The 238,721-nt window shown below is 37.7% G+C and overlaps 2 protein-coding genes and 1 pseudogene across 2 annotated transcripts in view; 2 read left to right on the top strand and 1 right to left on the bottom strand.

Moving 5' to 3' along the window:
• Positions 1-19,547: 19,547 nt before the first annotated feature.
• On the top strand, positions 19,548-133,179 carry ADAM2 (ADAM metallopeptidase domain 2). Its single transcript, XM_040242990.1, has 20 exons — positions 19,548-19,602; positions 20,159-20,235; positions 22,518-22,573; positions 27,320-27,398; positions 39,654-39,730; positions 45,890-46,058; positions 50,475-50,531; positions 62,984-63,055; positions 63,512-63,678; positions 64,906-64,987; positions 79,227-79,363; positions 85,772-85,952; positions 89,730-89,828; positions 89,939-90,134; positions 101,386-101,491; positions 121,953-122,136; positions 126,350-126,427; positions 126,654-126,831; positions 131,782-131,941; positions 133,146-133,179. The coding sequence occupies exons 1-20, from the start codon at positions 19,548-19,550 to the stop codon at positions 133,177-133,179; spliced, it is 2,244 nt and encodes a 747-aa protein (XP_040098924.1).
• Positions 133,180-136,946: 3,767 nt separating this feature from the next.
• On the top strand, positions 136,947-138,430 carry LOC120865676 (annotated as a pseudogene).
• Positions 138,431-186,313: 47,883 nt separating this feature from the next.
• The window catches only part of LOC120865695 (disintegrin and metalloproteinase domain-containing protein 5-like), an 81,262-nt gene continuing 28,854 nt past the window's right edge, over positions 186,314-238,721 (bottom strand). Inside the window, exons 9-16 of the mRNA XM_040243013.1 lie at positions 234,681-234,752; positions 234,038-234,201; positions 233,107-233,188; positions 218,449-218,585; positions 214,056-214,239; positions 191,598-191,793; positions 187,207-187,297; positions 186,314-186,590 (exon numbers count right to left, since the gene is read on the bottom strand). Coding sequence (XP_040098947.1) covers positions 186,314-186,590; positions 187,207-187,297; positions 191,598-191,793; positions 214,056-214,239; positions 218,449-218,585; positions 233,107-233,188; positions 234,038-234,201; positions 234,681-234,752 — 1,203 coding nt within the window. The remainder of the gene's footprint in view (positions 186,591-187,206; positions 187,298-191,597; positions 191,794-214,055; positions 214,240-218,448; positions 218,586-233,106; positions 233,189-234,037; positions 234,202-234,680; positions 234,753-238,721) is intronic.

The raw sequence follows: 238,721 nt of genomic DNA, 5'->3' as shown, positions 1-238,721 counted from the left end.
AATTTGGATTCATATACAAAAGTTATTGAAAACCAGATGTTTTTTAATTCATTTTTTAATTGGAGTATAATTGCTTTCCAATGTTGTGTTAGTTTCTGCTGTACAACAATATGAGTCAGTATACATATATCTCTTCCCTCTTGAGTGTCCCTCTCATCTCCACCCCTCTAGGTCATCACAGAGGCCCGAGCTGAGCTCTCTGTGATATACAGCAGCTTGGTAAATTACTTTGAATCAACATATAATTGGACTGTACCTGTGTTTCAGTGGCACAGATTCTCTTGTTGTTTTGAGAGGGCATTAAATTTGTTTACCCTTAATATCATGAGGTGGTGCAGTGGTAAAGAATCCACCTGCCAATGCAGGAGATGCAAGAGATGTGGGTTCGATCCACGAGAGGGGAAGATCCACTGAGAAGGGAATGGCAACCCACTCCAGTATTCTTGCCTGAAAAATTCAATGGACAAAAGAACCTGGCAGGCTACAGTCCATGGGTTCGCAAAGATTTAGACAATTGAGTATGTCCATGAAAATGCACAATATCATCATAATTGGTTTGGTGGAATTCTGATTGCTTGACTTATATTTTTTTAATTTTAATTTTCTGGTTTATTCCTTTTGCTTATTTGGACCAATTGGCCATAGATTTACTTTTCTAGTTTTATGCAATATCTTTATAATACCAAGGTGAATATCAACTTTTTTAAATTAATGCAATCAAAATTAAAACAATATCACTTATACATTTGTTATGTAAATTTAACCTTATCTACTATTACTGTTTCTTTTTAATTAGCCTCAGTTATATCTGTAATTTTCACTAAATAATTTTTAAAACAGATCTTTTTTTTTTTTTTTTTTGGTCTTAAATACTAGTCTTTATTTTTACACAAAGCAGTGCAAAATGAGGCAGTTCCCCAAAGGGTGACTTGAAACTAGAAAATCTGCGCTGAAAGCGAGAGTGTTAGTGTTAGTTGCTAAGTCATACCTGACTTTTTGCAATGCCATGGAGCCTGCCAGGCTCCTGTGTCCATGGGATTTCCCAGGCAAGAATACTGGAGTGGGTAGCCATTCCTTTCTCCAGGGGAGCTTTTTTTCTTTTGTTTTTTTTTTTTAAAAAAGAAGAATCTGTTAGATGGTAATATCAACCTAATATATTCTAAGTAGCAGTGCAGTATGACAGGAATATGATAGTATGATAGAATGAAATAAGTTAGAATGTAACACATAAATATTAAATATACATATAAAGATTAAATTATATATATTTAAAAGAAATATATAGTGCACTTTGGGGTATAGTCACAGAAGTTTGGGAAGCACTTTTAAGATTAAATGTATTTATTCTATGATTATATTATTTGAATTTCAAATTTTTATAATTCAAATTACTATAATGATATGTATCACTTTTTAAAAGTTAAAAGATATTGTTATGTCTTCAGTTAAAACTGCAGAATTGATAAAACGACGTCGTGCCTCTCAAAAAAATAACCTGATGATAAGTTTCTACATTTTCTTACCTTTCTTCATTTTAATGGCTGTGGTTGCTCTTAAATGGAATAAATTGAAGATATTTTGGAACAAAGAGGGAACTGTAAGTGGGGAGTAAGTAAACACATTGTTTTTTATATTCAGTATTTAAAAGGCTTTATGAGAAAATTCAAATGTTATTCAGAATATTTTATTTTTTATTTTTTTTCAGAATATTTTATATAGGGACTCGTATAGATTGGTGTAATGCTTGTGTTTTTGTGTGTGTGCATGTGTGTGTGTTCTTAGTCTCCCAGTCGTGTCCGACTCTTTGGAACCCATGGACTGCAGCCCGCCAGGCTCCTCTTTCCATGGGGATTCCCCTGGCAGGAATACTGGAGTGATTTGCCATGCCCTCCTCCAGGGTATCTTCCCAACCCAGGGAATTGAACAGGCATCTCCAGCACCAAGGGCTTCCCTTGTGGCTCAGCTAGTAAAGAATCTGCCTGCAATGCTGGAGACCTGGGTTGGGAAGACCCCCTGGAGAAGGGAAAGGCTACCCACACCAGTACTCCGGCCTGGAAAATTCTATGAACTCTCTCAAAGAGTCAGACATGACTGAGCGACTTTCACTTTCACTCCTGCACTGCAGGCAGATTCTTTACCATTTGAGCCACCAAATGAAGGCTTATAAGTCACTGATAATGCTTATAATTCTACCAAATGTTTACAAATATACCAGATTTTTTTTTTCCAACTTTAGGCACATGGGTATCCTTCATGCCCATATACGCCCAGGAACAACTGAATTTACTCAGTAAATCCTCAGTATCTATCTAGTAGAACGTCATGTTGGCTATAATTGCTTTGGACATTTCTGTCTACTTCCTAAGCAACCCCATTTGCCTTGTCTTGACATTTGGTGGTGCCAAGAAGCTAGAATATGCTGGAAGGTAAAAGAGTTCCAGAAAAATATCTATTTCTGCTTTATTGACTATGCCAAAGCCTTTGACTGTATGGATCACAATAAACTGTGGAAAATTCTGAAAGAGATGGGAATATCAGACCACCTGACCTGCCTCTTGAGAAACCTGTATGCAGGTCAGGAAGCAACAGTTAGAACTGGACATGGAACAACAGACTGGTTCCAAATAGGAAAAGGAGTATGTCAAGGCTGTATATTGTTACCCTCCTTATTTAACTTATATGCAGAGTAGATCATGAGAAACGCTGGGCTGGAGGAAGCACAAGCTGGAATCAAGATTGCCGGGAGAAATATCAATAACCTCAGATATGCAGATTTCACCACCCTTATGGCAGAGAGTGAAGAGGAACTAAAGAGCTTCTTTATGAAAGTGAAAGAGGAGAGTGAAAAAGTTGGCTTAAGCTCAACATTCAGAAAACTAAGATCATGGCATCCTGTCCCATCACTTCATGGCAAATAGATGGGGAAACAGTGGCTGACATTATTTTGGGGGGGGCACTCCAAAATCACTGCAGATGGTGATTGCAGCCATGAAATTAAAAGATGCTTACTTCTTGGAAGGAACGCTATGACCAACTTAGAGAGCATATTAAAAAGCAGAGACATTACTTTGTCAACAAAGGTCCATCTAGTTAAGGCTGTGATTTTTCCAGTAGTCATGTATGGATGTGAGAGTTGGACTGTGAAGAAAGCTGAGCAGAATAGAATTGATGCTTTTGAACTGTGGTGTTGGAGAAGACTCTTGAGAGACCCTTGGACTGCAAGGAGATCCAACCAGTCCATCCTAAAGGAGATCAGTCCTGGGTGTTCATTGGAGGGACTGATGTTGAAGCTGAAACTCCAATACTTTGGCCACCTAATGCAAAGAGCTGGCTCATTTGAAAAGACCCTGATGCTGGGAAAAATTGGGGGTGGGAGGAGAAGGGGACGACAGAGGATGAGATGGCTGGATGGCATCACCAACTCAATGGACATGAGTTTGGGTAAACCCTGGGAATTGATGATGGACAGAGAGGCTTGGCGTGCTGTAGTTCATGGGGTTGCAAAGATTCAGACACGACTGAGCAGCTGAACTGAACTGAATGATGAATAGAGATGGGGCAGCACAGAATATGGGGCCAGAGACAAGAAACAGAGATGCGTCAGCATAGAATACATGGGGCCAGTGACAATGAATTGGAATTGGTGATGGACAGGGAAGCCTGGAGTGCTGCAGTCCATGAGGTCGCAAAGATTCGGACATGACTGAGCGGCTGAACTAAACTGAATGATGCCAAATAGAGACGGGGCAGTATAGAATATGGGGAAGGTGAGAAAATATAAGGTCACAAAGAGTGAGGGAAAGCACATATAAAGGACTTGGCCTATGTTACACGAAATTAATATTGCTCATGTGTTTCAGAAATTAGAGTTAAGGTACTTGCTCAGTTTTTCCTTTTTTTAGAACAAAATTTAATTACTTCTTTTTAAAAAATGAGGTATAATTATCTTATATGATATTAGTTTCATGTGTATAATACTTTGTATATGATGTAAAATGATCATAGTAAGTCTAGTTAACATTTGTTATACATAGTTGCAATTTTTTTTGTTTTCCTCCTGATGAGGACTTTTAAAATCTACTCTTTTAGAAAGTTTCATATATGCAGTTAGTTATTACTGACTGTAGTCAGCATGCTGTCCATTACATCCCCATGACATTTATTTTTTTATATAGAAGTTGTACCCTTTGAACTTACTTACCGGTTTTGCTCATCCTCACTCCAACCCATTACATATGGCAACACCAATTTGTTCTCTGTATCTATGAGGTTTTTGTTTGTTTGTTTTGTTTTTTTTTTGATCTACGTATAAATGGGATCATACATTGTCTTTCTCTGTCTGACCTTATTTCACATTCATACAGCTTTTTCTTTCCTGTAGCACAAATATTGTTCACAATTTGCTTAGTAAATATTTAGGAAGACGAGAATGCAGAAGTAAGTGTAAAGATTGGGTCTCGTTCCTTCATTGTAAAGTAAATCATTTTTGTTTCTCATATGTTTATCGGAGATAAAATGATATAAAATTTCTATCAGCACCTCTGCTTACAAAGTGAGTTAATCTTAGTTATGAACAAGGTAGCAGCAACCAGTAAATTCAGGGCAGTATTCTGCATGATTCATATGGACATTTATATAATCATTCAATTGTTATAAATGATTCAATTGAATGATATTTGGCATAAGTCTTCCTGGGCTCTTATTTAAGACATGTTCGAAAAATCTGAATACTTGCAAAGCTGAACCTGACTTCTGGAAGAAATGGTATACTTAGATATCACTGACCATAAATAACAAAATCTGCCTAAGTTTTAAAAGCATCAGTCAATTGTTTCAGGGCTACAAGGGCAAGAAATGATGTAGGGCTGAAACACAAAAGGGTGGTAAGGAACTGGATGGCAGTGAACTTGGTCATTCTCTCCATCACCCAAAGGCTTTTATGATTGACATCATCTCTTTTTGTCTATGTTCATTCATTCACTCCAAAAGAACTGCTCTGCTTACACACAGCCCAGAGTACCTCTCTCAACCATTCTAGTTTCATTTTCAAGTAAAAATCCTAATAATCTCTCAAAACCAGTATCTGTTAGTTAAGAGACATCAACAGACAGAAATAGCTGTGCAAGTGTATCTAGTTTAAACAAGTGTCCTGTCAGGATTTATAATCCCAAATTGGATGTTCAAACCTGATTTTTACCATCTGTAGCCAAAGAACTATAGCCATTACAAGGAAACTACACCATAATATTACTCTTCAACAAGAACTGAGTGTGTATAGGAGCCAAAGGGGAACTGGAGGCTGGGTGAATACCACAAAGTGTAAACAGACATAACTGAAAGAGAGGCCTCATTAAGGAGCTCATTAACAGAAGTGAGATGACTATTCACATGGTTATTTGATAGAAATAATAGAATTGAAGTCATGATAATTTAAGAATTAATGTGTAAATTGTCTTTAACTTTGGAGAAGCTTTAGCATAGATTTTTTTAATATTTCATCCTGTCTTCCATGTAGATAACATAGAGAAAAGTAATAGATGGATTTAACTTTGAAATTTTTTAAATACTTAACATATTAGTTTTTAATTTTTTATTTTATGTTGGAGTATAGCACATTAACAATGTTGTAAATAGTTTCAGCTAGACAGCAAAGGGACTCGGCCATACATATGTATGTGTCTATTCTCCCTCAAACTCCCCTCCCATCCAGGCTGCCACATAACCTTGAGCAGAGCTCAATGTGCTATACAGTAGGACCTAGTTGGTTATCCATATTAAATATGTGTGTACACATCCATATCCAGTGTGTACATATTCATCCCAAACTCCCTATCTAGGCTTCCCCCTCATCCTTCCCCCCTGGAAGCCATAAGTTCACTCTCTAAGTCTGTAAGTCTGTTTCTGTTTCTAAATAAGTTCATTTAGATACTGAACTTAAAAGATGTCATACAATATTTTTCCTTCTCTGTCTGACTTACTTCACATAAGATGACAATCTCTAGGTCCATCCAAAATGCAGCAAAGTGCTTTATTTCTTTCTCTTTGATGGCTGAGTAAAATATTCCATTGTATATATGTTCCACATTTTCTTTATCCATTTTTCTGTTGATGGATATTTAGGTTGTATCCATATCTTTGCTGTTGTAAATAATGCTATAAGGAAAGTCTCCTGCATTGTAGGCAGATGCTTTAACCTCTGAGCCACCAGGGAAGCCCTCTATAAGGAAAAATATCTGCAAATCAATCAGTGTGATGTACCACATTAACAAAGCAAAGAATAAAAGCCATATGCTCATCTCAATATATGCCACAAAAGCTTTTGACAAACTCAACACCATTTATGATAAACATTCTCCAGAAAGTGGGGATAGAGGGAACATATCTCAAAATAATAAAGGCCATATATGACAAACCTACAGCTAACATCATACTCAGTGGTTAAAAGCTGAAAGCCTTTCCTCTAAGATCAGGAAGAAGACAAGGATGTCCACTGTCACCACTTTTATTTAACAGTTTTGGAAGTTCTAGCTACAGCAATCAGAGAAGAAAAAGAAATAAAGGGAATCCTAACTGGAGAAGGCTATGACACTCCACTCCAGTACTCTTGCCTGGAAAATCTCATGGGCGGAGGAGTCTGGTAGGCTGCAGTCCATGGGGTTGCTAAGAGTCGGACACGACTGAGCAACTTCACTTTTACTTTTCACTTTCATGCATTGGAGAAGGAAATGGCAACCTACTCCAGTGTTCTTGCCTGGAGAATCCCGGGGACAGGGGAGCCTGGTGGGCTGCCGTCTATGGGGTCGCGCAGAGTCCACACGACTGAAGTGATTTAGCAATTGGAAAGCAAGAAGTTAAATCGTCACTGTTTGCAGATGACCTGATACTCTACATAGATCTTAAAGATGCCACCAGAAAACTACTGGAGCTCATCAGTGAATTTGTTAAAGCTGCAAGTTACAAAATTAATACCCAGAAATCTCTTGCATTTATATTCACTAACAACAAAAGATCAGAAAGAAAAATTCAAGAAGCAATTTCATTTACTATCACATCACAAAAATAAAATACCTAAGAATAAACCTATTTTAGGAGACAAATGACCTATACTTAAAGTATAAGATGCTGATGAAAGAAATTGAAGAAAACAGAAACAGACGTAAAGACATACCATGTTTATGAATTGGGAAAGTCAATATTGTCAAAATTAATATACTACCTAAGGCAGTCTATAGATTCTGTGCAATCTCTATCAAATTTTCTGTGGCATTTTTCACAGAGCTAGAACAAGAAAACCTTAAAATTTGTATGGAGACACAAAAGACCCCAAATAGCCAAAGCAATCTTGAGAAAGAAAAATGGAGCTGGATAAATCAGACTTCCTGACTTCAGATTATACTACAAAGCTATAGTCAGCAAAACAATATGGTACTGGCACAAAAATAGAAATACAGATCAGTGGAACAGGATACAAAGCCTTGAAATAAACCCATGCATCTATGGTCAAGTAATCTACAACAAAAGAAGCAAGAATATACAATGGAGAAAAGACAGTCTATTCAACAAATGGTGCTAGGAAAACTGGGAAGCTGCATGTAAAAAAAAAATAAGAAGGATTTAGATAATTCTTTAAATCATTCACAAAAATGATATATTTAAAAGTTAGGCTACCATTGGTAAATATACCCCAGTAGGATATATGATTCCTGAATGGGATATAGGAAGAAAAGTGGATATTGGTACATATTAACTAGTAATTAGTAAAAGACTAGCTGTTTTTGTCTTCTTGAGTTCATTTAAGATTACAGTGTTTCCTAACCTTAAAACAATCTATTTCTTTCATACAGATCTCCATCTGAAATCAGCAATAGTAACGGCAGTCAGTCACACAGGTAAAGGTGAAGTAAAATAATCAAATTATTGACAAAATGATATAATTCATTAAATATTTTTAAAATATTTTAACAGTACTTCATTATAGGAAATATATTATTTCCATTTACTGTTTCCAATTATTTCATCATTTTGATATCTAGTCATTACTATCATATACTAAAAGAAAGACTAAAACAAAGCATTTGGTGTTGATATTACTTTATACTTCTATAGAAACGTTTCATGTTAACTCGAATTATCCAGATTCATTAGCCACAATTTTTGTAAAAAGAAATTGTTTTAAAGGGATTTTAAATGCATTCTTAAAATATTTATGAGCAATCATGTATTTGTTTGGTGTATTTAAGACACCAATCTGCATTAACAGATTGTCTAAATGAGAGTTTTATACACATTGCCTCCCAACACTTGTATTTCTTCCTCATTGACTCCCTCGTAATTGGTCTCCTTATTTTAGATTTAAGAAAACAGATATTAAAAAATGTAAGTAATTCCCCACGTGTATAGAATGGTAGTAAGTTTTTGAGTTTGAGATTAAGATGATCAGACTCCAGGATTGAAACGCTTAAAAGTGAAAGTGTTAGTCTCTCAGTCATGTCCGACTCTTTGGAACCCATGGACTGCAGCCCGCCAGGCTCCTCTTTCCATGGGGATTCCCCTGGCAGGAATACTGGAGTGATTTGCCATGCCCTCCTCCAGGGTATCTTCCCAACCCAGGGAATTGAACAGGCATCTCCAGCACCAAGGGCTTCCCTTGTGGCTCAGCTAGTAAAGAATCTGCCTGCAATGCTGGAGACCTGGATTTGATCCCTGGGTTGGGAAGTACACCAGTACTCTGGCCTGGAAAATTCTATGAACTCTCTCAAAGAGTCAGACATGACTGAGCGACTTTCACTTTCACTCCTGCACTGCAGGCAGATTCTTTACCATTTGAGCCACCAAATGAAGGCTTATAAGTCACTGATAACGCTTATAATTCTACCAAATGTTTACAAATATACCAGATTTTTTTTTCCAACGTTAGGCACATGGGTATCCTTCATGCCCATATACGCCCAGAAACAACTGAATTTACTCAGTAAATCCTCAGTATCTTTCTAGTAGAACGTCATGTTGGCTGTAATTGCTTTGGACATTTCTGTCTACTTCCTAAGCAACCCCATTTGCATTGTCTTGACATTTGGTGGTGCCAAGAAGCTAGAATATGCTGGAAGGTAAAAGAGTTCCAGAAAAATATCTATTTCTGCTTTATTGACTATGCCAAAGCCTTTGACTGTATGGATCACAATAAACTGTGGAAAATTCTGAAAGAGATGGGAATACAAGAACACCTGACCTGCCTCTTGAGAAACCTGTATGCAGGTCAGGAAGCAACAGTTAGAACTGAACGTGGAACAACAGACTGGTTCCAAATAGGAAAAGGAGTATGTCAAGGCTGTATATTGTTACCCTCCTTATTTAACTTATATGCAGAGTTCATCATGAGAAACGCTGGGCTAGAGGAAGCACAAGCTGGAATCAAGATTGCTGAGGGAAATATCAATAACCTCAGATATGCAGATTTCACCACCCTTATGGCAGAGAGTGAAGAACTAAAGAGCTTCTTGATGAGAGTGAAAGAGGAGAATGAAAAAGTTGGCTTAAAGCTCAACATTCAGAAAACTAAGATCATGGCATCCTGCCCCATCACTTCATGGCAAATAGATGGGGAAACAGTGGCTGACATTATTTTGGGAGGAGGGGGGCACTCCAAAATTGCTGCAAATGGTGATTGCAGCCATGAAATTAAAAGATGCTTATTTCTTGGAAGGAACGCTATGACCAACTTAGAGAGCATATTAAAAAGCAGAGACATTACTTGTCAACAAAGGTCCATCTAGTTAAGGCTGCGATTTTTCCAGGAGTCATGTATGGATGTGAGAGTTGGACTGTGAAGAAAGCTGAGCAGAATAGAATTGATGCTTTTGAACTGTGGTGTTGGAGAAGACTCTTGAGAGACCCTTGGACTGCAAGGAGATCCAACCAGTCCATCCTAAAGGAGATCAGTCCTGGGTGTTCATTGGAGGGACTGATGTTGAAGCTGAAACTCCAATAGTTTGGCCACCTAATGCAAAGAGCTGACTCATTTGAAAAGACTCTAATGCTGGGAAATTTAGGGGAGGGAGGAAAAGGGGATAACAGAGGATGAGATGGCTGGATGGCATCACCAACTCAATGGACATGAGTTTAAGTAAACCCCAGGAGTTCATGATGGACAGGGAGACCTGGCGTGCTGGAGTTCATGGGGTTGCAAAGAGTCAGACATGACTGAGTGACTGAACTGAACTGAACTGAACGATGAATAGAGATGGGACAGCACAGAATATGGGGCCGGAGACATTATCCAGATTCATTAGCCACAATTTTTGTAAAAAGAAATGACTTTAAAGGGATTTTAAATGAGCAATCATGTGTTTGTTTGATGTATTTAAGACACTCATCTTCATTTACAGATTGTCTAAATGAGAGTTTTATACACATTGTCTCTCAATGCTTGTATTTCTTCCTCATTGATTCCCTGGTTATTGGTCTCCTTGTTTTAGAAATAAGAAAACAGATATAAAGCATGTAATTCCCCACGTATATAGAATGGTAGGAAGTTTTTGAGTCTGAGATTAAGATAATTATACTCCAGGGTTGAAACTCTTAAAAGTGAAAGTGTTAGTCACTCAGTTGTGTCCGACTCTTTGCGACCCCATGGACTGTAGCCTGCCAGGCTCTTCTGTCCTTGGAAATCTCCAGGCAAGAATACTGGAGGGCTAGCCGTTCCCCTCTCCAGGGTGTTCCCTACCCAGGGATCAAGCCCAGGTCTCCTGCATTACAGGTGGATTCTTTACCATCTGAGCCACCAGAAAAGTCCTGAAACTCTTAAGAACTCCACAGTTTTGCCACATATTTTCTGATATAAGACTGGGGATGGGAATGGTATGTACATTTATGAGGACCTAGTAGATGCCAGGCAAATGCTAAAAGGCACTCACCCTCCAAGGCAGAAGAATAATTCTTTACAATAAGATGAGATAAAGAAGGCTTCTGTATATACTGTTCATATTCCTAAACCAAATGTGTATAGAAATCATGATATATGATATTTCACATACTAGACATCACTGGGAGTAAAGGAAAAGAATCAGAAACTCATCTAAGAATGAGATCACAAGTTCATCTCTTTACTTACCTGCCATATGTGACCATGATGGAGAATCAAGTCATTGGATCTCTATTTCCTTTTCTGCCACCAAAGAAAATATTCATAACTCGTAGCCTCAATGTAAAGTAGTCTTATTTCTGCCTAGAGTAGCCTCTACCTCTTCTCTCAGCAAGTTATTAAAAGCCCACATCTTAGGTGAAGACTCGGGCCCGTGGCTGTCTTCTTCTCATCTCCTACAATCGTAGTTTTGTCATCACGCTGAGTGCCTTCACCCACTCCTCACCTCCACACAACTTTACTCATTTTCTCCTAGAGCAATACATTGAGCTCTCCAGCTCTCGGATTTTTTTTTCTCCGACTAAGTCATAGCTTCAATCTCATGCTTTCTTTTGCATTTTTTTTTTCCTGTTTCTCATAGCCTTCTCCTGCCAGCAGTACTTTATGGTCATATTAAGGACTTGCCTCCAGAATGTGACACATTCATTCCATAAACATATTTTATAAGTTGATTGTAAAGTGTGATGAAAGGTAATTCATTATATGGAAAAGATGAGAGAAGGAGGAACTGGGGAGCAATTTTAAATATGTCCGACTGAGTAGGCCCTGTTGAGCAAGTGATGGGTCAGCGATGAATTGAAGGGAGGTACAAATAATTACACAGTTTAGATGTTTGAAAGGAGTCTCCTGAGTCAACTCACAGAAGGCTTTTATTTGGATCCAGCACAACAAGAGAGGAATACAGGCATACACTCAGCTCCGACACAAAGTTCCTTATTTTAAATTGTAAACAGTCCATCATAAATCCAACTGCCCTTATCTCAGCAAAAAGAGAAGCCAGGTATTCACGCTTTCCCACAGGTAAAGAGAGAGCTTCCCACAGGTAGATTCACAGCTCCAATGCAGCCGCAAACCACCTCTCTCTCACCCAGGCATCGAGCTGGCAGGGCTATCAATGCATGAACCCGGGTAGGAGCTTTTCAAGCACATGAATGATCTAACAACAACAACAAAAAAAAAAACCACCTTAGGACTGATCCAGGAGAGAAAGGATGTTACCTCATACCAGGGATAGTAAAGATGGTCTTAGGAATACACTTTGAATGTGAACCAATAGAGTGAGTTGACAGTTTGGATGTAGAGTGTAAGAAACAATACTTCAGTGATGTTCCTTGCTGAAAGACAGCCAGGCTACATAGTTAACCCAGAGCTCTCTGTTCCTAAATGTGTGCTCTTAAAAGATTAAAAAGATTTACTTTACAGCTTACAGATGATGAAAGAGAAGGTCTGCATAGGTAATCATGAGCTAAGTCTGATATGCCATGATTCAGAGGTTACATTTTCTCTTTTATCTGAGTAGGAATGTAGTTGAAGTATTTTTGAAGTGGTAAAGGAGGATTTAGCATGATATGGTCTGCTTTTTACAAGTTTCACTGGGATAAATTAGAAAATGCAGTCAGATTTAGTCAGAATGGAGACTAGTGAAACAAAATGAACAGTAAAATCGTGAAGAGGGCAGGACTGGCTGAGACGGAAAGAATGACAACGAGAGACCTAACAGGAATAGGCTGGTTGAAGTGCTGACTGGCTCGATGATTCGGTTTAGAGTAAAAGAGATCGGCAGAGACTTAAACAGTCGACACAACAGATAGTGATACCTTTTACTATTGACATACTGTATAGCTGGTGAGAACCAGGTTGGTGTTGGAGTGATGAAGTAGAAGGGAGTAAAAAAGGAGTTTGTTTTGAAGATATGTATGTGGGACACCTGTCGGAGAGGCACAGAGGACTATTGGAAGTTCTCTTCCTCTGTATATAAAACTTGAGAAAATAATCATTATTAATAATAATGGTTATTATTCCCTCTTCCCATGTCGTATTCCTCATGATTTTCTTCAACCCATATAAAACTTGCATGAATGAGACATATATTAACACTAGTTTATGCCTTTTGTTTAATTTATTTTTTATTTTACTTTACAATTCTGTATTGGTTTTGCCATACATTGACATGAATCCACCACGGGTGTACATGCGTTCCATGTGGCTATCACAGATGATTAGGGGAAAAAGTTAAAAGAAACAAAAAAACTTGGGTTTGCAAAATGTATGGAGCACAGACGTAAATTGTGACAGTATAAATTGTCTTTGTATACTATTTAATGGGTATGCATGTAGCTGTGAAGTGAAATGAGAAAGCTTTTATTAACAGCTTATAAAATGTAGCATTTCTATTTTCCCATATTTCTTTTACAGCAGTGACTAAACAAAAAACAAAAAACAACAACAAAAAACACAGCTTGGAGAAAAGATATTAGCAAGAAACTGGCAAGATTCAAAAACGAAAAAAAAAATCTTCTCTTCTCCCTTTTGTGATGACCCAAAGCTTTCAGTTTCACAAAGCAAAGTAAATCCTGTGAGTGAAAATATGCAGGCTTGTGTCTATTGATTCTGTTCCCGAACCCAACTTCATGTGTCCAACTCAGAGTAGAAACTTAAGAGCTTGGAGCAGAGAAAGGTTTATTGTAAGGGGCAAGGAGAACCTTCAGCTGATGTTCAAAACCCGAAGCTCACTGATATTTTTAGGGGAAGAGTTTTGTTTTTTTTTCCTTGTCTTTTTTATTTTTTATTTTTTTAATTTTTATTTTTACTTTATTTTACTTTACAATACTGTATTGGTTTTGCCATACATTGACATGAATCCGCCACGGGTGTACATGAGTTCCCAATCCTGAACCCCCCTCCCACCCTATATCATCTCTCTGGATCATCCCCGTGCACCAGCCCCAAGCATCCTGTATCCTGCATCAAACATAGACTGGCGATTCGTTTCTTACATGACAGTATACAAGTTTTAATAGGTAAAATTTGGGGCAAGGGCTGCAGCATGTGGAACTTCCCTCTGACTTGCTAGTGGTGAGATAACAGGGCCGTGTTCCAGCCATCTCAGTCATCAGCCTTTCCAATCAGTGTGGGTCCACTTGCTTGTGCTCAGCCTGCAGTGACCTCCTCCGTCTGGGTCGAGGGGGCCCTAGTTCCTGCTGAAGAACTCAAAGACACGCACAGACTGCTAGCCCATCACCCGAGGAGGGACCAGCACCAGGCCCCTTGCTGCAGCAATGTTTCCTCCTGCCTCCCCTCACTTCCCCGGTTAGCAACTGTTTGAATATGCCCTTTGGAACTCGTGGAAGGTCGAGGAAGCTGAAAGCCTTTTTCCTTCAAATAAGAAATGGGACCCACGGAAAGACTTTTGTGTCCAGGAGGGCCCCACAGGGTCCTGCTCAGCTTCAGTCCTTCTACCGCCATAATCCTCTAGTAGGAAACAAGAAAGTTGGTCTCTTTCAAACCTGGAAGGTTGTTCCATCCCAAACAAACATTCCATCATGCACTCCTGCCACTGACTGCTCTCAGATTCCCAAAGCTCTGGGACTCACTCCCACCTCAAGACAGGACCCCTGCGTCCACTTTTTCCAATAGCTCACGATTCTCACACGCTCCCCTTCCAAGTTCTGGGATGTTCCGGGGAAGGCTGTACAACTTCTACACAACTTAAAAGGATGATATGGGAGAAGGGTCTTTGAACAACTCTGGCCAATAAAACCAACATCTTAGAAGAAGTGGACCATTTCCATTAGAAACAGAATTTTTCCTAATAAATATAAAGAGAATATCCAAATATGTGTTAAGAAAGAAGATGTATAAGTAAAAATCAAAACATAGCAAGAAAGCAACAACAATAAAAATCTGTCTCACGAAGAAAATCCTAAATCCAAATCACTCTACTTCTAGAAAGCAGCCTATATGTGAAAGAAGGTTGTTTTAAGTTGCTCGTCTCTTTCCTGCCTAGAGAAGTTTCTTCACTGTTTGTTGCAAAGCTATATCTGGTGGTGCTGAATTCTCTTATTTAGATTTTGCTTGTCTGTACAGCTTTGATTCCTCCATCAAATCTGCATGAGAGCTTTGCTGGGAAGAATATTCTTGGTCATAGGTTCTCCAGTAACCCACTGCAAAATTCTTGCCTAGAGAATCCCTCAGACAGAGGAGGCTGGTGGGCTACAGTCCATGAGGTCATAAAGAATTGGACATGATGGAAGCAACTTGGCATGGCACAGCACAGGTTCTTCCCCTTCATCACTTTAAATACATCATGCCACTCCATCAGGCCTGCAGAGTTTCTGCTCAGAAATCATCTGATGACCTTATGGGAATTCCCTTGTATATTATCATTTTTTACCTTGTTGCTTTTAATGTTTTTTCTTTGTCATTCCATTTCATCCGTTTGATTACTATGTATCTTGGCGTGTTCCTCCTTGTGTTTGTCCTGCCTGAAACTCTACACATCCAGTACTTGGGTGCCTATTTCCTTTCTCATGTGAGGGAAGTTTTCAGCTGTTATATCTTCAAATATCAGGGATGTGTGTAATACGAATACTGATGCCTTTAATGCTGTTCCAGAGATCTCTTTAAAAAAATCTTCATTTATTTTCATTCTTTTTTCTTTATTTTGTTCTGTAGCAGTAATTTCCACCATTCTGTCTTCCAGGTTACTTATCCATTCTTCTTCCTCATTTGTTCTGCTATTTATTCCTCTGCTTTTTTATTTATTTCAGTTATTGTATTGTTCATATCTGTTTGCTTGTTCTTTAGTTCCTCTAAGTCTTTGTTAAAACTTTTTGCATCTTCTCAGTCCTTGCCTTCATTCTTTTTCTGAGATCTTGATCATTTTCACTATCATCACTCTGAATTCTTTTCCTGCGAGTTGGCTAGCTCCACTTCACTTTGCTGTTCTTCTGCAGTTTCATCTTGTTCCTTCATCTAGGACACATTCCTCTGCCAATTTTCACTTAACTTTCCGTGATCGCAGTTTCCATTCTGCAGGCTCAGGGTTGTAGTTGTTGCTTTGGCTGTCTGCCCTCTCATGGATGAGGCTAAGATGCTAGAACAGGGTTCTTGATGAGAGGAACTGATTCCTGCTCAGTGATGGGTATAGCTCGGTCTTGTCCCTCTCGTAGGTAGGGCTGTGCTCAGGGAGAGTCTAAGCCACTTGTCTGCTGATAGGTGGCGCTGTGTTCCCACCCTGTTGGTTGGTTGACCCAAAGCAACCCAGCACTGGAGACCACAGGCTGCTTGATGGGCTCATGGCAGCCTCTTGGAGGGCTTACATCAATAGATTCTTTCCCAAATTGCTACTGCCAGTGTTTTTGTCCCGGCAGTGAGCCACAGCGGCCCCTACCTCTGCAGGAGACCCTCCAATACCAGCAGCTAGGTCTGGCTCGGTGTTTTATGGGGTCACTGCTTTTTCCCCTGGGTCCTAGTACGAATGAGACTTGTGTGCACCCTCCAATAGTGGAGTTTCTGTTTCCCTCAGTCCTGTGGAAGTCCCTGGATCAAACCCCACTGGCCTTCAAAGCCATATTCTCTGGGGACTTTTCCTCCCATTGCCAGACCCCCCAAGCTGGGAAGCCTGATATGGGACTCAGGAACTTTGCTGGTGTGGAATATTCCGTGGTGCTATTGTTTTCCGGTTTGTGGGGCGCCCACCTCGCTGGTATAGGATTTAATTTCACTGTGATTGCGCCACTCCTGCCATCTTGCTGCGGTTTCTTTTTTTCTTTGGATGCAAGGGACCCTTTTTTGGTGGGTTCCAGAGTTTGGGGAGGAGTTTCCAGGTGGCTGAATGTGCCTGCCGATGCAGGAGCTACAGGAGATGGGGATTTGATCCCTAGGTTGGGAAGATCCCCTGGGGGAGGAAATGTCAACCCACTCCAATATTCTTGCTGGGAAAATCCCATACATAGAGGAGCCTGCCAGGCTACATTCTGTAAGGTCACAAAGAGTCTGACATGACTGAGTGACTGAACACACAGAATATTTTGACAGTGATTGTTCAATAGTTTGCTGTGATCTGGGTGTTTTTTTAAGAAAGGTGTAGATCACATCCTTCTTTCTACCATCTTGAGCTAATTATCCAAATCACTCCATTCCTAAGTTTCAAGAAATATTAAAAGAATAAAGGGATAATATAGCCCAACTTATTTTATAACTCCAGCACATCTCTGATACCAAACACAGTAGCTTCATTAAAGTGAAAATGACAGGCAAATATTTATGAATTTGAATGCAAAAATTCTAAACAAAATGATGGCAAATTAATCTAGAAAAATATAAAAAGGGTAATGCATCATGACAAAATAGGATTATTCCAGGAATACAAACAAGTCTGTTCAACACTGGAAAATCAGTAAGCTTAATTCACAACATCAATAGAAAATGGAAAAACTATATGATAAATTTATACAAAATGAAGCTTTAGATAAAATCCAACTTCCCTGATAAGATATTTATCATGCAAATACCAGAAAATTGGGGAAAAGTAAATTTCTGATCTCGAATGGGTATCTACAAAAGTCCAATAACACAAACTCCAGTGAAGAAGATATTTGTGACTATTACATCCAATGACAGCATCATATCTAGAATCTATTAATAAGATCTACATATAATAAAAGAAACACATGGCCACTTAATTGGAAAATAGACCAAGTTTTCAAACAGGCATTTACCAAGACTATATAAATAGCAAATTAAACTTGTGCTAAAACTCACTAACAACCACGAAAATAAAAATTAAAACAAAAATGTACAACATCTACAGGTCCACCAAAATGACTAAAATGAAATAAGCATTAAAACAAAAACAAATATAAGCATTGATATGACATGTAATTCTTGTACATTTCTGGTGGGAATACAAATTAGTACAGTAATCTTAGAAAACTTTTTGAATGTACCTACTAACATATACACTGTGATCCAGCAACTTTACTCTAGAAATACACCCAGTGTAAATCACCAAATGGCATATACCTAAGTAAAAAGTGGTATTTGTAATGATAAAGGTCAATTTATCAAGAAGACAAAATATCCCTAAATGGGCATATTAAAAAATGATACATCTTCAAAATGCAAGAATCAAAAATTGACAGACCTCAATGAAATAGAAGGGCCAAACATAGTTTGTTTTGGTTTTGGTTTTGATTTTGGTTTTTGGTTATTTTCACTGATCCAAAATATTTTTTTAATTGAAATATAGTTGATTTACAATATTATATTAGTTTGAGGTGTACAACATAGTGATTCAAGAATTTTTATAGATTATACTCAATTTAAAGTTATTATAAAATATTGGCTATATTCTCTGTGCTGTGCATTATATCCCTGTAGCTCATTTATTTTATACAAAGGGGTCTGTACCTCTTAATCCTCGTACCCCATTCACTCTCTTCCCCCCTTTCTTCTCCCCACTTTATAGTTTGCTTGCTATATCTGTGAATTTGCTTCTTTATACTCATTTGTTTGTTTTATTTCTTAGACTTCAAATGTAAGTGATAACATACAGTATTTGTCTTTTTCTGTCTAACTTATTTCAGCAAGCATAATATCATTTGCAACAACAGATATGGACCTGGAAGGTATTATGCCAAATATGTTCTAATAGCTGCAACTATAATGAATAAAATTATAATCAATAGTAAAATAGAAAAAAAAACAGATAAACATATTCATTCAATGTGTGATATACAGCAACAAGAGAAAAAAATAGCTGTTGCTATTCACAATATGTATGGATCTCCTAATAATGTTGAAAGAACTTAAAGATAAAAAGAATACATGATGATTAGCTCCATTTATATAAGTTCAAAAACAGACAAAACTATTGTGTTAGAAGTAGTGATTGTCAGGGGCTGCTGACAGTTGTCACAGTTTGGCAGCTTTAGTATTTCCATATTTTATTTTTTGATCTGGATCTAGGTATTAATTATACTGGTCTGTTCACTCGAATATTGAGCTGTATGTAAATATATTATTTATTATGTATATAATATGTTTATTTATAAATATATATATTTGTACACAATATATTGGACTTCCCTGGTGGCTCAGATGGTAAAAGGTCTGTCTACAATGCGGGAGACCCAGGTTCAATCCCTGGGTTGGGAAGACCCCCTGGAGAGGGAAATGGCAATCCACTCCAGTACTATTGCCTGGAAAATCCCATGAATAGAGGAGCCTGGTAGGCTACAGTCCATGGGGTCGCAAAGAGTCGGACATGACTGAGCGACTTCACTCACTCACTCACTCACACAATATATTATATATAAAAGTTCAGTTAAGGTACAGATGAAACCTTTCTGTTCATTAGCTCTTCAACCTTCTGTTTCAAAACTGATGCTACACTTTCTTAACCAGAAGGCAGAGTCACGCTGGGTTGCAGCCTCCTGCATAGGCTTAGGGGCCCAGGCCGCCCTTATTGAAGAGCACACAGCATCCGGAGTCTGGACCCAAGGCTCTCCCAGCCGCCCGCCTCCTGCAGTGTGCGTGGCCCTGAGGCGCCTCCTCGCGCTCCCCAACCGTCCTGTAGTCAAGCCAACGGCTGTCATTCGGCCGGCATCCAGGACATTAAGCCATGTTGTGCCTTCTGTCTCTGCTCCTGGGGCTCACCGGGCTTCAGACAGACGACAGTAAGTACAAAATCCCTCTTCTGACCTGTTGGGAATGTCAGGGCTCCCTTCCGTTTTCCTCTAAGAGGCCGGCTATCTCTGTGAAAATGCTTTCTTGACGGGAGCTCCAACTATGTAAGTCTGAAAACACTCTCGCATTGCCTCCTTCCCCAGTCAAAATCCACTTTGGTTGCGAGGGTCTTGACCACTCTTCTTGAGACGGTAGTAAATATGTGCGATGCCGATGCCGGGGCTGGAGCACATGCCTTAAGATGATCTCTGGGTTCTGTTTTTGGAAAGTCCGAAGGATCTGACTTTCTTTGTTCTAATAATGCTTGGACCTATTGCCTCAGGGTTACCGGAACCTGCCCACAGGGCAATATTCCCAAAGCAGCATACTTATTTCTCTTGAAAAGATTTGTAATTCTAGAAAAAAGTGGATATTGAGGGTATTTGAAAAGAGAGCAGAAATGAGGGGTAGCATGTAGAATATTATGTGTTTAGATGAGGAAATAAATAATGGGGGAAGCTGTGAGGTGATGGAGGTTGCCCCAGTAAAACATTTTGAACCTTGCAGATTCTGAAAGACTACGTGTGCAGTTTACAGTTCCGGAGAAAATACGGTCAACATCAAGTGGAGGAGTAGAAACACATGTAATTAAAGCACTAACATTTTCCACGAACTAAAAAAAAAAAAAAAGCATGTGAATATTTTGTTCCTAATAAGTAAACCTGGTGTTTTTCATCCTTGCACAATTCCTGAATTTTATATTTATCCCTAATTTTTCTTAAGCGAAAAAGCCCTTTTGAAAATGAACCAAGATTAATGGTGTTTCATAGAAATATGGTGAAGTGATGCTTATATTAAAGTCCCAAGGCCCATCTTCTAAATGTTTCCCTTTTGAGTGTCTGAATAATCTCTGACTTGATCCATTTAGAGTCTCTTGACCCTCACTCACCATGCAAGACTTGGAGGATTTTTAGTTTGTTTAGTAAACCTATGGCATCCTTATATGGAATGATAAGCATTTGATTTAATGAAATGTTACATGAATAATTTTTACATCTTGATTGCAAACATGTTAATCATTAAGAATTTTTTTCATGCCATCTTAGTTTGTCTTGGTTCAGGTATTTGTTTTCTCTTTTTTATTCTTTGAATCAATTAGAAAGATTCTTATTTTATTAATTTCCAGAATAATTTCTAAAGAAATGAAGTATGATTTTTGAAACACTACACCTGAATCTTCTTTTTGATTGAGTAGTAAATGTTTAGATAATTTGAATGCAAATACTTACTTAGTAACTACTTACTGCTCACCCCAACAAATATTACAAGCTTAAAACTGTCAATATATAATTTATAAGGGAATATGTATTTAATGAAAACTTTATTTAAGTAGAAAACAAGACATTTAACAGCATTTAAAGAGTGTTTTATCTTTTATTAAAAAAATCTGTGGGATTACTTGGTCATATTAGAAAATATACACAGAATCTACTTAAGAGGGAACTGTCTTTAACCAAGTTTCACCAGATTCTGTGACAGTAATTCCCATAAGAGAAGCAGAAAAAAAATCTTTCCTCAACTGTCACATTCATGAGGGAAAATTTTTGACTATTTTGTTAATATATCTAATTCCAATGCCTAGAACAGTAATGAATACATAACAAGGGATTAATAGTATTTTTGAACTGATGAGGTTATCATACCTACTGATTTCACAAATGCTACAAACACAATATGCAATGTGTTATATTTATAATTATTATAATTAAGACATTATCATAAGAGAATATTTAGTCTTCAAAAGACTAAAAGATTTTAAAAATAACTGAGTGGAATTTCTATGTGAAAGATATGTGTGTAAAATCAAGAATTAACAGTAGACCAGAGACAGCTGAAGAAATAAACAGATACAACATATAAATGGCTAAACAAAAAAGGGAGAATTAGAGGCTTATAGATACAGAATAATTAGAATTCCTGGAAAAGAGAGAGAAAAGGTCTGGAGAAGAGGATACATTAAACATAGATGAACTGAGATCAGGTATCACAACACAGAATAAATGCAGTTTATTAGAAATTAGATTACATTAACACTTTCAGATTACAAGAGAAGAAAATATTTTAAATAATGTACTTCAGCAGGTAGACATTGAAACTGAGACAAGAACAACATAAAAGCAGGAACTGGTGAAAAGTATGAATATGTATAACTCAAAATAAATTGAATATACAATTGTAATTGTAACAAATAAAAGAATACAAAGCATACATATGTCTTGATACAATGGAGAATTAAATTTTAAATTAAACTTTAAAATTTGATTAAGTTTATCAGAAATCACATACATTTCAAATTGGATTTTAAAATATATACCTACAAGAGGAACACCTATATCACAAGGGAGCAGAAAGGTCTAGCACAAAAATAAGAAAAATTGTACAAAGCAAATAATAAAGTTAGCATTTACTATACAACCATTATTTATCAGACAAAATTTATCAGTATTAACAAAATCAATGAATATTGCATCCAAACTTGGAACAGATTTTATAAAATCTATAAATATTAAATATGTGCAGTTAATTCTTTGCTATACTACATAAATTTTCAATTGAGTAGTTATATGCTTTTAAGTACAAATTTTGCAATGACTTCATTATTAAACAAACACACTATGGATTAAAATGATCAATGTTTTAGGTTCTATCTTATTGGCAAAACATTAAAAATAAAAAAACTATACAAATGAAGCAAATATTTTAATATTTGATTCCATTGGAATATGTCAATATTAAATTATAAATTTTCCTCTTTTTATGTTATTAGTGTGCTTTAGGATGTGATTATTGGTAGCATAAAAGGTAGTTTTCCTTTATAACATTTTTCTCACTTTTCTTTTGCCTTTTTAATCCACTCTCCTGCCAGGTATCTTACAACATTTTAATTGAAGGGAAAACATACACTGTGAACCTAATGCAAAAGTAGGTGACCTACATTATTTTATCACCTTTTCTTTGTTCTATTTATAATTACTATTTATATAAGAAAGTAATTATTTTGCATTCTTTAATATTTTCAGTTGCTGGGTATTTGTCTCTTATTTTATGCTTCAGGAAAATCTTTTAAGCATATATATATTAATTATCTTGAACTTTTCATTAATACATAAATATGACTTGTTTTCAAGTTATCATATTCAACTATATTTGAAAGAACATAGTGGATTTTTGAGTGGGAAGAACAGTGATTTTTAAATTAGTTTATAGATCAGAATGTATTAAGGACTTGGAATATAACTGTAATTACCCAAACTCAATCCCATAAAAACTGAAGAAATTAGTTTTTAAAAAAAGCACACCATATTTGGGAATAAGGAAAAATCAAAACTGTAGTGTTCTTTTTTTCTATGGGTCCTTAAAAGTTTTAGTCATTCTGTCTCTTTATATTATCTTCATCAAGAATATTCTGGCTTTTCTTACCACTTTCATTTTCATATATTTTACAAAAAACTCTTCCACAAAGAAATGTCCATAGATATTGATTGTTACCTCATTGAATCTACATAGTACTTTCAGAGGAATTTTTCCTGTCATTCCCTTTCAATTTTTTATTCAGTCAGGAATTTTTTTTAATTGAGTCTGAAACTCTTTTAATGCAATCCAAATTATTATTTTCTTTGTAGGTATTATTATTTTCATATTTTGAAAGAAATCTTTGTCTCCTTAAAGTCATGAATTCAAGCTGCCACTTTTGTCTAATAGTTTTTATTGTTTTCACTTTCATACTCAACTCTAGGATTCATCCAGAATTGATGTTTGTATGTTTCATGAGCATGGGAATCCAGATTTGAATTTTTTTTGTATTAGCCTCCAATGAATCCAGCACATGCTACTGAAAAAATAATTTTCCCATTTCAGTGTAATGAAATGTTTGTCATAATTCAAAAGAGTGTTTATGACGGGGATCTCTTTCTGGACTATTTTCTCTAATTTTAGGTTTACTCCCAACCTCTATTTATCTGTACAGATATCACACAGTATTAAGTACTGTACTAAGTCTAGCTGTGTTCAACAATTTTAAGATGCTCTTGTTTTTCTTGATCCTTTGATTTTCCATATTACGTCTGAAGTCATTTTGTCTTTTGTACATTTTATTTTATATTCCTTTTTCATTTGTTGTCTCCACTTTAATGAATCTATTGTTTTATATGATACCATTTTCTCTCAATTAAATTCTTGTTATATATCTTTTTACTATTCTTTAGTAGTTTCTCTAGACTATCATATTAGTTCCTGAATTATTGAATCTAATATAAATTATTACTTTTACAAGTTACTCTACATTGCTGGAGGCTTCCTTGGTGTCTCAGATGGTAAAGAATCTGCCTGCAATGCAGGAGACCCTGGTTCAATCTCTGGGTTGCAAAGACCCCCTGGAAAAAAATGGCTACCCACTCCAGTGTTTTTGCCTGGAGAATTCCATGGACAGAGGAGCCTAAGTGGGCTGCAGTCTGTGGAGTCAAAGAGTCAGACACAACTGAGGAACTAACACACATACATTGTTAGATCATTAAGCCATTTTCATTTCACTTGTCTTCTACTTTTTCATTATTTTTCTTGTATGCTTTTAAGCCCCAATGTACTATTAGGATTATTTTTGTACAGGAAATGTCCCTTTATAATTAAGCATGAATTTACCCATTCTGGTGCTCTTCGTTTTTCCTACATTTGTTTCTATCTGCAGTTAGTTTCTTTATGTCTCAGGAATTCTCTTCACTTCTATTGTAGGTCTGCTTGTTTTTGATTAGCTTGCATTCAGTGTTAAACATTAGCCTTATTCTTTTTCTTACTTTAAATATTTCAATTTATTGTATATCAAATTTACTTAAGTTGAAAATATACAAAAATGACTATATATTTTTTTTTAAGTAAAAGATTTAGAAAGAAGTTCACAAAAAAAGTTCACAGTAAATTTCCTGAGTGGTGAGATTGCAAAGTGATTTTTTTTCTATGTACATTTACGCATTTTTCTAAATTTTCTAGAATACATACATACAGTTTCCTGTGTCACTTGTAACAAATCACCACAAATGAAGTGGATTACAACAACAGAAATTTATTGCCTCACATTTTTGAAGGCCAGAATTCTGAAATTAGTATCACTGAGACAAAATGAAGATGTCAGCAGGACTAGGCTCCCTAGGGGTTATGAGGCATAGCGTGTCTTCCACCCCTCCCTGCTTCTGATGGTTGCCAGCTTTTCTTGGCCTGTGACCTTATCATTTGAATCTTCAGGACCAGCATCTTTCAAATCTCTCTTGGCTCCATCTTCACCTCACCTTTCCCTTTGTGGGCAAAAGGGAAAAAAAAAAATTAGATGAATTGAGAGAGTAGCAGTGAAACATGCACTACCATGTGTGAAACAGATAGCTAGTGGGAAGCTGCTGTGTAGCACAGAGAGCTCAGCCTGGTGCTCTGTGATGACCTGGATGATGGGGTGGAAGGGGCTCAAGGGGGGCTTTCAGGAGGGAGAGGGACATATGTGTCCTTATGGCTGATTCACATTGTACATCAGAAGCCAACACAACATTGTAAAGTAATTATCCTCCAATTAAAAATAAACCTTAAAAAATCAAAAAAAATGAAAGAAGATAATTTTTATGTGAGTATAGTTGGTTTACAATGTTGTGTTAGTTTCTACTGTATAACAAAGTGAATCAGCCATACATATACATATATCCCCTCTTTTTCAGATTTCCTTCCCATGTAGGCCACCACAGAGCACTGAGTAGTTAGTTCCCTGTGTTATACAGTAGGTTCTCATTAGTTATCTATTTTATACATGGCGTCAACAGTGTATATACATCAATCCCAGTCTCCTAAATCATTCCACCCCTCTCTTTTCCCTCTTGGTGTTCATATGTACATTTTTCTTTTTTTTTTTCAACTGTGTCTAACCTTATTCTTAAAAACGTTTTGCTGGAATAACTTCTGGGATGACCTTTTTAAAATGACTTTTGTCCTTTAAAAGTATTTCATTGTCTTCTAGCTTTCTTTCTTCATTTGTATTGACAACTTAAGCTGTCAGTCTTACTGCCCTTTAGTTTGGTTTAAAACCTTTAAAACCTGAGCCTCCATGCTCCAGATGGGAATTTAGCCTGAAAAGGAGAGGGAGAAAGAGAGAGAGAGATTTGACACAGGGGAAACCAGTCTTTCCAGTGGTTCTACAGCCTTTAAAACTAGTAATGTAGGTGTACTTTTCTTTGCTTTTATCATGCTTGAATAAAATAGGATTTATTGAGTCTATATCATCAATTTTGAAAAAAAAAATTGGTCTTATTTTCAGAGATTTAAATTTAGCTCCTTGGCTACTCTGTGCAACTTCAAAATTTGGCAACTGATTTTACAGGGAAGGAAGCTATGTCTTTGATACAACTTAAGTATTCATATGTTTATTCCAGAACTGCACAGCCACCAAAAGTTCTGCTGGTTTCTAGACTCCTCAGTAATAGCTTCCTCCCTCGGCCAAGCATAGATATATGACTTCTTTCTTTGCCAAAAGAAAAAACAGTACCTGTATATCACTAGCTAAGTCTCTTCATAGGGCTTTCAACCCAGAATCTGTGCATTCCTTAGAACTCCACTCCATTATGTGTTACTTTCTTTTTTGCTACAGGAAAGAGAAAAATTTTGTCCTGCTTGTCAGTGCTTTGGCTCTTTGAACTTTTGCTTTAACAAATCCAGACTGCCGTGACAGTCACCAATCTTTATACTATACATATTGAGAAAATGAAAATGAAATACCTATACCTATCTTTTCTTTTTATAGAGACTTTTAAACATCCTCTTCCCATGTCTACAAATAATGTATTTTAAGGTGACTTCATGTCATGTTAGTTCAATATTTGTTGACTGTTATTTTCCAGATATTTTTAAAGAGCTTGAATTACATGAGTAAACAAAATGCATATGAATTTTATATTATCAGATGAGACTAATAATAATGTGATTTAAAAGGGGGAATTAGAAAGAATATTAGAAAGTGACACATGCTTAAGCAAAATTATAGAGCAAAGTAAGAAATGTCATTTGAAAACCATATGCTTCGATAATTGGGAAAGTTGCCAAGTTTTATAAACTTGTCAAGAGAAGCCTCAGGGAGATGAGGGTATATAAGCAAAGACTCGAAGTAGGTGAGACAACCAGCTATGTTGAAAAACATCCCAGGAACAGGCAACAGCTAGTGCAAATACCCTGAGATGAAAGTTTTCCCATTGTGTTTAAAAAACAGCAGGGAGGACAGTGTGACAGTGAGGTGAATGAGGAGAGGTCTGGAGACTAGAAATTTTAAGCCAAATTAGAACTCTGTGTGTGTGTTTGTGTGTGTGTGTGTGTGTATGTGTGTGTTGTGTGTGTGTGTTGTGTGTGTGTGTGTTAGTCACTCAGTTGTGTCTGACTCTCTGTGACCCCATGGACTGCAGCCCACCAGGCTCCTCTGTCCATGGAATTCTCCAGGCAAGAACACTGGAGTGGCTTGCCACTTCCTTCTCCAAAGTTAGAACTAAATTCTTGTATTCAGAGAATCTGTCTCCTTTCTCTCCCTTTCTCTCTCCCTTTCTCTCTCCCTATCTGTAATAAATATAATAAATATCTTTTCAAAATAAAATCTAGGAAACACATTTTCCCTTAGATACTTATTTAATTTTCCGTGGAAATCTTCTTTTACAGAGCTTTCTTACCTCATAATTTTAGAGTTTATGGTTACAGTGGCACAGGAAGTATGAAACCTCTTGAACAACAGTTCCAGGTATGTTTCATTGTCTGTTTTGCCTTTATTACATGAGCTTCTGTGACCATCTTACTTAGGGTCCACATGGTGCTAGCATGTAAAGGGCTGGAGTTTTGTTTTGGCATAAATACAACCGTTTCCTTTTGATGATGTATTTTCCGTTAGCTTTGTGACACGGGCGGTTAAACAAACCGCTTATGACTGTGACGCGTTTAAGCTACTGTTTCATGATGCCGCACATGGATGTGATAAAAGGGTCGAATATGGAGTGAGATACTTACAATGAGAGAACGTGACTTGAGTCAGAAAAGCTAAATCTGGAAGAAAAGGAGAATGCAAAGACTTATCTGAAGTATGTTCAGGGACCAAAGAAGTACACACATTACATTTCATGCACATTAAGGAATATACTAAGTGTTCATCTATTTGGAATATTCAGAGCTTCATTTAATAAAGCTTGTGATTTGTTGTAAAAATAATATAGAAGGATGTATAGAATTTCAGGGATTACCCATTCCTGAAATGCTGTTTTTGTGTTTTCCATTTACCATGCCCCACCAATACCTGAAACATATGGTGATATCTAGTCTCAGAGAAATCCACACAGAAATGGTTTTGAGCCAAGCCTTCAGTAGAAGAAGGTGGCCCAGGAAATGGGTTTTAAGATAGCAGGAGGCATATCTCCATTCCCCATGGGGAATGGGTCTAGGGCCAGTGACTCTGAGATAGCTAAGTATGTCCACAGTGTGAAACACCTGGGCAGGAACACAGCAAGCAGGAGAAGGATATGAGTGGGCCAGGCCATGAAAGATATGCTGCGCCATGGAAATCCATGCGGACTCCATCCCTACTGACACAGGGAGCTGCTGGGGAGATATCAGCCGGAACTAGCCTAGCCATGTTCACACTCGCCAGTGGCTGTTTCTGTTAGCAGGATAGAAGGTGAACCAGGGAAAGAGGTGGAAGGACTTGCTAGCCTGGGAAAGCAGAAAAGAGATGACCACAAGTGCTGTGCACGTGTGGCAACTGGGGAATGAAGAGGCTCGTCCAGTGCAGCCTCTAACACCCGCACCAGAAGGTCTGGTTAACTAAGGTGGTGACTGGTAGGACTGGATGAGCACCATCATCCTTTATCACTGCTTTCTCTTTCCCTGGTTTCAGTTACTTGCTGTCAGCCAGGTGGCACTAGTGGTAAAGAACCCGCCTATCAATGTAGGAGATGCTGAAGATGTGGGTTCAATCCCTTGGTCGGGAAGACCTCCTGGAGGTGTTCATGGCAACCCACTCCAGTATTCTTGCCTGAGAATCCCATGGACAGAGGAGCCTGGCAGGCTACATAGAGCATGGGGTCACAAAGAGTCGAACACAACTGAGCGACTTAGCACGCACCAATACCTGTTTGATTTTTTTGTATGCAATCCTGATTTCTGTGTAGCAAATTATACCACTATGTTGAAGTGAAAGCATTTTTATAGACTAAGGGAAAATAATAAATATGGTGTGTTCTTTAACTTTTGCCAAACAGAGTAGACAAATATGTGTGAATCATCTATGGAGTTGGCTATACAAATGTATAAATAATGCATACTGTCTAGAAGTCTTATGATATATACACTTATGCATTATACATATATAATAGACATACTGTGTGGCATTTTGTGTGTGTGTGCATGTGTGTGTGTCAGTGTGGTAAAGAAGAGTGTGTGCATGCTCAATTATGTCCAACTCTTTGTGACCCTATCGACTGTAGCCCGCCAGGCTCCTCTGTCCATGGGATTCTCCAGGCAAGAATACTGGAGTGGGTTGTCATTTCATTCTCCAGGGATCGAACCCACATCTTCTCTGTCTCCTGCACTGGCAGGCATATTCTTTACCACTGAGCTACCTGGGAAACCTCGAGAGGGAGAGAGACACATCTAAAAAGAAAAAAATAGAAACAATAATATGCAAGTGGCCACAATGTCCCACACCTACTTTTTATGTGATTCTATATACCTGACTACCCTAGTGGCTCAGACGGTAAAGCGTCTATCTACAATGTGGGAGACCTGGGTTCGACCCCTGGGTCGGGAAAATTCCCTGGAGAAGGAAACGGCAACCCACTCCAGTACTCTTGCCTAGAAAATCCCATGGATGGAGGTGCTTGGTGCAGGCTACTGTCCATGGGGTCGCGAAGAGTCGGGCATGACTGAGCGACTTCACTTCACTTCATATACCTAAGACCTAACTCTATTTCCTCCCTCCCCAGGAGACAGTCATGAAAGACAAATGTGTAATTAAAAAGACAAATCAAAAACTGTTTTAGTAATAACCTGAATGTACTAAGTTATTGAATGCTGGCCTCAAATGCCATGTTGGCAAAGTATGTTTGCCAAAGCTTCAAGCCTCTCTTCAGTGTAGGAAAAATCAGGAGAGTTTATTAAATTAGGTTAGAAGCATATAAATCTGTTTTTCCTGAATTCCATAAATGATTTTCATCCCTTAAATCTTGCTAATTAAAGGCTTATCTACAAGAAACCAAATCAACCTATCAGACACAGAATTTGTTCCCTGATCATTTCAGTTCAGTTACTCAGTCATGCCCAACACTTTGTGACCTCATGGACTGCAGCATTCCAGGCTTCCCTGTCCATCACCAACTCCCAGAGCCTACTCAAACTGGTGTCCATTGAGTCGGTGATGCCATCCAACCATCTCATCCTCTGTCGTCCCCTTCTCCTCCCACTTTCAATCTTTCCCAGCATCAGGGTCTTTTCCAATGAGTCAGTTCTTTGCATCAGGTAGCCAAAGTATTGGTGTTTCAGCTTCAGCATCAGTCCTTCCAATGAATATTTAGGACTGATCTCCTTTAGGATGGACTGGTTTGATCTCTTTGCACTCTAAGGGACTCTCATGAGTCTTCTCCAACACCATAATTCAAAAGCATCAATTCTTCAGTGCTCAGCTTTATTTATAATCCAACTCTCACAACCATACATGACTACTAGAAAAACCATAGCTTTGGCTAGACAGACCTTTGTCAGCAAAATAATGTCACTGCTTTTTAATATGCTGTCTAGGTTGGTCATCACAGGGTTGTTCCCCATGTCTGCAGCTTACTTTATGATCTCTTCAGGACAGAGAGATACTCATAGTGGTTAAAAATAAAATTACAAGATGGAGTAACAATCTGAAATATGTGTGCATATAAAAATAGATGTCAAACTATAGGAGGCAGAAATTGACAGAAATGAAAAAAATAAATAATTAAATTATTATTATTGAAGATTTAGACTTTTCTCTCTATGGTGCTAGTGATAAAGAATCCACTTGCCAGTGCAGGAGACCCAAGAGATGAGGGTTTGATCCCTGAGTCGGAAAGATCCCTGAAGTAGGAAATGGCAATCTGCTCCAGTTGTCTTACCTGGAGAATCCCCTGGACAGAGGAGCCTGGCAGACTACAGTCCATAGAGTCACAAAGAGTCAGACACAACTGAATACGTGTGACCCACACACACACTCTGTCTCTCTCTCTCTCGATAATCAATAGGTGAAGTAGGAAGAAACTCAGCAAATATATTGATGACTTGAGCAGAACTATCAATCAACTTGATCAAATCAAAATTTGTAGGAGACACACACAACAGCAACATTCTTACTGTTGCTAAGTTTATGCACATTCATTTTGAGTGCTAGAAGAAGACCAAACAAGCTATGGTAAAGGAAAACAGTGCAGAAAAATGACAATGAAAAAAATATGAAAAAACTGGGAAAGGAAATTGTATAAAAATAATAAACTTTTGATTACTCTATCAAAATTTCATTCTCTGCTGACCTAAAATGATTTATTTATTGATTTCCAACTTTTCCAATCAACTTATGTATAAGATTGATATAATTTACTGATAATTTTGGAGAATTAGATATCAGTCTGGACCATATAAACCACTTTTGCAGGAAAATAGTCGAAACCTGGAGGAAAGGAAGAGATATTTTCTCTTGATTGTATAAAGTATGATTTATGCAGATGAAGCTGTATATGAATCCACAGTCAAGAAATACAAATACGATGATAAATCAATGAAGTATCTAAAGAATGTAAGAAACTGTGTTAGTCTATGTCTAAAGAAATCACTCAAAAATTTGCACATAGAAAGTTTAATATAGAGAATTATTAACTGTAACAGGGATTAGAGTAAAAAACAAGAAGTAAAGAGAACTTTAAAGGATTTAGGAATATCAGATACAAGAAGCAGTTGGCAACCTGAGGATGGGTTCAAGAAGCCTGTTTCTTTACCCCAGAGTTGGGATTGCTGAAAGTGGCGTGACCGTGGATCTTCAAATAGCAGAAGTCATGGTGGTGCTGTTCCAGATGATGCTGCTGTGAAATTTCTCTCCAGAACCATCCAAGGGAAATCTGCCCTTTGGGTAGCCAGGAGAGCTGCTCATGAGATGTCTCAGCAAAGTCACTTTACTGCGGAAGGAGAGGGGCCTGGACGGATGGAAACTACTGGCTGAAGGGTGTTAGTGACCACCAGTCACTGAAGCCTCCTGGCTCTGCCACAGCTGTACTCTGTAGGAGCCTACCAAGCTGGCACCCCAGATCCAGACAGCAACGCTGTCTTCCCATGCTCACCAGCACCCCTTACTAGCAAAGCTTGCTCTGTAGCAAAGTAAAAAATAATTAAGGGGCCCATGTTCATTTGCACAAGGCAGGCAAAAGGTTAATTTGAAACTGAGTTGCAGTGCATTAATAATCAACAGAGCCTTACAACTTAGACTATTCAGTTTCCATATGCACTCATTTAAAAAAAAAATTTTTTTTTTTTTTTTGGCTGTGCCAGGTCTTCATTGCTGTGCAGGCTTTTCCCTAGTTGTGGCGAGAGAGAGCTACTCTTTGTGGTGGTGTGCAGGCTTCTCACTACTATAGCTTCTCTTGTTGAGGAGCACAGGCCCTAGGGCACAGGCTCAATAGTTGTGGCACACAAGCTTAGTTGCTCCGTGGCATGTGGGGTCTTCCCCTACCAGAGACTGAACCTGCGTCTCCTGTATTGGCAGACAGATAACTTACCACTGAGCCACCAGGGAAGCCCCCCATATGTATACATTTGAACTCTGAAAAAACACCAGAGTCACCTATTTCTAGTTAACAACATTCAACCAAACTTTTCACAATCAAAGCGATTTTCATTCTTGCACAAATTGATGAGACACACAATCACGTGTCATTGTGTCCATTGGCAGCAATATTAAGCTCTCCACAAATTGTCACAGTCCTGCTGAATACTGTGTTACCATGAGGTTAAATTAACTTGTAAAGTTAACCTCCAACCACTTGTATGTAAGCCGATAATAGGAAGAGGGGGGAAAAGAAGAAAATGGTTGGTACATACAAATAAAGATACATATGCATGTGATCAGCCAAAAGAACATATGCAAAGCTGCTAGAGTCTTCGCTTCTGTGATCAGTTATGATTGCTGTGTGTGACTTCTTTTTCCCACCACCTGCTCCCCATTTCCATTGCTCTCAACAGGACCTACCTAAGCTTCTTATGGATGTTTACCTAGCAGAATAGCACAAATCTTCATTCCCAAAGGGTCTGGATCCTTAATCATATCTTATTTTGGTTACTGTTATATTCAAGTGGATTGAAGACATAGCACTTCTTTAAGCAACAGTTTTCCCTACTCTGTTCAGAGTCAGTCACTCCAGCCACTGGGTTAGCCTGCTCATTTGTACAGTGTCAGAAGTGGCTCAAAATATCCAGGTGGAAGTTTCATCTTCCAAAGTAGTAGAATCATTATTGTGTCCCCGAGTGAACAAATTCCCCACTGGTGGCTGGGGGCTAAAAGTTAATATGGTAGAAAGCAAAAAAAGCTACAAAATAGTTATTAGGTGTAATGTTGGGAAGGTGAGACTCCCATTTCAACACCTTATATCTGGACAAATGTATTGAGCTCTCAGTGAAACTTGCCGTATACTGGTCTCTGATGCAAACAGAACCCCAGCCTTTCAGAGTAATGTCTCCCAACTACCATGGTAAAAGAGTGTTCAGTAAGCTAGTCTGCCTTTAAATTAGATCAGCCTCTTCCAGATGATAGAATATATGGTTAGATATGTACATAAACCAATGGTGGTGATGGTAGTTTAGTTACTAAGTCGTGTCCAACTCTTGTGAACCCAGGGACTGTACTGGCCAGACTTTTCTGTCCATGAGATTCCCCAAGTAAAAATACTGGAGTGGGTGGCCATTTCCTTCTCCAAGGGATCTTCCTGACCCAGGGATCAAACCCGGGTCTCCAGCATTGCAGGCAGATTCCTTACTGACTGGGCTATGAGGAAAGCCAACATAAACCAATGGCTACACTTAATTCACTGAAAAATAAGTTTCTGTATGAGACACAACACTGTGTAGAAGCCACAGCAGTGGATAAGGCTCTCTGTGAGTTCACGAGTGCTGATGCTAGAAGAGGCACCATGGACAGAGAAGGTAGTTTGTGCTTTTCTATAGATATATCAATTTACCAACATCATGTAATGTTGGTGTATGATGATTCTTAGCACTCCCTAAATAATCCTGCAATAAAGGTGGTAGTAATACCCCACTTTTATTTCTGATTTTAGTAATTTGGTTCTTTTAGTAGTCGATGTAGCTTAAGAATTGTCAATTTTAACTTTTCAAAGAACCACCTTTTGCTTTCATTGATCTATTTATTCCTATTTAATTTCACTCTAATTTTCATTATTTTCTTTCTTCTGCTTAATTTAGATTTATATTCTTCCTTTTCCTGAGTTATAGGTGGTTTGATTCTTTTTTCATTATTAATATATGTGTCAATCTATATACATTTATCAAAAGCACTAACTTTTGCCACATCCTATACTTTTTAAGTTTCTTCATTTTTATTTTCCTCAAATATCTTCTGGTTTCATATTTGAATTCTCCTTTAATCCATAGATTATTTAGAGATACGATGCTTGATTTCCACATGTCTGTGAGTTCATCCAAACGTTTTCTGTCAGTTACTTCTAAAAAATGTCATTCTTATCAGAAAGCATACTTTTACTAGTTCTGTACTTTTAAATTGAGGCTTTTTTAATACATGAGCCTATGATCTATCCTGGAAAATATGTACAGGTTAAGAAGAATGCGTGCCTTGTTTTTCTTTGGCAGAGCATTTTACAGATGTCTGCTAGGTTTACTTTTTTTTCAGATTTTATTTTATTTTATTTTTTACTTTACAATATTGTATTGGTTTTGCCATATATCAACATGAATTTGCCACAGGTGTACAGCTTTACTTTTGTTATTCAGTTACTCAGTAGTGTCTGACTCTTTGCGACCCCATGGACTGCAGCACACCAGGCTTCCCTGTCCTTCACCATCTCCCTGCGTTTTCTCACATTCATGTCCATTGCGTGGATGATGCCATCCAGCCATCTCACCCTCTGACGCCCCCTTCTCCTCCTGCCTTCAATCTTTCCTAGCATCAGGTCTTTTCCAATGAGTCAGCTCTTCACATCTGGTGGCCAAAGTACTGGAGCTTTAGCTTCAGCATCAATCCTTCCAATGATTATTCAGAATTGATTTCCTTTAGGATTGACAGTTTGCTCTCCTTGCTGTCCTAGGGACTCTCAAGGGTCTTATCCAACATCACAGTTGAAAAGCATCAATTCTTTGACACTCAGCTTTATGGTCCAACACTCACATCCATTCATGACTACTGGAAAAACCATAGCTTTGACTATACAGACCTTTGCTGACAAAGTGATGTTTCTGCTTTTTAATACACTGTCTAGGTTTGTCCTAGGTTTTCTTCCAAGGAGCAAGTGTCTTTGAATTTCATGGCTGCAGTCACCATCTGCAGTGATTTTGGAGCCCAAGAAAATAAAGTCTTTGACCATTTCCTTTGTTTAGCCATCTATTTGTCATGAAGTGGTAGGACCCAATGGCCAGATCTTCCTTTTGTGAATGTTGAGTTTTAAGCCAGCTTTTTCACTCTCCCCTTTCATCTTTATCAAGAGGCTCTTTAGTTATTCTTCACTTTATTCTTCACTTTATAAAGGTGATGTCTTCTGCATATCTGAGGTTATTGATATTTCTCCCAGCAAGATTGATTCCAGCTTGAGCTTCATCCATTTCGCATGAGGTACTCTGCATAAAAGTACTCCACATAAAAGCAGAGAGGCTCCATATAAAGCCTGACATACTCCTTTCCCAATTTGGAACCAATTCATTGTTCCATGTCCAGTTCAAACTGTTGCTTCTTGACCTGCATATAGGTTTCTCAGGAGGCGGGTAAGGTGGTCTGGTATTCCCATTTCTTTAAGAATTTTCCATAGTTTGTTGGATCCACATAGTCAAAGCCTTTATTGTAATTAAAGAAGAAGAAGTAGCTGTTTTTCTGGAATTTTCTTGCTTTTTCTATGATCCAACGGATATTGGTATAAATTAAGTGGGTTCTCTTAATTTATTTTTTAAAATCTTGTATTTTCTTGCTAATCTTCTACCTAGTTGTTCCATGGATCACTGAAAGTGGAATAGGAAGAAAAAGAAAGTCTTCAACTATAAGTGTTATACTATTTCTCCCTTCATATTTACCAATTTTTAATGTACTATGGTGCTGTTACCTGTGTTTACAAGTGTTATATCTTCCTGATGTGTTGAACTTTTTATCATTATAAAATATTTCTCATTGTCTACTAACATGTTTTTTGTTTTTAAAGTCTGTTTTGTCTGATATACACTATAGTGTTAGGTCACTAGTTGCGTCCAACTCTTTGTGATCCCATGGACCAGTTTCCTCTGTCCATGGATTTCCCAGGCAAGAATACTGGATGGGTTGCCATTTCCTCCTCCAGGGAATCTTTGACCCCAGGAGACCCAGGAATTGAACCCATGTCTCCTGTATTGGCAGGCAGATTCTTTACCATCTGAGTCACCACCAGAATAACTTGGTATAAATGTAGTCAATCCCATTTGCTCAAGATTGCTATTTACATGATACTCTTTTATATTGCTTTAATCAGCCTATGTCTTTGAACTTAAAGCCAGTTATCTAGTAACAGTTTACAGTTGTGTCTCTCTTTTTAACCTAATCAGACAATCTTTACATTTATTTATTGGTGTTTATCATCTGAGCCACCAGGGAAGTCTCATGAACTCCTTATTGTCAAATTCAGACTTAAATTTAAGTAGGGAAAACCACGAGACCATTCAGGTATGACCTAAATCAAATCCCTTATGATTATACAGTGGAAGTGACAAATAGATTTAAGGGACTAGATCTGATAGACAGAGTGTGTCTGATGAACTATGGATGGAGGTTCATGACATTGTAAAGGAGACAGGGATCAAGATCATCCCCATGGAAAAGAAATGCAAAAAAGCAAAATGGCTGTCTGGGGAGGCCTTACAAATAGCTGTGAAAAGAAGAGAAGTGAAAAGCAAAGGAGAAAAGGAAAGATACAAGCATCTGAATGCAGAGTTCCAAAGAATAGCAAGGAGAGATAAGAAAGGCTTCCTCAGCGATCAATGCAAAGAAATAGAGGAAAACAACAGAATGGGAAAGGCTAGAGATCTCTTCAAGATACCGAGGGAACATTTCATACAAAGATGGGCTCGATAAAGGACAGAAATGGTATGGACCTAACAGAAGCAGAAGATATTAAGAAGAGATAGCAAGAATACACAGAAGAACTGTACAAAAAAGATCTTCATGACCCAGACAATCACGATGGTGTGATCACTCACCTAGAGCCAGACATCCTGGAATGAGAAGTCATGTGGGCCTTAGAAAGCATCACTATGAACAAAGCTAGTGGAGGTGATGCAATTCCAGTTGAGCTATTTCAAATCCTGAAAAATGATGCTGTGAAAGTGCTGCACTCAATATGGCAGCAAATTTGGAAAACTCAGCAGTGGCCACAGGACTGGAAAAGGTCAGTTTTCATTCCACTCCCAGGAAAGGCAATGCCAAAGAACGCTCAAACTACTGCACAGTTGCACTCATCTCACATGCTAGTTAAGTAATGCTCAAAATTCTCCAAGCCAGGCTTCAGCAATACGTGAACCATGAATTTCCAGATGTTTAAGCTGGTTTTAGAAAAGGCAGAGGAACCAGAGATCAAATTGCCAACATCCGCTGGATCATTCGAAAAGCAAGAGAGTTCCAGAAAAAACATCTATTTCTGGTTTATTGACTATTTCATGGGAAATAGATGGGGAAACAGTGGAAACAGTGGCTGCCTTTATCTTTGGGGGCTCCAAAATCACTGCAGATGATGATTGAAGCCATGAAATTAAAAGACACTCCTTGGAAGGAAAGTTATGACCAACCTAGATAGCATATTGAAAAGCAGAGACATTACTTTGCCAACAAAGGTCCGTCTAATCAAGGCTATGGTTTTTCCAGTGGTCATGTATGGATGTGAGAGTTGGACTGTAAGGAAAGCTGAGCGCTGAAGAATTGATGCTTCTGAACTGTGGTGTTGGAGAAGACTCTTGAGTCCCTTGGACTGCAAGGAGATCCAACCAGTCCATCCAAAAGGAGATCAGTCCTGGTTGTTTGTTGGAAGGACTGATGTTGAAGCTGAAACTCCAATACTTTGGCCACCTGATGCAAAAATTTGACTCATTGGAAAACACCCTGACACTGGGAAGGATTGAGGGCAGGAAGAGAAGGGGACGACAGAGGATGAGATGGTTGGATGGCATCACTGACTCAATGGCCGTGGGTTTGGTTGGACTCCGGAATTTGGTGATGGACAGGGAGATCTGGCATGCTGAAGTTCATGGAGTCTCAAAGAGTCGGATACAACTGAGTTGACTGAACTGAACTGATGCAATTTTAGATTTATATGACCTTAATTCCAGTGAGACACAGAGACATTTTTTCCTATAAAACTCTTTATTTCCCTTTCTTCTATGGTATTAGTTTTGTACATATTACATCTATTAATGTACAATCCCAACAGTTCACTGTTACAGTTACTTTACTATCTGCAGTCCTTTCCTTAACCTAGTACTTCTTTGTTTCCACTCACCTTCTATATGCTGTTATCAGCAAATATATTCTATTTCATGGACCAAATAATATGCTATATACATTTTGTGGTTTAGTCACTAAGTGGTGTCCAACTCTTGTGACCTCATGGACTATAGCTGCCAGGCTCCTCTGTCCATGGATTTCCCAGGCAAGAATACTGGGGTGGATTGCCCTTTCCTTCTCCAGGGGATCTTCCTGACTCAGGGATCAAACCTGGGTCTCCTGTATTGTAGGCAATATCCTGCATTCAGGCAAATTCTTTACCAACTGAACCATCAGGGAGGCATACATACATATTACTTTACTCAATTGATTTTTAAATCAGTTAAGAGAATGAAAGGGAAAATATGCCCTTATACTATGCTTTTTAAATTACATAGTAACCTTCTTGAGCTCTCTTTGAAATTTTATGTGGATTTGAATTACTATCTGAAATCACTTACTTTCAACCTGAAGAATTTCCTTAAGTGCTCCATGTAAGGCCGGGCAAGTGATAACAAATTCTCAAAGTTTCTGTTCATAAGGAAATAAATTTATTTTATTTTATTTTTAAACATTGCCTTGCTTGATATAGAACCCTTGAGTAATTTTTTTTTCTTTAAGTACATTATTTTAGCCCTCTGCTTCCTAAACTTTGTAGTTTCTACAGAGAAGTCTGATGCAAATATCACTGGAGTTCTCTTTTAAGGTAATTAGTTTTCTCATGCTGCTCTCAAGATGTGATTCTTTGATTTTTAATGTTTTTGCTTATATGTCTATTTATGGATCCCTTTGTGTTTGTACTCTGAATTCATTGAGCTTTCAAAATGTGTGAATTAGTTTTTCAGTAAATTTGGGAGTTTATAATCCAATATAATCTACTCTGCCATTATAATAAAGTAATTTTTAATTCAATAAATTTGGAAGTTTTGGATTTATTTATATTTTTATATCTACCTTGAAAAAATAAGAAGAATTTGAAAAAATAAGTTTTTGATGATTTTTGCCTTGATCCTAATGATAGGGGCTGTCATGTTTAATTTATAATAGAAAAGATCATGGAAGTACACTTATTCTTAGAAACTTTGAGGCACAGTTTTGGAAAACTGAGGTTAAATGTCCATCTAATAATCTTATACATCTGTCTTGGAAACAGTAAGTGTTTGATGCATACACTATATGTATATATGTTTTAAATATTTGAGAATAATATATTTAACATGAAGTATTCTAATAAAAATATATATGTTTTTCTTTATTTTTCAGAATTTTTGCTACTACCAAGGGTATATTGAAGGTTATCCAAATTCAATGGCGATCATTAGCACGTGTAGTGGACTCAGGTTGTGATATATAATTTTACAGTTGCAAAACGGAATTTTTAAGAAATAATTTTCAAATTTAGAAATTATATTCAGAAGTTTTACTTTTATTTTTAATTAATTTTTATTGAAATACAGTTGATTTACAAAGTTATGTTAGATCCTACTGTACAACAAAGTGAGTCAGGTACATGTGTGTGTGTGTGGCTCAGAGGTTAAAGCATCTGCCTGAAATGCGGGAGACCCGGGTTCAATCCCTGGGTCGGGAAGATTCCCCTGGAGAAGGAAATGGCAACCCACTCCAATATTCTTTCCTGGAGAATCCCATGGATGGAGGAGCCTGGTAATTCCATGGAGGGAGAAGCCTGGTAGGCTACAGTCTACGGGGTCGCAAAGAGTCTGACACGACTGAGCTACTTCACTTCACTTCAATCTTCTTTAGATTATTCTCTCATATAGATATTACAGAGTATTGAGTGAAGTTTCTTGTGCTTTTCAGGAGGTTCTTATTGGTTATTTATTTTATATATAGTAGTGTATATATGTCAATTCACATTTACCAATTTAATCCTTCCCTCCACCCATCCCCGTTGGTAACCCTAAGTTTGCTTTCTACATCTGTGACTCTACTTCTGTTTGGTAAATATCCTCACTTGTAACATTTTTTAAAATTCCACATATAAGTGGTATCAGATAATATTTGTCTTTCTCTGACCAACTTCGATCAGTATGACAATCTCTAGATCCATCCATGTTGCTAACAAATGGCATTATTTCATCCTTTTAAGGCTTTTATGGCCTTTATATCCTTTTTATTTACATCTTTCAGTGTAGATATGTAGCACATATTCTTTATTCATTCCTCTGTTAGTAGACATTCTGGTAGCTTCCATGGCTGTTATAAATAGTGCTGCAATGAATATTGGAGCACAAGTATCTTTTCAAATTATGCTTTTCTCTAGATATATACCAAAGGATCAGATTGCTATACCCCACTCCAGTACTCTTGCCTGGAAAATCCCATGGACAGAGGAGCCTGGTAGGCTACAGTCCATGGGGTCGCTACTAGTCAGACACGACTGAGCGACTTCCCTTTCACTTTTCACTTTCATGCATTGGAGAAGGAAATGGCAACCTACTCCAGTGTTTTTGCCTGGAAAATCCCAGGGACAGGGGAGCCTGGTGGGCTGCCGTCTATGGGGTTGCACAGAGGCGGACACGACTGAAGCGTCTTAGCAGCAGCAGCAGCAGCAGATTGCTATGTCACATGGTTGCTCTATTTTTAGTTTTTTTAAGGAGCTACCATACTGTTCTCCATAGTGGCTGTACCCAATTTATAATTTGACCAACAATGTAGGAGGGTTCCCTTTCTTCACACCCTCACCAGCATTATTTATTTGTACGCTTTTTAATTATGGCCATTCTGAATAGTGTGAGGTGGTTCCTCATTGTAGTTTTGATTTGTATTTCTCTAATAATTAGTGATATTAAACATTTTTTAGTTTGAGTGAACTCCGGAAGTTGGTGATGGACAGGGAGGCCTGGCATGCTGCAATTCATGGGATTGCAAAGAGCTGGACACGACTGATCAACTGAACTGAACTGAACTGAATAATTAGTGATATTAAACATTTTTTCATGTGCTATATGTGTATCATCTTTGGAAAAATGTCTGTTTAGATCTTCCATCCCTGTTTTCGATTAGTTTGTTGTGCTTTTTTATATTAAGCTGCATGCACTGTTTATATATTTAAAAGATTAATCCCTTACAGATATTTTCTCCTATTTTGTGAGCTTATATTTTTGTTTTGTTGATGGTTTCTTTTGCTGTGCAAAATTTTTAAGTTATATTATGTTCCATATATTTTTGGTTTTATTTTCATTACTCTGAGAGGTGGATCAAAAAAGATCTTGCTTCAATATATGCCAGAAAGTGTTTTTCCTGTGTTTTCCTTTAAGAGTATTATAGAATCCAGTTTTATATTCAGGTCTGTAATTCATTTTGAGTTTATTTTTGTGTATGGTATTAAAAAATGGTCTAGTTTTATTCTTTTACATATAGCTGTCCAGTTTTCTTTTTCCCAGCACCAGTTATTGAAGACATTGTCTTTTCTCCATTGTATATCTTGCCTCCTTTTCATAGATTAGGTGACCATAGGTCATAGGTTTCGCTCTGAAATTTCTATCCAGTTTCAATATTTCTATTATTGTGCCAATGCCATACTGTTTTGATGAATGTAGCTTTGCAGTATACTCTGAAGTCACATAGCCTGATTCCTCCAGCTCCAGTTTTCTTTCTCAAGATTGCTTTGGCCATTCAAGGTCTTTTGTGTTTTCATACAAATTTTAAATTTTTTTGATTCTAATTCTGTGAAAAATGCCACTGGAATTTGATAGTGATTGCATTTAATCAGTAGATTACTTTGGATAGTATAGTCATTTTGACAATATTGATTCTTCAAATCTGAGAACATGGTATATCTCTACATCTGTTTGTGTCATCTTTGCTTTCTTATCGATATCTTAGAGCTTTCTGAGTACAGGTCTTTTGCCTCCTTAAATAGGTTTATTGCTAGTTACTTGGTTATTTTTTATATGATGGTAAGTAGATTTTTTCATTAATTTCTCTTTTGGATCTTGCATTGCTAATGTACAGAAGTGCAAGAGATTTTAGTGTATTAATTTTGTATCCTACAACTTTACCAAGTTCATTAATGAGCTCTAGTAGTTTTCTGGTGGTATCTTTAGGATTTTCTGTGTATAGTAACATTAATCTGCAAACAGGACAAATTTACTTTTTTTTAATTTTATTTTTACTTTATTTTACTTTACAATACTGTATTGGTTTTGCCATACATTAACATGAATCCACCACGGGTGTACACAAGCTCCCAATCCTGAATCCCCCTCCCACCTCCCACCCCATATCATCTCTCTGGATCATCCCCATGCACCAGCCCCAAGCATCCTGTATCCTGTATCAAACATAGACTGGCACTTCGTTTCTTACATGATTGTATACATGTTTCAATGCCATTCTCCCAAATCATCCCACCCTCTCCCTCTCCCTCAGAGTCCAAAAGTCCATTCTATACATCTGTGTCTCTTTTGCTGTCTCGCATACAGGGTCATCATTACCATCTTTCTAAATTCTGTATATATGTGTCAGTATACTGTATTGGTGTTTTTCTTTCTGGCTTACTTCACTCTGTATAATCAGCTCGAGTTTCATCCATCTCATTAGAACTGATTCAAATCTATTCTTTCTAATGGCTGAGTAATACTCCATTGTGTATATGTACCACAGCTTTCTTATTCATTCATCTTCTGATGGAGATCTAGGTTGTTTCCGTGTCCTGGCTGTTATAAACAGTGCTGTGATGAACATTGGGGTACATGTGTCTCTTTCAATTCTGGTTTCCTCAGTGTGTATGCCCAGCAGTGGGATTGCTGGGTCATAAGGCAACTCTATTTGCAATTTTTAAAGGAATCTCCACACTGTTTTCCATAGTGGCTGTACTAGTTTGCATTCCCACCAACCGTGTAAGAGGGTTCCCTTTTCTCCACATCCTCTCCAGCATTTATTGCTTGTAGACTTTTGGATTGCAGCCATTCTGACTGGTATGAAATGGTACCTCATTGTGGTTTTGATTTGCATTTCTCTAATAATGAGTGATGTTGAGCATCTTTTCATGTGTTTCTTAGCCATCCGTATGTTTTCTTTGGAGAAATGCCTATTTAGTTCTTTGGCCCATTTTTTGATTGGGTCCTTTATTTTTCTGGAATTGAGCTGCAGGAGTTGCCTGTATGTTTTTGAGATTAGTTGTTTGTCAGTTGCTTCATTTGCTATTGTTTTCTGCCATTCAGAAGGCTGTCTTTTCACCTTACTTATAGTTTCCTTTGTTGTGCAGAAGCTTTTAATTTTAATTAGATCCCATTTGTTTATTTTTGATTTTATTTCCAGTATTCTGGGAGGTGGATCATAGAGGATCCTGCTGTGATTTATGTTGGAGAGTGTTTTGCCTATGTTCTCCTCTAGGAGTTTTATAGTTTCTGGTCTTACATTTAGATCTTTAATCAATTTTGAGTTTATTTTTGTGTATGGTGTTAGAAAGTGATCTAGTTTCATTTATTTACAAGTGGTTGACCAGTTTTCCCAGCACCACTTGTTAAAGAGATTGTCTTTACTCCATTGTATATTCTTGCCTCCTTTGTCGAAGATAAGGTGTCCATATGTGTGTATTTATCTCTGGGCTTTCTATTTTGTTCCATTGATCTATATTTCTGTCTTTGTGCCAGTACCATACTGTCTTAATGACTGTGGCTTTGTAGTAGAGCCTGAAGTCAGGCAAGTTGATTCCTCCAGTTCCATTCTTCTTTCTCAAGATTGCTTTGGCTATTCAAGGTTTTTTGTATTTCCATACAAATCTTGAAATTATTTGTTCTAGTTCTGTGAAAAATACCGCTGCTAGCTGGATAGGGATTGCATTGAATCTGTAGATTGCTTTGGGTAGTATACTCATTTTCACTATATTGATTCTTCCAATCCATGAACATGGTATATTTTTCCATCTATTAGTGTCCTCTTTGATTTCTTTCATCAGTGTCTTATAGTTTTTGATATATAGGTCTTTAGTTTCTTTAGGTAGGTATATTCCTAAGTGTTTTATTCTTTTCGTTGCATTGGTGAATGGAATTGCATTCCTATACACTATTAAAGAGAAAGTAGAAAAAGAAATTAAGGAAACAATTCCATTCTCCATTGCAAATTTACTTTTTTTCCAACTTGTACTCCTTTTATTTCTTTTTCTTCTCTGATTGTCCTGGCTAGGACTTCCAAAACTGTGTTGAATAAAAGTGGTGAGAGTGGATATCCTTGTCTTGTTCCTGATCTTAGAGGAAATGCTTTCAGTTTTTCACTGTTGAGAATGATGTTTGCTGTGGGTTTGTCATATATGGCCTTTGTTATGTTGAAGTATGTCCCCTCTATTTTCACTTTTTGGAGTGTTTTTATCATAAATAGGTTCTGAGTTTTGTCAAAGCTTTTGCTGTGTGTGTTGAAATGATCATATGACTTTCCCTCTTCAGTTTGTTAATATGGCATATCATAGTGATCAATTTACATATATTGAGGAATCCTTCCATCACTGTGATAAATCCCACTTGCTCATGAAGTGAAAGTGAAAGTGAAGTCGCTCAGTCATGTCTGACTCTTTGCGACCCCGTGGATTGTAGCCCACCAGTCTCCTCATGGTGTATGATTATTTCAGTGTGTTGTTGGATTCTGTTTGCTAGTATTTTGTTGAGGATTTCTGCATCCATGTTCATCAGTGATATCGGCCTTTAATATTCTTTATTTGTGACATCATTGTCTGGCTTTGGTGTCATGGTGGTGATGGCCTCATAGAATGAGCTTGGGAGTGTTCCTTCTTCTGCATTTTTTTGAAATGATTTGGGAAGAATAGGCATTAACTCTTCTCTAAATGCTTGAAATAATTCACCTGCTAAGTTTCCATCCCTAGCCTTTTGTTTGGAAGTTTTAATCACAGTTTCAATTTCAGTACTTGTCATTATTCTGTTCATATGTTCCATTCCTTTCTGGTTCACTCTTAGAAGCCTGTATCCTTCTAAGAATTTGTCCACTTCTTCTGAGTTGTCCATTTTATTGGCATATAGTTGTTTGTAGCAACTTGTAGTGTCGGTTATAACTTCTTTTTCATTTCTAATTGTATTGATTTGAGTCCTCTTTTTTTTTTTTTCTTGATGAGTCTGGATAAAGGTTTATTAATTTTGTTTATCCTCTGAATGAATCATCTTTTAGTTTCATTGATCTTTGCTAAGTTTTAAAGTGAGGCATGGCTTATTATAGGAAGCTGTCATTAGAAAAGCATGGTATGAAAACTCTTGCAATGTCTCCTACTCCCCTCCTGAATTAAGCATTTATTTTTAGTATATGTGGAAACCATTAGTATTAATTATAGCTAGCTAAATGCCAATAGCATTACTACTACTCATTCCACTCAGTAAATTTGTGGATTATTGGTAATGTTTTCCTACTTCACCACCCAAGGCTAAGACTGAAAATAATCTACATACTATTAAAAACTAATTGTTTCATTTTATTGACTTTAAGAAAAATGAATTATTTTATTTATTTGCTTATTTTTTTTGAATTTGTAGGGGCTTACTACAGTTTGAAAATGTAAGTTATGGAATTGAGCCCTTGGAGCCTTCAATTGGTTTTGAACATATGGTTTATCAAGTAAAACCTAGGGATTCAAGTTCTTCTGTGTATACTGAGAAAGAAATTGAGCCAAGAGAAAAGCCCTATAAGATACAAAATGTAGAGGTGAGTGATCAGTTGAGTAAACTATGTGGTTATTACTATGCAGCCATATCAACAATGTATTTTTTTTCAACAATGTATTTTTATTATAAACCAATTGCTTACAAATTATTGAGAGAGAGCAAGACATACCAGATACTTCAGAGCTTGTGTTGTAAGCCTCAGAATTAGTCACTCAGTTTTCCAGAACTCCAAGCTGGCATTTTCCACCATTAATGGCATTTTCCCCTGTGATCCAGACCCTTGTTGTCTGCAGATGCACTCCTTTCTCCATATCCATTATGTCTGAATTTTGATAAAATAAACATGAGTGACATTCACATAAATACTGAAGACACCCTGAAGACACCTATCTAAGATCCTGAGAAGAATCCCAAGTGTCTTTTATGGCAAATACCTTAGGGTAGGCCATTATACTTTCCTTATATCCTTATCCAGAGATGGAGAGACTGCTTCAATCAACAAAGACTCACCAGAGTTTAGAAGGTTAATGACTCCAGCTTCATCAGAGTTTCTCATACACCCACATTCCAATTTTTAGGATCTTACTTCTTTCAGCAGACACCCTGTGAGGGTAGAAGTTCAACCTGTGTTGCAGTCCATTCACTCACAAAGTGAGATTCTGTGTTTGGTTTTCAAGAATCTCAGCCCCACAGCTACCATAGTGAAAATGGTGTCTTTCATGACAAACATTTCTCTAGAAAAGCAGAACCAACAAGATATATGTGTGTGTGTGTGTGTGCATGTATGTATACACACATATACATATATTTGATACAAATACACACAGAGAGAATGAGAAAATTTAAAGTAACTGCAGACTGGCAGGCTGGAGACCATGGAAAAGTTGTGTTCAAGTCTGAAGGCAGTCAGTTGGAAAGAATTTTTTTTTAACTTTTTATTGTGTATTGGAGTATAGCTGATTAATCTGTTGTGATAGTTTCAGGTGGATAAGGAACGGGACTCAGCCATACTTACATATGTTACCATTCTCCCCAAAACTTCCGCCCTCTGGCTGTCCAGGCTGCCACATAACATTGAGCAGAGTCTCCTGTGCTATACAGTAGGTCCTTGTTGGTTATCCATTTTAAATACAACACTGTGTACATTCTTGCTTACAAGGTAGTCCTTGTTCTATTAATACTTTCAACCGACCAGATGAGGTGCACACATATTATGAAGGATAATCTACTCCACTGAAAGTCCACCAATTTAAATGTTTATCTTATCCAAAATTATTTTCACATAAATATCCAGAATAGTTTTTGGATGAATATCTGGGCATTTGTGGCCCAGTCAAGTTCACAGATAAAATTAACTATCACATTAGATTTACAAAATTTATTTCATATTTCCTCTAAAAGTTTTATTCTTTAATCTCTTACATTTCAATATATAATCCAACTTAATTTTTTGTAAAAAGGGAGGAAGGGCTCTAAATCCCTCATTTTTCATATGCATATCTAGTTTTCCCAACACCATTTGTTGAAGAGACTCATCTTTTATTCACTGAATTTTCATGGCTCAGCCCTTTTATTTAAAAATCAATTGACTATAGGTTTAGGGATTATTTCTGCACATGCAATACTATTCCATTGATCTTTATGTCTAATGCCAGAGTCCCTTTTTATTTACTGCAATATTTTTGAAATAAGTTCTGAAATTAGTACGTGTACATCCTTCAGTAGTGTTGTTTTTCAAGATTGTTTTGGCTATTGTTGATGCTGTCAATTTCCAGATAAATGTTAGCATTCATTTATTTTCATTTCCTAAAAATGAAAGCTGAGATTGTTTTGATTCTGTGTTGTTTCAGTCCACTACCATGAAGTATAACGTTAAGGGTGAAATAACATAAAAACTGCCTGGAATTTTTTACTCACTTTACTCTCTGATAAAATTCTCCTGCCTCTCTCTGTGTATCACCTTCTCTCTCTTCTTTATACACTCATATTCTACATAATGATATTTCCTGCATTGTGCTCAGTTGCTCAGTCGTGTCCAAATTTTTGCGACCCCAGTAACTGTAGCCTGCCAGGCTCCTCCATCCATGGGATTTTCCAGGCAAGAACAATGGAGTGGGTTGCCATTTCCTTCTCCAGTATTTCCTGTGTAAAGTCTCAGGTTTTTGTTTGTCTTATATATTATCTTGTATATTTTTTCATGGCTTTATCTACTGTAATTTATAGATCTCCCACTCTCATCCCTTTTTTTCTTAGTTATTGAGCTTATGTAGCACATGATAATTGCCCAAGTTAAACAAAATACACACACACACACACACACACATGAACTATCTATCTACTTACATGTTTTTGTATCGGTATTGTCTGTCTGTCATCTATCAACATCTGCGTGTCCCTTCTCACTCCCTGAATATTCTTACCAGGGATCTTTGTCATTTTCTAATTTTAACTTTTCACTCCAACTATATTGCAATTGGATTACTTAGCAGTGTCCTCTAGTCTTCTTCCCTAGATCCAATTCTTTAGTGTTTCCTTTACCAAAGCAAATTTTCAGGTAATTGGTGTCAACCTCATATAACACATATCCAAGAAATTGGTTTTATTTATTGAGTACTTTCTTTCACTAAATAAAATAGCTTTTGAGGTCTTCTGAAATCTTAGCACCTACCCACCTTTCCAATGCACACATTTCTTGGCATTATTTTATGCACCTTTGTCTTAAATTTTAATTGTTATTCTCAAATAGACTATCTTATCTTAAAGATACTTATGTATTTTTTCTCTTGAAAGTTTATTGTCCGGCAAATAAATGAATAAATTATTATCAACTAAATATCATCAGTCCTTACCTCAAAGATGAAAATAAATAAGGATTACTTCAGGAAATTTAAGTCAGCTAACCCGTATGTTGGGCTTCCGAGGTGGTGCAATGGTAAAGAACCCCCCTGCTAATGCAAGTGATGCAGGAGACACAGTTCGAACCCTGAGTCAGGAAAGTCCCCTGGAGAAGGAAATGGCAATCCATTCCAGTATTCTTGCGTAGGAAGTCCCATGGACAGAGGAGCCTTGCAAGCAGCAGTCCATGGTGTCACAAAAGAGTCGGACACGACTTGGCAACTAAGCAGCAGCATCAGTAGCAACTTACGTTGATTAAAACAAAGAAATAACTTTGAATCCTTCAAATCGTTAATATAACCCTAACATAATTAATATAAATGCTTGTGTTTATCCTCCAGTAAAGTAGTGTCTTTTCCTTGTTTCATCCTAAATGAAAGGATGGAGTCCTATAAGCAAAACTATCATGAAACATTTGGTGCTTACCTTTGGATGGAAATTATAATAAATCGGTTAGACTGTAAGGGGATTTCATTTGCATTTAAAAAAAAAAACAAGTCTTCAAGACTTTAAAAGAATTTTTAAAGGTGGAAAAAAATGAACGATCATGCAGCCCTGAATTTGTCTTAATGACCTTATTAGCTTTTTCCCTTTAAATTACTATAGTCTTCACTTTTCTCATCTTTGCTAAGTCCCAGATTAGTTTTTCCCTCTTTATTGCGCCTCGTTATGTTAAGGAAAATGGTTTAAGTAAAATGTGATAGTTTTGAACTTTCAAAGAATTAAATATCAGTGTAAAAAGAAAAAAATGCAGACTTTAAACATAATAAATGTTTTCTCAATTTGTGAAATTTGATTCTCCTTTTCTGCTTATATATATTTGTTCATTGCTTGTGATGGTATTAGTAACTATTTTGAGTTAAATACACTACAATCTTAGAGTGTCCACAAAGACTGTCTCATAAGTTTTCCTTAGAATATTCCTTCTAGGTTAAATTCATATAAAAATAATAATGGAAACAAGTAATATTTTACTGATGGTAGTTAAAACAAGTATTACTTTGTCCCTAGAAATTGGCAGGGAGTAAATCACACAGATCATAAGCCCATTGGGCCTCACATTTGTGCCTAAGTTATCCACTGTGGTCTGTGATGACATTGTAATCAGATTCCACATCCTGAGATATCTATGGCACAGTTTAAGAAACTCAGTCATTTTGTTTCTCTGTTGCTCACATTTTTCTGAGGTCATTTATACAAGGATTAGCTTTATCTTCAGATGAAATTCCACCCCTCCAAACAGAGAGGTGCCCTTACTCTTTCAAGGTCACAAATAAAATCATAACACATAATAATGTATGTGTGATGTATGATGGAATCAAATGAGTAGCCCTGTACCAATGGAAGATAAAGTTATTTTCTGAGTAAATTAGTTGATTGTTTTCTGAGTAAATTAATTGATTGAACAGATGCAAAAGAGGCAACAAAGACAATAGTGTGAAAATGACTTCTATTTTCATATATAAAATTGAATTTCTAATATTGAATTTGTGAAATAGTGATATTACTTAAAATATTTAAATAATTCTTCAATTTTTACCTAAGTTTGTGATTTTTTTAGCCTCTTCCAGACTTCTCTCAGTATATAGAAATGCATATTGTAGTTGAAAAAGACTTGGTAAGTATACTTTCATTTATTTGTCTCATGTTAATTTATATTAGCAATGGGAGGTTATAAAAAATGTTCGAATAAATTTTTAACATGAAACAATAAGTAATAACTTCTGCTTTAATGAATTTAAATTTCTGGTATCGGTAGTAAATAGAAAATCATATCTCTATTAGTTTACTTTTCATTTTATATAATTAATATAAATGAAAACATCTGTTACATACAGAATAGTTTCTGAGTAATTTTTATTCACCATTCTCATACTCATAACCAGAGAAGGAAATGGCAACCCAGTCCAGTACTCTTGCCTGGAGAATCCCATGAATGGAGAAGCCTGGGATTCTTCCCATGGATGGAGGAGTCCATGGGGTCGCTCAGAGTCGGACACGACTGAGCTACTTCACTTTCACTTTTCACTTTCATGAATTGAAGAAGGAAATGGCAACCCACTCCGGTGTTCTTGCCTGGAGAATCCCAGGGATTGGGGAGCCTGGTGGGCTTCTGTCTATGGGGTTGCACAGAGTCGGACATGACTGAAGTGACTTAGCAGCAGCAGCAGCAGCATACTCGTAACATCTAGTAACCTTTGATCTTTTTACTGTCTCCATAATTTTGCCTTTTTGAGACTGTCACATAGTTGAAATGTGAGGTCTATAGCCACAACAGATTGTCTTCTTTACCTTGGTAACATGCATTTAACTTTACTATGTGCCTTATCATGGATTTAGAGCTAATTTCTTTTTACAACTCAATAACATTGTATTGTCTGTATATACCACAGTTTGTTTATCCATTCACCTTCTAAAGGGCATATTGGTTGCCTCCACATTCTGGCAGTTATGAATCAAGCTGCTGTAAATATCCCTGCACAAGTTTTTTCATGGACATATGTTATCTCCTTTGGGTAAACATCTAGCAGCATGATTGCTACATCATACGATAACAGTCTTTTTTGTTGTTGTTTGGTGCTTTGTGTGTGTGAAAAATTGCCAAGCTGTCTTCCAAGGTGCCTTTTCCATTTTGCGTTCAGTACTTTAAATATAATATCTTCTGGCCCCTGAAGTTTTTGCTAAGAAATTGGCTAGTAATCTTATTATCATCCCTTTTACATGGTTAGTTGCTTTATTCTTATTGTCTTCAATATTAGTATTCTCTTTGTTTTTAGCTTTAGATAATTTGATTATAATGTGTCTTGGTGTGAGTCCCTTTGGCTTTATCCTTCTTAGAATTTATTAAGCTTCCAGGATTTGTGGGTTCATGTGTTTCGTCAAATTTGACAAGCTTTTGGCCATTATTTAGATAATTTCTCTTCTTTTTCTGGGATTCTCTTTATTTGTATATTGTACTACATAAAGGTATCCCACAAGTTCCTCCCTTTCTTTTTTCTTTTTGGTTCTCAGACTCAGCAATTGAATTATCCTATTCTCGTTTACTGATTCTTTTTTATGCACCTTTAAATCTGCTGTTGAATCCTTCCACTCAACTTTTAATTCAGTTATTGCATTTTCAATGCCAGAATTCTGTTTGATTTCTTTTATAATTCTATATCTTTGTTGATATGCTCATTTTATTCATACATCATTTTCCTGACTTCCCTTCATTCTTTTCATCCTTTAGCTTTTTTAAAAAAAAACTTTTTATTTTGGAGTATAAGCAGTTAACAATATTGTGATAGTTTCAGGTGCAGCAGATCGACTCAGTCATACATGCACATGTATCCATTTTCCAGGCTGCCACATGACCTTGAGCAGAGTTCCCTGTGCTGTACAGTAATCCCCTGTTGGTTATCCATTCAAAATAAAGCTGTGTGTACATGTCCATCTCCTTTAGCTCTTTGACCGTATTTTAGATAGTTGTGTTAAGGACTTTGTCTAGTAAGTCTCCAAGTTCTCAGGACTGGTTTCTGCCCATTTATTTCATTCCCTTGAGCTATGCTTTTATTGTTGTTTACTAGTTTGCCTTATAATATAGAAGGAATGTCTATTTTCTGTTCAAATGTATCCTGATGAATAATGATGGTGGGGCTTCCCCAGGGGCTCAGCAGTAAAGAATTTGCCTGCAATGCAGAAGCTGCAGGAGACATGGGTTCTACCCCTGGGTGGGGAAGATATCCTGGAGGAGGGCATGGCAGCCCACTCCAGTATTCTTGCCTGGAGAATCCCATGGACAGAGGAGCCTGGCGGGCTGCAGTCCATAGGGTTACAAAGAGTCTGACATGACCGAAGCAACTGAGCAAGAAGCAAGAACATGCACATAGTGATGTTATTTGGCAGTGGAGCCTTTGGGAATGGCTTAGGTCATGAAGGTGGAGCCCTCATGAATGGGATTAGTGCCCTTATGAAAGAAAGGCCACCTGTTCGACCCTGTGAGGACACAGCATATTCTCATCAACACAGAATTGATGTCTGTAGCTAGAGACTTAACCTTTAAACTTTCCAGCCTTCAGAACTGTGAGAAACAAATGGTTGTTGTTTGAAACCAAGTTTTATGGTGTTTTTGTTATAGTAGCCCAAATTGACTAAGGTATCATGATTTTTGTTGAACATTCAGCATTTAAAAAAATAAGCGCTTTTTAAATCCCAATTTTTGGGGACTGGCTCTATGTCAGGGTAGCCTTTCACTGATTAGCTGGGTTACTTCTTAGTCCATGTGGTGAAAGTTTAAGATGTTCTCAGGTCTCTCTGACCATATGTCTTGCCTGGGCTTGTGGGATTCACTATATATATATGGCTGCTTTTCAATATCTCAATTTCCAAAAAGTCTCACCCCAGCTTCTTTTTAGGGCTTTATATCTATATATTTCCACCTGTAATCTCTTGCTCCTATATTTCCAGCTGTAATCTCTTGTTCCAAGTATCTGTGGGTCTGTCATAACCTTGAAGTTTTAACAAGCAGTGACCACCCCTATCTGCTACCTGAAAACTGAGTTAGGTAACACAGAAAACAGTCATTTGGACACTTTCCAGATAGATTAGAAAATTGCAAATAAGGTCTTCTCTGCTCCACCTTGTATAAGAGAGGAAACTGGGAAACAGATGGGCCTTTCCTCCAGACTAAAACCATGCTATGCTGGGGAGGAAGTAGGGCATAGGAGAGTAAATACCACACAATTTCCTGTCATTTTCAAGGTGGATTTTTCTTGGTTGGACATTGGCTTGGCTACTGTAGACCTTTGGATGTTTTCCAGAGGTTTTCCAGAGGCTCCAAGGGGGTTATTATATCAACCATTTTCTGATTGTCTTTTGATATTTCCAGAAAAAAACAAAGGCTTGGTGTTTTCTGGTTCTCCCTTTTGCTGATTTCACTTCCATGAAGAATATTTCTAATTATTTATTTTCATCATTTTACCAAGGCTGCTTCAAAATATTTGTCAAATATATTTCTAATAAATGATGTACTTTGGTGTTGACATGTATTGACTGACTTTTCTTCCTCACCATAATTCAAAGTATCAATTCTTCAACACTCAGCCTTCTCTATGGTCCAATCCCACATCTGTACATGACTATTGGAATAACCACAGCTTTGACTATATGGACCTGTGTCAGAAAAATGATATCCCTGCCTTTGAATATACTGTTTAGGCTTGTCATAGGTTTGTCATAGCTTCCCTTCCAAGGAGCAAGCATCTTTTAATTTCATGGCTGATTATTGGTTGTGTGCTTGTGTATGTGTGCTAAGTCACTTTAGTTGTGTCTGACTCTGTTTTGGCCTTTTTCCCACACTTTGATTAGGTTGTTTGCTTTTCTGGTATTGAGTTGTATGAGCTGCTTGTGTATTTTGGAAATTAATCCTTTGTCAGTTGTTTCAATCCCTATTATTTTCTCCCTTTCTGAGGGTTGTCTTTTCACCTTGCTTACAGTTTCCTTTTCTGTGCAAAAGTTTTTAAGTTTAATCAGGCCTCACTTGTTTACTTTTATTTTCATTTCCATTACTCTAGTGGGGGGGTCATAGAGGATCTTGCTTTGATTTATATCATCGAGTATTCTGCCTATATTTTCCTCTAAGAGTTTTATAGTTTCTGGTCTTACATTTAGGTCTTTAATCAATTTTTAGTTTATCTTTGTGTATGGTGTGTCATTCTTTTACAGGTAGTTGTCCAGTTTTCCCAGCACCATTTATTGAAGAGGCTGTCTTTGCCCCATTGCATATTCTTGCCTCCTTTGTCAAAAATAAGGTACCCATAGGTACATGGGTATATTTCTGGGCTTTCTATCTTGTTCCATTGGTCTATATTTCTGTTTATGCACTAGTACCATACTGTCTTGATGAATGTAGCTTTGTAGTATAATCTGAAGTCAGGAAGGTTGATTCCTCCAGCTCCATTCTTCTTTCTCAAAACTGCTTTGGCTATTCAGGGTCTTTTGTGTTTCCATGAATTGTGAAATTTTTTGTTCTAGTTCTGTGAAAAGTGCCATTGGTAATTTGATAGAAATCACATTGAATCTGTAGATTGTGTTTGGTAGTATAGTGATTTTCACAATATTGATTCTTCAAACTCTGCAACCTGGAATATCTCTCCATCTGTTTATTTCATCTTTGACTTCTTTCATTAGTGTCTTATAATTTTCTTTTTTTTTTTATATAATTTTCTGTGTACAGTTCTTTTGTCTCCTTAGGTAAGTTTATTCCTAAAGGCTTAATTATTTTGTTGCAATGGTGAATGGAATTGATTGCTTAATTTCTCTTTCTTATTTTTTGTTGTTAGTATATAGAAAAGCAAGTGGTTTCTGTGCATTGATTTTGTATCCTACAACTTTGCTAAATTCACTGATTAGCTCTAGTAGTTTTCTGATACTATCTTTAGGGTTTTCTATGTACAGTATCATGTACATCTCACTGTTTGTCATCTGCAAACAGTGAGAGCTTTATTTCTTCTTTCCTGATCTGCTGTAGCTAGGACTTCCAGAACTATGTTGAATAATAGTGGTGAAAGTGGCCACCCTTGTCTTGTTCTTAATCTTAGAGGGAATGCTTTCAATTTTTCACCATTGAGAATAATATTTGCTGTAGGCTTATCACATATGGTCTTCACTATGTTGAGGTAGGTTCTTTCTATGCTCATTTTTTGAAGAGTTTTAGTCATAAATGGGTACTGAATTTTGTCAAAGGCTTTTTCTGCATCTATTGAGATGATCATATGGTTTTTATCTTTCACTTTGTTAATATGGTGTGTCACATTGATTGATTTCTGTATATTGAAGAATCCTTGCATCCCTGGAATAAACCCAGTTTGATCATGGTATATGAGCTTTTTGATGCATTGCTGAATTCTGTTTTCTAAAATTTTGTTGAGGAGTTTTTCATCTATGTTCATCAGTGATATTGGCCTGTAGTTTTCTTTCTCTGTGTTGTCTTTGGTTTTGGTATCAGGCTGATGGTGGCCTTGTAGAGTGAGTTTGGAAGTGTTCCTTCCTCTGCAGTTTTTTGAAAGAGTTTTAGAAAGATAGGCACTAGCTCTTCTCTAAATGTTTGATAGAATTCTCCTGTGAAGCCATCTGGTCCTGGGCTTTTGTTTGGGGAGAGATTTTTTATCACAGCTTCAATTTCAGTGCTTGTAATTGGGTTGTTCATAATTTCTGTATCTTTCTGGTTTAGTATTGGAAGATTGATCTTTTCTAAGAATTTCTTTCAGGTTATCCATTTTATTGCCATATAATTGTTCAAAATAGTCTCTTAATATCCTTTGTATTTCTGCATTGTCTGTTGTAACCTCTCCTTTTTCATTTCTAATTTTGTTGATTTGCCTCTTCTTTCTTTTTTTGTGATGAGTCTGGCTAAAGGTTTATCAATTTTGTTTATCTTCTCAAAGAACCAGCTTTTGGCTTTATTAATCTTTACTATTGTTTCATTTTTTATGTTTATTTCTGCTCTGATCTTTATGATTTATTTACTTCTACTAATTTGGGGATTTGTTTGTTCTTTTTCCAGTTGTTTTAGGCATAAATTTAGGTTGTCTATTTGATGTTTTTTCTTGTTTCTTGAGGTAGGATTGTATTGCTATAAGCTTCCCTCTTAGAACTACTTTTGCTACATCCCATAGGTTTTGAGTTGTCATGCTTTCATTGTCATTTTTTTCTAGAAATTTTTTTATTTCCCTTTTGATTTTTTTCAGTAACCAGTTGTTCTGTAGATACATATTGTTTAAACTCCAAGTGTTTGTGTTTCTACAGTTTTTTTTTTCTTATAATTGATATCTAGTCTCATAACATTGTAGCCGGAGAAAATTCTTGATATAATTTCAATTTTATTAAATTTACTGAGGTTTGATTTGTGACCCAAGATGTGGTCTATCCTGAAGAATGTTCCACGTGCACTTGAGAAGAATGTATTCTTCTGCATTGGATGGAATGCCCAGAAGATATCAATGAGATCCATCTCATCTAATGTATGCTTTAAGACTTGTGTTTCCTTATTTTTTGTTATGATGCTCTGTCCATTGGTATGAGTGGGCTGTTAAAGTCTACTACTGTTATTGTGTTATTGTCAGTTTCTTCTTTTATGTCTGTTAGTGTTTGTCTGAGGTACTCAGGTACTCCTGTGTTGGGTACATCAGTTCAGTTCGGTCGTGTCTGACTCTTTGCAATCCCATGAATTTCATCACTCCAGGCCTCCCTGTCCATCACCAACTCCCAGAGTTCACTCAAACTCATGTCCATCGAGTCAATGATGCCATCCAGCCATCTCATCCTCGGTCGTCCCCTTCTCCTCCTGCCCCCAATACCTCCCAGCATCAGGGTCTTTTCCAATGAGTCAACTCTTCTCATGAGTTGGCCAAAGTACTGGAGTTTCAGCTTTAGCATCATTCTTTCCAAAGAACACCCAGGACTGATCTCCTTTAGAATGGACTGGTTGGATCTCCTTGCAGCCCAAGGGACTCTCAAGAGTCTTTTCCATAACCACAGATCAAAAGCATCAATTCTTCAGCACTCAGCTTTCTTCACAGTCCAACTCTCACATCCATACATGACTACTGGAAAAACCATAGCCTTGACTAGATGGACTTTTTTTGGCAAAGTAATGTCTCTGCTTTTCAATATGCTATCTAGGTTGGTCATAACTTTCCTTCCAAGGAGTAAGCGTCTTTTAATTTCATGACTGCAATCACCATCTGTTGGATGTATAGATATTTACAATTGTTATGTCTTCCTCTTGGATTGATCTCTTTATCATTATGTAGTGTCCTTCCTTATCTCTTGTAAACTTATTTATTTTAAGGTCTATTTTGTCTGATATGGGGATTGCTACTCCAGCTTTCTTTTGCTTCCCATTTGCATACAATATATTCTTCCATCCTCTCACTTTCAGTCTATATGTGTCTTTAGATCTGAAGTGAGTTTCTTGTAGACAGCATATATTTGGGTCTTGTTTTTATGTCCATTTACCCAGTCTGTGTCTTTTGGTTGGAGCATTTTATCTGTTTACATTTAAAGTAATTTTCATATATATGTTCTTATTGCCATTTTCTTAACTGTTTTCATTGTATATCTTTTTCTTCTCTTGTATTTCTTGACTATATAAGTCCCTTTAACATTTGTTCTAAAGCCTTGGTCATATTGAATTCTCTTGTTTTGCTTGTCTGAAAAACTTTTTAATCTCTCCAACAATTTTGAATGAGATCCTTGCCAGTTACAGTAATCTTGATAGTAAATTTTTCCCTTTCAGTGCTTTAAAAATATCCTGCCATTCCCTCTTGGCCTGCAGAATTTCTGCTGAAAGATCAGATGTTAAACCTATGAGGTTTCCCCTGTATGCTACTGTTGCTTTTCCCTTGCTGCTTTTAACATATTTCCTTTGTCTTTAGTGTTTGTAAGTTTGATTAGTATGTACTTGATGTGTGTCTCCTTGGGTTTATCCTGTATGGGACTCTTTGCACCTCTTTGAACTTGATTATTTCCTTTTCCTTGTTGGGGAAATTTTCAACTATAATCTCTTCAACTTTTTTCTCATACTCTTTCTTTTTCTCTTCTTCTTCTGGGACCTCTATAACTCAAATGTTGGTAAATTTGATATTGTCCCAGGGGTCTCTGAGACTATCCTCAGTTCTTTTCATTCTTTTTACTTTATTCTGCTCTTCAAAAGTTATTTCCACCATTTTATCTTCCAGCCCACTGATTTATTCTTCAGCTTCAAATATTCTGCTCTTGATTCTTTTTAGAGTATTTTTAATTTCAGTCATTGTGTTGTTTGTGTGTTTATTTTTTAATTCTTCTAGGTCTTTGTTAATGGATTCTTGCATTTTCTCCATTCTGTTTTCAAGGTTTTTGATCATCTTTACTATCAGTATTCTGAATTCTTTTTCAGGGAGCTTGCCTATTTCCTCTTCATTTATTTGGACTTCTGTGTTTCTAGTTTGTTCCTTCATTTGTGTAGTATTTCTCTGCTTTTCATTATTATTTTTTTAATCTTCTTGTGTTTGAGGTCTTGTCTTCCCAGGCTTCAAGGTTGAATTCTTTTTTCCTTTTGGTTTCTGCCCTCCTAAGTTTGGTCCGAGTTTTGTGCTGTTTGTTTTTTTTTTTTTTTTCTTTTTTTTCCTCTGATTGGCAAGGTTGAGTGAGGTGGTAATCCTATCTGCTGATAATTAGGTTTGTACTTTTGTTTTGTTTGTTGTTTAGAAACAAATGCTAATGCTTTTTGGGTAATGCTGGGTCTTGTATTCAGGTAGTTTCCTTTGTGTGAGTTCTCACTATTTGATACTCCCTAGGGTGTCTACCGTACTCCCTATGGTAGTCTAGGATCTTGAAGTCAGTGCTCCCACTCCAAAGGCTCAGGGCTTGATCTCTGGTCAGGAATGAAGATTCCACACGTGGTTTGTTATGGCATTAAGTGAGGTTAAAACAAATACCCAAAAACGAGAAACCAAAGATGAACCTCAGACAAATGGAAGTTACAAAATCAGGCAAAGAATAATTTAAATAACAAAATATATACATATACACCCATAAGCAATTTTAAAACAGTTAAACAAAAATAAAGTACAGTAGATTTCCCTGGCAAACAAAGGAAACCAAAAATTATATCTACCAGTTAAGAATAAAACTAGCTAAAGCATAAACTGGAAGACAAAACTAAAGCAAGGTGCCGGGTGGGGAATAAAGCAATGAAAACAAAGCTAATAAATATGTTGAATGGAAAGGAAAGAAAGAAAGAATAGATATGCAAAGTTAAATAGTGCTCTAGAAGGGTATGGCAACCAGTATTGGCCAATACACTCCAGTATTCTTGCCTGGAGAACTCCCCTGGCAGAGAAGGCTGGCAGACCACAGTCCACAAAGTCATAAAGAGTTGAACATGTCCAAAGCGACCCTGCGTGCATAAACGCAAGACTTTATGCCTGTGGCAGCTTTGCCCCAGTGAGGGTTGATCATGAAGGTGGTGCAGCTGCTTGGCTTTCAGGGACCCTAGGTGCCAAGTGTGCAGGGGCACAGACTGCCTCCGCCACAGGAGTTATGACCCTATCAGAGTCTTTCTTCAAGTTTCTTGTAGCTGGCGATCAGAAGGCCCCTGTAGCCAGTTTTTCTCTGCATCGCTGCCTGTTCAAGCACTTGCCTGGGGTCCTTTTCTGTTGTTCAACCCATTAGGCACATAGAGGGCACGCCCCCCCCACGCTGGCTGAAGCCCTACTGTGTAGTCTTGCACATCAGTCACTTAAAGGAGCACCCTGGGTGGGGTCCTACTCTGTAGTTCAGTGTGTCAGGTGTTTGAGGGCCAGCCTCTCTATTGTTCAGCTGCTGATGCAGGCATGTGCAGAGAGAGGGTGTGGTGATGGCTCCACCCCCTGCATGTGACTCAGCAATATCGCCTTGCTTCCATGGCTGCCTGGCTTTCCTCCACAGGCTTTTCCCACCACAGTCTCCTCTCTCACATCCCCTTGATCCGTCTCTCCACAGTCAACAGCACCCCTCACCCTGGGATCCCCTTGATCCGTCTCTCCACAGTCAACAGCACCCCTCACCCTGGGATTGCTCCACAGTCCTTAAACTCAAGTTCCCAGCCACTGCGCCTTCTAGGGAACCTACATCCCTGTCCCGGGTATGTATGGCTGTGGCAAGGACTGTCTGATTCTCATTCCATTTAGGTGCGACAGTTCAGTTGTTTCAGTATCAGCCTTAAACGTTTCTCTTCTGACTCAGACAATTGCCCCGATGTTGGGATTGGACCCCTGCTTCACTTTCCCCACCCACTGAGGGCAGGTCCAGTCCTAGTAACATCCTATTTTTCTCCCTAGTTCCTTCATCCTACCAAATTTTGCGTGGTTCTATAAATTCCTTTCCACTGGTCAGGTACTCTTGTCCACTCTCAGCTGGTGTTCTGCATGCATTTCTGTGTCTGGCGGTGTATTCTTGATGTATCTGTGGAGAGAGATGTACTCCAGGTCCACCTACTCTTCCGTCTCCTTGTTTTCTCCCTTCCTCAGTTTCTTTAATCAATGTCTTTATATAGTTTTCAGTGAAAAGATCTTTCATTTCCTTGGTTAAATTTATTCCTAGGTATTTTATTCTTCTGATGCAATTGTAAATGGGATTGTTTTTTTTTTAGTTTTGCTTTCTGATAGCTCTTTATTGTTAGATAATATAACTGATTTTTGTATATTGGTTTTGTATCTTGCAACTTTAGTGAATTTCTTTCTAGTTCCAACAGTTAATGGGCTTCCCTGGTGGCTCAGATGATAAAGAATCTGCCTGCAATGCAGGAAACCCAGCTTTGATCCCTGGGTTGGAAAGAATCCCTGGAGAAGGAAATGGCTACCCAATCCAGTATTCGTGCCCAGAGAATTTTATAGACAGGAGCCTGGTGGGTGCTGTCTAAAAGAGTCCAAAAGAGTTGGACACGACTTTGCAACTAACACTTTCATTTTAGGGTTTTCTATTTATGTCACCTGCAAATAGTGACAGTTTCACTTCTTTCTTTCCCAGTTTGAATATCTTTTAGTTGTTTTTCTTGCCTAATTGCTCTGACTGAGGCTTCCAATACTATGCTAGATAAAAGTGGCAACTATAGGTATCCTTCTCTTGTTCCTGGTCTTATTGGGAAAGTTTCCAACTTTACACTGCTGAGTGTGATGTTGATCACTGCTTTATTATGTTGTGGCGTATTCTCTCTATATTAAGTTTGGCGAATTTTCATCCAGAAAGCAGATTGAAATTTATTAAGTGCTTTTTCTGCATCTATTGAGATGATCATATGATTTTTTTATTCTTCATATTGTTAACAGGGTGTATCACAATGATTGATTCAGAGAGATTGAACTGTTCTTGGATCCCTGGAATATATCTCACTGGATCATGGTGTATGATCCTTTCAGTGTGTTGTTGAATTCATGTTGCCAATATTTTCTTGAGGATTTCTCCACCTATATTCATTAGGAATTTGGCATATAATTTTCTTTTATTCATGCTATTTTTGAGTGGTTTTGATATTAGGATAATGCTGGCCTCATAAGTGAGTTTAGAAAGTTTTCTTTTTGTGAAAACTTGTAGTGTCTTTTTTGCTTGTTTTTCATTTTCACACTTAATATATATCATGCTATCTATAATAATAGATAATGTTTCAGTTCAGTTCAGTTGCTCAGTCATGTATGACTCTTTGAGACCCCATGAATCACAGCCAGGCCTCCCTGTCCATCGCCAGCTCTCGGAGTTCACTCAAACTCATGTCCATCGAGTCGGTGATGCCATCCAGCCATCTCATCCTCTGTCATCTCCTTCTCCTCCTGCCCCCAACCCTTCCCACCATAAGGGTCTTTTCCAATGAATCAACTCTTCGCATGATGTGGCCAAAGTATTGGAGTTTCAGCTTTAGCATCATTCCTTCCAATGAACACCCAGGACTGATCTCCTTTAGGATGGACTGGTTGGATCTCCTTGCAGCCCACGAGACTCTCAAGAGTCTTCTCCAACATAGTTCAAAAGCATCAATTCTTCAGTGCTCAGCTTTCTTCACAGTCCAACTCTCACATCCACACATGACCACTAGAAAAATCATAGCCTTGATTAGACGCACCTTTGTTGGCAAAGTAATGTCTCTGCTTTTGAATATGCTATCTAGGTTGATCATAACTTTCCTTCCAAGGAGTAAGTGTCTTTTAATTTCATGGCTGCAGTCACCATCTGCAGTGATTTTGGAGCCCAAAAAAATAAAGTCTGACACTGTTTCCCCATCTATTTCCCATGAAATGGGAATGGGAAATTTCCCATAAAATGCCCTCATAATTGAGTTTAGGAAGTTTTCTTCTTTTTGTGAAAGTTTGTAGTGTCTTTTTTTGTTTGTTTTTCATTTTCACACTTAATATATATCATGCTATCTATAATAACAGATAATGTTTAAAAACTACTAAATTGGTAATTTAAAAAATTTCTTAACTCATACTTTTACAATTTAAGTATAATAACCATCATTAGATAGTAAGAAATATATATGTGTATATTTAGATCTAAAATGCAAGTTATCTTTTTCAGTATAATCATATGGGTGCTGATACGACTATCGTCATTCAAAAGATTTTCCAGTTGACTGGATTGACCAATGCTGTAAGTATTTACTTATGCATTTGCTTGTGTTACCTAAACAGTTTTCAGAGTTTGGTTTTGTTTTTTTGTTTTGTCCTTTTTTTTTTAACGAACCTGCCTGAATACACATGTTGTGTGAAAGAGGACAAATATATAACTATTTTAAGTTTTCTAGCTCTTTAATTGAAGTAACTAATAATTATAAATACCTACTTAGGGTTTTGTAAGGATTAAATTAGGTAAAGCATTTGACATTGGCCTGGCTTAATTAAGTACAAGCAAATCAAAGTGTTCCTTATTACTTGTTTTATTTGTGATATTTATTACTCACCAATAGAATTTATAAGATCCAATCCAGATTTGCAGTTTATATTTTTAATGTGTATGTCATGTATAGTTTTTATTTTTGCAGATAAATTCCCAAATTTATTTAAGCCATATAGTTTGAACATATTTTCTTCATGTCTCCTATTTTAGATTTTTACGTCATTTAATATTACAGTAATTCTATCTTCATTAGAGCTTTGGATAGATGAAAATAAAATTCCAGTAACTGGAGATGCTAATGAATTATTACACAGATTTTTAAAGTGGAAACGATCTTATCTTGTTCTACGTCCACATGATGTGGCGTTTTTACTTGTGTAAGTATATCTTGTCATTACTAAATCTTGCACATTAGAAAGCATATGTAATTTGACCTAATTTCTGACAGGCCATTAAGGAAAAAATATCTTGTCATTTCTTTATATGCAATATCCTGTGAATAGTATTTTTCACAACATACGTTTTATAGCAGAATTACTAATATCAATTACTCTATATATTGGCTGATAGTTAAAACCCACTTCAACCTTATTAAAGTATGTCTTCTTACACTGAGTATATAACATATCATTAAATGTGCCTAAGTGGTAGCACTAGTGGTAAAGAAACTGCCTGCCAATGCAGCAGACTCAAGAGATGCGAGTTCAGCCTGGGTTGGGAAGATCACCTGGAGTAGGAAATGGCAACTCACTTCAGTATTTTTGCCTGGAAAATACCACGGGCAGAGGAACCTGGTGGGCTACAGTCCATGGGGTCACAAAGAGTCGGACACGACTGAGTAACTAACACTTAACTACATGTAAAATATTAGCAATATCTATTTGAAGAAATGTATTCTATGAATTTAGAGATGTAGCCTTCTTTTTATGCTTTGTTTCTATAAAACAAAAACAAATAATGATGAAGTGGAAACACTATTGTACATTTCAATATCTCTAATGTACTATATTCACAATCAACCCACATTTTTAAAAATACAAGCCTCCATTTCTATTTAATAATCTCTTTGTTTTTATCTTCTCAATATTCAGGACCTATATGTATTATATATTATCATATTATGTAAAAATCATATATATAATTATAAAATTTTAAACTTTTATATTATTTTTCTTCCCCAAATACACATACCTTTGCATGGTTAGACCAGGCTAATTATATCTGATTAAGAGGAGGTTTCAACCCAGAAGCTTACTCTGCCCATTTGTCAACTAAATTGTCTTAGCTTTCTAGTTTTAAGGAATTTTATTTATTTTTACTGTGTTTACTTTTTAAGAATAAGTAAATTTTGAAAATAAAAAAGAATCTTCATTATTGTCTATAAATTAATATGATAATTCACTTTTTATTATTTTTAATCTATATTACTATTTTAAAAATAAGCAGACATGTATCATCCATTTCTATGCTTTCTTATCCTAGTGTTAAGTGGAAATATCTGAAATTGTTATTTGAGTATGCAAAACAACAAAGAACTAGTTAAATTTAATATTAATTGTGCTTAATTTTGCAAAGTTATATGATTATGCTTTTTTAAACTTAAGTTACAGAGAAAAATCAAATTATATTGGTGCAACCTTTCAAGGGAGGATGTGTGATAAACACTATGGAGGAGGTGTTGCTCTGGTATGGTATGATTTAATTTACTTGGCAGATGTATAAATGAGATGCTATTTAGATTAATATGCAATTAACTTTCTATAGTTTATTATGGCTAAGTATACATGAACCATGAACTTCCAGATGTTCAAGCTGGTTTTAGAAAAGGCAGAAGAACCAGAGATCAAATTGCCAACATCCATTGGATCACTGAAAAAGCAAGAGAGTTCCAGGAAAAACATCTATTTCTGCTTTATTGACTATGCCAAAGCCTTTGACTGTGTGGATCACAAAAAACTGTGGAAAATTCTGGAGGAGATGGGAATACCAGACCACCTGACATGCCTCTTGAGAAACCTGTATGCAGGTCAGGAAGCAACAGTTAGAACTGGACATGGAACAACAGACTGGTTCCAAATAGGAAAAGGAGTACTTCAAGGCTGTATATTGTCACCCTGATTATTTAACTTAAATGCAGAGTACATCATGAGAAATGCTGGACTGGATGAAACACAAGCTGGAATCAAGATTGCCAGGAGGAATATCAACCTCAGATATGCAGATGACACCACCCTTATGGCAGAAAGCAAAGAAGAAGAGCCTCTTGATGAAAGTGAAAGAAGAGAGTGAAAAAGTTGGCTGAAAGTTCAACCTTCAGAAAATGAAGATCATGGCATCTGGTCCCAACACTTCATGGGAAATAGATAGGGAAACAGTGGAAACAGTGTCAGACTTTATTTTCTTGGGCTCCAAAATCACTGCAGATGTGACTGGAGCCATGAAATTAAAAGACACTTACTCCTTAGAGGAAAAGTTATGACCAACCTAGACAGCATATTAAAAAGAAGAGTTTGCCAACCAAAGTCCATCTAGTTAAGGCTATGGTGTTTTCAGTAGTCATATATGGATGTGAGTGTTGGACTATAAAGAAAGCTCAGTGCCGAAGAATTGATGCTTTTAAACTGTGGTGTTGGAGAAGACTCTTGAGAGTCCCTTGGACTGCAAGGAGATCCAACCAGTCCATCCTAAAGGAAATCAGTCCTGAATATCCATTGGAAGGACTTGATGTTGAAGCTGAAACAACAATACTTTGGCCACCTGATGTGAAGAGCTGACTCTTTGAAAAGACCCTGAAAGACTGCAGCAGGAGGAGGAGGGGACGACAGAGGATGCAGTCACCTGATGGCATCACCAACTCGATTGACTTGAGTTTGAGTAAACTCTGGGAGTTGGTGATGGACAGGGAAGCCTGCAGTGCTGCAGTCCATGGGGTTGCAAAGAGTTGGACATGACTGAACAACTGGACTGAACTGAACTGATATTAAAATTTGCATAATGATTCTAGGAATCTTTTCCTGCTGCTGAAAAAAATGTGTGAACTATTAAAAGTCCTCATTTAACTTAATATATATATATAACTTTTAAAATTTTCCTCTAATGAGTTCAAATTATCCTCTTTAGAAAGTTAAGGTAGTGATCTATTTTAAAGTTTTATAAGATGCTCATAATTTTTTCATATACTCAATATTTAATAATTTTAATATCAATTAATTTTATATACATAATTTTAATTTTGAGCTTTTTCTCCATTGTTTCCCTAATTTAATTATGAACTGGGTTAAAATTAAACTCCTGTAACTATCAATTGCCTCAAAATGCTTCCTGGGATATGGGTGAAGAATAATAACGTCATCAAATGCACTAATTAGCACTTCTAGTAGAAAATCTTGATGTGCTTAATATTGGCATGTTTTTGCTTCTATTGCACAATACTTTGATTATTCCTGACATACCAAACTTGCCTTTTTAAATTTTTTGTGTGTTTGTACACAGTCATCTGGAGTTTTAGAAAGGCAATTCATCATGCACTTCTTTCAGTAAATAAATGAAGATATAGGAAGAATCAATGAAATGGAGCCAGAAATTTCATACCTTAAATTCATAATTCATGAAAATATGGCTTATCTTTTACAGCCAATGATTATCTCATCTCAAAAGGTAGAATTTGTTTGATTTACCCAGTCATAGGCAACTCTGAAAAATCTTAAGACTTTCCAGTGCAACCGGTTTAGCTACCAAGTGGAAGGATATCTCCTTATTTACTGGTCTCTGTACTGAAAGGAGCAATCAGAGAACTCTTCTAGTATTCTTCTTTCTTATTTTCCACACTGGGGTAATCACTGCCTAACCCTTCACTGGAAAAATCAACAACAGCTGATATTTACAAAAATGCGATACTGAAGAAAATAGTCAAAGCTCATGTCCTCTGGTACTTAAACACCCACCACCCTCTCCCCTGCTTAACCCCCAGAGTTGTGGAATAAATTCTAAGAACCAAATTTTTTCTACGCTGCTTCTTCCTAAAAGTTTATGGGTGAAACCAATCCAGGTAGTTCTGGAGTGAGTAAAAGCAAGTAAATATAATTAGCAGAAGATTTTTGATGTCTGCAGCTCTTTGCCCTTGGGTTCTTCTGCGCATCTATCCTAACACAAATTCACTCACAAGGATGGACACAAATTAGCTCTTGGCATCACAAGTTACATACATTACATGCTACCAGACACTTCATCTGTTGACTTCAGTTTGCAGACTATACAGATCTCAAGTGTTAAACTTTCTCAGAATAAAAGCACACTACACAACACTGACAACGTGAAGCAGAACTATGAGTAGCTGTAGACAAGGAACTTCAAACAAAACAAAGTGTTCAGTATCAAAGATGCAGACTCATTGGAAACATTAAATGTGAACAAGAAAATAGCCATAATTGCATGAAAAGTACATATGAAGATAAATTATCAAATTGGAAAGTCAGAATTGGGACCTCTCTCAGAAGACACTGGAGAAGTTACAGACAAAATTAAGAGACATGGATGACTGAAGTAACGGAGATAAAATTTTTAAAGTCAAAAGAACACTTTTGAAGAAAAACATGGAGATAATTTCACAGAATGATAGTCATGACACACTGTCTCTAGCCACTATCAGATCAACAAGATTCCTGCACCAGGAAAGTCCCCCTGGAGTAGGCCCATGATCCCTGGCAGTATGGGATAAAAGTGGGTTGTCCGATGAAAAGGATACATGGAAAGCCAAAAAAGAAGAGATAAAAATGCATACCTATAATGGAATTAAAATATCAAAGAAAAGCTCTGTTTCTAAAAAGAAAAAAGTAATATAACAATGTGTAACAAGGAAGACATTCCATAGGGTGAAGAGCCACACTGGATGCAAAAAGACTTTATTCTTAAAATATTGAGCTAAAAGTACTTTGAAGGCAAGATGCATATTTTTAAAAAATGTTTTAATTCAAACATAAGGAACAATAAAAATATTTTCAGTTACATAAGTCTTCAAAAAATTTGTAAATAAAAGACTAACATTCATAACATATTTGTATAAATTATTTATGAAAAGCCACAAGGATTATGAAAACTGCTTCCCTAGTGGTTCAGATGGTAAAGAATCTGCCTGCAGTGTGAGAGACCCGGGTTCGATCTTGGGTGGGGAAGATCCACTGGAGAAGGGAAAGGCAACCCACTCCAGTATTCTTTCCAGGAGAATCCCGTGGACAGAGGAGCCTGGAGGGTTACACTCCATGGGGTCACAAAGCGTTGGACAGAGTAACTAACGCATATGCATGCATAAAGTGAGTGAATGTTGCTAAATGTTATTGTTACCTTAAAAGGAAAATTGAGAGCTTCCCCGGTGACTCAGTGGTAAAGAACCCACTGCCAATGCAGAGGACATGGGTTTGGTCCCTGGTGAGGTTGGGAAGGTCCCCCAGAGAAAGAAATGGCAACCCACTCCAGTATTCTTGCCTGGGAAATTCCGTGGATAGAGGAGCAGTGGTGAGCTACAGTCCATGGGGTTGCAAAAGCGTCCCACACGACCTAGCGATTAAACAACTGAAAGGAAAATACCTGAAACTGGGCTAGGATTGAGGTGCATGGCAAAGAAAAGTTAAGTCTGTACAAAACTAGAACTCATAGATTCTGTGATAGAGTGAAGAGGATTGTGCGTGCTCCGTCACTCCGTTGTTTCTGACTCTTTGCGACCCCTTAGACTGGAGCCCGCCAGGCTCCTCTGTCCATGAGATTTCTCAGGCAAAAATACAGGAGTGGGTTGCCATTTCCTACCCCGACAGGATCTTCCCAATACAGGGATCAAATCCTTGTCTCCTTGTCTCCTGCATTGGCAGGCAGAGAAAAGAGGAGATAAAAATGAAATGAAAGCATATTATAGGACTTGTCTTCTTAAGAAAACAGGAAAGATATTGATATGTTCTAGAAAGAAGTAAGGGTGTATGAAATGGAAGTTAGTCTTAAAAACAACCAAGAAGAGAACTATACCAGATAATGGTCTAATAGAAGAAATGTAAATACAGTCAAGGAAGAAGAAGCATGAAAACAATAATGTAAAATAAAATGACCAGAAAATAATCAAATTAAATGGTTTAAATAATGGAGTCACACAGTCGGACATGACTGAAGTGACTTAGCAATAGAATGACAATCATGTGAATGTAGATGAATTAAACCAATTAAGTGAGTCTCTGATGGATTTTTTTAAAAGTTAAGTTCAAATATTAGTTCTTTATAAGAAATACATTAATAAGACAAAGTGAAGGTGAATATAAGATAATAAAATATACCTCAGTTAAATAAGTAAACATGAGAAAATGAAGTTTAGAATACAATACACTATAGATATAATAGCAAACAGGCATAAACATCAGTGTAGTTTTCCATGTAAAAGTTTTGTAAATATTTTGTTTGATTTATTCCTAAGCATCCCAGTAAATACTATATTGTTTGATGATATCAGTAAATACTGTATTTTAAGTATAATTTATGAGTTTCTGTTATATTGAAAAACAAATGTATTGACTGATTGGTATAAAATTATATATCTATATTTACTTCTAATAGTTTTAGAGATAAATTTTGTGTCCAGTTTTGCCATATGTGAATAAAAACAATTTTATTCTCTTTTCTCTTACCAATATGTATATCTTTTATTTTTAGTTTTGTTCTCCTATTGAATTGCTTAGGATCCCAAGAGCAGTTCAAGCTAACAATGTTTAATTGAATTCATAGTAGACACTTTTGTATCATTTCCTCAAGGAAAAAACTCTCAATATTGTACTATTAGATATTATGTTTGTTCTAGGTTATCATAGACATTTTTAACATAATAAAAAAATCTCGTGTACTAATATTTCTAATCTTCTAAACTTTAAGTGATGCATTTTTTTATCTTTATTTTTCAAGGGGAATTAACTCCATTTAAACATATGATTTTTTTTCTAAATGTCCCATTTTAGTAGCAGAATTTTTTACTATAGTTTTTGGTATGCTTATATAGATCTTTTCTTACTCTGTTGAATTGTTTCCTCTTTCACATAGAATTCAATTTTCTTTTTCAATATTGTAGCAATGTCAGTGCAATCCTAATGAAAATCTCAGCAACCTTTTTGGGGTAAAATTGACAAGCTTATATTGAAATCTTATACATATAAACATAAAAAAAGGAAATAGATAAAGCAAGATTGGAAATTGAGGATATTTTTAAGATATAAACTTATTATAAAACTGTGGTAATTCAGATATTACAGTGTAAATAAATTTATCAATATTAGAAAATAGGAAGTCTAGATATAGACCTCGACATATATAATCAAATTATTTTCAACAAGAAAAATACATTCATGTACTAAGAAAAATGAAATATAAAATTAAACTTTAATATTTATAATAGACTTCCAGTAAAAAGCACTGGTAAACAGAGTCATAATGAGAAGTTGTGAATATCTAAAGGCATTACTATAAAATAATTCATGCTAAACCTTGAGGAGTGGGAGTCTTCAGGCAGAATAGTTAAGGAAATTAGTATCTAGTGAATTTGGCAAAAAATAAAGCTGAAAATCAATGAGCTATTTATCCAACCAGAAATATGTGGAAAGAGGGAAACAACATTGTTCTAAAACATGTGGAACACAGGAAACAGTGAAGACAAAAGCAGAAATCAAAGAAAGAGATGACAGGTAGAACAGAGATATTCTAAAAGGATATTAAGTCCTTGAAAATGCTTTTAGAAAAACAAATTTGAGGGAACTGGTTATTTAATTCTTATATTTGCATTTCCTAATAAGATCTGGAGCAAGAAATGGCAACCCACTCCAATATTCTTGCCTGGAAAATGGCATGGACAGAAGACAGTCACACGGTCACAAAGAGTCAGACACAACTGAGCATGTGTGCAATAAAAAAAGATATATCAGGATAATATAATAAAAATTGAAAGGACTCAAAGCAGGCTATTTTGGGTGGGATCATGAAATAAAAACTTTGAAGAGAAGGGTTTTAAGAAGAGGAATGAATGATAAGACAAAAGCAGTCATGGGAAATCAGAACCCATGAGAATGATCATTAAATTCAAGGCTTTCAGGTGGGAATGAATATCAGGAAAGAAGATGATTGTGAAAATATTGTCAAAGGAAGCAGCAGTCTATAAGCACATAGAGCCTTATTGATCTTAGCAAATAGTTTTGAATATTATCCTCTTTGCAATGAAAAGGCATTGGAAGTTTTGAAGCCACAGAGAAATATTTTTCTGGTTATATAGAAAAGTGAATGTGAGGACTGGAGATCCACAGCAAGTAGACTAAGGAGACAGTTCTAAATGATTGGTATTTAGTCAATTCAGTTCAGTCGTTCAGTATGTCCAACTCTTTGTGACCCCTATGAACCGCAGCATGCCAGGGCCCCCTGTCCATCACCAACTCCAGGAGTCTACTCAAACCCATGTCCACTGAGTTGGTGATGCAACCCAACCATCTATCTCATCCTCTGTCGTCCCCTTCTCCTCCTATCCTCAATCTTTCCCAGCAACAGAGTCTTTTCAAATGAGTCAGCTCTTGACATAAGGTGGCCAAACTATTGGAGTTTCAGCTTCAGCATCAGTCCTTCCAATGAACACCCAGGACTGATCTCCTTTAGGATGGACTGGTTGGACCTCCTTGCAGTCCAAGGGACTCTCAAGAGTCCAGCATCACAGTTCAAAGGCATCAATTCTTCAGCACTCAGCTTTCTTCACAGTCCAACTCTCACAACCATGATCTTAGTTTTCTGAATGCTGAGCTTTAAGCCAACTTTTTCACTCTCCTCCTTCACTTTCATCAAGAGGTTCTTTAGTTCTTCCTCACTTTCTGCCATAAGGGTGGTGTCATCTGCATATCTGAGGTTATTGATATTTCTCCTGGCAATCTTGATTCCAGCTTGTGCTTCTTCCAGTCCAGCGTTTCTCATGGTGTACTCTGCACAGAAGTTAAATAAGCAGGGTGACAATATACAGCCTTGATGTACTCATTTTCCTATTTGGAACCGGTCTGTTGGTCCATGTCCAGTTCTAACTGCATACAGATTTCCTAAGAGGCAGGTCAGGTGGTCTGGTATTCCCATCTCTTTCAGAATTTTCCAGTTGATTGTGATCCACACAGTCAAAGGCTTTGGCATAGTCAAGAAAGCAGAAATAGATGTTTTTCTGGAACTCTCTTGCTTTTTCCATGATACAGCAGATGTTGGCAATTTGATCTCTGGGTCCTCTGCCTTTTCTAAAACCAGCATGAACATCTGGAAGTTCATGGTTCATGTATTGCTGAAGCCTGGCTTGGAGAATTTTGAGTATTACTTTACTAGCGTGTGAGATGAATGCAATTGTATGTTTGAGCATTCTTTGGCATTGCCTTTCTTTGGGATTGGAATGAAAACTGACCTTTTCCAGTCCTGTGGCCACTGCTGAGTTTTCCAAATTTGCTGGCATATTGAGTGCAGCACTTTCATAGCATCATCTTTCAGGATTTGAAATAGCTCAACTGGAATTCCATCACCTCCATTAGCTTTGTTCGTAGTGATGCTTCCCAAGGACCACTTGACTTAGCATTCCAGAATGTCTGGCTCTAGGTGAGTGATCACCCCATCGTGATTATCTGGGTCATGAAGATCTTTCTTGTACAGTTCTTCTGTGTATTCTTGCCACCTCTTCTTAATATCTTCTGCTTCTGTTAGGTCCCTACCATTTCTGTCCTTTATTGAGCTCATCTTTGCATAAAATGTTCCCTTGGTATCTCTAATTTTCTTGAAGAAATCTGTAGTCTTTCCCATTCTATTGTTTCTTCTATTTGTTTGCATTGATCACTGTGGAAGACTTTCTTATCTCTTCTTGCTATTCTTTGGAACTCTGCATTCAAATGGGTATATCTTTCCTTTCTCCTTTGCTTTTCGCTTCCCTTCTTTTCACAGCTATTTGTAAAGCCTCCTCAGACAGACATTTTGCTTTTTTCCATTTCTTGTTTTTGGAGATAGTCTTGATGCCTATCTCCTGTACAATGTCATGAACCTCCATCCATAGTTCATCAGGCACTCTGATCTAGTCCCATAAATTTATTTCTCAATTCCACTGTATAGTCATAAGCGATTTGATTTAGGTCATGCCTGAATGATCTAGTGGTTTTCTCCACTTTCTTCAATTTCAGTCTGAATTTGGCAATTTTAAGTTCATGATCTGAGCCACAGTCAGCTCCCAGTCTTGTTTTTGTTGACTGTATAAAGCTCCATCTTTGGCTGCAAAAAATATAATCAATCTGATTCCAGTGTTGACCATCTGGTGATGTCCATGTGTAGAGTCTTCTCTTGTGTTGTTGGAAGAGGGTGTTTGCTATGACCAGTGCATTCTCTTGGCAGAACTCTATAGCCTTTGCCCTGCCTCATTCCGTATTCCAAGGCCAAATTTGCCTGTTATGCCAGGTGTTTCTTGACTTCCTACTTTTGCATTCCAGTCCCCTATTTCTAGAAGGTCTTGTAGGTCTTCATAGAACTGTTCAACTTCAGCTTCTTCAGCGTTACTGGTAGGGGCATAGATTTGGATTACCGTGATACTGAATGGTTTGCCTTGGAAACGAAGAGAGATCATTCTGTCGTTTTTGAGTTTGCACCCAAGTACTGCATTTCGGACTCTTTTATTGACTCTGATGGCTACTGCATTTCTTCTAAGGGATTCCTGCCCACAGTAGTAGATATAATGGTCATCTGAGATATTAGCTAGTGTCTTATTCTTGGATATGTGAAAAGTAATTTTTATCTGGTATATATCATAAAGGCAGAACATATAGGGCTTGCTAACTTACTGAATACATACCATGAATGATGGAAACATCTATGATTATTCTTAAGACTTTTCTTTAAAAACTAGGTAGAGGGAAGTGGTGCAGCTGGCCTTGGAGGCAGAGGGGAAGTGGAAAGGCAAAAGAAAAGTTACATTTGGAACCTCAACCTCTAGTTTGAGAGATTTTTGTGGTGCTTAACTTTATATGTCACTTTGGAGAACTTTGATTAGATTAATATTTAAATCAGTGAAATCTGAGTAAAGCACCTTGCCTCATCCAATCAGTTGAAGGCCTGAATAGAACAAAAAGACCATCCCCTTCAAGCAAGAAGAAATTCGTCAGCAGAATGCCTTCAGGCTTCACCTGCGCTATCAGCTCTCCTGTGTCTCCAGGCTTCCAGCTCACTCTGAAGGTTTGGACTGCCAGTCTTTATATTTGTCTGAACCAATTCCTTACTATAAACCTCTTCATATATGATATTCATTATTATATATATGCTATTGGTTTTATTTCTCAAAAGAAGTCTGATTAATACAATGGCTAGTACGTAAGTATAAATATATACTTAAACATTAAAAGATATGTGCATGATAGAGATGATGAATAGATGATACATAGATAGATAGGCAGCTTTATGTCTTTCCTTTCTCCAATACCTCCTTGTCTCAATATAAATAAAAGTTGCTGTAGTTTTATGGCAAATTGTAAAAAATGATAGTGTGAACCCTACTACTGCCTCTTCAGACTGATTTAGCTTTTCTAGGCTTGCTGACTTTCTCTTTGAAAATCAGCTTGTCAACTTCAAGAAAATTTTTAGGTCGATTTGAGGGAGATTGACATCTTCACAATATTGGTTATCCATGATATTGATAAATATGTTTTTTATTGCTTCATATAATGCTTCATATACTATAAGCAATAAAAAGAAGTATTGTTATATTTACCATTGTTGAGTCTCAAAACATGTATATTGGGCAAAAGAAGCCACAAACAAGGCTATATAACAGATGTCAGATGCTGTTCTCTTTTTAATATTTTAGCTGGAGGATAGTTACTTTATAATATTGTATTAGTTCTGCCATACATCAATAAGCATTAGCCATAGGTATACTTGTGTTCCCTCCCTCCTGAACCTCCATCCACCTCCCTCCCCACCCTACCCCTCCAGGTTGTCACAGAGCACCAGCTTTGGGTGTCCTGCTTTATACATCAAACTCACAGTTCGGTTCAGTTCAGTCGCTCAGTCATGTCCAACTCTTTGCAACCCCATGCACTGTAGCACGCCAGGCTTCCCTGTCCAACACCAACTCCCAGAGCTTGCTCAAACTCATGTCCATCAAGTCGGTGATGCCATCCAACCATCTCATCCTCTGTCATCCCCTTCTCCTCCAATCAAACTCACACTGGTTATCTATTTTACATATGGTAATGTATATATTTCAATGCTATTCTCTCAAGTCACCCCACCCTCTCCTGCTCCCACTGAGTCCAAAAGTCTGTTCTTTATGTCTGTGTCTCCTTTGCTGCTCTGCACGTAGGATCATCAGTACCATTTTCCTAGATTCTAGGAAATGGTAATATATGGTAATTCTCTTTCTCTTTCTAACTTACTTCATTCTGTGTAATAGAACCAAAGTCCTATTGTTAATATATGGTAATTGTCTTTCTCTTTCTAACTTACTTCATTCTGTGTAATAGAACCAAAGTCCATCCACCCCAGTCCCACTACTGGGCATATACCCTGAGGAAACCAGAATTGAAAAAGACACATGTACCCCAATATTCATTACAGCACTATTAACAATAGCTAGGATGTGGAAGCAACCTAGATGTCCATTGGCAGATAAATTGATAGGAAAGTTGTGGTACATACACACAGTGGAATATTACCCAGATGCTGTTCTTATCTGAAAACTATTGCCCTAAGCAGATATTAGTCACTAAAAGAAACAAGTCTGCTTAGTTGTAAATCTTTTCTAAAAAGTATTTTTTAAAATCCAATGCTAAATATAATTTTTCTTTTTCCATGAATTTATTTCTGTTTATTTTACAATAGAATTAATCATAACAGTATCCTTTAGAAAATTCTTATACTCCAGTCTGTATAGGTTTCAGGGTTTTCATACTACTCTGTTATAGACTGTGTCTCCCTAAAATTCATATACCAAAACCCTAACCCCCAGTGTGGCTGTATTTGGAGAAGGAGGCTTTAAGGGGCTTTTGAACTGGGGTGTTGGAGAAGACTCTTGAGAGTCCCTTGGGCTGCAAGGAGATTCAATCAGTCCATTCTAAAGGAGATCAGCCCTGGGATTTCTTTGGAAGGAATGATGCTAAAGCTGAAACTCCAGTACTTTGGCCACCTCATGCAAAGAGTTGACTCATTGGAAAAGACTCTGATGCTGGGAGGGATTGAGGGCAGGAGGAGAAGGGGACGACAGAGGATGAGATGGCTGGATGGCATCATGGACTCGATGGACGTGAGTCTGAGTGAACTCCAGGAGTTGGTGATGGACAGGGAGGCCTGGCATGCTGCGATTCATGGGGTCGCAAAGAGTCGGACATGACTGAGTGACTGAGCTGAACTGAACTGAAGGTTAAAGGAGGTCATAAGCCTGCGCACCTAATCCAATAGGATTGGTGTCTTTGTGGAAAGAGAAGGAGACAGCCCTCCAGAAACCAGGAGAGAGACCTTACAAGAAACTAAACCCACTGGCATCTTGAGCAACTTTAGGGAGATACTTAGTCTATAATGTTCCTGAGGGCAGCACAAGCTGACTAATAGAAGTAAAATTGTCAGAAAAGAAATATAATGAAATGTCATCTCAAATGTGAAACCATGTCTTTGATTCTATCATACAAGAAAAGGAGAGACCAGAACATATGCACTAATCAGAAGATAAAGAATAAAAGAGTAATTGCATATTGGGATTTTTATACAAATAACTTGGAGAAGGGAACGGCAACCCACCGCAGTATTCTTGCCTGGAGAATCCCATGGACAGAGGAGCTTCATGGGCCACAGTCCATGGGGTCGTAGAGTCAGACATCGCTGAATGACGAACACACACACAAATAACTAAAGTGAGATGGTTTCGATGTTGTTATTTCCCTCTTACTGAGCTATAGATGCTAATGGGGAACAAGAGAAAAAGAAACAATTGTAAAGGTATACTGATTGAGAAATTACAGGCATTTTCTACATTATCCTGAAACCTAGGAAGTCTGAAAACTATGCTAATAAAACTGTCCTATTATTGAATTTTTATAATATCCTATTATTTATATCCTTTAAATTTAGCAGAATCCTTCATTTTCTTCCCCACAGCATCAATCATTCCTCCTCCTCTTCTCTCCTCCTGTTCCCTGGACCTCTCTCCCTCTCTCCCTTATTTTATTTTTAAAATAAAGTTTAAAAACTGTGGAAGGTCAGTATTCTTATTTTCAGTCATTATTCAGTTCAGTTGCTCAGTCATGTCTGACTCTTTGTGACCCCATGGACTGCAGCATGCCAGGCATCCCTGTCCATCACCAGCTCCCAGAACTTGCTCAAACTCATGTCCATCAAGTCAGTGATGCCATCCAACCATCTCATCCTCTATTGACCCCTTCTCGTCCTGCCTTTAACCTTTTCCAGCATCAGGATCTTTTCCAATGAGTCAGTTCTTCACATCAGATGGCCAAAGTATTGGAGTTTCAGCTTCAACATCAGTCCTCCCGATGAATATTCAGGACTGATATACTGTAGGATTAACTGGTTAGATCCCCTTACTGTCCAAGGGACTCTAAAGAGTTTACTCCAACACCACAGTTCAAAAGCATCAATTCTTCAGCTCTCAAATTTCTTTATGGTCCAACTCTCACAACCATACATGACTATTGGGAAAACTAGAGCTTTGACTAGATGGACTTTTGTTGGCAAACTCTTCTTTTTAATATGCTGTCTAGGTTGGTCATAATTTTTCTTCCAAGGAGTAAGCATCTTTTAATTTCATGGCTGCAGTCACCATCTGCAGTGATTTTGGAGCCCAAGAAAATAAAGTTTCTCACTGTTTCCACTGTTTCCCCATCTATCTACCATGAAGTGATGGGACCAGATGCCATGATCTTAGTTTTCTGAATGTTGAGCTTAAGCCAACTTTTTCACTCTCTTCTTTCACTTTCATCAAGAGGCTCTTCTTCTTTGCTTTCTGCCATAAGGGTGCTGTCATCTGCTATCTAAGGTTATTGATATTTCTCCCAGCAATCTTCGTTCCAGCTTGTGCTTCATCCAGCCAGGCATTTCACATGATGTACTCTGCATATGAGTTAAATAAGCAGGGTGACAATATACAGCCCTGACATACTCCTTTCCCAATTTGTAACCAGTCTGTTGTTCCATGTCCATTTCTAACTATTGCTTCCCGACCTGCATACAGATTTCTCAGAAGGCAGGTCAGGTAGTCTGGTTTTCCCACCTCTTTAAGAATTTTCCAGTTTGTTGTGATCCACACAGTCAAATGCTTTGGTGTAGTCAATAAAGCAAAAGCAAAAGATATTTTTCTGAAACTCTCTTGCTAATTTAGACTATGGTAAAAATGACTCTTGCTTTTTTCTCTTTTTTTTCTGCTTTTACTTGCTATTCTTTAAAAAAATGGAAAAAAGGCAAAAAAAGGCAAAGAAAAAGTAAGAGTCACTACTATAAATTAATATAAGGGTTAATTTATGATTTTTTAAAATGTGTGAAACATCATATAAAATATTATCTCAATAAATTATAAATGAACACTATTCATTTATAACTGGCATTGTGTGTATATAAGTGGGTGTCTTTTTTGACTTTCTTTTAAAAGTAAAACTTTGCCCTATTGTTATATATGAATAACAAGTTATTGCTACAGATATTTTCTTGGCCTGATGCCATCAAATGAACTATACATTTGCATTTTGGTAAAATTTTACACTTTGCTTTTTATATTTTCCCTTATATTGATAATGATACCTTCTGTGATTGACATATTTGATTGACATATGTCTCAATTGTATGTCATCATGTGATTGTTTCTAATAATTATATTATACGTCATATATGTGAATGTTTAAGTGTGTGTTTTTTTTCCCAGCACTCCAACACCATAAGCCTGGAATCACTTGCCGTTATTATAGCTCAGTTATTGAGCCTTAGTATGGGAATACCTTATGATGACATTAACAAATGCCATTGCCCAGGAGAGGTCTGCATAATGAACCCAGCAGCTGTGTAAGATGCTTCATTTTTATATGCTTTACATACATAGTTTATGTGAAAACAAGCTTTGTGTATTTTGTTTATGAAATCTGTGCTATCAAAATAATTAGTAATAGTCAAATATAAATTGTGGTCACTGATCCCAGATTAAAATAAAGAATCCAATGCCCCTGCTGCATGCATCTCTCAGTATTTTTTGTAACTTAATGTCATACTTACTTTCTCACATGTGACCTATGTGATTAGTCACTCAGTCCTGTCCATCTCTTTGTGACCCCATGGACTGCAGCCCACCAGGCTGCTCTGTCCATGGGGATTCTCCAGGCAGGAATACTGGAGTGGGTTTCTATGCCCTCCTCCAGGGGATCTTCCCAACCCTGGGACTGAACCCAGCTCGCTCACATTGCAGGCAGATTCTTTACCATCTGAGCCAGCAGGGAAGCCCCCTATGTGACCTACTTACTGTTTCTGGCTTACCAAATTATGAATTAAGCTATAAAATCATGCAAGTAACAAAATGATAAATGTAGAAGTAGGTCACCCTTTACATTCATCACTTTTGTTATTTGCATGATTTTATAGCTTCATGCATGATTTGATAAGCCAAATACAGACTTGTGATTATACAAGAATAACTTCAGTCAGTCAGTCAGTTCAGTCGCTCAGTCATGTCCAACTCTTTGCGACCCCATGAATTGCAGCACACCAGGCCTCCCTGTCCATCACTAAGAATGACTTAGTAAGGCCTTTTAACATGAATCTTCTTCATTCTACCTGGCTCAGCCTGAAATCTTGGCATCGACTGGTTTCAAAGATGCTTTCAGCACCTCACCACCACATGCACAGGGCTTTGGTAGAAAAGCCATACATTACACCATGAGAGCTGCCAGACACAGACTCCATTTCAGATAGAGTTACTGGGAAAACCCATAGACAATAGGGAGACAACAGAAGACACCTGAAGAATCTGAAGCCTCTGACATCTACCACAAGTCCAACTTTCAACACAAAGTTACAAGTCAAACTATGGTCAAGGAAAAGCAGAGCATGAGAATGCATGAGAAAAAGCAGGCATGAGAACTTGGTTCAGATATGGCAAAGATTTTGCAATTATTAGACTGAGAGCTTAACTATGATTAATATGCTAGTCTGCGTGTTCTTTGGAAGGACTGATGCTAAAACTGAAACTCGAGTACTTTGGCCACCTCATGCAAAGAGTTGACTCATTGGAAAAGACTGATGCTGGAAGGGATTGGGGCCAGGAGGAGAGGGGATGACAGAGGATGAGATGGCTGGATGGCATCACTGACTCGATGGACATGAGTTTGAGTGAACTCCGGGAGTTGGTGATGGACAGGGAGGCCTGGTGTGCTGCAGTTCATGGGGTTGCAAATAGTCAGACACGACGGAGTGGCTGAATTGGACTGAACTGAACTGGACTGAATATGTTAGGGGCTTAAATGGAAAAAAGTGGACAACCTACAAAAAACTGATGGATAATATAAGCAGGGGCTTGTCTGGAAGCTCAGTGGTAAAGAATCCACCTGCAATGCAGAAGACACAGGTTTAGCTTTTTCTTTGTCACTAGAGAAGGCCTTTTGCAGTACTTATTATGCCTCAAAGACCTAGTGAATTCTTTGCTATTATCCTCAATATTCTTAGAATATGCTATGAGATTTTATAGAATTAGAACCAAATAGTCAGGAGATTTAGGGAGACCATCATCCAATCAGTGACTGAAGCCAGACTTTTATCCTTTTTTTCTTGGACTGTAAACCCAACAGTAGTACATCAGTTTATTTAACAATACATTTAATTTCTTCTATATTATCTCAAATATTTTACCTTCTTTCACCTTCCAGTTTCTCTCCCAAAACAACTTAATCAACAAACAAACTTTAATTTGCAATAGTAATGAGTATCAAAATTTTTTCATTAATTTTTTGATATAATAGAACTTTGATTCTTGTGTAGATATGAAAAAATAGAAATTTTACTTAAAAATATAAAATGATGGCCTGTATAAAATTGGTGAAATTATCAATACACATATAGAAACCATGCATCTGTGGACAGCTTTTTTAAAAAGCTTAACTTGACAAATTACAGTCTTGCAAAAAATGCTTGTTAATCTTATCTTTCAATGTATTGCATCATTTTAATAGCATGATTCTGAAATTTTGGAGGACACAGACATTTTGATCATTCAATTCAGTCACTCAGTCATGTCTGACTCTTTGCCACCCCATGAACTGCAACATGCCAGGCTTCCTTGTCTATCACCAACTCCCTGAGTTTACTCAAACTCATGTCCATAGCATTGGTGATCCCATCCAACCATCTCATCCTCTGTCATCTCCTTCTCCTTCTGCCTTCAATCTTTCCCAGCATTAGGGTCTTTTCAAATGAGTCAGCTCTTCGCATCAGGTGGCCAAAGTATTGTAGCTTCAGCTTTAGCATCAGTCGATCCAATAAATATTCAGGACTGATTTCCTTTAGGACTGATTGGTTTGATCTCCTTGAAGTCCAAGGGACTCTCAGAAGTCTTCTCCAACACCGCACACAGTTCAAAAGCATCAATTCTTTGGCGCTCAGCTTTCGTTATAGTCCAACTCTCACATGACCATTTTAATCATTATTGACTGGCAAAAAATTGATGTGAAAAATCTATCACCATTTAAAGGAAAATCTGAATAAACAGCATATTTGAAAAAAGATTTGTTGGTAGTCTTTAAATTGATGGGAAACATGTCCTAGAATTACTCGTGTTTAATGACTTTTAGCAAAATCACATTCAGTGATTTACATAGAACTGAGTCCTATCCTGGTTAAACACATGCCTTTCTGAGGCAGTTGTACTCAGTCTTAACCTTAAAATGTGGCTTATTAAATAGCAAAACTTAAGGAGTTTAACGTGTTATTTTGTTTTTATAATCCATAGAAAATACATGTCACACACTGATTTTTTTTTAAGCCTGCCATTTTTCTGGGGGCTTCCAATCAATAGTCCATGGTTTATACAGTCTATGTCTCCAGCGACTCAGATGTGCATACATGAATATGCCTGAGAATTTTTACTTTCTTTGAAATTTTAATATTTTAACTAGGAACTTTGTTTCTTTAGATAAAGAAGTTGTCTTTATGAAATTGTGCTTTTTTTGGCTCATTTGAAGGTAGCAATATATCTGAACTTTGAAAACAATATATTGGGGAAAATACAGAGAGATAGACTATAATCTTTTTATCTGAAGTAAAAGGAAAGGAAAAGAGAATGATGGTTCCCAAATACATCCACAAATTGTTGATATTTCTCCCTTTAAGAGGTAAAGTTTCAGTTGTGTCCGACTCTTTGCGACTCCATGAATCGCAGCACGCCAGGCCTCCCTGTTCATCACCATCTCCCGGAGTTCACTCACACTCACATCCATCGAGTCCGTGATGCCATCCTGCCATCTCATCCTTGGTCGTCCCCTTCTCCTCCTGCCCCCAATCCCTCCCAGCATCAAACTCTTTTCCAATGAGTCAACTCTTTGCATGAGGTGGCCAAAGTACTGGAGTTTCAGTTTTAGCATCATTCCTTCCAACGAAATCCCAGGGTTGATCTCCTTCAGAATGGACTGGGTGGATCTCCTTGCAGTCCAAGGGACTCTCAAGAGTCTTCTCCAACACCACAGTTCAAAAGCATCAATTCTTTGGCGCTCAGCCTTCTTCACAGTCCAACTCTCACATCCATACATGACCACAGGAAAAACCATAGCCTTGACTAGACAGACCTTAGTCGGCAAAGTAATGTCTCTGCTTTTGAATATGCTGTCTAGGTTGGTCATAACTTTTCTTCCAAGGAGTAAGCGTCATTTAATTTCATGGCTGCAGTCACCATCTGCCGTGATTTTGGAGCCCAAAAAAATAAAGTCTGACACTGTTTCCACTCTTTCCCCATCTATTTCCCATGAAGTGATGGGACCGGATGCCATGATCTTAGTTTTCTGAATGTTGAGAGCTTTAAGCCAACTTTTTCACTCTCCTCTTTCACTTTCATCAAGAGGCTTTTTAGCTCCTCTTCACTTTCTGCCATAAGGGTGGTGTCATCTGCATATCTGAGGTTATTGATATTTCTCCTGGAAATCTTGATTCCAGCTTGTGTTTCTTCCAGTCCAGTGTTTCTCATGATGTCCTCTGCATATAAGTTAAATAAGCAGGGGGACAATATACAGCCTTGATGTACTCCTTTTCCTATTTGGTACCAGTCTGTTGTTCCATGTCCAGTTCTAATGGTTGCTTCCTGACCTGCATACAGATTTCTCAAGAGGCAGGTTAGGTGGTCTGGTATTCCCATCTCTTTCAGAATTTTCCACAGTTTTTTGTGATCCACACAGTCAAAGGCTTTGGCATAGTCAATAAAGCAGAAATAGATGTTTTTCTGGAACTCTCTTGCTTTTTCCATGATCCAGCGGATGTTGGCAATTTGATCTCTGGTTCCTCTGCCTTTTCTAAAACCAGCTTGAACATCAGGGAGTTCATGGTTCACGTATTGCTGAAGCCTGGCTTGGAGAATTTTGAGCATTACTTTACTAGCATGTGAGATGAGTGCAATTGTGCGGTAGTTTGAGCATTCTTTGGCATTGCCTTTCTTTGGGATTGGAATGAAAACTGACCTTTTCTAGTCCTGTGACCACTGCTGAGTTTTCCAAATTTGCTGGCCTATTGAGTGCAGCACTTTCACAGCATCATCTTTCAGGATTTGAAACAGCTCAACTGGAATTCCGTCACCTCCACTAGCTTTGTTCGTAGTGATGCTTTCTAAGGCCCACTTGACTTCACTTTCCAAGATGTCTGGCTCTAGATTAGTGATCACATCATCATGATTATCTGGGTCATGAAGATCTTTTTTGTACAATTCTTCCATGTATTCTTGCCACCTCTTCTTAATATCTTCTGCTTCTGTTAGGTCCATACCATTTCTGTCCTTTATTGTGCTCATCTTTGCATGAAATGTTCCCTTGGTATCTCTAATTTTCTTGAAGAGATCTCTAGTCTTTCCCATTCTGCTGTTTTCCTCTATTTCTTTGCATTGATCGCTGAAGAAGGCTTTCTTATCTCTTCTTGCTATTCTCTGGAACTCTGCATTCAGATGCTTATATCTTTCCTTTTGTCCTTTGCTTTTTGCCTCTCTTCTTTTCACAGCTATTTGTAAGGCCTCCCAGACAGCCATTTTGCTTTTTTTGCATTTCTTTTCCATGAGAATGATCTTGATCCTGTCTCCTGTACAATGTCACGAACCTCATTCCATAGTTCATCAGGCACTCTATCTCTCAGATCTAGGCCCTTAAATCTATTTCTCACTTCCACTGTATAATCATAAGGGATTTGATTTAGGTCATACCTGAATGGTCTAGCAGTATTCCCTACTTTCTTCAATTTGAGTCTGAATTTGGCAATAAGATCTGATGATTTCCCTCTATTGAATGTGGGTTGGATTTGGTGACTTGATTTCATCAAATAGACCTTGGAAGAAATGATGGCGTGTGACTTTCAAGATTATATAATTAAAGAGTTTGCAAATTTCTCTGTATTCTCTCTTTGATCAGGCGCTCAAGTTGGAGGTAGGTGCAATATCATGAGGACCCTCAAGTAACTTTCTATATAGAGCCATATGGCTAGGAACTGAGGCCTCTTGCCAGTAGAATAAAGGCACAGATAAAAAGCATGGCTGTAAACATTACTTCATGTAAGTTAAATTCATGGTTTCATTTTAAGGCCAGTGGTCAGCTCCTATGGTTTACAAAAGGGAAATGTAGGTATAATACAGGGAAGTCAGGTATTCAACTGAAAATCAGAAGTTCTATTATCAAGGAAAAACAAGAGAAAGGAGAATGAGAACATCCAGCTAATCTGTGAAAGGTTCAAGCTGCAAGTAAATTATCCAGTTGGGTATAATTATGATTGGCCATCTCTTTCTAATGACAACATTGCTTTCATTGTCAGAAAATGTACCCTCTATGAGCCAGTTCACACAAAATAAACATCTTACACTGCCTGCTTCTCAGTAATATTCAAGTTCTATCAACTTTTCTCCTTTTGTTTTCTAGCATTTAGATAGAAATTATCTGAATTGTTGGCAATATAATAATATATCTCTTATTTGTGGTTAATATGACTAAAGAGTATGTTCCACCTGGGTGCAACCACAAAAAATAAAAACATTGGTAGTTTGTCCAAAATTCTCTAATTTTTTCATGATACTCATGTGAATAACATTTTCATGTAATAATCCACATAACTAAGGTTTGAGTCCATTACCTTAAAATTTAGTAATTTTATATTAGCTGTATTTTGTTAAATTATAGACTTGTATTCTGAGGCTAGGTAATTTTCAGGAAGCAATGGTTACATAAAAATGTAATGTCGATGTGTTTTTAGTCATTCCAGTGGTGTGAAGTTCTTTAGTACCTGCAGCGTGGAAGATTTTTTACATTTTATTTCAAAGCCAAAGTCCCAGTGTCTTCAAAACCATCCACGTTTAGATCCAACATACAAAGCTGCAGTTTGTGGTAATGGACAAGTTGAAGAGGGAGAACAATGTGACTGTGGCAGTAAGCAGGTTGGTACAAATTTGGAAAACTATATACCAGAATTACATCAAAAAGTATTAATTTTATAGTATAATACTGCTATTTCACCTAATTTATCAAACTTGCTTTTTAACAAAGGCCTTAAGAATGCATACTGGGATTATATTAAATTAATGACTACACATATATTTTTATATGTGAATTCAGCAGTTTGTACATTATTCATACTGATGATTTTCAGGGTCTTAATCCTTTAGCTGAATTGACCAAGGTTTATGTTTCCCCTCTTGTGTATACACTTCCTTAGTATTTCTTTTTTTGCAAAAAGTTTTCTTTTTATTGCAGTATAGTTGATTTACAATGTTAACTTCTGTTGTACAGCAAAGTGTTATATATATATATTCTTTGGGCTTCCCTAGTGGTTCATTTGTAGAGAATCCATCTGCAATGTAGCAGAGACAAGGCAGGAGTCTCGGGTGAGATCAGTGGATTGGGAAGATCTCGTGGAGAAGGAAATGGCAACCCATGCCAGTATTCTCGCCTGGGAAATCCCATGGGCAGAGGATCCTGGAGGCGAGGGGTCGCAGAGTCAGACATGCCTTAGCAACTAAAACAATAACATGATTGGCTTGTGGAGCTGCAAATTACAGCTTCTAAACATAGAACTCTTTATGAAAACAGCTGTTGAAGTATATCTGATTTACAATGTTGTCTTAAACTACTGTTGTACCACAAAATTATTCATTTTATATATGTGTGTATATAAATGCATTCTTTATTATATTCTTTTCCATTATAGTTTATTATAGGATACTGAATCTAGTTTCCTGTGCTATACAATGGGGTTTCCCTGGTGGCTCAGATAGTAAAGTTTGCCTGTAATGCAGGAGACCCATGGACCTCGTTATTTATCCATTCTATAATGTAATAGTTTGCATCTGCTAACGCAAACTCCCAACTCATTCATCCTCCACCCAGACCCTTTGGCAACCACACCCCTGTCCTCTGTTCTGTGCGTCTCTTTCAGTTTCATAGATCGGTTCATTTGTGTTATATTTTAGATTCCACATATAAGTGATATCACATGGCGTTTATCTTTCCCTTTCTGACTTACTTCATTTGGTATGAAAATCTCTAGGTCGAAACATGTTGCTGTAAATGGCATTATTTCATTCTTTTTTATGACTGAGCAGTATTTCATTGCGTATATGTACCACATTGTCTTAATCCATGCATCTGTTGATGGACATTTAGGTGGTTTCCATGTCTTGGCTACTGTGACTAGCACTGCTGTGAATATAGGATTTTGTGATATATTTAAATGATAGTTTAATGATAGTTTTAATTTTAAATAATAGTTTTTCCAGAAATGTGCTCAGGAGTGGGAATGCTGGATCATATAGCAAGTATATTTTCAGTTTTTCAGGAATCTCTATGATGTTTTTTGTGGTGGCTGCACTGACTTACAATCCCACCAGCAATGTGGAAGTGTTCCTTTTTCTCCAAACCCTCTCCAGCATGTTATTTATAGAGTTTTTTTTTTTTTAATGATGGCCTTTCTGAACGTGTGAGGTAATATCCCACTATAGTTTTGATTTGCATTTCTCTAATAACTAATGATGTTGAGTATCTTTTCATGTGTCTATTGGCCATCTCTATGTCTTCTTTGGGGAAGTGTCTATTTATGTCTTCTGCCCATTTTTCAATTGGGTTTATTGGTTTTCTGTTGTTGAGTTGTATAAGCAGTTTGTATATTTTGGAAATTAAGCTCTTGTCAGTTGCATCATTTGTAAATATTTTCTCTCAGTCTGCTAGTTGTCCTTTGGCTTAGTTTGTTTCCTTTGTGGTGCAAAAACTTGCAAGTTTGATTAGGTCCCATTGATTTATTTTTGCTTTTATCTCTATTGCCTTCAGAGACTGACCTAACATTCCTATGATTTATGCCAGAGAACTTTTTGCCTATGTTCTCTTCTAGGAGATTTATGATGTTGTGTCTTTTATTTAAGCCCTTTAAGTTTCTTTTTGTGTATGGTGTAGAGGAGTGGTCTAACTTCATTGATTTACATGCATCTGTCCAGTTTTCCTGGGGCTTCCCAGGTGGCACAGTGGTAAAGAATCCACCTGCCAATGCAACAGATGAAGGTTGGATCCCTGGGTCAGGAAGATCCCGCAAAGAAGGAAATGGCAACCCACTCCAGTATTCTTGCCTGAGAAAATTTTACCGTCTGGAATCTCATAGAGATAGGAATGACATTAATTAGGCAAAATAGTTCTGGAAAATAATTCAAACTTTGTGTGCCCTAGGAAGTATCATGCCATAACCCATATAAGACTACTAAAATCCATGATTTATTTTTTGTAACTTATTGAAATTTTTTGCCCAATTAACTCTATTTCAAATCCCCAAGTATTTAAAAATGTGCATGTCACACATGTGTGTGCCTGTGTGTCTGTCTTCTGTCTCTCCATCCTTATTCCCTATCAGTTGCTTTTTATTAACCCTAAAAATGGAATTTTAAAACACAGAACCACCAGTTACAAATGAATTATAAAACAAGACATAATACATATGGATGAACGATTAAAGGTGATAATTTCAATTAAGTTCAGAAATATAATTTTGTATCTCTTCATCTTTAGAGAATTATAAGCAAACTTTGAATATCCTTTAAAAGATAAAGACATCAAAATACAGTAGATTCATAAAAGTTGACTAAGAACTAATCAACTTTTAAAATCATAACTTCTGTTTATTTCACATCTTGTGAAATAACTTTGTTATAAGAGGCAAAGATCTCAATTTCTTAGCTTTTTAGTTTTATTTTACTTTTTTTAATTAAAAAAAGTTGGGAATGTATAGCTGATTTATAGTGTTGTGTTCATTTCTGCTGTACAGCAAATCAGCAATCAGTTGTTCAGTTCAGTCGCTCAGTCGTGTGTGACTCTTTGAGACCCCCATGAGCTGCAGCACGCCAGGCCTCCCTGTCCAACACCAACTCCCAGAGCCCACCCAAACCCATGTCCATTGAGTCAGTGATGCCATCCAACCATCTCATCCTCTGTCGTCCCCTTCTCCTCCTGCCCTCAATCTTTCCCAGCATCAGGGTCTTTTCCAATGAGTCAGCTCTTCATATCAGGTGGCCAAAGTATTGGAGTTTCAGCTTCAACATCAGACCTTCCAACGAACACCCAGGACTGATGATATTTAGGATGGACTGGTTGGATTTCCTTGCAGTCCAAGGGACTCTCAAGAGTCTTATCCAACACCGCAATTCAAAAGCGTCAATTCTTTGTTTCTCAGCTTTCTTTATAGTCCAACTCTCACATCCATACATGACTACTGGAAAAACCATAGCCTTGACTATATATCCACTCTTTTTTAGATTTTGTTCCCATATAGGCCATTACAGAGTATTGAATAGAGTTCCCTGTGCTAGTCAGTAGGTCCTTATTAGTTATCTATTTTATAAATAGTAGTGTATGTGTCAATCCCACATTCCAATTTTCTCTCCCTCCTCCTGAAATAAACTTGTGGTTATTGATGTCTTGGCTTTGGTGGACTCCAGGACTTCAGAAAATCCTACTACCAAAATAGTCAAGCTTAGTGATATACAGAACACTTGGTTTAGCACATTAGGTAATGAATAAATGTTAAATAAATGAATGAATAAATGGCTTTATATTTTTCCATTTGCCAACATTTAAGCTAAGCATCTGTCTGTATGTTATGTAATATGTTGTCCTTGTTAAATATCTGTTTAACGTAAAGTTGGAAGGTATTTCAGAGCATTTGATTTGCCTTTCAGGTTTGTGATGAACAGACAAACACGTGCTGTAACCCTGACACGTGTAGACTCCAGCCTGGGTCAGCTTGTGATACTGGACTGTGTTGTGATTCTTGTGCTGTAAGAGCCTTTAAACATTTTAATACCTGCATTAGTAAAGCTATCATTTTTTATAATATTTAAATGCTCACATTCTGCTTTACTCAATATTGTTTAACTCACCTCACCAGTTTGTACCAAAAGGACACATATGTAGGGGTTCCACTGATGAATGTGATCTCCATGAATATTGCAATGGTTCATCAGCAGCATGTCAAGAAGATTTGTATATTCAGGATGGGCATCCGTGTGGACAGAATCAATGGCTCTGTGTCGGAGGAAAATGTGTGGATGGGAGAAAACAATGTGTTGAATTATTTGGTGAAGGTATTTATTTTAATTTGACTGCCTGTATATGTATTTTTCTGGAAACTGACTAATATACCTATCTTTATATGTATATATTAGAAAGAACAAAGGATGTTATGAAATGAAGCAATTAAAATGTCAAAAATACTTAAAATTAATTTTAAAAATAAAATAAATAAAATGTTAAAAATAATGTTAACCTCTAGAAGAATAAAAATAGAAAAAGATAACATCACCAGGAAAAATAACTGAAATAAAACTCAGTCATTTCAACAAAATGCAGCACCCAGAATAATCAAGTATTGATATAAGTCAAATATTTGTTTTATAATCTAAGATAAATACAAGAATAATAATATAGTAATTAAAAACTAAAAACTAATAAAGAGGAGAACAACAAAACTATTTAACATATTTGATTAACCCAAAAGAAGGCAAGAACAGAGTAAACTAAAAACATAGGATGTGAAAACAAATAGTAAGACTGGTTATTTATATTTACATACTTATAAGTTACATTAAATATAAAACCTTTGTTCAGTATTAAATTGAGGGAAAGAATATATCAAGTAGTGACAGAAGCAATTACAAGAAAATGACTAGAAAAATCAAGGCATGTTGCATTAATGATATATTTTTAAAGGCTGTAGAATATAGTGAAACCAATGACAACAAATTTAAATCTCTATAGCAGAGAAACTTTGCCTGCCTTAGGGAACATCGGACAGCCATTTATGTTCCTAGGGGCATATGCAGCTTCTGAATGTTGAAGATCAGTCTTGGCTTAGCAGAGATCTTCAAGGAAAAGAAAAAGAGATCAAATATAAAAGTTTTAGCAGTTGGAATTTCAGAAGAGTGAGCTGTCAAAACCATAGACTATTTTTCCTTGAGGCATTCTCATCCTTGGAACTCAGTAGCTGTTCAGAAACTTGGTGAATTTGATTTAAAAAATTAGAAAGGCATTATGAATTTTCATACAGCCACAAGAAGATCAAAGACCAAATGGTAGAGGAATTTTGCCTAAAAAGTTCTTAGTCTTCCTCTAGAACAGTTTGCTTCATTTAGAAGTGCCTTTGTTGGTAGGCTTTCCAAGGCCCACTTGACTTCACATTCCAGGATGTCTGGCTCTAGATTAGTGATCACATCATCGTGATTATCTGGGTCATGAAGATCTTTTTTGTACAGTTCTTCTGTGTATTCTTGCCACCTCTTCTTAATATCTTCTGCTTCTGTTAGGTCCATACCATTTCTGTCCTTTATTGAGCCCATCTTTGCATGAAATGTCCCCTTGGTATCTCTAATTTTCTTGAAGAGGTCTCTAGACTTTCCCATTCTGTTCTTATCCTTTATTTCTTTGCACTGATCGCTGAGGAAGGCTTTCTTATCTCTTCTTGCTATTCTCTGGAACTCTGCATTCAGATGCTTGTATCTTTCCTTTTCTCCTTTGCTTTTTGCCTCTCTTCTTTTCACAGCTATTTGTAAGGCCTCCCCAGACAGCCATTTTGCTTTTTTGCATTTCTTTTCCATGAAGATGGTCTTGATCCTGTCTCCTGTACAATGTCACGAACCTCATTCCATAGTTCATCAGGCACTCTATCTATCAGATCTAGGCCCTTAAATCTATTTCTCACTTCCACTGTATAATCATAAGGGATTTGATTTAGGTCATACCTGAGTGGTCTAGCAGTTTTCCCTACTTTCTTCAATTTGAGTCTGAATTTGGTAATAAGGAGTTCATGATCTGAGCCACAGTCAGCTCCTGGTCTTGTTTTTGTTGACTGTATAGAGCTTCTCCATCTTTGGCTGCAAAGAATATAATCAATCTGATTTCGGTGTTGGCCATCTGGTGATGTCCATGTGTAGAGTCTTCTCTTGTGTTGTTGGAAGAGGGTGTTTGCTATGACCAGTGCATTTTCTTGGCAAAACTCTATTAGTCTTTGCCCTGCTTCATTCTGCATTCCAAGGCCAAATTTGCCTATTCTTCCAGGTGTTTCTTGACTTCCCACTTTTGCATTCCAGTCCCCTATAATGAAAAGGACATTTTCTTTGGGTGTTAGTTCTAAAAGGTCTTGTAGGTCTTCATAAAACTGTTCAACTTCAGCTTCTTCAGTGTTACTGGTTGGGGCATAGACTTGGATAACTGTGATATTGAATGGTTTGCCTTGGAGATGAACAGAGATCATTCTGTCATTTTTGAGATTGCATCCAAGTACTACATTTCAGACTCTTTTGTTGACCATGATGGCTACTCCATTTCTTCTGAGGGATTCCTGCCCACAGTAGTAGATGTAATGGTCATCTGAGTTAAATTCACCCATTCCAGTCCATTTTAGTTCACTGATTCCTAGAATGTCGACGTTCACTCTTGCCATCTCTTGTTTGACCACTTCCAATTTGCCTTCATTCATGGACCTGACATTCCAGGTTCCTATGCAATATTGCTCTTTACAGCATCGGACCTTGCTTCTATCACCAGTCACATCCACAGCTGGGTATTGTTTTTGCTTTGGCTTCATCCCATCATTCTTTCTGGAGTTATTTCTCCACTGATCTCCAGTAGCATATTGGGCACCTATTGACCTGGAGAGTTCCTCTTTCAGTATCCTATCATTTTGCCTTCTCATACTGTTTATGGGGTTCTCAAGGCAAAAATACTGAAGTGGTTTGCCATTCCAGTTGTGCTGTTTCAAATCCTGAAAGATGATGCTGTGAAAGTGCTGCCCTCAATATGCCAGCAAATTTGGAAAACTCAGCAGTGGCTGCAGGACTGGAAAAGGTCAGTTTTCATTCCAATTCCAAAGAAAAGTGAAGTCACTCAGTCATGTCCGACTCTTTGTGACCCCATGGACTGTAGCCCACCAGGCTCCTTCCTCCATGGGATTCTCCAGGCAAGAGTAGTGGAGTGGGTTGCCATTTCCTTCTCCAATTCCGAAGAAAGGCAATGCCAAAGAATGCTCAAACTATTGCACAATGCACTCATCTCACATGCTAGTAAAGTAATGCTCAAATATCTCCAAGCCAGGCTTCAACAATAAACTTCTTGATGTTCAAGCTGGTTTTAGAAATGGCAGAGTAACCAGAGATCAAATTGCCAACATCCACTGGATCATGGAAAAAGCAAGAGAGTTCCAGGAAAACATCTATTTCTGCTTTCTTGACTATGCCAAAGTTTTTGACTGGGTGGATCACAATAAACTGTAGAAAACTCTGAAAGAGATGGGAATACCAGACCACTTGACCTGCCTCTTGAGAAATCTGTATGCAGGTCAGGAAACAACAGTTAGAACTGGACATGGAACAACAGACTGGTACCAAATAGGAAAAGGAGTACGTCAAGGCTGTATATTGTCCCCCTGCGTATTTAACTTATATGCAGAGTACATCATGAGAAACGCTGGGCTGGAAGAAACACAAGCTGGAATCAAGATTGCCAGGAGAAATATCAATAACCTCAGATATTCAGATGACACCACCCTTATGGCAGAAAGTGAAGAAGAACTAAAAAGCCTCTTGATGAAAGTGAAAGAGGGGAGTGAAAAAGTTGGCCTAAAGCTCAGCATTCAGAAAATGAAGATCATGGCATCCGGTCCCATCACTTCATGGGAAATAGATGGGGAAAGAGTGGAAACAGTGTCAGACTTTATTTGGGGGGGCTCCAAAATCACTGCAGATGGTGATTGCAGCCATGAAATTAAATGACACTTACTCCTTGGAAGAAAAGTTATAACCAACCTAGATAGTATATTTAAAAGCAGAGACACTACTTTGCCGACTAAGGTCTGTCTAGTCAAGGCTATGGTTTTTCCTGTGGTCATGTATGGATGTGAGAGTTGGACTGTGAAGAAGGCTGAGCGTCGAAGAATTGATGCTTTTGAACTGTGGTGTTGGAGAAGACTCTTGAGAGTCCCTTGGACTGCAAGGAGATCCAACCAGTCCATTCTGAGGGAGATCAACCCTGGGATTTCTTTGGAAGGAATTATGCTAAAGCTGAAACTCCAGTACTTTGGCCACCTCATGCAAAGAGTTGACTCATTGGAAAAGACTCTGATGTTGGGAGGAATTGGGGGCAGGAGGAGAAGGGGACGACAGAAGATGAGATGGCAGGATGGCATCACGGACTCGATGGACGTGAGTCTGAGTGAACTCCGGGAGTTGGTGATGGACAGGGAGGCCTGGCTTGCTGCTATTCATGGGGTCGCAGAGTCAGACACGACTGAGCGACTGAACTGAACTGAACTTGTTGGTAGGCTAGGAAGCTATCCTGAGGACTAAAGAGTATGTATTTATCCCTAGCAAGCTTTCAGTGAAGAGAAGATAAATATCTGCAAGGTTCTGAATCAGTACAAGGGCCACACCCAAGATAACAAAGTGAATCCAGAATAAAACAGCCTTGGCTCATATAATTGCCTGGTTGTACTTATGCAATCCCTGTCTTGCCCAGTCTGCCTGACTCTTCCAACCTTCATATAGTTGCATCATGTTTTGTGACTTATTCTGCCAATAGCTTCTTTTTGATTGCAGTGCTTATTCATATAAGGTAGCAGTTCCAATTGCTATTTTGCTATGTGTTTTCAGTATTTTATTTTACCTTCTGTTTCCTCAATAACATCTGTGTTGCATAGAGATTTTCTAGTGGAATGGTTCAATCTCTCTGTGATTTATTTTACTGTATGTATTTAGTTATTTCTGAGTGGTTTGCTTGGGTGTTACAACTACTATCTTAAGACATTCAATTAATATTTATTTCATTTCAACAGTAAACCAAAACTTAGCTTATGTTCTATTTTTGGCAAGTATCTTCACATAAGTCTAAATGACAAAGTTTTATAATAATTGTTTTTATGCAATGGTCTTTTAAAATCTACCGAAGAGAGTCCAAACAATAAGTATATTTGCACTACCTATTATATCTTCTTTCACTTTATTTGATAGTTTTCTATATTAGCATGAAGTGTTACTTCATGTGGATGCTAGTTACCTCCTATTGTCCTTTGATTTCAGCCTTAAGGATGCACTTTAGTAGATCTTACTGGAAAGGTTTGCTAAAGGTCTTTCTCATTGTGTTTGCCTTGGAATGCTACAATTTCTCCTTTATTTTTTTAGGAGAGTTTAGCTGAATATAGAATCTTCAGTCTTTTCCTTTCAAAGTTCTGTAGTATCATCCCACTGTCACCTGGCTTCCTTCATCCCTAATAAAGAGTGTGATCAGTTTGACCTTGATCTGTGGATCTCTTTACGATTATTCTATGTGTATTTTTTAAACCTTCTTGTAAATACGTAGATAGATATAGATACATCGTTAAATATGAAAAGTTTTCAGTCATTTCTTAAAATATTTCACCACCCTTTTCTATTTTTTCCTCATTTTTGGAATCCCTATGTGCCAATATTTCATATGCTTGATGTTGCCCCACTGATCCATTAAGCTCTTTACTTTTCATTATTTGATTTTCTTTCTTTCTTCATACTGGATAAACTCCACTGATCTATCTTTAGGTCAATAAAGCCTGCTGGAGTAAATCTATTGATTTTAAATTTTCTGTAGTGAAATCTTTCATTTTAGTTAAGATAGTTTTCAATTCAGAATTTCTATTTGGTTCCCTTTTTTATTTAAAAGTTTATATTAGCATTTCCCATTCAGTTTTTAAGAAATGGTTTCCTCTGGTAATTTGAACATATCTGTAATAGCTATTTTAAGTCTTTGTCTACTGGATTCAAAATTTGAGATCTGTGAGGATATTTCCCTTTTTTTTTTTTTTTTCCGGGTATGTAGCATACTTTCATTTTTTTGCATATCATGTAAAATTATTTTTTAAAGCTTTTTAATTTTTAGAAATTTTAAACAATATATTTGAACAGTTTTGATTCAGATTTCTCCAAGGGTTTTTGTTGTTCTTATTGTCTTACTGACTATTTGTTTAGTCCTGGACTAAATTTTCAGGTTCTGTATTCTGTACTATGTGCAGCCACTGAGTTCTTGGCTAGTTTTTTCTTTTTCTTTTTTTTAATCTCCCTAAATTCTTCTCTTTATTTTTAAGTCAGGCTTCCCAGGGATAACTCATAATTCGCACAATTTAGTGCCAAGCTGAAACCTGTCAGATACCCTTCAATGCTTTGACTGTTTATTCTCTACCCACAATGCCAAGGGACAGTTTCAAGCTTCAGGTGGTTTGCAAGACAGGCATAGCTTTCACTTCTTGCTAGTTCAGAACTTAAATATAATCCAGAGGAGTGACTGGGGACTTCTCTTTCCTAGAATTGTTCTTGGAATGTGTGCATCTTTTCAGATCCAGTTGCGTATTTGAGCTTTTCAACATTCCTTATGGCCATCTAGTTCTCCAAAGTTTCCTTTTAAATTCCCAGAAGGCTCTTGTTTGCCTCAACAGATGCAGTGTAGCTGTTATATTGCTATTATTTCAGTATTTCCCTCGGTGTGAGGCTCTTTTTCCCACTGAGCTGAGCTTGTTTTCTTGTTGTTGTTTTTCAGTCGCTATATTGCTTTCAAATCTTTGCAGCCCCATGGACTGCAGCTTCCCTGTTCTTCACTATCTCCAGGGGTTTGCTCAGATTCACGTCCACTGAGTCGGTGATGCTGTCTAACCATCTCATCCTCTACTGCCCTCTTTTTCTTTTGCCTTCAATCTTTCCCAGCATCAGGGTGTTTTCCAATGAATCAGCTCTTTGCACCAGGTGGCCAGCACCAGTCTCTCCAAAGAATATTCAGAACTGATTTCCTTTAGGATTGACTGATTTGATCTCTTTGCAGTTCAAAGGACTCTCGAGAGTCTTCTCTGGCACTACAATTTGAAAACATCAGTTCTGCAGCACTCAGCCTTCTTTATGGTCCAGCTCTCACATCTGTACTTGACTACTGGAAAAATTACAGCTTTTACTATACAGACCTTTGCTGGTGAAATGATGTCTCTGCTTTTTGATACTCTGTCTAGGTTTGTCATAGCTTTCCTTCCAAGGAGCAAGTGTCTTTTAATTTCAAAGCTGCAGTCACTGTCTGCAGTGATTTTGGAGCCTAAGAAAATTAAATCTGTCACTGCTTCCACTTTTTCCCCTTCTATTTGCCATGAAGTGATGGGACTCGATGCCATGTTTTTTGTATTTTGAATGTTGAGTATCATGCCAGCTTTTTCACACTCTTCTTAGAAAAACACCCTCGGAATAGAGATTTTCTAGGTAAGTAAAAGTTTGAATAATTGTCTGACTACGTTCTGTTGCTTTTAAAAAGCTCAAAATAGGCCAGACCTCTTCATTAGCTGTAAGGCTTTTGGCTACCATGCCACTGAAGAAAGATGAGAATATCTCCAAGGTAAAACATCACAGAGCCCTCTGTCTTAAGAACTGTATCCACCAGGATTCCATCAGAGAAACAGAATCTCACTCCAAATCTGATGCCATCCCTTCAAGCCAAAGCTTCCAGACAAACGAAGGTCTCTTTCACAGGAAGACTGAGTGTGCATTTCAGCCAGTTAGCTGTGCCTTGTTCCAGGGCCATTAACTGGCTAGAAACTCTCTCCCATTATTACTGTCGACTTTAAAAACATCCACAACCTAAAAACTGAGAGTTTTGTCTTATTCGGTTGTTTTAGGACTTCAAGCTCAAGAGAGAGCATCTCAAGTAACCCTGAGAAAACTACCCCAAAGAGGTGAGGGAAGGGGCCAGGTTACATGGAACTTTTGCAACAAATGACAGGAAGACCAAATATCAAAAGATTATTGTTAATTAAAGAAAACCAGATAACCCAAGTTAATGAATTTAGCACTTTTCTATGTATGGGAAGATGCAAGAGTCTGGGCTCACTGAAATCATTCCTTTGATATGCACCTCAGCTATCTGGAGCCAGTATCCTGTGTCTTTGACATCCTGAGCTTCCCTGGAGTTTACTATAGGGTACGGCTATAGTCTGATGACTGCTAGATCACAAGTATTCTCCTTCCTGAGTTCCCTCAAGGTTCACCTGCTCACATTGGAGGGCTGCAGTCCCCAAAGACTGTGATATCCTTAGTTACTGATACAGCAGGGAATATTCCATTTCTCATTACCATCCCAGGGGACCCAGGAATGCAAGTGCCTCTGGTCACTAGAATCAGATGACCAAGGAATGCCCCTGGGCAGAAGCCACAGAAATGAGAGCACCACATGTAAAAAGCCAGAGCCCAAGATGTATGTGAAAGCTCCCTTCTAGGAAATTCTGGCAATCTGAGGCATGGCAGGTTGAGAACCAAAAGATAGCGCTCACCCTCCAAAGTCTCAGTGAAGGATTCCAGCAGGTCCTTGTTTAATCAGAAGCCTGACCCTCAGGCCACAGCTCCTGAGGTAAGCTCACAGGCCTCTCTTACAGAAAGACTGGGCTTCTCTAACTGTTCCCTCTTGTCCTGCCCTGGATATGGTAGCCGGTTAAGAACTCTTTCTCCCTTAGTTACAGTCTTGTGGGAACCTTGAGCATAAACCACACTGGCCATCAGAATCATTTCACAATTCTCTACAGCCTTGTAGGTCTCATAAACATGAGCCTCTGTTTGTTATCAAAGTTGGAGGTTTTGGGGGCTTATCTTTCAGGTACAGGATTGAAAAGCTGTGGTGCCTGATGTGAGTCAAATACTTCACCCCCTCAGGGAGGAGCTCTTGGTTTTGAGTTCCCTCCCAATTGTGGGATTGGTGTGCTGGGGTGAGTTTATGGCAAGAACATGTCTCAGCCTTTCCTTCCTGCTTCAGTGTGGCCTTTCTCCTGTTTGCTCAGTGTAAAGTGGTCATAGTCCACCAGTTTTTAGCTTTTCTTCACTAGAAATTGTTCCATATGTAGCTGTAGATTTGATGTGTTTGTGAAAAGTTGCAAGTTCAAGATTTTTCTGTGTTTACTTCACCATCTTGAAATGGAACCTCTATTTCCATCAGCATTTTAAAGAGATTACTCCATTGTTATATGACTTGCATATTTCTGAAGAAAAATCTGTCATATTGTGTCTCTTATCTCTTTAAGCCGTGAAGATTTTTTTGGTCTTTGGTTTTTATCAGTCTCCATATTATATATTTGAAAGTGTGTTTGTGAGCCTGTAGGTCTGCTTAGTGTTCCTAAGTGTCTTGTGACTGTGGTGTAAACACTGTACTATTATACAGATTTCTAAATTTCAAATTATGCTTGTTTGTCTCTCCATAATTATTTCAATGTATTTATTTTTGATGCCCTGCCTTCTTAAAGATTTATATCTCTATAATTAATTTTAGTGTACATGTACCTTGGTTCTCATAATTATTTTAACATATGTAGATGTCTTTGTTTTATATTTTTTTGAATGCTTTATATAAAAACATATTGTTAGTTAAAAGTTTTTTTCTCTGTCTTCATCTTCATTTTTGACTTACAGGAACTGTGTTTTCAGTTTAAATGCTTCTCATATAAACACTACATCTTATATGAATACATCCACCTTTTTCTTCTGCTAAGTATATGAAGTAAGAGACCAATCACTTTAATTGAATTAGAAACCAAAATTGTTAAGGTTCTGTTAGAGTTTTTATTAGGTTCACTCTATATCCAGTTCACTCTTATTTCTAGGGCATAACTCTCCAGGGCTTTCAATTGAGAGATTGTATGTATGTAACCACAATGCAGAAACTGCAGACAAATCATGATCTGCTTTCTGGAAGTCATTTATTTATATTTTAATTTCCTTGTCTTCACATGTTTCAGTTCAATTCAGTCGCTCAGTCATGTCTGACTCTTTGCGACCCCATGAACGGCAGCACACCAGGCCTCCCTGTCCATCACCAACTCCTGGAATTTACCCAAGCTCAGGTCAATCTAGTCAGTGATGCCATCCAGCCATCTCATCCTCTGTTGTCCCTTTCTCCTCCTGCCTTCAATCCCTCCCAGCATTAGGGCCTTTTCCAATGAGTCAATTCTTCGCATGAAGTAGCCAAAGCATTGGAGTTTCAGCTTCAACATCAGTCCTCCCAATTAACATCTAGGACTGATCTCCTTTAGGATGGACTGGTTGGACCTCTTTGCAGTCCAAGGGACTCTCAAGAGTCTTCTCCAACACCACAGTTCAAAAGCATCCATTCTTCAGCATTCAGCTTTCTCTGTAGTCCAACTCTCACATCCATACATGACCACAGGAAAAACCATAGCCTTGACTAGACAGACCTTTGTTGGCAAAGTAATGTCTCTGCTTTTTAATATGCTGTCTAGGTTGGTCATAACTTTCTTTCCAAGGAGTAAACATCTTTTAATTTCACGGCTGCAATCACCATCTGCAGTGATTTTGGAGTCCAAAAAAATAGTTTGACATTGTTTCCACTGTTTCCCCATCTATTTCCCATGAAGTGATGGGACCAGATTCACATGTTTAGAAGCAGGAAAATGTCTTAAGATGGGGCTGTACTATATGTTGAGGCCCCCCAAGTCTCTAATTTTATCACTATAGTAAATGATCCTCCAAATTTGGCCTTCTTTATGTTCTGTTTCCCCTGGGTAAGCTTATAATTTTGATCCTCTCACACAGAACTAGGTTTGCAAATGACCTCTGAGATGAAAATCAATTGCTTATTTGCGGTTTACCACTGCCTCTAGGACTTCCAACTGAGATCCTGATGCTGGGGCTCCTTTTATGTTCTCATATTTCTTTGTGGTTAAATCAAAGGTTTTTGGCTTAATCTTCCCATTAGAGTAATGGTAAACTGCTTTTTCAGTAGATAGAATCCTATGAGAATTAAGCACATAATGTTTGTGGATTGGATAGTAAATATGAAAATAAATCAGTTATGATTCCAAGATTTTTTGCTTTGGGTAAAGTAGGATGAAAACAAAAGATATCATTTTAATGATTTGTCTTGAAAACACATTTACACAGAAACATTATTGACCAATAAGTCAATTATTTGTTTAAAAATGTTTCTTATATACATATATGTTTCAGGCTTACTAAAAGTTAGAAGATAAACTGCATACTATAGTTAATCCCAAAGTATCTGGGTAGTAGACAAGATGTTTTCAATATTTAAATATTTCATTGAAGTGGGGTTTTTTTGTGTGTGACTTTAAAAATTGTTGTATGGCAAAACCAGTACAATATCATAAAGTAATTAACCTCCAATTAAAATAAATAAATTTATATTTTAAAAAACTATTTTATTTTCAAATTTTGTATTATGCTCTTATGTTGTGCAATATTTTAGGCAATCTCAGAATAAATGTACTCATTAATTATTTTAAATGCAGCAGCAGTATGACTAACCACACATTGTTTTTTTCAGGCTCATCTTTTGCTCCTCAAGAGTGTTTCCAGCAGCTTAATTCTATGAATGATCAATCTGGGAGCTGTGGCATAACTCCTACTGGGTTCACACCGTGTAGCTCTGAGTATGTTCCAGGAAATCTATCTGAGAAATGTCATTTATTGTCTTAAATTTGAAAATACCATGAGATAATTTACTTTATACATAAGCAAAATGTCACTTTATCATGAAAGAGACTATATTTAACCAAACTATAAATGTCTTAAGTACAGAATGTCTGTACTTATCTTTTTTAATATAAATTTATTTATTTTAATTGGAGGTTAATTACTTTACAATATTGTATTGATTTTGCCATACATCAACATGAATCCACCACAGGTATACACGTGTTCCCCATCCTGAATCCCCCTGCCCCCTCCCTCCCCGTACCATCCCTCTGGGTCATCTCAGTGCACCAGCTCCCCGAGCATCCAGTATCATCACTTGTACAGTCCCACAGAGCATTTCATTTACATATAGGTACATTAACTGCCCATTAGTTTGAAAGGTAATTTTCATTTTTGCATGCTATCACTTTAATTTTACAAATGATGACCATTGTTCAGTGATCTAATAAAAATGCATGAATTTCTGCTATCCAGGAAGTAAAGCACTGTGTTTAAGAACCTGTGCTCTGCAGGCAGCCATCTTGGTTTCAAGGACTAATCTCAGTGGTTACCTACTGTTGTGGCTTTGGACATGTGCCTCACGTTCCTGAGGTGTAAAACATGAATACTGGTTTCACTAACGTCATTGGGCTTGTGCCAGTGTGGAATTTAGATACTCTAATAAACACAGCTAAAATGGGACTGACACACAGTATGCACAATATGAGTGTTAATTGTTAATTACCATGTGCCTGCTATGTCACTTTAGTCATGTCTGACTCTTTGTCACCCTGGACTGTAGCCCACCAGGCTCCCCTGTCCATGGAATTCTCCAGGCAAGAATACTGGAGTAGGTAGCCATGCCCTCCTCCAGGGGATCTTCCCCACCCAGGGATCAAATCCAAGTCTCTTACATCTCCTGCACTGGCAAGCAGGTTCTTTACCATTAGCACCATCTGGGAAGTTCTAATTACTATGATCAATATATATATATTAGAACTAGAATGTTACTGTGATATTTTTATGCTATTTCAAACATGGTTTGATATCTAAAATAAAAATTCTATTTAAAAAATTTGTTTGCATGATTAGCAGGAAGATTTGTCATATAATCTTTACTCATCTTTGCCAGTGGCTTGCATTTTGCCCAGTTGCTTTGTCCTTCTGTTTTTCAAATTCTCCTCTCCTTTCCTCCTTTCAAAATTATTTTCCTAAACCATTTGAATGTAAATTGAATACTATGCTTCATTATCCTTAAATAAATCATTGTGTCTTTCTTGGGGACAAAATTTTTTAATGGCTATATTGTAGCTGTCAAAATTCACAATAAAACTTCATTCATTATCTCAATAAAGTATTTACAGTTCTTTGCTTTGTTCAGGAGCCAATCTAGAGTCACATGTTTGCAAGAGTCATAATGTATTTTTAAACTTTAATCTAAAACATTTTATTTGTTTTATTTGTTATTTTTACTTTTTTAAAAAATACTGAAGCCCAATCATTTTGTAAAATTTTTCTCAAACTGGGTTTGATAGTTAGTTAGATTCATGTTATAAATTTTGTCATACTTGCCACTAAAGTGGTATTGTACCATCAAGTACAATTTTCAAAGGGCACATCCCAATTTCTCTCAGTGTTGAATATATTAGGTTAAACTATTTGGTAAAGTTAATTTTCTTTAGGTCTCTCAGTTGTAAAGCTACTCTTTCCCTTTGTGTTTAATGGATAAACTGAGACTATAGGCATATTATGTTCGTCAAACTTTTGCCCTCTAGTTTTAAAGTTCACTGATAATTTTCTAACTCCATTATTGCCTCTGTCTTTAAGCTAAAAATGTATTGTAGAAAGAAGTATTCCCTCCTACTTATTGATTTCTGTATTCATCTACATCAGTTCAGACTCAGCAATTGTTACTTGACTCAATAGTATAGAATATATTACTATCATTTATTTTAATGCTTACTTTCTCAAATTGTCTCACTTTTGGCTAGTGAGTGTTTACTTTAACTGGCCACAATGTTTTTTCAAAAGTCTGTATGATACTTTAAAAACTTACAAATTTCTCTAGCACAAAAAAACAGACATCCTAGGACATTTATTATATATTTTTTTTTACCCTTGCTGTGGATTCAGCTATTTCTCTAAATAAACAAAGGAATTTCCCATTGCCTTTTATCAGAGAAGAGTACTTCGAAAACAAACATCTCAGCACCAGTTGTGCCCATTTCTACTGTTTTTCATGATCTCTAAGTCTTCTCAGTGAACAAAGGTAGAACATACAAATATCACATATTTATTTCTATATCCATGTGTTGTATCTCTGTTTTTAAAACATGAACTTAGAGTGATCATTTTATGGCAAAATACATCTTGCATTTATGAACTGCTTTCTTATATGCTCGAGCCCAGAAGCACAAAAATTTGTTTCACAATTGCTAAAACATATTCTGACTAAAGGAAACTTTCTAACTATTGTGCTTATATTCTCTTTTAAATCATTGATCTTTTTATATTAGCTGCTGTGGGGTGCTTATCTGCTAACTACATTACCTGGGTCATTTTGCCATTGATATCTAGTGCTTTATTTGCACCTATATCGTGTTTTAAGTGTTGCATACATTTATGATTTTCTGTATACCTACTTACAAACATTATATTAGTTTCAGATGTAAAACATAATAATTCAATATTTTTATAAATCACACACCATATAAAGTTATTAGACAATACTGACTATACTCCCTGTGCTGCGCTATTACATCCCTGTGGCTTATCTATTTTATTATACCCCTGGTGGTTTGTACCTCTTAATCCCCTTCACCCATTTGGTGCTTTCCATATCCCTCTCCGATCTGGTAACCACTAGTCTGAATCTGTGAGTATGTCTCTCTTTTTCTCACCTTTGTTTGTTTTATTTTTAGATTCCACATACAAGTAAAAGCATACGATATTTGTTTTTCTCTGCCTGATTTAGTTCAAAATGCATAAATCAATATGCTCTCCAGGTCTACCCATGTTCTTGCAAACAGCAAGATTCCATTTTTTTGTGGCTAACATTGTCATTTATATATATATATATATTTGTATATATATAATATACAAATATCATAAATGTATCTCACATCTATATACATTCATCTAACGGTGGGTACTTAGGTTGCCTCCATATCTTAGTCTTAGTTGCCTCCATATCTTAGTGTTAGTCTCTCAGTCATGTCTGACTCTTGGCAATCCCACGGACTGTAGCTTGCCAGGCTCCTCTGTTCATGCAATTCTCCAGGCAAGAATACTGGAGTGGGTTGTCATTTCTTCTCCAGGGGACCGTCCCGACCCAGGGATCAAACCCAGGTCTTCCACACTGCAGGCAGTTTCTTTACCATCTGAGCCACCAGGGAAGACCATATCTTAGCTATTTTAAATAATGCTGCAATAAACATTGGGGTACCTATATCTCTTTGAAGTAGTATTTTCCTTTTCTTCAGATAAATATCTAGGAGTGGAATTGTTGGATTGTATGGTATTTTAATTTTTTTGTTTTATGAAACTCCATACTGTTTTTCATTACTTGTAAAAATTCCCACTAAGAGTTTACTACAGTTTCTTTTCTCTGCATCCTGACCAACCCATGTTTTTATTGTCGTTGTTTTACCCTCTTTGGTCTCTTTGAAAATAGCCATTCTGACAGATGTGAGATAATACTTCACTGTGGTTTTGATTTGCATTTCCCTGATGATTAGTAATGTTTAGTGCCTTTTCATGTACCTTTTGGCTCTCTGTATGCCTTTGGGAAAATGTCTATTCAGGTCCTTGTTGTTGTTGCTGTTGTTTAGTTGCCAGGTCATGTCCAACTCTTATAGAGTTACTCTGTAAGTTACTCTTATAGACTGTAGCCTGCCAGGCTCCTCTGTCCATTGGATTTCCCAGGCAAGAATACTGAAGTGGGTACCATTTCCTTCTCCAAGGGATCTTCCCGACCCAGGGATAGAACTCATGTCTCTTGCATTGCAGGTGCATTCCTTACAACTGAGCCACCAGGGGAGCCCTATTCAGGTCCTATGACCATATTTTAATTGAATTGGTGGGGTTTTCTATTGAGTTGTATAAGTTCTTTATATATTTTGGATATTAACCCCTTTACAGATATCTTCTTCCACATTGCTTTTGTGTTTTGACCATGGTTTCCTTTACTATGTAAATTCCTTTTAGTTGAGTTGGGTCCCATTTGTTTTTCTGCTTCTGTTGCCTTTGCCTAAGGAGATCAAAAAATATACAAATTATTAAGGTGAATGTCAAAGGACATACTATGTTTTCTTTTTTTTGAATCTTTTTATTTTATTATATTGGCATATAATTTATGATTAACAATCTTGTGATAATTTCATGTGGACAGAAAAGGGACTCAGCCATTCATATACATATATTAATTCTTCCCCTAACTCTCCTCCCATTCAGGCTTTCAATAGCATTAAGCAGATTTCTATGTGCTATACAGTAGAATCTTGTTGGTCATCCATTTAAAATATAACAGTGTGTGCATGTCCATCCCAAACATCCCTTTCCCCCATTCTCCCAAACCTGGCAACCATAAGTTCATTCTCTGAGTCCATAAGGCTCTTGTTTCTATATTAGTTTTCTGTCTGAATGATATGTTCATTGATGAAAGTGAGTTGTTAAAGTCCCTCACTCTTATTGTGTTACTGTTTATTTCTCCCTTTAAGGTTGTTAGTATTTGCTTTACATGTTGAGGTGCTCCTATACTGGGTGCATATATATTTGTAATTATTGTATCTTCTTTTTGGATTGATCCCTTGATCATTATGTAGTGTCCTTCTTTGTCACTTACGTCTTTGTCTTAAAGTCTATCATGTGATGTGCATATTGTTACACCAGATTTCTTTTATTTTCCATTTGCATGGAATACCTTTGTTCCATCCTGTCACTCTGTGTGTGTGTGTGTCCTTAGTTCTGATGCGGGTCTCTTGTAGACAGCTTACATATATGTCTTATCTTTGTATCCACTCAGCCAGTCTATGTGTTTTAGTTGGTGCAGGTAATCCATTTACATTTGAGGTAATTATCAATATATATGTTCCTACTTTGTTGTTCAGTCACCATGTCATGTCTAACTCTCTGGGACCCCATGAATTGCGGCATTCCAGGTTTCCCTGTACTTTACTATCTCCCTGAGTTTGCTCAAACTCATATCCATTGCCTGGAAAATGCCATGGACAGAGGAGACTGGTGGGCTACAGTCCATGGAGTTGCAAAGAGTCAAGCAACTGAGTACACACACACACACACAGCCACAGAAGTAGCAGTAACCTGTCTACAAGGGAAGGATTCAATCCAATGAGAAAAAATACAATCCATTACCAAGACATGTTTATGTCCATAAGATAAAGAAAGCTGAATAAAATCTATTTGCTGATCTACAAGTGGTACATTAGGCAGTTTAAAGTATCCAGGAGAAATGCAGATGGATTTTCCTGAATTGTGCTTCAGACAAATGGGGCAAAGTAGGCACTCTTTGCATTAATGTTTCGATCAGTTCATAAAGTGGACCAATGATTCAATGCATGTCTGGTAGTCAGTAATGGAAATTTTAGAGCCTCTGGCAGTACTGAATTCAGTATTCAAACTGAAGTTTTCTCTTTTTATTGGGTCATCAGTTATTAGATTTCCAATATTGTTTTTCTTTTTTCTGAGGCAAAAATAACATTATTATTCTTTGTCATCTTTTTCTCTCCATTCCCCATACTTTATTAGCTTCCATCCCTACCTAAAGTAAAATTTTCACTATATTTGAGATGCATAGTGTCTTCCTTAGCATCTCTGTGGATAAGCCCAGCCAATATTTTTTGGCCTTTACTTGGGAAGGAAGGCAATGCACCTGGACAGTATATGCCCCACAGTTTTAACAAAAGTCCCCCCTAGTCCCAAACCATAAAAGCTGGTTTAGATGATATACCATTCCCTGGAGGCTCTACTTAATTACAATATATAGACAATTTTCTTCTCTGCTCCCTAACCCAGGCCTCTTCATAAGAAGATAGCATATATCTGCTAAAACTTTTAGCCTTAGAGGGAAACAAAGTCTCCAAAGAAAAATTGAGTTTGCTCAAACTCAGGGTTGATATTTGGGGCACCTAATCTCAGAACAAGGGCTACATTCGATCCAGTACTCCAAACTAACTGCCACTTGTGAGGTTTTCTTAGACTACCTAGGTAATGTTGAAATGAGAATTCCAAATTTCTCTCTTATGCCCAAACTTTGTCTATTTGACTAAAAATAACAAACCTTATCCTATTATTTAGGAAGATCAAGGTGACATAGCCTTGAAAGCCTAAAAGAAAACTGTAAATCTCCCTGCCCTTGGACATCCCAATTATCAACTTTCCCCCCCACACCACCTTTTTTTTTTTTTTAAAGGAAGGAAGTGTCCTAGGGATAGTGACCCTAAAACACTAGGGAAACCATTGACTCGTAGGATGTCGATAGCCAACAGCTAGACCCTGTAACATGAGGATAACTCTTTTGCCTCAGTGCCACTACTGCCACTATCCTTTTAGTCAAGGTCACCAAGACATAGTCTTGGAATCATTTTTACCATCTTTGTACCTCATAAAAGAAGTCCTTCTGAATTCTCATCACACTCAACATTCTCTGACCAATAATCGCATCTCCTATAAAATTGTCTTAATAACCACTTCTCATATAACTTCTCATATAGCTTTTTCTCACTGTAATAATCTTAAGTCTTAAAACACTACCTCCTTATTCATATAAAGTTTGTTAAAGTAGAACACAGCATACTAATAACAGAGTGTACATACTTTCCTGTTGAAGCTTTTATCATTTTCCTTAATTTTGTTTGATTTTTAAATTTACATAGACTATAAATATTGAATATACAACTTGATAAATAATTCCATTTGCAGAAATGTTTCCTCCAATCTGTGCCCCATACAACCTATGTTGTTTTCTTAATGGTAATAGATAAATGTATACTGTTCAAAAATTCCATACTAATAGAATGCTACAGTATGCTTTTTTTTTATGCCATAATATGCCCAGGACAATTTTTTTCTGATTAAAATAAACTGCTTTCTCATTATTAGTGTATAGGAATGCAAGGGATTTCTAAGTAGAAAAAGAAATTAAGGAAACAACTCCATTCACCATTGCAATGAAAAGAATAAAATACTTAGGAATATATCTACCTAAAGAAACTAAAGACCTATATATAGAAAACTATAAAACACTGATGAAAGAAATCAAAGAGGACACTAATAGATGGAGAAATATACCATGTTCATGGGTTGGAAGAATCAATATAGTGAAAATGAGTATACTACCCAAAGCAATCTACAGATTCAATGCAATCCCTATCAAGCTACCAGCAATATTTTTCACAGAACTAGAACAAATAATTTCAAGATTTGTATGGAAATAAAAAAACCTCGAATAGCCAAAGCAATCTGGAGAAAGAAGAATGGAACTGGAGGAATTAACTTGCCTGACTTCAGGCTCTACTACAAAGCCACAGTCATCAAGACAGTATGGTACTGGCACAAAGACAGAAATATAGATCAATGGAACAAAATAGAAAGCCCAGAGATAAATAAACACATATGGACAACTTATCTTTGACAAAGGAGGCAAGAATATACAATGGAGTAAAGACAATCTCTTTAATAAGTGGTGCTGGGAAAACTGGTCAACCACTTGTAAAAGAATGAAACTAGATCACTTTCTAACACCGCACAAAAAAATAAACTCAAAATTGATTAAAGATCTAAATGTAAGACCAGAAACTATAAAACTCCTAGCGGAGAACATAGGCAAAACACTCTCCAACATAAATCACAGCAGGATCCTCTATGATCCACCCCCCAGAATTCTGGAAATAAAAGCAAAAATAAACAAATGGGATCTAATTAAAATTAAAAGCTTCTGCACAATAAAGGAAACTATAAGTAAGGTGAAAAGACAGCCTTCTGAGTGGGAGAAAATAATAGCAAATGAAGCAACTGACAAAGAATTAATCTCAAAAATATAGCAACTTATGCAGCTCAATTCCAGAAAAATAAATGACCCAATCAAAACATGGGCCAAAGAACTAAATAGACATTTCTCCAAAGAAGACATACGGATGGCTAACAAACACATGAAAAGATGCTCAACGTCACTCATTATTAGAGAAATGCAAATCAAAACCACAATGAGGTATCACTTCACACCAGTCAGAATGGCTGCGATCCAAAAGTCTGCAGGCAATAAATGCTGGAGAGGGTGTGGAGAAAAGGGAACCCTCCTACACTGTTGGTGGGAATGCAAACTAGTACAGCCACTATGGAAAACAGTGTGGAGATTCCTTAAAAAACTGCAAATAGAACTGCCTTATGACCCAGCAATCCCACTGCTGGGCATACACACCAAGGAAACCAGAATTGAAAGAGACACATGTACCCCAATGTTCATCGCAGCACTGTTTATAATAGCCAGGACATGGAAGCAACCTAGATGTCCATCAGCAGATGAATGGATAAGAAAGCTGTGGTACATATACACAATGGAGTATTACTCAGCCATTAAAAAGAATACATTTGAATCAGTTCTAATGAGATGGACGAAACTGGAGCCGACTATACAGAGTGAAGTAAGCCAGAAAGAAAAACACCAATACAGTATACTATCACATATATATGGAATTTAGAAAGATGGCAATGATGACCCTGTATGCAAGACAGCAAAAGAGACACAGATGTGTAGAGCAGACTTTTGGACTCAGAGGGAGAGGGAGAGGATGGGATAATTTGGGAGAATGGCATTGAAACATGTATACTATCATGTAAGAAATGAATCAGCAGTCTATGTCCGATGCAGGACACAGCATGCTTGGGGCTGGTGCATGGGGATGACCCAGAGAGATGCTATGGGGAGGGAGTTCTGAGGAGGGTTCATGTTTGGGAACACATGTACACCCATGGTGGATTTATGTCAATGTATGGCAAAACCAATACAGTATTGTAAAGTAAAATAAAGTAAAAATAAAACTTAAAAAATAAATTAAAAAAATAAAATAAAATAAACTGCTCTTGTAATAGTATTTTAGTTTTTATTACTGAGTAATTATGAATATCACTAAAATTATATACAAAATTATAAATATATTTATAATTAATACAATATATACTTATATATTTATATATTATATTTATTGACGATCAATTATGTGGTGCATTTTTTTGTTGTTCATTTTGGCTATCATGAATAAAGCTGCTCTTTTCAGGATCAGGTCTTTGTAGCAAATATATTTCCACTTATGTTGGAAAGATACATACATAGGAATATAATTGCTAAGTCTTGTAATTTCATATTAACATTTTAAAAAATTTACCAAATTGCTTTCCAAAGTGGCTATGCAATTTTACACGCACACTAGCAGAGTCTAAGAATTCTATTTCCTCCATAATTTGTTACTACTTGGTAATGTCAATCTTTTTTATTTTAGCCATTATACTTCTAAATTGCTTTTGTTTCCATTTGCATTTGTCTAACTGATATTCAGAGCAGTTTCTAAGCCTTTTATGTTACTGTGTGTGTCTTTCTCTATGATGAATCTTAAATTTTTTCCAGTTTATTTGGAATGCTTTAGGGTCAGGAAGCATCAGTTAGAACTGGACATGAAACAACAGACTGGTTCCAAATAGGAAAAGGAGTATGTCAAGGCTGTATATTGTCCCCCTGCTTATTTAACTTATATGCAGAGTACATCATGAGAAACGCTGGGCTGGAAGAAGCACAAGCTGGAATCAAGATTGCCAGGAGAAATATCAATAACCTCAGATATGCAGATGACACCACCCTTATGGCAGAAAGTGAAGAGGAACTAAAAAGTCTCTTGATGAAAATGAAAGAGGAGTGATAAAGTTGGCTTAAAGCTCAACATTCAGAAAACTAAGATCATGGCATCTGGTCCCGTCCCATCACTTCATGGGAAATAGATGGGGAAACAGTGTCAGACTTTATTTTTGGGGGGCTCCAAAATCACTGCAAATGGTGACTGCAGCCATGAAATTAAAAGACTCTTGGAAGGAAAGTTATGACCAACCTAGATAGCATATTGAAAAGCAGAGACATTACTCTGCAAAGGTCTGTCTAGTCAAGGCTATGGTTTTTCCTCTGGTCATGTACAGATGTGAGAGTTGGACTGTAAAGAAAGCTGAGCGCCAAAGAATTGATGCTTTTGAGCTGTAGTGTTGGAGAAGACTCTTGAGAGTCCTCTGGACTGCAAGGAGATCCACCCAGTCCATTCTGAAGGAAATCAGCCCTGGGATTTCTTTGGAAGGAATGATGATAAAGCTGAAACTCCAGTACTTTGGCCACCTCATGTGAAGAGTTGACTCTTTGGAAAAGACTCTGATGCTGGGAGGGATTGGGGGCAGGAGGAGAAGGGGATGGACAGAGGATGAGGCTGGATGGCATCACTGACTTGATGGATGTGAGTCTGAGTGAACTCCAGGAGTTGGTGATGGACAGGGAGGCCTGGTGTGCTGCGATTCATGGGGTCGCAAAGAGTCAGACACGACTGAGCAACTGAACTGAACTGAACTGAGCCTTCTTATCACTGAATTTTACCTATGTATGTTTTTATTCTGAACTAACTGCAGATTCTTGGGAAATTTCAAAAGTAACCTAGAAAGAATACAGAGGACCCCTGTATACTTCAGCTATTTTCCCCAAATGGTAACACCTCAAATGACTTATATATCTTACCTGCAGTAAAATATCCAAGTCAGGAAATTGACACTGGTAAATTCACAGCCATTACTCCTCATATATCATCAGTTTCCCATGGATTCATTTGTGGTGTGTGTGTACATGTATGTGTGTTTAAATTGCCGTCTTGTCAATATTGCATTGCAAAGTGATAAATATAGAATGTCTGGGTTTATTTCAGTGTTCTTTCCTTTTTCTCAATCAGGTTTTAGTTTTCAGTATTCAAGTGTTGCATGTATTTTAAGTATATTGCTGAATGTTTTGCTTTTTAAAATATCGTGAACAGAATGGTTCTCTAAATTTTATTTTCTCATTGTTCACTGCCAGTATCTAATAATACTAAAAATAACAATGCAAATCATATATTGATCTTTTATATTGTGTGAACCTCATAAATTCTCTTTCTCTCTTTTTCTGTGTGAGCTTCTTAGTATTTCCATGTCCAGGATCATGTAATCTGTAAATGAAGTCTGAATTATCCTTTTCTAATTAGGATACCTTTATTTTGTTTTTCTTGCTTGACTGCATACATATCTACCAAAATGTTGAACTGTAAGTGGAGAAAGAAAAGATTTACTTATTACCAATTTTATGAGGCAAATTTAGCCATTACCAGGAAGTTTATTATTAGCTGTAGTTTTTTTTGGTTAATACCCTTTATCTGATTTGGAAATTCCCCCTATATTTCTACTTTTCTGAGAATTTTTAATCTTAAATGGTGGTTGTATTTTTAGTGCTTTTCATACATCTATTTTCATGAATCTGTTTTTGATTCATTTTCCCTATTGATATAATTTATTACATTAATTTGTTTTCAGATGTTAAAAATCATGAGCCATGTTCTTATTATTCACTCTGACAATGTCTGGCTTTTAACTGATTGTTTATAGACCATTTCCATTAAAACTGATTATTGATGTACTATCTTCAAATAACAGAGTAATAGTTCATACTCAAATGCTGTAATTATACACTCCTTCATGTGTGGTGAAGGTGTTCTATAATAGTTTCCCAATTCCTCCATCCAGTCCCTTGTGAGGCTTCTTGTTACTTACTTTGCTTATACATATACAGTAAATATCCAATACATACTTCATATTATTCTTTAATATAAATTTATTTATTTTAATTGGAGGTTAATTACTTTACATTATTGTGTTGGTTTTGCCATACATCAACATGTATCTGCCACAGGTATACATGTGTTCCCCATCCTGAACCCCCCCCTCCTTGTACCATCCCTCTGGGTCATCTCAGTGCACCAGCCCCAAGCATCCAGTATCATCCATTGAACTTGGACTGGTGACTCGTTTCATATATGACATTATACATGTTTCAATGCCATTCTCCCAAATCACCCCACCCTCTCCCTTTCCCACAGAGTCCAAAAGACTGTTCTATACATTCTTCATATTATTGCTTTGAGAAGATAGTTATCTTTTAGATCAGTTAAGAGTAAGAAAAATACACACTTTTTTCTTTCAATTGTTTCATTTTCTGATGCTGTCCCTTATTTATGTAGATCAAAGTTTCTGACACAAATTTCTCTTCTGTGTAAAGGACTTTTTAAAGAAATATTTCTTGCAAGTAAGATATGCTTGCAAAGAATTTTATCACTTTTTGTCTGAAAAATCTCTATTATTTGAAAGATAATTTTACTGGACAGAGAATTCTTTGTTAGATTTTTCTTTTCTTACAGCAGTCAAAAATTCCTTCCAAATCTTAACTGCATGATTTTTAAATGAAAAGTCTGCTGTAATTCTTGTCTTTGTTCCTCTAAGTAAGGTGTGCCCCAACCTAGTTGCCTTCGAGAGTTTCTCATTGATTTTGATTTACTTTAGTTTGAATGTGATATAGATGGTTTTTATTTTGATATTTATCCTGCTTGGCATTTTCTAAGTTTCTTGTATTTGTGTTTTCATGTCTGTCAATAGTTTTGTGAAGATCTTTTTCATTATTTTTTCTGTTCTGTCAATAGTTTTGTGAAGATCTTTTTCATTATTTTTTCATGTCTGTCAATAGTTTTGTGAAGATCTTGTTCATTATTTTTTCTGTTCTGTCAATAGTTTTGTGAAGATCTTGTTCATTATTTTTTCTGTTTCTTCTCCTTCTGCTGCTCTTATTACAAGTATGTTACACTTTCTTTAATTGTCTTACAGTTCTTGGGTTTTTCTATTTTTTTCTCCATTATTTTGTTTTATCATGATTCAGTTTGGGAAGTTTCTATCAATCTATCACTGAGTTCTCTTAAGTTTTTCTTCTGTTGCTTAGATTGAGTGTTATTGATGAAAGCTTGGAAGCCATTTTTATATTTTTGTTCGGTTTTTTATGCTTTTATTTTCTTTTTTTCTTATAGTTTGTTCTTACAGTTTTCATATCTCTATTGATATTGTTTCTCTGCTCTTTCATGTTGCTGACTTTTGGGTTTTAAACCTTTAAAATATTAACCAAAGCGACCTTAAACCTCATATCTAAGAATTCCAACATCTGTTTTGTATTTGATTTGTTTCTGATGCTTATTTTATCTATTTAGACTGGTTTTTTTTCTTACCTTTTAATATAACTAGTACTTTTTTGTGTTGAAAGTTGGTCATGTTATACAGGGTAGTAGGCACAGAAGCAAATAAGCTTTTAATGTGAGAATATATGTTAATATATTTAGGGAATAGGTTGTGTCTAATGTTTGTTGTAGCTATATGCACCAGAATCTTCAGATTCCATTAGTGAAGTAATTTATTTCTCTCTTCTTAAAGTTGGAACTTCCTTTCATCCCAGCCCTCAAAGGGAATATGTGTCTTGGAGCTCTCTCAGTTGTAATTTACTTCTATTTCTGCTAGAGACTTGTTACTATGGTTTTACAGCTGGGGGGGTGGGGGGCGTGGCGGGTGGACCTTCTCTAGTTTTTACATAAGCCTTTTTTTTAATGAGTTTGTGTCTCAGGGGTATGGATAACAAAAGTGCTTTTATTCCTCCTCCAGGTGTAGAGTGCCCCATCCCATGCTCCCATTCTCTAGTCCTCATTCTACAGCTACCATCCCCAACCTATATTCTTAAGCCTTTTCTGTTATTGATCATGACTATATTTATTATTCTTTTAGGTGAGTCAAGACAAGTGGAGTTGGCAAGAGTGGGATGAAAGTCTTTCTACCTAGAGATTAAGCCTTTGTTAGACAGCTGGGTCTGGGAATTTCATAATGATTACTCTTCACCTCCCCCTGCAAGTGTATATGGAGAGCTTTCACATATACTCCCCAAAAGAAACATATAGAGTTTCTGGAGAAAAGGCAAATGAAAATATAACTGTATTACTCAAGAGCTTCACGTTTTCATGATAGTCCACACTCAGTTACCAGCAATTTGTCAAAATTTGTATTTAAATATTATTAGTGGCTTACGTAGTTCAGTGGCTTATGTTCCAGATAAGCAAATTACAAGTGCTATACTTGTGGTTTTTGCAGGCACTTAGCTTTCCAGATACATGTAAGTGGTTTTTTCTGCAACCACAGTTCTCTGATGGGTCCAAAAAAAGTCATTGATTTCCATTTACTCAGCATTTTCTTGCAATGACTGGAAAAACAAAGCTTTCTTAAGCAAACAGTGCAAAGAAATAGAGGAAAACAATAGAATGAGAATGACTAGAGATCTCTTCAAGAAAATTAGAGATACCAAGGGAACATTTCATGCAAAGATGGACACAATAAGGGACAGAAATTGTGTGGACCTAACAGAAGCGGAAGATATTAAGAAGAGGTGGCAAGAATACACAGACGAACTATACAAAAAGGTCTTAATGACCCAATTACCACAATGGTGAAGTTACTCATCTAGAGCCGGACGTCCGTGAGTGTGAAGTCAGGTGGGCCTTAGGGAGCATTACTATGAACAAAGCTAGTGGAGGTAATGGCATTCCAGCTGAGCTATTTCAAATCCTAAAAGATGATGCTGTGAAAGTGCTGTACTCAGTACACCAGCAAATTTGGAAAACTCAACAGTAGCCACAAGATTGGAAAAGGTCAGTTTGCATTCCAATTCCAAAGAAAGGCAATGCCAAAGAATGTTCAAACTGCCACACAATTGCTTTCATTTCACATGCTAACAACGTAATGTTCAAAATCCTTTAAGCTGGGCTTCAACAGTACAGTGCTCTATACTTTGAATCCCGTACCTCTTGCAGGTAGCCTTAGAAACTGGCCTCAAAATAGTTGTTAACCTTCTGAACTCAAACTAGTTTAACACCACCCATGTCACTTTGCCAACGAGGGTCCATAGACTGAAAGCTATGGTTTTTCCAGTAGTCATGTATGGATGTCAGAGTTGGACCATAAAGAATGCTGAGTGCTAAAAATATGATGCTTTTGAACTGTGGTGTTGGAAAATATTCTTGAAAGTCCCTTGAACAGCAAGGAAATCAAACCAATTAGTCCTGAAGGAAATCAACCCTGAATATTCATTGGAAGAACTGATGCTGAAGCTCCAATACTTTGGTCACCTGATGTGAAGAGCCGACTCATTTGAAAAGACCCTGATGCGAGATAGTCATGATGGTGTGATCACTTACCCAGAGCCAGACATCCTGGAATGTGAAGTCAAATGGGCCTTAGAAAGCATCACTGCAAACAAAGCTAGTGGAGGTGATGGAATTCCAGTTGAGCTACTTCAAATCCTGAAAGATGATGCTGTGAAAGAGCTCCACTCAATATGCCAGCAAATTTGGAAAACTCAGCAGTGGCCACAGGACTGGAAAAGGTCAGTTTTCATTCCAATCCCAAAGAAAGGCAATGCCAAAGAATGCTCAAACTACCACACAATTGCACTCATCTCACATGCTAGTAAAGTAATGCTCAAAATTCTCCAAGCCAGGCTTCAGCAATACATGAACTGTGAACTTCCAGACATTCAAGCTGGTTTTAGAAAAGGCAGAGGAACCAGAGATCAAATTGCCAACATCTGCTGGATCATTGAAAAAGCAAGAGAGTTCCAAAAAAAATCTACTTCTGATTTATTGACTATGCCAAAGCCTTTGACTGTGTGGATCACAATAAATTGTGGAAAATTATGAAAGAGATGGGAATACCAGACCACCTGACCTGCCTCTTGAGAAATCTGTATGCAGGTCAGGAAGCAACAGTTAGAACTGGACATGGAACAACAGACTGGTTCCAAATAGGAAAAGGAGTACATCAAGGCTGTATATTGCCACCCTGCTTATTTATCTTATATGCAGAGTACATCATGAGAAATACTGGGCTGGAAGAAGCACAAGCTGGAATCAAGATTGAAGGGAGAAATATCAATAACCTCAGATATGCAGATGACACCACCCTTATGGCAAAAAGTGAAGAAGAACTAAAGGGCCTCTTGATGAAAATGAAAGAGGAGAGTGATAAAGTTGGCTTAAAGCTCAACATTCAGAAAACTAAGATCATGGCATCCAGTCCCATCACTTCATGGGAAATAGATGGAGAAACAGTGGAAACTGTGACAGGTTTTATTTTGGGGGGCTCCAAAATCACTGCAGATGGTGATTGCAGCCATGAAATTAAATGACGCTAACTCCTTGGAAGGAAAGTTATGACCAACCTAGATAGCATATTCAAAAGCAGAGACATTACTTTGCCAACAGAGGTCTGTCTAGTCAAGGCTATGGTTTTTCCAGTGGTCATGTATGGATGTGAGAGTTGGACTGTGAAGAAAGCTGAACGCTGAAGAATTGATGCTTTTTAAACTATGGTGTTGGAAAAGACTCTTGAGACTCCCTTGGACTGCAAGGAGATCCAACAAGTCCATCCTAAAAGAGATCAATCCTGGGTGTTCATTGGAAGGACTGATGTTGAAGCTGAAACTCCAGTATTTTGACCATCTTATGTGAAGAGCTGACTCATTTGAGAAGACCCTGATGTTGGGAAAGATTGAAGGCAGGAGGAGAAGGGGACGACAGAGGATGAGATGTTTCGATAGTATCACTGACTAAATGGACATGAGTTTGGGTAAACTCCGGGAGTTGGTGATGGACAGGGAGGCCTGGCGTGCTGCAGTCCTTGGGGTTACAAAGATTCGGGTACGATGGAGTGACTGAACTGAACTAAACTGATGCCGGGAAAGATTGAAGGCAAGAGGAGAAAGGGACAACAGAGGATGAGATGGTTGGGTGGCATCACCACTTCAGTGGGCATGAGTTTAAGCAAACTCCAGGAAACAATGAAGAACAGGGAAGCCTGGTGTGCTATGGGGATCCCCAATCCATGGGGATGCAAAGAATCACACATGACTGAGCGACTGAAAACCAACAACAGCAACAACTTTATGTAGAAGCTCATAAATAATTTGTAACAGACTTAATAATACTTAAAATACTTAACTAATACGTAATCAATCTACTTTAACAGAATAACTTATGTACTTTGTGATAAATTTATAAAAGTGCAAAAGTCACTGGAATCCAAAGTCACTTTAAAGTGATCCCAGTTCCTAGCAACCAGTGATATACTTTCTCTTTCCCTAGGTTTACCTTTTCTGGAGTTCTTATATTAGAAAAATTACATACTATGTGGTCTTTTTACTTGGTTTATGTTACTTATTTTTTGAGTTTCATCCATTTTGTAGTCTATAACACTGTTTGTAGCTTCTTATTACTGGATAATATTATATCCTAAAATTATGTGCCAGCTAATGGGCATTTAGAATGTTTCTAATAGTTCTGGGTCATTAAAAACAATGCTGCTATGGATGTCTCTATTATACAGAAAATGGATAAACAACAAGGTCCTACTGTATAGCACAAAGAACTATATTCAATATTTCAAAATCTATAGTAAGCCATGATGGAAAAGAATATTAAAAACTATATATATATATATGTATATATAACTGAATCACTTTGCTCTAAGTAGTAATTAACAGAACATTACAAATCAAGCATACTTCAAGTAAAAAAATTAAGAACAATGGTGCTTTGAACATTCTTATGCAGTATTTTGTTTGTTTTCATTGTAAAGCCATGTATTTTTTCTCTTGAGATATAACAAGTGACGATTTCAATCAGTTCTAATGAGGTGGATGAAACTGGAGCCTATTATACAGAGTGAAGTAAGCCAGAAAGAAAAACACCAGTGCAGTATACTAACGCATATATATGGAATTTAGAAAGATGGCAATGATAACCCTGTATGTGAGACAGCAAAAGAGACACAGATGTGTAGAACAGTCTTTTGGACTCTGTGGGAGAGGGAGAGGGTGGGATGATTTGGGAGAATGGCATTGAAACATGTATAATATCATATATGAAACAAATCGCCAGTCCAGGTTTGATGCATGATACTGGATGCTTGGGGCTGGTGCACTGAGATGACCCAGAGGGATGGTACGGGGAGAGAGGAGGGAGGGGGGTTCAAGATGGGGAACACGTGTACACCTGTGGTGGATTCATGTTGATGTATGGCAAAACCAATACAATATTGTAAAGTAATTAATCTCCAATTAAAATAAATAAATTTATATTAAAAAAACAAGTGATGAAGGTGCAAGTCTTTATGTAAGCACATATTTTTAAATTTCCCATGGATGCACACTTAAAAGTGGAGTTGCTGAGTCATGTGGCAAGTTCAGGGCTTACCTGGTGGCCCAGATGATAAAGAATCTGCCTGCAATGCAGAACACCCAAGTTCATCCCTGGGTTGGAAAGATCCCCTGGAGAAGGGAATGGCAACTCCTGTGAGTATTCTTGCCTGAAGAATTCCATAAGCAGAGGAGCCTGGCGGTCTATGGTCCATGGGGTCGCAAAAGAGTCAGACATGACCGAGTAACTTTCACTTACATGGCAATTTAAACATTTTAAGCAGTTGCCCACATAATCTCCAAAGTTACTGTACCATTTTACATTTCTAACAAAAGTGTGTCAGAGTTATAGCTTCTCTGCATCCGCAGCATTTGGTACTGTCACGACTTTTTGTTGCCTGGTTTATGTGTCGTTCTAAAGAGGTATCTTACTCTCTAATTTGCATTTCCCTACTGATTTATGAAATTACCACTCTTTCCTGTGATTATTAATGCTTTTATTTTTCATCTTCGGATTGCCTTTCCTGTGGCTCAGCGGTAAAGAATCTGCACGCCAAAGCAGAAGCTGCAGGAGATGCTGGTTTGATCCCTGGGTCAGGAAAATTCCCTGGAGAAGGAAATGGCAACCCACTCCAGTATCCTTACCTGGAAAAATTCCATTGACAGAGGAGCCTGACAGGCATAGAGTCAGACACAACTGTGCGCACGCACACACACACACACACACACACACACACTTGATTTTCTGGTTATTTTTGTCTGTGGTTTAGACACTATCATCATGATGTATTCAACATTAATATTTATTCCATAAACTGCTTCTTAAGTGTATGCCTTAATGTCTTGTCAGTTTGGGACCCATGATGTGGAGAATATGTATTATGTTTGAAAAATAGAAAAGGAAATGTAAGTAAATTAGCAATTTTTAAAATTTTACTAATTTTTAGATAGAATAAGCTCAGAATCATGTTTAAGAACAAAAGCCAAAAAATAATAATAATAAAGAATTGTCAAAAAGTGATGACTGAATAGGAAGTGGGGCTTCCCTGGTAGCTCGGCTGATAAAGAATCCACCTGCAATGCAGGAGACCCAGATAGGATTCCTGGGTCAGGGAGATCCCCTGGAGAAGGGATAGGCTACCTACTCCAGGATTCATGAGCTTCCCTGGTGGCTTAGACAGTAAATAATCCACCTGCAATGAGGGAGACCTGAGCTTGATTCCTGGATTGGGAAGATCCCTGGAGGAGGGCATGGGTAATTCACTCCAGTATTCTTGCCTGGAGAATTCCCACGAACAAAGGAGCCTGGTGGGTCACAGTCCAAGGGGTTGCACGGAGCCGGACACTACCAAATGATTAAGCAGAGCTCAGCACAAAGTAAGAAGTAGCTCATAATTACTAAGATGTTGTTATTGTTAATAACATAAGAAAGACCCTCATAATTTTCAGTTTCACAGTTAATTGCATAATCTCTTAAGCAAGGCTTAATACTTTATTTCAGAGAAGGCAATGGCACCCCACTCCAGCACTCTTGCCTGGAAAATTCCATGGATGGAGGAGCCTGGTGGGCTGCAGTCCATGGGGTCGCTAGGAGTCGGACACAACTGAGCGACTTCACTTTCACTTTTCACTTTCATACATTGGAGAAGGAAATGGCAATCCACTCCAGTATTCTTACCTGGAGAATCCAAGGGACCGGGGAGCCTGGTGGGCTGCCATCTATGGGGTCGCACGGAGTCAGACATGACTGAAGCGACTTAACAGCAGCAGCAGCAGCAGTAATGCTTTATTTGGGCTTTCCCCGTAGCTCAGTTGGTAAAGAATCTACCTGCAATGCTGGAGAACTGGGTTCAATTCCTGAGTCGGGAAGATCCCTTGGAAAAATGAAACGGCAACCCACTCCAGTATTCTTGCCTGGAGAATCCCATGGACAGAGGATCCTGGCGGGCTACAGTCCATAGGGTCGCAAGAGTCAGACCCAACTTAGCACAATCTTTCTTTCTCTTCATGCTTTATTTAAATCTTTTTCCTTTAGAATTGATATTCTAATATTTCTCTGTATTGAAAACTAATGATTTTTATTTGTTGCTAAATTATAGGAATGTGAAATGTGGAAAATTACTATGTACATATGATAAAACACAGATCGTTTATATTGAAAATGCCTCTGTTTTGTATTCCAACGTAAATGGAATGCACTGCATTGGACTGGATTATGCTTATGGTACTGAAGAGTCAGAAACGATGTGGGTAAAAGATGGAACCGTTTGTGGTGAAAGTAAGGTGTGTGGTCTTTTATTACCAGGTAATATACTAATTTCAAATTTTAAATGCATATGTGGTGTTTTTCTCAAGTTAAATGTGTATTTAATTTCAAAAAATAGGAAAATAGAAAGTTTTGAAAATGAGAGAAACTTTAAAAGAAAAAACATAATCTGCTATTTACTATTCTTTCACATATGTTAACTGAACTGAGAATCATACTGTTCATTGACAGTTTTATTATTTCATGTATTTTTAATGTTGTGAATTATATTTTTATATAATTACTTAAAAATAATGATTAAAGTAAAAAAAACATTAAAGAAACATATGCTCATTTTAGTGATGAAAATAAAAAAGGATTCACAGAGTAAAGGAAAGATCAATCAAAGGGACGAAAATCTGAAATACAATTACTCTCCATTTTCTATAATGAACCTTCCATTAATTCTTTTAAATTGAAATAATTGATTTACAATATTGTGTTAGTTCCCAGTGTACATCATAGTGATTCAGTATTTTGCAGATTATATTCCATTATAGGTTATCACAAAATAATAAGTCCCTGTGCTATGCAGTGTATCTTTGTCACCTATCTACATTATAAATAACACCTTATATACTATGCCATTTGTCAGTATTTGTATACTATACAATTTGTACTGTACTATACAATTTATACTCCTAATTTATCCCTCCCCACTTGGATCTCCCCTTTGGAGAGTTCTGTTTCAATTTTGCATAAACATTCATTTGTATCCTTTTTAAGTTTCCACATATAAGTGATATCATATAGTATTTGACTTCCTCCATCTGACTCATTTCACTAAGCTTATCCACATTACTGAGAATGACAGTATTTCCTTCTTTTTATGCCTGAGTAATATTCCACATTCATATTTCTAAATATTACATATTATTTATAAATATATTTATATAGATTTTATATTTTTAAAATCACATTTATAATCCAGTAGTCTGTTGATAGGCACTTAAATTGCTTCTGAGTCTTGGATATTATAAATAGTGCTGCTGTGAACATTGAGGAATATATATATATTTTTTCAGATTTTATTTTATTTTTTTTTTACTTTACAATATTGTATTTTTTGAATTAATGTCTTTCTTTTTTCCAGTTGTATACCCGGGAGTAGGATAGCTGGGTTGTATGGTAGTTCTAGTTTTACTTTTTTAAGGAAATTCCATAGTGTTTCCCATAGCAGCTGTACCAATTTATATTGCCAGCAAAAGTATACAAGGGTTTCTTTTTCTCCACATCTTCCCCAACATTTGTTATTTGTAGAGATTTTGATGAAACTCATTCAAACAAGTGTGAGGTGATACCTCATTGTAGTTTTGATTTGTATCTCTCTAATAATGAGAAATGCTGAACATCTTTTCATAGGCTTGTGGGCCAACTTTATATTTTATGTGGAAATATGTGTATTTGGTCTTCTGTTTTTGTTTTTATTTTTGTTTTGATATTGAGTTGAATAAGCTATTTATATATTTTGGCTGGTCTTCCCTGGTGGTTCAGTGGTAAAAACTCTGCCAATGCAGGAGACGTGGGTTTGATTCCTGGGCTACGAAGATCCCTTGGAGAAGGAAATGGCAACCCACTCCAGTATTCTTGCCTGAAAAATCCCATGGACAGAGGAGCATGGCAAGCTACAGTCCATGGGATCACAAAAGAACCAGACATGACCTAGCTACTAAACAACAACAACAGTGTTTTGGATATTAACATCCTGTTGGTCACATCATTAGCAAATATTTTCTCTCATTCCATAGGTGTCTTTTGCTTTGTTGATAATTTCCTTTGCTGTGCAAAAGCTTTAAGTTTAATTAGGTCTCATTTATTTTTTTATTTTTTTTCTTTTGTCTTAGGAGATTTATCCAAGAAAACATTACTACAATTTATGTCAGAGTATCCTGCCTATGTTCTCTTCTAATAGTTTTATGGTTACTGGCCTTACATTTCGGCCTTTAAGCCATTTTGAGTTTATTTTTTTAAATACTATGAGGGAATGTTTTAATCTTATTTTTTTGTGTGTTGCTATCTAGTTTTCCCAGTACCACTTGTGGGTAAAACTGTCTTATCTCCACTGTATAGTCTTTCATAGTTTTTCACCTCTTTTGATAGGGTGTGATTTTGTTGTTGTCATTGTTGTTAAAAATTGGACTTCAGAAAACACAGCCACTTCTCCTCAAGTTTACAGTCTGGCTCTGTGCTCAGGTAGACCTTTTGTAATTTCTTGGGTGCTCTGAGCCTTGAGAGAAGCCTGAGGAGAAAACTTGTTTTCTCTGAGGGTTTTGTGAATATGCATCTTTCCTGTGAATATGCATGTCTTTGTGGCTTTTCTCATTGCCCGTATACATGGACATTTTAGATGCTTTATTTTTCCAAACAGTCTCACCATGGTTGCCTTGGAGCTTTATATTGTCAACAGTATGTCTCCATTCATTCTCTGCCCCCCATGTCTGCAAGTCTTAGTTTTCCTGAGCAGTGTCTAGCTGAGATTTGAGTCAAGTGGAACAGAAACCAGTCTTTAAGCAGTTCCCAGACAGATGAGAATATGAAAAATAAGATAGCCTCTGGAAACTCTGCTGCTGCCTTCTCCAAACCTAGACTGTGCCATGTACCAGAGGTAGTGGGACAGGGTGAACAAAATGCTACAAAGTTTTCTAATGTTTTGGTGTGGCTATTTGTTTGGTCGTTTGCTTAGCTGTTGTGGTCCTCTGACTGCTTCCAGAGCTCCTATGGGTTGCTTTAGCCAGTTCTTCTTCCCCTCCCCCTCTTCCTCTTCCTCCCCTTCCTCCTCCTCCTTCTTCATCTTCTTCCTCTAACATCTCTAAGGGAGAACAATACTTGGGGTGCCCAGTGCACCATTTTGCTGATGTCACACTCCAGATTAATTTTTCAGGATTTGGTAAAAATCTGCTTTTAATTCTGTCACTGGTGTGTGGTGCATATAATCGCTTAAATCCTACATCCTTTGCCACTGATGACCACAGCGGGAATCGCTGGCTTCGGGTTTGGGTTACTTTTGTGAAATCACATTATCTCACATTTTCTGTGCAAAAATGATTTTCATTTTATCTCAAGTACACAGTATTATTTGACAGTACAAGTAAAATGAAGTCTCAAAAAATAATATTTCTATAATTTGAGGCTTTATGTTAGCTTTCTTATCTCATCAGTTGTACCACAACCAAGAAAGTTAGACATACCAGAAACCCTGGTGTCATTGCCTGTCTCTCTTTTCATTCTTTATATACAATTTATCATTAAACTTGGTGAATTAACTCTATCTCAAATACAACCACTGTTTTTGGTCAACACCACTATGCACTCAGTTTCACTCTAGGTTGTCATTTTTCTAGACTACTGCAATGTTGCTCTAGTTTGTCTCTCTATATTTTCTCTCACTTTTGCATTCTCTTTTTCAAAATTTCCTTTTTATCATCCTTCCATCTTCCAATTAAATCTCTAAATATGACTGATTGTTTACAAGTTATAGACCAACTTTCTGATCAAGATTACAAGACACAAACATATCCTCCATAATAACTTGTCACATCACATGTAGATTGTGTGTGTGTGTGTGTGTGTGTGTTTCTTTACCTTTTACAGCAATATGAGCAATATAAGATTTTTTTGTTATTGCTATTCACTGCTGCATTGTCAGGGTAAAGGGCATTGTAAGACTCAAATATTTAGTTAATGTTTGAATGGATGTTCTTTGTGTAACAGTTGCACTGCCCTTAATATTTTTTAAAAGTTACATAGTAGATATGATGTAGTCATTTTGAAGATTTATTCTTTTTCTACAAGTACTTTGCCTTTCATTTCTATGCTTGATTGAGTCCTGTTCAACATCAGGGCTCAATAAAAATGTTTTGCTGTCCTCATATATTCTTGGTTTTTTATTATTTCATAAAACTACTTTATTATAGTATTTTATGACATATTACCTTTGCTTTTATTTCATGTCTGTACTTCCTATCCTAGTATAAGCATAGAAGGTGCTTTTATTTTTTTTACTTTCAGATAATCAGTCTCATCTAGTGCTAGAAACTCAGTAGCACTATGAATTAACCACTTATTAGTAGTATGTTAATATTTATTATGAAATGAATACCTCTTATGTCTATACAATACAGAATCCTTTTAGTTAGATGCCAAGTACAAATGGTGGTTCAATTAACTTACTTTGGGACATTCCTTTTTTAGGTTTGCTACAATAAGCAATGTGTAGATTCTTCATACTTGAACTATGACTGTAATCCAGAAAAATGCAACAGTCAAGGTGTAAGTATCAGTACTATGAGACACAGAGTATATATCATTGAGAGTGATCTTTGGAAAGCAAACACATAGCTAAACACACACACATACACACACACACACACACACACACATTCATAAACCAGGTAAGAAAATCAGCCTTATCTGACCTATGTATTTTTTCAAAATTTTAATGAACACAAATAATTGTAGCTACTTACTTTATAAGGTGATATTTCTCCTGTTTCAGGTGTGTAATAATAAAAAGAACTGTCACTGTAACCCTACATATTTACCTCCAAATTGCCAACATTCAGTTCCAGGATGGGAAGGTGGGAGCATTGACAGTGGCAACTTTCCACCCTCAATAGCTGGTGTACCTGGTATGCGTTCTTTAACTGATGTACCTGGTACTCTTAGTGCACTCAGTAAGTATTGATAACAAATTGAAATTATAATTCAGACAATGTTTTAATGTGTTAAATTTGACAAGGTAAATATTTTGTCTACTAATTTATATTTAGATTATGCTTGGACATCAAATAATAAACCACAGATGGCTATTTTACTTCCAGAGGCGAACGTGTTATACAAAATATATGTTATAAATAAGATGTGCCAGTAGGGACCCAGGCAAGAAAACAGAAATCACTTTAGTCTTTCATACAGAAGGAATTAAGTACAAAACATGAGGTAGGGTAACACATAAGAGCAGATATGAAAGCTAATCAGAGAACAGTGAGGCAATGCAGAGATTAGCAATGCAGGAATCCATTACCACTTCGTAGGGCTGAAAGGACAATAAATGGAGATGGTATTACTAGAACCAGAATCTAAGCCATCTTGCATGACATATGACTATGGTTAGGGATACCAGGATCCAGAAGACAGGTAGAGGTACCCTTCAGCAAGAGCTGAAGGTAGGGAGGATGCAGAGACACAACTGCAGATGCTGGAGATGGAAAGGGATCAATACCATGAGAATTTCAGTCTGCCTGCTCTCCAAATTTTATCCAGTGAATCCGTGAATCGCATCAGCTAAATCTAACGAGAAGACAGAAGGTTCAGGAGCATAGCAAATGTAATTTCCTACAATCTTTTGTTGAAAGTAGAGGTGGATCTTAGAGCACACCAGTATATCCAGTGTTGCTTAGGACCTTTATACAAAAATTTATATTTACAGAAAAGCAAAGCAGGTTTCTCCAGATTTTGAGCCAGACTTAGTTCTTAACATTTCCACATTTATTCCAACTTTTGAAGTATAGTATTTAAGACCATTTATTAGAGACTATGTAAAAAAATTATAACATGTGTTATCAAGCTATTTCTATTTTAGTGGGAACAATTAGCTTATCTTCAGATTCACTGTAATTAACTGCTTCTATCCATACACACACATGCCTTTTCCCCCATGAGAAGAGGAGAGTATTCTTTTTTAGCATCCAAGTTGGCCTTCTGATTGGGCTTTTCAGAATACTAATTCTTGGAACTCTCATTATTGGAATACTCATTCTGTTGAAGATGATTGGGTGTATTTGAATTTTGACTTTGAGACACAAAAATACAACCATGCAACTAAACCCTGCACAAACTCATGCCACACAAAATTCAAATGAAATGATTGTTTAAGTTCCTAAATTTGGGGGTACTTTCTTGCACAAGTGTTCTCTAGATGGTGTATTTATATTTGTATACAACAAGAGTCTAAAACATGTGCCATTAGCTTTGGAATTGGATGGTTCATGGAAGGCAGAACAGGAAACCTTTGAAGACTATCAGTATATGTTGACATTGTCTCAAGAGGACTGTTGGTGAGCAATTCAAGGACAGCTTAACATACTTATTAGAATTTGGAGAAATGAGAGCATTTATTATGAAACGGTGAATTGTGAGGCACCCTTGCTGCCTGTGGTAATGTGAAAAATAGAATTCATGGTTCTTGTCAACAAAATTCCTAGGCAGATTGTAATGATTTCCAGGTTGGGCAACTGAAGTTACCTATGATAAAATGCAAGGAGACAGTAATTAATAATGATGGAAAAGTTAAATTTTCAAGTAAAATGTATATTTATATTCATAAAAGAGTTAGAATTTTTGGCATGAAAATAAAACATTTTTATTCCTGAAATCTTCCAGAAAAACATTATTAAAAATAAGACATGGCTAACACTAAACTTAAGATATTTAATAATAAAATTGGATCTCAGATAAATATTTTCAAGGATATGTTAAACCCCTCTGTTAAGACCTCAGAAAAACCTTAAAGTGATGCTTCTTAGACACCTTCATCTATACAAAAAGCCCTTTTAAGTATTGTATTAGACTGCCTTATGAAACTCACAAACAATAAGGCTACAATAGGTTATTTTATGGCAGCCTCACAAGGGTCTAGTATAGACAGACATATGTCAAAAAGATTTGTGGATGTGGTCTCATTTAATGGAGTGTATTTTTCATTTGATACATAAGAAATCCACACATTTTTAAGGAATTACATCAGCTCAGGCTGAAAATGATCAAAATACATATGTTCTTCAAATCCTAATTGTATGGGTAACAAGTATGCTGATAAAGCTACTCAGCTGTGAAAAGCGTTATAAGGGCTATTTCATGTGGAAAAAGAATTCTAAATCATAGTATAATATAGAGTAAAACCAAGAAATCAGAAGCCAAAATTTCTTGCTCTGTGTGTTTGTGATTTTAATAACCAAAAAAATTAACAGCAGCAAGATATACAGTTTTCACAGGTTAATTCTGGCATGGTTTTGCCAGGAAGAAATATCATTTTAAAAAAAGGTGGTGAAAGTGACACCTATCACCTCATTGGAAAACATATCCCTAATGACAAATCCAGAAAAGAAAGTTAACAAAGAAAAAAATTACAGAACAATATATTTAATTAACATAAATGCAAATACTCATTTGAAAGTCAATCAGTACAATTCATAAAATTAATAAATATTTTAAAGTATATCATTTTCTCATTTGTTGCATGAAAGTCATTTGACAAAATTCAACAACTATTTATGAATTTTTAAAAGGCAACAAACTATCAACAGAAGTAAACTTAATATAAAATCAATATAAAAAAGCATCATCAAAAAGATTTTAGCTAATATATCTTATATTTCATAATTATATTTTTTTCCAAAAAACTGAGAGCAAGGCAATGAAGTCTGCTCTCACCATGTCAGTATTGTACTCTAAGCCCTAGCCAGTGCAATAAGTAAAGAACAAAATATCAGGAGCATAAAGATTAGAAAGAATGAGATTAGACTGCAGACAATATGATTAATTATATCAAAAATCCTAAGGATTCTACAAGAACACTTTTAGAAGTAATAAAAATCCTTTGAAAGGTCAAAGAAAATGTTTAAAAGTCAGTACTATTGCTATATACTAGCTGCAGTAAAATGAAAATCAACTTAAAATCAGTCCCATCTATAATACTATCAAAATATAAAATATTAGGAATAAGCTTAACAAAAGATGTGCAATACTTTTACACTGAAACAAACAAAAATGCAGATAGACACTAAACACACAAATAAATGGATTAATATCCCATGTTCATCTGTGGAAAAGTTTATTATTGCCAACATGTCAATTCTCACCAAATTAAATCTATAGATCAAAATACCCAATAATAAAAGCATGCAATATTTTAGATATCAACAATTTGTTTCTAAAATACACACAAAAGTGCTAAAATAACCAAAGAGCTCTGGAAAAGAACAAAGAAGGATGATGTAGTCTACTTGCCTTATATCAAACTTAGGATAATATAGTTTTATATATTATCCTATATCCAGTGAGAGACTATTTTGGGGGGTAGAAGCAAGGATGTGGGGAGTTTAAGAGCCTTTACTAGAGTTTCTGAAGTAAGCCAGAAAGAAAAACACCAATACAGTATACTAACTCATATATATGGAATTTAGAATGATGGTAATGATAACCCTGTAAGCTAGACAGCAAAAGAGAGAGAGATGTATAGAACAGTCTTTTGGACTCTGTGGGAGAGGGAGAGGATGGGACAATTTGGGAGAATGACACTGAAACTTGTATATTATCATATGTGAAATGGATCACCAGTCCAGGTTCGATGCATGATACAGGATGCTCGGGGCTGGTGCACTGGGATGACCCAGAGGAACGGTATAGGGAGGGAGATGGGAGGGGGTTTCAGGATGGGGGACATGAGTACACCCATGGTGGATTCATGTCGATGTATGGCAAAACCAATACAATATTGTAAAGTAGTTAGCCTCCAATTAAAATATATAAATTTATATTTTTTAAAAAAGAGCCTTTACTAGAGTTTCTAGTAGTCATATATGGATGTGAGAGTTAGACTATAAAGAAAGCTGATCACCTTAGAATTGATGCCTTTGAATTGTGGTGTTGGAGAAGACTCTTGAGAGTCCCTTGGACAGCAAGGAGATCAAACCAGTCAGTCCTAAAGAAAATCAGTCCTGAATCTTCATTGGAAGGACTGATGCTGAAGCTGAAGCTCCAATACTTTGTCCAGCTGATGCAAAGAACTGACTCATTGGAAAAGACCCTGATGCTGGGAAAGATTGAAGGCAGGAGGAGAAGGGGATGACAGAGGATGAGATGGTTGGATGGCATCACCAACTTGATGGACATGAGTTTGAATAAGCTCTGGAAGTTGGTGATGGACAGGGAAGCCTGGCATGCTGCAGTCCATGGGGTTGCAAAGAGTCAGAAATGACTGAGCAACTGAACTGAACTTAATATAGATTTAGTATATAGTTACTATATACTAAAGGACAAAAATAGTTCAAAAGGGAAGGAAAGTCATTTCAAAACATTGTATATTAACAACTGAATGTCTACACAAGATCAAATGAATCTCAGAATTATCTTACTCCACAATTCATAGGGGATTGATGATAAATCTAAATGTAGAAGCTAACACTGTTCTTGAAAGAAACATGGGAAATGTCTACATAACCTTGAGATAAGCAGTTTCTTAGATAAAGCATGAAAATACATATCAATGCAACAAAAGAATTTGCAATATTTCTTCTGAAAATAGAGCACTGAGGGAAAATTCAGTTCTTAAATGAATCACTATAATTCTTTTCATCTATGAGACTGATCTGAAAAGAGAACCACATGGAATAGGAGGTTCTTAATAAATAAGCAAGGAGTAGAGGACTGTTATATAAGAGTTATTACAGAGGAGTCTAACTTTGCGCACTTATGATGTCAACTTATCCATTTCATATAAAAATGTTAATTGTAAAATTATTAAATACTTTAAATTCTTATTCCAATAGTTATAATAAAATGCAGAAATGGTTTTGCTACATTCCTGGTAGTTACTTTCAAATCACTGGTGTTTTCTCTCCTAGATAGTCGCTATATTGAGAATGTTTACCGTTCTAAACCTACGAGATGGCCATTTTTCTTATTCATTCCTTTTTTCATTATTCTCTGTGTACTAATTGCCACACTGGTAAAAGTGTATTTCCAAAGGAAAAAATGGAGAACTGAGGATTATACAAGCGATGAGTATATTAATTTCATATTTAAGATCCATTACTTTTACAGTTAGTTGGCCTACATAATAACTTATCAATATATAACATTATGGTGATACAACTAGTAGTAATTCAGATTATATATTTATCTTTCCATGTAAATTTAATATGCAATATATTAATGACCAATATAATGAATAATAAAAATGTTTTTTAATCTTAAAACAACTTGGACTCTGTTAAGAGTAAATTTAAGTAGCAATGATTTCTGGTTAATGATTATCTTCTTTTACTATTTGATCTTAATTATTAAGTATGTATTAAATATCATTATTTACTTTTTAATATTTATATATTTCAAAGAGTTTTGCAAACACATTTTATTAAAAGATAGCATGGAAATTTAGGAGAGCAGTTAGGCTTTAGGGAACTTCAATAGAGGCAGCCAGAGGTGGAAAAGATTAAAATATAAATAAAAATATATTAAAGTAAAATATATAATAGTAAAACTGAAAAATCTAGGTTATAGAAAACAGGAAAAAAAAATTTTATTTAATAACCTAATAAATATCTGAAAATATTCTTCAAGAGTAAAACAAATACTAAAATTGATTTACTTCCTTTCATGGAAATTGCTATGAAATAATTTCTGCTTTTGAGTTTTATATCTATGCCGTTCATTTTACTCAAGATGAAATGAATTTTATTAGAACATTTAAAGAACTTTATTAACATATTTAAAATTGATAATATAAATTAAAGAGAATACATTTCATAGAAATATTTTGAAAAGTTAATGTAAAACTGCTGAAATACTATGTAGCACATAAAATAGTGTCATAATTCAGGTAATACTTAAACATATTAAAGGAATTTTCTTATATTGGAAGAGTTTATCGTGGGAAAATGAGCACAATGTGAATGGTTAAAAAAAAAATGTAAAGCTATTTAGCTAATAATGTTTTATATATATAAATATGATCTGAGTTCATTTCCAGGCAAACTTTTATTACTATTCTTTTTCTCATATTAGCCTTGCTTATCATTGAGAAATACTCTCAGTGGTGAGATATTCTTTTTTTTTTTTGGTGAGATATTCTTAAGTAGTGGTTGCTCCCAAATCTCAGATAGGGATTCAAAACTGTTTCAATGCTGCTAGATACTATAGAGTGTTGTAGAACTATCTTTGAAGAAAGTGCAGTTTTAAATGATCGTTTTTATTTTTAAATATATAGGCAACTGGAAAGTGAGAGTGAGCCCAAAGACTAGCCTGGAAAACAAAGAGTCCATGACATCACAGTAAGTATCAACTAATTTTAGAATGAGAGGGAGGAACAGAAACTGAAAATTTAAAGTATTACATAGATAGAAATAGTATAAGTGTATATTAAATGAAGGTAATAATATAGCTGCATATAAGAAAAATCAAATTGAAGGATATTTTTCAATATTGTAGGCTATATCATAGACATGGTAAATTTGTCATTTAAAACATTTCTTGCAGTGCTATTTTTTTCTAATAATGCTTAATTCTTTAGCATTTGTGTATTCAAATGCTGGTTACAAATGAATTACATGCTAGAACTCTACTTCAAAATAAGTATCTCATACCATTTGCTGAATTAATCATCATTTTTAACTTGATTGATCATACAGATGATGTTTTCCCCTTCATTTATTCTTCCAGAGTAATTATCTTTGATGAACAGGAAAAATGGAAAAGAAAACAAACATACACTGATTATCTGGGATTCAAAACTTGCACATTATGGCTTTCATCTGTCAAGAAGAGATAGTTTTCATATATAAATTATATAATACCATAAATAACTTATTTGTAAGGAATGCATGTTTATGAGTTTGCATGTTACATATTTCTTATTTTTAAAGTTACCTCATATTAATTTTGTTAGTAAGCATTAACTCTGTTAATGAGTAGGCATGAGACAAGGAAATTTTACAATATAAGACATGCAATACTGTGATTAAAGACCACTGTTTTATTTTAAGTTGCAATGGTACATAGTGATGTTATAGCTCAGGTCCACAACCAATCAAAAGACAAAACCCTTAGGATCTGGAAAAAAAATTTCAAATATGTGCTGCTTATACAATACTGTAAAGTAAAAAAATAATAATAAAAATAAAATAAATATAATAAATAAATAAAAATAAAAGACAAGTTCAGATATATAAAGGTTCAAAGTACAAGATATATATACTGTGAAACTCTATACAAAAGAAAGTTTGATAAACTTTAACACTAATGCTTTAAAAAAAGCATTAGTAAATATAAAGAAGAACATATCATAGTGGTGGCGCTAGTGGTGGAGAATCTGCCTGCCAATGCAGGAGACATAGCAGATGCAGGTTTGATGCCTAGGTTGGGAAAAGCCCCTGGAGGAGGGCATGGCAACCCACTCCAGTGTTCTTGTCTGGAGAATCCCATGGACAGAGGAGCCTGGCAGGGTACAGTCCTTAGGATCACAGAGTCGGACATGACTTAAGTGACTTAGCATGCACACACAAAAAGAAGCTTTGTTGTTCATTGTTCAGTTGCTCAGTCGTGTCTGACTCTCTGCGACCCTGTGGACTGCAGCACACCAGGCTTCCCTGTCCTTCATCATCTCCCAGAGCTTGCTCAAACTCACGTCCATTGAGTCGGTGATGCCATCCAACCATCCTGTCCTTTGTCAACCCCTTCTCCTCCTGCCTTCAGGAGGAGAGCTTCAAGAAGAAGCTATAGTAATACAAATGTGTGAGTCAAGGTTTTCCAGAGAAACAGAAGCAATAGGAGTTATATAGATAGGTGGGAGAGGAAGGAGGGGTGAGGAAATTTATTATAGGAATAGGCTCTCATGCTTATGGAACCCAGGAAGTTCCAAGATCTGCCATCTGCAGTGGAAGATTCCCAGGGGAAGAACTGGGAAAGAACGAGTAGTGTAATTCAATACAAGTCAATACCTAAGAAATGGGAGCCCAATTATGTAAGTCTCAATCTGACTCCAAAAATTGAGGACCAAGAGTGCCAATGGGTGTCTGAAGATAGAAGGTAGATGTCTCAGCTCAAGCAGAGAGCAAATTGACCTTTTTCCATCTTTTTGTTCTACTCAAGCCCTCAACAAATTGAATGGTGCCTACTAAAATTGCTGAGGGTAGACTGTTTCACTCAGTCTAATGATTCAAATACTAACCTCTTCCCAAGACACACAAACACATTCAGAAATAATATCAGACATTTGGACATCCCTAAGTTGACACATAAAATTAACCATGACAAGTCATCGCCCTTGCCAACTTGGCACCCATATGCATCTCCTACAGCCATAATCAATCTCCAAATAAAGGTCATAACTGCCTAAAGTGATATAACTACCCTGCATACAACCCAAAATGTCCTAATTTCTTTCCAGAAGAGAGAAAATCCTTCAGTGATATTTACTCTTCTGATATTTTATAACTTACATACTATGAAGTGAAATTAAAAATATTTAGGGGGACTGGAGTCTTAACGACATGCGCATATGAAAGAAGGAAGGAGCTGAAGTGATAGATTCCTGCAACCTTTCAAATGATTGAGTAATGATGTCAACAAAGGTCCATCTAGTCAAGGCTATGGTTTTTCCAGTAGTCATGTATGGATGTGAGAGTTGGACTATAAAGAAAGCTGAGCACAGAAGAACTGATGCTTTTGAACTGTGGTGTTGGAAAAGACTCTTGAGAGTCCCTTGGACTGCAAAGAGATCAAACCAGTCCATCCAAAAGGAGATCAGTCCTGAGTGTTCATTGGAAGGACTGATGTTGAAGCTGAAACTCCAATACTTTGGCCACCTGATACGAAGAGCTGACTCATTGAAAAAGACTCTGATGCTGGGAGGGATTGAGGATAGGAGGAGAAGGGGATGACAGAGAGTGAGATGGCTGGATGGCATCACCGACTCAATGGAACTTGGGTTTAGGTGGACTCCGCAAGTTGGTGTTGGACAGGGAGGCCTAGTGTGCTGCAGTTCATGGGGTCGCAAAGAGTCGGACACGACTGAGCAACTGAACTGAACTGAATGATGAAGATGGATCCAGAATGACTTCTCTACTGAAGCATAACATTCCTACCTTCTGTTAACTCAGTTTCATCTTCAGAAACGGGCAGAACAAGTGAAATACAGACAACTGACAAGAAGAAAACCTCACTTTGGAACTTTTTCCATGACTTTTCTTAAGCCCTGCCCTTCTACTTGTTTTAATTTTGCTGTGAATTTATAAATAGCGAAGACCAAAGAAACAGAAGAAGCATTTGGGAGCTTTCTACCAAGAAATTTGCCTTGAAAGATGCTATTCTAGGAGGGGAAAGCATATCAAGTTCCTGTCTGTTTTTGGTTTTGTTTTTTTAAACAAAGTTTCTTATGTCCTTAGATTTTGAAGGATAAGACAAATATAAACTCATACCTGGAGACTATTTTTAGCAGCTGTGTAAGAATAATGAGATTTGTAAATTAAGAGCTTTGTAACGTGGATGTTTTGCTAACTAGAGTTGACTACTCAGAAGGTCTTTTATAGCTCTTCAGTGTTTTATTTTGATCTATCACTTCAATGACATTATTTGACCAAACAGAAGTCCATCTGTCTTTCTAAGCTATGACCTTGTTATGAACAGTATTTGCATTCACTGTGCAAATGTCCATATATTATCGGGTTTAAGCAACATCATAGTGCCATCACTCAACTAAGTTGAATGAGGTGAACATTGATATAGCTCTTTCCCCTTACCCCCATTTTTGAAATGTAACAAATACTTTTATGTTCCCCTCCCCCTTCCCCTTTCCCCTTCCACTTTGGGAAACATGTCAGGAACTAGATAGTTTAAGATGAGCAATTGAGGGGACTGAGAGATTGATCCACACAGAGCCTGGCTTCTTTGTGCTTCATCATAAGGTGTTCTGTTGGCCAGCCTAATTAAGTACCCTTTTAACAAGAGAACCTCATGGAAATCCAGCTGGCAACTCAAGAGGTTGAGAAAGCAGGACCACAGAGGTTATCCTCTGGGATCTTGGCCATGAGGTTGGATGCCTCACCTTGTTGAAAAGAGACACTGGACCTAAATGGCGCAGCATGACTTTGTTCCTGCTTGGCTAAATTTCTCAACACCACAGTCAGCTAAGTCTCCTACAGCGACTTTTGAAAAACACGGACAGCACCTACCCCGAGGAGATGGTAGATTTGGAGTAAGCCATAGTAGACATAATTCCTCTGATGGCTTTTTCAACAGTGGACCTCATCAAACGACAGGAGGTTCTTGGCACCAGCCCTCCCTGTTCCGCCATGATTCTGTGGATTCTGGTGTCTCTAAGGGGGCATATGCTGGAATCACAGGAAACTGATCTGGTTGGTATGGCTCTTCATGAGATCATGATGGCATAAGCCAGCACAGCGGGGGTGGCACAGAAAGCCATCGTCCCTGGAATGGCAGCTTCCACTCCCAGAAAGGCTGTACCTTTCAGGAAAAGCCACCTACAGATATTAGGGAAGAGGAGAAAGAAGATAAACTGGAAAAATTGCAATTTAAAGAGGGAGACTTTCCTTCTTTGAATCCAGAAGCTGGCAAACAGAATCAGCCATGCAGACCCATTGGGACACCTTCTGGAGTGTGGGAAAACCCACCTCGTGCCAAGCAGCCCTCCAAAATGGTAGTCATCAAAAAAGTTTCCAAAAAAAGATCTTTCTGCTGCCTTCTCAGCTGTACTCACCTCACCAAGATCTCGCCATGCAAATGGAAGCAAATTGTCAACCATGGTTCCAAGTGTCTATAAGAACCTGGTTCCCAAGCCTGTACCACCTCCATCCAAGGCCAGTACGTGGAAAGCTAACAGAATGAAACACAAATCAGGACCCCTTTCCTATAGCTGGGAGTCTGCTTTTAGCAGTCCAATCTCTGTTAGCAAACCGGTAGTACTGGCTGGTGGTATAGTTTTAAGTTCTCCCAAAGAGAGCCCCGCCAGCACCACCCTTCCGATTGAGATCAGCTCCTCTCATCAGACCAAGCTGACCTGCCGAACTACTGACAGGAAGAGCGAGTTCTGGAAGACTCAGAAGATGACGGGAATGGAGACTTCTCAGAGAGCAGAGCCTGTGACAAGTCAGAAGGTTTGGAGGACCACAGCACACCTGAACCAAAGGAAAATGGAGAGGAAAGCTGTGATCAGAATGGCCTTGCTCTCCCTATAGAAGAGGAAGGGGAGGTCCTCTCACTCTTTGGAAGCAGAGCACAGGTTACTGAACGCAATGGGATGGCAGGAATATTCTGAAAAGAATGAGAACTGCCTTTCCCTCACAGACGATGAGCTCGGAGAGTTCCACAGGAAGACAGAGCAGCTGAGAAGAAATAACTCTGGGAAGAATGGCTTCTTGCAGAGTCGAAGTTCCAGCCTATTCTCCCCTTGGAGAAGCACTTGCTGAGCAGAGTTTGAGGACTCAGATAACACAGACAAGTAGCTGTGAAACATTTGATGACAATGCCTGGAAGTAGGCATATAAAATGCTCACAGTCAAATCTGACCCAGTAAACTCAGCGTGTGTGCTTAGGGGTTAGACAGAAGAAATTGTTCTTTTCCTTTCCTTTTTCTTATGTTATTGTTGAATACTTCATGCACAAGGGAAATAATCATATCCTAAAGAGAGAGCAAGCGATTGGCTTGTTTAGCTTGTGGTGTTGTTCTTCCCTGTTATCTGCTTAGTAGAGAGAACTTTGTGTGGTGGGAAGGATTTTTAAAACACACACAAACACAGTATTTATGGGGCATTGCACAGGTGGGAGCTGGCAGTGCAGAGAGGAGACACTGGTCTGCAGCAACAGCTTCTACTACCAGCCCTTGGGGCACTCACCCCTGTGCTCAAGCAATCATTGTCAATGACAAAGTGATTATTGAAGTTATAATTGTATTAAATTAATGCTAATAATTTGGATATTTTATTTTATTTCTGGCCGCTCAGGTAATGTTAGCCCTTAACCAAGCTTATGAGGTTTTTTCCCTTTTTTTTTTTTTCTTTCTGGGTACAGCTATAAAATATTTGGATATAGGAAGTGTGTTATTCTTGCAGCCTTGATATTCAGGGTGGATTTTAAAATATAAAATTTTGTGAGATTTCAAAGATTAAGATTATTTTAATAATGCTATTTACAGATAAAAGATGTGGTTATCACAACTATGTTGAGGGAGAAAACTGCTACATAAAATAACTAACTTGGAACAAATCTTTTGCATTAATAAAATGATTAAAAATATGTAAATACTTATAAAAGTCAATACATCTTATGTTACATGATAAAGGAGTAAAAGATGAAAGAAAACATATTTTTGCTTAATATATGGCTGCTGCTGCTGCTGCTGCTGCTGCTTCTAAGTCGCTTCAGTCGTGTCTGACTCGGTGTGACCCCATAGACGGCAGCCCACCAGGCTCCCCCCGTCCCTGGGATTCTCCAGGCAAGAATACTGGAGTGGGTTGCCATTTCCTTCTCCAATGCATGAAAGTGAAAAGTGAGAGTGGAGTCGCTCAGTCGTGCCCGACTCTTTGCGACTCCATGGACTGCAGCCTACCAGGCTCCTCTGCCCATGGGATTTTCCAGGCAAGAGTACTGGAGTGGGTTGCCAGTGCCTTCTCCAATATATATGCTTACATATAGACAAATGTATTCATAACAAAATAAGGAGAATATAGTCATGAAATTACAGTCTGCATTTCTATAACTGGTCACATGGTTGTAGCTGGTACTACTCTGATGCTTTGGTGATCCAAACCTTCATTTCTGAAAGGTCTGTTCCATTAGTAGTCCTTTCTGGGTCATAGTTCTTCATTGACCATAATTACAGAGCATGCCAATGCTGGGAGACGTTCCACGGGGTTTCCTTAATTCATACAGACTCTTCTTTACCTCCATTGTTGAATATAGTCCAGTTGCTCTTTGTATTCAAGATCATTAACTACAGCCAATACCTTACCTCCCTTGTTTTCCTATTGATTCAGAGGTACAAAGAACAAAAGTGGCCACGTAGCAGTTTCAATTTCAATTAAGGTATCACTGTTGTGTTTCCAGGTGAAAGTATTCTTTCCTCTGGGACTAAGACTTCTAGCCCAACACAGCTTAAAGTCTGGAAACAGGAAGCAAAAATTCTTCTAGTGGATCATTTGGGATGATAGTGAAGATGCCACTTCTATTTCTACCTTCAATTCTAGGACCCACAAATTCTGACTTGGAGAAACAACTTCATAGGTTGGACACTGATTTAGAGCTTGCCCCCAGACCTGAAAAATACTGCCACCTAGCCAGCACTGTAATTGAGTGTTCAAAAGGCCATGCCACCATTCTATCAGGCCAGCAGCTTCAGTATGCTGGGGAATGAGTGAAGTCCATGAGCCCAGAGGGCATTGCTGCAATACTTTTGCTGTGAAGTTAGTTCCTTGATCAGAAGCAGTGCTGAGTAGAAATACCATGATCATGGGTGAGTCATTCTGTCAGTCAATGGATGGCAGTTCTGACAGAAGCATTGCATATAGGGAAGGTAAATCTGAATCCACAGTGTCTATTCCTGTAAGGAAACAACCCTGCCAACCCTTGATGGAAATGGTCCAATGTAATCAACCTATCCCCAGGTAGCTGGCTGATCATTCTGGAGAACGGTGCCATACTGGGCTCCTCTGGGCTGGAAGGCTAGGCAATCAGCAGTGGTGGCTCCAGGCTGAGGTTGGTGAGTGGAGGTCCACATTGCTAAACCCATCCTGCCACCATCATCACCTCGGTCACGAGCCCCGTGGGCAAAAAGGGGCATGGCTAGGAAAAAGGCTGGCTGGTAGCCACAAAATGGGTCATCCTCTCCACTTGGGCTATTAAAAACTGTTCCCTGCTGAGATCACCCTTTAGTGAACATTCACATGAGACACAAACCTCTTTCTTACCCATTTAGAGAGGTCTGGCTATTTCTTCTTCCAAACAAAGGCACTCACAAGTCTATTGCTCTTTTGTGACCTGCAGGGTTTGTGGAAATAAGAGCTTTAGTCTGGACGAATGTATTCAAGAAGATATCCACCCCAGTTTGACAGCAGTTGGGGGTGGCTTCCATTACTTTTTAGGGGCCCCTCCATTTTGGTAATAGTTGGTCTTCCAGGGACCTCTATACTTAAACCCTGGGGTCTATTTTTGAAGAAAGTGACCCTCTGCTGTATATTTAGTGGGAGCTGCCAGTTGCCTTGTGGGCATAGTCCTGGATTGCCTTCTGAACTTTCTGTGATTAATAGTGGGCTGCCATTATACAGGCTCAGTTTCTTATCTAGCAGCATGTCAGTGGCAAAAAATAAAAATAAAAAAAGGCCTCCCATGAGTCATTTCAAGTGGGCTAAGCCTCAGACCCTCCTAGGGCTACACAGACGCTGAGGAGTGCAATAGGAAGCAAGGTCGTCCCAGGCTCATGAGGCTCTTGACAGAGCTCTGCTAAGATTTTCTTTAAAAGAGGGTTCACTCTCTCTACCTTCTCTGAAGACAGGGGGTGCCAAGAGGTATGTCGCTTGCAGTCTATCTCTAGGGCCCCTGTGAGCCCTCTGTAATTTTGGCTATAAAAGAAGGCCCATTATAGCCCTGGAGGGATTTGGGGACTATTTATATCCTAGTATTGGGATCATTTGGGTGAAATGTAACTGCCAGTCTCTCCCCCACTCCCACCCCAGGTATGTCCATCCGCGATGAACTGGCCCGAGTAACAGAGAGTTGATGGGTCTGTGAGTTATTGGGTTGGATGGGTCAGTGGGTTACTACACACACAGAAATCACAGGCAAAGGTTACTTGTTTTACTGTTCTTTTAAGCCCTTCCTCTGAAAAAGCCTTTGGCCTCACGTTCCATAGTGCATCCTTCCCATGGTGGGTGGCGTCAGGTAAGCTCTTGGTCTCCATTTTTGGGCCTCAGGGATTAGAACCTTGCCCTCCTTTTTATACCAGCCTGTGTTTCCTTTCTCATAGCCACATTTCTTAGCATTTTCTTGTTCCTATGGCGAATTGTGGGGGAAGCTAGGGAGTTCAAGGAAGGGTGGCCAATCACTAGGGCCATAACTTGCCCAGGTTCTTTCAGTGGAGCTCATTGGAGTTGCTGTTTTTCAGTGGAGCTGCCTGTTTCTCAGTTCCATCAGCTTTGCTGTTTCCTTGGCTCACAAAAGATCCCTCCCTCTGGTAGCCCCTACAGTGAATTACTGCTACCCAGGTCAGGAACTGTACTGCTTCTAAAGAGCCAGAATAAATCTGTATGTTTTGTGGGGATTTATATCTATCAGTTAACATTTCCCTTTTTTCCACATGTCAGCATGAGCATGTATCACATATCACGTGAAAGCCATATTTAGAGTCAGTAAAAATATTTATCTGTTTTCATTGCAAAGCCCTCAGTAATGCAGTTAGTTCAACATTCTGGGCCAATGCCCAGCAGGGCCTTGGTTTCCATGACTTCATCTAGACTAACTGTGGCATACCCTGCCTTTTGGGTTCCCATTACTACAAAACTGCTCCTATCAGTAAATCACTAGACCTCAAGGTTTCATCTAGAAGATCAGACTCACTAGAGTAAGTTTATTCTATCGTCTCTACACACTGATGCACAAAATCTCCACTCTCAACCACTTAACACAGAGTTGCCAGGTTCAGGGTTTGGCACACCTTAAGGCCAACAAAGGTCCACCTAGCCAAGGCTATGGTTTTTCCAGTGGTCATTGCATGGATGTGAGAGTTGGACTATAAAGAAAGCTGAGCGCAGAAGAACTGATGCTTTTGAACTGTGGTGTTGGAAAAGACTCTTGAGAGTCCCTTGGACTGCAAGGAGATCCAACCAGTCCATCCTAAAGGAGATAAGTCCTGGGTGTTCATTAGAAGGACTTATGCTGAAGCTGAAACTCCAGTACTTTGGCCACCTCATGTGAAGAGTTGACTCACTGGAAAAGACCCTGATGTTGGGAGGGATTGAGGGCAGGAGAAGGGGACGACAGAGGATGAGATGGTTGGATGGCATCACCATTGCAATGGACATGGGTTTGGGTGGACTCGGTCTGATTCCCCTATCAACCTCGGAAATTTCTGGTCAAGAAGAGCCCGCAAAGCAAGGAGCTGCGTGCTGTGAGGCAAGCCCCTTCCACCTCTGCTGGTCACCGTCTAGATGACCTGCTGCCGGCCAGAGGCAGCTGGTCCCGCAAGCTGAGAGGAGTGATGCGGTAGCCGCCCACGGTCTGACCTCTCGGAAGGACAGGACAAAAGGAGAGGGTGGAGAGGGGATAGTAGGCTGTCAGGAGAAGGAAGGGGCAAAGGGGAGAAGGAAGTGTTGTCTGAATGAGGGTCCTGAAGCCCCCAGGGGCCAGGAAGGCAGACTTACAAAACGTGGGGGCAGTTAGGATTTTGGTCCTTTTGTGTTTTGTTCATAATTTGCTCCAACTGGGCATGCACTCAGTTATTTTTAGTCCATGCTCCATTACTCTGGGAGAAAATTTAACTGCCACTGTTTACATTAATGATACTTTTAGAGTAGCTCATGATTTTGGAATGTTGTGGAAGCAACCTGGTTTCCTTACTTCTAACAGAAATACAATTTTAAACAGCCCCTATATTCACCAATTATTAGGTGCAATACTTTAAGCCTGCCACTTCAGCTATTATGACGACTCTGGGGAATCCTAAACTTGACTCTCTGGGAGTGAAGGGAAATAACTTTGCTGGCATTTCTGCAAGGAGTTAAAGGGCAACAGCTGCCAAACTTGAGTCATGGTCCAAAGGGATACTTCTCCAAACGAAAACAGAAAAACTGGCTAGAGAAGCTCAACAATTGGCCTCAAAAGAAAAAATAAAAAAGGAGAATGGAGGCTAAAAGTTAAACAATTGTTCTTGTGATAAACAGAAAAATCTCTGGTTTAGACCAATTTATTCCTTCTCAGATCCAGATTTCCAGTTTTACTACCTGCTCTGCAATAATGGATTGAACGCTATTTTCTCCATTAGTGAAGGCAATGGTAGGACTAGCCAGCAGAGGGCACCAGAGATACATTGAAGGAAGAACAGGCTCCACCCGCGTGTAGTGTTTGGCTTTCTTTTTCCTGCTGCACAGGGCGTGAGCAGCGGCGGCCTAAGAAGACATCCAATGATGCTTTATCCCAGGTGCTCACGCTCCCAGAATATGTCTCCCTTAGGTGATCTCGCTGGCCTCCCTGGGTCCAGCAACCACATTCTTGGATACTACTGATACCGCATCATGGACTTCCGGTCTTGCTCCTGCGGCACCACCTCCACAGACTTTGTACAACCCCTGCAACAGTTGTGGTTTACCCACACCCACCCTGATTCAGACACCGTACACTCCAGCTCGCACATGAAGTGGCATTGGTTCTCTCAGCAGCACCAGCTGGAGTTATGTTTTCTGTTTTCTCCATGTCTGTGGACCACCGCTGGCCCAAACCGTCAAGTAGGCAGAAATGACACCTTCTCCAATGAGGTCTGAACCTCAGCCCTGGGAGGGTGGCCACTCTTCCAAGTGTATCCTTCCTTGGGTAGTTTCCCTCAGACCTAAGATACCTGTTGAGTTCTCATGATATCTTTAAATAATGGCTCTCCAATGGAGTATATTATTAAAATACCTGTTTAAATTACTGTGTAATCCCTGTTATCCTGATTGGACCCGGACAAATATAAGGCCGCAGGCACAAGCTAAAGGAGGAACACCGCTGCTACTGTGCTGAATGACACAGGAGTCTGACTTTACAACTTGGCAAACCATAACGAGCAGTTCAAATGGATGGCCACCTGATGTCCCATGGTAAAATATTCCATCTCTACTAGACCCCAGTAACACACCATTTCTCAAAAGATACATAAAAATTAGGTTCATAACTTTGAAAAGAACCTTTGCAAGTAAGTGGCCCTGATGCTTTTGCTTCCTGGAAAGTATTACTCGCTCAGTTGTGTCTGACTTTTTGCAATCCCATGGATTGTAGCCCGCCAGGCTCCTCTGTCCATGGGATTCTCCAGGCAAGAATATTGGAGTGGGTCGCCGTGCCCTCCTCCAGGGGATGTTCCCGACCAGGGATTGAACCCCAGTCTCCTATATTGCAGGCAGATTCTTTACTGTCTAAGCCACCAGGGAAGCCCTTAGCTTCATGGTACACCTCCTCTTGGTAAACAGGAATCTGAACACACTAAAGCAGGTATACAGCTTTCAAAGAGAAGAATTGGTAACAAGAGAAAGACTGGATTCAACAACTCCTCAGTAAACGCCACTAGGACAAGTCATAGGCTAGCTGAAGTCTATGAAGGAGGAAGGAGGAAAGTTGGGGAGAGGTTCAGGTCAACTGAAAGAGCAGAAAGGAAAAGGGATACTCTTTATGCTGGGGTCTTGAGACACAACTGGCAGGCTCTCAGGGCTTTATGGGTCTTTGATTGCTTTTAGCTGACTGAGAGTCTTTTTCAAGTTAGATACAGCGAAACTGAAAATAGAGAAAACACCAGACATAATTAGGATGACTCAGATGCAGATGATTTATTATTTCATAATTTAAACCCTCAGCAGTGACAACAGAGGGGACATAGAAATATGCTTGGTTGGTTTGGTTTTGTTTTTTTTTTTTCCTTCTTGGTTTAGGCCAGTTTCTGGTGATTTATTTGGTACTATCCTCTCTATAGGGCAAGACCGTCAGTGACTGTTGCTATAAGGGAAAACAAGATAAAGCACAAAATGAAATAACAGTGTTACTATTTTTTTGAGTCCACATATTTCTAATACAAGCAATTTATTTAAAAGGCATGGAAATTGAAGAGAGAGGATCAGGTAAATAATAATCAATTCTAAAAAAAAAAATTATCTGTTAACTCAGCTGCAAATAGTCTTAGTCTTGTGTCTTCCTAAAATATCCTAAGTGCTTATTTTTCAATTTTTGGTAACTATTTAGGTCAATAAAGCAAAGTGCCTTTAAAATTCCATTATAAGTATATAAACTGATTTTAGTTTAGAACAAAAAAGAAAGAGATACAATATTTCTAAGTACAATCACATTCTATAAAGGATAAAAACACAAACATACACGCACACACCTGTCTATACATCTACATAGTGAAATAATTTAACAATGATCATCCTGGGTGCTAATATCAATGGTTAGTTTTTATTGTTTTGAATAGTTTTAAAGGAATAGTTAGATTCTCATGAAAGGACACACTGAGAAATACCCCACCAATAATCTTCAATGACAAGGACATCAAAAACAAAAAGCCTAAAAACTAATCAGAGCCAAGAGGAGCCAAAGGAAACATTAAACAAAAAATAATGATGTCTCAGGAATGGACTCTGGACCAGAAGAAGGGCATCTATTAAAAGCTAAGAAAATATGAATACAGTATGGACCTTAGTTAATAATAATATATTAAATTGCTTTATCAATTGTAACTTATCAACTAATATTAAATGGTAATAATAGAGAAGACTGAGTGTAAAACATATGGAAAATTATAGTCTTTTCTCAATTTTTCTGTAAACTGAAAATGTTTCAATGCAATAACGCCTCTTTGGAATAAAAAATTCATGAATGTTTATTACTTGTTATTACTATAATAAGCAGAATGATTTGCATACTCACAAGCATATAGAATTTACTGAATAAATCAAGAGAGGGGAGTAATGGTAAGATACAGGCATTGCAAGCTCTCTGGACAGAAAAGGATCTTACTCTCATTATAAGGTAATCCTTCAGAATTATGATTAATGGAAATGGTTAAGCATAAAATAAAGTCAAAATGTTTGTTATAAAACTCAGCATAAAACTGAAAAAGATAAAATATTTTTGGAGCCAAGAAAATAATGTTTAAAAAACAAGAATTAATTAACAGTAGGCTAGATCTAAAATTCAAACTTAACAGAAAAATCAGTGGAGAGAGTTAAGAGAAGGTAAAAATACACTCAGCATTTCTTAAAATAAATGGAGTCTCAAAAGTGCCTCTAATCCATTATTACTAATATTATATTACATATTTGTCTTTCTATGCATACTCATTAAAGAGCTCATTACAGAGGACAAGATGGCAGAGAAGTAGGTGGACCATGGAATACATCTCTCTCCATGGATACATCAGGAATACACCTTCAGACACAGAAGTGCATGCAGGACCCCAGCTGCTGAGAGTGGACAGGAGTTCCTGACCAGCAGAAAAGAACAGAACCACGCAAAACTCAGTAGGACAAGGAACTAGGGGGAAAAACAGGAGTGTTAGTAGGACTAGACCTGCCCTCAGTGGGTGGGGGAACTGAACCAGGGGTCCACTTCCCACATCATCACGGCAACTGTCTGAGTCAGAAGAAAAACATTTAAGGCTGAGAGTAAAACAGCCAATCCATGGCAGCCTAAATGGAATGAGACTCAGACAGTCCTTGCCGCAGCCATACAAACCCTGGACAGGGACACAGGTCCCCTGGAAAGGGCAGCGGCTCGGAGCTGGAGTTTAGGTATTGTGAAGAAATCCCAGGGTGAGGGCTGCCGCTGACTGCAGAGAGACGGATCGAGAGGATATGAGGGAGGAGATTGTGGTGGGAAAAGCCTGGGGAGGAAAGCCAGGCAGCCATGGAAGGGAGGCAATACAACTGAGTCACGTGTAGGGGGTGAAGCCATCACCACGGCCTCTCTCTCCCCACATGCCTGCATCAGCAGCTGAACAATAGAGAGGCTGATCCATCAAACACCTGACACACTGAACTACAAGAGTAGGACCCCAAACAGGTTGCCCCTTTAAGTGACTGATGTACACGACTACACAGTAGGACCCCAGCCAAGGGGGGCCCTCTGTGTGCCTGACACACCAAACAACAGAGAAGGATCCCAAGTAAGGGAGCCCTCTAAGTGCCCGAATGGGAGGAGATATGGAGAAAAACTGGCCAAAGAGGCCTTGTGATCCCCAGCTACAAGAGGCTTGAAAAAGACTCTGAGAGGGCCATAACTCCTGTGGCGGAGGCAGTCCATGTCCTTGCAAACTTGGCACCACCAGGGTCCCTGCAAGCAAAGCAGCTGTGCCAACCCTCACTGGGACAGAGCTGACACGGGCAAAAATGTCCTGCCTTTATGCACCCAGGGTCGCTTTGGTCTGTCCAACTCTTTGCAACCCTGTAGACTGTGGCCTGTCAGGCTTCCAGGCAAGGACACTGGAGTATATTGGCCAATACTGGTTGCCATACCCTTCTAGACCACTATATTTCCTGCTGCCCTAGCTGCCAACTCTCCTGAGTACCTGGTGCTGCCAGAGCCCCTGCAACCCAAGCAGCTGTACCACTTCCACACCTGGCCCTCCCTGGGGCAGACCCAAGTCCTCCAGCACAGCCTCAGGAGCAAAGCCCAGTGGACTAGCCACATGCAGAGATGGAAAGAAAACCACAATTGAAACCCAGGGGCAGTGTGGCTAAGGAAGAAGACCCAAACCCCTCCCACCAGCTGTACAAGCTGCACATTAAATCCGCATGATCAATTAGGCAGACTCTATGTCTATGGAACATATATAAAAGGGCATTGAGAGCTCCCACAAAAGAAAACACACTAGTTCTGACAGCTGTGGACATTGGAGGCAAGAACACACAGGAGTAGGAGCAGATTAGGATCTGAGCTGCCCCCACAGCAAGTCCAGAGACCAGCACAGTGTTGGAGGGCATCATAGGGAGGTGAGGTGGACTGTGACTCCCAGTGAGGGAAAGGACGCTGACAGCAGTGACTCAAGAAAAACATTTATTATTCTTGTGTTTTGACTTGTTCTGTAGACTCTTTGGATTTTTTTTTTTCCTCTTTTACTTTTTTCTTTTTCTATTTTTTCCCTTCCCACCACCTCCCCCCATTGTAGTTGTTGATTTTATTGGCAGTATGAAATCTAATTAAGCTTTTGAGTTTTATTTTTTCCTTTCTCAGTCACATATTTTATTGTTCCTATAAACTTCTGCCTCTACACTGGACTTTTGGAAATCTGTGGAGATTTTCTTTTTTCCACATTTATTCCTTTCTTTGCTTTTCCTACTGTTCTTTTCCCCTTGCAGTTCATCTTTAATGTATATAAATCTTCTTTTTCTAGCTCTATTTAACTTTGCATATCTATTCTTGCTTTCTTTTATTTCTTTCCATTACTCTCAAAATATTTGTTACTTTTGTTTTCATTGCTTTATTCCCCACTTGGCACCTTGCTTTAGTTTTGTTTTCCAGTTTGTGCTTTAGTCAGTTTCATTTTTAACTGGTAGATACAATTTTTTATTTCCTTTGTTCACTGGGTCAATCTACTATCTGTTATTTTTGTTGGACTGCTTTGATTTTGCTTATGGGTCTATATGTATATGTGTATATGCAGTCACATTTTTTATTGTTATTATAAACCGCTGCCTCTATTTTGGATTTTGCAGTTCTGTGGAGTTTTCCTTTTTTTTTTTTTTCTGCTTCTTCCTTTTTTTATTCTATTTTTCTTTTAATTTTATTAAACTTATTATATTTTTCTCCATTTATTTCTTTCTTTGCTTTTCCTACTGTTCTCTTCCCCTTGCAGTGAATCTTTAATGTATACAAATCTTCTTTATCTGCCCCTAGTTAACTTTGCATATCTATTCTTTCTTTCTTTCCTTTTCTCTCAGCATGTTTATTAGTTTTGTTTTGATTGCTCTATTCCCCACTAGGCACCTTGCTTTAGTTTTGTTTTGCAGTTTGTGCTTTAGTTAGTTTTATTTAGTTAGTTAGTTTTTATTTAGTTAGTTAGTTAGTTAGTTTTATTTAGTTAATTAGTTAGTTTTATTTATTTAGTTAGTTAGTTTTATTTAGTTAGTTTTAGTCGTTAACTGGTAGATATAATTTTTGGTTTCTTTTGTTCGCTGGGTCAATCTACTGTACTTTATTTTTGTTGGACTGTTTTGATTTTATGAATGAGTGTATATGTATAGGTATATATTTCATTATCTTAATTATTATTTGCTTGATTTTGTAACTGACATTTGTCTGAGATTCATCTTTGGTTTCTCATTTTGGGTATTTGTTTTAGTCTCACTTAATGCCATAACAAACCACTTGTGGAATCTTTGTTCCTGACCAGAGATCAAGCCCTGAGCCACTGGAGTGGGAGCGCTGACTCCAAGACTCTAGACTACCAGAGCACTAACCATCAGCTCAGTTCAGTCACTCAGTCGTGTCTGACTCTCTGCGACCCCATGGACTGCAGCACAGCAGGCCTCCCTATCCATCACCAACTTCCAGAATTTACTCATACTCATGTCCATTGACTTGGTGAGGCCATCCAACCACCTCATCTTCTGTTGTCCCCTTCTCCCGCCTTCAATCTTTCCCAGCATCAGGGTCTTTTCTAATGAGTCAGTTCTTCACATAAAGTGGCCAAAGTATTGGAGTTTCATTTTCAGCATCAATCCTTCCAATGAATATTCAGGATTGATTTCCTTTAGGAGGGACTGGTTGTATCTCCTTGCATTCCAAGAGACTCTCAAGAGTCTTCTCCAACACCACAGTTCAAAAGCACCAATTCTTATAGCTTTGACTAGATGGACCTTTGTTGGCAAAGTAACGTCTCTGCTTTTTAATATGCTGTCTAGGCGGGTCATAACTTTCCTTCCTAGGAACAAGCATCTTCTAATTTCATGGCTGCCATCACCATCTACAGTGATTTTGGAGCCCCCCTCAAAAAAAGCCTGTCACTGTTTTCGCTGCTGGAGCAGTGGCTGCATGGCATTAGGGTGACGCTGAGGAGATAAACCCCATCAAAGGGCAAAGGAGAAGAGCCAGCAAGATGGTAGGAGGGAGAAAAGTGTGTTTAGAATCAAACCCCATACCCACCAGAGATGCTCAAGGACTCAAACAAACCTTGGGTGCATCAGGACCCAGAGACCCCACAGAAACTGAGACAGAACTGTGTTAGAGCATCTCCTGTGGAAGGATGGGTCAGCAGTAGACTCCCAGCAGCACAGGGGCTCCGGGTCCAGCAGACCTGGGCATGCCATAAGCCCTCTGGGAGGAGGTCGCCATTAACCCTACCATAGAGCTGCCAGAGCTTACACAAGACTGGGAAAACAGACCCTGGAGGGCACAAACAGAACCTTGTGTGCACCAGGACACTGGAGAAAGGAGCAGAGACCCCACAAGAGACAGAACCAGACTTGCTCATGAGTGTCCAGGAGTCTCCAGCAGAGATGTGGGTTGGTGGTGGTCTGCTGCAGGGTTGGGGGCACTGAGTGTAGCAGCGGGTGCATGGGACCTTTTGAAGGAGGTTACCATTATCTTCGTTACCTCCACCATAGTTTGGGCCAGGTAAATAACAGGGAGGAAATATAGCCCCACCCATCAACAGAAAATTGGATTAAAGATTTTCTAAGCATGGCCCCGCCCATCAGAACAAGACCCAGTCTCCCCTTCAGTCAGTCTCTCCCATCAGGAAGCTTCCATAAGCCTCTTATCCTTCTCTGTAACAGGGCAGACAGAAAACCGCAATCACAGAAAACTAACCAATCTGGTCACATGGACCACAGCCTTGTCTAACTCAATGAAACTATGAGCAATGCCATGTAGGGCCATCCAAGACAGACGGGTCATGGTGGAGAGTTATGACAAAACGTGGTCCCTGGAGAAGGGAATGGCAAACTACTTCAGTATTCTTACTTTTAGACCCCGTAAACAGTATGAGAAGGCAAAAAGATGCACTGAAAGATTAACTCCCCAGGTCGGTAGGTGCCTAATATGCTACTGGAGATCAGTGGAGAAATAACTCCAGAAAGAATGAAGAGACGGAGCCAAAGCAAAAACAACACCCAGTTGTGGATGTGACTGGTGATGGAAGTAAAGTTCAATGCTGTAAAGAGCAACATTGCATAGGAACCTGGAATGTTAGGTTCATGAATCAAGGCAAATTGGAAGTGGTCAAACAGAAGATGGCAAAAGTGAACATCAACATTTTAGGAACCAGTGAACTAAAATGGATGGGAATGGGTTGATTTAACTCACCCATGACTGTTATATCTACAGCTGTGGGCGAGAATCCCTTAGAAGAGATGAAGTAGCCCTCATAGTCAACAAAAGAGTCCAAAATGCAGTACTTGCGTGCAATCTCAAAAACAACAGAATAATATCTGTTCATTTTCAAGGCAAACCACTCAATATCACAGTAATCCAAGTCTATGCCCTGACCAGTAATGCTGAAGAAGCTGAAGTTGAACAGTTCTAAGAAGACCTACAAGACCTTCTAGAACTAACACCCAAAAAAGATGTCCTTTTCGTTATAGAGGACTGGAATGCAAAAGTAGGAAGTCAAGAGTTACATGGAGTAACAGGAAAATTTGGCCTCAGAGTACAGAATGAAGCAGGGTAAAGGCTAACAGAGTTTTGCCAAGACAACACACTGGTCATAGCAAACACCCTCTTCCAACAACACAAGAGAAGACTCTACACATGGACATCACCAGATGGTCAATACTGAAAACATATTGATTATATTCTTTGCAGCCAAAGATGGAGAAACTCTATACAGTCACCAAAAATAAGACCTGGAGTTGACTGTGGCTCAGATCATGACCTCCTTACTGCCAAATTCAGACCTAAATTGAAGAAAATAGGAAAAACCACTAGACCATTAGGGTATGACTTAAATCAAATCCCTTACGATTATACAGTGGAAGTGAGAAATAGATTCAAGGGATTAGATCTGATAGACAGACTGCCTGAAGAACTATGGACAGAGGTTCCTGACATTGCAGAGGAGGCAGGGATCAAGACCAATCTCAAGAAAAAGAAATACAAAAAGGCAAAATGGCTGTCTGAGGAGGCCTTATAAATAGCTGTTAAAAGAAGAGGAGTAAAAGGCAAAGGAGAAAAGGAAAGATATTCCCATTTGAATGTAGAGTTCCAAAAAATTGCAGGAGAGAGAAGAAAGTCTTCCTCAGTGATCAATGCAAAGAAACAGAGGAAAACAATAGAATGGGAAAGACTAGAGATCTTTTCAAGAAAATTGGAGATACCAGGGAAACATTTCATGGAAAGATGGGCATAATAAAGGACAGAAATGATATGGACCTAACAGAAGCATAAGAGATTAAGAAGAGATGGCAACAATACACAGAAGAACTGTACAAAAAAGATCTTCACAACCCAGATAATCACTATGGTGTGATCACTCACATAGAGCCAGACATCCTGGAATGTGAAGTCAAGTGGGCCTTATAAAGCATCACTATGAACAAAGCTAGTGGAGGTGATGGAATTCCAGTTGAGTTCCAGCTATTTCAAATCCTAAAAGATGATGCTGTGAAAGTGCTGTACTCAATATGCCAGCAAATTTGGAAAACTCAGCTGTGGCCACAGGACTGGAAAAGGTCAGTTTGCATTCCAATGCCAAAGAAAGGCAATGCCAAAGAATGTGCAAACGACTGCACAATTGCACTCATCTCACACACTAGCAAAGTAATGCTCAAACTTCTCCAAACCAGGCTTCAACAGTACATGAACCATGAACTTCCAGATGTTCAAGCTGGATTTAGAAAGGCAGAGGAGCAAGAGATCAAATTGCCATCATCCACTAGATCATAGAAAAAGCAAGAGAGTTCCAGAAAAACATCTATTTCTGCTTTATTGACTATGCCAAAGCCTTTGACTGTGTGGATCACAACAAACTGTGGGAAATTCTGAAAGAGATGGGAATACCAGACCACCTGACCTGCCTCTTGAGAAAACTGTATGCAGGTCAGGAAGTAACAGTTAGAAATGGACATGGAACAACAGACTGGTTCCAAATCGGGAAAGGATTATGTTAAGGCTATTATTGTCACCTTTCTTATTGAACTTATATGCAGAGTACATCATGAGAAATACTGGGCTGGAAGAAGCACAAGCTGGAATCAAGATTGGCAGGAGAAATCTCAATAACCTCAGATATGCAGATGACACTACCCTTATGCAAAGAACTAAAGAGCCTCTTGATGAAAGTGAAAGAGGAGATTGAAAAAATTGGCTTAAAACTCAACATTCAGAAAACTAAGATCATGGCTCTGGTCCCATCACTTCATGGCAAATAGAAGGGGAAACGATGGAAACAGCAAGTATAAATTAGCAGTGAGTTTCTCATATATATGGCTTTTACTCTGTTGTAAATTCCTTCTGTTCTTAATTGGTTGAAAGATATATCATAAAAATGTTTTGAATTTGTCAAATCTTTTTCCTATATCTACTGAGACGATCTTGTCATTTTCATTCTTCATCTGGTTAATGTGGTGGGTGTTATCACATTGATTAATTTTCATATGTTGAACCATCCTTGCACTACCATGATATCACTTTGCCATGGTGCATAATCCTTTCCATGTGCTGTTGAATTTGGTTTTGCTAGTATCTGTTGAGAATTTTTGCATTTATATTCATCACAGATACTAACTTGTAGTTTTCTTTTTCTGTGGAGTCCTTACCAATTTTGGTATCAGAGTAATGCTGGCCTCATAAAAAGAGTTTGTGTTTTCACCTTTATACTTTTTGGAACAGTTTTAGAATACTGACTTTAATTCCTATTTAAATGTTTGGCAGAATTCACTAGTAAAACCAATCTGTCCTGGGCTTTTCTTTGTAGTGAAGCTTTTAATTACTGGCTCACTCTCCTTGCTAGGTTTTAATCTGCTCACTTTCTATTTCTTCATGATTTAATCTTGGCATGTTACATGTTTCCAGGAATGTGTTTATTTCTTTTTGGTTTTTCAGCTTCTTAGCATACAAATGTTCATAGTAATCTTTAAGGAACTATAAACTATAAAAAGATTAATTCTGTAGTATTTGTAATGATACTATTTCTGGTTTTATTATATTAGTCTTCTCCCTTTTTGTGCTAGTTAGCCTAGCTAAAGTTTTGTTAATTTCTTTCTTTTTTAAGAAAAACATGCTTGCGTCTACTGATTTTTAAAATTGCTTTTCTAGTCTTCCTTTTCTTCATATCTGCTCTAACCTTTATTATTTCTTTCCTCCCACTTAATTTGGGTTTACTTTATTTTCTTCATTCCTTGATGGTTGTCAAGTTCAGTGGTTACTTGAGATCTTAAGACAGTTAAAATGAATGAAAACTCCAAGACTCTATCTTATTAATAATAATTTTTTTCTGACATAAAAATATAACTATAAGCACATCTGACATCTTTACAATATCAGTCTTCATTTCATGTGGCAGTAAAACATCATCAAGTAATTAACCTCCAATTAAAATAAATAAATTTATATTTTAAAAAATCATCAAGATATAAGTTCTCCTTACCAAACCTCAAAATAAAACAAAAATTCTGTGGTCATAAACGCTAGTGTGAAATCTCTCCTTTGGTGTGGGTCAGGGAGGGTTGAGACATCATGAAACTAAGGTTTATTATTCAGTACTATAAAATCATCTACAATGGGGACCATAAAGAATATTGTGAACAAATGCTGGGTTTGAAATTAACGATTTTAAGTGCTCCTTGTACAATGATCGAAAGGTACAATGCAGAATGGTTAATCCTGCTATACTCACCCGACACTCGGGAATGACCTGCTGTTAGTGCTGCTTTCCTCTGACACAGATCTGTAACAGCGATAATGTTTATTTTTAAAAAGTGAGAAAATTTTTAAATCTTAATCAAGTGACTATTTGAATGAAGAATGTTCTTCAGAGAAATAGAGTGATTCACTAAATAAAATGTCTCCTTCTAGGGAAATAAGAGCAATAAAATAACTACCATCTCAATATTAGGAGAAACGCCACCAGCCATCTCGCTAGGTCAACCTAATCTTCTCATTCTCATTTCACATTTACTCAAATATTTATGGTATAAGCCCACATATTTGTGGGCAGTCCCCTTGATTCCTTGGTAATCCTAACTCTCACCCGAATTAAGCCAAAACCATAAAGTAGCAGTCCAAAATTACAGCTTAGTTTCTGTACATTTCTATAGATTTCTTTCATCCTCTCATAACACATACTCATCTTCTCTTTATATCAATTCCAAGAAGGTAAAACTAGAGATAAATACCTCTGTGGGAAAATATAGTAAATTATGAGTAAGGGGTTCAATAATGATGCTTAAATTGTTATGTAATGGATTACAGATAATATGATAATGTCGTTTATTAATTCAGTGTACCCAGGAGTTTATGATAAATTGGAAAGCTATTATCTCACCTTTTACACAGTTACAGAGAATAATTTTAAGAACATAAAGATTAAACCCCTTGCTCAAGATATCATAGTTATCAAGATATGCAATATTTAGGAGTTAAAGCCAGGTTTTCTGAGACTAAATATAGTTTTCGTCCCATTTCATGATGCTTCCTCCTGTCTAACCTGATTAACATGAACTACACATGTAATTTCTAGCTGAGAAATGACTTGCCCAATCAACAATATAAAGAATTAGGAAAATAAATATTATGCAGGCATATTCATAGATCTTATCTCTAGTGGAGTGGGGTATTTTAATGAAGTTATTTACCACTGGTCTGAGGCTCTATATGTTAAAATTTTATTTTTAAATGCAGTGTTATTATTTATTCTCATGAAGAGAAGTCTCTCATGTACAATACGACCATATACACAGAGTCTGGATTAAGAGCTTGCCCGGTGGCTCAGATGGTAAAGAATCCACCTGCAATGCAGAAGACGCGGGTGAGGAAGACACCCTGGAGAAGGAAATGATAACCCCATCCAGTATTCTTGCCTGGAGAATTCCATGGACAGAGGAGCCTGTGGTCTACAGTCCATGGGGTCGCAGAGTTAGAAACAACTGAGCAGAAACTATTATATTGGATTAAGAGGCTGAATTAATCTCCACCATACCCTTGACACCCATCCTCCTCAAGTAATACTGCTGGTAAAATGTAGTAAAAACCAGAAAAAATATGAAGGACACCAAGCCAGTTTGAAATGTATCTGTGTGCCTCTCCTCATATCGCTTTACCTAGCATATTCTAGATGAACCATGAATACTTTTTTCTTGACTTAATACAGAGTGAAGTAAGCCAGAAAGAAAAACACCAATACAGTACATTAACACATATATATGGAATTTAGAAAGATGGTAACGATAACCCTGTATGCGAGACAGCAAAAGAGACACAGATGTATAGAACAGAGTTTTGGACTCTGTGGGAGAGGGAGAGGGTGGGATGATTTGGGAGAATGGCATTGAAACATGTATAATATCATATAAGAAACGAATCACCAGTCTAGGTTCGATACAGGATACAGGATGTTTGGGGCTGGTGCACTGGGATGACCCAGAGAGACGGTATGGGGAGGGAGGTGGGAGGGGGGTTCAGGATTGGGAAATCACGTACACCCATGGCGGATTCATGTTGATGTATGGCAAAACCAATACAGTATTGTAAAGTAAAAAAAAAAGAATAAAACATATATACCTTTCACTTTCAAGTTCTCCTTTGTAGCACAGCTCTCTTATTTTATCCTGCTTTATTATAAGAGCAGCAGCAATGATGAACACAGGTATCGAAACGTAGAAAACAAGTTGAAGTCTGTGTTTTGGATGACCAAGAGATCTTTCCTTCAAAAACCTTTTACCTCGAATGGAAAATATAATTTCAAACTGTGTCAGAGTTTTTATTAACCAAATGAAATGGTACAAAGCTATCATTACCAACCATATTCCCAAACACTAAACAATTCATTCATATAGACTGTGAATATAATAAAATCCAAAAACCTAAACTATTAAATAAGCTTTTACAGATGTTTCTGTGTTTTCAAACTTCTACCATATGGTGATTTCCTTGATTGAAGGCTTTGTTCTTTCATGGACCACATATTTAACACCTGCAAGTATCTCTTCAATTCTGTTAAGATACAGGGTTTCTGAGGCTCAAACATAGGTATCACAAAGAGTATTGGGATTTTACCTGTATGTGAGAATTAAATCTGGGGTGTGCGGCATTTGGGCTTCTCTGGTGGCTCAGATGGTAAAGAATTGGCCTGCAGTTCAGGAGACTCGGGTTCAACCTTGGGTTGGGAAGATGCCCTGGAGAAGAGAATGACTACCAACTCCAGTATTCTTGCCTAAAGAATCCCAAGGACGGAGAAGCCTGGGGAGCTACACTCCATGGGGTCACAAAGAGTTGGACACAACTGAGCACCTAAAATTTTCACACTTTATGTGGCATTTTTCTTATATTATTAGAATTTTTTCTAAAAATTAAAAGTACTCGAAATAACTTATTTAACTAAATTATTTAATCAAATATGTGGCAACAGGAAATTGTTAAAATGACTCTAGATTTTATAGAATGCATGGCTAAATCTGCCTCTGACCCATTTCTGATTGACAAGTGCTAATATTTACATTTTCCTCATCTGTTCTTATAGATTCTCAGCTGACATCTGTATTCGCCTTCCTGGAGTCCTAATGTATTGAGTCCTGCCTTCTTCATAATTTGTTGGCTTGCTTCCTTTTATTTGATATGAACTCTTCGGCAATGTGGGAGTCCTGGGTTCAATCCCTGGCTCAGGAAGATCCCCTAGAGAAGGGAACGGCTACCCACTCCTGTATTCTCGCCTGGAGAATTCCATGGCCTATAGTCCATGGGGTCACAAAGAGTCGGACACCACTAAGTGACTTTCACTTCACTTCACTTCTTGCTCTATCACTTCTTAGCCACATGGAGGAGCTGACAGTCAGAAGAGCAACTCGCCAGCTACAGTGTGGATGATCACTGAGGCTCAAAATTCTCCTCTTAGGCTCGCCTCAATTCTTCTCCTTTTTTCCCGTGGTTTTCAAAGAGAGTTCAAGGTAGGAGCAGCATTTTATTCTTCAGGCAGCTCTGTGCCTGTGCCTGGGGTTCCAGGTATCTTCAAGATAAAAATTACATGATATTTGTAATTAGACAAAGAATCAGATGAGGAGATCAGCATCTCTAGTTATATCCAGCAGACTGATTCTCAACCTCATGTGTAGTCTTCTGGGTAATCATGGAGATCACATGGTTATTTTGAAAATGAATAAGATATGAAAGTGGCCTTGAAAGTCTAAGCAGGATTTCCCCAGACCAAAAAAAAAAAAGGTCTTTCTTTCCCTTTTACTATCTAGTTTTAATGAGCACTATGTACTGTGATACCTGCCAACAAAGACTATTTCCTATAAATTCTACTCTCAGTTTGAGATCTTCATTTAATTAATTACTCTGAGTCTCCAGTCCCCATAGGTTAAACTAGTCCCCAACAATCTGCTTCAAGGATTCTACCTCCTTTCAAAGATACCTCAGGGCATCCAGTCATTTAACTATTCAGTTCAGTTCAGTCAGCCGCTCAGTCGTGTCCGACTCTTTGCGACCCCCTGCAGCACATCAGGACTCCATGTCCATCACCAACTCCCAGAGTTTACTCAAACTCATGTCCATTGAGTCGGTGATGGCATCCAACTATCTCATCCTGTGTTGTCCCCTTCTCCTCCTGCCTTCAATCTTTCGCAGCCTCAGGGTCTTTTCAAATGAGTCAGTTCTTCACATCAGGTAGCCAAAGTATTGGAGTTTCAGCTTCAACATCAGTCCTTCCAATGAACACTCAAGACTGATCTCCTTTACGATGGACTGGTTGGATCTCCTTGCAGTCCAAGAGTCTCTCAAGAGTCTTCTCCAACACCACAGTTCAAAAGTGTCAATTCTTCAGCACTCAGCTTTCTTTATAGTCCAACTCTCACATCCACACATGACTACTGGAAAAACCATAGCTTTGATTAGATGGACCTTTTTTGGCAAAGTAATGTCTCTGCTTTTTAATATGCTGTCTAGGTTGATCATAACTTTTCTTCCAAGGAGTAAGTGTTTTTTTATTTCATGGCTGCAGTCACCATCTGCAGTGATTTTGGAGCCCAAAACATAAAGTTTGCCACTGTTTCCACTGTTTGTCCATCTATTCGCCATGAAATGATGGGACTGGATGCCATGATCTTTGTTTTCTGAACGCTGAGCTTTAAGCCAACTTTTTCAATCTCCTCTTTCACTTTCATTAAGAGGCTCTTTAGTTCTTCTTCACTTTCTGCCATAAGGGCGGTGTCATCTGCATACCTGACGTTATTGACATTTCTCCCAGCAATCTTGATTCCAGCTAGTGCTTCCTCCAGCCCAGCGTTTCTCATGATGTACTCTGCATATAAGATAAATAAGCAGGGGGACAATATACAGCCTTGACGTACTCCTTTTCCTATTTGGACCCAGTCTGTTTTCCATGTCCAGTTCTAACTGTTGCTTCCTGACCTGCATACAGGTTTCTCAAGAGGCAGGTCAGGTGGTCTGGTATTCCCATCTCTTTCAGAATTTCCCACAGTTTGTTGTGATCCATACAGTCAAAGGCTTTGGCATAGTCAATAAAGCAGAAATAGATGTTTTTTGGAAACTCTCTTGCCTTTTTTATTTTTCCACTGTTTAGTGTTTTATTACAGTACTGGGATGATCCATCAGATGTTGGCAATTTGATCTCTGGTTCCTCTGCCTTTTCTAAAACCAGCTTGAACATCTGGAAGTTCACGGTTCACGTATTGTTGAAGCCTGGCTTGGAGAATTTTGAGCATACTAATTCACTGCTTTACCCCTCCTCCCTTTTATTTCCCCCAAATGTCTCAGCCTTTATGACTCAAGGGTTAAACTGTCATATCAAACTCCCCAGAACACAGATGTGAACATAGCAAACTTCATGGGTAAATGTCAGGTATAAAGGAAGCAGCATCCAGCAGCAGCAACTCCCCAAACTTTTCCCCCTTCTCCTCCAGCTCCACACTACATTCAGATGGGTGACAGGAAAACAAGATGAGAAGTTCTGTGTAGACACAAGATTGCTCATAAATAGTCATTTCACTGTTGCACTGTTAACTACACAGTTACATGATTACCTACTTTCTCCAGGCAGCTATTCTACCATGAATAAATTCCAGGTTTACTTAGAATAATCAATGTATACTAAAGAGTGTGTGTGCTCTGTCTTTTGCAAGCCTGCCAGGCTCTCCTGTCCATGGAATTCTCCAAGCAAGAATACTAGAGTGGGTTGCCATGCCCTCCTCCAGAGGATCTTCCCATCCCAGGAATTGAATCCACTTCACTGGGCCACAGTGAGCTCAGATCTTGCTCAAGTAATATTCTAGCTGTTTCTGTGGGGTATTTTCAAGTGAAATTAATATTTAAATCAGTGTGTGTGTTAGTTGCTCAGTTGTGTCCAATTCTTTGTGACCCCATGGACTGTAGCCCACCAGGCTCCTTTATCCGTGGGATTTCCCAAGCAAGAATATTGGAGTAAGCTCCCATTCCCTTCTCTAGGGGATCTTCCCTACCCAGGGATCGAACCCAGGTCTCCTGCATTGCAGATAGAGTCTTTACCATCTGAGCTAACCAGAAAGCCCAACAGTTATATCAGTAGACTGAGTAATGCAGTAGCTTTCTTTAATGCAGGCGGGCCTCAATCCTGGAGGTCTTAGTTAAACAAAAACACTGATCCTCCAGTGAAGATTCTTCCTGCTTGAGGTGCCCAAACTGAGACATCAGTTTTGCCTGACCTTCAAGGCTGCTGCCCTTCACACAAAAACTGCACCATCAGCTCTCCTCGAGCTGAGTTTACTGACTCTGTAGATCTTGGAATCTGTCAGCCTCCAGAATCACATGGGCCAATCAATTCCTTCTAAAGCTTCTCCTCCTGTGCCATCAATGGTCCCATTTCTCAGGCGAATTCTGACTAATACAGATTTTGGTTCCAAGAAACAAGATGTTGTTATAACAAATACCTAAATATGTGGAAGTGGCTTAGGAACTCATAATAGATACTATCTAGAGGAATTTTGAGGCACATTGTGGAAAACACCTAGATTAATCTGAAGAGAAGGCAGGAAGAGAAGGGGACAACAGAGGATGAGATGGTTGGATGGCATCACCGACTCAATGGACACGAGTGTGAGCAAGCTACAGGAGTTGATGATGGACAGGGAAGCCTGGCATGCTGCAGTCCATGAGGTTGCAAAGAGTCAGACAAGACTGAGAGACTGACCTGAACTGACTGAATCTGAAGAGATTGTTGGTGGAAATCTGGAAGGTAAAGGCAACTCTGGTGAGGGTTCAGAGGCAAAAGAGGAGAGCAGGAGAGAAAGCCCACATCTTTTTTAGACGATACAAAGATAATCATGAATGGAATGCTGGTAGAAATATTTACATGAAGGTTGTTTCTGGTGAGATTTTAGACGGAAAAGAACAATGGGTAAGAAAAGGCAACTCCTGTTATAAAGTGACCAAAAACTTGGCTAAATTGTAATCTTGTGTTTTATGGAAGATAGAATTTGTGAGTCATGAAACTGCATAATTAGTTGAGAATATTTCTAAGAAAAATGTCAAAGATATAGCCTGGACACCCCTGACTTATTAGAGTAAAATGTGAGCAGAGGAGACAAAGTGAAGAAGTTAGCGCTAAGCTAAGCAGAGAGGTGCCAGAATTTAAAGATTTGGAGAATTCTCAGTCTATGAATTTTGCAAAAAAAAAAAAGGGGGGGGGGATATGTTCCAAAATGTGGACAGAAAAATCATCTGATAAATAGACTGTGCACATGAACCATCTCAGGAGATGGCGGGAATAAGGATGAGATGATATCAGCAGAAGCACTGCCAGGTCAAACCAAAGAGAACAGCACAGAGCCACAGAACAGGCTGGCTGCCAACACGCTTTATCCTCCAAGAAAAGAGAAGGATGCAGAGGGTGACTCAGAGATCATCCAGGCTTCCTCTCCCATCACGGGGCCAGCAGCTGTCTCTTCCTCACTTTTGACCAGCCAAGCTCCATTGCCCAGTGGCTCAAGGGCAGTTTACTCCAAAGAGCTGTATGGATGGAGCTTCTGTCCAGAGCTGAAGAGGTAGGGTAGAAGCTACTGCAGCTGGCTTATGCTCCCACCCCAAAGGCTCTGGAGGACAGAACATCAAAACTAAGAAGGTTATTCTCCAGCCTGAACATCAAATGTAATTTGCCTTGCTAAGTTTTATTTGTATTTCCTGAGACCTGTCACCCTTTTTTCCTTTCCAATTTCTCCCTTTAGGAACAAGAATGTCAATTGTATGCCTGTCTATCCACCATTTTTTTTTTTTCTTGATGGTCCAACTCTCACACCTGTACATGACCACTGGAAAAACCATAGCTTTGACTAGATGGACCTCTGTCAGCAAAGCGAGGTCTCTGCTTTGTAATACACTGTCTAGGTTTGTCATAGCTTTCCTCCCAAGGAACAAACATCTTTTAATCTCATGACTGCAGTTACCATCTGCAGTGATTTTGGAGCCAAAAAATAAAATCTGTCACTGGTAACACTTTTTTCCCTTTTATTTGCCATGAATTGATTGGACTGAATGCCATGATCTTAGTTTTTTGAATGCTGTTTCAAACCGGCATTGTCACTCTCCTCCTTCACCCTCATCAAGAGGCTCTTTAGTTTCTCTTCACTTTCTCTGATCAGACTGGTATCATCTGCATATCTGAGGTGGCTGATATTTCTCTTGGCAATCTTGATTCCAGCTTGTGATTCATTCTACCCAGGATTTCGCATTATATACTCTGCATAGAAGTTAAATTAGCAGGGTGATAATATACAGCCTTGTTGTATGCCGTTCACAGTTTTGAACCAGTCGGTTGTTCCATGTCTGGTTCTAACACACATACAGGTTTCTCAGGAGGCAGGTAAGTTGGTTTGGTATTTCCATCTCTTTAAGAATTTTCCACAGTTTGTTGTGATCCACACAGTCAAAGGCTTTAGTGTAGTCAATGAAGCAGAAGTAGATGTATTCCGGGCACTCTGCTTTCTCCATGATCCAACAAATGTTGACAATTTGATCTCTGGTTCTTCTGCCTCTTAGAAACCCAGCTTGCACATCTGGAATTTTCTCAATTCACATATGGCTGAAGCCTAGCTTGAAGGATTTTGAGCATAACCTTACTACTTACTACCACTTGAAATGAGCATGATGGCATGATAAGTTTAGGTTCTTATGAGGTCACTGCTTTTTCACTGGGACCTGTTGTGCACAAGAACCTGTGTGTGCCCTCTAGAGTGGAGTTTCTGTTTCCCCCAGTCCTATGGAATGACTGCAATCAAACCCCACTGGCCTTTAAAGCCAGGTGCTCAGGGAGTTCCTCCTCCTGATGACAGACCCCTAAGCTGGGGACCCCCATGTAGGTGCTCACAACTTTCACTTCTGTGTAATAAGTTCTGTGATATAATTATTTTCCAGGTTGTGGGTCACCCACCCAGTGGGTATGGGATTTTATTTTATCGCTATTGCACCCCTCCAACTGTCTCATTGTGGCTTTTGCTTTGTACTTGGATGTAGGGTATCTATTTGTATGTTCCAAAATTTGTTTTCAATGGCTGTTCAGCAGTTAGTTGTGATTTTGGTGTTTTTGCAAGAGCTTATATCTTTCTACCAAGTCATCTTGTCTCTGCCTCCTTTTTCTTTTTCCTCTGTGCTTAATCTTATTTCACTTACTCATACAGTGCTGAGGGCAGAGGTCTTGCACCCTACACTTCAGACCTAGTGTGAAATTGCTTTGCTGACATCTCTGCTGAGTGTGTAGAAGTATTGAATGACACAGCATTGCTTATTTAAAGGTTGCTAACAGAGCATACCTTAAAAGTTCCCCATACAAGAAAAAAAAAAAAAAACTATAAGTATGCTGACAGGTGTTAGCTAGACCTACTGTAGTGACAATCTACATCGTTTTACAATGTATAAAATATCAAATCATTATGTTGTACCCCCTGAAACTAATACAATGCTACACATCACTTATATCTTAATAAAAAATATTTTGAATTGGTTATGGTGGAGAAAGAGCCAAAAAAAAACACATATGGAGATGAAATCTCAAATGTCTGGGTTGAGACAAGCAAGTATCTAAATCAATTACACATTTTTGTTTCCTAAATTAAAAAAAAATTTGTTTTCCCTAAAGATGGCAGCGTTCAGATAAAAATAACTACTGCTGGATTAGTTCTGGGCCCACTACAAGAACAAACATGTTTTATCTATTCATTCAATTTCTTTTTTCTTTCTTTGTGTTTTTCTTTTTTATTTTTTTATATATATTTAATTTTTTAATACAAATTTCTTGATTGCTCTACAAAACAATGAAGTTACATTTCCAGATTCATAGATTGTAACTAAAATGACTAGTGGGAGAAAAAAGTGGAAGTTTTGATAACATCTGTTGATCCCTTACAGTGAAACAATGACTCTGTCACGTTTTAGAAAGTAAATGTGGTAGCACACATTGCCCCAGCTCTTAGGTAATTTAGTTTCCAGAAGAGAATTTCAAATAATCTTCTGAGTTTCTATGAAAATTTTAATAAAACCACACAAAATAAAGAGATTTTTGCTATCCTGATCAAACACAAACTAGTCTTTGCTCATCTATATGCATATTTAGCAAACAGACCAAATATAAATCTTTGCAAGTTCCATTCAGTCTATAAATTTCTTACTGAAGAAAAGAAAAAGATCTCACTTGCCAAATGTCCTGTCCACCTGGTACACAACACTGAAAGGGGTGTGATTTGTTTTTCTGTGATACGAAGGTTTTCATAATGAAAATTTCAATCACTTTTAGTTTCCTCAAAATATGCAGAAGCATTTAACAAGAATTTTTTTTTGTTTTTTAACTTCACACTGTGAAAGATATTGCTTCCTTAAACAAGTGTATAAATGGTTGTACTCTTTGCTGGCCATAGAAGATATGTTGAAATATTTGCAGTGCAGTGGGTGTGTGTTCAGTCATGGCTGACTCTTTGCAACCCCATGGATGGTAGCCCACCAGGCTCCTCTGGCCACGGAATTCCTCAAATGAGAATATTGAAGTGGGTCGCCATTTCCTCCTCCAGGGTATCTTCTTGACCCAGGGATCAAATCAGGGTCTCCTACATTGGCAAGCAGATTCTTTTACCACCGAACCACCTGGGAAGCCCAGTTCGGTTCAGTTCAGTTCAGTCGCTCAGTTGTGTCCGACTCTTTGCAACCCCCTGAATCGCAGCACGCCAGGCCTCCCTGGCCATCACCAACTCCCGGACTTCACTCAGACTCACGTCCATCAAGTCCGTGATGCCATCCAGCCATCTCATCCTCTGTCGTCCCTTTCTCCTCCTGCCCCCAATCTCTCCCAGCATCAGAGTCTTTTCCAATGAGTCAACTCTTCACATGAGATGTCCAAAGTACTAGAGCTTCAGCTTTAGCATCATTCCTTCCAAAGAAATCCCAGGGCTGATCTCCTTCAGAATGGACTGGTTGGATCTCCTTGCAGTCCAAGGGACCCTCAAGAGTCTTCTCCAACACCACAGTTCAAAAGCATCAATTCTTCGGCGCTCAGCCTTCTTCACAGTCCAACTCTCACATCCATACATAACAACTGGAAAAACCATAGCCTTGCCTAGACGGACCTTAGTTGGCAAAGTATGTCTCTGCTTTTGAATATACTATCTAGGTTGGTCATAACTTTTCTTCCAAGGAGCAAGCGTCTTTTAATTTCATGGCTGCAGTCACCATCTGCAGATTTTGGAGCCCCAAAAAATAAAAGTCTGACACTATTTCTACTGTTTCCCCATCTATTTCCCATGAAGTGATGGGACCAGCTGCCATGATCTTTGTTTTCTGAATGTTGAGCTTTAAGCCAACTTTTTCAGTCTCCTCTTTCACTTTCATCAAGAGGCTTTTTAGTTCCTCTTCACTTTCTGCCATAAGGGTGGCGTCATCTGCATATCTGAGGTGATTGATATTTCTCCTGGAAATCTTGATTCCAGCCTGTGTTTCTTCCAGTCCAACGTTTCTCATGATGTACTCTGCATATAAGTTAAATAAGCAGGGTGACAATATACAGCCTTGACGTATTCCTTTTCCTATTTGGAACCAGTCTGTTGTTCCATGTCCAGTTCTAACTGTTGCTTCCTGACCTGCATACAGATTTCTCAAGAGGCAGGTCAGGTGGTCTGGTATTCCCATCTCTTTCAGAATTTTCCACAGTTGACTGTGATCCATACAGTCAAAGGCTTTGGCATAGCCACACTAAAATATTTACCTGATGTAAAATCTTATTTTTTAAAAAGCTGGACAAGAAGAAAATACTTCTCTAATGTGGAAATTCATGGAGGATGAGAATAGAGAAAAAAAAGTTCACAATAAAATGGAAATTTATATGCTGCTTTTCCAAAGCAATCTGATGATCTGTAAAGAGGTCTTCAGAATTCCAGAAGAGGATGTATTGACTACACCTTGGTAGTTCTATGATTTGCACAGGTTGTGACAACAATTCATACACTTGAAAAAATGACTCATACCTTTGGAAATAAAGACTGCTTCGGAACTCAAAAAATGTAACCAGCAATGGGTAAGCAAGTTAGGAAGGACTTCCTCAGTTCCTTTATTAAAACAGTAATTTATATGGAATTCAAATTAGATTTCACCAACTAAGATTACTTCTATGCTTTAAGCCACGTTCCCTGAAAAAGAAATATTTAACATCCAGTGTGCTTCGGAGTGCATAAAAATGATGGGCATTTGAGACATGGATAGCCTATGTGAGGGATTTAAATATGCAAAAGAGCTGACTGACAGAGAGGTGGCCTATCATACCAAGCCTGTAGCAACAAAGTGATTGAACATTTCTGGAGAGCTGCAAAATATTAACAGTTTTCCCAAGCCTGAAAACCTGCTTTATCTAGTAAAGAAAACCCTTAGTATCCTATGCTCAACTGCTTTTGTCAAGATACTTAGCATAATGCCATTACAATGAACTGATACCGCAATTCAGTAAATGTGGGCTTGTCAAAACAAAGCTTCAAGTCAAAATGAATTTTACATTTGATTCTATTCCACTTTGCTACCACTTAAAAGAAGGATACCTTAAAGGCTGCAAGCAGTTCAGAAAAGTATAACTGGAGAATAAAACAAAAAATATGTCTGACTCTATTATGGCACTGAAAGAAACATGTCAATGTTATTTTCATTAAATATGATGGTATCTTTAATTATTCCTGTTATATTTTTATTCTTTCTCCTTTCTAAAAATCGTACATTTATGTATTTTAAGAAAAAAGAAGATAGCCATGCAAAACTTAAATATCTAGTACAGGGTTCTTAAAAAGAGGTAAAGTAAATTGCTGTGTTATAGAATACATTATATTCTCATTATAAAGTATTGTTCTTGTTCATATATTGTTACTTTTAATTGGTTTTTCTATAAACTATTGATCAGCACTGTTAATTAGTTCTATTGCTGTTTCACTTAAATAACAGCAATTTACGTAACAACCTGGAGAAGGAAATGGCAATCCACCCCAGTACTCTTGCCTGGAAAATCCCATGGTTGGAGGAGCCTGATAAGCTACAGTCCATGGGTTTGCAAAGAGTCAGACACAACTAGCAACTTCACTTCACTTATTTAACAAAAGTACACAATACAGAATAATATCAAATTTGAAATAAATACCCATTTTTTCTACATATTTATGTGAAAATAATAATATATATAGTTTCTTGTTACATGTTAAGTGATTATATTTCCTTTTTTTTTGGTCTACACACAGTCTGATATATCTGTATTTTAATTGTCTAAGAAGTTACTCCCCTATGTATGCCTCCCCTTGGTATTCAAGCTGCATATAAGCCTGCCCAGGAGCTCATCATTTATTTGACCCAAAGGAAAAGGGGTAAAGGGGGACAGACATCCTCTTCTGAAATCAGGAATATCCTCCAGTTGTTCCCAGTCTCATCCAGACCTACTTGATCTCAAAACAATCCTCAGGAACCCTAGGCGTGGGGATATTCTCAAGGTAAAATTTTAAACTTTAGGTTGGAGCCCCTACAATGCAAAAGAAAGGAGTGGCCTGAAAGAGGACAATGATGACTTAACACCATTTTAAACCAAGCATATGTGAGACAACCCAAAGTGAACAATCTAAATCAACTGATCAAATTAGGTACACTGTAATTTCTACTTTTCAAATTTCCTACTACTAGGTACAATTTTTGTTAGTAAACAATATCAACGTTGATACAGGAATACAAACTTGAAACTGTCTTAGTTTTTTAAAATTTTATAAGTAAAATAAAACTCATATTTGTTGACATTAGTTGCTTTGCAATGTGGCTTGGAACCTAAACATCATTTTCTTACATATTGCCTTAGATTAACAAAGTTTTAAAGACACTAACCAGCTTTGTGCTGGTGTCCATCATCGACACTTCCAAACCCTCCTGGAAGGGGCTTGCAGTTAGGAGGCGCAAACCCTATCGAACAATGGCAATGATTTAAATTGTTGCATACCTAGAATAATTAGAAAATAGAACAATTTTTATGTACAAAGTTGGTTTTCCATAGAGACCAATGAATATTCTATACTTATTGAACAGAGAATTTAACTTAAATAGACAAATTCAACAAATTGTCACAAATTTTACCTTGAAATTTCCTATACTGTAGAAAGTATATCTGGCTTCTGTTGCCAAATCATTTTTAAAAATTATTTCAACTTGCCCCATAACCAGACCAAGATATTATCAATCAACAATAACATGCCACTAATTATCATTTACTTCCTAACTTCACAGAAAAGTCTGGACACTAAATTAATGAACAAGACACTTCTAATGACCTTATTTACCAGTTCCTGCCTTTTCTCTGTAAAAATAAGATCATTTTGGTTAAATGGTAAACACAGTACCTATAGCATATCCAGCCCACATATTTACCAATCATTTTATATGTCCAGAGTCATCTTAAATGTTTCTACATCTTCTCTAATAAACAGTTTGGCAAGATTTCTCAAGAAAGTAAGATTGAAGCTGTAAGTTATAGACTGTTAAATCACACCAAGCAGCATGACGATGATAAAAAATTACTCAGAAAATTTCTTTAAATCTCCAAACTGTTGACTGAATTGTTCAAAGCATGTTACTTAAAATGAAAACTGAAATTACTTACTCCTTGTGAATTACAATCAACATCATTACTGCATAGTGTGGTATTCATTTGGAATCTAACCTCTATACAGGAAAAGTTCAAACAATACTAAAACAAAGCAAAGAAATTGAAAAACAAATTCAGTAAAACCAACAAATTAGACTGTGCATATAGATAATACATGAGAAAAAAGTCAAGGTTTCGTATTACCAAGAATTGGCATAAAAATTCAAAACATAAAGTTATAATTGTGACAGCACTGAAATAAATATGAAATAAACTATGTGCCTTCATACTGTAAAAGTACAGTCATGTAAGAAGTTGAAAATTTTATTTTCTTGCCATTTAGCACCAGCAGTCCTCTTAGAAAGAAAAATATCCAGAAAAATAATTGGGTTAGTCCTTTGAGTTCAATCATTATGTGAGAAGCATTTTAAAAATATCCAGGCCTGGGCTGTACCCGACACCATTATATCAAGATATCTGTGGGCAGAGTTTAGATGATTACCATGAGCAGTTAGGGCTGAGAAATATCACATGGGAGGTTGAGATAATAAAATCACGTGTATGAGGAGCAAATGAGGCACGTTACTATTCCATGTGGGGAAAAAAAATGAGGAGAAAAGCAAGGATAACAGGAAATTATATGAGGTAATAGAATGATGAGAGGCTCTCATGAGAGAGATGGCTAAATGGCCTTCTAAGAAAAGGAATGTTTAATGTGCACATTTATATTGCCCTAATTTATGGCATTAAATTATGTGACCTTTTCCAATTACTCAAAATTTTTCAATAAAATCAATACTTTACAAAAGATTTTTGTTTTTGGCTGAGTTTTGCTTTTCGATCATAATAACAACAGAGGAGACAGAAAGAGGGGGATCAGAACTCAGAAACAGAGACTGGAGCCAATGTCATTTAGATTTCAAGGGGAGAGAGACCTCAGATCTTGTACGTATCTGTATGTTTTCAAATAAGCAAGATGTGACAGATACTATGCTATTATCAAAAAGTATTAGGAGAGGATGGGATGATTTGGGAGAATGGCATTGAAACATGTATAATATCATATAAGAAACGAATCGCCAGTCTAGGTTCGATGCAGGATACAGGATGCTTAGGGGCTGGTGCACTGGGATGACCCAGAGGGATGCTTTGGGAAAGAGGTGGGAGCGGGGTTCAGGATTGGGAACACGTGTACACCTGAGGCGGATTCATGTTGATGTACGGCAAAACCAATACAATATTGTAAAGTACAAAAATAAATAAATAAACAATAATTTTTAAAAAGTAAATTTGAATTTACTAGAGACTAAAGACTCTCTTTCAAAACTATGTACATTAATTTTCTAGTGTAGCTCTAGAATTAATAATTTCTAGGATAAATTAGAACATTAACTGTTGTTGGATATATTGTTTATAGAATATTAGAACTTTCTGAAAACATTCTATAATTATAGAAGTATATTATTGTTATAGATATAAAACAATTACATTATTGTTAATGCTGTTTGCTTATTCTTATGTACAACATACATGATAACTATATGTATTGTATTAGAGCAGAATATAATATTTAACTAATATTATTCAATTAAAACATTCATCTACCAATGAGAAAAAAAAATCAAGAGTTGATCATAATAAGTTAAAAATCAATATAAATTTAGATATTCTACAGAAACAATCAATACAATTTAAGAAAGTTTTTCCAAAAATGATCCATCAGTTCAGTTCAGTTCAGTCAATCAGTCATGTCTGACTCTTTGCCACCCCATGAACTGCAGCACGCCAGGCCTCCCTGTCCATCAACAACTCCCACAGATTACCCAAACTCATGTCCATCGAGTCGGTGATGCCATCCAGCCATCTCAACCTCTGTTGTCACCTTCTCCTCTTGACCCCAATCCCTCCAGGCATCAGGGTCTTTTCCAATGAGTCAACTCTTCCCATGAGGTGGCCAAAGTACTGGAGTTTCAGCTTTAGCATCCTTCCTTCCAAAGAACACCCAGGACTGATCTCCTTCAGAATGGACTGGTTGGATCTTCTTGCAGTCCAAGGGACTCTCAAGAGTTCTCCAACACCACAGTTCAAGGGCATCAATTCTGCAGTGCTCAGCTTTCTTCATAGTCCAACTCTCACATCCATACATAACAACTGGAAAAACCATAGCTTTGACTAGACGGACCTTAGTCGGCAAAGTAATGTCTCTGCTTGTGAATATGCCACCTAGGTTGGTCATAACTTTCCTTCCAAGGAGTAAGTGTCTTTTAATTTCATGGCTGCAGTCACCATCTGCAGTGATTTTGGAGCCCAAAAAAATAAAGTCTGACACTGTATCCACTGATTCCCCATCTATTTCCCATGAAGTGATGGGACCAATACCATGATCTTAGTTTTCTGAATGTTGAGCTTTAAGCCAACTTTTTCACTCTCCACTTTCACTTTCATCAAGAGGCCTTTTAGTTCCTCTTCACTTTCTGCCAAAAGGGTGATGTCATCTGCATATCTGAGGTTATTGATATTTCTCCCGACAATCTTGATTCCAGCCCAGCACTACTCATGATGTACTCTGCATATAAGTTAAATAAGAAGGGTGACAGTATACAGCCTTGACGTACTCTTTTTCCTATTTGGAAGCAGTTGGTTGTTCCATGTCCAGTTCTAACTGTTGCTTCCTGACCTGCATATAGGTTTCTCAAGAGGCAGGTCAGGTGGTCTGGTATTCCCATCTCTTTCAGAATTTTCCACAGTTGATTGTGATCCACACAGTCAAAAGCTTGGGCATAGTCAATAAAGCAGAAATAGATGTTTTTCTGGAACTCTCTTGCTTTTTCCATGATCCAGCGGATGTGGGCAATTTGATCTCTGGTTACTCTGCCTTGGAATCCCTTAGAAGAAATGGAGTAGCCATCATGGTCAACAAGAGTCCAAAATGCAGTACTTGGATGCAATCTCAAAAATGATAGAATGATCTCTGTTTGTTTCCAAGACAAACCATTCAATATCATAGTAATCCAAGTCTATGCCCCAATCAGTAACTCTGAAGAAGCTGAAGTTGAATGATTCTATGAAGACCTACAAAACCTTTTAGAACTAGCACCTAAAAAAGATGTCCTTTTCATTACAGGGGACTGGAATGCAAAAGTAGGAAGTCAAGAAACACCTGGAGTAACAGACAAATTTGGCCTTGGAATGTGGAATGAAGCAGGGCAAAGACTAATAGAGTTTTGCCAAGAGAACGCACTGGTCATAGCAAACACCCTCTTCCAACAACACAAGAGAAGACTCTACACATGGACATCACCAGATGGTCAGCACCGAAATCAGACTGATTATATTCTTTGCAGCCAAAGTTGGAGAAGCTCTATACAGTCAACAAAAACAAGGCCAGGAGCTGACTGTGGCTCTGATCATGAGCTCCTTATTGCCAAATTCAGACTTAAATTGAAGAAAGTAGGGAAAACCGCTAGACCATTCAGGTATGACCTAAATCAAATCCCTTATGATTATACAGTGGAAGTAGAAATAGATTTAAGGGACTAGACCTGATAGATAGAGTGCCTGATGAACTATGGAATGAGGTTCGTGACATTGTACAAGAGACAGGGATCAAGACCATCCCCATGGAAAAGAAATGCAAAAAAGCAAAATGGCTGTCTGGGGAGGCCTTACAAATAGCTGTGAAAAGAAGAGAGGCAAAAAGCAAAGGAGAAAAGGAAAGATATAAGCATCTGAATGCAAAGTTCCAAAGAATATCAAGAAGAGATAAGAAAGCCTTCTTCAGCGATCAATGCAAAGAAATAGAGGAAAACAACAGAATGGGAAAGACTAGAGATCTCCTCAAGAAAATTAGAGATACCAAGGGAATATTTCATGCAAAGATGGCATAATAAAGGACAGAAATGGTATGGACCTAACAGAAGCATAAGAGATTAAGAAGAGATGGCAACAATACACAGAAGAACTGTACAAAAAAGATCTTCACAACCCAGATAATCATGATGGTATGTTCACTCACCTAGAGCCAGACATCCTGGAAGGTGAAGTCAAGTGGGCCTTAGAAAGCATCACTATGAACAAAGCTAGTGGAGGTGATGGAATGCCAGTTGAGTTATTTCAAATCCTGGAAGATGATGCTGTGAAAGTGCTGCACTCAATAGGCCAGCAAATTTGGAAAACTCAGCAGTGGCCACAGGACTGGAAAAGGTCAGTTTGCATTCCAATCCCAAAGAAAGGCAATGCCAAAGAATGCTCAAACTACTGCACAATCGCACTCATCTCACACGCTAGATAAGTAATGCTCAAAATTCTCCAAGCCAGGCTTCAGCAATACATGAACAGTGAATTTCCAGATGTTCAAGCTGGTTTTAGAAAAGGCAGAGGAACCAGAGATCAAACAACACACAGGACAATAATTTCAATCAAATAATATGTTACTCAATCCAAACTAGTATTTACATGAGATCTTCAAATGCTAGTTAAATATTTTCACCCTACAGTGCTTACAAAAACACTTGCTTATACATTCGGTTCAGTTCAGTTCAGTTCAGTTCAGTCACTCAGTCGTGTCCGACTATTTGCGACTCCATGAATCGCAGCACTCCAGGCCTCCCTGTCCATCACCAACTCCCGGAGTTCACAGAGACTCACGTCCATCGAGTCCGTGATGCCATGCAGCCATCTCATACTGGGTCATCCCCTTCTCCTCCTGCCCCCAATCTCTCCCAGCATCAGAGTCTTTTCCAATGAGTCAACTCTTCTCATGAGATGTCCAAAGTACTGGAGCTTCAGCTTTAGCATCATTCCTTCCAAAGAAATCCCAGGGTTGATCTCCTTCAGAATGGACTGGTTGGATCTCCTTGCAGTCCAAGGGACCCTCAAGAGTCTTCGCCAACACCACAGTTCAAATGCATCAATTCTTCGGCGCTCAGCCTTCTTCACAGTCCAACTCTCACATCCATACATGACCACAGGAAAAACCATAGCCTTGACTAGACGGACCTTAGTCGGCAAAGTAATGTCTCTGCTTTTGAATATGCTATCTAGGTTGGTCATAACTTTTCTTCCAAGGAGTAAGCGTCTTTTAATTTCATGGCTGCGGTCACCATCTGGAGTGATTATGGAGCCCCCAAAAATAAATTCTGACACTGTTTCCACTCTTTCCCCATCTATTTCCCATGAAGTGATGGGACCAGATGCTATGATCTTCATTTTCTGAATGTTGAGCTTTAAGCCAACTTTTTCAGTCTCCTCTTTCACTTTCATCAAGAGGCTTTTTAGCTCCTCTTCACTTTCTGCCATAAGGGTGGTGTCATCTGCATATCTGAGATTATTGATATTTCTCCCAGCAATCTTGATTCCAGATTGTGTTTCTTCCAGACCAGCATTTCTCATGAGGTACTCTGCATATAAGTTAAATAAGCAGGGTGACAATATACAGCCTTGACGTACTCCTTTTCCTGGTTGGAACCAGTCTGTTGTTCCATGTCCAGTTCTAACTGTTGCTTCCTGACCTGCATACAGATTTCTCCAGAGGCAGGTTAAGTGGTCTGATATTCCCATCTCTTTCAGAATTTTCCACGGTTGATTGTGATCCACACAGTCAAAGGCTTTGGCATAGTCAATAAAGCAGAAATAGATGTTCTTCTGGAACTCTCTTGCTTTTTCCATGATCCAGCAGATGTTGGCAATTTGATCTCTGGTTCTTCTGCCTTTTCTAAAACCAGCTTGAACATCAGGGAGTTCACGGTTCATGTACTGCTGAAGTCTGGCTTGGAGAATTTTGAGCATTACTTTACTAGCATGTGAGATGAGTGCAATTGTGTGGTAGTTTGAGCATTCTTTGGCATTGCCTTTCTTTGGAATTGGAATGAAAACTGACCTTTTCCAGTCCTGTGGCCACTGCTGAGTTTTCCACACTTGCTGGCATATTGAGGGCAGCACTTTCACAGCATCATCTTTCAGGATTTGAAACAGGTCAACTGTAATTCCATCACCTCCACTAGCTTTGTTCATAGTGATGCTTTCTAAGGCCCACTTGACTTAACATTCCAAGATGTCTGGCTCTAGATTAGTGATCACATCATCATGATTATCTGGGGCGTGAAGATATTTTTTGTACAGTTCTTCCATGTATTCTTGCCACCTCTTCTTAATATCTTCTGCTTCTGTTAGGTCCAGACCATTTCTGTCCTTTATCGAGCCCATCTTTGCCTTGAGAACCCCATGAACAGTATGAAAAGGCAAAATGATAGGATACCAAAAGAGGAACTCCCCAGGTCATTAGGTGCCCAATATGCTACTGGAGATCAGTGGAGAAACAACTACAGAAAGAATGAAGGGATGAAGCCAAAGCAAAAACAATACGCAGCTGTGGATGTGACTGGTAATAAAAGCAAGATCCGATGCTGTAAAGAGCAATATTGCATAGGAACCTGGAACGCCAGGTCCATGAATCAAGGCAAATTGGAAGTGGTCAAACAAGAGATGGCAAGGGTGAACGTCAACATTCTAGGAATCAGCAAACTAAAATGGACTGGAATGGGTGAATTTAACTCAGATGACCACTACATCTACTACTGCGGGCAGGAATCCCTCAGAAGAAATGGAGTAGCCATCATGGTCAACAAAAGAGTCCGAAATGCAGTACTTGGATGCAATCTCAAAAATGACAGAATGATCTCTGTTCGTCTCTAAGGCAAACCATTCAATATCACAGTTATCCAAGTCTATGCCCCAATCAGTAATGCTGAAGAAACTGAAGTTGAACGGTTTTATGAAGACCTACAAGATCTTTTAGAACTAACACCCAAAAAAAGATGTCCTTTTCATTATAGGGGACTGGAATGCAAAAGTAGGAAGTCAAGAAACACCTGGAGTAACAGACAAATTTGGCCTTGGAATGTGGAATGAAGCAGGGCAAAGACTAATAGAGTTTTGCCAAGAAAATGCACTGGTCATAGCAAACACCCTCTTCCAACAACACAAGAGAAGACTCTACACATGGACATCACCAGATGGTCAACACCGAAATCAGATTGATTATATTCTATGCAGCCAAAGATGGAGAAGTTCTATACAGTCAACAAAAACAAGACCGGGAGCTGACTGTGGCTCCGATCATGAACTCCTTATTACCAAATTCAGACTTAAATTGAAGAAAGTAGGGAAAACCGCTAGACCATTCAGGTATGACCTAAATCAAATCCCTTATGATTATACAGTGGAAGTGAGAAATAGATTTAAGGGTCTAGATCTGATAGATAGAGTGCCTGATGAACTATGGAATGAGGTTCGTGACATTGTACAGGAGACAGGGATCAAGACCATCTCCATGGAAAAGAAATGCAAAAAAGCAAAATGGCTGTCTGGGGAGGCCTTACAAATAGCTGTGAAAAGAAGAGAGGCAAAAAGAAGAGATGCGAAAAGCAAAGGAGAAAAGGAAAGATATAAGCATCTGAATGCAAAGTTCCAAAGAATAGCAAGAAGAGATAAGAAAGCCTTCTTCAGCGATCAATGCAAAGAAATAGAGGAAAACAACAGAATGGGAAAGACTAGAGATCTCTTAAAGAAAATTAGAGATACCAAGGGAACATTTCATGCTTATACATTGCACAACATAAAAAAATGATCTGTATAAAATTTACTTAAAAGTAATGTTGCTGTTTAAAAGAGGTATGGAGATTATTAAAAACTAACATTGGTGCAATATTGCTTAATAAACCTGTGAAAATTGTCCACAACTTATAAATAGAGACAATGGGAGAACTACACTTACCCCAATGTCATTTTTGAACATTCATTAAAGGAAACACAAAGATTATTTAATTATTTAAGGGAATGCATTTTCCATAACTTGCTAGTCACTACTGATAAGAGCCTAGATTTTGTTAAGTTACATGATAACAGATTTTGTCTGGCAAATATATAAATTAGTTTTGTCTGACTGAAAAGATGATCCCCAAATTATGGTTTTACTGCTCTATAGGACATTAGCAGATTTTACTTTAAACCTAGCGGTTGTATTTCAACATTCTTTTGCCTAATGGCTCTAAATATGTAGTCGTTTAAACACTCTTTGAACTAGCTTTCACAGTTTGTTCCTTCATTACTGTGTTTGATGGGTGCTCAAATTTATATTTGTATAAAAGCTATGTTTTTACATTTCTGAAAGTCTTCAAGCCCCCAGTGAAGTACCTAAGTGGACATATTTGCCATACTGAAATTTCTTTGCCCAACAAAAGTTCCCTTTAAGCTATTTAAGTATGGACATGTATTTTCTTATATGCACATGCCTTGTAGGGTAATTTACAAGTGGCATCAAAGATTTACTTTGGCTCACTCTCCATTTATCTTGAGTTTTCTTTTCCTTCTCAGTTTTGTTTTGAGTTGTTTTGATATCATTTCTGATTCTTAACTGGTCAGTAAGTCTGCCCATGATCTATGCTGTGCTGTGCTTAGTTGCTCAGTCCTGTCTGACGCTTTTTGATCCCATGGACTGTAGCCCTCCAAGCTCCTCTGTCCATGGGGATTCTCCAGGCAAGAATACTGGAGTGCATTGCCATGCCCTCCTCCAGGGGACCTTCCCATCCCAGAGATTGAACCCAGGTCTCCTGCATTGCAGGCAGATTTTTTACCATCTTAGCCACCAGGGAAGCCAATGAATCCTGGAGTGGGCAGCCTATCCCTCCTCCAGGGGATCTTCCCGACCCAGGAATCAAATCGGGGTCTCCTGCATTGCAGGCGAATTCTTTACCAGCTGAGCTACCAGGGAAGCCCCCCCATGATATATACATATGTATATATATATATATATGTGAATATGTAAATATTTGAATATTTGTGAATATATAAATATATGTGGATGTTTGCATATATGCACATACATGTGTATATACATGTGCATACACATATAATTTTGCTTGTTTTACATATTACAGAATAGCTATACCTTTGGGTTGTGTAAATTGTTCATTTTTGCCACTTTACAAAGAAAATGAGTGTGACTTTAAGGAACCATATAATGTGTGTATAAGTTTTTAGGCTGCTAACTAGCTTCTGTATGAGAGGTAGTAATTAATTATCTACCTCTCATTTTCTTTCTGAAATATACCTTAACTGCATTAAAATTATAATTATACAGTTGGGACATATTAGTAGCAATAATGGCAGAAGACAACCATCTCAGGGTGATGGGTTGTGTAATTGCTTTTCAAAAGACAAACTAGCTTTATCCTGATGTTATATCTGATTATTTCAGAATATAAAAGAAGATAGTCAAAGTCAAGGTTTAAACGAATACAGAATATTATATTTTGTGCAAAGTAACCTTTATTTTGTTTATAGTATCTGTAATAAAAAAAATAATGAGTCTGAAAAATTTTAGTAATAACTGTTCAGTTTTGGTGGGATCAATCATAATTTTAGAATGTGCCTGTGAATAATGTAGAGCCTGACAGAGAATGAGATGGTTGGATGGCATCACCAACTCAATGGACATGGGTTTGAGTAGACTCCGGCAGCTGGTGATAGACAGGGAGGCCTGGCGTGCCTGAGTGATGGAACTGAACTGAATACTGTATTGATGTAAAATTATAATTTGGATTTTTAAGAACTGTATACCTAGAAGTTGGTTGTGAAGTATTTAATTTGCTCTTAATAGAGGTCATCGTCATCATGAGGTCACTCAGTCGTGTCCAACTCTTTGTGACCCCATGGACTGTAGCCCACCAGGCTCCTCCATCCATGAAATTTTCTAGGAATAGAGGTAGTACAAGTTTTTCTTTACTTTCTGTAATTCACCTAAATGGGAGAGATTCAGTAGTTCACCAAAATAATTTTCTGGCTTTGTATCATGAAAATGGTTATTTTTAAAACTTCTACATATTTTTGAAAGAGCTAAAGTTCTGTATAATTTTACTACATTCACCTATTAATATGGAAGCTCTTGCATTGTCACTTTGGTTAACAGGGAGCTAAGCAAATTTTACTATATACCAAAAATCCTTAATACCAATTAAGTGACCATACCACCTTGGGCAACTGTGGTGATTTTTATCTTACCAGTTCTGAATCTAAAATCAAAAAAATTGGGGGGTCATTTTTTTAATACCTAAAACTATTTTTAAATTTCTGAGATTGCAAACAGAAAATAACGGATTTGACCTCTTATCTCATAAATAAAAGAATGCTAAAAATACTTAAATTTGTTTGATATTCTCCATAGTTTATTTTGTTTTGTAAGATATTAAATTTTTAAAGAAAATGCATCACACTGTTAGGGCTTTTTACAAAACAATAAAAACTATTGTTCCTAACTGCAATTGAGAAGAATTTTATATATTTATTTTTTAATTCATTTTATTTAAGTATAGCTAATTTACAATGTTGTGTTAGCTTCAGGTGTACAACAAAGTAATTCAGATGTGTATATATATATATTCTTTTTCCTCTGGTGTAGGAAATGACAACCCACTTCAGTATTCTTGCCTGGAAAATCCCATGAACAGAGGAGCCTGGTGGGATGCAGTCCATGGGGACACAAAGAGTCGAACAAGATTGAGCACACACACAATGATGATTCTTCTTCAGATTCTTTTCTATTATATGTTATTGCAACACACTGAATATAGACCCCTGTGCTATACAGTAGATTGTTGTTGTATACCTATTTTATACATAGTAGTGCATATCTTTGGAGAAGGCAGGGGCACCCAACTTCAGTACTCTTGCCTGGAAAATCCCATGGATGGAGGAGCCTGGTGGTCGGCAGTCCGTGGGGTTGCTGAGAGTTGGACACGATTCAGTGACTTCACTTTCACTTTTCACTTTCATGCACTGGAGAAGGAAATGGCAACCCACTCCAATGTTCTTGCCTGGAGAATCCCAGGGATGACGGAGCCTGGTGAGCTACCGTCTATGGGGTCGCACAGAGTCGGACACGGCTGAAGCGACTTAGCACCAGCAGTGTATATCTTAACTCCAAACTCCTACTTTATGATAGTCTCCATTACTTCTCAGTTAAATAGCAATGTAGGAGCTGCATAGGATGACAGTATGGAGGTTCCTTAAAAAACTAGGAATAAAACCGCCATATGACCCAACAATCCCACTCCTAGGCATATACCCTGAGGAAACCAAAATTGAAAGAGACACATGTATCCCGTTGTTCTTTGCAGCACTATTTACAACAGCCAGAATATGGAAGCAACCTAGATGTCCATCGACAGATGAATGGATAAAGAAGTTGTGGTATATATACATGATGGAATATTACTCAGCCATAAAAAGGAACACATTGGAGTCAGTTCTAATGAGGTGGATGAACCTAGAACCTATTATTCAGAGTGAAGTGAGTCAGAAAGAGAAAAATAAATACTATATTCTAACACATATATGTGGAATCTAGGAAAATGGTACTGAAGAATTTATTTACAGGGCAGCAATGGAGAAACAGACATAGGGAACAGACTTATGGACATGGGAAGAGGGGAGGAGAGGGTGAGATGCATGGAAAGAGTAACATGGAATCTTACATTACCATATGTAAGACAGATAGCCAATGGGAATTTGCTGTATTGCTCATGAAACTCAAACAGGGCCTCTGTATCAACGGGGAGGGGTGAGATGGGGAGGAAGGTTCATAAGGTAAGATATATATATACCTATGGCTGATTCATATTGAGGTTTGACAGAAAACAGCACAATTCTGTAAAGCAATTATCCTTCAATAAAAAATAAATAAATTTTTAAAAAAGAGGTGCATAGGATGAACTGTCAAAGAAATTCAGCCAGCCTTCCCTAGGTTAATTTTAAATGTTATTAATATAAGCAAAACTATTGGTCTCAGCATATATTGTAAATGTTACAAGAAAGAATTGAAAGCTCATAGAAAATCAAGTTCATTTCTCTCCATAGTATTCTCTTATCCTCAGAAGAAACTTTGATCAAACTCTTTTTTTCCTTGTTTTTTTTAAATTTTATTTTATTATTTTTTTTTTACTTTACAATATTGTATTGGTTTTGCTATCACACCCCTGCACTCCAATAAGAGATTTTGTTTTTCTCCATTTTCATACTATTGGTGACTCTAATAAATTAACCATTCAAACTTTATAAGCTTTTGATCAACTGGTAGTTTTTACTTTCAGATACAGGATAGAAACTAAGTCTTCACTGACATGTAGAAAGGATCCTATAAGGTATTCTATACTATTTGAATTTAAGAATTAGACTCACAGGTATAGGCTAGGTAACTTATGCTGACACTGATTAGACAATTTCACTATGGTGTGAATTAGATATATCATATGGCTGAATCAGGATTTACTGGAATCCATTATATCCAAAAATAAAATGCCATACAAAAGTAAACTGCTAACTCCAGATCCAGGGAAGTAAAAATTAATTATTCAGGGATAAATTAAATGAGAAAAATTAATTGTGGTTATGCTTTTCTGATGATAAATGAGAAATATTTTTTTTCTTCAGTTCAGTTCAGTCACTCAGTCATGTCCGACTCATTGCAATCCCATGAATTGCAGCACGCCAGGCCTCTCTGTCCATCACCAACTCCCGGAGTTCACTCAAACTCACATCCATCGAGTCGGTGATGCCATCCAGCCATCTCATCCTCTGTCGTCCCCTTCTCTTCCTGCCCCCAATCTCTCCCAGCATCACAGTCTTTTCCAATGAGTCAACTCTTTGCATGAGATGGCCAAAGTATTGGAGTTTCAGCTTTAGCATCATTTCTTCCAAAGAAATCCCAGGGCTGATCTCCTTTAGAATGGACTGGTTGGATCTCCTCGCAATCCAAGGGACTCTCAAGAGTCTTCTCCAACACCACAGTTCAAGGGCATCAATTCTTCGGCACTCAGCTTTCTTCATAGTCCAACTCTCACATCCATACATGACTAATGGAAAAACCATAGCCTTGATGCATTTCTAATCTTCACTTCATTAGCTATATGCTTTTATAGACTGAAATGAAGCATTTTAAACTAGTAGCTGGTTCCACATGTCTCCTCAAATTCAAAAACAAAACTTTTACTGTTTCTTCACTTTTAATGGCAATGTAATTATTTATACTCTTGATAATAGTCCAAACTTACTGTCCTGCAAGCTTCCCAGGTGGCTCAATGGTAAAAAAAAAAAAAAAAAAAAAATCCACCTGCCAAGTCAGAAGACACAGGAGATGCAGACTCTATCCCTGAGTGGGGAAGCTCTCCTGGAGGAGGAAATGGAGACTCACTCCAGTATTCTTATCTGGAATACTAACCCATGGACAGAGGAGTCTGTGGGGTCACAAAAGTGTCAGATACAATTGACTGAGTACACACACAATAAATAACTAGAAAACTAGACTTAAGTGTGCTCCTGCAGAAGAGCAGAGAAATAGCTGCAGAAAGAATGAAGAGACTGGGTCAAAGTGGGCATGATGCTCAGTTGTGAATGTGTCTGGGCATGAAAGTAAACTCTGATGCTGTAAACAGCAATATCGCACGGAAACATGGACTATTAGGTCCATGAATCAAGGTAAATTGGATATGGTCAAGCAGGAAATGACAAGAGTACACATCAACACTTTAGAAATCAGTGAACTAAAGCAAATGGGAAAGTGCAAATTTCAATGAGATGATCATTATATCTACTATTGTGGGCAAAAATCCCTTAGAAGAAATGGAAGAGCCCTCATGGTCAACAAAAGAGTCTGAAATGCAGTACTTGAGTGCAGTCTCAAAAACAATAGAATGATCTGTTTGTTTCCTAGGAAAAACATTGAACTTCACAGTAATACAAATCTATGTCCAGCTAATAATGCCAAAGGAAGTTGAACAGCTCTATGAAGACATACAAGACGTCTAGAACTAACAGCAAAAAAAAAAAAAAAAAAAAAAAAGATGTCCTTTTGTTATAGCAGACGAACGCAAAAGGAGGAATCAAGAGATACCTTCAGTAACAGGCAAGTTTTGGCCTTGGAGTACAAAACAAAGCATGGCAAAAGCCAACACACTGCTCACAGCAAACATCCTCTTCCTACAAGATGAGACAAGTCTACACATGAACATCACTAAATGGTCAAAATCAAAATCAGATTAATTATATTCTTTGCAGCCAAAGAGGAGAAGCTCTATACAATCAGGAAAAACAAGACCTGGAGCTGATTGTGGCTTGGATCATGACCTCCTTAGTGCAAAATTTAGGCTGAAATTGAAGAAAGAAGGGAAACCTACTAGGCCACTCAGGAATGACCTAAATCAAATCCATTATGATTATACAGTGGAGGTGATAAAACAGATTCAAGGGATTAGGTCTGGTAGATAGAATGCCTGAAGAACTATGGATGGTGGTTCATAACCTGAATAGGAGGCAGTGACAAAAAAAACACCCCCAAGAGAAAGAAATGCAAGAAGTCAAAGTGGTTGTCTGAGGAGGCCCTACAAATAGCTGAGAAATGAAAAGAAGCAAAAAGCAAAGAAGAAAAGGAGAGATATACTCAACTGAATGCAGACTTCCAGAGAATAACAAGGAGAGAAAAGAAAGGCTTCTTAAGGGAACAATGCAAAGAAATAGAGGAAAACAGTAGAATGGGAAAGACTAAAGATCTCTTCAAGAACATTGAAAGATATGAAAGAAACATCTCATGCAAAGATGCACACAATAAAGGACAGAAACAGCAAGGAACTAACAGAAGCAGAAGAAATTATGAAGAAATAGCAAGAATACATAAAGAAGAACTATACAAAAAGAAGAACTATAGAACTATAGAAGAACTATACAAAAAAGGTCATAGTAAACTGGACAACCATGATGGTGTGTTCACTCACCTAGAGCCAGACATCCAGGAGCGTGAAGTCAAGTAGGCATTAAGATGCATTACTACAAACAAAGCTAGTGGAGGTGATGGAATTCCACCTGAGCTATTTCAAATCCTAAAAGATGGTGCTTTTAAAGTGCTGCATTCAATATGCCAGCAAATGTGGACAACTCAGCAGCAGCCACAAGTTTGGAAAAGGTCAATTTTCATTCCAATCCCAAAGGAGGGCAATACTAATGAATGTTCCAACTGCCGTAAAACTCTTCTCATTTCACATGCTAGCAAGGTAATGCTCAAAATCCTTCAAGCTAGGCTTCAACAGTACATGAATTGACAACTTCAAGATGTACAAGCTGAATTTAGGAAAGGCAGAAGAACCAGAGATCAAATTACCAACATCCACTGGATCATAGAAAAAGCAAGAGAGTTCCCGAAAAACATCTAGTTCTTTATTGACTATGCCAAAGCCTTTGACTTGTGGATCACAACAAACTGGAAAATTCTTAAAGAAATAGGAATAACAGACAACCTTACCTGCCTCCTGAGAAATCTGTATGCAGGTCAGGAAGCAACAGTTAGAACTGGACATGGAACAACAGACTGGTTCCAAATTGGGAAAGGAGTACATCAAGGCTGTATATTGTCACCCTGCTTATTTAACTTATATGCAGAGTATATCATGTGAAATGCTGGGCTGGATGAAGCAGAAGCTGGAACCAAGATTGCTGGGAGAAATATCAGTAACCTCAGATATGCAGATGACACCACCCTTATGCAGAAGGTAAAGAAAAACTAAAGAGCCTCTTGATGAAAGTGGAAGAGGAGAGGGAAAAAGTTGGCTTAAAACTCAACATTCAGCAAACTAAGGTCATGGCATCTGGTCCAATCATTTCATGGCAAATAGATGGGGAAACAGTGAGAACAGTGACAGACTTGATTCTTGGCACCTCCAAAATCACTGCAGATCGTGACTGTAGCCATGAAATTAAAAGACTCTTGCTCCTTGTAAGAAAAGTTATGACCAACCTAAACAGCATATTGAAAAGCAGAAACATTACTTTGCTGACAAAGGTCCGTCTAATCAAAGCTATGGTTTTCCCAGTAGTCATGTGTGGATGTAGAGTTGAACTATAAAGAAAGCTGAGCACCAAAGAATTTACACTTTTGAACTGTGTGTTGGAGGATATTCTTGAGTCCCTTGTACTGCAAGGAGATCCAATCAATCCATCCTAAAGGAAATCAGTCTTGAATACTAATTGGAAGGACTGATCCTGAAGCTGAAGCTACAATCCTTTGGCCACCTGATGCAAAGAACTGACTCAAAGAAAAGACCCTGATGCTGGGAAAGATTGAAGGTGGGAGGAGAAGGGGATGACAGAGGATGAGATGGTTGAATGGCATCACCGACTTGATGGACATGAGTAAGCTCTGGGAGTTGGTGATGGACAGGGAAGCTTGGCATGCTGCAGTCTATAGGATCACCAAGAGTGGGACACAACTGAGTGACTGAACTGAATGAACTGTGCACTTACCATGAACAAATTTTATGATAAATGATACCTTTATAAGGCTATTTTAAAATGCATTGGTTGGTATATTATCAAAATCAGCATAAGTATAAAATATAATTGTTAAAACACTTAAAATTTTTACTTCTATTTACCATTCCAGGGCCACACATAGTGCCATCTTCTACATATGTTTTATCTCTGTCTTCAGGTGTTTCAACTGTGGTAAATGTATCTCTAGGTAACCTCTCAGCATTCAGAAATCCTGAAGCGCATATTTCATCTCGTATATGTGTATAGATCACACTTAAATTCGCTTGTGATACTAAAGTTTTATATGGCCAGGCACAAACTAATTTTCCACACAATGTGTGACTAAAAGCATAAAGAAGAAAAAAGAAAAACTATTATTTACAGAAATAAAGTAGATTGCTGATACAGCTAACTAAAAAAGTATTTTGATAATCTAAATCCAAATTTCAAAAGTTTTCTATAAGTAAATTTTAGGAGCATATCGATTCATGTATGGTGGCCCTCTGTGTTTCGTGAGGAAATGTAGCAAGGGAAGAAATAAACCATTTTTGCAATCTGACAGCCCTGATCTGTTCTATATTAGCTTCTGAAATTTGAGCAAGTGATTATTGGTGTTCCATTTTTTTTCATTAGTAAAATGGGATAAATGATTCTAACTACAAACATTTGATATATATAAATATATATTTAAATACACAGTATAAATATAAGTATATATAAAGGACTTCACACAATGACTACCTCATCCCATCAATAGACATGATTTTATGGTCATTGATATAACATGATAGCTATTGAACACATGTTATCTGTAGGAAGTAGGTAATATTGTTCAGCTCAGATCATAAAACAGAGAAAACCTGCTATAAAATGGCATTTTAGTTTGTACATGTATCCCAGAATCTTAGCAATATGCAAGCTATATTCCAAACAAAATTATAATTTTCTAAATACATACCTAAACGCACAAAAATTTCTGCCACAGTTTCCATATCTATCTCCTCTTGCATTTACTTCATCAAAACAACTAAATGGAGCACCTCTAGCCCCTAAAAGAAAAAAGAAATTGTACAGAAAAGGTTGACTGAATTATTATGACACGAATAACCACACTGGTATGATCACTCACTTAGAGCCAGATATCCTGTTGTGTGAATTCAAGTGGGCCTTAGGAGGCATTACCACAAACAAAGCTAATGGAGGTGATGGAATTCCAGCTGAACTAGTTTAAACCCTAAAAAGATGCTGTGAAAGTGCTACACTCAATATGCCAGCAAATTTGGAAAACTCAGCAGTGGCCACAGGTCTGGAAAAGGTCAGTTTTCATTCCAATCCCAAAGAAAGGCAATGCCAAAGAATGCTCAAACTACCACACAATTGTTCTCATTTCACACACCAGCAAGGTAACACTCAAAATCCTTCAAACTAGGATTCAACAGTATGTGAACCGGGAACTTTCAGATGTACAAGCTGAATTTAGAAAAGGCAGAGGAACCAGAGATCAAATCACCAACATCCACTGGATCATAGAAAAAGCAAGAGAGTTCCAGAAAAACATCTAGTTCTGCTTCATTGACTATGTTAAAGCCTTTCACTGTGTGGATCACAGAAAACTGTGGAAATTCTTAGAGATGGGAATACCAGACCAACTTACCTGCCTCCTTCAAAACCTGTATACAGGTCAAGAAACAACAGTTAGAACTGGACATGGAACAACAGACTGGTTCCAAATTGGGAGAGGAGTACATCCAGGCTATATACTGTCACCCTGCTTATTTTAACTTATATGTCGAGTACATCATGCGAAATGCCAGACTGGATGAAGCAGAAGCTGGAATCAAGATTGAAGGGAGAAACATCAATAACCTCAGATATGCAGATGACACCACTCTAACAGTAGAAAGCAAAGAAGAACTAAAGAGCCTCTTGATGAAGATGAAGGAGGAGAGTGAAAAAGCTGGCTTAAAATTCAACATTCAAAAATCTAAGATTTTGGCATCCAGTCCCATCACTTCATGGTAAACAGATGGGGGGAAATTGGCAACAGTGACAGACTATTTTCTTGGGCTCCAAAATCATTGTGGAGAGTGACTGCACTCATGATATTAAAAGACACTTGATCCTTGGAAGAAAAGCTATGACAAACCTACACAACATATTTAAATAAAACAGAGACATCACATTGCCAACAAAGGTCCATATGGTCAAAGCTATGGTTCTTCTAGTAGTCATGTATGGATGTGAGAGCTGGACCATAAAGAAGGTTGAGCGCTGAAGAACTGATGCTTTTGAACTGTTGTGCTGGAGAAGAGTCTTGAGAGTCCCTTGGACAGCTAGGAGATCAAGCCAGTCAATCCTAAAGGAAATCAACCCTGAATATTCATTGGAAGGGCTGATGCTGAAGTTGAAGCTCCAATAGTTTGACCACCTGATGCGATGAGCCAACTCACTGGAAAAGACTCTGGTGCTGGGAAAGACTAAGGGCAAGAGGAGAAGGGGGCACAGAGTATGAAATGCATCCCTGACTCTATGGACATGAGTTTAAGCTAACTCCGTAATGGGAAACCTGGTGTGCTGCAGTCCATGGGGTTGCAAAGTGTCGGACACAACTGAGCAACTGAAGAATAACAAAAACACATACAAGGCAAATCTGAAGGAATTTTCAAGGTAGACGATTGGGTGCCCATGGGAGTTTTTAGTACAGTTTACACACCAACCTGAAGAGGGTGAGCTAGGATGAAGAATACATTAAAAAGAGTTATCATAGGACCATACTACGAATTATCCCATGTAAGGAAACATTGCTAGCCCATTAGTTTCCTGGGGCTGATGTAACAAAGCATCAAAAACTAGGTGGCATAAAATAACAGAAATTTGTTTTCTCACAGTTCTTGAGACTAAAGTCAGAAGCCAGGATGTGGTCAGGGCTGTCCTCTCTCTGAAGTATCTAGAGGAGAATCCTTCCTTGTCTTTCCTAGCTTCTGGCATTTACTGGCAATCCCTGGAATTCCTTGGCTTATTGATGTATCACTCCAGTCACCTGGCCATCTTCTCACTTTGTTTTTAGTTTGCTTCCCCTCTGTGAATGCCCAAATTACCCCTTTTATAAGGGCACCAGTCATACTTTAGTAGCACCCACTCTAATGACCTCACTTTCACTGGATATTCTCTGTACAGATTCCATTTACAAATAAACCCATATTTGAGCTACTGGGGATATTAGGACTTATTGAAATAAATTTCTAGGCCCAAGATGGAGCCATTCCTGGTGGGATGCCAGGTCAGCAAACCAAAACGTAGATAACTTTCATGGTCCTATAAATACTCCCCTTGACCAGAAACACAGTATGTCCAGTCAGCCAAACCCAACTGCCAAGAAGCTGTAATGATTTCTTTGTTCTAAATAAGGTCTAATATGCAATTCCAGTCAATTGGTGGAAGCCAAATACTTTTCCCTTATTCCCTGATTGCCTTCTCTTATACAAGCTCACACTCCTGTTTCCTTGTTTCATAGTTCCCTGGACTCCTGAGAGGGGAGATTGTCTGCTTCATGAAGCAAAAAAGTAAAACTTGCTTAGATCAGTTAAATGGTACTCTTTGAATATTTTAACAGACTTAACATATCATTTTGAGGGGGACACATTTCAACCCATAACAGGAAGATTCTCATCAGTCTTATTCCATGTACTTGAAGGTTTCATAGAGTTCATTCCGATATTGTCATCATTTTGTTTACCTCTTTTTTCATTTTATACATTTTGTCTTTTACAGAATTTTCATGACTTGGAAGAGTCATCCTGGAGCTGGTGTCCAGAGATCATTTTGAACCATGTTGTTGCTCTGCTCTCTTGAATGTATTAATATAGTGCATGGTGATTTGGCAGTTTCTCTTCACATTTTTAGGAAAATGTTTAGAGGAAAAATAGAAATCAGCTAAAGTAGAAGTCAAACAGTGAGCTGATGAGTTGGATCATAAGCTCAAACTTCTACATAAATCCTACATTCCATGTATCTCCTAGGGGTTCTGCTTCTCTGATCAAACCGTGACACAGTTGACAGAGGAAACAGCAGTGCAAGCTCTGAAAATCATCATGAATTTTTTGTTTTTAGAACCAACCCATCAAAAAACTGAATCATGTATGATTCTGAAGGATAATTTGATATATCACAGAAAATAGATAAAGCATCAGAAATGATATGATCCAAAGCTGTGTTTCAGCCAGCTTTTGCTGGGTAGCTGTTTCTCTTCTGTATCTGACTTAACAGTCAATGATCTGCTTCAACTGAGCCATTTGTCATTGACTATAAACCTGTTCTGCTTTTGTTGCAGACACCACATAACAAAATAATGATTAATAAATATCCAAGTAGACAGAAGGACTGAAGAGACATTTTCCCAAAAGGGAAATGTGAATGGCCATCAAATGCTGAAAAGATGTCAAAGAGAGAAATGCAAATAAAACGACAATATCACCTGGTCAGAATGGCTATCATCAAAAAGAACATGAATAACACATACTGGAGAGAATGTGAGTAAAGGAACCCTCATGCACTGTTAGCAGCAATGTAAACTGGTGGAGCCACTCTAGAAAACTGTGAGTGTGTGAGTTGCTTCAGTTATATCCGACTCTGTGACCCCATAAACTGTAGCCCGCCAGGCTCCTCTGTTGATGGGATTCCCTGGCAAGAGTACTGGAGTGGGTTGCCATTTCCTCCTCCAGGGGATCTGAAGCTTTTTCTCAGAATCAAGAAAATTTTACTTCCTTTAACACTAATATACACTGGGCCTATACGTAGTATGGGCTTCCCAGGTGGCACTGGTGGTAAAGAACCTGCCTGCCAGTGCATGTACACATAACAGACATGGGTTCAATCCCTGGTTTGGGAAGATCCCATGGAAGAAGGCACGACAACCTACTGCAGTATTCTTGCCTGGAGAATCCCATGCAAAGAGGAGCCTGGTGCGTTATGGTCTATCAGTTCGGTTCAGTTCAGTCGCTCAGTCAAGCCCGACTCTTTGTGACCCCATGAACTGCAGCACGCCAGGCCTCCCTGTCCATCACCAACTCCCAGAGTTTACCCAAACTCATGTCCATTGAGTTGGTAATGCCATCTAACCATCTCATCCTCTGTCTTCCCCTTCTCCTCCTGCCTTCAATCCATATGGTCCATAGGGTCGCAAAAAGAGTCTGACTCGACTGAAGCAACTTAGCACATACATACATAGTATACACTTATTTTAAAATTACACTTACATTTTTTTTTTACACTTACATTTTTTATAGCATTAAATAACACCGTTTGGGATAATCAGAATTTAGAAACTACAAGGAAAACTGTGGTCATTACCTTCTCCAATTAATCTGCTACAGTGTTTGTTAATAGACCTACACCGTCCATTATAACAGTAGGCGTCACCCGACTCACAAGTCTCTCCATTACGTGCGTAAGTGTCAGGCACACAGTGCGATTCATTCCCATTACAAAATTCTTCAAAGTCACATTCATCAACTGCTTTCCTGCACGGTGTATTAACTGGTTTTATCTGGAGGAAAAAAGAAACATAAGAAAAAATTATACATCAATGATACCCAAGTTTTCTTTCTCTTCAGGCTTGAAATTTCCACCCATTTTTCCCCCAGTAGCTAAGAGCAATGAGCCAACTGTCTTCCTGTTAACTATGTAAGTGCTGCACAGACATTTAGGTGATTGAATTTACTGTGCATAAAGGAGTGGGTGTTGATGGTGTGAGATACAAGAAACTGAACGGTAAGGAGACTATCATAATTATTAAAAAGTAAGAAAGTAGAGATACGGAACGATTATAAAAATTGCTTTCAACTCACTAAGAATATACTCAACATGTGCAACCTCCAGCTTCTCCATACGCCATCCATAAGCAGAAAATAAGCAACCGTTCACAAAACAATAAATATGCTTTGTAAACATTTAGAAAAAAAGTTTGAAGGACACACAAGAGAAGGTTTGTTTTACATACCACATTGAAAACAACTATAAAAAATGACTTGCCCAGGTATATATCTCTAATCTCTTCAGTGCTTACTATTAGCTCATAGATTCAGGGTACCCTTTATGTATATCTACTTTTGCAAACAAATATCTAAATACCACCACTGCAAAGCCTTTCACTCAGCCCAAGCCCCAGTACCTCATGGCTATCATCAGTATCTTACACAAACTAAGTCAAAATTTTTCCAGCTTCAAGGTCCTAGCTGTTGTTCAGTCACTCAGTCATGTCCGATTCTTTGGGACTCCATCCACGGACTGAAGCCCCAGCTTATATAACATTTACTGTCACACCTCACAGAAAGAGTTTCTGGATACTTCTCTTATTGTCAACAAGTATCCACTACCTGCAGCAAATCTGACACAAGTTCTTCAAGCAATGGGTGGGAAGACAAAACACAGTATTTGTGTTGCCTAAGCTTATATAGTTAACATTCAAATCAAAACCAATAATTAAAATTGTTTCTAAAAGAAAACACATATAAATGTAATGAGAAGGTATTTTATTTGCTTTTTCAGAGTGCAGACTTTTTTCTTTACAAATGTGTATAATTGGCAATCTTCCTTTTATTCTAATTTCTTTTTTTAATCATTAAAACTTTTATTGCATAGCTGTTTAAGGATTATGGAAAATATGAGGAGAAAGTACAGAGATTTTCCTTATAACCCCTGCTGCATACAACCAAGCTCATGATGCGTTTGTTGCGGTTGACAACCTTACATTGACACATCATAATCACTCAGACTCCATGTATATTAGAGCTCTTTCCTGCTGTTTTACATTCTGGGTGGAGATAAGTGAGCACTTGCAGTGCCCTAAGATGACACCACCCTTACGGCAGAAAGTGAAGAGGAACTAAAAAGCCTCTTGATGAAAGTGAAAGAGGAGAGTGATAAAGTTGGCTTAACCCTCAACATTCAGAAAACAAAGATCATGACATCTGGTCCCATCACTTCATGGGAAATAGATGGGGAAACGGTGGAAACAGTGTCAGACTTTATTTTGGGGGGCTCCAAAATCACTGCAGATGGTGACTGCAGCCATGAAATTAAAAGACACTTACTCCTTGGAAGAAAAGTTATGACCAACCTAGATAGCATATTCAAAAGCAGAGACATTACTTTGCCAACAAAGGTCGTCTAGTCAAGGCTATGGTTTTTCCTGTGGTCATGTATGGATGTGAGAGTTGGACTGTGAAGAAAGCTGAGTGCCAAAGAATTGATGCTTTTGAACTGTGGTGCTGGAGAAGACTCCTGAGAGTCCCTTGGACTGCAAGGAGATCCAACCAGTCCATTCTGAAGGAGATCAGCCCTGGGATTTCTTTGGAAGGAATGATGCTGAAGCTGAAACTCCAGTACTTTGGCCACCTCATGCGAAGAGTTGACTCATTGGAAAAGACTCTGACACTGGGAGGGATTGGGGGCAGGAGGATGAGATGAGATGGCTGGATGGCATCACTGACTCGATGGACGTGAGTTGGTGATGGACAGGGAGGGCTGGCGTGCTGCGATTCATGGGGTCGCAAAGAGTCGGACATGACTGAACTGACTGACTCACTGACTGAACGTCCTTCATGCTCTTCCTATTCATCTCCTCCTCCGTGCCTGACAACTACTGATCTTCTCACTGTCTCTAGAATTTTCCTTTTCCAGAATGTCATATAGTTGGAATCATACAGTACATAGCTTTATTAGAGGGGCTTATTTCACCCAACTTCTTCTTCAGTATTTAAATACCCAGTTCCTCAAAAGTTATTTGAATCAAGCTTTATCATTGTACTTGCTTCCTTCATTAAAGTAGGTTTATTTTTCTTTCCATGGCTCTCTTAATTCCCAAATATCCTTAATTTTTTAAACCTTCTGACTCCTTGTTTCAAATCATTTTCTCCTAAAATATTTTTGTTTTTTTGTCGTTCTACATATATTTTTATTCTTGCCAAGACTGTCAGTCTGTATATAAAATGTATAATCTGGGTACAGGAATGTGTCCCTTTATACAACTGAACCAGGGATGAGTGGGTTAAATTTATTGTTTCTGACAATTACACCAGCCTTAATTGCATAGTAAAAAAATTACTGTATCAGAAAAATTATAGCCTGGGCTATATCCCTTTCCATGATTGGGCTCAGAGACTAATTAGAATCATAAACACTGCCCCAGTCTCACCAGCAGTTATTCAGGTATCCCTGTGGGCATGTGAATTTGGTTTCTGAGGCAGAAAATGTATTCCCTTCTGGGCACAGTAATGACTCTACATCACTATACTAGCTGTCTTCGACAACTTGATTAATTTTTCAAGTTACCATTAATATGAATAATTAATACTATACTATGATCAATAATGAAAAAGAAGAGGAGAGAGGTATCAGCAGAGTGGGAAAATAGGTGATTTTCAGACTGTATATACCATGGATAAGAACACCTTTGTGGGAGCCATAGAATCCCCCCCCCAAAAAAAATTTCCAGTCCCCTGGAGAGTAAAAATATCTGCGAGTTGATGCACTGAAGTGGGTAAGAAGAACAGTTGCATTTCACCCACATCACCTCTCACCCAAGGTGGCCTGTGATTTCTCTGGCAGAGGAAAGTGAAAGTGATGTGAGAGCCGGGTTTCCCCAGCCTCGTGAGACACTGGCCACGAAGCCCACTTTCATCCTGCCCCACCCAGAACACTGAGGGAACTGGCATCCGTTGAATAGTCTGGAGACACCTTATTTCCCGGGTTGCTTGATTTCCCAGGCAAGAATGCTGGAGTGAGCTGCTATTTCCTTCTCCAGGGGATCCTCCCAACCCGGGGATCGAAGCCAGGTCTCCTGCATTAGCATGCAGATTCTTTACCACTGAGCTACCAGGGAAGACCCTGGAGACACTGAGGAATAGGGAAAAGGGATGGGAGCTCGCAGCAATAGTGTGTGGAGCACAACAACCAGCATCCTAAGAACTGGCTCACAGGCTCTTGCCAATAGGATGCCTCGCCTGAGGACACACAGCTCAGGGGGTCCACACATCCCATCTACAACCAGAACCCACACTCTCCGGCAGATGGCGCACGTGAATCCCCAACAACTTGGTGCACATGGATGTCAGCAGCTGGCTGGAACCTCCTAACTCAGAGAAAGTGTGCAACTTTGAACACTTCAAGGCACTACCTTGGGGAAAATAAATGGGAGGCTTTCCACATTCATACTGGCTTTGCAAGATTGAGAGAAAGCATACAATCCTAATCTTTCCCACTGTGAGGGAGTGAGAGGAATGGAGTAAACACACCCACAGGAAAGGTCTGAGAGACGCTCTGAACTCTAGCTGGGCTGACTGGTGCCTGACCTCTTTGTCTCCCAAGGCCAGCTGGTTAACACAGGAGGAGATGGCGACTTCTTCAGATGCAAAGACAGCAATGCCAAGACTCAAGGAACATAGAGAATCAAGGAAACAAGATACCACCAAAGAAACAAAATAAATCTCTGTGGAAGACAGCCCAAAATGGAGATGTACAAACTGCCTGACAGAAAAATTAATCATCGTAAATTCAATGACCTATAGGAGAGAACAGATAGACCAATAAATAAAATCTGGAAAATAATACATGGGCAAAATGAGACATCGAACAAAGAGTTTTGTTTTCTGTGTTTTTTTTAAAGGAACAAGATAAATTCTGGATCTTAAGAATAAAGTGAACTGAAAATTTTCACACAAAAGCTGCAAGGGCACAGTTGATCAAGCAGAAGAAACAATGAACTCATAGACAATTACTTGAAATTATTCAGTTGGAAGAACAAAGAAAAAATAAAGAAACTCTACGGTATTTATGGAACGTGATTGAAATAAACACTGTATGCATATGTTAGTCCCAAAAGGAGCAAAGAGAAAGGGCAGGAAACTGACAGACGAGGAAACAGATGTACCACAAGGGAAGCCACATAAGACTGTAAGACTACTGAACAGAAGCCTTGTAGCACAAAGAGTGGGAGGGTAATTCCAAAGAAAAGCATTTGCCAGCTAAGAAAACTATATCTAGCAAAGCTGTCCTTTACAAATGAAGAAGAGATAGAACTTTACCAAGAAAACAAATGCTGAGAAAGTTCATTGCCACTAGACCTCTCTCTCTCTCTCTCTCTCTCTCTCTCTCACACACACACACACACACACACACACACACACACAATGCCCTCTGAAGAGTTCTTTAAGTCAAAATGAAAAGATGCCAGTTAGCTTCATGAAACCATATACGAGTATAAAAACCATTGGCAAAAGTAAGTATTCAGTAAAGTTCAGATACTCCAGTACTATATATAATAGGTACACATGCTCGGTTGCTTCAGTGTGTCCAACTCTTTGTGACCTCATGGACTGTAGCCTGCAAGACTCCTCTGTCCATGGGATTTTCCAAGCAAGAATACTGGAATGGGTTGCCATGCTCTCCTCCAGGGGATCCTCCTGACCCAGGGATCGAACCTATGTTTCCTGCACCTCCTGTGTTGCAAGCAGATTCTTTATCCACTGAGATATCTGGGAAGCCCTGTATACATAATGTGGTGCTATGTTAATCACTTATAACTCTGGTATAAAGGTTAAAAAATAAAAGCATTAAAAATAACTAGAACTGCAACAATTTGTTCAAGGATGCACTCTATTAAAAAATGTTATAACAGCATTAATAGCATGAGATGTGAGGGGAAAGAAGTAAAAGTGTAGACTTTTATATGAAATTGAAGCTGTTATCTTAAATAGCCTGTTATCGCTATAAAATATTTTTATAAGTCTTGTGATAATCACAAAGAAAATACTTTTAGTCAAAACACAAAATATAAAGAGAAAAGAAACAAGGCATACCATCACACACAAAAAAAATCATCACAAAGTAAGACAGTAAAAGAAGAAAAATGGGACAAAAGAACTACAAAATGTACAGAAACCAACACTATGGCAATAGCAAATCCTTCCTAGTCAAACATTACTTTTTTTTTTATGGGCAAGGGTTCCTTTTATTTAATTATTTTTAATATTAATTTATTTATTTTAATTGGAGGCTAATTACTTTACAATATTGTAATGGTTTTGCCATACACTGACATGAATCTGCCATGGATATACATGTGTTCCCCATCCTGAACCCCCTTCCCACCTCCCTCCCCATGTCATACCTCTGGGTCATCACAGAGCACCAGCCCCAAACACCCTGTCTCATACATTGAACCTGGACTGGCAATTCATTTCACATATGATAATATACATGTTTCAGTGCCATTCTCCCAAATCATCCTACCCTTGCCCTCTCCCACAGAGTCCAAAAGACTGTTCTATACATCTGTGTCTCTTTTGCTGTTTGAAAGTAAATAAATTATATTCAACAATCAAAAGACACAGTAGATGGATGGACTAAAAACAAGACAACTATATGCTGCCTACAAGAAACTCATTTAAGCCTTCAGGATACAAATACACAAAAAGCGAAAGGATGGAAATAAGTAGTCCATGAAAATGGCAAAGAGAGCAGGGAGGGCACACTTCAGTTCAGTTCAGTTGCTCAGTTGTGTCCGACTCTCTGCAACCCCATGAACCGCAGAATGCCAGGCCTCCCTGTCCATCACCAACTCCTGGAGTTCACCCAAATTCATGTCCATTGAGTCAGTGATGCACATTAATATCTGATAAACTATCAGATAAAATCAGATAAAATATCAGAGGGCACACTAATATCAGATAAAATAGACTTTAAGTCAAAAATTCTCACAAAAGACACAGAAGGTTATCATATAATGATAAAGAGATAAATTCATCAAAAGGATATAACAATTACAAATACACATGCACCCAACCTTAGAATACCTAAATATGCAAAGCAAACATTAACAGAACTAAAGATAGAAAGTCACAAACACAGTAATAATAATAGGTGACTTCATTACCACACTTTCAATATTGGCTAGATCATCCATAACAGAAAAATCCATAGCAAAACACTAGATTTGAACAACATTACAGATCTAATGGGCCTAACAAACATACAGAGAACGTTCCATCCAGTAGCACCAGAATACACATTCTCTTCAAGTACATGTAGAACATTCTCCAGGATAGAGCACAGGCCAAAGGCAAGTCTTAAAACATTTAAAAAGACTGAAATCAGATCAAGCATCCTTTCCAACTTGAAGAAACAACCAAGCTCAGAGTTAGCAGAAGGAAGGTAATAATATATATTAGAGCAGAAATAAGTAAAATAGAGATTTGAAAAATGATTTAAAAAATAAATCAAAGAAAACTAAGAGCTGGTCTTTTTGAGAAGATAGAATTGGCAAACTTTTAGCTAGGCTAACAGAGGGGAGAAAAGAGACAATTCATAAAATTATAAATGAAAGAGGAGGCGTTACAACAGATATCACAGACATACAAGAGATGATAAGAGAGTATAATTATATACCAACAAATTTTATAAACTAAGAGAAATCTAGAAATAACCTTCCAAGATTGAATCATGAAAAATTTGGAAATCTGAACAAACCTATAATGGGCAAAGACACTGAATTAGTTATCAAAGACCTCCCAAGAAAGAAAAACCTGGGATGATCTGACAGCTTCATGGTTGAATTCTATCAAACAGTTAAAGAAAAATTAAGGCCAATCCTCCATAATCTCTTAAAAAAAAACTGAACACTAGAAAACATTTTCAAACTCATTTTGCAAGACCAGAATTACCCTCAGAACAAAGTCAGGCAAAGACATCTCAAGGAAAAAAAACTTCATGCCAATGAAAACAGATGCAAAAATTCTCAACAAAATACTAGCAAACCAAATTCAATGGCACACTAAAATGTTCATATGCCATCATCAAATGAGATTTAGCCCTGGGATCCAAGTTTGCTTGAACATACATGAATCAGTAAATGCAATATACTACATGAACAGAATGAAGGATTTAAATAACATGATCATCTCAATAGACATAGAAAAAATTAATATAACTTTGTTGATAACTCTGACAAAAGTTAATATATTTTCATAATAATAAAACTATCAACTTAGCTATAGGAAGGAATGCACCTCAACATAATAAAGGCCACATAGGATAATCCCGCAGCTAACAAGCCAAGGACTTCCTCTCTCACTACTCCTATTCCACTTAGTACTGAAAGTCCTAGCCAGAGCAATGAGGCAAGAAAAAGAAATAAATTACATTCAAATAATTTCTGTTTGCAGATGACAACATCCTATATATAGAAAAACATTTTAAAAAAAAAGACTTCACCAAAAAACTGTTAAATAAAAATGAATTGTGTAAAGTTGCAAGATACAAAACCAACATACAAAAATCAGTTGTTTCTTTACAGTAAAAATGAGCTATCTACAAAAGAAATTAAGAAAAAAATCTTACTTATAATAGCATCAAAAACAATAAAATGCTTAGGAATAATGTTAATTAAGGATATATAAGATCTGCACACTGAAAATTAGAAGACATTGAAGAAGGAAATCCATGATGAAAAACTGATTTTTCTTTGTGTCCTTTGTAATAAATAAATAATAAAACAATAGTCACAAGTATGCTATATGCTGAGTCCTTTGAGTTCTCTACTGATTCGTTAAACCTAGAGACAGTACTGGGGACCTCTAAGAAAGGACAGAATTGTCATCATAACAATTCTGAGTCTTCCAATCCATTCACATGGAGTATTCCGTCACTCACTTATATTTTTTTTCTTTTTCTCACAAATGTTTTAAGTGTATTTCTTTTCCATTTCTTTTGTTAAGAGTATTCCTGGGACTTCCCTGGCAGTCCAGTGGTTAAGAATGTGCCCTGAAATGCAGGGGATGAGGGTTCCATCCCTGGTAAGGAAACTAAGATCCCACATGCCAAAGAGTATCTAGAAAGTCTGAGTGCCTTAACAGAAGAGCGAAGATCCTGTGTACTGCAACTAGAACCCATCACAGCCAAATAAATAAATAAAATGTTTAAAAAGACTCTGCTTTAAAAAAAAATGAATATTCCTAAGTATTTTTATGCTGCTGTGAATGGGATTTTAATTTCATTTTCAGATTGTTCATTGCAATTACATAGAAACTCAATTCATTTTTGTACTGTGACTATGTATCTCATGATTTTTTATAAACTCATTTAATTGTTTTAAAGGGCATTTTTGGTGGATTCCTTAGGATTATTATATATATATGCCGGAGAAGGCCATGGCACCCCACTCCAGTACTCTTGCCTGGAAAATCCCATGGACGGAGGAGCCTGGTAGGCTGTAGTCCATGGGGTTGCGAACAGTCAGATACGACTGAACGACTTAACTTTCACTTTTCACTTTCATGTATTGGAGAAGGAACTGGTAACCCACTCCAGTGTTCTTGCCTGGAAAATCCCAGGGACCGGGGGAGCCTAGTGGGCTGCCGTCCATGGGGTCGCACAGAGTCGGACATGACTGAAGCGACTTAGCAGCAGCAGCAGCATTATATATATGCAAGATCATGTTATCTGCAAAGAAAGAAAGAGAGTTGCACTTCTTCCCTTCCAAATTGAATGTCTTTTATTTCTTTTTTCTTACCTGACTGTACTGTCTGAAGTCTCTAGTACAGTGTTTAATAGAGGTAATGGAAATCTGTATTCTTGCTTTGTGTTTGATTTTAGGGGGAAAGGACTCAGAATTTTGATATTAGTATGATGTTAGCTGTAGGTATTTCATAGATGCTCTGTGTCAGGTTAAGTTCCTTCCTATTTATAACTTGAAGACAATTTTACAAATGAGTGGTTATTACACTTTCTATTTTTAATTAATTTTTATTGGACTATAGTTGTTTTACAATGTTGCATCTTGTTTCTACTGTACAGCATAATGAATCAGCCATATGGATTTGTTGTCATTGTTCAGTTGCTTGGTCATGTCTGTCTCTTTGCAACCCCATGGACTGCAGCACACTGGGCTTCCTTGTTCTTCAACATCTCCCAGGGCTTGCTCAAACTCATGTCTGTCGAGTCAGTGATGACATCCAACCATCTCATCCTCTGTCATCCCCTTCTCCTGCTGCTTTCAGTCTTTCCCAGCATCAGGGTCTTCTCTAATGAGTCAGCTCTTTATATCAGGTGGCCAAATATTGGAGCTTCATCATCAGTCCTTCCAATGAATATTCAGGATTGATTTCCTTTAGGACTGACTGGTTTGATCTCCTTGCAGTCCAGGGGACTCTCAAGAGCCAGACATATCTCCTTTCCCTTTCAGAATCCTTCCCATTCAGGTCACTACAGTGCACTTAGTACAGTTCCCTATCCTGTACACAGTATGTTCCATTAGTTATATTGCTACATCATTTTTCTGCATATTTTGAAATGATCATGTATTTTATTTTCCTTTATTTAAATAATATGGTGTACTACATTAATTAAATCAATGTGTACTACTGAAATAAACCCCTCTTGGCCTTGGTGGCATTCTTTTCATATGTTCCTGGATTCTGTTTGTAATTTTTAAAGGATTTTTGCATCAGTATTTATGAGAAATATTAATCCGTAGTTTTCTTGTGAGGCATTGGTATCAGGGTAACACTGTCATCTAGAATGGGTTTTAAAGTATTTCTCTCTCTTACATATTCCAGGAGAGATTGTGGTGTGTTGTATGCCACACAATACACAATATACCATACACCAATACACAATGTTATCAAACATTATTATTTCTTCTTTAAATGTTTGACAACTTTCACCAGTGAAGATATCCGGATCTGGGCTTTACTTTGTGGAAAGATTTTAACTTCCTAATTCAATTTTACACTTGCCTATTCAGAATTTCTATCTCTTCTTAACTCAGTTTTGGTAATTTGCATCTTAGGAATTTTTCCATTTCACATAAATTGTCTAATTTGCTTGAATATACTAGTTTAGTATATTTTCTTATAATTATTTTAAATCATGTAAGATCCATATGGATTCTCCTCTTTCATTTCTAATTTTGGTGATATGTTACCTCTCTTTTTTCCATGGTCTAGGTAAAAGTTTGTCCATTTTTGCTGATTCCTTTTGAAAGAAGCAACTTTGGTTTCACTGATTTCCTCTCAACCATCATTATTTCTTTCATGATGCTGACTCTGAATTTAATTCTCCCTTTTTTGTACATTTATAAAGTACAACCTTATAGAATAGTTTCTATAAATATTTAGATATTTCAATATATTTAAGTATTTAAAGCTAAAATTTTCCCTCTAAGTACTGCTTTAGCTGTATACCTCTTGATATGTTGCTTTTTATTCAGTTCAAAATGCCTAACGTTTTAATATTATTTTTTCTTTGACACAGTGATTATTGAGAAGTGTGTTTTTTAATTTCTAGTATTTGTGGATTTATTAAATTCCCTTCATTTGTTGACTTCTAATTTAATTTTGCTGTCATCAGAGGGCAATCTTTGTATGATTCCAGCCTTTTGAAGTATACTGAGACTGGTTGTATAGCCTAGCATGTCCATCCTCAAAGATATGTATTATTATAAATAATACATATTCTGCTGTTGCTGGGTGGAGTGTTAAGTAGGTGTCAATTTGGTCCAGTTGCTTGATAGTGTGGTAAATGTTTTCTATATCTTTGCTATTTTTAGCATAGTTGTGGGAGACCCTAAGCCAGCCCTAGCAAAGCTTCATCCAGATTCCTGACCCATAGAAACTGTGAGGATAATTTAAGTTTGGGGATAACTTGCTAAGCAATAATAGATAAGTAACGTACCATGACCTTATAAAACTTGGCCCTCGTCTACATCTCTGACCCCTTCTGTCTTAGTAGGAGCCCTCCACAAAACAGGATTTGAGGCAAAACTTATAAGCTAATGCTTCATTAAGGTTTGGGAGACTAGATAAACAAAAGCAAAACAAATAAATCTAATTGGTACATGACCAAAGCTTAATCAAAAATTGTATGTACTTTTTCTTTCAGGGAGGTTTTCCCTGGAAATAATACATGAAACACTGCATCTGAAGTCAGTCTGTCACTAGAACTGAGCAGAAAACCATAGCCAAGCATATTGAGATTATCCAATAGACTCAGTCCAGTGTACCATCTCCTACCACATTGCTATAGCAAATCGAGTGATAAATTAAATAGTCATATTTCAATGAATTCTTACAGAGTTTTATTTCATTGCCTTTAAAACAGGAGATAGTTTACAAAATGTCTGAGTTGTCAACCACATTTTAGAAACATGTATAACAGTCTTCTTAAATAATCATTATTTGAATAGGCGTTTCTAACAAAAAATCCATATTTTGGAAATAAATATGAATTAGACATTTGTCTTTTAATCAGAAGCACTGAGCAGAAAAACATGGCTTAACAATTCTGGAGAAGCACATAAACAAGGGCCAATACACTCTTTCCTTATCCATCATTAAACTTGAAGAGCATAACACACCACTTTTATTCCTTTATTGAATTCCCAGTTCAAGATCTTTCTATTGCTTCTTTTTCTTGATTCTTTTACACAAATTGTTCTCTTTGTCATTTACATATTAACTCAAATGTCACTCCCTAGAGTGACATTTTCTGTTTGGCTTGGCTAAAATACACTCTCAGTCACTCTATTCTATTAGCTTACTTTATTTTTAAATCATTTATCATTAAACAAAACTGTATCTTTAATGTTTGTTTGTTTGAAGATTTATTCTCTGCAATACCCACCAAAAGACAGTGTGGAGTAAACTATTTCTAAATTAGTGAATGAATGCACAATTTCAAGCTGCAAACACACTGTAAATGCGTATCAGCTCATAGCACCACTTCTATTTCATCCAAAGTTCACTGACCTTTGATCTGTATATTTTTGTTGTTATTTTTTCTGTTCTTCACTGCTATACATTACTTTTAGGGTAGTAAAGTAGAGTGATGTTCAGCTGTCACATTTAACTGGAACCAATTTTTCTTTGATATTGGTTAAGAAATCACTGTGTTTTCAGTCCAATTTATTTTTCTCCACTTTTCCTTCTGCTCTAATCCTTGCATTTGACTCTACCTTCTCTTTTATAAGGCATTTTTAAATTAATTAATTTATGTATTTTCAGCTGCACTGGGTCTTTGTTGTTGTGCATGGGCTTTTTCTAGTTATGGCAAGCAGGGGCTACACTCCAGCTGGGGTGCATTGGCTTCTCATTGTGGTGGCTTCTCTTATTGTAGCACATGGGCTCTAGAGCATGGGGACTTCTGTAGTTGCAGCATGAGAGCTCTTGAGTTGTGGCACACAGGCTTAGCTGCCCTGCAGCATGTGAGATCCTAGTTCCCAGACCAGGGATCAAACCCATGTCCCCTGCATTGGCAGGTGGATTCTTAATCACCAGAGCACCAGGAAAATCCTATCAACTGGTGGGCTACAGTCTGCAGAGCTACAAAGAGTCAGACACAAATGAAGTAACTTAACACACACACACACACACATTTGTTAAGGGGTTAATATCCAAAATATATAACAGGTTCATATGACTCAATATTAAAAAAAAAAAAAAACAAGCAAGCAAGCAAACAACTTGATTTTAAAATGGACAGAGAGCCTGAATAGGCATATTTTCAAAGAAGATATATGGATGGCCAACAGGCACATGTAAAAATGCTCAGCATCACTAATCAGGGAAATGCAAATAAAATTTCACAATAAGGTATCACCTCACACCTGTCAAAATGGCGATCATCAAAAAGACAACAAACTGCAAGTGTTTACGAGGATGCTGGAGAAGGAAATGGCAACCCACTCCAGTGTTCTTGCCTGGAGAATCCCAGGGACGGTGGAGCCTGGTGGGCTGCCATCTATGGGGTTGCACAGAGTCAGACACAGCTGAAGCTACGAGGATGTGGAGAAAAGGGAACCCTGGCACCCTGTTGGTGGGAATATAAATTGTTACAATCACTATGAGAAACTGTATGGAGGTTTCTCAAAAAGTAAATATAGAACTACTTTGATCCAGGTTATATATTTGAAGGATACAATACCAGTGTCTTGAAGACATAGGTATACCCCCATATTCATTGCAGCATTACTCACCATAGCCAAGATAAAGCGATGACCTAAGTGTTGAGCAACAGATGAATGTATTCAAAGAAATGGAGTGGAATAATATTCAGCCATAAAAAAGTAAGGAAATCTTGCCATTTGCAGCAACAAGTAGGGAACTTGAGGGCACTATGCTAAGTGAAATAAGTCAGACAAGAGAAAGACAAAGACTGTATGGCCTCACATGTGAAAAGTTAAAAAGCCAAACTCCTCATATTGGTGGTTGCCAGAGGATGTGGGATAAAGAAAGTGGGAAGATGTAAGTTAAGGATACAAAATATGAACTATAAAATGGAGAAAATAAAAAAGAAAAACCGTCTAGGGATCTAATGTACTGCATGGCGATTATAGTTTACAATAATGTTATTATCTACTTGAAAGTTGCTAAGACTGTAAATCCTAAGTGTTCTCAGTATGTGAAGTGGAGGATGTGTTAACTAACCTTATTGTGCTCATCATTTCATAAGTCAAACTTACAGTGATTTGTTACATTGTATACCTTAAATAATGTTACATGTAGATTATATCAATAAACATGGGGGGAAATTTTTAAAGAAAAAATCATGTTCCTCCTCCAATCTTAAGAATGCATGCCATTTACCCTGTTCAAGAGCTTATTTCTTACTCCTTGGGATGCCAGTAGATTGTTCTGGGTGCTGGGCAATTTTCAGGGATTCATTAAATGCTTTTTTTTTTTTTAAAGGAATCAAATGGTTGTAACAGTATCTGAATGAATTCTGAAGGAACAGGGGTTTTTACCAGAATACAGTAAAGAGAAGTCAGACAATAAAAAAACTAATCTAACCTCCTGCACGCATGTGAAGTAGAATGATAAAAAAACAAGAACTGAATAAGGTTGTCCAAGATGTATGTTGATCACAGAGAAACCCCAATGGGTACAAGAAGGATTTGTAACAAGGTAAACAAATGGAAAGTCAAATCAGGAAAGAAAAAAGTCAGGCATTATGTACAGGAGAGTCCTGGATATGATAGATTACACAGTAGATTGAAGGGTGACAGGGCTCCAGTGCTGCTTGGACAAAATACTATAGGAAGGGCTAAATATAGTATTGAGATGTTTTCCATCTCCTTGAAACAAGTATCTCAAGAAATTTAATACTTAGATATTATAAAATACAGTTTGCCTCCTACCTCGCAACTCGATGAACAGCATTCCCCCGAACCACATACTGCATCATTTTTCTTGATACATAATCTAGCATCACAGCAGCCTGGATGAGTACACATCTGTAAACAAATGCTTTGTTACTCAATCATGTATGACTAGGTATAATCCTACAAAAGTGCAATACAAAATTTATTTACAAAGTCTAAGTATGTCCTAAAATCCACAGCTTGAGTAACTCCTTTCTTTATCTGAGACTTACTGAAATCAACATCTCATTCAGTAGTTTGTAAAAGAAATGTGTCATTTCACTACATTCAATATAATTTGAACAACATTAATACACTACTGTGGGGCCAAAACCTTACAGGAAATAGTTATTTTGTATCTTGTTAATGATCATTTTCTTATATTATCGCTTTCATAATAAATGTTTACATATGGAATGTCTCTGATGTGAAGCTGTCAAACAAAACCTCAAACCTCTGTCCCCTCAAAAGTGGTCCAGAAGCCAGGCTGGTCTACCCAGACCTCTGATTTCACTGGGAGCTGGCCCCATATGCATTTGCATTTTATAAGATTCAGTGTCTTAGATAAATTTTCCCAGTTATTTCAATAACAAGTTTGTTCTAAACTCTGCAATTTACCAACATTAGAAGTTTGAGTTTCCTGCTGAGTTTCCTGTCTTTTTCCTTACTGGTATTTTAGTTGGTATTTTCAATGAACAGCTTCACCACAGGCAGCAATACTATATTTTTAAAAGGTTATTTATTTCATATATTGACTCATGTAATCTTGTACTGACAGTTTAAATATACCTTTCTTAGCTTTATTTTCCCCTTACTGTCTCTTTGAATCAAAAGTTTGGTTATTCTTAGTTTGGGGGGTTTGTCTTCTTCAACACAACTGTATTTGCAAGGATAGACTTTCTTTTTTTAATTAATTTATTTATTTTAATTGGAGGCTAATTACTTTACAATATTCTAGTGTGTTTTGCCATACATTGACATGAATCAGCCATGGGTGTACATGTATCCCCCATCCTGAACCCACCTCCCTCCCCATCCTATCCCTCAGGGTTGTCCCAATGCACCAGCCCTGAGCATCCTGTCTCATGCATCAAACCTGGACTGGCGATCTATTTCACATATGGTAATATACATGTTTCAATGCTATTCTCTCAAATCATCCCACCTTCGCCTTCTCCCACAGAGCAAAAGTCTGTTCTTTATCTCTGTGTCTCTTTTGCTATCTTGCATATAGGGTCATCTTTACCATCTTTCTAAATTCTATATATATGCATTAATATACCATATTGGTGTTTTCCTTTCTGACTTACTTCACTCTGTATAATAGGCTCCAGTTTCATCCACCTCATTAGAACTGATTCAAATGCATTCTTTTTAACACCTGAGTAATATTCCATTGTGTATACGTACCACAGCTTTCTTATCCATTCATCTGCCAATGGACATTTAGGTTGCTTCCACATCCTAGCTACTGTAAACAGTGCTGCGATGAACATTGGGGTACACGTGTCTCTTTCAATTCTGGTTTCATTGGTGTGTATGCCCAGCAGTGGGATTGCTGGGTAATATGGCAGTTTTATTTCCAGTTTTTCAAGGAATCTCCACACTGTTCTCCACAGTGACTGTACTAGTTTGCATTCCCACCAACAGTGTAAGAGGGTTTCCTCTTCTCTGCACCCTCTCCAGCATTTATTGTTTGTAGACTTTTTGAAAGCAGTCATTCTGACCAGCGTGAGATGGTACCTTATTGTGGTTTTGATTTGTATTTTTCTGATAATGAATGATGTTGAGCATCTTTTCATGTGTTTGTTAGCCATCTGTATGTCTTCTTTGGAGAAATATCTGTTTAGTTCTTTGGCCCTTTTTTTTTTAATTGTATCATTTATTTTTCTGGTATGGAGCTGCATGAGCTGCTTGTATATTTTTTAGATTAATTCTTTGTCAGTTGCTTCATCCACTATTATTTTCTCCCATTCTGAAGGCTGTCTTTTCACCTTGCTTCATTTGGCAAAAGCTTTTAAGTTTAATTAGGTCCCATTTGTTTATTTTTGCTTTTATTTCCAATATTCTGGGAGGTGGGTCATAGAGGATCCTGCTGTGATTTATGTCAGAGAGTGTTCTGCCTATTTCTTCTCTAGGAGTTTTATAGTTTCTGGTCTTACATTTAGATCTTTAATCCATTTGAGTTTATTTTTGTGTATGATGTTAGAAAGTGTTCTAGTTTCATTCTTTTACAAGTGGTTGAGGAGTTTTCCCAGCACCACTTGTTAAAAGATTATCTTTTCTCCATTGTATATTCTTGCCTCCTTTGTCAAACATAAGGTGTCCATAGGTGCGTGGATTTATCTCTGGGCTTTCTATTTTGTTCCACTGATCTATATTTCTGTCTTTGTGCCAGTACCATACCATCTTGATGAGTGCAGCTTTGTAGTATAGCCTGAAGTCAGGCAGGTTGATTCCTCCAATTCCATTCTTCTTTTTCCAGATTGCTTTGGCTATTTGAGAGTTTTTGCATTTCCATACAAATTGTGAAGTTATTTGTTCTAGTTCTCTGAAAAATACTGTTGGTAGCTTAATAGGGATTGCATTGAATCTGTAGATTGCTTTGAATAGTATACTCATTTTCACTATATTGATTCTTCCAATCCATGAGCATGGTATATTTCTCCATCTATTTGTGTCATCTTTGATTTCTTTCACCAGTGTTTTACAGTTTTCTATATATAGGTATTTTGTTTCTTTAGGTAGATTTATTCCTAAGTATTTTATCCTTTTTGTTGCAATGGTGAATGGAATTGCTTCCTTAACTTCTCTTTCCCTTTCTTAAGCAGAGAATGCTCTGGCTATTTCTAAATGTTTCCTTTTCCTCTCCTTCTGCCAGAAACATAAGACTTTTCTCCAGTATTCACTGTAACAACCAGTTCAAGTTTCTGGAGGTAAAGTGTGAGGGCCTTCCTATGACTCTGTTCCCAAGGAGTTTTAAACTATGAGTTCACATTAAGCCTCCAGAAATTTGTCAATTACAGTTCAGGTTTTCCTATCCAGATGTTGATTCCCAAAAGGTTTTAGCTTGTGGGTTACTACTCCAGTAGTTGTGATTCTCTGCATTTACCTGTTGGTTTTTCCAGTTTGGGTGGCAGTTGTTTACTCTGTGACCTCACTTCTCTGATGGATGTGAGAGCTTTTTACTTGTTGCAAAGACTAAGAAGTGACTTCTAAGCTTCTCACATGTCAGACTAGAAATCATAATTCTTATCTTTTGATGTAATTGAATAGAGTCCTTTAATTGGCTTTTGATATACACAGATATATATAGTGCATATGTATGTTTGAACATATATGAATTATAAATGTTTTCTTCTATTTCAGACTCTAGCATTTTATTTTTCTTAAAAGAGCCTGAAAGAAAAAGTTTCTTCCAATAAACTTGATGGAATTCAAATCACATTGTTTTTCTTTAAAACCTCATTCTTATTTGCCTTCTCTTAAGAATTTTTTGCCTATCACAAAGTCAGAAAGACTGTCTCCTATGTTTTATTCTAAAAGCTTTAGGATTTTTGCTTTTTTATATTTAAAGTATTTGATCCATTTCAGTTAGTTTTTCTGTATGATGAGATATCAACGTTTATTTTATGTGCATTGATTTCTAGTTCATGTGTTACTTTTGTTGGAAAGATTTTCACCCATTGAACTGCCTCAATATACCGCAGAAAATCAATTAACCATGTAAACGTTTTATATATGGATTCTCTGTATGGTTTCATTAAGGGATATATTTATGCTTTGGCCAATACCATATTGTTTTACTACAACTTTATAAACAGTTTTGAAATTTTTCAGAAAATTAGTGTATATGCTCCATTTTTGTTCTTTTGCTTTGAATGTTTTAGGCTCTGCTTTTCCAGATACATGTAGTATTAGCTTGTAAATTTCCACAGAAAGATGGTGGAGTTTGGATTGGGATTATGATACAGAGCTGACATCTTAACAATACTGTATCTCCCACTCCATGAAAGTGGGATATGTCTCCATTTCAATCTTTCATTTATCTGAGCAATGAAAGATTTTACTGCACAGCTCTTGAATGTATTCTGTTAAATTTATCTCTGTTTAATGTTTTTAAGACAATGTATATGGAATTGCATGTTTTAGTTTATTTTCCATCTGTTTATTGTTTTTACATAGAAATCTATGGAATTTGGTTCATTTGCATTCATTAATTAGCTTTAGAAGCCTTTAGGAGTAGATTGTTTAGGAATCTCTACTCATGTGGCCCAGTATAATTTGACTAAAGGCAAGCTTAATCTTTCTTTTCATTCATGTGAGTTTCTTTGTCTTGCCTTACTGCAATGGCAGAAGCACCCATGCAGTGTTAAAAGGAAAGAGGAAGAATCAATCTTTTTATCTTGCTCCTCATATTAAGGAGAAATAATGGATCTTTCACCAGAAAGTGTGATAATAGTTGCAAGTTTTTAAGAGATGTACTTCATTAGAGTGGGGAGGTTCTCTTCTATTGGTGGAGTGCTGAGAGAGTTTGTAATGAATTGCTGCTACATTTTCTCAAGTGTTTCTTCTTCATCTACTCTGTGATTGTGGTAAATTGCATTGAATGCCTTTCAATTATCTTGATGAATATTGCAAGTGCACTTAAAAAGAATGTCTAAATCTAGCTGTCTAATACATTGGCCTATGTTAAGTCGCTTTAGTCGTGTCTGACTCTTTGCAACCCTATGGATTACAGCTTGCCAGGATCTTCTGTCCAAGGGATTCTCCAGGCAAGAATACTGGAATGGAGTTGCCATTTCCTCCTCCTTTATTTATTGGGCTATAAATATCAATTATATTAAGGTGGTGGATAGTAATGTTCAGGTCTTATACACCCTTACTGATTTTTTATCTAGTTCTATAAATTACTGACAGATATGAAGTAAACCTCCAAATATGATCATTTATTTGTCACTGTATTCCTTTAGTTCTATCAGTAATTGCTTCAAGATATCCAAAGATTTAATATATGTGTAAATTATGATATGTTTTTCACATATTTTAAACATATATATATATGACCATATACACTTATTATTGTTATGTCTTCCTTATATACTTTTTATCTTTTTGAAGTATTTGTTAATGTTGATGTCACTGTCATTGTTCAGTCACTAAAAGTCATATCCAGCTCTTTGCAACCCCATGGACTGCAGCATGCCAGGCTCCTCTGTCCTACACTATCTCCTGGAGTTTGCTCACATTCATGTCCATTGACTCAGTGATACTATCTAACCCTCTCATCCTGTACTGCCCCCTTTTCCTTTTCCCTTCAGTCTTTCCCAGCATCGGGGTCTTTTCCAATGAGTCAGCTCTTCACATCAGTTGGCCAAAGGACTGGAGCTTCAGCTTCAGCATCAGTCCTTCCAGGACTGAATATTCAAGGTTGGGTTTTTTTAGGATTTGCTGGTTTGATCTCCTTTCAGTTCAAGGGTCTTCTCCAGCACGACAATTTGAAAGCATCAATTCTTCTGCACTTGGCCTATTTTATGGTTCAATTTTCAGATCCACACATGACTACTGGAAAAACCATAGCTTTGACTATACAGACATCTGTCAGCAAAGTGATGCCTCTACTTTTTTATGCTCTCTAGGCATTATTATATATTTTTTCATTTTTTGTATTTAAAAACTAAATATATTTGGCTGTCTTATATTTACTGTTTCCCTGTTATATTCTTTTCTGCTATTTTACTTTCTTCCTTAGAAGGCATTTGGGCTTAAAATATAATCCTTACAGATAGCATGTAATTTGTTCTTGATTTTTATTTAGCCAGACAGTTTCTGCTTTTATTCAGATTTGGGCCTATTTATGTTAATTATTAATAAATCTGTATGTCAGTCTGTCATTTTGCTGCTTATTTCTTATTTGTCTCATCTTGGTTTTGCTCCATGATTTGCTTTATTTTGTGTTCATGAACTATGATTAGTATTTTATTTTAATTCTTCTATTGGCTTTTTATATGCTTTTGCATAATGTTAAAATATTTGCTCTAGGATTTACAGTAAGTATCTTTAAAATACTATAATCTATATAGAGTTAATACTGATTTCTTTCAGATAAATTATAGAAACCTTGAGCCAGTTTATTTCAACTCTTCCATCTTTAGTGCTATCATAGTTATTATATAGATGAACATATGTAGAGATCCATACAGACACATATATATTCACATATATGCAGATACATAAATGTGCATCAGTCAGTTCAGTTCAGTTCAGTTGCTCAGTCATGTCCGACTCTCTGCAACCCCATGAACCACACACGCCAGGCCTCCCTGTCCATCACCAACTCCCGGAGCTTACTCAAGCTCATGTCCATTGAGTCGGTGATGCCATCCAGTCATCTCATCCTCTATCATCCCCTTCTCCCCCTGCCCCTAATCCCTCCCAGCATCAGGGTCTTTTCCAATGAGTCAACTCTTTGCATGATGTGGCCAAAGTATTGGAGTTTCAGCTTTAGCATCATTCCTTCCAAAGAAATTCCAGGGTTGATCTCCTTCAGAATGGACTTGTTAGATCTCCTTGCAGTCCAAGGGACTCTCAAGAGTCTTCTCCAACACCACAGTTCAAAAGCATCAATTCTTTGGCACTCAGCCTGCTTCACAGTCCAACTCTCACATCCATACATGACCACCAGAAAAACCATATCCTTGACCAGATAGACCTTTGTTGGCAAAGTAATGTCTCTGCTTTTCAATATGCTATCTAGGTTGGTCATAACTTTCCTTCCAAGGAGTAAGCGTCTTTTAATTTCATGGCTGCAATCACTATCTGCAGTGATTTTGGAGCCCAAAAAATAAAGTCTGACACTGTTTCCACTGTTTCGCCATCTAATTCCCATGAAGTGATGGGACCAGATGCCATGATCTTCGTTTTCTGAATGTTGAGCTTTAAGCCAACTTTTTCACTCTCCTCTTTCACTTTCATCAAGAGGCTTTTTAGTTCCTCTTCACTTTCTGCCATGAGGGTAACATATACATACATAAATACATCCATACCCCTATATAGTGTGTATATATGTACATCATATAGTGTCAAAAGAACTCTTTTGTTATCTATTGCTCTTCTATCATCTTTCATCTTCGCTTTGGTTTGATCTTAATTCTATGTTTATGTCTTCTACAAGTAATAGATTTCATTGTTAAATATTTTTAATTGGGATAATCTGTCAATACAAACATTTTTCTCCCTATAATAGCAAATAATATATTTTTTATTCCAGTGGTAACAGTCTCATCTTTAGATGTTCTTGACTGGTTTTGCTACTGCTTGTTGTTAAAGGCATATTTATTCACCTCCTTATACACTCTTTGTGGTCACTAATTATAGTATTAGAGCTGATGCATATACCAAAGAATATAAGAGGGCAATATTTGAAGACAAATATTAACTAAAAGATGTTTGCTCTCCACTTCAAAAATGGAAAAATGAGAAAACTTAAAGGCTTCCATCTTCCCCAAACAAGACTTTTTAAAAATATTCTTCTCAAAACTAAGGTATTCTTTACCTTCTTTTCCACCTCTCATTCACATGTATGGGAAATAAAATTTGAAAAAATTCCCACTAACCTGTTCAGTGCCACAATCACATTGTTCACCCACTTCCAATATTCCATTGCCACACACCCTCCTCTGTTTGTAAACTGGCTTATCAGGAAGGGTTTTATGAAGACATTCAATTCCAGAATATGCAGCAAAATATTTAAAGTCATCCAAGCTACAGGTGCTAAAATCCTTTACACCCCCAGATTGTCTAAAAGATAAAAACATCAATATGACAAAAATTACTGCTATATATATACACATTTCTCCCAATATATGATGCTTTGAAGAGAAATTTACAAAGCAATATTCTCATGGAAAATAATAATCACATATAAAATAATATAAAAGCATTTTTAAATTGCTAAGATGTTTAACACACTTTTAAAATTTCACCAAGAAAATTCTTGTAATAAAAAAAGTCTTTGGCCATTCATCCTGTTTTAAAGAAAAACAATTATTTACCTCTCCAATGATCCTTATTAAATATTTAAACACAGAAATCAATATTCTTTATTTAACTTCTAGTGTCAAACAACTGCAGTTAAAATTTTTGGCCTCAGTATTGACCATACTTTATTTAATACCATTTTTGTATTTTTTATGTAAAAGCCAATAAGGACATGTCTGTATTACCTTCAAGAGCATATTCTTTGAGGGCTCTTGCTCTCTGTAATCAAGCATTTTTCAAATAAGAATCTGTTGTTTAATTTATGCCATGGGGGGAACAGTAGGGATATGTCCTGACACAGTGAGAAAGTTGTTACAAGTAGTTTGCTAATATCTTCGCATCCAACTAAAACACTAGAAAGAATATGGTTTAAAAGTAAAGACTATGCCCTAGACAAGTATTTGACAAAAGTTTCTGTGAAAGGCCACACAGTAAGTATTATAGGCTTATGTGACATATGCTCTGTTGCAGCTACTCAACCTACCACTGCAATGCAAAAGCAGCCATAAACAACATGTGAAACAAGAAGCCTAAAAAAATTATTTACAAAACAGTCAGGCAGCAAAATTTGGCCTATGATTCATTGTTGGTTAACCTCGGCCCTATGCTAAAATCTACTCTCCATCAATTCTAACAGTTAGAGCCTAAACTCAAGCCTTGACAAGATCTCCAGACAAAACAAGTTTGGAAGTTCAGCTCTGACATTTTAGAGGGATTTGGGAATACCTTGAGTTATCTATAGACTCATGTAAGTGAGTCATAAAATCAAGTACATAAAAGTTAAAATGGTTACCCAATAATTGAATTGCTTGGTAGATAAAGAATCAATGGTTTTCCAGAGGAAGGTATGACAACCTAGGCTTTCTATTGTACTATCAACAATATCCAATATGCTATTACTAATAATAATCATACAAAGAAATAAGAAAATGTAATACATAGTCAATTTTTAAAAAGCAGTCAATAATAAGCAACACTGAGATGGCCCAGGTGTTAGATCTGACACAAAAATACTTGAAAGGAGCCATTACAAATATATTCAAATAATTAAAGGAAAAAAATGTTTACATAAATGAGAGTAATTTTAACTTTATAGCATGAACACTCAAAAGAGAGTACACATCATCCAATTTACATAATATTCTAGAGCCAGTAAAGCTAACTGCATTGATAGAAATCAGATCAGCAGTTGCCTGGAGGAGGGTAGAAGGTAAAAGGACAGCCAAAGTGGCTCAGATGGTAAGGAAGTTGCCTGCAATGTGAGAGACCTGAGTTTGATCCCTCGGTTGGGAAGATCCCCTGGAGGAGGACATGGCACCCACTCCAGTACTCTTTCCTGGAGAATCCCCATAGACAGAGGAGCCTGGCGGGCTACAGTCCATGGGGTTGCAAAGATCGGACACAACTGAGCAACTAAGCACAGCAAAGTTCACAAAAGAAATTTCCATGCAGATGGAAATGTGGCATAGCCTGATTAACACCGTGATTCAGAGATTTATATATTTATATTTACCAAAAGTCATAATTTTTATGCTATGTACCTGAAACTAACATAATGTGATAAATAATCTATATGTCAAATTTTAAAAATCTCAAAAGTTTTCATAAGAATTGGAAATCTGACCAAAAAATGTTTAAGAAAATGCAAAGGACCTAGAATACCCAAAAACAATTCTGGAAAAGACAAAAAACTTGGGGACTTAAGCTACTTGATTTCAAAAATTGAATGTAAAGCTACAGTAATAAAGATAGAAAGTTTTTCTATAAGGGTAACCATACAGATTAATGACATAAAATAGAGAGTCCAATAAAAATTCACACATTTAAGGTAAATTGGTTTTTTACAAAGTCACCGAGGCAATTAAGTGGAGGAAAGGAAGGTCTTTTCAACAAGTGCTACTGGAATGACTGGAAATCCATACGGCAAAAATTAAAATAAAGTTAAACACATTCACAATAATCAACTTGAAATGTATTACAAAACTGAATAAAAAATTATAAAACCACAATGCATAAAGAAAAAATTGACTAACTGTATTTCACCAAAATTAAAAACTTTATCTTAAAAATGGTACCCTAAGAATAATAGCAAATGAAGCAACTGACAAACAACTAATATCAAACATATACAAGCAACTCCTACAGCTCAATTCCAGAAAAATAAACGACCCAATCAAAAAATGGGCCAAAGAACTAAATAGACATTTCTCCAAAGAAGACATACAGATGGCTAACAAACACATGAAAAGATGCTCAACATCACTCATTATCAAAGAAATGCAATCAAAACCACAATGAGGTACCATCTCACGCCAGTCAGAATGGCTGCGATCCAAAAGTCTACAAGCAATAAATGCTGGAGAGGGTGTGGAGAAAAGGGAACTCTCTTACACTGTTAGTGGGAATGCCACTATGGAGAACAGTGTGGCGATTCCTTAAAAAAACTGGAAGTAGAACTGCCTTATGACCCAGCAATCCCACTGCTAGGCATACACACGGAGGAAACCAGAATTGAAAGAGACACGTGTACCCCAATGTTCATCGCAGCACTGTTTATAATAGCCAGGACATGGAAGCAACCTAGATGTCCATCAACAGATGAATGGATAAGAAAGCTGTGGTACATATACACAATGGAGTATTATTCAGCCATTGAAAAGAATACATTTGAATCAGTTCTAATGAGGTGGATGAAACTGGAGCCGAGTATACAGAGTGAAGTAAGCCAGAAAGAAAAACACCAATACAGTATACTAACGCATATATATGGAATTTAAAAAGATGGTAATGATAACCCTGTATGTGAGAGAACAAAAGAGACACAGATGTATAGAACAGTCTTTTGGACTCTGTGGGAGAGGGAGAAGGTGGGATGATTTGGGAGAATGGCACTGAAACATGTATAATATCATATAAGAAATGAATCACCAGTCCAGGTTCAATACAGGATACAGGATGCTTGGGGCTGGTGCACTGGGATGAACCAGAGGGATAGTATGGGAGGGATGTGAGAGCGGGGTTCAGGATGAGGAACACGTGTACACCCGTGGCAGATTCCTGTTGATGTATGGCAAAACCAATACAATATTGTAATTAGCCTCCAATTAAAATAAAAAAAAATTTTTAATGGTACCCTAAGGATAAAATACTAAAAAATCATATATCTGGCAAAGAACTAATAGCTAGAACATAGAAAATCTAATTTATTTTTTTTAATGGACAGATATTTAAATAGGCTCTTCAAATAAGATATAAAGCAAAAAGCTATAAAGCATGAAAATATGTTCAACATCATTAGCTTCCTCGAAAATTCAGATTAAAATTACTATGAGGTAACTTTACAATCCCAAAATAATTCAGATTAAACAAACTGAGCATAACAAACTGAGCATTCAACCAGGAGTGGCTACATGATTTTCAGGAACCAATGCAAAATGGAAACACAGGACCCCTTAAATGATACTAATTAAAAAAAAAAAAAAGCTTTTCTTAAATATAAATTTATTTATTTTAATTGGAGGATGTGGGGCATAGTTACTTATTTGCAACTTAATGTCTTTGTAAAATTAAAAAAAAATTGTTCACATGAATTGCACTATCCGTCCTTACATTGTATAATGCAAATATTAAAGCATTTGATTTCACACAGAATCATTGAAATTACACAATTCACATGTCGTGCCCCAGAGGGTACCTTCAATCTAGCCAGCAGATATAAACTGAAGTCAGACTCTGGAAGGTAGGAAGGAGGAAGAGAAATGTCCTGAGGCATAGAGAGGTGTGGGGATTTGGGACTATTTTGGTGTATGTTCCAACTGAACTTGAAAAGGATGTGTATCTTAAAGTTGGGTATAGTTCTCTATGACTATCAATTAACTCAGTTTGATTAATAGAAACATAAAGTTCCTAACCACCACCCCCCACAAAAATTTAAGTACAGTGTGTATTTAATAAAGAAAATTGTCTTACAAAGCTTCTGGTGACATTGTGCAAACATCCCCTGAACAATGGCAGATCTCAGTATTATCATAACTCATTCCCACATTAAGGCCAAGCAACTGCACGATACTGACAGCATATGACTCCAACGATAAACCCTCTACATACTAAATATAAGGGAAATAAAAGTAAATTAGTTAGCTAAGGATCATATTCAGTTATAAAAAATTATATACTTAATCAAAAATTAGTATATAAAAAACATTCATAAAATGCAGCCAAGATACTTATGCAGGTACATCTGTAGTAGAGTTATACAAGTATTATTAAACATGAATGGATAAGTAACGCAACACTTTAATTTCAAGATACTATTAACTGACAATACCGCCTATCTTAGCAAATAAAATAGGGCTTAATCATCATAAGCCATTACTTCTTTGAATTATTTTAAACAAAATGCTTTTATAATCTTTTAATAATCAATCCTACATTCTCTTTATAGTAAACAGTCTCTAAAATAGGTCCCAATGATATTTATGTCCCTGTGTATTCCCATTCCAGTGACTGTAGGCTGGACTTCCTGACTTGATTCTAATTAATTTGATATAGCAGAAGTGACAGGTCATCATTTTCAGTCATTCAGTCAGTCAGTTCAGTCGCTCAGTCGTGTCCAACTCTTTGCAACCCCACGGACTGCAGCAGGCCAGGCCTCCCTATCCATCACCAATTCTGGGAGCTTACTCAAACTCATGTCCATTGAGTCGGTGATGCCATCCAACCATCTCATCCTCTGTCACCCCCTTCTCCTCCTGTCTTCAATCTTTCCCAGCATCAGGGTCTTTTCCAATGAGTCAGTTCTTCGCATCAGGTGACCAAAGTATTGGAGTTTCAGCTTCAACATCAGTCCTTCCAGTGAATATTCAGGACTGATTTCCTTTAGGATGGACTGGCTTGATCTTCTTGCAACCCAAGGGACTCTCAAGAGTCTTCTCCAACACTACAGTTCAAAAGCATCAATTCTTTGGTGCTCAGCTTTCTTTGTAGTCCAACTCTCATATCCATACATGACTACTTGAAAAAACCATAGCTTTGACTAGACATACCTTTGTTGGCAAAGTAATGTCTCTGCTTTTTAATATCTTGTCTAGGTTGGTCATAGCTTTTCTTCCAAGGAGCAAGCATCTTTTAATTTTATGGCTGCAGTCACCATCTGCAGTGATTTTGGAGCCCAAGGAAACAAAGTCTGTCACTGTTTCCATTGTTTCCCCATATCTTTCCACATGAAGTGATGGGACCGGATGCCATAATCTTCGTTTTCTGAATGTTGAGCTTTAAGACAACTTTTTCACTCTCCTTTTTCACTTTCATCAAGAGGCCAAGAGGCTTTTTACCACTTTCTGCCATAAGGGTGGTGTCATCTGCATATCTGAGGTTACTGATATTCCTCCCAGCAATCTTGATTCCAGCTTGTGCTTCATCCAGCCTGGCATTTCACATGATGTACTCTGCATATAAGTTAAATAACCAGGGTGACAATATACAGTCTTGATGTACTCCTTTCCCTATTTCAAACCAGTCTGTTGTTCCATGTCCAGTCCTAACTGTTGCTTCTTGACCTGCATAAATATTTCTCAGGAGATAGGTAAGGTGGTCTGGTATTCCCATCACTTTGAGAATTTTCCACAGTTTATTGTGATCCACACAATCAAAAGCTTTGGCATAGTCAATAAAGCAGAAGTCATAAGTAGTCAACAAATCATTTCCAAGAAAAGTAATATAAAAAAAGTGACTTCTTGGATCCTATGTCTTTTTCGCTCATTCACCCTGGGGGAAGACAGCTACTGTATCATGAAGCAGGCCTGTGGAGAGGCCCTCAGAAGTGAGCTGGGAAATATTTTCTGAGGTCTTCCAACAGCCACAGAATAGTTCTTGAAAGCAAATTCCCTCTGTGTTGAACCTTAGAGTATCACAACTAGCATCTTAATTTCACCCACTAAACTGTTTCTAGATTCCTGATACACTGTGTTGTTTCCATGCGATACAGTTTGGTACAACCAGTTACATAGTAATAGGAATAGATAACTAATTAGTTATATATAGTGACAGATAACGAAAACATCCTCAGTAGGCATGGTTGTTTTCTTTTAGGCCATTCCCAATATCTGTATAGATGTTTACAGCAGCTTTATTCTTAACTTCCAAGACTTGTAAGCATTCCTGATGTCCTTTAGTAAGTGAATAGATAAACTGGGGCATGTTTCAGACAATGGAATATTATTCAGCCCTAAAAAGAAATGAGTTGCAAGGTCATGAACAGACAAGGAAGAAATTTAAGTGCATACTACTAAATGAAAAAAGCCAACCTACAAAGGCTATATACTGTATGATTCCAACTATATGACATTCTGGGGGAAAAAATAGAAGATGAAAGCTAGTGGAGGTGATGGCATTCCAGTTGAGCTATTTCAAATCCTGAAAGACGATGGTATCAAAGTGCTGCATTCAATATGCCAGCAAATTTGGAAAACTCAACAGTGGCCACAGGAGTGGAAAAGGTCAGTTTTCATTCCAATCCCAAAGAAAGGCAATGCCAAAGAATGCTCAAACTACTGCACAATGGCACTCATCTCACATGCTAGTAAAGTAATGCTCAAAATTCTCCAAGCCAGGCTTCAACAATATGTGAACCATGAACTTCCAGATGTTCAAGCTGGTTTTAGAAAAGGCAGAGGAACCAGAGATCAAATTACCAACATCTGCTGGATCATGGAAAAAGCAAGAGAGTTCCAGAAAAACATCTATTTCTGCTTTATTGACTATGCCAAAGCCTTTGACTGTACGGATCACAATCAACTGTGGAAGATTCTGAGAGAGATGGGAATACCAGACCACCTGACCTGTCTCTTGAGAAATCTGTATGCAGGTCAGGAAGCAACAGTTAGAACTGGACATGGAACAACAGACTGGTTCCAAATAGGAGAAGGAGTATGTCAAGGCTGTATATTGTCACCCTGCTTATTTAACTTATATGCAGAGTACATCATGAGAAACGTTGGACTGGAAGAAGCACAAGCTGGAATCAAGATTGCTGGGAGAAATATCAATAACCTTAGATATGCAGATGACACCACCCTTATGGCAGAAAGTGAAGAGGAACTAAAAAGCCTCTTGATGAAAGTGAAAGCGGAGAGTGAAAAAGTTGGCTTAAAGCTCAACATTCAGAAAACTAAGATCATGGCATCTGGTCCCATCACTTCATGGGAAATAGATGGGGAAACAGTGGAAACAGTGTCAGACTTTATTTTGGGGGGCTCCAAAATCACTGCAGATGGTGACTGCAGCCATGAAATTAAAAGACGCTTACTCCTTGGAAGGAAAGTTATGACCAACCTAGATAGCATATTCAGAAGCAGAGACATTACTTTGCTGACTAAGGTCCGTCTAGTCAAGGCTATGGTTTTTCCAGTATCATGTATGGATGTGAGAGTTGGACTGTGAAGAAGGCTGAGTGCCAAAGAATTGATGGTTTTGAACTGTGGTGTTGAAGAAGACTCTTGCGAGTCCCTTGGACTGCAAGGAGATCCAGCCAGTCCATTCTGAAGGAGATCAACCCTGGGATTTCTTTGGAAGGAATGATGCTAAAGCTGAAACTCCAGTACTTTGGCCACCTCATGTGAAGAGTTGACTCATTGGAAAAGACTTTGATGCTGGGAGGGATTGGGAGCAGGAGGAGAAGGGGAAGACAGGATGAGATGGCTGGATGGCATCACAGACTCGATGGATGTGAATCTGAGTGAACTCCGGGAGTTGGTGATGGACAGGGAGGCTTGGCGTGCTGCGATTCATGGGGTCGCAAAGAGTTGGACACAACTGAGCGACTGAACTGAACTGATGGTCACATGTGAGGAGGGGAGAAATTAACTGGCAGAGCATAGAGGATTTTTAAGGCAGTGAAAATACTGTGCATGATACCATAATGATGGATACATGTCATTATTTGACCAAATCCATAGAATGTAGAACAGCAGGATTGAACCCCAAGGCCAAAAAAAAAAAAAAATCTAGCTGATTTTAATAGGTCAGTGTATGTTTACCAATTGTGAGAAGTATACCACCCTGGTGAGTGATGCTGATACCAAAGAAGGCTGTGCATGTGCAGGTGAAAGGAATACATGGACTTCCATCTCAGTGGTGCTGTGAACCTAAAACTGCTCTAAAAATAGTATTTGGGTTCTTGATGCATCAAGAGCAAGGTGACATTGTGAGGGAATGGCAAGAACAGTTTAGAGGAAAAGATGTACGTGTCCATCCCAAACTCCCTAACTATCCCTTCCCCTCACCCTTCCCCCCAACTCTGTTATCAAAAACTCATTCTCTAAGCCTATGAGTCTTTTTCTGTTTCATAAGTAAGTCCATTTCTTTTTAGATTCTCCATATAAGGGATGCCATATGATATTTCTCTTTCTCTTATTTCACTCAGTATGACACTCTCTAGGTCCCCAGGTTTTTTGTTTTGTTTTGTTTTGTTTCGCTCCCAGGTTTTGATCAAAAGCAGTTCTTAGGACAAAACAGAAGCCCTTGACAGGACACATTTTATTCTTCCTAGTTACAGACATCATTAATGATTAAAAAAAAAAGGAAAAAAAATACTAACTAAGAAACAGAGTTTATTTCTCAGAAGACATAATGCTGATCTCTTGGAAAAGGCATTCAATAAAACTTTCACGTCTGCATAGGGTCCAGATCAGTAGTTTAATTGAGAGACATAATGGTTTCTTCAAACAATTCTTTTTCAAATTCTGGTCCAACAAATTAACCCCTAAATGGGTATCTATATTGCTCAAGCTCTTAATCTCTCTTAATTCAAGGATCCTTGTCTGACTCACACCACACAAACTTTAAAACATTTTTCCATTTCCCTTCTCTGTGTTTAAAGGGGGTTATGTCTCGTCTTCATGTATATAAAGACTCACTGGTAAGTCCCTTTAATTATGTCTCCCCTACTGCTGGAAATTTTTTATCGTGCCCCAACCCATAAGGGTTGCAGACCAGATTCAGATACATATTCTTCTGAGTTCTATTAACCACAGATTTCCTCATGGTCTAAGCAGTTGCTAATCTGATATGAGATCCATTTGAGCCTAAACTTTCATTCCCACAAAAACAAACAAATGAAAAACAAAAGCCTCTCAAGTGCAGCTATACAACATTCTGTTGACTGTTCATCTCATTGCTGTTGGTCTCAATATTTTGGAGGCCCAAATCTTTCAAGTAAGCCATTTTTCCAACCAGACATGGCAAATGCTGAGGCCCACATGCCTTCAAGTTTGGCTAATACAAACCTTACAAACCAAAGACTTCACCAGCTCGCCTCTCATCAATCAAACCAACAACTGAAGCAAAAGGCCCGTCCTGACTGGCCAAATTAGGGTGCCTGCCTTCAGCGTGATTATGGAGCCTTAAACACAGGTATAAATATTTCAAATGGCAAAGAACCTGACTTTCTCTTAACAACATAAACCAAAATCAGGTCATATAATTTAAAACGTATTTCTAACAGAACTCTTGCCATCATCTAATAGGGCAAAACCTCAGACTGCTGAACACTTTTAGATCCAGCCACACAAAACTGGGGCTGTGTCCGTCAGGCTCTGCAGAGACGCCAATGTCACTTTTGCTTGCTGTGTGTCCACAAGCCCCTAGAGTTAGCAGATATCTATAAGTCAGAGTCACAGGCCCAATGTTGCCTTCAAATGACACAAGGCCTTTAGCATCATTTTAATACCGCAGAGCCACGAAAATAAAACACGCGTTAACTCAAGTCAGTATCACCTTTAAAAGGATATCCAAACAACACTGGCTGGTCCAGGATCTCACTGCTAGAGATGGTATCACCTCAAATAATATCACTCCAGCCTAAGACCTGCCTATTGGAGATGATTCTGCATCCTGCACGGAGACTACTTCTCTTCAGACACTAAAATTACCACCCCAGGCATGCCCAGGGACTGCAGCTCCCAAGGTACAAATGGCACACAGGTCATGTAATGGTTTTCTTACTTTGATATTAGGGACTCTATTGCATTTCCTGAACTTGCTCTCTTTATAGCCCATGACAAGGGTATACTTATCTGTTTTCTATCAAAGTATATATCCCTACACTCCATGTCTAAATGAAAATCTGTGCTGTTCTAAACACTGGTAGAGGTTATTGCTTTCCCTAGTGAACGCCCTTGACCCTAGGAAGAGGGCCACTCACTCCCCAATGCCTTCTCCTACTACTTTCTATAGTTTTCCACCACGGTACAACCTCCCACCCTACATCCCTGATCATGACCACCACAACCACCACTTCCCTTTGAATACATACAAAACCCATGAATCTTTAAATGTGCTTTACCAGACTAATCTACTGACACTTTCTGACAATGTAAATTGCCTGACTGACTTGCCACCTTTACTCCCCAAATACACCAGGATATTGTTGTCCAAAAAACACATATAATTTTTAATACAATTTATAACTGCACAAACACTGTTACAGCCTCTAGAAATTTCAGATATACTTCTTTTGCTAACATCATACAAATGGGAAATTTAGTTACAGGTTGGCTTATAATAAATCCTTATACTTTTACTTGTGTTTCTCCTTTTAACTCTCATAGTAAAATGTTTCCTATACTGATTAGCAAAACTTATGCCCTAAGCTCTAAAAGTCGCTTCTTCTGTTATGTCAAAAGTTTGATAAAATTTCACAGCACAAAAGGACTAGCTTTATTAATATCACATTTTTTGTATTCTGATGCTTTCATAACTAGGGCCCTACCAACTTGGAGGTCTGCCACTCTTATAGCTCCCCAATTGCTTCACAGAGTAGACAGTTCTGCTCAGCTCAGTTTAGTCGCTCAGTCATGTCCGACTCTTTGCAACCCCATCAACAGAAGCACACCAGGCCTCCCTGTCCATCACCAACTCCTGGACTTCACTCAGACTCACATCCATCGAATCAGTAATACCATCCAGCCACCTCGTCCTTTGTCGTCCCCTTCTCCTCCTGCACCAAATCCCTGCCAGCATCAGAGTCTTTTCCAATGAGTCAACTCTTCGCATGAGGTAGCCAAAGTATTGGAGTCTCAGCTTTAGCATCATTCCTTCAAAGAAATCCCAGGGCTGATCTCCTTCAGAATGGACTGGTTGGATCTCCTTGCAGTCCAAGGGACTCTCGAGAGTTTTCTCCAACACCACAGTTCAAAAGCATCAATTCTTCGGTGCTCAGCCTTCTTCAGAGTCCAAATCTCACATCCATACATGACCACAGGAAAAACCATAGCCTTGACTAGACAGACCTTAGTCGGCAAAGTAATGTCTCTGCTTTTGAATATGCTATCTAGGTTGGTCATAACTTTCCTTCCAAGGAGTAAGCATCTTTTAATTTCATGGCTGCAGTCACCATCTGCAGTGATTTTGGAGCCTCCCAAAATAAAGCCTGACACTATTTCCACTGTTTTCCCATCTATTCCCCATGAAGTGATGGGACCAGATGCCAAAATCTTCGTTTTCTGAATATTGAGCTTTAAGCCAACTTTTTCACTCTCCTCTTTCACTTTCATCAGGAGGCTTTTTAGATTCTCTTCACTTTCTGCCATAAGGGTGGTGTCATCTGCATATCTAAGGTTACTGATATTTCTCCCGGCAATCTTGATTCCAGCTTGTGTTTCTTCCAGCCCAACGTTTCTCATGATGTACTCTGCATATACGTTAAATAAGCAGGGTGACAATATACAGCCTTGACATACTCCTTCTCCTATTTGGAACCAGTCTGTTGTTCCATGTCCAGTTCTAACTGTTGCTTCCTGACTTGCATACAGATTTCTCAAGAGACAGGTCAGGTGGTCTGGTATTCCCATCTCTCTCAGATCTTCCACAGTTGATTGTGATCCACACAGTCAAAGGCTTTGGCATAATCAATCAAGCAGAAATAGATGTTTTTCTGGAACTCTCTTGCTGTTTCCATGATCCAGCAGATGTTGGCAATTTGATCTCTGGTTCCTCTGCCTTTTCTAAAACCAGCTTGAACATCTGGAAGTTCGTGGTTCACATAGTGCTGAAGCCTGGCTTGGAGAATTTTGAGCATTACTTTACTAGCATGTGAGATGAGTGCAATTGTGCAGTAGTCTGAGCATTCTTTGGCATTGCCTTTCTTTGGGATTGGAATGAAAACTGACCTTTTCCACTCCTGTGGCCACTGCTGAGTTTTCCAAATTTGCTGCCATATTGAGTGCAGCACTTTCACAGCATCATCTTTCAGGATTTGAAGTAGCTCAACTGGAATTCCATCACCTCCACTAGCTTTGTTCGTAGTGATGCTTTCTAAGGCCCACTTGACTTCATATTCCAGGATGTGTGGCTCTAGATGAGTGATCACACCATCATGATTATCTGGGTCGTGAAGATCCTTTTTGTATACTTCTTCTGTGTATTCTTGCCACCTCTTAATATCTTCTGCTTCTGTTAGGTCCATACCATTTCTGTCTTTTATTGAGCCCATCTTTGCATGAAAAGTTCCCTTGGTGCCTCTAATTTTCTTGAAGAGATCTCTAGTCTTTCCCATTCTGTTCTTTTCCTCTGTTTCTTTGCATTGATTGCTGAAGAAGGCTTTCTTATCTCTTCTTGCTATTCTTTGGAACTTCGCATTCAGATGCTTGTATCTTTCCTTTTCTCCTTTGCTTTTCGCCTCTCTTCTTTTCACAGCTATTTGTAAGGCTTCCCCAGAGAGCCATTTTGCTTTTTTGCATTTCTTTTCCATGGGGATGGTCTTGATCCCTGTCTCCTGTACAATGTCACGAACCTCATTCCATAGTTCATCAGGCACTCTATCTATCACATCTAGGCCCTTAAATCTATTTCTCACTTTCACTGTATAATCATAGGGGATTTGATTTAGGTCATACCTGAATGGTCTAGCGGTTTTCCCTACTTTCTTCAATTTGAGTCTGAATTTGGTAATAAGGAGTTCATGATCGGAGCCACAGTCAGCTCCCGGTCTGTTTTTGTTGACTGTATAGAACTTCTCCATCTTTGGCTGCAAAGAATATAATCAGTCTGATTTCGGTGTTGACCATCTGGTGATGTCCATGTGTAGAGTCTTCTCTTGTGTTGTTGGAAGAGGCTGTTGCTATGACCAGTGCATTTTCTTGGCAAAACTCTATTAGTCTTTGCCCTGCTTCATTCCACATTCCAAGGCCAAATTTGCCTGTTACTCCAGGTGTTTCTTGACTTCCTACTTTTGCATTCCAGTCCCCTATAATGAAAACGACATCTTTTTTAGGTGTTAGTTCTAAAAGGTCTTGTAGGTCTTCATAGAACCATTCAATTTCAGTTTCTTCAGCGTTACTGGTTGGGGCATAGACTTGGATTACTGTGATATTGAATGGTTTGCCTTGAAAACGAACAGAGATCATTCTGTCATTTTTGAGATTGCATCCAAGTACTGCATTTCAGACTCTTTTGTTGACCATGATGGCTACTCCATTTCTTCTGAGGGATTCCTGCCCACAGTAGTAGATATAATGGTCATCTGAGTTAAATTCACCCATTCCAGTCCATTTTAGTTTGCTGATTCCTAAAATGTTGACGTTCACTCTTGCCATCTCTTGTTTGACCACTTCCAATTTGCCTTGATTCATGGACCTGACATTCCAGGTTCCTATGCAATATTGCTCTTTACAGCATCGGACCTTGCTTTTATTACCAGTCACATCCACAGCTGCATATTGTTTTTGCTTCGGCTCCATCCCGTCATTCTTTCTGGAGTTATTTTTCCACTGATCTCCAGTAGCATATTGGGCACCTACTGACCTGGGGAGTTCCTCTTTCAGTATCCTATCATTTTGCCTTTTCATACTGTTCATGGGGTTCTCAAGGCAAGAATACTGAAGTGGTTTGCCATTCCCTTCTCCAGTGGACCACATTCTGTCAGACCTCTCCACCAGGACCCACCCGTCTTGGGTTGCCCTGCAGGCATGGCTTAGTTTTATTGAGTTAGACAAGGCTGTGGTCCTAGTGTGATTAGACTGACTAGTTTTCTGTGAGTATGGTTTCAGTGTGTCTGCCCTCTGATGCCCTCTTGCAACACCTACCATCTTACTTGGGTTTCTCATACCTTGGGCGTGGGGTATCTCTTCATGGCTGCTCCAGCAAAGCGCAGCCAACTCACCTACAAATGTACCTTTCATACAGAAACCAGTCAATCTAGAGCCCATATACCTTACCATCCACTTTATCAGACTCACATACACCAGGCTGTTATCCACCTGCCAAGGTCACACCAGGGCTAGGTACCAGACAACTAAGGACAGCTTCTATGCCTCATGGCCTGTTGAAACTAGCCAACTGGAAACCTGTTTAACCCCTCCCATTTCTTCCCAACAAAATTATAAGAGGCTCTTGACCACGTTTCCCTCTGCCTCCTATGCTTCTTGATCAAACCTGGTGTTTTTTTATGTGGCCTCTGAATGCTGTAGCATATTTCTTGTTTCTAGGGAAATGTAAGTACGGTAAACTTCTGGATGACAGCTATTCTCATATCTGTGTGTATTTCCATACCTAATGAAAACATATCCCAGGTAAGCCTGAAAATTTTTCAAAGTAGATTAGCTTGTTTTTTAGTTAAGTTAGTTTAGTGTAGTTAATTCAAACTACATTACAATAAAAGTACTTGTAAATGTATATATTATAAATTCTAGGGCGTCTGCTTAAATTTTTTAATGCAATTACTATTCTAGAAAGGAGAGAAAATGAAATAATATAAAATGTGCAGTTAAAACCACAGAAGGCAAAAAGATAAAAAAAGGAAAATGGAAGATTTTAAAAAGAAACAGGGAACAAGGATAATAAATAGAAAATAGACAAAAGTCAACATCCATTTATGATTTTTAAGAACTCTCAACTAACTGGGTATGAAGGTAACATATAGCAATAAAGACCACATCCAACCCCACACCTAACATCACATCCACTGTTAAAAAGATGAAAAGATTTTCCTCTAAGAACAAGAATAAGACAAAAATGCCCACTATCACCATTTTCATACAGCATAGTATGGAAGTCCTAGCCAAGGCAATGAGACAAGGAAAAAAAAGACATTCAAAATGGGAAAACAACAAGTAAAACTGTCACTATTGCCAAATTACAAGATATTATACATATAAAATCCTAAAACTACACATACACACACACACACACACACACACACACACAAAAATACCCTGTTAGAACTAATAGATTAATTCAGTAGAGTTTCTAGACATTAATAATACATTATCAGTAAAATAAATTAAGTAAACACTCCCACTTACAACCATATTAAAAAGAACAAAATATAATCAAGGATATGAATTATACACTGAAAATCGTTAGACAATGAGGAAAGAAACTGCTGCTGTTGCTGCTGCTGCTAAGTCGCTTCAGCCGTGTCCAACTCTATGCAACCCCATAGACGGCAGCCTACTAGGCTCCCCCGTCCCTGGGATTCTCCAGGCAAGAACCCTGGAGTGGGTTGCCATTTCCTTCTCCAATGCATGAAAGTGAAAAGTGAAAGTGAAGTCGCTCAGTCCTGTCTGACTCTTAGTGACCCCATGAACTGCAGCCTACTAGGCCCCTCCATCCATGAGACTTTCCAGGCAAGAGTACTGGAGTGGGTTGCCATTGCCTTCTCCAGAAAGAAACTGAGAAAGACACAAATAAGTGAAAAGATATTCCATGTTCATGGAATTAATATTGTTAAGAATTATTGTTAAGAATTAATATTGTTAAAATGTCCATTTTACCCAAGGCTATCTACAGGTTCAGTGCAACCTCTATCAAAATTCTAACAACAATTTTCACCAAAATAAAACAATCCTAAAATTTGAATGGTAGACAAATGACTCCAAATAGTTGAAGAAATCTTAAGAACAACTAATAAAGCTGGAGGTATCATGTTTCCTGATTTCAAACTATATTACAAAGCTGTAGTGATCAAAACAGTATTAAATTCTGTAACTATTTGTGATGATAGATGTTAACTAGATTTTTGTGGTTATCATTTTGCAATATATACAAATAACAAATCACTATGTTTTACACCTGAAACTAATATTAATGTATGTCAGTTAAGCCTGAATAAGAAATTTATACAATATGGTACACCCAGTTCAGTTCAGTCGCTCAGTCGTGTCCGACTCTTTGCAACCACATGAATTGCAGCACGCCAGGCCTCCCTGTCTATCACCAACTCCCAGAGTTCACCCAAACTCATGTCCATCAAGTCAGTGATGCCATCCAGCCATCTCATCCTCTGTCATCCCCTTTTCCTCCTACCTCCAATCCCTCCCAGCATCAGAGTCTTTTCCAATGAGTCAATTCTTCGCATGAGGTGACCAAAGTATTGGAGATTCAGCTTTAGCATCATTCCTTCCAAAGAACACCCAGGACTGATGTCCTTTAGAATGGACTGGTTGGATCTCCTTGCAGTCCAAGGGACTCTCAAGAGTGTTCTCCAACACCACAGTTCAAAAGCATCAATTCTCCGGCGCTCAGCTTTCTTCACAGTCCAACTTTCACATCCATACATGACCACTGGAAAAACCATACCCTTGACTAGACAGACTTTGTTGGCAAAGAAATGTCTCTGCTTTTGAATATGCTATCTAGGTTGGTCATAACTTTTCTTCCAAGGAGTAAGCGTCTTTTAATTTCATGGCTGAAATCACCATCTGCAGTGATTTTGGAGCCCAAAAAAATAAAGCCCGACACTGTCTCCACTGTTTCCCCATCTATTTCCCATGAAGTGATGGGACCAGATGCCATGATCTTAGTTTCCTGAATGTTGAGCTTTAAGCCAACTTCTTCACTCTCCTCTTTCACTTTCATCAAGAGGCTTTTTAGTTCCTCTTCACTTTCTGCCATAAGGGTGGTCCAAAGATCAATGGAACAAAGTAAAGAGTCCCTTAGACTGCAAGGAGATCAAACCAGTCAATCTTAAAGGAAATCAATCCTGAATATTCATTGGAAGGACTGATGCTGAAGCTGAAACTCCAATACTCTGGCCACCTGATGCGAAGAGCCAACTCATTAGAAAAGACCTGATGCTGGGCAAGATTGAAGGCAGGAGGAGAAGGGGACAACAGAGGATGAGATGGTTGGATGGCATTACCAAGTCAATGGACATGAGTTTGAGCAAGCTCCAGGAGATGATGAAGGACAGGGAAGCCTGGCATGCTGCAGTCCATAAGGTCGCAAAGAGTTGGACATAACTGAGCCACTGACAACAACAACCACTGCATCAAAAATAATAAAATACTTAGCAATAAACCCACCTAAGGAGAAAAAAGACCTGTACTCAGAAAACTAAAAATGCTGAGAAAAGAAATCAAAGATGACATAAACAGATGAAAAGATATAACACGCTGTTAGATTGGAATACTCAATATTGTCAAATGATTATAATACCCAAGGCAGTCTACAGATTTGATACAATTGTTATCAAATTACCAACAGCATTTTCCACAGAACTATAATAATAAATTATACAATTTCTATGGAAGTACATAAGACCCTGAATAGCAATCTTGAGAAAGAAAAAATGGAGTTGCAGGAATCAGGCTCCCTGACTTCATACTATAGAAAAAAAAGAAAAGCTATAGTAGTCAAAATAGCGTGGCACTGGTACAAAAAACAGAAATATTGGCCTTTCCTCGGGCTTTGGGTGAAAGGGGACCAAGAGCAAGGACTGAGAATAAAAACAAATTTCTAGGAAATACCCGATTCTTCTATAGCTATGGTAATAAATAAGCTCCAGAGCTGGCTTTAGATTTATCTAATCAATCAATATGTCTTTTATAATTGTGGTAGCAAGTACATACCAGTACAGATTTTAAATCTGTTTTGTGGATGGCAGTTTGAATCACTGTACATGCTACTAAAAGTCAACTAAATATATAAGTATAAAAATCACAGTGTAGCCTTACTTTTCTGGAGCACTATAATTAGCTCCCTTTGCTACTTTTTATATAGCTTTCTGTAAAAGGGATAAAACTCAACAGAAAACAGCAGATTATGAATATCTGATGACTGTTCCCTCCAGCAACAGCCTGCTTCCTCTAAACACATAACAAAGAATTGAATACAGTAATAAAAGTTACCCTGAAATAGAAAAATAATCAATGTCACATAATTTTAAAAAGCACATGAATGTACACAAATTATTAATTTTGAAGAAAATTATTTTATTTGATATTTTGATATTTATTTGATATTTTTTCTTATTGATATTTCTGGTCATTAATTTTGAGGAAAATAGTTTAATAACATTAAAATAGCATTGATTCTATAATAAATATTGATGCAAGCATACCACTACTCAAAACAAACAGACTTACAAAGGCCAAATGCTTTTTAAAACAGTAAATTATAATCTGTTCAGCTTGTAAATATTCTTATTTTTAAAGAAATTTTATACAGTTTAATTTTAATTATTTTAATAATTTAATTATAATTATTTAATTTTAATTATTATCCTAATTAGTAATAATAATACTATTAAAGGGTGAACAAACTTAGCAGTATATATACTCATGCATTGAAATATTTAGGAAATTTTGGAACATGAGAAAAATCAGAGCCAACTTGTTAGTAATTACATACCAGAGCAACTCCTCCAACAGCGAGCTTACCACATATTTCTCCAGGAACTGTGACTCCTATAAAAGTAGGATTTTTCTTGAAGCTAAAAAATAACAATTTTCTTTATAATTACCTTTCAATAGTATTATTAATAATTTTTACAGCATTATTTAACAAATATGATATCCTAAGTACCACGCTACACTGAATTTTACTATTTGAATATATTTTTCTCAAACTTTCAATGATAAGAATGCTTCAATACATATCTATAATCCCTCAATCTGATAACTATCCAGAATAATAAGAAGGATGAAGCATGATAATTTATGCAAAACACCATTGACTAATGCTTATAATTTTATGCAGGTTCCCTCTACATTTATGACTCTAAAAATTCAATTTTATGTGACCTCCTCATTTATCTTTTCACTAAACATATTACTAAGTATATTACTATTACTAAGTATAAATAAGTTTTCTCTGCATTAGAATCTAGATATTCGTGTGATTAGAAAATAAAATCACAAAAATTAATCAGATGAGAGAAAAGAATGTAGAGATAACAGGTAGTAAAAGTTTATAAGCCAAGAGAAGTAAAAAAAAAAATTATGTCACTCATAATTAACCTCCTTTAGTTATTTCAATACTTTTATGTAACTTTACTTTTTTCAGGTAATTTTATGTTGGATGATACAAGTTTTTAAGTATTATTTCATATTAGCTACTTGAGGACAAAGATTTTAACCTACATTTTTTCCTCATCCTATGAAAGAAAGTGAAGTCGTTCAGTCATGTCTGATTCTTTGCAACCCATGGACTGTAGCCTATGGTGTCTACCAAATTTACAGAACTCAGTATACATTAAGAAAATGTTTATTTTTCATAATTAATATGTAAAATCATTTGATGTTATTTCTTTATTTATAGAAATATGAGATACTATACTCACGCAAATAAGTATGCCGTATGATGAGTTCCGGAGGTAAATTCATACTTCCAGTTTAAAAATTGATATAAAACATTATGAGGAGGTCCTTCAGTAGAAATTTTATTTTTATCTGACCAAATCTCTATGGAAGATATTCTAATAGTAAGTTTTAACTGGATAAGCATCTAAATGGAGAAAATAAATGAAAATTTTTATATAAATTTGAACATTGTATTACATTTTTGTAAAGGTATATTTAAGACATTTAATTCAGTATTTTGAATGTGGAAACTCTTCAAAAGTATGGCAAAATATTACATGCTGCTGCTAAGTGGCTTCAGTCATGTCTAACTCTGTGCCACCCCATAGACGGCAGCCAACCAGGCTCCCCCATCCTTGGGATTCTCCAGGCAAGAACACTGGAGTGGGTTGCCATTTCCTTCTCCAACGTATGAAAGTGAAAAGTGGAAGTCAAGTCGCTCAGTCGTGTCTGACGCTTCACGACCCCATGGACTGCAGCCTACCAGGCTCCTCCACCCATGGGATTTCCCAGGCAAGAATACTGGAGCAGGGTGTCATTGCCTTCTCTGAAATATTACATACATCAATTCATAGTATCTATATTTTTACAAAATAAATTTTTAAAATAGTTTAAATAACTTACGGTGTTAACAAGGCCAATGATCTGAATAATCTTCTGTGTTACAGTATTTATATCAGAACCCATGTAATCAAACTGAAAAAGATACATTATTATTTAAAAATAATGGATACTATTAATATACCACACATGTACAATATGCTACATACTAAAGTAGCCAGAGACTTCCCTGGTGGCTCAGACGGTAAAGCTTCTGTCTACAATGTGGGAGACCTGGGTTCGATTCCCTGGAGAAGGAAACGGCAACCCACTGCAGTACTCTTGCCTAGAAAATCCCATGGATGGAGGAGCTTGGTGCAGGCTACTGTCCATGGGGCCGCAGAGTCGGGCAGGACTGAGCGATTTCACTTCAAAGTAGCCAGAAGGTTACATTCCAACTGAAATCCATGAAATGCTTATTTACATTTATATATGTAAATGAACCATACTTTGCATATGCATGAACAATACTTTGAATAAATTACTTAAATCTATGTTATTTACAAAATAGATAACTAAAAATATATAATAAAATGATTTTTTTAATTTTAATTGGAGGCTAATTACATTACAATATTGTAGTGGTTTTTGCCATACATTGACATGAATCAGCCATGGGTTACATGTGTTCCCGTGTAAATAATGTTTTAAATAATGTTTAAAGCACTTAACTTGTGGCATTATTTATTGTTCATGAAAATTGAATCATAAAATTTATTTCATAATGTACTTATTTCTAAAATAATACATATAATCATGAACTAAAAAAATGTATGCATAAAGAGGGAAAATCTTTAATAAAAGGTTTACTCTTAAAGTGATCATGGACACTGTGTTAGGATACATCCTCTGACATCACCATGTAACTTGTATTTTTAACGCTTCTTTATTCCAATCAGCTCTTTCTATGTCTAACTGCTTTAAAATGCCAGGAAAATGTTAAAAAAACAATGGTGAATATCAGAAATGTGAGTTTTGCTCATGATTTTTCACTGGAAATCCTCAAATATTTCATCATTAAATAGTGTCCAGTTTAAGATGGATATTTTAGATTATGTTGAGAAACATTTATAAATATTCTCATTTATAAAACTTATTAAAAATAAAGTTGAATTTTTATAGAAAGCGTTTCTCAAGCATACCAAAATAATAATCATTTTTATCTTCTGATGTATTGATGCAATACACTTCATTATTACTTAATATTAAGCCATTATTATATTCCTTGAATAAAACATTACATTTTGTTAATATACTATCAAAATTAATAAAATATTTTGTTTAGAAGTTTGTAGCTTTCAGAAATATGGCCTATGGGTCATGTGTGTATGCATGCATACTTTATCAGAATTGAGCAAATAAATGTTGCTTACTATATATTAAAGCACTGCCTAAAATTAAGTTGCTTGTTGTCTCTACACTCTAGAATTATATTAGCTTATGAATTATATTTTCCTAAAACATTTTTTTAAACTCTCCTTTAAAATTATCTATATTTAACACAGGAAATTGATCCACTCAAATTCTTTATATTTTCATTTTCTTGAAATATAATTGACATATACATGCATGTGCGGTAAGTTGCTTCAGTCATGCCTGACTCTTTGCAGCCCTATGGACTGCAGCCCTCAAGCCTCCTCAGTCCATGGGATTCTTCAAGCAAGGAAACTGGAGTGGGCTGCCAGTGCCTTCCTCTAGATCTTCCCAACCGAGGGATTGAACCTGCGTCTCTGAGGTCTCTTATCTTGGCAGGTGGGTTCTTTACCCCTAGTACCACCTGGGTTTCATTGTGTTATGATGTACATGAACGTGAAGTGAAAGGGAAAATCGAGTCCAATTCTGCAACTGAGAGTCAATTCCAGCCTGGTTGATAAGAAGTCCAGGGTGCCTGAAGAGGAGATGGGGTCTGGAATTCTCAAAGAGGAGGAAAGGAAAAAGGTCTTCTTTTCTCTACATTCCATAGACTTAGTCACATAAAATATTTTTTTCTTTAAGCCTGATGGTTACAAAACAAACAACTCAGTTTACTCTGTAATAAGGATTATCAGTTCAGTTCAGTCACTCAGTCGTATCCGACTCTGCGACCCCATGAATCACAGCAAGCCAGGCCTCCCTGTCCATCACCAACTCCCGGACTTCACTCAGACTCACGTCCATTGAGTCTGTGATGCCATCCAGCCATCTCATCCTCTGTCGTCCCCTTCTCCTCCTGCCCCCAACCCCTCCCAGCATCACAGTCTTTTCCAAGGAGTCAACTCTTCGCATGAGGTGGCCAAAGTACTGGAGCTTCAGCTTTAGCATCATTCCTTCCAAAGAAATCCCAGGGCTGATCTCCTTCAGAATGGACTGGTTGGATCTCCTTGCAGTCCAAGGGACTCTCAAGAGTCTTCTCCAACACCACATTTCAAAAGCGTCAATTCTTTGGCGCTCAGCCTTCTTCACAGTCCAACTCTCACATCCATACATGACTACTGGAAAAACGATAGCCTTGACCAGACAGACCTTAGTCAGCAAAGTAATGTCTCTGCTTTTGAATATGCTATCTAGGTTGGTCATAACTTTTCTTCCAAGGAGTAAGTGTCTTTTAATTGCATGGCTGCAGTCACCATCTGCAGTGATTTTCAAACCCCCCAAAAATAAAGTCTGACACTGTTTCCACTGTTTCCCCATCTATTTCCTATGAAGTGATGGGACCGGATGCCATGATCTTCGTTTTCTGAATGCTGAGCTTTAAGCCAACTTTTTCACTCTCCTCTTTCACTTTCATCAAGAGGCTTTTTAGTTCCTCTTCAATTTCTGCCATAAGGGTGGTGCCATCTGCATATCTGAGGGTATTGATATTTCTCCTGGCAATCTTGATTCCAGCTTGTGCTTCTTCCAGTCCAGCGTTTCTCATGATGTACTCTGCATATAAGTTAAATAAGCAGGGTGACAATATACAGCCTTGACGTACTCCTTCTCCTATTTGGAACCAGTCTGTTGTTCCATGTCCAGTTCTAACTGTTGCTTCCTGACCTGCATACAGATATCTCAAGAGACAGATCAGGTGGTCTGGTATTCCCATCTCTCTCAGAATCTTCCACAGTTGATTGTGATCCACACAGTCAAAGGCTTTGGCATGGTCAATCAAGCAGAAATAGATGTTTTTCTGGAACTCTCTTGCTTTTTCCATGGTCCAGCAGATGTTGGCAATTTGATCTCTGGTTCCTCTGCCGTTTCTAAAACCAGCTTGAATATCAGGAATTTAATGGTTCACGTATTGCTGAAGCCTGGCTTGGAGAATTTTGAGCATTACTTTACTAGCATGTGAGATGAGTGCAATTGTGCGGTAGTTTGAGCATTCTTTGGCATTGCCTTTCTTTGGAATTGGAATGAAAACTGACCTTTTCCAGTCTGTGGCCACTGCTGAGTTTTCCAAATTTGCTGCCATCTTGAGTGCAGCACTTTCACAGCATCATCTTTCAGAATTTGAAATAGCTCACCTGGAATTCCATCACCTCCACTAGTTTTGTTCATAGTGATGCTTTCTAAGGCCTTCTTGACTTCACATTCCAGGATGTCTAGCTCTAGATGAGTGATCACCCCATCGTGATTATCTGGGTCATGAAGATCTTCTTTGTACAGTTCTTCTGTGTATTCTTGCCACCTCTTCTTAATATCTTCTGCTTCTGTTAGGTCCATACCATTTCTGTCTTTTATTGAGCCCATCTTTGCATGAAATGTTCCCTTGGTATCTCTAATTTTCTTGAAGAGATCTCTAGTCTTTCCCATTCTGTTCTTTTCCTCTATTTCTTTGCACTGATCACTGAAGAAGGCTTTCTTATCTCTTCTTGCTATGCTTTGGAACTCTGCATTCAGATGCTTATATCTTTCCTTTTCTCCTTTGCTTTTCTTTTCACAGCTATTTGTAAGGCCTCCCCAGAGAGCCATTTTGCTTTTTTGCATTTCTTTTCCATGGGGATGATCTTGATCCTTGTCTCCTGTACAATGTCACGAACCTCATTCCATAGTTCATCAAGCACTCTATCTATCACATCTAGGCCCTTAAATCTATTTCTCACTTCC

The sequence above is a fragment of the Oryx dammah genome, unplaced genomic scaffold (genome assembly GCF_014754425.2).
Source record: "Oryx dammah isolate SB20612 unplaced genomic scaffold, SCBI_Odam_1.1 HiC_scaffold_7, whole genome shotgun sequence".
Classification (NCBI taxonomy): Eukaryota; Metazoa; Chordata; class Mammalia; order Artiodactyla; family Bovidae; genus Oryx; species Oryx dammah.
Note: the sequence above shows the minus strand (reverse complement) of the source record. Positions and strands in the feature narration are given on the sequence as shown.

Bases quoted from the DNA above. Each gene is read 5' to 3' on its own strand.
- ADAM2 (XM_040242990.1), top strand. From the start codon at position 19,548: ATGTTGTGCCTTCTGTCTCTGCTCCTGGGGCTCACCGGGCTTCAGACA. The intron at 27,399-39,653 runs GTATGTTTCATT...TTTATTTTTCAG, and splicing joins CTCTTGAACAACAGTTCCAG to AATTTTTGCTACTACCAAGG. The intron at 63,056-63,511 runs GTAAGTATTTAC...CTCCTATTTTAG, and splicing joins TGACTGGATTGACCAATGCT to ATTTTTACGTCATTTAATAT.